Source organism: Melopsittacus undulatus, chromosome 3, assembly GCF_012275295.1.
Source record: "Melopsittacus undulatus isolate bMelUnd1 chromosome 3, bMelUnd1.mat.Z, whole genome shotgun sequence".
Classification (NCBI taxonomy): Eukaryota; Metazoa; Chordata; class Aves; order Psittaciformes; family Psittaculidae; genus Melopsittacus; species Melopsittacus undulatus.
This window is the reverse complement of record NC_047529.1, coordinates 104,267,600-104,554,699: the sequence shown is the minus strand read 5'-3', so window position 1 is coordinate 104,554,699 and position 287,100 is coordinate 104,267,600. Positions and strand designations below refer to the sequence as shown.

Here is a 287,100-nt window from a genome sequence, read left to right as displayed (position 1 = left end):
AGACAGATATCACAATGGGCAACAGCCTACTTCAGTTCCCAAATTAAAAAAAGCTAAACTTCCCTATTATATGCTCCTTTAAACCTATTTTGTCTACCATCCCAATACAGTCTGCTTCCCTATGACCCAGAATGACCAGGAGCATCTGCAGGAGAAGGAAAGACATACGTCTGGCTGCCACCGTGCACCCACAGCCTGGCAGGGTACAGCAACATATATTCCAGGCCTATGGCTTTAATTTTCATTTCAACTGTTCCAAGCCTCCTCTAGTCCAGAAAAACAATAGGACTTGAGGGGATTTTACTTATTTTGGTAATTTTCTGCATTGGATTAACAGTTTTGTTCACAACCTTTATGTTTTCAAGCATGCAATTCATCACAAAAGCTTTCATGTCTGGTTATCATAGTCTGAATATTCCCTAAGTTGTAATAGATATTTTCTATACTTTGTTGATGAAATATTTGGTCTGTAATGCAGTAGGATAGGTTTTGAGATGAATTTGAAAACTCATCACATCAATTTTATGTTTAGTTATCCAAATTCTGCCCTTGTCCTACGTAATATCTCAGACTGGAAGAAATTAATAAGCATTTTTAATTTCAGGCTTTCTCCACTTTTTAACAAAAATATGTGGTTTCTTTGCACTACAAATTTAATTCGAATAAAAGAAAGGCCAGCTTCCTGGGATCATCGAGGTATTACTTTTCCAATATTTTAGCATTTTGTATGTATTTTGCATTAAATTTCCACATGAAATATTATTAAATATACAGAGAAAAACAGATTAATCTCTCTCTGTCAATATGCGCTTTGTGGAAATGAATTCTTTTACTTTTGGTTTATTTCTTTTTTTTTCAAGAAAACTGCAATTGTTCAACACAGACTAAAGCTTCAGCTGTTTCATCAAGTTGCTAGTCTCTGCATTATGGAATTATAAATCACTTACCATAATAAAAACAAATTATAGATTTTACATAAATTTTCAGTTTCATAACTAATGGTTGGATCATAATTCAGACACTATGAAGCTTGTTGTGAATCTGTGAATTTGATAGATGTCTCCTCCATCTGTATTTCATGAAAGCCTTGAAAGAACTGGATGACATTTCTTCTCGTTGATTTGATTCATACTGATGGTCATTTATTTACTCTCAAGAAAATATCCATTGCAGTTTTTGCTAGATGTTAGCATATATGACTTGTACTCTTAGCTTCACACTCTTAAATCCTGTCACCCATAAAACAAAATTCTGAACAATACTTCTCAGATATTTCACATTGTCCTTCAAGCCCAGTATTGATCCAGTTTCTGACATCTGTGCTTCTGAGTTTGTTGGCATGTAAAATTAATGTATTACAATTATTACAGTATTACAGAGCTGATTCAGTTTAAAATACTGGGCAAAATGGTGGATTATTTCTTACCTATTTTATTCCTTTTGGTTATTTTCCCTGTGGAGTACACAGCTTTAAAATGCAAATGTCCTTCAGTGTATGCGAGACTTCCATTTTTGTATTGTAGAATCATAGAATCGACTAGGTTGGAAAAGACCTTAAAGATCATCCACACTTAATTGTATTCAATTTCACCAGGAAAACTCCTATGAATTCTTCAATAAACTGCCAAGCAGAGAGCTCTTAATTATTCAGCACAAGTATAACATGTATAGGACAATATAGTGAAGGATAATATACTGAATTTTAGATATTGTCGTCATCAAGAGTTTTCCTTGCTACAGGTAAGGTTCTTCCCGCTCGCAATTGTGTGCGACTAAAATGCTTAAATAAGTGTATGATGTGATGCAATGACATTTTCAAGTAGCCAAACTGAAGCTTTTCTGAGTATTGCATTCTTCAAAGGTGTTCTGGAGGATACCTCAAAGAACATCCAGTATTGCTATCTTCTTACTTACACAAATATTAACCCATGAATCTACAGAACTGCACCTCTGAATTTCATCCCTAAAACTCAGGCTCTTTGATAAACTTTATGTGAAATAAACATAATGTTTATTATTAATGTGTTAGGAATAATTTAATATTTCTTTTAATCTATGTTTATTATCCTGCTACATTAGAGATATGCATTACCAAGAGATGGTCACAATAACTGTTTTATGGAAATGAAAAGAGGAAAGTTAGAGGGTAATACCATGTATCTGTTCATAAGCTGCTCCATAAGGGAGAAAATGATCATGTTAAAATATTATCATATTATCCTTGTGGGTGCAGGTTTTGGATACAAGTCTGCTATTCTATTGCCTTAAATCTGAACACAGAACCTCTCATGATTTAGAAATTCTGTTTAGACCCAGAAATTGTGTTATGTCTGCTTTAAAAATAATTTAATCAACCTGGTATAATGCCACACATGGATGTTAGTGCATCATATTTCAAGTGACTTTTATGACAGTGTAACCTATTCCAAACCATAATAAGATTCTGAAGAGATTTTTGTATTAGTTTTACTAAACTGTTTTAATTAACACTGTCAGTTTAAATAATGTACTTCTGTCTGTAAATCAGCCTTCAGCTTTTATGTTCATGAAGAGGGAGTAATAATACTTACTCATTTCTCAGATCCTTAGGTGGAATATGCTATTGACATAGAAAACATTTTACTTGTTAGTACTAAAACACAGGCTATAAGAAAAATGTACCCAGAAAGAATTTAACTTATTTTACTATAAACCTGAAACAAGGCAAGTGATACAAAATAAGATTAGCCTCAGAGAAACTTTAAATCACAGTTTCATTGCAGGTAAAAGACAGAATCTAGTCTATTGTCTGAATGTGAATTTGGATGTAGACTGGTCCCAAGAATAAGGATTGGCATTGTGGGATAAGACTTGGAAGCTTTTCCATCTTTGTGCAGTGATCCAGAAATTGCCCATAGTATAATAAGGTTTTACAAATTTTTTTTTGTTTGGTTTTGAAAACTTAACAGTAGAAAAAGTTACTTTGTGCCACAATGGAAGGAAAGCTCTGCCATATACATTTAGATGCAGTTTCTCCTTATGAGTGAAAAGCTTTAGGTAAAAGGCAGCGACTCCTGCAGCATGCTAGTGGGGATTCAGCATTTGTCCCCAACCAGCACTTCAGAATTCTTGAACACCTGAGCAAAAGCTCTGTCTTGCTGCTCCTTTTGCATTGATTTTCACGTTTCTTCTTTCCACTATACTGACTCCCACCCCACACTCCAAACAAAACAAAAAAACAATCCACAATTTAAGTCATCTTCATCAATGGCTTACATTGACTAAAATCAGTGTCTTTTATACTGAACTACTCTGAGGTGCTACCTTATCTGTACAGTTTCAGTGTACAAAAAGTTTAATTCTTTATCATCTATCTATCTATCTATCTACAAAAATCCTTTTCTTTAGAAAGGAATATGTATGGGTCACACTCAGAAGGCCCCTAGGTAACTCTATGGAAGAACCAATTCATATGTCAACAATTTTCTCCGCAAACACACTAGAAAGAGTTAAACTAGAGATGTGTATTTGAGGCCCATGTGCCAACTGTGACTGCATTTCAGAGTTCCTTCATGACCTTCAGCAAGGCATTTAATGTCTGCACTCTAGGTTCCCCAAGTGTAAAATGGGAATAACTCTCCTTACTTTCTGTTGTAGTCTATGAGGGTGAAAAATGTTGCATAAGAGTTAAAATATTCTTGCAAGTCAAGAATGTATGTAAAAGAAAAGGAGTCTGCTTGAGCCTCCTTCTTACCTAATGTTCAGTGGTTTTGGCATTTACAGAGTGATTGTTGGTTTACCACATCAGAAGCAGGTGAGAGTCATGCTCACTGGGTATGTGTTGACATAATTAACATGCTGCAAGAAAGCAAGACTTGCAAACATCAGGCTTACCAATAAAGATATGCACATTTTAGCAAAGTGAGCAACATGTACAAGAAAAAATTAAGTTTGATGATATAACATCAGTGCAAATTAAATTAATTCCTGGGGAATTTATTTTGGATAAAGATCAAATAAATCCCTTTCGAGGGAAAGCTTGAAATAGGGTTCTGTTGAACACCATTAATGGTGCGGCTTCTCTCTGCATTGATCAAGCTCATTGGCTATGAGCAAGAAGGTTGCCCAGTGAGTTACCTCTTCTTTTTTTATTATTATTTCAAGCATGTCTTGTTTGAAAGGGATAATTGTGCCCAGCAGATCTTGTTTCTAACGCTTCTTATATATAGTGAAATACAGTAATTTAACAGCTTGCTGGGGGAACAAGAATTTGTTCCAGTTCCTGATTTAAATGTTTATGCTAATTGCTATTTATTGGCTCAGATGCAAATGATAGGTTGGCCAAAGTGAAATTTTATGACGAGCAAACTCCCCCCTTTTGTGCAAATTGAAAAACTGAAACAAGAAGAGGATGAAATGAGCCGAAGATGGTCTTAATGGCTGCTTTTTAATGGGGAAGATAAAATTAAGACTGATTTACGTGGCCAACTCCCCTGTTTTCTCTTATCAGCTCATTTGGCAGGAAAAATGGAAAAGTAATTGTTCCTCTTTCAATGTGGGCCTCAAACCATTATTTATTGGCTGAAATTAATCGCTGTTTATCCTTCATTCACGTGGAAACCGCTCTATCAGCATTATGAACCCCAGCAACTCAACTAGTCCCTTGCAGTTTAACCAATAGCAAACTCAGATCCTGATGAGCCGTGCCTTAATTTTCTGGGCTGTGGGAGTTAATGAAGACTCCTTTCTTAGGTGGACATATTTGTATTTCTACAACATTAATAACAAAGGCCCACAGTTTCCTTTCTGCAGCATGCAAACTCTTTCTTTTAGAAGGGGAAAAATAAAGGAATATTCATAAAGCTGTGCAGAGCTGAAAGAAGACAGAAAGAAAACTGACATTTCCTTTCATAGAGAAGTTCCTTGAGAACTGAATAATGTGATAAGTACCTCTTTGATCCCCTGAAGAAGTCCCCTGTTCCAAAGCATGTAGTGCAATTGCAGTGCTTTGCCGCTAAACAGTGTTTTTATTTATCCTTTCCTCCTTATGTTTTATCATTGTTGCATCCACCTTCCAGCCTGGTAAGTTCACTGTATCGGCTGCCTGTGCATTTAATGCCAAAAGAGAACTATGCAGCTGGGACAGCTACAGCTGCATCTTATCTAATTCTGCCTAAGGGGGCCAACTGGTGCTGGCAACATGTACTTCAGGCAGAAGTCCTTTCCTGCTTATTTTTGAGACGATGCAAAGCATCACCCAGTTCTCCTTTCCACATAGCCAGGAGGAGAGTCAAATGCTTGTCTTTCCTTTGCTTTTTTTTTCTTCCAGCCCCAGAATGCCCTTGGAAATGAAATGTTTGATTTCAGCAGCAGTAGCAGCTGCTGCCGCAGAAATACCAGCAATAAGCAAATACAGTTTACATGTAATAGAATGAAAAATGGATTGTTAAGCGGACACCATAGAAACTGTCTTGCTGGCTCAAGCCTTAAGTGTGTCTAGTCCACTGTTGTGTCCATGACAGTGGCCAGAGGAGAGAATAAATATGAAGGTGTGAAGCAGTCCTGTTTGTTGCCTTCAACTAGGGGCCAGTTTGAGTTCTAATTGCTCAAGACAGACTGAAACCCTGAAGCATGGGTTTTAAAAGATTTAAGACCAGCAGAAGCAGCAATGGATAAGGAGTACGCTTCCGGTGCACATTGCTTCTGAACATCACTGTCAGGAGCATACACATGCTTAAATAGACTGGTATTAAAAAACTATCCCAATCCTCCTCCCTTCACGGTACATAAGAATGAAGCTAAATTGAGTAAGTTATAAGTAAAGCAATGTGTGCTGCAGTTTAGGCTTTTGCAATCTTTTATATAATAAGGTGTATTCATGATGTCTCTGTCCATTCATGTTGAGAAGGAGATGAGTGGACATACCCTCTGGTATTTGGCAGAGGCCTGATATAAAATTACATCAGAAGTCAATAGGCATTTTTCCACTGATTTACCTATGTTTTGGATCTGCTCCAAGATCTGTACATTGCCATTTTAGGAAAGGCAGAGGCAGTGAATTTGTCTTGGGTTTATAAACCCAGTAATGAATTTCCAGATGTAACTTATGTTCAGCTCACTTCTTAGAGAGGGCAGGAATATGCTACCTATGTGTGGGACTCTGATATTCATATCAAAAGCAATAAGAAGGTTTTAGTTAACAAATCAATTAATTTACAGATGAACATTTACATGATCAATATACATTGGAAACCTTAAGAGAATACCAAAGTGGAGAATGTAACATTTCACAAATGCAGCTTTGGAAATGCTCCATTTGGGTGCTGTACTCTCACCTGCAGAAATTAGAGGTTTTTTTCATTTTGTTTCTTATCTCAACTATGGCCTTGATCCTGCTTCCAGTTAATGCAGTGGAAGGTTTGCCGTTATCTTGACTGGCTGTGTGTATTGGAACACCCCCTTTTTTTCTCGTTAAAGACAAGCCTGAGTCCTGGAGCAAGTTCTGATTATACTTTGGTCCGACTGGCTGAACTTGATGCCCGAAATAAAAGATATAATTCTGCACATAAAAGCTCCATGGAAAGTCTTAATTTAGAGACACCAACTATTCAGTAAAACTCAATACATATAGAGTGTGTGCTGAGCTCAGGCTTTCTGTTCCAAATGCAGGTTTAATCGTTTAATTTCACCTGTAAATTGAGTCGAAGATCCTGAGAAAACTTGGAAGGATGATTTGATACCTAGAATTTAGTTCAAGTTTTTGAAGCTAAGGACTATTTCCAAGTCAGAAGACTATAATACTATATAGCAGTGTATTTCTGGAGTCATTCCTACTTAATGCATCCCAGTTGCCTTCTTTAAAGAAGACTAAGTCTATCTTTATATACTTCGTATTGGTGTTCTATCAGGGAGTTTAGTATGCATGGAGAGTTTCAGTGAAAAGGAAAGACTGATCTTTCACTGTCCAGTAGACCTAAGACTAGTCATTAGTGCAAGGTGAGTTCTTGTATGCTGATAATCATTCTTGCCATCACAGTAACGTGCTTTTCTATTCTATCATCCAAAGTATTGTGGCTTCAAGACAAAAAACCTGGCAAACAACCGATCTAACTTTATTTTGACTTTGCCAGTTTTCCAGCCATGTCACTAAATTCAACAAAGTTGAAGTTAGCTGAGGACCCAGAATACTTTCAGTGGTAAAAGTTCTTTTTATATTATTTTGGTGATTAAAATATTAAAATGGTAAAAGATTGTTTCTACCCATTTGAGATTTTTCCCATTAGTTTTCATAACTGTTAAAGCCCACTTAAGTGTTTTCAGGGTGGGCCTTAAATGCAGATGTCCCATTAATTAAATCCTCTTTGGCCTTGCTGACTATAATGCTTTCCACCTAAATTTCACAATTGATACTGAATACGCTCAGATGTCACAACTCTTGGGAGATACAAGAGCCTTGAAGAGATCTGGTATTGTATTCTATTTTGCTTTGTTTATACTCTACAAAGGTGATAATTATTTAGGGAATATAACCTGACTGTACACAATCGTATGTGAGGAAGCTCACACCAGAATATATTCTCAGCAGCAAAAGGTGCTTCTAGGACAATGCAAGCTATGCAAGATGTTTCTAGGACAATCAAAGGTATGGCAAGCTACCTGGGGAAAATAAATCACTGCTGTACATCCAGTGGCTGCCTCTTATTGATGTGCTGGACATGAGCTCTGGTTTAGATTGATGAAATTTGTATGTATATGTAATCTACCTGTACATGTAACTCACCCATACCGCTTTAGCTGGAAGTGTTTATATAATTTGGGATATACTTTCATTCTTTGAAGGGGGTGTAAGATAAACACACTCAGAGGAGTGTATCATAGCTTAGCTCCAGAGCAGCCAAATAGAGCCTGAATATGAATGACTGTAACCCCCCAGCAGATACTCTGACATTTATGTATCTATGATCTAGGAAATTCCCCATGTTCTGTTTTACCCTTGCAGTGAATGCAAGTCCCAGGTAACATTTCTGACTCCTTTAGTAATCTGGGGACTTATTCTCTGTTGCCTCACACCTTGTACTGTCATACTACCTGCACAAATTGAGTACAAAACACCACAGGCTGCATATTCACATTTACTTCAGTGCATATATATCAGTTTATACCACCAGAGATGGTGGCCCTACGTTCTGATTTGGCAGCTTTTTAATCTCACTTTGCACTGGAGAAATAGATGTACAGCCCATGATAACGGGAAAAAACAGTACTTCAGATGTATTTGATGGAAATCATTTCAATTCCCTACTCTTCAAAGCAAGTGCAATATTTTCCTCACAGGTGAGTTGGGAAAGCCTTGCCCTTCCACTCCGTTGCTAAGTCATTTGAGAACAAAGAACTGTCTTGTCCTAGCAAAGCTAGGGTTTTGTCAGCTTTTCATCCCAGGCTAATGGACTCAAGCTGAAGTCATCTTCTTCCATTAATATGGCAAGGGCATTAGGGAGAAAGGCAACCAGTTAAACTTTCACATATTTCTACCATTCTGGTTTCTGAAGGTAAAGCTGCCCTAATGGGTCTTAGTGAAATATAGCCAGCCTTGGTGTAATGCATTTCTTGGCACCCTTTTTCTAGGAGCACATGATCTTAGAGATCTTAGAGCTAAGGCTCCTGGATCTGGTTCTGCCCTATACAGACTAATATCTTCTGTATGAGTCTGGATTTGGTTCAGTTATTCCTAATGCAAAACACACACCATACTTTACCCAACCTTGTTACCATTCTTTATACATTTCTGAGCTTTAAGAGCCCATTTTTCAAGACAGTGGGACTAGAAATTCATAGAAAGTTTCAATAAATAAATTCATTATTTTAAAACTGTATAAAATATGTTTAGTTATGTAAAAAAAAAAAGTCCTGGGCATTCTGTCAAAAATATAATTTTATTCAATTATTTTATCATGGTACATAATCTGATGTTCACAAAGATACTGGAAGATTTACACTAAGACTATAAAGCAGATGATTTCAGTTGAAGTCTGAAAAGATCTAGGATTTGAAGAGTCTCAGTCCAGATTCACCTGCCCTTTGCATTCAGCTTTTTACTCATATTTGTCAGCTTTTTACTCATATTTGTCACTTTAGACAAGGGCAATTTCTTTGCTGAGGAAACAGTCTATGCTGTTGGATCAGGAAACAGATGTTACTTTTAAAATCAGCACTTTGGTTTTAGGTTCATCTAAAATTTCTGAAATGTAAATTGGTTCTAAACACTTAGTGGCTGTTTATCTACATAATCCAACCACTTAGTGGCCGGATCTACATGAATCAAACAAACTGTGTTTGGACTTCAGGGGTAAAAAAGATAAAAAGAAAAAAGAAAAAGAAAAAGAAAAAGAAAAAGAAAAAGAAAAAGAAAAAGAAAAAGAAAAAGAAAAAGAAAAAGAAAAAGAAAAAGAAAAAGAAAAAGAAAAAGAAAAAGAAAAAGAAAAAGAAAAAGAAAAAGAAAAAGAAAAAGAAAAAGAAAAAGAAAAAGGAGAAGGGAAAGGGAAAGGGAAAAGAAAAAGGAAGAGAAAAAGGAAAAATAAATAAAAAAGAAGAATAAGTAACAGAAAAAAAAAAGAAAAATAGACCTAATCCATTATGGGGATTAACTTTTTGTTATTGTTAGTTTGATTTTCACTTCTTACTATGACAGACATGTATGTGTAAAACTTTCAACACATACTGTAGATGTGTAGGCTTAAAATAAACACATGTAAGGAGTTCTTACAACTTGCATGTGAAATGTGAAGAGTCATGACTCAGCTCACACTCATGCTTGCATGAGTCCTTCCTGTTCAGTGTGCAGCTCCATAAGTGTGGTACAAAGATAGGTATGAAAGGTAAATAAATAGGTCAACCAAATTAATCACCAGAAACGAATCCTTCACCATTATTCAATTCATATGCCAAACAATGGAAGGCTAGCTTGAATCTAGCCATCAAATAGAAAAATCTTTTCTTGTACTACCAGGAAATAAGACAAATTTTGGCTAGATTTCTATCAGGGAAAATTATTCCTCAACTTTCTTTTCTCCCATCAAACATACAATTACAGATGCAGATGTCCTGAACTAGATATGTTAAAATTCATTCAAGTGTTAAATACTGATATACTTGAATATCGCTACAGTTCATATTTCAAAATTAGTCATGAAAGAGCTAATATATAGGTACCATAAATACTTGGCAATCACCATATTCTAATACCAGCAAGTGTGAGACAAGATGGTCCTTCTCTTGCCCCATTTCTATAATGTAATATACAAATCATGTTGGAGTTCTGACATTGATATGTCTCTCACATGAAGTATTTTAGAAGATGTAGATTTTTCCTTGCATTCTGCTCCACTGAAGTCAGAACAGCTATGTATGTGCCTTACTTTAGGAAAGTATTTAGTTGTGTTCCTTCTCATGACAGCTAAATGAATTTAAGGCTCCATTGACTTTAGTGATACACAGTAGTGTTAGTTTTCTAATATTACAATAGAAAAATCCTTCTGACAAGCAGCTCTGAGGGTGTTTGCAATCATTCAGTCCCCTGTCTTAGGCAAAGTTAACAGTGAAGGTGTCATGGTAACAATGTGGTGCTTTTGGGATGTAGATATTTGCCTTCTAGGTACAGGCCAAAATTGACAAACTCATATCATATGGTTACAGTAGAAACTCTCTCACAATAGAGACAGGCCAGATTCGAGCAAGTCTTGGATAAGCAATATGTTATTGAGCTCAATAGCACCTCACAGAACTGCGAAATTTAAACCTTTTTGATTCAAGTATTTCTTTTTATGATAAGTGGCAACTTAACCTACTATGGGAAAAGATACATAACTCATTGTTCATTACTGTGCTCTCCTTTATTTTGCATTAATGCATAGAATAATAGAATCAACAAGGTTGGTTCACTTTCACAAGTTGAGTGGGGTTTGTTATTTATCCAGCATATTAGTCTATACACTGCGTCTGCCAAATGTGTTGAGGTCTGTGTTAGATTTTGGCTGACATCTGTATCTCAAAATAAGAAATGCTAAGTGTCATCCACCCTCAAAATGAAAATGAAAGAAAAGCATGGAAAAACATTAATATCAGTTAAAATGTCAGTTGAATTAAATGAGAGTGGTGTGATTTTTACCCATGAGGGGAGAAAAAAGCACAGCAGGGATGTTAGAGGTGAAAAAAATATTGAGTTTCACACATAGCATGTAGGAGATGACAAGTCTGCTGGCACCTGCCTGGCCATGGGGGGCCACTGGGATCAGAGGATAATACAGAAAGTACCATAATACTGAGAAATGGGAAACAGAGACAGGGCAGGGCAATAGATACATCTGTTGTCTTGCTTAAGCTTGAATTGCTTTGGGCTCACAGAATTGGGAAAGACCAAAACCCAATTACCAGGAGTGTTAAAACGCGATGAGAGACCCTCCCTTGTAAGACTTAATATCAGATTTAACAAACCATAAGAAATGTAGGTGGAGGGAGGACTGGAATGAAATAAGTGAAGAAATCTGGGCTGAAAGAAATGCTTAAACATCTCTTGAAGGCTGTGGGACATGCAGAGAAAGGAAAAAAACAGGCCCTCGTGCAGCAGGAGTCTGAACAGCAGATTAGGAAGCAAAAGCAAGGAGGAAGCGAAGGCAAAGCCATCACCTGCTCAGGCACCACCATCAGGGACAGTGATGCAGACATCTCTGTTGTGGAGAGCTGTCTTTCTTCTCCTGGGCTGGGGAGAGCAGCAATCCCTCAGTCGCCCTTCTGTTTGCTTTGTATGAAATGTGTTTCCCATCACTTTTCCTATTTCACTTATTTCATTTGCCTCTTTCCTGAAATAATTTATGAAAAATATAGGAAACCAAACATTCTAGATGTGTTTGTGCACGTGGTCATGGCAATTGCATGTACCTGCAATTAGCTTTTGAATCATTTAACTTTCAGTTTTTCTTTTACCATGAACCTTTCCCATGAAGACTGATGTCAAAACTTCTTCTGTCTGTTATCAATCCCTGTGCTAAACTCTGATTGATCACCTGGCCCTTCCCTACAACCAAAATAGCTGCATTGTAGTGAACCTGTATGCAGCACGATGGCTAAACATACTGGGAACTGCTGAGACAAAAGGCTAAATAGAAATAAAATTTAAAACGTGATCTCTGTTTTGTCACTATTAGTTTGAAGCTTGAGCAAAAAACTCCAAATATGAAGTCTACAAAATTATCTCTGCTGATAACCAAAACATTAATGAATAATCAAATGGATAAATTGTTCATTAGTTTTGTTTTTCCACAGAAAATAATTCACATTTCAAGAAAAGAAATTGTTGAAAGCAAAAATATTTAAACCAGAAAGCAAAATGTTTTTTCATACTTTAATACTGAAATAACTTTTAAATCTATACTACCAAAAGTTTCCAGGAGATGTAAGAAAATGTAAAAGAGCTATTTTCAATATTGAAGTTCTAGTTTTTTTAAGTATATTTTAAGAAAGATATAAGTTTAACTGAAAATGTGTTTTCTCTGCCAACCTGATTTAATAGAAAATTATCTGACAATAAGATCTTACACTATCTAAAGCTTTTTAAACTTTTCCAGGCATTTGACGTAATAACTCATGACTGCAGCCTAACTATACATTCAAAATCTAAAATGAAGGGACAAATAGAGTTTTCACTGGTCAGTCATTAAACTCCAGTTTCCCCAAATCCTACTGATCCCTCTCTCCCTCTTTTTTTTTAGATGCATCCCCTTTGAAATTCAAATAATAATACTTTCCACATTTGCTTTAGATGGTTTTCTGTTGTGTGGTTGAAAAGATGATGCTGTGGTCACTGAATTTGTTAAAGTGCCTAGAACTTGGGATGGGTGCTTAGGTTCTTTTTGTATGTAAAACAAAACAAACTACTACAGCAATGTCTATAACTGGTATAACCTGGAAGCTCTGCTGCTTGTATCCTTCCTGTATGCTTTTTATTGTACTGGGCACAAGACTGACATCCTATCAGCAGATCTATGTTGTAGATAATTTGGGACATGAAATACCAGCTTCAGCACATCACTTAAGCAAGCCAGTAGCTGTTTATGTGAACTCAAGTTTCATTGACTTAGAAGTTTAAACATTACCGATCTCAATAAGGCTGCAATGAATAGAGCCATGGTTTTTCAGCCTGGAGACTACCAATCAGCACAACAAATGGGGAGACCTGGAGATAAAGCTCTGCCCAGGCTTTCCAAGAACCTACAATACAGTCCTTCCAGTCAGGCTTTGCAATCCCTTTATCAACCTTGGTGCAAATCCATGCTCCAGCCCAGCTCCAACAATAATGGAAGACTGCATTCAGCAGGTGTGATTTTTGACCTCAGAAAATAAGGGACCTAGATATCAGGTTAAAATAATCTGCTGGTTGTTATGGGAAGCCGCTTTTCCTCCTGCCATTTTTTCTATAAACTTCTTCAGAGCAAACACTTGGAAAATGCAGTGTAAAGACAAGTGCTTGGTTTGGGCAGCCACCCAACTGTACCTGCCCTGTGAGAAGGGCTGCAACATTCCTATTTTGGCTAATGACTTCACACTTTAGATCACCATGATATCACAGAATGGGGTTTTAGCAGATTTGAATTCTGTCAAAATCTTTACACTTAATCCACCTTCATACTGAATCCCGGAGAAGCTCCAGTTAATCTTCTTTAAGGCCCTATTCACTTAATGGAAACGCTTAGCTGCATAATTGCTTTGAGCCTATTGCTATTCCAAAAGGAAAATATAATAATCTAATGGTATTGTCTCTATAAGCGAATGAGAATTTCAGGAGTGGATGTTGGTGCCACCCATGTGATCCGGAGAGGTTAATGCAGTTAAAGTTATTTCACAGTCCATTAAGGAGCTTACGGTGACCCGTCGACCTTTGAGCCAACAACATGGAATCCATTATCATCACAACGGAGGAGCCGGGGCTCCACAGGCTCTGCAATGGGCCCGGGAAATCCCAAGTTAGTACTTAGTCTAAAAAAATGCACTTTTCTTTCTGCTTCTTGGGTATGGCTATTAATACACCCTCCCATAATTTGTAACATTAACATTGCTGAAGGTACAGAAAAGGACGTTGAAATGAAGATGTCAAAACTGCTGACTTGGTTCGGGGTATGATAATATTGGCTACGTATTGAAAACAGTGGATATGTATAACAGAAGAGATCAAGATGAAGAAAGTCAAGGAACTCAGGGAAATTGATTAGCAAAGGCTCTGAGATTAATTTAAGTAAATAATATCTTTACTTCACATTTTATGGTATCATGAGATTAGCTTTTTGTTGTGTTCTAGGGTTTTGTTTGTTTCTTAAGATTATTTATATGCTATAGATATTTGGGAGGGAAAAAAAGACATTAGGAGTTTACTGTATGCAGCATTGGCACCCTTTATTTATGCAGCTATAGTTAATTCAAATTCCTTTAAAGCATTTATTATTTCTTACTATAACTATTTGATGAAAATACTAACACTCTGCAACAGATTTATCCACATGTATGTTTTATAATGTTAAAATAAATACATATCCTGCAATATACACAGGAATTTTCAAAACATAATGATCACACAAAACCCAAAAGCAAAAGAGTGTCATGGATTTTACTCTAAAACTGTTGAAAATGCAATCCTCCAGGTTGAGTAACAGAATTAATATGAATAATGAGATGATGTTCTGTGCATGAAATTATGTCACTTTTAATACAAATTAAATTGCTAAAATTCTAACATGGAAAAGACTGGGTCCCAAAGCTCCATAAATATTAAATAATTTGATAATGTAAACATCAAGGCTATATGTATTATTCTATTCTTAGAGTTGAAAAGATAACGACAAATCTTCCTAAAATACATACAAGAAATTAAGGATCACAGCACCAGAAAGTTGGGCAGTGTCTTTGATATTTTTGGACCCATTTTAACTAATTAAGAAACAAGTTTGCTACAAGCATTGCCTCTGGTTGTGTCTGTGGAATGGTGGTACTGAGAGAGGAAAATCCTGACAGCAAAAAAAACATTCCCATTTCAAGTATGTAAAGTAATAACATTTCTTCATAGCTGACTGTCTGCTCAAATAATTGGCAACAGGGTTATGTCCTCCTGATTACACTAAGGGAAAAATAGTGTCCTGATGATATGTTTTAATCACAGCACTTAAGGTAAACTTGAATCTTTACTATGGAAAGCTTTCAGAAGAGAGGCTGAGATCCTTTGCTACAAAACACAATTAACATTTGCATGTATCCTAATTTTCTGCATCATGTCTTTAGAGATATTATGAAAATAGCACATTGAGGCTGGCTTACTTAGAAGCCGCTGTAAGCAACATAAGAGGATATTTTGTGAACTTCCAGAATATGTGTTAGCTAACTGCATAGTTTCTCTTTTACTGAAAAATGAAATTAGCTAAATAGTTTTCTTAAACGATGGAGATAATCTCTCTCTGACTCTTTAACAAACATGAAAGGAGGGAGCAAATACGTGGAGTGCTGTGGAACAGTTTACATCACTGCAAATGTTAAAACACCTCTTTAAAAACATTAGGTTTTAGCATACTGTTGTGGTCACCCTGTCATTAGCTGAATAATTCAGTAAGCAGGGATAGTGAGGGGAGAATAACAATTTGAGTACTAAATGAGAACTAGCCTTAAAAGATATTTTATGAGATACATGTTATTTTAGAAAACTGGTGAAGTCATCAGGATTTTACGTGAGAGGAATGCCATCCTGACAATCTTCTTTCTATTTCACAGTCCTTATTTTTAATGAGGAAGGGGTCATTTTGTTAATTCCTACACTCATTCACTACAGCAGCTTGCAGCTTAACTGAGCTCCAGTTCTCTCTCTCACATGCACACACAGAAACACTCTCAAATGCATTTGCAGAGCAGCAATTATTGAGAAAGTAGCCAGGGTAAATGTAGGTGGATATAATAATATAATACAAGTAATTAATCATGGGGTGTAGGATTCATTATGTCAACAAACTAGATGAAGCCTCCTTGGGAATGTGATATAAAACAATATGTAAGAATGATTCCTTTAAAGTGACAGGCAGTGATAATAAATCAAAAATCTATCTGACAAAGCAACATATCCATAAAACTGTATTATTTGGGACCAGGAAGTGTAGATACCATTGCTGCAAAATAGGATACCTTTCATAGAGTTCTTCTGCAAATAGTATTAATAAATGGTATATCGAAACAATGGGTATTTTATATATATTTTAACACACCATGTAGAGGAAGAAATAATATAGAGATTGTTTTAGATATATTTTTTTCCTATGGACCTGAAAACTTTCTTGGAGATTGTAGGGAAAGGCATAAAGATCATGAGCACTCCTGAAGACTCTACATTTTTGAGTAGCAGTGGAAGAAATAAATAACATAGATGCACAGCTGGGAAGTCCTATTACAACATACAGGCAGCAAGAAGCAGCTGATTTTTCTATGCAGAAACCACATACAGGACTACAAATTTCAAGCAGAAAGTTAGTAATAACTTGTTAGTGAAATAGCAAGCGAGCAGTGAAAATCTTTGAACATAAATGGAACTCCAAAGTGAGTCTCAGCCTTCAGTAGCCAAAAATAAACCAGTTCTTGGCTGAAAGACATAAGTGCTATTGTGAAATTGATATCCCTCCTTGGCTTATTCCCAGGCAATATGTTGCCTTTCTGGGGGCTGATCAATGTGATTGATGTGATGTGTGAAATCCAGGAGGGAGCTCCCCTTTAATCAAACCCACCGTCCTCCAGTGATAGGCAGCTGTGGACTAACATGTTCTTCTGCCTTGCTCCCTCTGGCTTCCCTAAGAAATTGATACAGGCAAATACAAAGAAGAAAAGAGGGGGCAGAAAAATGAACTGCTGCACAGGACATGAGAGGGCAGCAATCGAGCGGTGGATTTATTCCTTAAAAAGAAAGAAGAAAGGCTGTGACTCCACTTGCAGCCCCAAGGCTGGCTCACAATAGGCAGCCCGCTTCTGTGTTGCACTGGCCCCAGAGACAGCAAGGAAGGTGTTTTAGCACCATGCCCCAGTGCTGGATTACCCCCAGCATCCTTCCCCTTGCTTCCTTTCAGTGTTAGTACTGATCTGAGTGCATTGTACTGCTTTGGGGAAGCACATAGGGAAAATAAATAGGGCTTAAAATACCTTAAAAAGTATGTTGGACGTTGCTTTGCTCTTGCAGACATGATGTCATTATCTGTGCAAAGAATTTTAAATTCTGACCTGTTTTAATTCTACACGTCACTGGCTTATGATCCTATAAGGATGCTATAGGAGTTTTCTCTTCCTTTTGTACAACAAAACCATGCTGCATGTGACCAGCTGCTGCTGGTTTTGTACTTCATGCAGGACATCCTTTTTAGCTAGACAGCAATTAAAATGTTAATACTTTCCTAGTGTGTGAACGAATTTAATTGATCTAGTTTTTAAAAGATTAACGTTACAGCATGATTTTCTCTATCATTTTTTTTCTTAGAAGCTTATTCTTATAATTGTAAAGATTTCAGAGGTACAAATCTCATTTGGTTAACTTTTCCACAATTTGCTGTATTATTTTAATACTTGCACGTCCTATCTTGATGCCAGTTAATTATGTCACAAGCAATCAGCTAAGAAAGTCCATCCAGGCCTCCCATGGAAAATTAATGTTTTTAATGTTAAAGCAAGATAAAACAACTCATTCCCTTTTCTGAAACAGAGCAGGTAAGAGAGCTTTGCTGCATAAATGTGCTGTTGAATTCAAAGGTGCAGTAGCCAGAGTAAATATACTTTGAAGAACTTCCATATGAGATGGGTAAATAACAGTCAATCTAGCAAAGCTTTTAGCTGTATCCTGACTTTAAGTGTGTGAACAACCTCACAGAATCTATATCACTAATCATAGACCACACAGTGTTTTATAAAAATGAGCTTACAGTGATAAGATGGGGTATTTTTCACTGAATTTGAGTATGGTGTTTTGAAACTGAAAGAGGCTTTGTTTGGTCCAGCTATTCTGCTGTCAAGACTTTTACCTGTCAGATTTTATCTATTTACCATTGCAGTTACAAGTTGAAAGCCTGGAGAACTTCCCAGCAGTGTCAAACCCTTATGTGAGTAGCACCACACAGCTTTTGGGGGATGCATAAACATGCTGATAGACCTCCCTGTAAGAAGACCTACTTTTCCTCTGCCTTTCTGAATACAAAAAAATGCATTCTTATTTGCATCACCCAAGACCATTTTTTGTTAGAGAGCAGACAACAATCTTTGATGTACAAATGCATTGTAAGAGAATTGTAAACTTTATTCTCCTTTCCTTATTTCCATGTTGCACAAGTAAACCTAATGATTTCAGATTAAGGCAACACTGCTCATCAACTTCACACTGAATATGAAGAGCCACTCAGCTCATGCCATAGGGTAAATGTAAATACCAAGAAAGTAGAATCTGCCAGGGTATTAATTTTAAAGCTGAAATTTGTAAAATAGTACAGTCATAATTGAAATAAATTAACAGATACATGCTTAGAAAATTAAATATAGTAAACACGAAACCCACCTAACTAGCTCTTATCTATTCTATTGCTGTAAAAACACTTTCTACATGTAAGCACATAGTAATTTGTATTTATACACTCACGAAACACCCCCTTAAAAATAAATTTCAAAGGTCTTAGTTACATTGATATTCCTCCAAATCCAAAGTAATAACAGTATTAGAACTAGAGCATAATTGTTTGCTTTCTTTGAAATTCAATACCTTTTTTATTTTAAATTATTCTACATAAAATTCTTCTTTTCAATGTAACAACACAGGACAGTATTCCTGGAGTTTTCCTTCACTATCATGTGAAATGTCCAGAATTCTGACTGCCAAAGCCTGACTTGTCATCTTCATTATCAAAAATATCCTTTCCATGGGACAGCCTTAACAAAACACGAATGAGTGTGATACTATTTTACTGAATTTTCAGTCCTACTCTACCTCACCCTGTTGATCCTTGCTGCTGGAGTCTTTCTGCCAAGGCATAGTTCTTGTGGTGATAGATATTGACTATCTCAGAGAAGGATAAGAAACTGAAGATGTCAAATGAGTCCTCAATCACAACAGAAACAACCATCCGTAGGATACCATGTGAAAAATACTTAGAGGTTCCCATGGAAATTACCCCAGGCTAGAATACTGCTTGTCTAAATCTCATTTTTTTTTACAATCAGAGAACAGAAAGGAAAATCTTTCTTAATTCTTGTTAAGAGCCAAGCTTTGGAAATGGTAATTTCTATCAAAGGAAAGCTGCATATATATTGTCTCTCAATATTTGGAGTACAAGAAAACTTATTTTGACATCAGTGGGCTACATTCCGTGAAACCCCTTTTAATATTATGCGACACTAATATAAGGAAAATATATCACAGATAGGAAACATTTCAAATGAGAGTTTGTTCACTAAAGCAAGTTTTCACTATATTTGTAGTAATATCCAAAATAAGGCTGCTACACATTCATTAAATATGCCTTTGGAATGAATATCCAGTGTGTGGAGTCACACTGAAAGACTGCAGACTGATCTCAGTTGGGCCACTGTGGTGAGTCCTGCAGATAACATCTAATTCACAAAGACCAAACAATGGGTAGACTGCCAAATTCTTATTTGTCCTTCACATGAAGACCATATTGACTGATTCAAAATCTCTTTGTATGAGCCATTATTTTCAAATTGTTTCCCAACTTATACTGCAATTGAAAATTGGACAGCTCTTCAATTGCTCCTACATTTCAATTGATTACCAATACAGGTTTTCAGAATTAAGAATATTGCTCTATTCTTTTCCACAGCATCATGTTGACTTTGTGTTGTGGTCATTTAAATATTGCTGTACAGTTTGAGCTGGACTCTAGTGTTAAGATAACAGAAGGGAGAATCAATTAGATTTATTATCTGTAAACTGTACTGTAAGTGATAAGACAACCTGTACACATAATGTAGCATTCATTTTCAAGGACTTGCATAGTTGTACAGTTTTAGTAGTTTACATACCTGAGTGACTTATAATGTCATACACAACAATGGAAACAACCCTACTTATATCAAAATTATCACAGTAGGGGAAAATAGAGAAGACAGTAGATGGAAGCCCTCATGATATTCACGAGTAGCTTACATAAGCAAAATCGCTGTGGCTCATGCCCAAAGCCTAAGCTACAACTCAGAGACAAAAGCTGGGCTAGAGCAGCAGTCTAGCCTTTGACCATCTTTCTTGAGCTTCCCTGGTTTCCTTTTGTCCAGTAGTCTATTCTAATTAGTTATTCTTAAACCAGGTTGAAACCTCTCCCTAAACTTCCTTTTCTCCCAGCAAAACCACTTATACTGGCTTTAGGAGGAGTCTTATTTGAATAAAAACGACCATAAAATGTGGTAGAAATGCATTTTAATGCTGTAGCATCCTTTAATGAATTGTCTCATGCAATAGTTCTAAAGTTAACTGACGTTAAATGGAGTCATTTTCTCTCATTAGTAAACTTTGGTTTCTGATGTGCATGATTGTATTTATGGCTGAACAGTTGCAACACAATGTATCACTTCTCAATGAAAAAGCAAACGCAGTACTTGTTTTTCTCTAGTCAACACTGGGGAATCCCCTTCATTTTTACCATTTCAGATATTCAACTTGATGGGATAGCATTCTGAGAAAGGTCATATATACACAGTCTAAAGAGTCTGATCCATTCCACAAAATCAATGGAAAGTTTCCTGCTGGTTTCAATGAGAGCAATATTGGGCCCATAGTCCTTTTAATCTTTGCTCATAATTCTTCAGAGCAAAGTGTTCTGCCTTCAATGACTTTGAGAAAAAAAAGTCCATCCTTCTGAATAAATTATTCAAAATCAACCTTGGAAATATCTCCCTGTATAAAATACACTTATAGTGCTGGCTGGTTTTTAAAAAGAAGATAAGGAATAAGTTTCACAGTGAGTCATTTCCATGTCTATGAACTTCTCATAATATGTTCCTCCATTAATTTTTCCACCATGATAAAACCTCATCCATTACTGGTTCAAGGTTTTCATGACTTGTGTGGCACCTGCTGCTCATCCAACAGCCTACTGAATCATATATTATTCAAACTGAATTTGCCAACTTTGCATCCTTGTACCTGAGACATCTGAAGGGCCAGGTAAGTACCCAAATTGCCACACAAAGTTAAGGCTCCCTCTGGATGTAACAGACATACAGTTTCCTGAGTCTTAGGTTCCCAGATGAGTGTTCATCTGCTGGTCATTCATGATAGGTATTGTCTAAATATCATGTAAGAAGTATTTTACCACTACGGTTACAAATAATGCAAACTGGGAAAGTACAGCATCTTTCTGAAGCTATAGCATCTATTTGGGCATTTTATTTGATTACATTTGGCAAGTCATGAGCCTGAAAAGTTTAACACTTAAACTAGACACCTCTGCAAGAGTTTCAGGTTGCTCCAGAAAATGGTCCCAGAAATTCAGATAGTGCTGTATTTCCTCCATAGCTGATAAAATGCTTGAAGAGAACGGCATTGTGCAGACAAGGATGCCAGTTTCTCTGTGTGCTCAGCAACAGAAGTCATGATCAGCTTTACTCTTGAAGGCTCCTGTATTCTCTGCAGTGTTGGCCTTGCCTGGGTAGCTACAGAGCTCTTTTTATAGTCACTTTATTATATTCTTACTAATATTCTTATTAATCTCTTATTGCAGTCACATTACAGTCTTTCTAATTTTCTAATTTTCACTGCCTCTGCTTAACTTTTCCTGTGTTCTAACAGGGGATTTTTAAGTAATTAATATCTCACTAATACAGCTGACCATATACAATCCCATAGAACACCTCTTAACACCCCTGGAATCATCAGGACAGGCCCATTGCAATATGAACAGTAGGTGAACCTTCAGGAAAATACTAGTCTAATCTGTTTCCTATTTACATCAAAAGGAAATGTTTTCCATCAGTTCCCATATGTGGTTAATCAGGTTCCACAGGCATAGTGCTTCAAGCACCATCTGTTTAGATATACATTTACCAAGGTCCAAGACTGTCATTACTCTCAACAGATCATGAGCTCAAAGGTGCTACACTCTGATGTTGTTTCTGCGATAAAGTGTAATCTGCTGCAAAATGTTGCAATAGCAATGTTACTTTGAAGTGGTTTAGGTTGAAAAGAGGTTAGGAAAGTTAGAAATTCTTATGTAGGTAGATCAGCTACTGTGTTTCATATCACAATAAAATCTAATGTCAATGTAGAGCTTAAAAATACTATTTGGGTATATTATGGAAATGTTGTATTTCAAAAATCTATTGTTTGCACTAAAAACTAAATTTGGAAAATAAGTAAAGATGAATGATCTATTTTTTACAACAATATTCTAGCCTGAAAAATGTCAAAAATAGATTAATATTTATATTTTCATTGATAGCTATTGAATTTTAAAATATTTATATGGTATTAGAACGCTGCAAACCACCATGCTTTCAGAGCAGAGTGCTCATGGAACTGATTTGCTATTCTGCTTTGTCCATTCTCAAATGAGGCTACATTTGCAGAAAGCAGAAGAGCTGTGCCACCTGGAAACACCATCTTCTCCTCCAGTGAGACAGCACCATCACCTCACACAACCCACATGGGAGGAAGCAGCAAGGCAGGTGTAAGAAAACAGATCTCAGAGAAGTGACACTTCTGGTCTGTGCAAAACTGCTGCATAGGCTGGGACATGGAAGCAAATAGCACAAAATAAGATCAGGTAAAACAGGTGCCATTGAGTGCAAGATGCAAAACATCTCCCTCTGGTGTCTAGCAGTCGAGATCTTCTGCGTCACCCACTCTCACCTAGTCTTGAGGCTTCAAGGGTGTGTGTGCTGCAGGTACAACTGCTGCAAGTGAAAAAATAACTTAAAATATAAAGAGGATCATCAAATTTAAAAGTTTTTAGAACCTTAGGATCTAAGTAGATAGTTTTGAAAATCTCATTTTTCGATCTAGGTGCATAATATGGCAATGAGGTGTCACACCAGACAAATACCCTTTATCGATTTAACTCTGTTGGCTGTAAGGACTCATACAATGAGACTGTTGAATTCTTAGGGGTTAGTTCTGACAAGAAAGCACGACTAATTATAGAAATATTTAATATCACAAAATAAGTTAAAGAGGAACTCTTCAAACACTGTTGTTTAAAAATACATTTCTCAAAAGGTTTTCAAACCTTTTGTTTGGAAATGTTGTACATTGACATTTCACACTGCTGGTTTTACTCCTCCAGATTTAAATAGTCTAAATAGTAAACAGTGTATTTGCAATAGTTGAAAGTCAGTTGGATCAAATCAGTCCTCAAGTGAATCAATGTATACTGATTTATACCACAGTTGATCTGATTAGTGTCATAAGAGAGGCAGCAGCTCTAATAAAAGCCTCACTGGAATAAAAAGTGCACCTATTTATTGTTATCTTTAATATTTTGTGAAAAGAAGAAATACTTGAAGGTAGGCAGCTTAAAGTACCTATTGATTTCCTTTATTTAAAATATTAATGAACTGACTAAAACAATGTTTTGGCTTTTTTTTTAAATATCAGATCTAAATAACATGCATGATGTTTTCTACATGATCCCAAGTGTTTATATATTAAAAACCAAATTAAAACTGATTAGTTGATAATGACTGCAGATGCTGACCTTTGGAAAGATTTATTAGTCCTGCAAACTGTGAACTGGGCTACCTGCTCATTCTGACCTTGATACAAGAACAGAAACAGCGAATGGTAGATTTAACCCTTGCTGATTCTACAAATAGATCCCTGCTAAAAGAAACATCAAACAGCAGAACTTCTAAGCTGCAAATATTAATGCAATCTCAATTTTTGTTTAACGAGGCTATCTATGGGAATCAAAGGAATCCCCTTTATCTCCCTGCTTCTTTACTAATAAATATACTTTTAGGCAATATAGAAGATCTGGGGGAACATTTTATTACACAATCTGTACAGTTGCACTTAATTTCCATTCACTAGCAAAGCAAGCTGAATGTCCATCATACAAAAAGATTACTATTGCCTTCCTTCTGTCCCATGAGAGGTCTCATTCCTGTCCCTTGCAGGCAGCACAAATATTCCCATTGACTTCAATATGCAGGCCATAGGCATGGAGAAAACTGTAACTTGAAAGCACACATTTATCAAGGCGAAAAGTCAATAAAACTTGTAAATATCTGAGAAAATTATTTAATTGTAATTTGAATTTGAATAACGAGGATAACTGGAACTGGTTTAGCTTACTTTTTATTTATTTATTGTAACTTCTTTTCAGGAGCCTGCTAATGACTCCTTTTAAGCTCACAATTCATGTCTATTGATTTTAATAAAGCCCATTGCAATACTGATAGGCCCTGACTTCAGCTACTTTATGCTTTACTAAATTAATTTACTAAATGAATTCCTAAACATCAGTGCTTAGTCCTGTGCTTTTAAGCATAAAGCAGCCAGTGTCTGGTAAATGGATTCAGATCAGCAACTAGTTATTGTGAGTTAATCTTGGAATATGGGGGGAGGAATAGGAAAAGTGGTAAAGGAGAAGGGGATTGCTGGAGTTTTATTTCTTTCCCTTTTTGTCTTTTTAACCACTCCATGATCTACACCGCAATCTGTTTTGTCTGTTGCTTCTGACAGTATCACAGGGAACCTCGCTTGGTGAGATTGATTGGTACCTCCAACTTAGCCATTTCCTTGCAGAATGGCTGCCTTTTTTTTGCCTAATGATGTTACATTTGTCCTGCAGATGATGTAGAGCATGCTGCAGAGGATGAACAGCTCTGCTCTGACCACTCCTTACTTGGCAAGTACTCACGCTTCACACCAACACTCCTCAGCACCATTAATATTATATATAGATACCCTTGTCACAGATTTACATTCAGTGATCCGAAATCAGGACAGGAAGGGTGAAGTGTGCAGGGGGTGTGCGGGTGAGGAGGTAATCTGATTTATTGTGAGGAATGTTGGTGAATAAAAAGGAAGTGATCAAATTTATATTAATGTCTTGACCTATATTCTCAGTCCTGCTTTTTTCACTGCTCAACCCCAAAATGCCTTTCCTCTGGCAAGAGATTTCAAAAAGTCTTTAAAAACATGATGGTTCAGTGTCTCAAGATGCATTTACTTGCAATAAATTCTTTGAAATCACAATTTTGTGCATTGGTGACAGCCACTGGGAAGATTAAATAGTTATGGAGTAGAGGCTGGGTTCCCAGTCTCTAAAATGTTTTGTGTGTGACCTACACATCCACAGCTGGATGCACATAGATGCCCTGAGCACTGACACTGTAAAACACAGAGAGTGTTGCAGAGTTATCTCCACTTATATACGAATATGTAGATTATATGTGTATGACTTGCTTGAAAGTTCCATAGAGAGGGAGCAGATCTTTGGCATGCACCTTACAAAGGAAATGCAATAGCAAGCCATGCAAAAACATGTACTGGAGGTGGTAAATCAAAGAACTCAAACTTAGAATAGAAATAAGATTATTTACACTCTAACTTTAGTGTCTTTTATTTATACCTTCTAATATCTAATTATTTATCACAGTAAGCTTTTCATCAGATTCCTTTCTTTGTTCAGCACATGGGAAAACCTGCTCCGGGTATGAATCAGGGTGTTGTAAAGAAAGAGACCTTTCCTGGAAGAACGCCAGCTTTGTTTTCCAGAGGAGTTAGACCACAGGAGGTGTGGGGAATAAAGCAGAAGGTTTCCTGAGGCTTCTAATGTGGCATTTGTTAAGTTGCCTACATTTATATACTGATTTTCTCAGTAACTCCTTTGAGGTTTGGAGGTCAGGTACTAAAGAGTTAAAACCCACAATATTTTAAATATCTGTCTCTCTCCTCTGCATGACTGTAGTGGAGAAAATAAAGCCACATTGGGAACAACATGATGTGAAGAAAAAGTGCTGGTGTTTTCTACATCTCAGTATGAGAGTTTGACTATGTAAATGATCAATTATGTAGTTTGAAGAAAATTTCTTTTTAAAATTATAATTGTGAATTTAAAAGTGTAAAATTGTCAATTTCTGTTGAATAGAATATTTTATTTCTGACTTTTTTCCTTTCCCTTCCCTTCCCTTCCCTTCTCTTCTCTTCCATTCCCCCCCTTCCCTTTTTTCCTTTCATTTTTCCTTTCTTTTCCTTATCCTTTCTCCTCCTCTCTTTTCTTTTCCTTCTCTTTCCTTTCAAGAAAGTTCAAATTCATTCCCATGCAGAATACTGCTGCAAACTGAAAGGGGAACAGTTTCATACAGAAGGCCAAGAAAAAATTATGTGCTTTCAAACATCTGCTACTGATCCAGAGAATATTGAAATGGACCATTTTGTCCACCTGTTTTAAAGAGGGGTTTTTATTCATCTTCAGCTTTTGGCAGTAGCAACTGTCTAAAATTGATACAAATTGATGAAATGTTTTTGGCACCAAGAAGCTGTGTCTTTCAGTACAGAAAAACATTCTGACCGTTGCTCTGCTCTACCCGAGATTCCCCAGACATGGAAATGTTATGGGAGAGAGTATACCCACAGAAGCAACCTGAATAGTTCTTCTTGTTCTATAGAAAGATATGCATGACTCAAGCACTATAGTGTAACTTGAACCTACAGTCGATGCAATATTGCAATGAAGCACTAAAGAAAAAGAACATTATTAAGAGTACTGGGCACTGACCCAGCAAGTTAAGCTCTCTCTCCTACTCACCTCAGGTGGCTGGTCAGCAGTAAGTTAATGATATCTTTATACTTCTGAAAAGCATATTCAAATAAGTCATTTACAGTTCATTAAATACCTGCTCTTGGTAGCTGAAATGCACAGCTTTATAAGAATGGTTTGAGATATATAACCTAAACCCCAACCTGTACAAAATTTTGTTCCACTTCCCTCTTCTGACAGAAGAGGCTTCTGCCACTTTGTGACTTTTCTGAAAGGATTTGCTAGGAACATCACTGTGCTTTTCCAGGTTGGTTCAGCGGAGCCATGGTACTTAACTAATGACCTTGATCAGTTGGGTACTGTCTTCCTTCTGATCTCCTGCTCAGAAGATCTATCAGTATTACAAAATCGAAATTTTCAGATAAAAAAAGGAATATTTATGCCCCAAATATGATTTTTTTAATGTGTTCATTCACATCTAGATTTATTTGCAATAATCAACAGGCACATCAAGCATAAGCTAATACCAGCTGATTACCAGCAATGAAACTAGGCATGAACTAATATGCCATAATGCCTCACTGCAATTATAAAGTTTTCTTATAAAATGCTTTAAAATTATTTATGTTAATTCCATTACAAAGCAAACATGTACAGAGCAGGAAATTATGTTGTATTAATTTCAGCGCTCACCACTCTTATTAGCCAATCATATCACTCTTCTTCTTTCCATTTTATAATTATCATTAATTACCAGTTTATAATAAGTTTATTCAGTTAATTCAGTGCTGTTCATGCCCTGAAGCATAAACCAATACTGATACCATTTGAACCTGTGACTAATTAGAAAATTGTAGTACCATTAGGTAACTTGTTCTCTAAATGATTTCATCCTTTCAGGTAACACAAGACTTTTAATATCTTTTTTTTTAATTATCAACAGGAAAGACAGTCATTCCTGATTAGTTCCTTTGAAGTTTGCCACATCAAGGTTTTTTATGGTTTTGTTTTGCAACAAGGTTTTTATCACCAATAAGAAATTAAAATAAACTAAGATAAAACCACCAAATTATTTAGATTGGAAAAGACCTTTAAGATTATCAAGTCCAACCATAAAACCAGCACTGACAAGTCCACCACTAGACTATGTCACTAAGCACCATATCTACATATCTTTTAACACATCCAGGGATGATGACTCAACCTGGACAGCTTGTTCCGGTGTTTGACATCCTTTTGGTGAAGAAATTGTCCCTAATATCCAGTCTAAACCTTCCCTGGTGTATCCTGAAACTGTTTCCTCTTGTCCCATTACATGTTATTTGGGAGAAGAGACCAATCCCCACCTCAATTCAAACTCCTTGCAGGTTCCCCCTGAGCCTTCTCCAGACTAACCCCCCATGTCTCTCAGCCATTCCCCATCACACTTGTGCTCCAGGCCCTTCATCAGCTCCATTGCCCTTCTCTGGCCCCGCTCCAGCACCTCAGTCTAAAATAACTGAAAGTGGAAAGTAAGAACCAAATATGTAACTTCCAAAATTATTTTGCCTGCTTCTATAGCAAAAAACCCCAAAGACACTGACACCTGCAGGTAAAACTTGGAAGTAAAGCTTTCAGGCAACTAAGCAGACTGTTTTATTAAGGAACCTTTTTCTTGTACCATTTCAAATGGGACTAGACAATACCATTGTTCAACTACTGTAAAGGATCATTTTGTACTGGTCAGACAAGATAGATTCTCTTCTGCCTGTAATTTCTTTATGGATTTTTTAAGAGATTCTTTAAGGATTATTTCTTTCTGTAATGCTGCAATTTAAGATGGAATTTTAATTACAATTTAACAGCTCAACCTTATAAAGGAATATTAGCACAGTAATGCTACTAAATACTACCCCTTTCTGCAGGAACAGTGGTTTAATTCCAGTCCACTTATGAAATAGTTGCATGTTTTTCATATAGATTAATTATGCCGTACCTAACTAGAGAAGTAAGAGCTGCAGTAGCAGTTCTTGTACAGTTTTTCAGGTAATGGAGTGAAATACATTTTCCCTTTTATAAGGGGCACATGAGATCTATTACTCTTAGCTTAGTTGATTCCTCAACCATTCCTCATCAAGTTCACCTCAACACTGCACTTCCTCTAACACTCCATAATGCAAATAGTTCTCCTTCCAGTATTTTATGCAGAGACAGCAGGTTTGTCTTTGCACCAACTATTCCCAGTCTCGAAGCACTATTGTAGCAACCAAGTCTTAGTCAGGAGGAAGCTGGCCATTCAATAATTTTCATTGTACACTAAGAAGATGTGATCAGGGATTAAGATATTTCAGGCAAATATTCTAGCCCATATTCATGTCTGACTGGCAGAATTCCCCCAGACTAGTAAAATCATGACTGCTGACAAGATCCACTGAGTGTGAATCAACCCATACTCACTGTGACTATTGTCCATAGGCTTACTGGTTGCTACCCTACCAAAATATGTTATGTGGTTCATGATACCATTGTCAAAGATGTCGTAGTGACTCCAAACCAGCCAATGCTGCTTTGAAAATAGACAATGGTCAGGTAGGAGTAGAGGGAACAACATTGAGGTGTTTCTTCATTCTCAACTTGATGACATGCTTCTAGGTAGTAGCTGTCAAAGATTATCCACAGTAAGAACACTGAAAGCAATAAACCAGTCTTGCAAGACCTGGCAATCAGTAGCCTTCTGTGTCTCAAATCTGAACTGGCTCATTTGCCATTTAAGAAGCCAGCTTGTGCCAGCTCTGCTGCTGCTGCTTCATCACACTACTGCTAGGAAATTTTCCTGGCAGAAAACTCACACATGAGAGCACAGGGAGTGACAGATATCACCTCAGGCATCATCATCTTTAGGTGGCATCCCACTACATTCATACCATGAATAGGATGCAGTAGGCAGAAATACATTTTAATAGCAGCTTGGCTCTTTGCAGTATCATACAGTGCCAGGCATAAAGAGAGGTGGAAGAACAAGAACCTTTCTGGAACTATGACAAAGGAGGGGGCTCAAGTAAGTGCAAATGAATTTGCAGTGTGACTGACCACGGGGCTGGAGTCCTAGATGGAATCGGAAAGTGGTTGGTTCAACTGTACACAGCATACCTATAATCTCCAAAATCCATCTGATCCTCTCAAACTCCAAACTCATAGCTCCAGTGATGGAGGATCATTGGAGCTCCAGTGATGAGCAGATGATTGCTGTCTATCTGTCCATAGTATCATAGGATCCTGATAAGGACAAGTAGTCATTTTAATTCTCTCTGTTGCTAGCAAAATGCTTCAAAGAGGGTAGCAAAAAAGGCTTCAGTTATGGACACATCATAGTGATGCTTATGAGAATGAGGCTTAGATTTTATTTGCTACATATTTCTTACAAAATACATTTTTCAACCTTGTTTTTCATACTGATACAGACCTTGTAGAGTGGTTAAAAATTCTGATCTCACACTGGTGGTTGCAAATTAAGGTTTCGATTAATCAGAAAATTGGTTTGATCATTTGTTGCTAGGAATAATAAATTAATGTAGATGAAGCCCATACTGCTGTCTGTTGAACTATGAGCCTGATATCACAGACCTTTCTGAGAAGGCAGAGGAACCCTGTCTGTGAGAAAGAATATTCATCTATATGTTTGGTTTGTAAGCCCTCACTGCTCTGTTTAAAGTATTTGAGGTGGCTTGCTGTTGTATAACATTTAATTTCTTTTTGTATTCACAGACAGTAAGCAAATATTAGGAACTAATGTGGTGAGGCATATTAATATTATTAGCTGGCATTTTGAATAATGGAGTCATGATAAAATGCCACAGCGAAAAGCGAGTCTGGACAAAGATAATTAATTGTCTACAAACTTTATTCCAATATATTATGACTTTTATGCTTAATACTTCTGAAATCCATGCCTTAAGAATTATTTGGCAATTATATATAGCATATCGTCATGGCTAGGTTAGGCTATGCCATTTGAAATACAAATATCAACAGAAACAAGATTTCAGTGCTCAACTAATTAGATTTCTATGTGTGAAACATTTATTTTCTACAAATATGGGAGGTATGAAGTGAAGCTCTAGCTGTGAAAGAATGTGAATTGTATTGGAAGTTCTCCTAGGGTCAATTCACATTTCATATGAAATTGATTATTTGCGGATCACACCTATAACCTGTATTCAGGTGAGAAAACCCTCCTCACTCCACTGGTCCTGTGGATTCCTGTAAATACGAATGTCAAGCTTAGACATACTCCTTATATGCATGTGTGCTTTCACTTTAATTACTGAACCATTATTTCATATCAGTAATGTACACACTGTTGGTTTTTCCCACATTTAAAACCAATAGTTGTGCACACACACATATACACAAGCATGATTTCAAATACAAAATAAATTTCTCAGTTTCTCTCAACACAGAGAACAGTAGATGGACTTTGGCTCTTTGGAAAAGGAAGTATATTGAAGAAAGAAAACATGTAACATGGAGAGCTTTTACCTAGATAAAAGTCAGCTGTCAATATGTGAGCACTGGTCTCAGAAAACTAATACCAACTGTGGTTATATGTCATACACTTTTATTCAGAGAGTTCTGTATTTCCTGTGATGGGTCAGCTCTGTAGAAAAAAAACAGTCAGAAAATCAATAAGTAGAGTAAGAAATGGGATAAAAAGTAGACCTGTTTTAAGCAGGGTGTTTTCTGTCTTCATCACTGACATAAGTAAGCATTTTGTTACCTACACTTCTCTGCCTGCTGCTGAATACGTTTTCTGCATATAGTGTGAAGGCTTGATCCAAGAAGAGGAAGCAGAGTACAGAATCCACTGCCAAATCACTCTGAACTGATAATCCTTCATAGATGTTTCCTGTACTTTTACACATCAGATCTATCAGAATATGAAAATGAGCTGAAGTAAAACTGCTGCATTTCCATATTACATAGGCTTTGAGGTGTAGTGGAGCTCAAAAATCTTCTACTATTAGTTTCTGACACAAGCACTATCTGATTTACACATTTGAACTATTTCTAACCATGCTCTGTTCACAAGCAACACTCAGCTGAAATATCGCTCTGCAGAGAGGGGAAATTCACTGCTACACTAATCTCTAAAACTGCCTAATGAATCCCTTCACTCTATTAGTTGTCTGTTTGATCTATTCTCTCTCAGATATCCTAATTCAAGCGATGGTAACCCTTCACACCAAGGTCTGAAGCAGCACTTGAGCTACTTGGAGTGATTGGTCCAGTATGCTAACTGGTGCAGCATGCTGGTGAGCTCTGCTGCGCTGAGCTCTCCTCTCTACCCTACAAAGATGTTGCTTCAGCTCACCCTTCATTACAAGTTTATCTGCAGCACTTCACCATCAGTCCATGCCTTTACTAACAATACAGGACATAAGCTTCCATCTAACACTGTGGCAGAGTTGACCATTAGGAAAATAAGTTCTTCAACAGCATGAGTATCTGCGTAACTTCAAATGCAAAGCATATTCACATCTGAAAAATATGCATGTATACAAGTGCAAGTTTATAAGAAGATTGTGGATACAACATATTACCTGATTTAATTATTTTTAAGTTGAACATTTATTCTATTCTGCAAATTTGACTTTTCTCCACTGCTGTGCAAGAGTACCTGGAACCTCAGCTGCTTTCTGCACTTGAAGGTGGGCAGTGCAGCTAGGAAATCCAGGCTTCTTGCAGCATTCAGCAGCAGTCTGTGTGCCTCAGAAACCTTTCTTTTTTACCAAATTGAGGAATAAATGATACTGAAAGACTGGATTAGTGCTTAACGACAAAAGGAAGGGATTTCACTTTCACAATTTATATATAACTTTTTGTCTGACCGTGTTAATGTGATGAACCTTTATGCTGCAGATATATTAAGAAATGTAGCTAAAATACAGATTTTGTTGCTGGGCCCAAGATTGTACAGAAAATGTCAATTTCAGTATGTCAGAGAGATCTCTTTCATTATCTCCATTTGAAAACCAGTGCTATAAAATTTGACAGCCCTGAAGAATTTGATTTCAGATTCTGAATAATAGTGAAACATTTATGTGTCAGAATAAGCAGCAGGACAGTGATTTCAATATACCTTTTGGGATCAAAAGAAAGAGGTGAATGCAAATCTTATGCAATGTGTCAAGAACTGAAATACCTGGAAGAATTTGTGAAAGTACAATCAACTAAAAATAGCTAAGTAGTTTGATCATTAATATCCTTCTATTAGAGGATGTTCATTTCCATGCACTATTTAGTTTACAAGTACTGATGCCCTGAACAAGTTTTAAGAAACAGCAGGGGATTTATGCCTTCTGATTTGTTATCTGGGTCATGAATATAAAAATTTCATTCTGATGTCCTGGAGCCATATCATTTTATTGATTTTTTATTTAAGCAGATTTTGCCATTGATTTAAATGGGGAGTTCTGCTTAAAAATCAGTGTCACAATATGGCCCTGACACATTAACACAGAATATTGATGGGAAAGGAAAATAAAGCCTTTTTTCAAAACGCCTTTCTCTCCAAATATTCTCATTTCCCCAAAAGGTCCACACATTCTATTGGATGTTCTTAAATTAGGCAGAAATGACGCTGAATGCAAGTTAACAATTAGTTGGGTTTTTTTTTCCCTAAAAAAAACCATATGACTCGCATCCAACCTTTTAATCAAATAATTGACTAATCACTCACTGTGGTACAGCTTCCCAATCAACTCTTCCAGATAAACTCATCTCCTCTGCCCCCCTCACCACTTCCCTCTGCACTTCACTTCAGAAAATGTTCAGTGCAGCCCATTAAGGAACACTTTAATTCAAGAGGGTCTGGCTGATCAAGAAAAATTAAGCTCCTAATAACAGCAAAATCAAAAGAAATTTGGACAAAATGACTCTCCGCATCACAGATTTTGTTTACTAGTGGGTAATTAATTCTCCACATATGTTGGGAACATCTGTCGCAGTGACCTGCCATCGTAGCTGTGAAATGACTGCTGTGCAGTTCCTCTGCAGGTCATTTGCAGCATTCTGAAAGGAATCTTCCTCTTTATGCCCCAATTGGGCAGTGCTCTCTGGGGTCTCCACATCCCATGAGCTGCCCCGGTCTCTGCAACCCTGCTCCTCACCCGCTTCCAGCACCTGCCTCTCCTGCATCTATCAGACCTGGGGCCTGATAGAAAGATATGTGAGACAGATAGTATAAGAAAAATCAAGTGGATTTCATCTTCTGTATCACCTGGCTTAGCCTTCTCAACTAAGAAAACGTAATGATTTAGCAGCTAAACTGTCCATTCTTTTTCTACTTCGCCAAAGGGCTTTGATGAGTGGAGAAGGGGAAGGGAGCTTTTTTCTCTTTCTGTAAAGCTTCCTTTTCCATCTGTACAGGGACATCAAAACAAAACGATGTTGTGCCAATAGTAAACAGAGGGCGATTTCCCAGGCTTCTTCTTCAACGTCTATATTAAATTATTCTGTAATAGCCAAGGCTTGCACTGAATATATATATTCCCTGATAAGAGAAGTTGCATATCAGCGCATACTGATACATTTGTGAATCCCTTTTTAACCATATGTAAATCAAAACCAAACCAAATAAACACAAAAGGAAAAGCCCAGCATCTGTACTTGAAACCCACATTTACGTCACATACTGGACAAGTACTGCCCACGTGCCAAGGCATAATCATATGCTTCAGAGCTTTAGACATTATGCTCAAGGTCATGCAGAAAATACATTTCTGGTGAGGCAAGTTCTCCTCCCGCCCTCTCCATACCCACAGGGACTAGAATAAGCTGAGGAGGGTGAACACCTGCAGCTCTTCCAAGGCACCTGTGTTTACAAGAAATGCCACAGAGCCAACAAATCTTCTTTCACAGGCAACAAAAAAAGATGCAGACATCAAAGAATATTAATCTGGGATATCATTATACACAAAACAAAGCATTTACTGTGAGAATCATGCGTCTCTCTCCTTAATATTCTATTGTATACAAGAATTCCTGCCATTCTCAGATTTCCTTTGATTTTTAAATATGTTTTCTTACCTTCCCTAAATATGTATTATATCCCAAAGGATTAATTGATTCTTTAAGTGATATTCTAACTATTTATTTTTACAAGGGACATTGGCTCATTGAAATTCTGGGTAGGTCTGAGCCAGTGTAATTTAGTGTAAAACCACTGATACTTGAGAAACAATGCTGATTTACATCCACTGTGGCTGCTAGACTTCTCTATTTATTAAAACACAACAACAAAAATATACTCTTACCACTATTTCAGATGCTAACAGGGAGGAGAAATCCTAGTTTTAATATCTCTTCTGAAATTAAGAAGCTACTTTCATCTTCTTATAAACTGTGTGATAACACAAAGTGTTAAAAGCTGCTCCATGTCTAGGCTGAAATAAACCATAAAGAAGTTTTACTCCATAAGTTCATTATATTTATATTATAGATATATGTATACATATACACATATAATAAATGTCACTGAATAAAATTGGTCATATTAATTTTTCAAGATACTTAGTTCATATGTGTACACATCACTCCAATGAAATTGTAGCCAGACCATAGGGCTGGGAATTGGGATATGGAAACTACCCCTGACTAGGCTGAAAACCACCTGTGTGACCTTGGCAAACATCTTAGGACCCACAGAACTGATGGCTGCTTAATGAGATAATCTATGAAAAATGGGGGTGGGGGTATGAGGTAAGAACATATGTGTGTGTGCATGAAAAGAAGGAGTTTCTGAGGCAAATTATTACTTAATTGGATCAGTGTTTTAAAAGTTATGTTACATTTTACATACAAAGTCTACAAGAGTGTAGAAACTAGCAAATGGAAGAACTGCATGACTAGAGTTGCCTTCTGCAAAGCTACAGGCTCAGGAGGTAGTTCTGAATGAAAGCACATTTGAGGCAGTTAAATCTGTGATTCTTTACAACAGTGAAGATCCTGAACCAATTTTCTGATTAAAAATATGCAAACTTGTTGTTTTGGTTTTACCATGGGTATTTGTTAAAAAAGGAAATGTATTTTGTTGTATTTCTAGCAAGAATAAGACAATGGGTTGGGTTCCCCACATGGCTCTGAGGCTCGAGGAGAGGAGCTGGAGAAACTGAGAAATTAAAAACCTCTTAGCGGTGCTGGGTCTCTGATAAGTGAACTCAGAAGTTGCATGGCCTCCAGGAGACAGCATTCAGAAGTGTTTATGTATATTCATGTCCATTCAATTGTTATCTCACATGGTACTAGTTAGAATTATAACTAATATGTGTCACTGCAACATCATGAAATTCAGAATCATGTAAAGGACTGACTCATACACTATACCCCCAGTGCATTTCCAGTTAAGACTGTTTAGCAAATGCTTCAAATGCAATGTTCCTTCTGTAGGCTGGAATCTCCAGCTCTCTCAGGGGAGCAAAACCAGCAGCCAAATATCTGCTGACAGCTTTGCATGTGTAAATCCATAGCAACTTCATCGAAATCAGCGGAATTAGTTTGGCTTGACACCAGTAAGAAGAGTGGATTTGACTTATTAGCACAATAACAGAGAAATTAGTTAGATTACACTAAGGATTTCTGTGGTATAAGCATTTAGTTTTCATTTAACCAGTGCAAAGGTAACAGCATAATTCCCTTAAGGAATGAGCAGAAATAGGAGCCCATATACGAATAAGGAAAAACCTTAAAGAGGAGTACGCTGTCAGGGAGACTGATATTAATGCCCAAGAGAGCTGTATATAATTAACTGTCATCATCTACATGGTTACGTGGTTAGTTTCTTCAACACATACAAAATATACATAATTACAGTTCACTTACAAAGGATTCATTTGCTGTGTTCCATATCTTATGAACTTTTATGGTATCTAAGTCAGTTAAAATATAAGCCAAAATTTCTTTAAAACTTCCAAGCAACCCTTTGTTATAGATTGCAGGGGAATCATTTATGACTACTTGATATTACAGTTTATAATCCTTCCAAAACTCAGTTACTTACAACTAGATTAAAATATGATAATTTTTACTCATTAAATGGTAATATTTGACTTAGTTACAATTAAAATTTGCCACTTCTGGTATGTCAGAAGTTCAGAAAAAGCTTCAAAAAACTTCAGTCAAAATAATTCAGCTATTTCAATTAATATTAATATCTTATGTATCTTGGAAATCATTAAAAAACATGCCACTCTGGAGCCATACCTAAACTGGAATTCTCAAGGCTGGCCTTTCTATCAGGAATGGGAATGGATGCTCCTTTGAGAGAGCTGTGAACTTCTGCAGAGTTTCAGTTCCAGTGTAAACTGCAGAGGATTTGGCAGATAAATCCTTGGAGGACTTGAGCCCATGAACATGTCCTCAGGGATCACATTTAGGAAAAAACAGTAAGAAAACATTTTCAATGTTAGAATGAAACTGAACATTTCTGGGCCTAACCATTCTTTTACTGCTAGCAAATAAATATGATGTCCATTTTGATTTTTTAACTCCTCCCTTTTTATGAATTCAGAATTATTAACAACTTACTACTGCTATCAGGCACAAAAAATAAAAATAAAGCAACTAAGAAAGCAGCTGAATTAATTTTGAGCTGTAAATTCTGTGAGGAAGGGAAATGCAGTATTTCTAGAAAGGCTATTAATGAAAGTCCTTGGCTGTAGTGAGAAAACATCCTCTTGGCCTACGTCTCTGTGTATTAATGAACATGGATTTTGAATCAAAAGTCAGTAGGCTAAAACTGACTCTAGAGTGATTAACTAGAAATAAAACCCTCATTGTTAGCATGGTGTAAAGTGCTGGTTGAGTAAAAGTGTTCTTGGTTTGCTCAAATTATTTTAATGGTACTGGAAAGGACTAATATTGTCTTATCAGTGATGATACTGACTGTACGTACTCTGCTGTCTCACAACCAGCCCAAGAATGATTGTGCTTTATGGCTAATAGTGTTCTCCCTTACTGTCTTGTTCAAATGCTTGAGCTGCAAGATTATCTTTCCCTTCTCAAACCTCAGGCTACTGGGGAAGTTGAGGTCAAATGAAGGTTGAGAAGATGCCCAGTTGTGCAGTGGTCCTCTGAGGAGAAGGAAAGAAGAAACCTAGGAAAAGGGAATAAGAAAAGGAGGAGGGCACTTTTACTGAGTTAAGATTAAACTTATAATGAGTTTTTGAAATATATAAAAGGGCAAAATACTCTGGAGCTTTAGCTAAAGTCCAGTAAAAATGGCAGCTTAGAAACAGCAGTCAGGGAAACCAAGGAACAATGTAGGCAGAAAAATCCTCAGATGTGTCCATGGAAGTGGATTGTCAAGAAAAATGTTTCACAGTTATTTCCAGACAAAGGGAGAGGAATTAGTCCAACATACACCAACTGTCTCTGAAAATCACTTTTATGCTTAGTTTATGGTGGGTGGATGCCTTCAGGAAATTATTGAAGCTTCCAACATAGAAACATATGAAGCAAAGGAAATGGTATAGAATACGTAATTGGAGCTTCCTTTTAAAGAATTAACAAATATAAAGCCCTCTATATATTCATGAAGAAGAAAAAGACTCTAGACTGCTCCAGAATTTGATGCTGGTCTGAGGTTAATATCTGCATGCCACCCACTGTCATTTCTACACTCCATGTCCTTCAAATTTCTCAGATAATTTTCAGCTTTGCCCTACAGAGTGAATATTGGTACACTTTTTGTAGATGTTTCTATGTGAACTACAGTAAGATTGTCATTTGTCATCAGTTGTAGTGCTACTGATGAATACAGATTATGTTTTTAATTCTGTTTTTATCTGCTTTGGACTGATCTTTGGGTGTAACTGTGGTCTATGGACAGCAAGAATAACAGTGATTTAACTAAGCTATCTACACCTTAGTATGCTAAGCACCCTTGACACATCTAAAGCAGAAGCCTGCCTTTGAAAAGGTGGGAAAATAGAGGTAATAAAATCGTGAGTTATTTCAAATCCTCTTTAAACAAAAACATTGGACTCTTTCTGAGGTTTAACATGTTTAAAAGGTTTGAACACAGTTGCCTACATTTTCCTTTGTGGCCAAACACTGAGGCTTTTGCAGAGCTCAAACTTCTTCAAGCAAATGTTGTAAGAAAACAGCAGCTGCTTAAGAAAGTGATTCACATGGCACTTTAATGATGTATTTAAACTGCTGAGGGACATGGCTATGAAGACTTGCATGTACCACACCTTCCTCCACACTGCCTGCAAGAGTGCATTTAAAAATTTGCAAAGTCTAAGCAGATGCTGTTACCATGACAGATGACTTTTTAATCAGTCATAATTTTGCGTTAAGTGCTGTATAAGTGCCCTTTGTTTCACTACTTAAACTGTCAATGGCTAACAATGGAAGTCACAGACAAGTGCTTGCCATTAAAAGCAAGGGAAAAAATCAATACAATTTTTAATTAAAGGTGCCCAATGACTTGAGATTTTAAGAAAGGAATTATCCTTCTCAGCACATCCTCCCTTCAAACCCTTTCTGTCAGCTGAGACGTCAACCCACAGGAAAATGCAAGGTGTTCCTGAAAATAAGAAGAGAAGGGGAATAAGGAGAAGTCAGGGAAAATATTTCCTATGTGACTGGCATTGTTAGGGAAGGCATAAAGTACATAACACCTGATTTCTGTGGAAACCCCAGAGCATGCTTTTTATTTGACCATTAAAAATATGGAAGAATATATTAAAAGATATCCCTGTCAGTAAAAGTTGCAGTATAGATTTTTTCTGCACACAGTTGTAAATAAGCAGCTTGAAGAAAAACTTCCTATTGCTGTAATTACTATTGGAGGGTTTGGGTTATTGACTGCCTCAAGCATCTCGTCTTTGTTTAGTCTCTTCTTACCCTTGATTGCTCAGGTTATTTTCTTGTCATGTTTTTCTGATACCTTCTGTTTCTCTGTCATTTGCAAATGTGTTTGTTGAGGAAGCAGATGTATGTTTAACCCATGCTGATAAAATCTTCACCGGTGTGCCTTTAATAGCAGTGCTTCTACAACAGTAGCTGAACTGTTAATTTCTCAATAGCAGAGAAATTTGAGAGGACTAAATATAAGGTCTGGACCAAAGAGATGATCTTTCCTGGTACTTGCTACATGGGCATATCTTCTAAGTGAGTACACTTGTTCTGAAATTAGGGTAGATCTTCGGGATGAGGTTAAATTGAAAGGCAGAGAATACAAGGCAAAAGGTTTCTTGAATAGCATAGTATGTATTCACTTATGCTACTAATTTATCAAGTAATTTCACAGCATATGTGTACCTGATATGACCTATAAAATATTACATCACTTTTGTATTTTGGAGGTATTTACGATTGCAGTGAGTATAAATGATAAAGAGCATGATCTATTCATTTGTGTAAATAGAATGTTTAGGTTTTTATAGATTTAGATTTCTGTTCTTTTGGTTGCAATCTTAAGAATGTTGGACTATGAACCATAACTTGGAGTATGAAAAAATTCTGTATTTGTAGGACAAATCCCCCTGAATTTGACATTTGATTAAATATTAGAGTAATAATGGTAGACTTCAGGACCCCTAGAACATTTTCACGAACTGTAGAACAGTGTCAGTAAGCTGTTTATGTGATTCTTACATGGTTAATAGCTCTTTTACTTCCTTACAAGTTGTTTTAATAAGCAATACCTAGTTTCTAATATAAGCCATATATTCCACCTCATATTTCTGATTTAATCGCCTATGTCTCAGCTTTTTGATATGTAAAGAGTAACCTGTTCATCAACGCACTAGCAGTTAACATGCAGCATATCTTCTTACTTAAATTACAGGGCTTCCATAAGGAGTAATGAAGAAGAAAATGGCAGTGGAAGAAAGAACAGCACCAACTGTGCATAAAAAATAAGTGTTATGATAGCAAATAAAAAAATACCATAGTATATGTATGTAATGCATCCAGTACTCTTGTACACAACCAGCATGGCTTACCTTCTTACTCTCTTTTGGTTTGAGTCAGACTTTCTCATATGCCCCCTGATAAAGATTCAGATGTCTGGAATTCACTTATTTCAAAGGATGTTAGAGTTGTGGAGGAGAAGTTGGTGAATATTCACTGTTCTCTGCTGACAACAGCAGCAGCCTGCAGTGACAGGTCCCTCAGTGCAATTCAGGAGCACATTGAAGTGTTTCACTGAAGGCATGGCAGTTTTTGTGCCAAAGGGTCTTATCCAGCCCTTTCTCCATAACCCCCATTTTCAAGAAGGGGAAATGGATGCCCCAGGGAACTACAGACCAGTCAGTCTCACCCCTGTGCCTGGCAAAATCCTGGAGCAGATTCTCCTGGAAGGCATGCTGAGGCACATGAAAAACAAGGTGCTTGATGACAGCCAGCATGGCTTCACTAAGGGGAAATCCTGCCTGACCAATTTGGTGGTCTTCTATGATGGGTCTATGGAACTGAAGGACATGGGTAGAGCAGCTGACATCATCTACCTGGACTTGTGCAAAGCGTTCTACACCGTCTCGCACAACATCCTTGTCTCTAAATTGGAGAGACATCAATTTGATAGGTGGATCACTCGGTGGATAAAGAGCTGGCTGGATGGTCACACTCAAAGAGTTGTGGTCAATGGCTCAATGTCCAGCTGGAGATCAGTAACGAGTGGTGTCCCTCAGGGATCAGTGTTGGGACCGGTCTTGTTTAACACCTTTGCTGGTGTCATGGACAGTGGGATTGAGGGTGCTCTTAGCAAATCTGCTGATGACACCAAACTGTGTGGTTAGGTTGATACCCTGGAGGGAAGGAATGCCATGAAGAGGGACCTTGACACGCTTGTGAGGTGGGCTGATGCCAACCTCATGAACTTTAACCATGCCAAGTGCAAGGTCCTGCACCTGGGTCAGAGCAATCCCAGACACAGCAACAGGTTGGGCAAAGAAGTCCTTTCCAACTCTAACTATTCTATAATACTATGATTCTATGACTGCCAGGCAAGGTGTGACATGGGATGAGGTGGAATTCAGGGCTACACTATCAGGACTGAAGGAACTATGTCAGACTTTCACTGCTGGGACTGAAGTAACTTGGAGTACCTGGTTAAGCTGTCTCTATGGTGATGATGTCCCTCCAGAACTGGTACAAGAAGACTGCTGCCAGATGCAGTAGAGTTCTGCATTACATGTCTGACCCTCAGAGTATCATCTCCCTGCTGGCTTTCTGAGGTGCATGGACAAGTTGTTTAGCTCCCATGTCTGTATGTATTGGACTCTAGATTGGCCTTTCCAACACAAGCTCAACAGGCAAACATATCCTACATATTTGAAAGAAAAAATCACTGCCTTTCCCCAAAGAGGCTGGTATCTGCTGTGGGTCTGCGTCCTCCACAGTGCGCTGTTCCCATTCCTGTCTCAGACAATGAGCAGCAGTATTTCTGGGGAGTTTTTGCCTTTTGATCTCCTCTCTGATCTAATGCAATTGTCCACTGGCAGAAGCGCTGCGAGGTGCAGAATAAAGTAATGAAGCTAATCTGATTTCCACCCCCCAACCCCAGTATCTACATGCCCTTATTATATTAGATTCCTAATGAGATTCTCTGTCTGCACTCTAGAAACAGGGCTGAAAATGTATGTATATGTGGGAAGGAGGGGGATGTTGTGGAAGGTTGCCTCCATTTACATCCCATCTTTAATGGATAATGCCCGTCCTTGAGTTGCAAGGTATCTACCTCCAAGATTTCTTGAGGGAGAAGCTTCTGAAATTGTGAAGAAAGATATATGCATTTAACACTGGTGTGTCTTTGGTATGGCGACAGACCTAAGCACAGGAGCAGTAAAGGGAGGAATCTTCTTGTGAAGGTGTCATGCCTTCCTGCCTGATAAAGCTGGAAGATATCCTGAAGTGGGTGGAGAGTCTGTTGGAGGGATGTGCCTAATCTGGAATTCTCAATAAACTAGTTTTGTGTTATTAAACAGCAAACATACTTACTTGTGAGTAAGGAGCATGCACACTTCTAAAGGTCTCAAGAAATGGGATGTAGTAATGAATTGCTTGCAAATCCTACACTCTACTCTTAATCCTCCCTAAAAAAAAATACCTCTTCCTCAGCTATACAGAGCCAATGCCAAGGAGTTTTTAACAGGGAAAGTGGGAACTACTGGCATGATAATCTCCAGTAGAGGCCATCCCAAGCTACAGTTCGCACACTAGAACCATGTTTCACCAGTCTGGTCATAAATAAATACTCTTCTGTTGGATTAGATTTACTTTAGAAAACAAACAGTATTACCCAGAGTGTGTATGGTGATCATAGGAGATGATTATTTTTTCCTTGGAGGAGAAGTTGCAATTTCAACTAACTCACTGAAATGTACCTGTTGTAATGCAGTAACAGCAGAGCCATCATGTAACAAACTCTACTCAGTTCATTGAGAGGCACTGTTAGCAAAGCCTGAATCCAGTTTCGTACTTGACAGGCCCAAACTTGGTCACTTCAAACTGATTCTGCCATTTGGTCCTGAGGCAGAAATGCTTTTGCTGCAAAGAACTTTCATGACTGCTTGGTGTTTATGGATAAAATGCCTTTAAAAGAAGTTTAACAGCCTCAGATGGGTCCTTCATGGACAAAGGTCTGTATCACAGAAGCACTATACATAATTCACCACAAGAGAGCCCCAGAACTAAGCAAGAAAGCTAAATTACCTGTCACTTCTAGAAGAAGTGTTGCCTTTGGGTCAAGGTTGAAATCATTGGTAAACCGATGTGAAGAAGATCACGTTGGTCTCCATATGGATTCCTTCCCTGTGTCAGGACTGCAGAGAAATAAGAAAGGCAGAATGAAAACCTACTGAAATTTCCAAGTTATTCGCGATTCTTATTCACAAACCAGCGAACCTCTCCCTGATCAAAGTTTGAGAGATATGTGCAGACTGGGAAGGGGGAGCAGCAGTGTTTCTAAAGCAGCATTGATGCTTTCACTGAAGCAAAGCAGTGCTTCTGGCAGTGCATGTATTCTGTTCACAGGGGTGTCCTGTCAGAGGTGCAAGGCATTATGGCTTTGTCTGAATACAAAAAACACCTCATTATTACCCTGGATAGGAAGTGCTGCTAGTTACAGGGAGCAAGCATGACTTCAGGAGTGCAGCTCATGAGAAGTAGATGCCATCTGGCTGTCATTAAGTGGCTGATTGTGGCTTTCAGTGATTGACTGGTGATTGATTGACAGGTGGTGGAGAGGAAAGGGATATAGCATGTCAGCCAGACACCCCTGCCTTTTGTTTCAGTCCTCTAATTTTTGTGGTGTGTGTAGCTATCATGGGGGCAATTTTCCTTTCAGTCCCACTGGCACCACAGCCTCCATGTCAAGTAGATCTGAAGTCTGCAAGAGAAGGACAGGGGAGTGTGGAGAGTATTTGACTAAACACTTAGAGTCTTACAAAACTTTACACTTTGATTCTATGACAAAGAAAAAGGTGCAATTTAAAGATATTTTGTCCTGTTCTCCCTTCCTCACATGCTCAGATTTAGACAGGAAGGAATTAATGTCACATTCAGTTTATAACAACTTTAAACATCATCACAGCTTAATAACACCTTTTATAAACATTTTTATTTTAAAAAGCAGAAGCTTAACTGACAGACGTATATAACTAAACTGAAATTAAGCCTACAAAGGTCCAGATTACTGCACTTCAACAAAATATTTGGGACCGAAGTGTTTGTTCCACCCTGGAAATTTGAAGTGACTTGGATTAAATTGTGCTGAGAAAGGTTTGCTTTCTTTAAATATGCATAGGGTAAACTGGTTTCTGGAAGTGCGGCAAAGCCTTTATGCAGAGCTGAATCATGGGCAGAGAAGAGATTCAGAGCAGCCCTGCAGAGAAGGACTTGGGGGTGTTGGTCAATGAGAAAATGAGCACGATCCAGCTTCAGTGTGCACTCACAGCCCAGAAAGCCAACCATATCCTGGGCTGCATCAAAAGGAGCGTGACCAGCAGGTCAAATGAGGTGATCCTGCCCCTCTACTCTGCTCTCGTGAGACCTCACTTGGAGTATTGTGTACAGTTCTGGTGCCCTCAACATGAAAAGGACATGGAACTGTTGGAACAAGTCCAGAGGAGGCCACGAGGATGATCAGGGGACTGGAGCACCTCCCATATGAAGACAGGCTGAGAAAGTTGGGGCTGTTCAGCCTGGAGAAGAGAAGGCTGCGTGGAGACCTCATAGCAGCCTTCCAGTATCTGAAGGGGGCCTATAGGGATGCTGGGGATGAACTCTTCGTTAGGGACTGTAGTGATAGGACAAGGGGTAGTGGGTTCAAAAATTAAGCAGGTGAAGTTTAGATTGGATCTAAGGAAGAAATTCTTTACTGTGAGGGTTGCGAGGTACTGGAATGGGTTGCCAGGGAGGTTGTGAATGCTCCATCCCTGGCAGTGTTCGAGGCCAGATTGGATGAACCTTGGGTGACATGGTTTAGTGTGAGGTGTCCCTGCCCATGGCAGGGGGGTTGGAACTTGATGATTTTAAGGTCCTTTCTGACCCTCGCTATTCTATGATTCTATGAATAGTTAGTGTGCAGTCTCTATGAGGACTGCATGCCATGGATAGGAACTGGTTTGTCTCTCCATAGTATTTGCATGGATTTGAATGGCAATGCTTCAAGTCACTCATGTTGACAAAATCTCATCTAGACACAGAACTTGCAGTTTAAACAATGCTGTCCTACTGCTGACAAGCATCCCAAGGAAGGTTGTACTCGCAGGTAGGGGCTATTCTGAGCTGGGAGGATGAAGCAGTTTCTGAGGGGGGCTCCAAGGTGAGTAAGTGTGTGAGTAGGGTAAGACACAGCTCAAGACGATCAGTAGTATCTAGTGACAGTGCCTTGAAGCACAGAGACTAGGAGTGTTCTTTTTCACTGCAGGGCACTAAGTTCTGCCTCAGTGAAGGCTTTGGGAGTGCGGCTGTCCTTACTTTTGAAGTGGCTTATCTATGTCCAAATTAGGCCCTTACCAGAGCTATTTACTTATGATTTGCACATTAAGCTGCTGTATCTCCTTGGGCAAAATCTTCTTTGATTTCAGCACTAGGACTGTTGCTTCCTAATAAATAATTAAAATAACCTACAGAATCATAATAAAGATACTAGACCAGAAGAGCTGTTAAGGAATCATATAATACAACATATAATTATATATTATATTATATTATATTATATATTTAGTAAGCAGTTGACTACATACATACATACATACATACATGGAACATAACTAAATCCACACAAACAAGTTTTAATAGTTCCCATGGTAAATAAATACTGTACAGGAACCTTCTAAGTAGTTAAAAAAAGCCCCTCATATTTGGAAGCCTTGCTTCCTAAATGCCTATTACTCTACTAATACAACTAAATACTAAAAAAATACAAGTAAATGAGATGAAACATTTCACAGAAAAGGAAAAGGTAGGATCCTAATTTGATTAAGACTTATTTTTGCATTTATGTTTGTGCACTGATATAGAGAGTAAGTCTAGCACACAATGCAATCTTTTCCATCCAAAATAACACTTGCATTCCAGTGCATTCCAGCAAAGAGTGCTTGCTTACAAGAATAAAAAATGAACTAGCAGGGATTTTACAAGTTATCGCATGCAACTCAGTATTTTACTCTGGGAGTTGACAAGACTACTGCTGCTTTAAGGAAAGATGGTCTCCAAATGGTTTATGAAGTGATTGATCATATATAAATAGGTTGTTTGCTCTCAGTACAGATGCCATCATTACTAACTACTTTCAGGCTCTTTGAGAGCTAAATAATTTCGTAATGCATCATTGAACATTTAGTTGCTTCGATAGCAGATGGTTTCAGGGGTCCATCTGCTCACAGCAATGTTTTCAACAAGCCCCCTTCACCTTCACCAAAAGGTTCAGAAACATTAGAATATTCATTCCTCACCACAGGTGCCTTTCCTGGAGCCTCCCCATACACAGGCATAGTGGGTTGCACACTTGGAAAGATAGAGGTGGTTTCTGAAACCTGTGACAATCTATTCTGTGTAGATTACTTCTGTCAGCAAATGAAGACAGCAGCAATACTAGGAAAAATATGAAGCATCAGGTTACCTGGAACACAGCTTTCTTTCATCAGGGGTAGTTTTTTAACATGCTTACATCTAAATATGAAGAGTTGAGTAAATCTTAATAATATTCATAACTTTAACTGTGCACACAGTTACAGTTGCAGTTAACTGTGTGTACACAGTTAAAATTATTAATACTATTAAGATTTACTCAACTCTTTAAATTTAGATGCACTCAGAGTTAAAAGATCAGTGCACAGCATAAATATCCATGTAACAGCTGCTGAAGGGAGAAATCTGATGTAGTGGAATACAAATATGTCAAATATGTATTGCCTTGTAGTGCTAACAAGCATAATAGCAAGGGAATAAGTTATAGTGATCTTTTTGTAAATTGTCTGTGCTGTATTAACTGCTTTATAAGAAATACAGTGAAGAAACCCAAGAATGACTGTTAACTCTTTGCTGTGTTTTTCTTCTTTGGGGTAAGTTAATTGTAGACAAAAATATTACAGAGGTCACAGACTTCATTTGGCAGAGGAAATAAACGTGGCTGACCCACCAAGTACTTGGAGATGCAGTACTCTGTCATCCCTTTTTACTGCAGTTTTTGCACACCAGACAGGAGGGCTCTCTGAGACACAGAACAACTCTTCACAGAGATGATCTGTTGAACACCATTGGGACAGATGAATTTGAAGAGCCTTTGCATTTGAGTTACTGCCTCTGTAATTCCCAGGAGAGCTACCCTGAGTTATTTGATTTTATCCTTTCCAAATGCATATATTCCTATATAAATTTTCAATTTCATAAAGTGTTTGAAAATAGAAATTAATTCAGAATTAACTGACAATAGCTTTGAGCATTCTCCTGTCTAAGAGGAACTAAAGGATGGGGTTAATGCAAGTAATAGAGATTATTATTATTTTTAAGTAAGAAAGACCACTTCATAGCTATGTGGTGTACACTGAAATAGGGGATTCTTCAACCTCTGACATTCTGTCAGGTTGCTAATTTTTCTTGCTTATAAATCGGCATATAAATATACAGTACCCTGCCTCAGTAAAGGACCTAGCACAGCAGTCTGCTCCACTTCATCAAGGAGCCTGAACCTGTTTTGACAGCTACTCAGGAGTTCTTTACCTGTCTAAACCTAGAGAAACTCTCCTCTTAAAGCAATATAATCGACTTGATGTAGCCTTCAGAAAAGCAGAGAGTAAGGATCTGAGCACTGCGGTTCAAATGCTTCTGAAAACATAAACTGCAACATATATCTGACCCTAAATGAAGGGTGGCTTAATGATTTTGTTTTGGAACATGACATAGCATCTTAATCCTGACTAGCTTGGTGGAAGTGGCTACAAGCAGAGCACTTGGGCTGAAAACTTCAATTCCTTGTCATGTAGTCTGACTGATTTAATTCTGTGAAGACTTGTACAGATGCTCCCACCAGCAGTTAAGCCACCCTCTGTCTTCTGAGCATTAGCAGCAGACCCCTAGAAAGAGCCAACTAGAGGCAAGTCATCTACCTCCCTTTTGTACAGTACATCTCCAGAGTTCATTCTCACAAAAATTTAACCCTAAATTTTGCAAGTGGTGATATAAACTTGTCTATGTGCAGGTCAGGCCTCAGAGTTTTTTTTCCTCCATTTCTGAGTCGGTGAAGCAGGATAACAGGCCTTTTTAAAGCTTATAGTCAGTGGGTACTGGACAAATCTAGGATGGGCTCTTATTCCCACCAAAATGTGTTTGTTTAATGTAGTATAATTGGGTATTTATTGGACAGGCAATAGAAGGGCTCACCCTCAAGGTCAGAGAGTCCAGTGAAGGAGATGGGCTTCTAAAACAATCTGGGGAAGAGATATGAGTTGTGGTCTCCTTACAATGTGACCAGTGGGTACTGCAGAAAGCTATCACGACATTTCCAGTTTCATCAGTAGCCCATGAAGCTCCTTTATTTATCTAAACTCTTTCCATACCTGCAGCCAAAATTCTATTGAGTGAACAATTCCAACATCAGACATCTTTATTTTGCCTATTCAGATTTAGGATGCAGAGTAGGGGAAAATGAGATTTGAAAGGGATTGCTTATTTCTTTCAGCTGGGAAAACAAAGGTTTTGGCTCCCTGTTACCAGCTTCCTGACAAAGGGTCCACATTACATGCATGCAGATACATCAATCACTGAAATACCAGTTGAATCTCAACTGCAGTTTGTGATATAAATGCTTTTTTTCTGCATAAATATACAGTTGCCTTTTCATCATTATTTTTGCTGTGTATAATAAATCACAGCTGTAAACAGCACTTTTAATAAAAATCTGTCATGCAAAATCATTTCATGAGAGGTTTTATTTGCACTGTACTTGGGACTTAACATGTCAATAACAAAATGGCTTTTCCTTAACTATAGAAAATAGACTGCACCTGCCAGAGAAGGTGCAATAAGCCAACAGCTGGAATCCAGGGAGAGATAATGGCTAAAATAAGTGTCTCCAACACAGAAAAAGCACTCAAATGGAAGAAATAATAATGTAAAAATACAAAAGATTTTTCTGTAGCGTTTACTTGTGAGAATCCTGTGTACACTACATGTGTATACATCCACAAAGTAATGAAAACAAGCACCCATGTGTGTTCAAAACCGGGATCAATGAGATCAGTCAGTTTTACACTTGGAAGTAAGGGACTGCATTTGTACTGGGGCTGTCATTCCCATCTATACTGTCTATTTGGTTTTGTTATAGCATCATATGATTGCTTTAGATGGCTGTGTAAGGTTGTGATGCTGCAATCTTTCTCCAGTGAGTAGCATCACTGACATTTTATGGGACTGCTCAATTCATGAGACTGCTCTTTTTTTGCAGCTGCAGAACCTCAGGCTTGAAAGCCTTACTTTGTCAGTTATTTCATGCTCATCACAACAGGATTTCATGCTATAGTGGGCAAAAATCTGACAATTAACAAATAATTAGTTGTAATTACTTTATGCACACTAAAAGTAAGAGGGTCAGAAGATCATGATCTGACCAAATAATTAATTCTAACTACTCTATGCACATTAAAAGTAAGAGGGTCAAAAGACCATAATCTGATCAAATATTTTCCCTAAAAATATCATGACAAAAAATCTGTTACAAAAAGCTCATAGTTCTTTCTCTAAACAGTGGAGAGTTGTCAACTCCTTCAAGTTCTCAAGGGTTTGAGCTGATCACTGTTCAAGTAAATTCAAAGCTCCCTGAGAAATACAAAGACTGCTACACCTTCTTGTCTTATCTGTGCTGCATCTTACCAATTACTGTTAATTCAAATTTCATTCTTTGTTCTGCAGTGGAGTCTTCAGGTGGTTTATATAAATGTGGCTTGATCTTTTCTATACAAAATTGAAAGTATTTGCCCATATACACAACTTTTCTGAAGATTTTTAAGTCATTATACTCGTGAGTACAAGAATGGAAGGAGGAAATGCAATGGAAAAATGCAATGTGTATTTTTTCCTACACAGAATACTGGGAGCACATGGCAAAAAGATGTCAAATAACAATGAAAGAGGATCGTACCTTATTCAGAAACCAATCCAGGCTATATTTTGAAAGCAAAGTGGTAGCCTCCTCTGTCCTGGCACTTGGTGAACTTGTATTTCTTTTGCATTCAGATCATCACATGACAATTCCTATTCACTACCTTTCCCAATTCAACCTGTGAGTAACTGTTTACAGGAAGAGAAAATACATCACATTCAAGCTACAGGGCAGCCTATATCAATCTGAGCTAAAATTGTGGCTGCCTATGACAAGATGGGATGCTAACAAAAATACAGTATAACTGATGGTGACTTTAGACATTCCAAGCCCAAAGTAACCCTTCTCTTTCCTTCCCATGCAGCCCCTCCCAAGATTAAACCTCACTCAGACCTCAACTAGCCGAAGTCACACATCACTAGTCTCATCCCAGTGATTCATTTCAAGCAGAAGCCATGAACAACTACCAAAATGGAAGAAAGAAAAAGGGCAAAAGAATGAGAGTGTGATTAGAGGGGAATATTGAGGGAGAAAGCTCAGTCCAAGTATGTGAAAGTGAAATGGTGGAAATCATGTAATAGGTCTTTTAAAATCATCCTGGAGAAACATTTTAAGTTGGGTATTATAATGGCAGAAGGATGGATTGGACAGTTTTGTAGGTCTTGAATATCTCTTTGCTTCTGTACATGCAACTTACTGATTTATAAAGAGAATCACATTTGATCGTGTTTCTGTTGGACAGTTCCTCAGATGCAACTTGCTTTAGGAGGGAGCCTTGAAACATGCAGAATGAGTATGGAAGGATCCTAAAAGAGAAAAATAATCAGTATTTAGATCTGGCATTTCACTAAAATTGAGAGTCATTTAAGTGGAAGACCAAGTCAGAACAAATCAGTTTGTCCTTGCTGCGTGACAAACTTTTGTGCAGTGTAGGATGAAGCGGTACCAAATACACCCACACTGCCCTATTTGTTGATAATTTACCACTATTTTTCCTCTGTACTGAAATTTTACAACAATAATCACCACTGGAAAAACATGCCTGCTTCCAAATCAAGAGAGAATAAAGTGTTTTCTCTTCAGGGAAGAAATGATAGCCAATGAAATGATGTGATTCCAGATCCTGTTCTTCAAGCCTTACTGAACTAGGTACTCCTAAGTCTTTATTTTATCCTGCTGTGTAGAGCACTGGAGTAAGAGGTACATGGAAACCACAGTTAAAAAATAACTGTGATCAGCAGAGGTTTTCCAATTTTGACCCAAAAATGACAGGACCTATAGCTGTGATATGTTAGTGTAACTCTGCATCACCCTCATGTTAATATAGTCTTAGTATTAAATGGTTATATGGCTACAGTTAGTGAACTTTTGTAGCCATTCAAAACATGGGGCTGTTAGTGCTATTTTTCTTATTCACTTTTAATTGCATTTCTCATTTCAGTGTTGGAAGAAAACAATCACAAATTAAAATACAGTCATTAAAGTAAAATACTTCTGGTGTTTATAAAGATACTGCAGCTATTGAACAGCTGACCCATGACTTTAAAGTGTACAAATTATAGTGATTAAATCTAAGTCACTAATTCTAAAAATCTAAGTCATAAACATTTCATTAAACATAAAGGGCCATAGTGGTATCTGTGTATGTTTTCAATCCACAGCTAGCTGAGCTTGCTTGCTTTCCTGTTACTAGCCATGGTAGTCATTATTCCCCTATTTTAGACGTTCACAAAAACTTCTTTTAGTGAACTCTAAAATATCTCTCATTATTAAACTACATTGATAAGATTACCCAGTGATTGGGTAAGAGTATGATCTGAAAAATTCTATAAAGTACCTTAAATCATCAATTTTTTGCATGTAAACAGAAAGCATGATGGAGAATGGAAGGGAAATGCAGTTATTTGTATAAGCAGTGATTCACATACACATGCACATACGCACCTCCATACATTCATACACATCTGTACTTTTTTGATTAATTAGGCACTGAATTACTAATTTTTAATGAAAGAAACCTTACCAAAAGGCTCTCCTCTATGCTGCAAATACAGGACAAGATCTACCTAATGGGTTCTCAAACTTACACCTGCTGTACTTCATTTACTTTTAGCGGATGTCCAATAAGCCTTGACTAATAGCTTTTCCCTTCTGTTACCTTCATAACATTTCTGATCTTCCAACATTATTTCTCAAGGAATTTCAGTCATTTTCTTTCCTGACTGCTATGTCTCTCCTGCTTACCCTGCTTACGCATCTAACAGAGCATGGGATTCTTCCTCTCTTTCTGGCCTCTGGGCTCTTCTTTAAAAGAAAAAGCTAACAAACATGCCAAGCTGCATAAAAAAGTGGGATGTCAGTGCTCTGGTGAGATACTGACATTCCATGTCTGCAACCCCAATTTTTGAGGCAGTGTACAAGTTGGAAAACCACCAGTGGCAAGAGCAGTTGCCATTTTAAATTTCACTCTGATTCTCACAGTAACACTGTGGAAGAGACTATCAAGCTTTTAATTTCTACTTACAAATGCAGGTAGACAGTGGTCTATGTTAGAATGATGCAAAGTATGCCAAATCAATTACTGTGTTAAGTTTGGAGCTGCACATCTTTCATCTCTATAGTGAAGGCTGGAAGTCCACCAGATATGTTAAAAATGCTATAAATAAACCCAAAAGAGATAACAGATGACTAAAGGAAAATTGTAAGTTTTTATTAATTGTTGAAGCTATGAATTAAAAAAGTTATGAATTATTAAAAAGTTATGAATTGTTAGAGTTATGAAGTGTAGAGACAACTAAGCATGTATTTTATGAAATAGATTCCTAATATTGCAGTGTTTAAATTCAGTTTATCAGTACACCATTGCTTGTTTGCAAAGGAACAGAGTTCAATAAGTTATAGAAAACTGAGCATCTCCATTACTTGAAGTACAAAGAACTTTCTTATACTGATGTGTGGATGAACATTTTCCATGACTTCATATTGACTGGATTTTAGTTTGTTTCACACTACCATAAAATGGAGAATATTTATACACTCTTTAATTAATTTATCTTTGTGCTTTTGCTCCTGAGTGTGGCAAAGCAATTGTGTATATTTAACTAGTTAAAATGCAAGTCCAGTGTGGCACATTAATCTGCTCTGGCACATTAACATCTTCAATCTCCATACCTGAATCTTTTGATTGAAATCGAACCACTAAAGTTGTAGTGACTTTTAAATGTAGTTGCAAATCTGTACACAGCTCCAAAAATGAAATATTAAAATGAAGCTGAAAATATGTTCTAGTGCAAGTACGGATCTATAGATTAGAGAGTAATTCCAATATTTTATTAGTTGGCCTCTTATGGTTAAAAGATACCAAAACAGTCAATAAAAACAATTAATACAAATAAAATAGTTTTATTATTCTTACAGGGAACTTGTTTTGGCAATAATTTCAAATTATGTTCCTTTGGGTTTGCTAAGATGCTGAAATTCTGTACTTGTTGACCATAGAGTTTTACTAATGAGATGGAAGATATATCAATATTTTAAGGCAAACAGTAAAGAAGCAAAGCCTGAAATTAACCCTAGATAATTATTTTAACCTGATTAGTTTCAAGGTATCATTAACTTATTGCAGTGTCACATGCAGTCTCACTTACTGCACTCTCACCTGCAACAAGTGAATCTGTATCACTGTTTTCATCTGAAGATTTGGCCATGATACATAAAGTTTATAAAACTGATGAGATTCTTTACACAGAAATAGGCACAAGGGTTTAGCTTTTGTAGCAGTACCAGAAGGCCCTCTTAAGTAGTCACCAAGAACATGTTCAACTTTTAAAATGTAAGATACAGTTTAGTGTATATTTACTTTTCTGTTTTTTATGAAAGCTGATATTCCAGAAAATAGTTTCCCTCTGATATCTTTAATACTGTTGTACACTTACAGTATTACAATGCAGCACACTTAAGTATGTAAGACAAAGCTTTTTGGACTGATCAGTAATTTAGTCTGTATCAACTATATTATTAATAAGAAGCATTATTTATGGAATCTGAAACATGTTTTCCAGAGGTGTGTGCATTAATTGGAATTTTGCTTTTAATATAAAATTGCCTGAAGACTTCAGTTTACAGAGAGAATGTTTAAGTCAGTTCAGAGCATAAATCATTTACTTTATATTTCCTTCAGAAGAAACATGGAGTTTGGCTTGTTTCCTTTTGGCTTATCTGGGAAAGCCATCTCATCTTTGAGAGGCATAATGGTATACTTAAGTATTAGAACAACCCTGTAAGCTCCATCTTTAATTGATGCAGTTTCCATTCCTTGTTTTCATCCTTTGAAATTAAGATTCCTTCTATTGGCCATATGGGGAGCAGCTTGGTTCTATATTTTAGACAAAGGTGTTCAATTCCAGCTAGTAAATAACAAACAAACAAACAAATAAGTAAATAAATAAATAAATGACAGATATCTTAATGTTGTTATAGGGGGTTGGAAGGTGGGAGAAGGCAGTTATTCAACCATTTAAACAAGCACCCTGTGCTCATTTTGGAAAAAGACAGGGCTCCCTGCCCCGTTTCTGCTCCAATTTAATGAAGTTGTTAAAGTAGCAAGACTGACAGGTTAATTATCCTTCATAAAAGGGGGACAAATTGAACTGTGTCTTTCCATCATTTTTTGATAAATCAAGAAGCTCCTGAGGTGCTCAGATGCCACTCTGGTGAATAGAACAACTAATCCACTCTGCTATTCTTTGCTGACCCTGGTCCCCCCATCGGGGCTCTGCAGTATATTGCAGTTGGGTTTTGTTTCACATTCAACAGATTCCACTTTATTATAAATTCAGAAGGATATTTTTCCTCCATATGTTGGCTGACAGCTCCCCTGTAATAACTGATGGCTAAATTTAACTCTGATGAAAATTAACCCGAGTGTTAAATGCAAACAGGAGCTGCTTGGAAAGAAAAGAGTTATCATGGTAAATGCCAAACAGTGGAAAATGTGTGTAAATTAATGGAGTCTCACTGGTGACAAGCTGTCAGGCAGTTTGATGGCTCTTGCTAGTGCTTCAATCCCACTGAAGTTGGCCAGAGGGCAACATGGACAAGTCCTGCTTTTCAAAAAGACCGCGGGATGCTTGACAGTAACGCTAACTAGATCATCTAAAGTTCATGGTCAAATAAGATGATTTTTTTTTCCCCTTTTTGCAAAGCTTTGCACTAAACAGAGTTCATGCACAGCTGGGCCATGAATGAGATATCAAATTGCTGTTTTCATAGAGCGGTCAAAACTGAATGCAGATTCCATAGAGACTGCAGAGTCGCAGTGAAAGGAATTCAGAGAAAGTTAATTTCAGATAGGTGCTAATATACTTGTGTTGTGGTGTTTGCCGAGCACAGAGCAATGCTTGAGGGTTTTTGGATAAAAACCCCCTTTTCTAGATTGTATTTTAAATGGATTTTAAAACTGATATTAATTTTAGTCTTTTATTGAATCCTTCAACTGAAGCATCCTTCAGCTCTAAAGAAAGCCTTGGTACACATGGGAAGATCTATTTTATACCCTATTTCTTATGAATAATAAAATAAATTAATTTTATATATGTTTTAAAATACATATTAGTAGTTATCTGATATTTTATTTTTCAGCATTTGTATGCTGTACATTTAAGAAATTAGTGCTCTGCTGCTCTCAGGAGCAGAGTGATCTTGCTATTTCCTGCTGTGGAAGTATTGCCTAATCCTGATAGTATCTAAATACTCTCACAGCCTGTTCCAGCACAGTTTAAACATGCAATAAACTAATTTAGTGGGAATGAAGTTGAGACTACTAAAATGGACCTGGTGTGAATTAAGCTCTACAGACCTGAAGGAGTCAGTTTCTGGTTGTGTTTTTTGGGGGTTTGTTTTTAACAGGAAAGCACAAGCTTGCTTAAAACAGCATTTGTAATAAGCAGTTCTAATAAACTTAATATTTTTAAGTTACATTTCTAGTCAAATTTGAAAAGCTTTTACCCAAATTATTTGTAGATTTGGCATAAAGTGTAAGATAGAATAAAAATTCACTCTGGTGGACAATTCACAATTGTCAATATTAACATCAGATTAAAGCATCAATATGCCTTATGGAGATGACTGTCCATATTGGTCAGGATCATTTTTCCAAGGCTAGTGCTCAAAGGGGCCAGTCTTAAAAGCTTAGTAAATTGCACAAAAGGTACAGAGAAATTATATTTGAATAATACCTTGGAGAGGACAATAGATGCAGTGCAGAAGTACTCCCTGCGTGATCCATCTAACTCATGCAACCCCTCCTCCTATGACAACCCATCCACTGATCTCTTTCACTTTGGGCTTTCTTCATCATTTCAAATGCCTTTATCAGTCCTAACAGCACCAACTTCTTGAAGTTCTCCTTTCTCTTCTGCAGAACCTTGGCTTCTCCATGAAAATTATCTCTGCCAGGGCAGACAAAATCATGTCCAGAGTTAGTAACCTCTTTCCTCTGTATAAAAGCATCTAAGCCTTGATTCTAGATACACTGTGAAGCTGTAGAGCTGAATGAAGGATGTTTTTGTGTATATAAGCGGTTCTATCAGCATCTGTAGGATTTCTCATATGGCTAAAGCTAGTTCACTCATTGCTAAATTTACCTGCATCACATGGTGTACAACTAGGGAGAAGAAAGAGTTCAAATAATCTGAATTCCCTGATGCATTTACTGGTTACTTGTACTGGTACATGTAGAGTATGAAGGGGTATTTGGTAGGCAAGTTAATATCACACTGAGAATGCCATTGCTCTGCGTCACATCCTCTTTATAAAGTAGCTTGAAATAAGTAATTAAAATAAAAACTAATAGTCAATCTCAGGCTTAAATAAAAATATGAATGTGACAAAAAGTCAACACAGCATTGATTACTTGCTAGATTTATCTCATGTGCCTACAGCATATGCACTTTTTCTTAAATAAGATTTGCTTGTCTGTAAAGTTAGAAGCAACTTCAGAACTTACTCTTCTAATTCTACTATTTCATAGCTAAATATTTAAAGACTTTTTCTTCTGTATTTCCATAAATATCCTGTGACAGATAGAATTGTCTGTTATATAGAAGGAAATCTAGAGATAATAATACTGTTTGCTAACAGGGTTCATTCTATATCACATTTCCAAGAACATTACATTCAGACCAGGTTCATAAATGTGGGCACTTCTAATCTTTTTTCTGTGACCCATAAAGGTTTATCTGTGGGCTTCATCAATTCCAACAAACCTTTTGATGGCAAACTGCTACATCAGGTCCTGAAGTAATCCTGATTTCATTTAAGAGATTGGGACTTTTGTTTCTATGTCACTGGACTATGGGATTTCATCTGCAGATTTTGAAGAAAATGAAGTTTGCTTGTGTAGAAAGGTCAGAACTTTGAACGAGACTTCACACCACACATGCAGCTATGACGACATACTGTTACTTTCCTGGTGTGCTTTCATTGCCTTTACCATACCACTGGAAAAGTTGGGAACAACCTTGTACACCTCAGAGTACCTAACAGTCTAACAAATAGGGGATTCACATTAAATCTGTATCTTCCAGATAGCCCTTCTAGAGCTATAAAGTATACTGTGCATATATTGTGCATTTGCTTGTGTATCCCAATGTGCTACCACAAATAAAGCCTGTCATTTATGCATTCCTATTGCATATATAGGTGCATATATATGTCAAAGGCTTGAACCTTGGATTCAGCTGAAGGAAGAGGACTACCTTTACATAGCCTGTGATTTCTCCTAGCATTCCAAAAAGACAGAACAAGAGCTGATGGCTGTATTAGTTTCTCTTCCTTTCTGTCTTCAAAACAGAAGGCTCTTTGCAGGGTAAACATAGCATGTTTATCACTGGTTTTGTCATACGTTTTAGGTTATTATGGGCTCCACATGGAGGGGGCGTGGGGGGGAGAGGGCGCTTCAAGAAACATAATTTGCAATCAAATATCCACAGTTCTGTGATTCAAGAGCCTTCTCTTCTCCAGCCTAACCGCCCCCAGTGCCCTCAGCCATTCCTCATACAAATTGTAGTAAGGCAAACGAGCTGGCTGTGTAGGCAGTGTGGGTTTCAAGCAAGCAAGGGTTAGACAGAAAGAGTTCTACAGCAGAGGTAAACTTAAAAGTTACTAAACCACAGAGTCCAGCAGCAGTAATGTGAAGCTGGTGCCACTGCAGGTGTGCCTTTTCAGGTGAATATAAATAAAGTGTGCAGACGGCACATTGAGGAGAAGGGGAAATTAATGAACAGTCTAACTGCTGAGCTCGGTAACACAGAACGAAAACATGTTGAACTTGACATGTCTGTGCTGCTGCTTTTGTAAGTGCTGATGGCTAAACATAGTGTCTCTGGAAAAAAAAGAAGAAAGCTGCTCTGTATCTTTGGGATGTTAACAGATAATTAGTGTAATCAATAAAACCCTGATTGATTATCAAGTGTGACTTTGACCCTATTCCTCAACAAGAGCATTTAAAGAGAAAATATTTTTCTTACTCTGAAGTCTTTTTCAAATTAAAAGAAAAAATAAAATTCACAACTCCTTAAGGAGCTGTAATCTTCAGTGCCCCGTATTATCCTCCATCTTACAAAGCAGGGCTATGTAGAGATACAGAGTCTGTTAACAGCTGTCTCCAGAACAAGAAGCAGTGGAAATCTGTCAGCATGGTCCTGTGTTATTTGTACAGCTGGAAACATGGAGCAGATCAGATTGAAATTCCTGAATAATCCTTGAAAGCTGACTCAAGGATGATATTTATTCTGATGCATATCCTAATCCCTGAGCTTGAAAATCCCACTCCTTTTCACAAGGTGACCGGTAATTGTTTCATGTAAAAGGAGGAGTCAATAGGATAGGTGAAGAACCCACCTAGAAGACTAAGCTGATTTCCTACACCTTTCTTCTATCAGCAAGGAGATGCCTGAGTAATTATGTATTTCTCTGAACTCACCTTTTGGTGTTACTCTTTTTTTTCATATTACCATAGCTCATAGGAGCTGTTTTTAACTTAAGAGTTGCTCTACTACATAAGAACACATGGATTAAAAGCAAATCTGATCCCAAATTTTGCAGTCTTGACATGGGAAGTAGTGACAAGATGTGGATACAGACAAAGCAAAAGGGAAATACTAAGAAATGAGGCATCCATAGAGAGCTTAAGGTGCACATACATCCAAAATCTATTCATTGTGCTTTTGTTGTTGCTGTTAATGAGAAGTATAAAGACAGTGAAATATGAGTGTGCAAAAAAAGATAGCAGTCCAAACTGATCAGATGTGGGAATCAGCTTTCTACTTATCAGGAGATGATGGATAATTTGCAGAGAGATTCTGGAAGTGAGCATAAGTGATGAATAGGATGCAACAGAGAAAATGATGTTGCAACAATCAGGATGTGAAGTGAGCACATACCATCCAAGAGTTATCTTTGTATAGATTGATATGAAAATCTATAACATGGAGACATTACACAATAAATATCTCCAAGGCTTAGACAAAGGCTTCTGCCTAGGCTGTGTTGAAGATAATGACCAAGATATGCACTAGAACAACTGATAACAGCAAGTGGGAGGAAGCAAGGAAGTATGGATAGGAAGTCCCGTGTCAGAAGATGCAACAAAGTTTGGGGGTTTTTTTTTCTTCTGTAAATTTAACCTATCAGTAAGCACCTGTGAAGGGAAATCACAGAGTCCAAGACTTCTTTTTGGACAGAATGGGACAGACTTTTGCAGCTGCAGCCTTGTTTAAAAATAAAGACACAGTGGAAATTTTGGGGAGGAATGGGAGAAGCCTTCCTCATACATGGATCACACAGTGTTTGAGGGAAGAAACAGTTCAAGCAGCATCCCAAAGAGGAGCCATTGTGCCTGTCAGGGCTGGCAGGCAAAATGAAGGAAGGGTGGGAAGCTTCTGGACAATCTTGTGTGAAAAGACATAGAACAGACTTGGAGGAGCAGAGGAGGCACATAGCCCACAATATTGTCCATCTCCTCATACAGGAGACACGGACAAGTAATACAAATTAGGTGAATGGAAAGGTGGCTTTGTATGGAAGTTAGAGAGGGATGAGGAAGAGTGAGGGAAGAAGTGGGAGATTTCCCCAGCAAAACCCCTCAACAGCTTTTTGCACCTGTACCTATAACTTGAATTTGCCTGCATGTTTCTGAACAGATGACCACAAGATTTACCATAACAGTTTAACTTCAGATCTGTATCTAAGAAGTACAGGGAAACAAGTCTTTTGAATCCTCTGTTATTAGTTGTGTTGCCAGACAGCTACTATTAGATCTGTTAGCAGAGCATCAGTCATCTCCTCTAAAGTCTGTGAATCTGCTACAGTGATAATACTCATCTTCTGCTTACTCACAGATCAGAGACTTCCTTTTCTAATAAATATATTCTTACAATTTCTAGCCAGATCTGAATAATTATTAAACAGAAGGATTTAAGAGAATTGTTGCAAATATAGAGGGAGTTTTATTTTTGCTTTTAACAGATGTGAAACCATGCTAAATTAATGAAATGTTTCAGAGGACAGGGCTGTATACATGTAAGATAATAGTTTTGTTGCCTTTCCTAGCTCCTGCTTCATGCTTGAAAACAGTGATTCACCTTAACATCTTCAGATCCTTTTCTTTTACTCTTTTTGTTAAAAAGACCTACTTATACCACCTGGGGGAGGAGACGGAGAGATCTGTTCCCTTGGAAGCACCTACCTCTCCAATTAATGTATTAAACAGTTCTGCATTTGCTATTTGCCTGCAGGTATGTCAAATGAAAGATTTCAGATTTCCCCATAAACCACTTCAATAATAACAACAACAAAATAATGATGATGATAACAACTAGAACAACACCACCAACTAAGCTGCCCCTGCTCTTGTTACCTTTTTAGATGTCAGAAAACATTTCCATCAGATGCATTCTCACAGGCTGGTCCGAAACGCTGGGTGGTTTGTGCTCAGTGGCATTACTCCTGCAGACCTTTTGTAAAGGTGCTTTATCAGACCACACTTTGACAGATTTTTTACAGGCATGATTTTGTTTTCCCTTTCTTCTTCTTTGAATAATTGGAGAAATTGATCTAAAATCTCTTCCTCTCTTGTGTACTAAGGGGGATTTTTTTTCTTTTTTACTTCCTTATTCTTGGAAGGGAACTTAAAAAACAATCTGCAAACATACTGGAGTTGGAATTACGCTGTTTTTAGGAGCATTTGGCAGCCAATCAGCCAGCATTAACAGCAAACTGTGGTCCTTGCAGTTTTAAAGCAGTTTGAGCAGACTCTAAACCACCCTGAATTTAAGGTTGCTGTGCAACACCTAACCAGTGACCATCTTTCACATCCCCAGCAAATTAAAAACCCCTGCAAAGCAGGGGAGGCTGAGAGATGCAGAACTGTCCTGTAAAGCTGCATCAGCCCACAGGTAACTGACACTACCTCTTCCTCCAAACGACTCCGGCCCCTCTTGCTTCTCCATCTTCCCACCTTCCCTACCATCTGTTCCCGCTGCTACCGCAGCCTCCCCGCTTTCCTCCCGCCAGGGCCTGTCTGAGCAGACGGGTACAAGCGCCTCTGATGAGGTAGGCCTTGGGCCCCTCCATCACTCCTCGCCATGAGGAAAGCACCAGCTGTCTGCCTTCATTTGCATTTTCTCTCCAAAATAATGAAATTAGCCAGGAGCATCCTGAGGTGATGCGAGACGCAGATTTCGGCTGGATGTGTCAGCATGCACCAGGAAGGGAGAGGGAAGGTCACGGAGGATGCTCACAGCATTGAAATGGAGGGCAAGACATCTCCTGCCTGCTGCAAGAGCCCTGCAACCCAGGGAGGAACCTGACACACAGCACACCTCCCCAGCCCGCACATTTGCCCCCATTCATGTGACAGATAGGACCATTCTGCATCAGTGAAAACACAGGGATAAAATACAAGTGTGGTTTAGCTTCTTGCTAGCCTTACCCAGATGCCAGCAGCTAGCTCAGAAGTGAGGCTGGGCAGTACTTTAATCTGTGTTATGGCTGTTTCTAACAAGGCTGCTCTAACCTCCCATCACATATTTTACACATTCCTTTTAAAATTACTCCAGACTTTACTCAGACAGGAGTCACCACAGCTGTTGTACTGCAGTGCCCATCTCCACTTCATATTTCCCATCACCTAAAGTAGAGAGGAAGATATGTGTTGAAGTAGCTGCAAAAGCACTGTTACCACACCTGAATAACAAGTTGAGATTCAAGCCTTCTGAGCTCTTCTTGCTCTGTAGATGATCACTGGTTCTTTGGGTTTTACTGTTATTCTTTGCACATACGTGATTTATATATTTTGTATATATTATAGTGTACAAGTATTTATAAAGTTTGCAAGGAAATTGGCTTTTCACAGCAGATTCTTTATCTTAATCATTCTCCAGTGACAGAGCATTTGCACAGCTTAAAGATACATGTAGAGGAATTACAACAGTAGAAAAACACTGCACTTAAATGAAGATTTAAAATACTTAGAAAAAAAGACATCTAAAATATATTTAACTTGATTTGTGTGTATATTTGCTCAAATAATTTTATGAATTTATATATGAAAGCAACTTATTTTGAATTTATATTTATTTGTGAAATATTCTCAGAAAGCAGAATTTTTGTCTATAAAAAATAGCTCTCACAACTGGAGTCTATAACAGACATAAAAACTAACTCTGAGTTTACTATTAAATGCTCACATTTAAGTCTTTATGAATACAAAGGTTTAGCTGTGCAGCAAAAACTAATCTCAGAGGGACTGGTTTCAGCAATTAATATTTTCAAGAACATGGCAGATTACAGGCAATTCAAATTACCTACTTTTCCAATGAAAATTATTTGCTCTGCTGTAGCAAACAGGCTGTGTACATATGAACATGTGTCTGTGTATGTCAGTATAAGGAAACAAAGTCCCAGCTGCCATAGCAGAGTTAGCCACTCAGTACACCTCCAGGCAGGGTGGTTGGTGAGGAATTCGATAGCAGCCTGTGAGGCTCAATTTCCTCTTGCCCATGTGGAAAGGTCAAGTGTTCCTCCCCAGTTTTTGGTCTTTTGTTTCATACACATAGCACGAGTCCAGGCTTTCCATCCAAGACATTGGTTCACAGGTTATGGGGTCGTGTGCTGAGGGCCCTCAAAACAAGATGGAGTATTCTACATGTGCTCTACTGGGTGCATTAGACAACATCATAATTCTTTTGACATACTTAATATCTTACTTGTACCCTGCAGACAATAGGGGTATGTATTAAAGCTAGAGTGGAAGGAAGACACACAAATACAGTGGATCAGATTAAGACTTTTCCTCATGTATATTTCTGTATCTGCTAAAGCAGGACATGAGTATCTTTCCTTACAGCAACGAAGAGAAGTAGATCCACATGTGAATGCTGACTGCCCACTTATAGGACACATTTCTTAGGAGTTTCAAAGTCTTGGGATTGTAATGTAAGATTTCAATAGCAGATATATATCTGGAGATGTAGATCTACCTATGTCCCAGTTATTTCTGTACTTGCTTACAGTTCCATATCATATATAATTTTCAGCAGTGAAATACCTTTTTCTACATCCAGCCATGGATATGCTTGATAACTAAGAGGTGTAATACATGGTTAAAGATATATTGAAAAAGCTCCAAGGGCCCAAACTTGCCTATTTTTTGGCAAATTTTAAGCTTGATGAGTATGGGGAGCAAGGATGATACATAGTGTGCAGGTTCTCTGAGATGCAGCAAGATAAGAAGTACTTTGGCATCTACAGTGGTTCTCAGACACATTTAAGTTATCCTTTTCTGATTTTTTCACCAGATAGAATAATTTGTGGCAGAGGGTTGGAACTAGTTGATCTTAAGGTCCCTTCCAGCCCTAACTATTCTACAATTCTATCATTCGAGGGGATAGTAAACAGACAAAGGGAAGTCTTTATTATAGCAATCTTTAATTGTCCGAATACAAGTAATATTGCATTCCTTTAACTCTTCCGTTCTAGCAAGCTGGTTCTCACCTCTTTTTTCTATCACAAGTTATTTTACCAAACATAGCATTGACTCAGACCTCTTCACTGCTTACTCACCACTTATAATGATGCACCTTGCTTGACAGCTCTTCATGTCAGTCAAAAGTCTAGGTCAGGCACTTATCAATTGACCCTGTGTTAGAGGTAGACCCTCATTTCAGCACTTGTCAATAGCAGCTTTTGATTCATTTAGAGCAGAGGCTATATCTGTAGAGTTACTTTTAAGTGAGAAGGCATGGACTTCAAAGAAAGGGAAAGCTCTGAAAGTAGTTTGCTGCTTGGTTTTTTGGTATTTAATAACACAATCTTTATTTCTTCTTTACCTAGAGGACAATTTTCATTGCACTAATATTGCTGGGAGATATGCTGATGTGCTGATGGTGAGAAATGCAGCGAGTCCTACCAATGTACACAGCTAACACTCTTGATAATCTCACATCCCTTTTCTAAATACAAATGAACATGAATAAAATGCTATTCTCTTGTATCGTGCTAATGTGGAAGGAGAACCTTTTGATTGTTAGCTGCAGCTACCACGAGCTCTCAACCTGGGATGGCATCTACACTTCTCCTTCTGAGTTGTTAATCACAAATCTGCCAATCCTGTCCCACGTACAAGACAAGGAAAGAAATGTGAACATGTAAAAATTCACAGAGGGGCCCAGGAAAATTTCCCTGACACACTCCTGCTGTGACACCACAGCAATTGAAGAAGGCCTGTCATTTGGTTGTCAACCTTTGACCTCAGCCAGACATATTTTGAAGTGATGTGAAAAGAATTGCTGTGCTGTACGGCTGGCTCCTTACAGCTTTGCATGTCTGTCCTTGATGTCAGTCAAAAGTAGTTAACTGGCACCCATGGAGTCTAGGTAAAAAAAAAAGCTCCTATAAAATATCAGTAATGACTTCTGTTAGCAAGACTAGCTCTTGTCAAGTAATGACTTTATGACATAAGGTATTGTTTATCTAGGCATCGTTCTCTTACTTGCATTTTAATGAACCTAATTAATAATAAGTTAGAAGTCCTCAGCTATTTCTTCACAGCTGGACCATATGCACTAATTACACTGAGTGTGCAAACTTAGACTAATCCCTTCATCAAAAGAAATATTTTAATTTAAAAACCCCCAATGTACTTTTTTTTTTTCCCCCACCTGATTACTTGATAGATGTAATCTTTTCATTCTGGCAAATTTGCACAGAATCAAAGTAAACCTGGCAGGGGGAGAATTTCATCATTTATAATTTTTCTAGTGGTAGACTTCATTCTTAAAATAATTGAGTAAGATCATTCAAGAGCAGAGTGGTGTCAGGTTCATTTCTGATGTACGTTAGGTTCCATAAAGGTAAGGGATAATAATTTTTAAGTTGAAGGATAATCACCAGTCTCTATAAAAAGATTCTTCCTGAATAAAAATGTAAATGATAACAATACTTAGGTGCAAATATGTTGAGGATGTTTCTATGTTCAAACTACAACAGAATTCCTAACACCAGTCACACAACTCCCTAAAACTGATGAGGTACTATTAGTTCCAGTCTAATAACAACATGGTCAATATTAGATCAAATATTACTATCTGAAAATAAGGGTGATTTTTGCCATAAATGTGTTTATGAAATAAAAACTTTTTATGATAATTACTAGTTTTCTTTTTATAAGGTAAGTTGCTTGACTGATATATTGCATCTTGATTCTTTTTTCAACAAGGAAAAGACATACAATAATTCTCCAATCCTTTGATGACAAATAAACTCTACAGCTGTTCACAGACTGCAACCGGGAACATTAGGAGCAGAATTGCAATTACCTCCAGATTGATTCCATCACTATATTAAATGGTTAAATACCCCAATATCAAACCAGTAGTGGTATATTAGGGATTCAATAATTAAGAAGTATCCAGATCCTGTTGGCAGATATGAAAATGTCCAGTCACAAAATGTCCATAAGCATTCTAATATATCAGTTCAAACTCTCATCTTTCTACCTTCACAGTAGAACAAGAAGTCAAACTAGCAGCATAAAACCTGAGTTCCCCAAGCAGGATCACTATTGTCCAGTTATACTGTTTTTGAGCAATAAAACTGGGAAAGAATGGGACAATCGGGAAAGAGTTAGATAATCTACTCAAGAGCTTTTCAGATTAACCAAAAAAGCATGTTAGAATTATGCCCATATGTACTGAAAACAGTTGGATGCTCAAGTCTGTACATGGAAGCAGACTCTGGGACAGTCCATACTGGCACATGGTCATACAGCTTCCGTTGCAGTCTCAGGATGCTGCAGTGAAGAGATGAAACCAGGTGACTGTAGGTTGAGACCTTTCCCTTGTCACAAATTCTGACATCAATCTTTTGCTATGGTCTATTCTACTGTATGTAGATTCATTTTAACTGTTTTAGAGAAATTCAGCAATCCTAGCCTATCTTTTTGGAGCCTGTTTGGCCATCTAATAGTTTTTTCCAAGAACTTTTTTCCTGATGTGCTCAGCCTAAATTTTGTATTTATTTTCATTCCATTAGCTCCTGCTGCACTTTCCTGTACCTTTCTCTAATTTTTTGTTCCTTCTGGTTCATCCACTCTACAGTTCATTGCAAACCATTAGCTCATCCTCCTGCATTTGGTGTTTAGCCAATCTTTTACTATGTGTCTTCAGATCTTCCAAATTTTATTCCAATGAAGTGCTATTAATCTCCCAAGTATTGACTCTGGAAAGATAATAATTCTTTTATAATAAGTTACTCCTTGTTAGTTTGCATGAAAATGTAATAATGATGCTTTATCTTTTCAGAAAATAACAATCTCAATCAAATTAAGAATACCTTTTACAAAACTACAACAAGCATTTTTGTAACTTGAAGCAGGGAAACTTTCCAGCAAACCAATTAAATGAGTTTAATGTTTCTATTCTATGTTGTTCTGGAAATGCTATTGATTGCTTGTCTAATTTGCAGTATTTCCCTAGGTCTTGCCAGACAAACAGGGTTAGTAACCCAGACAACCTCACTTCAGTTGAACACTTATGGTCTAATCCTTAGAGTCTCTCTCCATCCACATAAAGTCCCCATCTGCTTTATACAGCATCTTCCTCTATGAGGAGACCTCAGTGGTCCAAAGGGCAATGTGCTGCTGGTACAGGCATATTTCAGACAAGACAGTTCCCCTTCCTATTAGACACTGGCTTATGTTCACCTTTTGTCCTATGGATATGCACATTTTTGGAGTAGCTACAGTACATCTAGACATGTCCTTGGTGTCAGGGTGAGCTCTGGAGCCAGTCTGTCAGCACTGCTGAACTTGAATGAAATCAAGTAGTGAGCAGAGAGAAGCAGGAGGGATCCTGAGCTGAAGCTCAGGTGAAGTTCCTCCATAAAGACCAGCCACCAGGTACAGCAATTCGGGGCCTAACCCAAAGCTTCTTTCACTTTTGGTGCTGTTGCGAGTGGTGGCCTCACTACCACTGCATGCTCAGGATCTCCAGTTGTGAACAAAACAGAAAAAGAGACTAACCGTACCTGAATTACCTTCTCTGTACTTCATTTACACTGAAGCTGAAGTTGGTTCTCTCAGGACGTTCTAAATATAAACACAAAACCCTATTTCTGTTGGAAAGCTGAGAATCTCTGCTCTCCAGGTTAGTGCTCAGATTTATAACCCTGATCTACTGCCTGATCCTAACCTGGTTATAATTAAGTCTGGGCTCCAAAGCTGTGCAATTATGAGGTGCTAATACTATGTTCAGTGAAGATGAGGATATTGCTTTGCTTTCTTCAAGGGGAAGCAACAGTGCAAGAATGACTGTTTAAATACAAACCTAATTATCAGCTGCAGGAATTACTTTTAGTGTTAGAAAGTCTGTTATTCTTCTTTCCTTCCCAGAAGAAGGATCCAGCTAATCTAGGTACTACTCTTGGGCTGTGCTGGGGCCTGACCTCACCTCTCAGTTCCACCATACAGATCATTTTCAGGGGCAGCAAGATCTCTGCTAAGAGCTGTGGTAAGGCCTTTCCATATATTGCTCCACTCTTTTTTGCCATTTATGGCCCTTTAAAATCACATGAAACGTGTTACCTGAAGGTTGCGAGTTATGCAGCAACCTTCTATGGTTAGATAAACCTGCTTTACGTATAGGAGCAGGTTGGTTTTGGTTTGGTTTTTTTTAAGGGAGCTATCTGATGTTGATCAGAGCCTAGAAGTGGCTCCAGTTGAGATGAATTAGTAAGCAGAGGCAGTCAAAAGCACAAACTGCGTTTTACCACATGGTCCGTGCAATTTATCACACAAATGTCTCTGACACATACATGGTACATGTCTATCCTCCAAGTTTGACTGTCCTGTGTGTATCTACCCACTTAAGATGTTAGCAGCCTTCTCCCAGTACTGAAAAATGGTTAACTTGCGCTGGGAGCTTGCTACAATCTGGTTCACAAGGATGGTTTAATAGTGAAAATATTCAAAGCAGAAACTTTTTCTGCTGAGGATCACCACAAATCTGCTACTAAAACAGATGATGAAAATAAGGCTCACCCTCAGATTAGATATGAAAAGAAAAGAAAGAAAAACATAACCTTAAGAACCAAACACAGGTTAATTTCAACAGAAAATACTCCATGTACACCTATACAACCTAAATGCATTACTGCATAGAGGTATCTGCGCTAGCAAATACACTGAGATGCATTTTTTGTGGTCTGCAGATAACTGCATGGATATTAATGACATCCAGTCATTTGTGCTAGAGGCAACATTTCTCCTAGATCATTGTATTTGTTCCACAATTTTATCTAGTGGTGCATCAGAAGGGTTTAGTTTATTGGAATTCCTTTAAAAACTACATTGCGGAAACAGTGCAGGCATCTTGCTGTGTGCACCTGATAATGTTCTGCACCATCACTAACTCCTACAGTGTTTTCTGTTACTAGAAAGAGCCTATTGATTAAAAAAATAACATATATAATCTATTTTTTTTCAGCTGAGACTATAGCTCCAATATAGTTCCTTCCACAAATTAGAATGTTAACAGTAAAGAGTGAATAGTGACCATTTCTTGATTACATTTTAAATAACAAAATCTGCACATGTTAAGACTAGAGTATTAACATAAAGAAAATCAGGAGAACAAAGTACACATTTAAAGGTAGTTTTTGAGTGATGGTGCAACTTAGAAAAAGATTCCTAACATCTTGGTATTTGTTAATACTGCCTAACTGTTGATTGCAAAAGATTTGCATGTGCAGCAAGGAGTAGATCCAAGTTCTAGGATGAAGAATATTTTACATTTTCATTGTTTAAAGTTTAACCAAAGAGATACCCAGATGGAACAAAATGAAAAAGCTTGAAGAATGTACAAACCATTACAATTCTTTAAATACTTAAGAATTACAGTAGCCAAAAAGAGGACGACTCCCAAAACCTCAATGGAGATAAATGGAATAGGTAGATTTTGGACTGGTGATAACAGATGTTCAGTTTTGGTCATTAACTGTAAGAAAAGGCAATGTGATCATCTGTAATTATGCACACATCTCACTGTGTGGCACCATGAAGTGATCCCAAGCCAACCCCAGGCTAGCTGGATCCAGCACTTTCAGATGGGTATAGTCTTGTATAAATTCATGTGTCTATTCTGGGGATCAAAATTGTACTCCGTCCATACCACCTTTGTTTATCACTGTACTGTTGATGTGTTAGATTTGTGCCTTTGTAGGTGTTTCTTCTACAGGGCTGAAACACACCAGTACAAAACAGTAGTGACTCCAGAAGAAAATTTAACTGGTTTCTTAAAACCAGGAAGCTAAATGAATTTTATAAAAATGAAATTATTTGTGTGACTCTTGCAAGGATTAAGTCAAGGATCTTGATTTGTCTGACTGCTGCACACTGGTGGTGGGAAAGGGTAGTATGTAACTGATGCTGGTAAACTACAAAAGAGGAAACTTGCTATGAGAGGCAGTTTGGGTGCTGTCACTATTCAGGGCAGTCTCTAATTAATGCCCTTCTCCTGTGATAAGTTGTCCTCTTCTCCCTCTCAGCATTAGTCCTTGCCATCATTGCTGCTCTCACAACCACATATATTTTTACTTCTTTAGCTGTGACTGTAGCATTTGGGGGGATAAAATCCCTTGAATCTGCACATCTGTTCCCTACTCTGTGCACTGTAGACATGTGTTTGCCTCAGCAAAACTTCAGAGCAGTCGAGGTCCAGATGCCTCTTCCTGTGGTTGCCTACTACACCTTAATGCAGCATTTTCCGTGGGAGCTGGAGAAGGAGCACACTTCAGGAGGCAGGATCAGGAGGAGGCTCCTGGAAGTCATTCTCCAAACTGGTGTTAGTAAGATGGTACAACCTTGTGGGGTTGCATTGCCAAGTAATCAACTAAACAACAGCCCAGAAGTCAGGGTTTTGTGAAAACATGGCAACGTTTTCTTGGTTACTGTCCATGATCAACAAGAGTTCTTGCTGCGAGCCAGAGACACAAGCACAGAATTTAAAGAGAGAAGCGATGTGTGACACTTGTATCCTGAAGCTCCCCACTCCATATGTCTGAGAATTGAAACATTACTTCCAGATGTACATTCCCTTAACAGGCTGAAGAAAACTGACTCTTTCACCTTATTTGCTTGGGGGACATGATAATGTCTTCATGTAAACAAGTACTGTTTTTCTGCAACTGTCTGCAGTGAAAAACAGCAAACAAATCCGTTCTTTGATATATTCAGTCAACTTCTATTAAAATTGAGCTGAAAATGTGTGGCTAGGTGAGAGTTCTGTAAGAAAGGAACATGAATTTAGCATAAACCAAAGTCAAAACTTAGAGAAGAAGGAAAGTTCCTAGCAGGACACATAACAGGAATGCTGTCCACAACACAGTCCTCTTGTTCAGCGGAGCACAGCTAAGGATGCAACTACAGTGGTCAGTTTCTAATGCCACCTTTGAGAGAGATGTAGTCCTAATAAAGGAAACCAAATGATCAGAAGTCTAAATGGGAAGAAAATAAAAGAAGTGTGATTGCTCAGTCTAAGACATTAATAGCAAGGAGACAGGATTGATCTTCCTATTTGTAAAAGGCACCTGGCAAAAAAACCCCAAACTTTTCTCCATGTCCTTGTTCAACAGAAGACAAAATAGAAAGTTTAAACTGGAGCAATGGTGATTCAGAGTTAAATTAGGAAAAAACTTTCAAACAACAAGGATAGTTAAACACAGGAATAGATTGCCTAGGGATGTTTTGGAATCACTATGATTGGAGCTTTATAAGAACAGGTTAGACAAACATCTGTCAGGAATGATTTAGGTATAGTTGATCTTGCCTTGGGGTAGGGGGATGAACTAGACGACCTCTAAAGGTTCCTTTCGGCCTTCTTTTCTATGATTCTGTAAGAAAAAAATACACAAAATGATTGCATGTAGAATTGAGTTTGGCACCTTTTAGTAAATCCCATTGTTTCTGCTTTCCTGTTGTTTGCTTTGCAGCTCAGCCATGCTGAAGACTCCAGGTTTCAGCAAGAACCTTAAAAAGCTGTTTGATGCCAAACAGTGCTCTGTTTTTTTTACACTGTTACATTTAATTAGGGTTTCCAATTAATCTTATCTGTGTATTACACCATATCCAGCCATCAATGTTAATAAAATCTTTGCTTAGTTTAAAGAGTCTCTGAAAGTTTTCATTTGGAAAGTGAGACCATCTGGCCTCTCTACCTCACTAGGATTAGATTCTGGGTAAAAGCATTCTCCATCTGTTTCTGAGATTCATACACATATTACACAGGAATGCGGGTTGGGGCAAGGCTAAGGAGGGATTTCATTGCCAAGATAGCTGAAATAGATCTGTCTAGAGAAATTTTTGATATACTTGATGCAAAAACTAAGCAAATTTCCTTTTCAAACTGTTCTCAATACATCTTTGGAGAAAGGTTTATTGCTTCCCATTGTGTGAGGTGAGGTCTTCCACTGAGGATACACCTCAAACCTGAACATATTTAGCATAAAATATGGAAAAGGTAACACCTGTTTTACACTGGGGTTCCCAAGAATAATTCCTCAGCCTCCCCTGGCTGAGGAGTCCCCACAAAGGCACAATACTGGAAGCTATGGAACTGGCAGACAGCGTGGCAGTGTAGACCATGCCCACATACTTAGGTGCAGTTTGTGAGCTAGGATGAGGAGCTTGGCTTGCTTGTTCATTCAGGCATTTATATCCCCTTAGCACCCCACATATGGTGTCTGGCACCTCCCTGACTTTATTAAATGAGCAAATCAAATGCCTTGGTTTGCTAAACAAAGTACAGTGTGTTTTGCAAATGGGGATTTTCGTAGTTGTGTTGCTTCCCCAGCTGCAGATTTATTCATATATATATATAGATAGAGAGATACACATAATGTCCTGGGTTCAGCAGTAGCAGTCATGTTCTCCCCTTCTTCGTAGCTGGTGCAGTGCTGTGTTTTGACTTTCGGACTACGAACGGTTGCTGATAGCATGTTTGTTTTGGGTTACTGCTCAAATGTTTGGTTTGTCCAAGGACTTTCTGAGCCTCATGCTCTGCCAGGGAGGAGGGGAGGCCAGGAGGAAGGAGAGACAGGACACCTGACCCAGGCTAGCCAATGAGGTATTCCATATCATAGCATGTCATACCCAGGATGTAATGGAGGGTTACCCAGAAGGCCTAGGAGGGCTCAGGGTGGGGGGGATGGAGGAGGTATCGGTCGGTGCTCCGTTGGGCAGGGTGGAGTGAGTTATGGGTTGGTGGCTGGTGAGGTGTTGTATTCTCTTCACTTGTTATTGGCTTTATCATTATTATTATTATTGGTAGTGGTAGCAGTAGTGATTTGTGTTATACCTTAGTTATATAACTGTGCTTATCTCAACCCATGGGAGCTACATTCTTTGGATTCTCCTTCCTAACTCTCTGGCATTTGGGGGAGCAAGGGGGGGAAGTGAGTGCACGAGCTCTGTGCAGCTTGGTTTAAACCACAGCACACACATATATATAACTATGTATGTATGCAAGATGACTTTTTAAGATGACCATAGATCCAGAGGACTAGATTTCCCAGTCATCTTCTCTTACTCTGCATTTGGAGCAACACTGTGATCGAAGCCCCTGTGATATTTACCTGGCAGGGGAGACACCATGATCAAGCAGGTGGTATTCCCAGGATGAAGATCATCCTTTAATAAGCACAGAGGAGGGCCATGAGGATGATCAGGGGACTGGAGCACCTCCCGTATGAAGACAGGCTGAGAAAGTTGGGGCTCCTCAGCCTGGAGAAGAGAAGGCTGCATGGAGACCTCACAGCAGCCTTCCAGTGTCTGAAGAGGGCCTATAAGGATTCTGGGGATGGACTCTTCATTAGGAACTGTAGTGATAGGACAAGGGGTAACGGGTTGAAACTTAAAACAGCAGAGGTTTAGATTGGATATAAGGAAGAAATTCTTCACTGTGAGGGTGGCAAGGTACTGGAATGGGATGCCCAGGGAGGTTGTGAATGCTCCGTCCCTGGCAGTGTTCAAGGCCAGGTTGGATGAAGACTTGGGTGATATGGTTTAGTGTGAGGTGTCCCTGCCCATGGCAGGGGGTTGGAACTGGCTGATCTTAAGGTCCTCTCCAACCCTAACTATTCTATGATTCTCTGTTCTGTTCCAGCTACAGCACAAGCTTTCTCTTAGCCTCCGCTCTCATGCTATCCCTTAAAGGAGACATTAAGCAGTTACGGAGCAGTCACTCCCAATCACTTAGCAGGCAACAGATGCATGTTTAATCATTTTAGGCTAATTCCCATCTTTCTATTCTGGTTTGGGTGACATTAAAAAGATCCCATGAATTACTGTCCATATAAAATTTTTGCTCAGTTATAGATTTATGTCCATCACTGGATGAAATTCAGGGTGAACAGAACATTTTCCATAGCATTTTGATCAGAACAATTTGTAAGGTTTTATTGCTATTGAATTTAAATCCTACTTATGATTTGACCTTGAACTGTAAACTGTACATTGATATTTAACAAGAATATCACTTTTCCAGACCTTTTTTATTCAAATTAGTTTGCCAAAGTCAATAGACTGCATGTACAGAAGTGCCACATCCTATTGGGCTCTCATCTTCCTTGAATGAAATCTACAAAACTAAAGATGTTCAAAGCTTTTTTGCACATCAAAACTGGTTCATTAAACATTACCATGGGTTTGTGGATTTTTTCCTTCTTTTTAAGGTGTCCTGGTTTTCTTTGTGTATTTAAAAACAAACAAACAAGCAAAAAGCAGTACAAAAGTTTCAAGAGATAAGCACGACAATTTGTCTCCTGGATGCAAAGAGCCATTAGCTACAACTTAGCTTCTTTACTGTAGCCATTTAGAACCTCGAGTAGATAACAGTGACTTTCATTGATACTGGCAGATTTATGGAGCCATCATTAAAAAAAGAGCAGAGTGGCCTTGATCAATGTTTTCAATGGATGAGGTACATACCTGCTTTCCATCAATATCAGACATGCGTCACTACTTTTCCTGCTTGTTCTTTTTTTTGAGAAAAGATATAAATTGTGACCAAGGAAAGATTAGCTCTTTTCTTGAGGCTCCCTGCTATCAGTTTTGATGGAACAGAGAGAGACACACACAAAAACTCCCTGCTACACACTCTGCTCTTTCCTGATCAGTTCCACTTCAGGTCTCTAAATAAAGATTTGGATTATTTGGGCAACAATAGTGCCATTTTCTATTTTGGAAAAAATCAACATGATCATTTCCTTTGACACATTAAAGTACAGATTGTGTCTGTCTTAGAAAAAACATCACTGAGTAACAAACACACACAAGCTTCATTATCAGAAGGGGCATCACTAGGATTAATAGATTATTTTCAGCTTCCAGTTCCAGTTGAAAGCATAGAAGTAACTTTTCACTTTCTATAACATCATTTTGGTGTATTTTCTAAAGTAGATTCTGTCAAAAATAAAAAAGAAAAGCATAAAAACATCCAAATTTATAAACACTTTCAGCAACCCATCAAAGCCTTTATGAGTGAGAACCATATACCTCCTACCTCTGAAGTTCCAGGAGCACTTCAAAGAAAGGGGTAGCAAACAGCTTCTGAATATCCCAGTAAACCAAGGCAGTCAGCTAAGTAAAGCCCACAGATGAAACCCTGAGCAGGGTTAATCCCCATCCTTCTTCTGACTTACTCCCCTCCTCAACTGGCAATTTATTTCCCCCCTCAGCTGCACAGTCTCAATACCAAAGAAGGAAACACACCTGCATCAAGTTTCTTGCTGAATTAAACCACTACACTGCCTATTGTGCAAGGCTGCAACTGCTATCTGGCAGATAAATTTCTAATGCTTATTGAAATATGGGGCTCTATCTACACTGTTCCATGTATTTTAGAGTAAAAACTGACTTCCATTTATATTTAGAGTACAAAGGTGCATGTACAGAAGCTGAGAAGAACTGAAGAGAGATAAAGAAACTAAGTAGTGAATAATCCCCATAGTCGTATTGTGTTTCAATCTATGCATTTTCATGCTGCTTTTTAGTTACTTGTAAGTGCTTTTAAACCGCTGGTATGTTCAGGTTTGGATTAGGACAAATACTTACAAAGCACTGTCATTGTCTATCCAGGAACCTGTTGGACATGACCAGGAGAGCATGTATGTGAATTTTAAACCTGTCTTGTTAAGCAAATTTTACTGTTTATAAAAACTTGAGTTCTTTTAGTGTCCTTTTGACCTCTTTACTTTCTTTCTTTTGCTAGAGAAGGTGACACAGTTGTTTCTAAGATTATTCAGTTACAAGTTCTGCATAGAAAGTGCCAAGACCCCTGGTCCTTGCTTCTAACTTTTAGATAGTAATAAAATACTTAATGTTTTAATAGATTTGCTAACTCTATGCGACAATCTGAGTAATGGATGTATCAGTTAAATTTGTTCTTGCTGCGAAGATCCAGTTTACCAACATATATTTAGAAAACAGCATGGCCAGATTCCTTTTATCAGTGCAAAAACTGGGGCAAGCCAGTAATTTTCAAGCTCAGCAGAAGGTTAGTAGTGACTTGCTCAAGGTGAATCATCTCTCATCTCTAAACATGAGTCTATGTACACTTAATGAGGATAAAATCTGAGTCTTTCAAATTTCAGCTGTTTATATGAGCTCTTCATATATGTAAGAGAATCTGATATTCCTCAGAAAAAAGAAATCTCAAGAATCATTTGCACATATGTTATTTTTGTCCCAAATGGACATGAAACATCATTAAAAAATAGGCATTATTCTGGCAAGCTGTTGGACTTTGGGAAAAATATGTGAATAACACTATTACAGCAGTAAACATTTACAAGACTGAAACACAGTTTTCAATTTTTTTAATTTCTAAAATTGTCAGAACAATTCTTTTACCTCTGTTAAGACAACAGCTTTGGATAAACTACCCTTCCTTTTTTGATAGTTCTTTATCTGCTCCTGAAAAAAGCTATGGAACACATTTTCCTAGCTTGAATGCCTTCAGGTAGAATGCCTTTTAAAGTCTTGTGCATCGGATCACCATTATGAGTTTGTCTATATCGGTCAGATGTGTGAAGAGTGGAAGCAAAGACCAGTGAGAGGTGAGCATGTCCTATCAAAACCTGCTGATGTTTGGAACAAACATTGTTGAAGAGCCAGACAAGAAGAAGAAAATGATAGGAGACAGCAACAGAGATATGTGAAAGTGCCAGGTTTTACACACTTCACAGCTGGGGATCCTGAAGATAACATTGTGGGAGAGATTTACAAACATTGTAATACTTTGTAAACTCCAATAAGCTGGTGGTGTTCAAACCCTCCCAGGTGCCTCTCCTCATTCATAGCTTCTTAAATCTTCCTATGGAAGGGCTATGTTTGCATAACGGGACTCATTGCCTGGAGTATGAGTAAACCTGACAGAAAACTTTCCAGCCAGCGGAGACCCTCTCCCAGTCCAGATGAGGTGACCTAACAGGATACTCTGGAGCAGCAAATCCAGATGCTATCTCTCCCAAACCTATGGATTCCTGAGTGCATGTATGTGGAAATGTTGCAGCACTGTGAAGTTCCCGGCTGGCCATAGACCTATAATTTTTCTCTTTGTTATCATGAAAGAGTTGTAAGTGGGTTAAATATTAATGCAGCAGAAGCACCTTGTCCTTTTACCCATGATTACACTGGAGGAGGAACCCTGCAGTCTTCACTGTAAACATGTAATACTAAAAATGACACCTACATTTGGAAATCTTTCAAGCATCTTGAAGTCTGTTGTTACACTTATAACAGAAGTGATTAATCTCAATGCATAGTAGTTGTGAAGAATTAAATAAGCAGATGGATATACAAGTCATGAAATACACCACCACTATTTTCACATTACTAGAATATGCTGGTGGTGAAATGGAAATAAATACTTCAGAGCAACAAGAGCAAATGTTCTTATTTTTTAACAAGAACCATATTTGTTTTTAATTGTAAATGGTCCAATCTCAGTATTTGGTTATCTATGCGTAAAGTATAAAGTCATCAAAACCCCTTCCTGATTCTTGGTGTTCAGCAACAGCTGTGAGATACATGACCATGAATAGAAATGAATGAGAGCTAAATCATGTGTTAATCATTTCCAGAACTAGGTCAAACATAAGCTCTCTCTTGATGCTTACAGACACAGCTGTCTGTCATGGTCATCCTCTTCAACTGTCATTAGACTACAAGTGACAAACTAACAAGTTGCAGGAGCTGTTGCACCAAGCATCTCTGTGAAAACCTGACTCAGTCAGAACTGCTTTTGCAGGGGCAACAGTGAATTTCCACTTCACTCCTTACCGCAGAGATGTGTCTTCAAGTCACCATGGTGTGGGTTGAGTGATTACCATTACTGACTCGCATAAAGCAGAGAGTAACTCCTGCCCTTGCCTAGAATCGTTCTTTCTTTTTCCTGTTTGAAGCCTGGATAAAATGTTCCAGCTATTTTTTAATGTATGTCACTGGCTAGATTTTGTGGGTAAGATTGTTTCTATGATTCTTTCAGTTCCTAAACTTCTTGCACTGTCTGTTCCTTCTTTTAATTAATCTCTTTTCCTTTAGAATTGTGTAGTCATAGAAGCATGGAAGGGTCTCTGTTCTAAATAGGGCACTTGATCCTTCATGTGATACCATAACAGTGTTCATCAGCACAACAGATCCCCACAAAAATGTGATGGGCAGAGAGTTGGACTGGTTTTTAGATATCCAAAATATAGTGCTCTTCTGTATCTAGTTTAATATTGGAACAATTATGTACTTCAGTGGAGTTGTGGCTGATTTTATTGATTGTAAATGACTGGAAACAGAGTCTAGCAACATGAATAGCTGAAGCGATCATCTGGACTAAGGAGGATTTAGGAATCTGAATTGTAGCACATGCAGTTTTCATTAAATACATCTATATGTTCTGATTGAGATTAAGATATAAACTGTTCAGCCAGACCAAAATGTTTCTGTTTATGGCACTGTCATACATGTGCCCAGGGGGCTGTGAAGAATTTAGAAAGACCTTTCTGTTCCAAAGAAATATTTAGATGTCGTTTAAAAGCCACACTGCCTGCTTCAGCATAGTCCATTTGCCCTGCTGTCTAGAGCAGAAGATTGATGGCAAACCATCTGCAGACGGCAACTCTTTCTAGTGGAGGAGATACAGAAGCTTGAGAGGGAAAGAAATCTTAGAGACACAAAGTTCTTAAAGATTTAAGCTTTTTAATCCCAGATGATTTTTAACTAGTTCATCTCAATGGTTTTTATGCCGTTATTAGTATAATCCAGAGGTATCCTATGTTGTAGGGGAAATGGAACAAGTGGCAGGAAAAAAAGTAAAGAGCAAGCACAGAAACAAAACCAGGAGGTTAAAGATTCCTTAGCAGGTACATTGGAATCTCACCTACCTGGCCCACTGCTCTGGAAAATAGGGAAGATGAAGCCAGTAAATATCTTCTGAATTGAATTCTCTCTAATGAGAGACTCATGTCAGAGGCTGTCTGGTCAGTGTCTGAAACACAGGTGATTGTATTCTTACTCAAAAGTACTAGGCATGTATGAGACTATTATTGCTGCAAAAACATAAAGTGTGGGCTGTTTTCTCTTTTTACATACTATGCAGTTTCTGCTTTTAGCAGTGATTCGCTGTCCCAGATTTTGGTCTAAATATCAGTTAGAAGAAACAAGAACAATCCTAGTCAAGGGAAAGGAGTTACATTAAGGCCACATTAAAAGAAAGTTTACCACCTATTTTGCTTATGTACTAGTGATCACAAATTTACAGCTCTTTCTTTCTTCCTTTCTCTTCTTTCTTTATTTTTTCTCTTTCTTTCTCACCCTTCCTTCCTTTCTCTTCCTTTCTTTTTTCTTTCTTTCCTTATTCACACCTCTTACTAATGAGTTGGTCACTCAGATGTTTAGAAATCTGAAGAAGAGATGATAAACTGTAAGAATGGCTGTCAGTAGAAAATAAGAAGGTGCAATCAAATGAAGCATGTGGACAAGGAGTCACTGAAACCAGGCTAAAAACTTAAAGAGTAAAGGTGGGAAGGTAACTAAACCTGGCCTCACCTTCTTTTCACAATAGTACTCAAGAAGAAGCATGTCTTTCTAATTTAAAAACTCTGTCTCTTTTTAAAACCAGAATTACTGTGAGTTGAGCTTGTATAGGCTGCAATTTTAAATGTATTATTTGTACCATGAGCAGACATACAGAATGTAGAAGGTTGGGGTTTTGGCATCGCTGAGTATCTTCAGCCAAAACAAAACCAATCTTAACTCTCATGAGACAGCACAAAGTAACAAACAGTAAGAAAGAGGGTTCAGTTTGGAATAATTATAATCTATTTTATGCATGTTATTAGCTGTTCCAATAGTCTAAACTTGCATTTGAGGATGAAATAGTGTCACACACACAATAGCACCAGTGAATGGATTTTTTTTTAAACTAAATATTATATACGTGGAGTCTCAATATTTTTCTTGAAGTGCCTGAGTGATTTATCTCAACAGATTTCTGCACTACGGTTTTTCTTAACCAACAGGTTTTCAAAGGAAGCAGCTTAATACAAACTCTCAATATGCCACATTTTGGCAGTGATTGCTTAATGCAGCAGTGCACTAATGAATTGCTCCACTGCATCCTCTGATCATGAATATGAATCGGAGTACTATAAACTGAACTCAATGTACTGATAAGTGACTGCATCTGATTGTGCCAGCAGCCAGATGATTGTCTCATTAATGAGCTGAACTATTAAAAGATGGAAGAACAGGAAGCCAAGCCTGCTTTGCATTGCCTGAGCTTCTTCGCTGACATCTTTCCAGGCCTACTCGAAACTTCTGGAAACTTGTGAAAGAAAATACACACACACAAAAAAATATTTCACAAATGCACCTAAGACAAATAAAATCTTCAAGGCTCAAATTCTGTTTCTGATTACATGGATATGACTCCTTTGTGGCTGGAGCTTCTGTTTTAATATGGGGTAATCCAGATTTTAAAATTAAGGAGTTATACACATCCTCTGCTTCTCAGTCTTTGCTGTTCTGAGTATAGAAGCCCACAGGAGCCAGCTCCTCATCTTTCTAACAAGCTCAACTATGCTGAACATCCAAATTCATCAAACAGATGACCACAGACTGATAAAAAGCATGTTGCAAGCACATCCTTTGGAATAACAGTAACCTGTTAGAAATAATTTTTAATTTTGATGCTTTCACAGTCTTATCCAATGTTAAGTATTGGCATGTCAAACTCCATTATTATTTACCAGCATCACCATTTTCTTTTGCAGTACAAGTATGGTCACATCTTAGCTGGAGACAACTTCAGTACAAGGTCCACAATGAGCCATCTAAATCAGTTGTAGAGCCTATAATGATTCTAGACCTCTGATCCTATAGTAAGATGAAATGTGGCTTATTAAAAATAAAATACAAAGAAATAAAGAAAACCAACAAGGAAAAAAGAAAAAAAAAAAAAAGGCAAGCCATTTCTTGAAAGCTTTAGCATCACAGTTGGACCAAAAAAGCATAGTGTAAATCTGAAGACAACACTACTATAGCAATTCTGCCTCTAGAGGGCATTACAAGCTAAATGTTTTATCTGACAAGTGAGGAGACCATCTTGGATCAACCCAGAGGGCAGTTCTTAAATTACCCAAATTAAGAGATATTCTCGGTTTACAACACAAGCTATGTACGACTCAAACAAAACTATCTGGCAGCAACACTGAAAGATCCTCAATCCACTGAAACAGATTTGGTATGAAAAGATGTTAACAGACATTTCTAATATCCCTGAAACTCCTCATGATGTCAGATGTTGTGATCAACTTTTAGCACATTGCTATTCCGTTTTAATGACTTTGCCTGCATAATTTTTCTGAGTGCTGTGATCCCCAGAAGCGGTAAAACCAGAAGATCATTGGTCATCAGCACAGAAGCTTTGAATCCTTAGCACCTGTCATGTAGGTGAGCATCTCTGATTTAGAAATTACATTATTATCTGACTCAATATCTATGATCTATACAAATTGCTAAGGTATCTATGGACATCAAATATTACATTCTAGGCTTTTTATACATTAGACAAAGGTAGACATATGCATCAGAAATACTCTGTTAGTGAGCTGGTATGATGCACTCTGCCCTCTAAGTGCTGCTTCCTAAATGTATTTGGTAAGCTTCTTCAGCCATGCAGTATGAAACTATCCAACAGCATACCTTTCTCCTTTGAACACATGGACTGAATCAGTCCAAATCACAAAAAATATTTGTGTTTCTGTGATGAAAAAGCAAGGGTCAGGCATGTCTCACTGCATGCTGAGGCCATATTTTGTTAGAGCAGAAAACAGCAACCAGGTTGCTTGGGTGTAATTTGGCTATATATGGTTTACTATTCACATTTGTTCAACTGAGTGGGGCAATCAGAGTCATTGCACTTCTCTGTCCTAAGACTGATACACAGCTTCTTATGTTTGTCCATTTCTCTGGCATCACAGTGATTCCTTTTGATATTTAGATACTGTTGTGAGTAGTTTGCTGAATGTCACAGTCAACTACATTTCTAAGAGGCTACAGATCTTGCAGACTCATCAATATCCACGAGTCCATTCCACATTTTCAGTGCTCCTTTCCCAGTGCCTCTATCTCCATTCTATGTGTTAAGGTTCTGTATCATGAGAATAGATTATAACATCCCCTATAAACCAGAAAACCTTCACTGAACTAAACACCATTCAGTACTAGAATGTTGTAAACCAACAGTTTCATTAATAAGGAAACCCTACAGTAAATGGAATATTAAAAATACATTACTCAATGTATTACAAAAGTAATTTTATCATTCAAATTGATATGGTAAACTATATCCATTAGAAAGAAAAACATGAGTAAAATCGCTTACACTATCACTTAGTGTTTATACTGATAGACTGGTAGCATAATGGCATTATCAAAATTCTTACTGCCTTGTTCACTATATTATTGCAGTGAATAAAAATATCAAAATCTTAGCTTTAACTGGCTTTACATAAAAACTGTAAGTTTGCTACAGGCAAACATTTTGCTTTAAACAAGAGCACAAACCAAAATGTTCCTTGCCAGACGGACATGTTCACTTGGTTGATGCAGAGGGCTATGCAATGGAAGTGGTGATACATCCGAGGGCCACAGAAATCAGGTCCACCCCAAGGGCTACAATTTATCTTTGCTCTCCTTTCATGTATACTTCAGAGCTGCTAGCACTCACTTCTGAATTATTTCTGATTCGTTCATTATGTCCAATTCCTCTACATTGTAAAAACCTACTTGTGTCACCTGTACTATATTAGGTATTATGAGCTTTTGCAATCAAAGGAGTCCGACATGCCTGAGGTGCCCAAGACTAGATTCTTAAATTATTACTAGCTGTTCCTCTTAATAATGGGAGTTTTCTCTGTCAATCAAGCAGCCTCATCCATATGTAGAAAAACTGAAAAGCAGGTTCTCTAGTCTATGTTTGCAAAGGTTGCTGGACTCTGCAGCACCTGCATGGGATTTGAAACTAAAACAGAAGATCCATCTAAACCTTCAGAGATTGATATGCTTTTATATTTAAAAATATTTTCAAGCTAAGCCTCTGTTAACTCTCTGCATGTGTTTATATGCACTTTAAAGAGATTAATGAAAATAATAAGTTTCTACATAATGGAAGAATTGATAAAGGCCCTACTAGAATAATTCTCAGATGGTTTGTATGAATGTCCTGAATAAGTGCTGAATGTACTTAATGAGAAATGAAATATTTCTGGGATTACAGTGTGGCCACACAAAAGAGTTTGATGTGATATGCCAACAAATGATATAAATTCCATATGAACTCGAGTTTAAGTAAAGTATTGGATTCCCTAAGAAATACAATTTTCAAAATAACCCAAACCTGGCAGGTACTATGGGTGCTACTCTATTCATTTTGTGGGTGTTATTTGTCTAATTAAATGATCAGACCTGCTTTAGTATAAGATTTCTGCAAGTAGCTGTCTGCTTAGAAACAGGAAAGTTTTGTTGTTTAAGAGGCAGACAAAAATGTATGCATCAAAGAATTAGAATCAGAGGTGTTGGGTTTAACCTCCATCTATGCTCCAGACCCTTAGCTACAAGCACCACTGTCAGCACAGTACAGGCTGCATGGCTGGCTTTGTTTTGTCCTGGGGTCAGAGATACTGAAAGGAAGTAAGAGAAAGAAAGATTAATCTGATAAAGGCATTGCTGATTCTAATCGGACTGATGGGAAACTGCGGTATGAAGTTAAAGAGGCAACACAGGGTGAATTACTGTGATGAACTACCTTAAAGCTGAAGCAATCAAATAGATAGCTCTCACATATAAAAATTACTGTGGCATCTTTATTCATCAACAGTTTTGCACAAGTTTCTCATGTTCAATCCCTTCCAGGAACAAGTAAAGCACTCTGATGCACTTGATCAGATTAAATCTTATCGGGGAGATGCAGCCACTGAAGTGCCTGTTTCTCAATTCCCAGAGTTAATGTCTCATTGCCATGCAGAAGAATAAACTTTTCAAAGCTTGAAAATGGAAAACTGCAGTAAGTAACAACAGTACACCCAGGTGCCTGCACTCGTAACCTACTGTAAAGGAACTGAAAGAGTTTTTACTCTGGTATGTGACAGCAGTAAAACTTCTTTGCATGGGCTGATAGATGAAAACCTGCAGACAGGAAATTTGTGACTCCTAGTTCAGAAAGTATTCATAGAAATAAGACTTCTCATGGAGGCTTTCTGCACATTTGTAGGAGGACAAAAGAATCACATAAAAAAAAAGCAGTACTAAAAAGTAACATAAAGAGACATATTTGATGCAAATATAGCCAAATGATATGAAAATCAAACATGGAATCCTAGAGAATTCAGCACAAAACTCCTGTAAAAATTCACTCACCTAATTTTAACAATTAGGTTATGACTTGCTCTTAAGAAATGTTGAAGTCTTTCCGTGATGCTTGAATGATTTGAGTCTTTTGAAGTTAATGGGTTCAGAAGATATCCAGTGTTTTACAGAACTGGATACTAGGGAACACGGTGAAAAAATATCAGTTTGTGTGATCAAGTGTGTTCTTCTTTGCTGAGCACACGTGATTATGTACCCACATAATAGGGAAATAGGATTACATCCCTTTACAGAAAGAGAACTTTATGGGACATTCAACTAACATACTGCTATGCTTTTGCTCAAATACATTTATTGATCACTCATTAGGTGTCATATTGTGCAGTTCACAGGACAATTACACTATCTGCCCAGTACTGGAGTAAGTTTTTCCATACTTTTCAAAGAGAACAACTGATGGTAACACTCTTTGGAAGTCCTACAGAAACAAGAGAGAAAAAAAAGCATTAGGTTTGGCTTTCATTGTTTTACCTTTTTTTAAGGTTTTTTAAAGCTCTAAATATTGTCATATGGTTACATTTCATTATATGAGATACAATGCAAATTATGAAAAATAATGTATATGAAACATATATTTTGACATTATATGTACATTGAAAAAGAGCACAAGAATTTATTCATGTAATTGCAATCAATACACATTTCAAACTCTAATTACAGGCACTGCAAAAAATTCCTGCTTTAAAAGCTAGGACTGCAGGAACAGGACAAGGGGCAATGGGGTTAAACTTTAATGGGAAGTTCAGGCTGGATATAAGGAGGAAGCTCTTTATTGTGAGGGTGGTGAGGCACTGGAACAGGCTGCCCAAAGAAGCTGTGAATGCTCCATCCCTGGCGGTGTTCAAGGCCAGGTTGGACAGAGCATTGGGTGACATGGTCTAGTATGAGGTGTCCCTGCCCATGGCAGGGGGGTTGGAACTGGATGAACTTAAGGTCCTTTCCAGCCCAAACTATTCTATGATTCTATGGTATACAGAATTGTATTCTTCTCAGTGGCAATCAAGTAGATTAAGGACAACAAGATACCTTTGCAATATTTTAGCTTTTTGACCTTGGTTCATATTAAAACATGGCTATTAAAACAGCTGCATGAGAAACAGAAAAAAATGAATATATATCAAATAAGTATTCATGACAACAAATTGATTGGGAGCTCTGGTAGAAAGCAGGATTTTTTTTCCCGGAAAAGTTCTTGGTTATTACATTTAGGTTTTTATAATGAAAATGCTTACAAATCTATATTGAATAAGAGAAATGCAAGTGAACCTGTAGCTTAAGAGTACAATGCAAATACAGCCAACAAAAAAAGGAAGGAAAGAAAGTCTGATATTCTAAACAGCATTTTGATTTAGCTACTTACTAATAAATGTTCATGGTAAATGAACAAGGTTTGAATGCATTCTTTGTAAAATTATGTTTTTGACCTTGAAATACAGGGAATAGGATCAGCAATACAATTTTTATTTATTTATTTATTTATTTTCCATTAAAATTGGTTTCCCTTTCTACAAGTAACGTGCCACAGATTAATTATTAGCTTGCCAGGATGTGATGGTTCATTTTGAAGGAAGAACTTGGTCTGGACACTTTCTACTGTTTTCTACTGCCAAGTAGTTTGCCAAAAACAGTTTTGTCAGTGAAACTGCATGGTAAAGCAATGTCTTCATAAACTGACTGAGGTCATGAGTGAACGAAAGCTAGTATTTTTACCTTTTCAACCCATTTTATAATTTCAAAGGTTTGGTTTTCTCTTAAAAACAGAATGAAAACCTTTTTTTTGGTATTTCTCTGAAAAATTACATGAAGTAGAACTATCATTGCCTGGATAATTTAGATTTGGCTATTTTACAGCCCACAGTTCACCTGAATCTCCATAAACAGACAGAGCAAGTAGGACACGCAAACAGCAACATGGCCCACCTGAATTTGTTCTGCACTGTGTATTGCCAAACTGAGATCACACCATTTCTTAAATCTCAAATTCATTTAGTATGTTTCCTCCAACATTCTGGCACAAGGTGGACATAAATAATCAAAATTAAATACCCTGTGTAGTGTGAAAGTGAGTACTGTGCCCTTTTTAACCATTCACATGATTTATCTTTTAATGTTTCTCTATGTCTTGTACCACCCAATTTCTTACCCACCAGAAACAGCTTATTTGCATGTTTTCATATTATATTTTAAGAATAGCACAGAATTTCAGTTTTCATTGTGTGTTTAGCATCACAAGCACCTTCTTACTGCAGGAAAAGTTCTCCGTATAATAATTATAAATACTATTATAGCTCCAGCATAACTGCAAATAGTTTGCTTCTAAAGTGAAGCTAGCTATCTCTAAATCAACAAACTAACCAGGCTAATATTGCTCTTGAGAGTGGGGAAAAAAACCCAACCCTAGTTGCTGAGAAAGCAAACACATAATACAGGTATAATTTAGGATTAATTCAGAGCAGAATACAGTATCTTTTCTTTTGAAAACAGGAAGGATATCTTTCATATACATGCAAGAGATTAGGTACAGTTTAACAAATAAAGCAGTGAATTTGGGGTAAGAAGGGGAAATCAGTGAAAGGTTGTCATGGTTCACACCCCCCACATCAGGATAGAACTGGGAATGGCAAGTCTGAGCATTGAAGAAGTCTTCATTTGCTGGAGCAGACGGCTTTCGCTATTAGGATGCCTGGCCAAACAAAAACAATCAGCTGCCAAAATTAGCTCCTTGGGACGATTTAGGAGCCTTTGAAGTGAGCAGTTTTTTGAGCTGGAACTAAGCCCAGGTCCAGCTTCAAACTCAAATCAAAATGACAATGAGGAAATTTTCTGTGCCACACGCCCCCTCAGTGTAAGATTGCTTTGGGTTGGCAGCTGTACTGTTTATCTTGTTATTTAAAGCTATTTCACTAGAAACTCACAACAGAGCATTTAAACAACTGGCTCTGATTATGACGACAGCAGTTATGTTTGACCACATTCAGGAAACATCACACAGTCTGATGGGTAAATAAAAGTCTTGCTGGCTTTACAGTTAGACTAATTAAGGGAGTTTAGATGTATGCTAGATAAATGTTGTACAGTATGTAAGTAAAATACAAATATCTTTAGGAAAAAAATGCCAGCCATTTCTGTGTTTGAAGATACAGATTTTAATCAGGTTTCAAGAGTGTGAGAAAGTAAGGCCTGAAAATACCACTTGGCCTTGCAAGATCTATCTCACAGCACTGAAGAGAGTCTATCCTGATGTATCATTGTGGCAGCATAAAGGGCAAGGAACTGGAAGCCAGGCTCTCATTTGATGGTGAAAGTGCACTGCTGGTTGATTCTGGTAGACTGCTTGGCTCATTTGAATTTAAGCTGATTGCTACATAGCTTAGAAGTTGTGAACTTATGTAAATAACACTTCTGAAGCTGCAAGAACAAAAATGGTGAGTGGATTGAAGAAAGGCTTATTCCAAATTACTTTAGCATTAGTCCCTCATTGTTGGTAGCTGGAATGAATTAGCTTACAACTATGAATTCCTACATCTTGGTGAATTTGACCCTACGGTTTTGCAGTCTTAGGATCACAAGAGCATGTAGCTCAAATTCATGGAATTTTTCCATTCTTAAATCATGCTATATAATTCTTAGCATCAGAGACTTGTAATTCTCAGGACCAAGGCCTATTTTTAAATTCCTAACTGAAGTTAATAGAACACTTCTTTTTTAAACTTGTTAGGCTTTGACTCCTTTCACTCTAGTGAATTGTAAGTGACTGAAGTTCAACTGACAGAGCTTAAGAAATGTATTTGACTACTTGACTGTCATGTCTGCTCATCAGTTCTAAACAATGGAGTCAAAAAAGGTGACATAAAGCCACCAAAGATTTGTCTCTATCAGCGCACTCTGATGTCATAGATTAGACTTGCCAAATGCTCACATCTTTGGAACATTATTATGAAAGCAAATTCTAAAAAGATTTTACATACATAATACAGACCACGTGCAAATAATACTGGGAAACCAATGACACCCTGTAGGCCTACGTGTATCAGCTTTAAGGCCTTGGAAAATGCATTCCTTAGTGATAAATTTGCACCAACAGTGTTTGTTTCCGATGATTTTGAAAGTACCATACAATTTCCTGTAATACAAAAATGCACTTTGGAATGAAACAGGAATTACAATTATCTTCTTTGAAATATAATTAAATAAAAAGTCAGATGCTTTGGACCAAAGCAAGAATAGGCAAACAGCAGGAGCACATCTACTCAGAGATTTTAAGGCCAGAATGTAGCATCCTTACCATTTATTCTCAGCTCCTGCATACACACACTGGGTAATTTCCTATAGCAAATCTATCAAGTCCAAAATTACAACCACATGATAAACTTGGATTAATAAGCTTACAATAAACTTATGCAACCTGATTTACAGCTTTCCATAGTCGTGACAAGCTTGGATTTTGTTGCATCAATAGAGATCTGGTTGCATGAATGAAGATTAAAGTTGCATTAGATGGTGTGAATGCAGATTTCCTGTGTAGTTTAGAAGTAGCATGTGTTTCAAAGATAATTGTATAATGAAAAGTATTCCAGATATAATGGTGATTCAGACTACCAAACCCTCTTCTGAGCTAATCCAGCAATACTGAACACACTGTATAATTGCATGATGCAACCACAATAGCATGTGCTGTGCAAAATGTAAAACCAATCCATGAAAAGTTTGGATCTCAGAAAACCCTTCTTTTCTAGTGCTGGAATTATAGCTATTGGTCCTATAGAGACCTACAACTGTAGGTAACTTCTGTTAAGAATCAATGGCAGAAGGAATGACTGAAAAGTGGGCACAGCTGCTGTAGTCCTAGTTTTATCTCCATGCTATTTCATTTGAAAACCAGGCAGTACTGCCAAGTGTCACTGTACAGCCATAGTCCACAATCCCCTCTGTTTAACACAAGTGGTTATATTTAAGTATTTCCTATGATCCTAATGCTTGTAATAGTGAAATGAGAGTTTTAAATTGAGCTGTCATAGGAAGCCTCCTGACCTATTAATAGCCATGGAGAGCCCTAACAAGGAAGCAAAAGCAGAGATGGCAAGCTGTTATACAAGTAAAATGTTGATCCAGCTAACTTTTATTCTCAGCAGATTTATCAATACTGGTTAACAATACTTCCAACTAGTACAGGGCCTTCTGACATGACAAAATCAGTGTAACAACACATTCTGTCAATACAACACAAATGTCATTTCAAGTGCTCAAAACCCACTAAGCTACCCTAAAAAAGATTGATTTATCTGCTCCAGTGTTTCTTTGGGGCAAACTTTTCTCACAACTGAAACCAATTAGTGGGCCTGGCACTTGTAGTGCAGAATGTAGGTCAGCATCAAGTAATAAAAAAGTATTGACTTTTCTCTGTCTGTAAGCAGCATGAAAGGGGTGCCATGGCCTTGTCGTATATGAAAAGAGCTCCATTAATTTCACTTATTTCAACCAGGGCTGTCAAATACTAATGCTTCTATTGCACTTTTCACACAAAGTACATTGACACCAATCCTGGCCCCAGTGAAATAAGTTTACAATATTTCAGTCAGGGAAAGGCGTACTATAATTTTTAATTCCCTGTTGTACATTTAGTCTCTTTAAGCAGCACTGCTCATAAGACCTATTGAGAGATATGAGCTGGGACATTAATAATGGCTACACACTCCTTCCCATGGGCAACAGAACCTATTTCTTGGGCATAGCTTCAACAGCTAATTAGCCATAAAGTTCAGGACACAGTTGTTTTGGCATAACTCTGTTTTTGTGGCTGGTGGGCACAGACTGCCAATTTTGCTTTCTGCCATGGAGAAATATCCAAAAACAAGGAATAGGTCTGCTGTGACTTAAGGCTATAAAATTGAAAAGCTAATGTGTTAACCAATTGGGTCAACTAGCCCCTTCGAATAAGAGATAATAATAAAAGCCTGGATCATGCCTTAGGGACTGGATCTCATTGTGTCAAGTGCAGAACTATTGATTTCCAGGGAAAACAGTGCCTAATAAGAGTTCCCTGTGCTACAGTGGACAAGTGACCATTGCTGTGACAATGGGGTTAGAAATACACCTTCCCCTATTCAGCTTGCCAACACAATGCAGAGAAGACTGAGAAGATGTTTTTTCTTCCCTCATTTACCTATCTACTACTGCTACCAATTCTAAACCTTCTAAATTGTGCTCTTTTAAGTGCAATGAAAAAAACTATGCTTTTATGAAGACTTTATGAGCTTCTCCATATTGTGAAACAAAACAGCAGTGGTCAAACTGCCCTAAAATGCTATGATCCTGTTCCACTCTATTCTCTGCACTTTGCCTGCTGAAGTGCCTGTCTTTTTTTGGGAAGTGATGTTTATGGTTCTTCTTGACGAGCTTGAGGGCTCTGAGTGTGATGTCGAACTCATTCCCTAATTACCTCCTGTAAATGCAAACATCACCAGCAACAATAAAACTCTTTGATTTAAAAAGACTGGGTGACTATGGTAGTAGGCAATTTTCTGCTTGCTTTAATGACTTCGTAAGTGCAAGTCTTACCCTTTGAATCAACTTGCTATTAGATCTTAAAATAAAATGATATTGTATAGCCATCATAAAAGGCAACTTTATAACCTTCTGTGTTACGCTTATATCAGGCAAGTTTTTTCTACTTCTTAGTTTTAGTCTTTTATTGACATTATGATAATGTGTTGTAAAAAAAAGCAGGAAATTATGTTCACGGTAGGAAATCTAACAACACTATTTCAATAGCTTATCTTCCAAACAGAAAGAGAAAACATTAATTGCTATTTAATTTGTGTAACAAACAATTCATTATTATTACACTTAAATCTTCATGGTGATTTATAACTATCACTGACACATTTCATCTTTTGGAATTCCGAATGAGGAAACCAAACTCAAACAGTGCTTGCTGGAAATTATGAAAGATTTCTAATTACGGCTCATGAATTTGAAAAACCACTGACCTGATAATCACATAGGTTTAGGTACATCCTGCATGATGTGTCCAGTAGGAGCAGCACGACAGTGTGTGCTCCTCTGTGACAGTCTAACATGGAAATGATAACTCTATTCCTCCTTTTCTGTAGTATTCTGAGAAGGAAGTGTTCTGCTACTAATCTGTGCTCACTGAAGTTTGCTTTTGTAGCTCAACAGCAAGACTGTGATAATCTGTGCTTTGGAGAACACTGGCTAACACAAGCCAAGCCCTAAAACTTCTTGTCCTCATCTGTGCAAGGTGTTCTAGCCTTGACAAGAGCCTGTCTTTGATCCTGCTTGGTTAGAAGCAGTTTGGACACAGGAAGAAAAATATATTCCACTTGTACCCTTCCACATTTGCACAAATTAAGCTATGACGTGACAGAAAATAATGATGATTTTGAGAGTGCAATAATTTGAGCCACAGTACATGGAAAACACAAGTATTTCTAAATAACCTAACAGATATTTTGAAATAGCTGTGTTCATTAAAGATTACAAGTCAACCCTTACAGTGCTTTCTCACATGCAAAGGCAAATTATCTCTTGGCTTTGATGGAAGTTTTGTCCAAAGAAGGACAAAGGAAAAAGGGGAAGGGTCTAGTCCAGTGAATTACCTTTTTTTTTAGTATTGCCTCTCTAAAATTAACCTGAGATATGAAACTAGCCTGTCGTTTTTGTGATGTGCAATATAACCGGCAATGAAGATTTGTGGTCCAAATTTGCATTTGTTACATTTACTTAGTATCCCACAGTCATTGTGGTTGCTCAAGGGGAAGGAAGGGTGGAATTCCCAGCTGCACCCTCTAAATTCATTTATTACATTTAGTGATGATCTGCACATCAGTCACTGTCTGGTCCCTCCTCCCAAACACGTACTAGCTTTGCAATGCTTTAAAAAGACCTACATATTCTTCTTTAGAAATAACTGTTCAGATAACTAATTTATTTATGTGTATAAAGTTAATCTACTGAAGAAGAATAAATCACCTTTATGTAGACACTTTTCAGTTACTTTTAGAAATATTGTTACATGCCAGTAACAATTTTTAAAGTATGGTTTGCCACACAGAGAGATTCAATGCATGCTGTACCATGCTTTAGTAGATTTTACGAAACAACATCACCCAAATTCTGTTCTGAATGTCTATATTTGAACCAAAATTGCTAAAGAGAATATTCTATTTTTTTTCAACTAATGTGCCTTTTTTTACAAGTAAATTAAATTAAGAAACCAATGTGAAATTCTCTGCAACCTATTTCATACTTGGATACCCTTGATCTTTACTGAATCTGGGCTAAAAAGCAAATGTGCAGTTGAAATAGTTCAGTAGGTATTCAGAATCTCAAGAGGTGTTTATTTGCTACTGTCAGGCAAATATCTACTTCTTGCAGGGGAGTAGATGTAAATCTTAATTTATTTAAGATGTATGAATAACGTCGTCAAGTGTGAAAGCACACTGATGAGTAATACATAACCCTTTTATGAAGCTTCTATGAAACCCAAGGTGGAACTATGCTTAACACTACATTCTTGTGTACAGAAAAATAGAGAGAGTCTTAAAAGCACCTGATGAGAAAGTAAAGGACATGTTTTTATCATAGTGCTTGTATTTTAAACCAAATCCTTGTCCTGCCCATCACACACACACTGCTAGCAACAGGACTTGTATTAGAAAATAATGCACATAGGGATAAGTATCTTGACTTATGCCATTTATAAGTTGCCCCCTTCCATTGTCTAAACTGTTCAACCACAAAATTCTCTTTCCAGCTGAAAATAAGCCAGTGCCAAGTGCTGACTGCCAAGACAAACTCAGAACCACTTTTAACCTATTGGACTAAACCCAGAAAATGTTTAACCTGCCAAGATCAAGTTGCAGCTACATCTAACTTGCCAAAATCATGCCACTGGGATTTGAGGAGGGAAAATTCTGAGTTGAAATCCACAAGTGAAAATACTTTTTATCTTATCAGGTTAAGCTGTATCTCTTTGGGGAAAAAAAAAAAAAAAAAACAAAAACAAACCAAACCAAACAAAAAAAAAACCCCACCAACGTTGTAATCACATTCAAAATAGAATTGATAAAAAGCCTGTTGATTGTGCTGTATTTGGCATGTGCAGCAAAACCAATACTCCAGTTAGATTTCATCTGTTTTGACACTGTTCTGGATGATGCTTTCAAAGCTGATTGCCTTCTGTTATGAAATTACTAGATATGCAGATCAAAGGAGAATAGTGGATGCTGTCTAGCTCAGCTTTAGCAAGGTTTCCAACACTATCCCCAGAGAAACCTGTTAACTGAGTTGGTAAATTATAGTCTAGATGTGTAGACTAATAGATGTAATAACTGCCTTCAATTTCAGGTTCAAAGGGTAGCAATGAATGGTACTCTAAGTAGAACCTGGGTACAAATGTATTTCCTCAGGTGCTACCTTAGGACACAAATTGTTTAACATCTTCTTCAGTGATCCAGAGGTGGGAGATGTAATGCACTCTCACCAAGTTCATGGACAACACCAAAATAATGGGTACCATCAATACACTTGAGGACTATTATATGCTGTATACAGGCTAAAGGAATGGCCTGACAGAGCCTCACAAAATAGAATATGGACAAGTGCACCTGGCTCAGGCTAACCCCATGTACAAAACAGGCTGGAGGCTGCCAGGTAGCAGTTCTGCTACCTGGGCGTCCCTGGAAGGATCTAAGTAAACATGGGTCAGCAGTGTGCCCTAGCAGCCATGAAACCTGCAGAGAAAAACAGTTTTCTGTTTGCAAATATAAACTACTTTCAGAAAAGATAGAAATGATTAAAAAGGAAAAGGTCTTTCTCATTTTTCAGGCAGCTTGCTTTGGAGAGCAGCTAACACTAGAAAAACTACTCATCTCCTATCCAGTGCTCACAAGTGTTCACTAACCAATAAAACTAGAACAATAGCTCATAGGCTAATCCCTACTGCTATTTTATCATACCTGATAACATATCCTCTTTGTGTGTCACATTTTTCTTTATTTTTCAGTGGCACTTTTCTCCTGTGTAGATCCACTAGTACTTTGATGTTTAGGAACAGCATCAGCAACACTGATTATTCACTCAGGTGCCACAGATTTGTGGCATTGACATGAAGCTAGTTTTGTCAAACTGCTGCTGACTGAGAAACTAGGGATCAGAAACAGTTGATATTTACAGCCAAACATTATCTCAGATTCAGCAGTGTTCAGAAAAATAAAAGATAGGTTACTGAACACTTCAAAACCTAAAATCATGCTATCTTGCTTCTGATATGAATATATGTGTCATATACTAAATGTAACAACTTGTGCAAACATATTCTGTGGTAGCATATAAGAAAAAGTTTATTTCATTTTTCATCTGGATAACTTCCAAACTAAATTCTACACTCTGTTGTCCATGTTGAGGGAAGAATTTAGACTCAGACTTTCTTTAACGTCTATGCCTTTAGTGTCTATGCAGAACTTTCAATTTATAGCTAAGAACTATTATATCTTACAAATGAACAGGAACTAGGAGGTTTTACAATGTTTTATATGCTAATTTATTCATTGACAGGGTAGTAGCAATATAAGTTATACCATAAAGTTTCCCATACTTCTCTGAGGACTTTGGGTTTGACCTGAAGTGTGGAAATTCTTTAAATAGCATGGTCTTCCTCCTGCCAAAGGCTTGGGCATCTGCAAAAACTACAAATCATGTCAAACTCTTTGAGTGATATATGGAAGACCACAATCCACTAGCAAATAAGCTAAGACCAACTCATTCATTTCATTTAGGTCCTTCAGTGGGATTTGAACCATCCAACCCACAAACCATGTCTCATGAGATTGCAGTATACATGCAGCCCACAGTAATAATGATTCATATACATATATGTGTATATGCTTTATTGCTACCTTTAGCTGGATTAAAAGCAATATATCAAATTTTATATTTCTGCTTCTTTTATTAGCTTTCTAGCACTTGATCAGCTGATAGAGGCGATAATGAAATGGTTTTTTATAAACTGGAGTTTTTAAGTCCTGTCCTGAGAATGTAATATTTCAAAAAACAGCCTAAGCTTTGGGGGAAAAAAACAATTACAGAAACAGCATTAAAAATGCCAAGCACTGGGCAGAAGCAATTCTGGATCAGTTTAAAAAAGTGATTGATGAAACTCTAATCTGAGCTGAAGGAACACTTTCACGACAAGCTGTGACCATTCCACACACTTCATTAGCTGCCATAATTAGCCTGGTGTTTCAATTTGTTAGAACTGGTGGGGACAATTTTACTCAGAATGCAAACATCAAAAACAGGGTGCCTCAGACTTCAGAAGAGGCTGATGAGAAGCTTTTCTAGTCTCTGTTAACTAAAAGATTAATTACAGCTGATGGGAGGCTGTACTCTGATTGTCACTCTGTCTATGTGCATTTCTTTTAGCATTAGAAGAAAGACATGGTTGACACTACATTGCTCAATCAAGCAGCTTCACGTTAGTGTACAAAGTCTGTTAATATGCTAAGTTTTTATTGTTTCTCTTTTTCCTTTTATCTTTCCCCCCCCCCAAGTTTGAGATTCTCATACCTAACAAGTTATACTTCAAAAGAGCAGGGTATTCAGTTGCTAATGATAAGTGCTTTCATTTCAACTCCAGTTAACCAGAATAAAAAAGGTCTAGATGTGTACTATCAAATAATAAGTGGCTTGCTTTTGCAGATATGTTCCATAAAGATTTTTAAGTGACATCAAAATATAGCCTTTTTAATTCAATATTGTTGCAAATTAAATCCAATTGAAATACATTATGTTTGGCAGATATATAACCTTAATTCCAAGAATGATGAACAATCTATCCAAAACTGTCATCAAATGGCCAACCACTTCCCAATTTAGTGTGAGAATTTTCGTTTCCAACAAACAAAGTCATAACCAAAAAGTGAACACCTAAAAACTATAGATGTAACTTCAGACTCTACCACTTCCAGCTCAGCTGATTATTTTTTGCAGTAAAAGCTCTGCTACAAGTTACTGTACTGTACTCTGAGCAAGTGTTAAAGGAATTGGTTAAGATACTCTATTCCTGAAGTATTTCTGATTAAACAAGAGACTTTAAAATGTTTAAGTAATGTGTACAATGGGAGTTATATAGAAAGTTAAAGCATACATATATCTCCCTCACGGAAATATTGGTTGAAGTTAGCTCTTACTAAAAAGCAAGATTTTCTTTTATGCCACTACCATACAAGTTACATTATGAAATGAGGAAGGTAGTCAAAGCAAGACATTTATCATCCAGCAGACAAATGACGCAGGATTGCTAGTTAGACAGTATAATAAGTACCATATAATTTTCTCTTTCAAATCAATTTATTCTTCAAAGCCTTGGATCATCATCAAGGGACTGCATTTTCCCGTTGAGAACTGAAAATCAGGTTTTAGAAAGCATTCAACTAGTTGCCTACAAACCCTTACAAATAACCACTAGGAATGGATTTAATCAGAGAAGGGGTGGCAGTATCTTTTCTTATGCAAATAACTGAATGGCTTGACTCTTCTCAGTCACTACTTTGTAGTATTCCTTCAAAATCAGACACTGTAACTCATCAGTAACCTTCACAAAAAGTATTTTTCAGCCTTTCCTTTCAGCCTTCCAGTTATCCACAGATTCTTTTCAGCATTTAGTTAAACAGTAGCCAGGGATACACTTTGTATGTTTTAATTTGCTTCACAGTGTTTATCTTCCTTCTACACTTAAGAAAACAAACTGAAATACTGCTGGTAGTTAATAATTACTTACATTACATATATCTAGAGTAGCAATTTCCAAAGGCAGCCCAGCAGTGGTGACCTTAAGGATTGTTTCTCTGGAAACAATCTACAGCTTAAGAAGTTTTCCAATGGGAGCTCTGAAAGTGATCTTCATAACAAAATGTATTTCTGTAAATATAACACAGTAATTCAGGAAGGAATCTGGAAGGATCATCATGTCAACTGTCAAAAGCTGAAACTGAGATTTGCTTTCCTGGCAGACTGAATGGGGGCATCTTATTGTGAGAGACAGTTCATTCTAGTCCTCTGAATGAGAGGTAATGTCTGGTGTTCCCACTCTTGGATGTGACATTCTCCTGCCTTTTTAATACATTTCCTTCTCAAGAGTACATTATGCCATGTACTAAAAATAAAAAATAAATCAAAACTAGAATTTGAAAAAGTGATTTTAAGCCAATTTTGTTACCCAGAGATCACTCACTTATTAAGCTGGTCTGTAATTATCTGCCTCTGGTGACAAAGATGGAAGTGATATAATTTATGTAAGGATCAACTATTTCCTGCTCTAATGGCTACACGATACAGTGGGAAAACGCCAGTAGTGTTGACTACAGCACCATTTCTACAGCTGCACCAAAAAAAGAGTTGTTTTGGTGGGGAATTACAAGGACTATTTTTCCTTGCAAGGCCTTCCGAGGCCATTACAATCAGAAATATTTGAACTTAATATTTGATTAACACTGGCAGTAGCCTATAAGTGATTTCCTCTCAACAATGTCTAATTTTTTAATTATTTCCCATTATTAATGGAATGAAACAATTCCAAACAAACAGCTAGAATGACTATTTTGCAGGAAACTTATAACCATCAATTCCTACATGTAGAAATCTTCCTAAAATTATAGCAAGCCAGCCTGTTGAACTCGAAAAGCATATTTTATCCCAATCAATGCATAAAAGTAAAATTATCCATAACTAAAGCATGTTTCTCTGCTGTACAGTTCAGCTGTAATGATTCCCACACACTGCACTTGCACATCAATTATGATAATCATAATCACGGTCATTAAGCTGAATGTTCATTATTATCAGGATGCTGGTGACAGCAGATTCATCGGGTGCAATGAGCAGGCAGTCACAGTCCCACCCAAGTTTCTGCAGACAGTGTTGTGCCACATTAAATCTATGATGTGTTCCACATCCCACTCTATTCCAAATGCTGTAGACGGTAAAGGTCAACTTTATGTTCTGTGCAAAATGCTTAGGTTCTCTAAATTAATTCTTTGCAGTACTGGGTATTTTTATGCTTTTTAGATAATAAAATTCTGTTTAGGGCCAAAATGCCTGTGCAAATAATGAAACAGTAATGCAGTTGTACTGTAATGTACCTATAATAAGGCATCAGAGGAAAGAATCTGCCAGGAAGGAACACCTTAAAATGTCACTTCCTGAATTTTGCAAACAAGAAAACATTAAATGCTGCCATTAAAGTAATTTTTTTTAAATGCATATGCAAACTAATTCCAATACCGGTTAAAGGATGTAAGCTATAATTTCTGCCTCAGTAAATATGAACATATGTGAGTGTTTTGACAGCTCAGAGATTATATTTAGCTCACTTGATCTCTTGACTGTCCAGCTACATTGGAACCTATTGTTGTAGATTAAATTCATAGTGATTGGTAATTTTTTTATATTGATACTTCTACCATATATTCTATCAAAGGCATTCCATTGCATTTAGGCATACAATATTAACATTTAAACATGCAACTATTTTTATTTTTGTACTGATTTACAACTGGGTAAACTAACTAGGTTCAGTTTCACACAGAATCATAGAAAGGTTTGGGTTGGAAAGGACCTTAAAGCACAACCAGTTCCAACCCCCTGCCACATCAAGGACACCTTCTACTAGAACAGGTTGCTCCAAGCCACCATCCAACCTGGTCTTGAACACTGCCAGGGATGGGGCAGTCACAGCTTCTCTGGACAACCTGTGCCAGTGCCTCAGCACCCTCACAGGGAAGAATTTCTTTGTTATATCTAACCTATATCTCCCCTGTTTGAGTTTAAACTCATTTCCCTCTGTCCTATCGCTACAGTCCCTGATGAAGAGTCCTTCTCCAGCACCCTTGCAGGCACCCTTCAGAAGTATAAAATTTCTATTTCTTGTTTATTTTTAATGAAGAATTAGAATACAAGAGTTTTTCCCTTCACTCAAACTTTTTTGAAATGTAAAGTGAATGAGATAAAATTTTTCAGATTATAACTAGATGAAAAGAAGAACTATTAACTTTTCCTTACATAGATATTGTAATTATAATGTTTAGAGGAAGTCTATGCTAATACTCTCTCATTTTCCAGAAGAAATATAACAAGGCAATATTTTGCTTTGTTGTTCATTTTGTTTCTAAAGTAATTATATAATTTACATACTAATCTTTTTGTGACTTGAATTAAAATGCATACTTATAAACACATTAAAACCTCAGGAAAATACAATTAGAACATGCTCATGAACATACACAGGGTAAGGTTTTTATGTGGTTTAAAAATCGCCAGCTCATAGCAGTTCAGAGTGTCACTGATCCACTGAAAACTGAAGTGACTCATTTGAAAAACTTACACAGTAGTTTGTCTTACCAGCAGCGATAAGAGAAACTTCTCTAGTATAATACTGTCAGAAGCTGAATATATGTTACAGCACGGTTGTCAGCTTTTCAGGTCGTAATAGAAGTTTCATCCACAAAAATTTCACCTCATGGGGATTTCAAAGGAGGGCTGTGTTTAGCAGACAAAGTGTTAAACAAAAATTTTGTGGGGTAATATTTTGATACATGCCCTTTAGCTTTTTGATTCATTAGAACAAGATAATTTTGTTCATAGCACTCATATATACAAAGTTTGAACACAGCTGAGAAATAAGAGTGACAGAGACTTCTTTCAAATTTGACAGTAATGGAAGTATGACCTCCCACCTGCACATAGGACCTTTTCCCATTAAAATGTAGTGAAGAGGTTCAGATTTGGTTTTGTTTCGGCTTTTGGGGAGGTGTTGGGATTTTTTTAGTTTTGGGGTGGGGCTTTTTTCTGATAATAATGACCATTAAACAGCAGGTAGGCCAAAACCAGATCTTTGCTCTTTTCTCTGTCTTTGGGTAAGTAGCTCCTAATGAAAGGGTCATATTGATTTAGAATTGGGTTGGAAGGCTGTATGTCATGTTGAGTTAATGCGAAGTGAGCTTAGCTGTTTCAGCTGAGCTCATATTTTATATGATATTATATATATGATATTCAATATGAATATATTTACATTGTTTGATATTATCATCTGAGCCTGATCAAGAAGTGGCAAAGTAAGAGTCTTTACAGGACAAAATCAATACCACCAGTAAGACTTTTAGATCATTTTTATATGTCATATTTCTGCTGTGGATGCCCAGTCAAACATATCCTCCACTCATTGCTTTTGAAAGACAAAGTCACATCTTTCTGTTTGAATTTTGATCTCTGGGCCTTTATTTGCAATGAGATTTCATTAATATATGTTAAAATACCCATATTTTACTCTGAGATGATTTTTAAAGTTTTTATAAAGAATTCTTCTAAGAAATATTACTTCTCAAAATAAGATTCATTGGAACTTGTTGTTTCCACAGGTTAAGGTACTTTCAGGGGAATAAGTAATCACAGTTTACACAATTCCAGAATTATATAGGTTGGAAGTGATCTTTTGAAATTATTTAGCCCAACCCCCACTACTCAGCTAGAGCACATTTCGAGGACCATATCGAGTGGTATTCAAAACAAATACCTCCAAGGATGGAGACTCCACAACCTCCTTGGCCAACCTTTGCCAGGCTCTGTCACGCTCACAGTAAAAATAAGGTAGAATTTCATGCATTTCAGTTTGCGTCTACTGTCTCTTGTCCTGTTACTGGACACTACTGAGTCTGAGAGGAGTCTGGCTCCCTCTGCTTCATTCCCTCCTATCAGGTGTTTACACACACTAGTAAGACCTCCCACTGGACTCCTCCAAGCTGAAGAGTTCCATCTCTCTCAGCCTTTCTTCGTACAAAAGAGCCTCCAGTCACTTAATTTTCTTTGTGGCTCTGTGGTTCACTCTCAACCAACTCCATTATCTTTTTTGTACTGAGAAATTTTAATGAGATTATGATACCCAGTACAAGTAGAAGTAACACAAACATTACACAAACACATGTTAGAACATGTTCTGAGGAAATTACCTCTCATAACATTACAACACCAGAAATATATGAGATGCTCCTGACAAAGCAGGCAATTTTATGAGAATATCTTACAATAAAAAATGGCTATTCAGTATTTTTTATAATTTTACAAAGAATGCAAGTTGTTTTTTTGTTGTTATTAATCAGGTTTTGCCATAATTTTCTGAAGGTTTATCCTAATATGCAAGAGTAAATATGCAATCTTGCTTACAGGGAGAGAAAAATCTCTCAGAAAAGGCAACACAGATAGAACAAAACTTTGCAAAACTTACATAACCAACACTGTATTCAGCCAGGCTTTTAAAAGGTTATCAGGCAGGTGCTGAAATTCCTGAAATCATACTTACCAGAAAAAGTCGAGGGAAGCCAAAATCTAATCGCATCAGCCCTGTGTAATTTTATAACACGCTAGAAAAATTCCCATTGGATTCCATGATCTCTGGATGAGGCTCAAATTCACAGAGTTCTAATATGATAACAATCTAAAAAAGTAAGCTATAGTTTAATTTTTGCAGTGACTTACCTTGTCTGCAACCCACTTCTTAGGATTTTCTTCACGGAAGTGTTTAGTTCCGTATGCTTCATGGCCATATTTGCCTGAACTATGTATCAATGGGTCATATTTCTTATCATTGTTATACGAAGAAAATGGCAGAAATCTGAAAATCAAGAATATTTTAAAATCAATTATGCTGTACTCTAGATGCAACACTATGATGTAAATCATAGATACCAGCGCTACAGGTGGTGACGTGAACATATGTTTCTGCTACTTTCAACTACGTTCTTAATGTTCCCCATTGATATTAGAATCACAGAATCAACTAGTTTGGAAAAAGACTTTTAAGATCCTCAGGTCCTACCACTACCCCAAGACTGCCAAGAACACCACCAAAGCTTATCAGTGAGGGCATCATCTACACGATTTGTGAACACTTTATTGTGAGAGGATTACTGCAGTTTCTCCTATAGCTGCTTCCAAATTAAATTTAGCAAAGTGATACAGCCTCTCATTGGGATAAAATGCAGACTTTCTGTACAAACATGTAACTTAGTTCACTTGCACCTTAAACTAGATATGCATGATTTGATATCTGTTAATCAAAGCTAAATGAACAGTATTGTCATTTAGCAGAATAGAAGCTTATACAAGTTGATTATACTGTTGATTTCACGTATTGGCAGACCACAAAGCAATTATTTCTTCTGAATTCACAAACTGTGTACTTCATTATCAAGTTATAATGCTGTCCCAATTAGCAATCTTTTGGAATCTGATTCCCCCACCTTTGCATACTGATGGCAGACTCCCTGCTTACATAGTGCCATGGAACAATGAAGTTCCAGCTACCTGCATTCGTCATGGAACAGTTTTTCAGATGGATGTCCCTAACTCTTAAGGACAACTGCAGATTTTCTGGGTAGATTCCACAGCAAACGGTACGGAGGAAGGTGAAAAAACTCTTGTATGTATAGGATCTGCAAATGACCCTGCAAAGATGTCTTAGCTCCACCTATTTCAGTTTGCAAGAGAGTCACAAGTGCAAAAAAGTACATTTTAATAAAAAGTAAAACTTTGTGCATTAAGTTATAATTGCTGGTATTCTGAAAAAGCAACATGCATTCTTTATTCTACAAGCGCAGGAAAAATATTATACAGTAAAATTAGAAGTATATGCTTCAGAAGTTTAATACATCACTTCAACTGCCATGACAACAGGTATAGTTAAGTAAAACCTTTTCCTAGTTGAAAGCTTTTCAAAATCCAGAATCCCTATAAGACTTAGACAGTCAAATAAGTTTTTGATAAAATAGGGATTAAAATACCTTTCGTCTCTCAGCTGATATAGACTCAGGAAATTATTTATTTGGACTAACTGATCCATCAGTGACTGTTTAAGTGTTTGTTCACTTAAATCACATTTCTTTCTTTCCACTTTGTAAAAAGAAACAGGTTTAGAATCTTGCCAGCTATATCAATTTAATCCATGAAGTTAGTATGTAAAGTTAGTGAAAGAAAAACACTGAGTTAGCAGACTTTTAAATTATACAAAGCTATAGTAGCATGTGTATACTCAAGGGAAAGCACACTCTCACATAAGACAGATTATGGTACTTGTAATGCTAATTTGCACATGGGATGGACATCACACACACACAAAAATTAATGGGGCCCCAGTGTCCCAGAGAATACATTGAAGGTACTGTGAGGTGGCTGCTCCACTTGCAGTTTTTATCACTTCTGAATTGCATTTTAATAGTACATTTTTCTTTTGTTCAGACATGAAAGAAAATTGGCTTTCTCAGGGGATTGGATAGCTGAGAAGACAAGGCTAGCCATTTAGGGATTTGCCCATGTATGCATAGAATGTAGTTGAGCCATTGTATTCACAATTTAACATGAATGCTATATCTGTAAAATTTATACACAAAATGGGAAAAAAATTGAGAAAATTAAAAGATAAAGTAAATTATTATAGTTTTCCCTATACAATTTCCTACATAGAGGTTTTGATTTTACTGTGGATCATTCAATCTTTGTCTTTGTGGCAAAAAAATGGTCACAGAAATCTATGTTCTACCACGATTCCAAACAGAAGTATACACACACTGTAGCACTTTCAGACACAACTAATAGCATGTTGTATGTGTAGTTTAGCATAAATGTGATCTTGTGCATTATCCCCTCTAAGACCATTAAGTGAAGCATGTGCCATACAGCGTGGAATGTATGTCTATGGCTGAGTAAAAGAAAAATTAAATCAACTATGAAATTCCAATGAAGAACATTGAACAATAAAAAATACTAAAATTGAAATAACTAAAATATAGTAGGGTATAATGGTATAAAGTAGCCTGAAGTAGAAATGTTCTTTTTTTAATCCTGTCTATAGTTCTGCTGTCAGAGCCAGGTGGGTAGATCATTATAGTGCTAACAATCTAACTACAAGAAAGGATCATATGCTTACAAATTCACTGTCTGTTTAAAGCAACTAAGAATTCTCATTATTCTATGCGAATAAGTAATTAAAAAGAACATTAAAACAACTTTTTGTGTTAAGTAGGGTAACCAAATTAATGGGAGTCATACAAAAGTCATTACACCCCCACAACCAATAATAATAGTAAAAAGCAACAGCACTGCAAAACACTTCAGTAATGGTATTGTGTTCTGTAGCTCTGTATATACACCTGACACAGCTTTTCCCCAAATTAATGACATTATGTGCTCTGAATGTGACAGAAGAGAGTGATGGAAGGAGAAGAAAATTAAATCCAGACAATTGTATGACGCCCACAAATTTAGACCTCAATAATATTTTCCTCAAAAAGCTCACTCTCAGGATTCTTACATCTGTGTTTCAGCCTTTCCTTGTGATTTAAATGTAAATTCAGAAATCCTGAAAGGTTTTCAGTAAATATGACAGAGATAGTAGCAGCAGGATCAAAGAATTAAATTCCATACTGGTGTTATATTATGCCATGAAACACAGCATAAGCTGTCTTTCCAAAAGTTGATGATTTAATGGGAGCTGAACAAGAAATAAATTTAGAACTGAAAAATTATTTCATTTCACCCATGACAAAAGCCTGAATGAGAGATATGCCAAAGAATACATTCAAGACAGGGGGAAAGAAATGGAACTAAAAATGGGAAACTGCCTCGGGTTCTACAAACAGCAGTATTACACACAGATAACCTGAGGGATCACCAGACCGAAGCTGGCAGAGTCACTGGTAATGAAGGCCAGCTGCATGGTTGCCAAGACCACACTATGTTGAACCTAATAAGCATAAAAAAGATCTAGAAGCCTCAACATAGTAGCCAATCCTGGAGCTGACAGCTGCTAATGGCGTGTGTTTGAATTTTGAAAGATACTCTAGATATTTGCTGTTAACAAATATCTCTCCCATCACTCATCCTACCCTGCACCCCCTGCTACTATTCATTATGATTAATTTCACCTTTCTAATCCTTCTTTTCCCCACATTTTTATGCCCTCAAGATCTTTCCTCAGGCATGCCTCGTCTACCATTTCTTTCGTCCATTCTGTCTCTTTTACTGTACTATCTCTCACTATTTTTACAGGAGATGTAAGAAGCATTTTAGACACTGAAGACTTCCCAATTGGATTGATCAAGATGATAGAAGCAGCAGTAGGTACTGGGCTCTATCTCTGACAATGTAAGATGAGAGAGCAGCAGCACAAACAGGAAGGAGGATTTGTCAGGTCCATCATTTACTGATGGGTGGCACCATCCTGATGCTGTATGATACCAACAGGACACAGTTCAGAGGCATTAACCTGTTCTTGAATTTAAACGCTGGCAAAAAGCAGAGTAGCCCTTCAGCATGTTCTCTGGACCTGCCTAAGAGGCAAAATCCTGGCCATTTAACAGGACAAACAGGTAATCCTGATACCAGAAATGCTTCAGACTTTACCCAGGCTTCTGAGAAAGAACTGGCAGTAGATCTGACAGACTGCCATACATGCTGCACTACCAGGACACAACAAGAAATATTAAAACCCCTGAACTAGAATGAATATTCTGCTTATGTGGTTTTTCAAACTTTCATAATATTTGTATGCACTGTACAGTTTTGTAATTTAGTAGTAAAAATGCTACCAAAATCTTAACTTTAGATGCACAACAATGGTGTCAAATTGTGGTTCTAGACAGTAGAAATTCAATTCCTTATTGTGTTGATTTAATTCAAATAAACCAGTTTTACCTTACTTTGAAGGTAACAATGAACAATTAGCTTCAAACAAACTATACTTCTCTATCAGAAAGCTGTCACTCTTTTATATTTTATTTTCTTTAAATAAAACATGAAATTAATTTTGAGCTTTCAAATTTTGTGTTATACCTGAAGTAATTTCATCATCAAATCCAACAATGTCTGTCTTATCACTGAGGGAACAAAGGAAGAAATACAATGGTTTTCCATGGCAAAACAACTGCAGCAATACAGCCATTATTTAGTTCATAATGAGTGCATATTAAAATCAAAATGTTATTAACAAAAATAAAGACAGAATATTTTGTTTAAGATATCTAGTCAGATTACCTTTAGTGCAGTATCTTGCCATAAGAAACTTATTTTGGGTGCATTATTAAACGTATTGTAAACAGCAATATACTAACTGCATACTTTTTAATCAACTATCAATCACTTTTATCCTAACATCAGTAAATCTAAGTATCCTCTGGCTTTTTTGTTTAACTTCTGTCTGCAATAATGTAAAGTGACAAAGAAAAACATAGTCTAGTTCCTGCAGGAAATAAAAGCTCTCTTCTGCAGTAAATTCTGGAACTTCTTAATTATGCACAGACTTATTATCTGCATCCCCAGTGTTATAAAGTACCAGAACTTCATTAGAAAAATTAAGATGGAAAAATGAAGGCACTACTTTGTAAATTTCCACTGGAAATTAGCTGGAAGAAGCAGAGGAATACTGGATCAAAAGAGGGTAATCATGCTTAACTGTGCCCTAGAGCACCCGCATGTATAATACAATTTGCACAGTAACTACCTCTCCTATTACTGCTTGTTTGGAGTATTCTGTGTTAATGGGGTTAGCTAATTTAGTATTTTAACTTAAAAAGACTCTGCTGACTAATAAATGTTGCACACTGTGCTAGTAATTAAAATAAATGGAAGAGTTACAAATAGAAGTTGAATTGTTAAGAAAACATTATCTGAAAATGTATGATAATCCCTGTTTATCACAATACAATGACAGTCCGGAAAATATGCAAATTGCTGAAGTTGCAAAGCGTATGAAGAAAGTTTTCAGATGTGTTATATTTGTATGACTTTAAATGTAGAAGCCATTTTCACTACAGCTAAATCAGAAATACAGGAAAAGATCTTACAAATGTAGAAATTAAAGGATTTTTTAAACTCTTAAATCTTCCTGAAGCTCTCTAATTTTTAAATATTATTACCATTAATACCAGGCAGCTCATAACACTGATGCTCTCTAAGTACAGAGCTTATTTAGATCACTAACTTCTCTGTAAGTGCATCCTCTGTGCACAGCACTGAATCCCTAACCTGGTTCTAAAGGAAAGCATTCTCCTGCAGTGTTCACAAAGCACATGAGAGGCAGGGTGTGCAAACATTGCACTCTGCTGCACACAAGCTTACCAGTGTGTTCAGGATTGGCTTGGCTATCTCCAATGCAGCAATGAGCACGGACATAGCCAGAAGCTGAGATGACTTGCTGATGTCACACCAGAAGACTACAGTAAATCAGGAAACCTCAGCCTTATACTACTGCTGGTTTATCCCTATTCTATCACCACTTTGCAACTCATTCTAGTTGATGCTGACTTTATAAAGATATTTAATTGTATACTTTGAAGCATGAGGCATGTTATATGAAAGAGATTTTAGCAAAGTTAATGAAAATAATTGACTTTTTTCAGTCTAGAGTGCAGCTGCATGCAACTGGATATAGAAATTTTCATGCTTAGTGATCTAAATCTGCTAGATCCAGCAGCTGGTGTCTCAAACTAGACACTAGTTTATTAAGTGGCTATCCCGAAGGAGTCCAATTGTCATTCCTGCCGAAGTGGAGGGGGAAATCACTTCATTTGTATGAAAAATATCACAATAAGGCAGTAACAGCTTCAATTACATGAAAAAAAGGAATCATTCTTGTTAGGGTAGATTACTCAGTTGCTCTATAGGAAATTCCAGCAGTTGCTTTAAGGAAGCACAACATTCTCTCTTGCTTTCATTTCTACTGCTTCTGCCTGTCACAAACTCTCCCATAGCTTTGTCAATTATTTCTGCATTATATCAGAAGCAATAACTTTCTCAGAGCTTGAAGTACTTAGAGAAAACATTTCTGCTTTAAAGAACCCTGATAATCAGAGGCAAGTGGGAATTCTGGCTTTTGTTGGAAATTACAGGTGTACACTGACAATTTGTCTACCTCAAAAGATATCACACAGTATTCAGGACTTCGTCTTATGCAAACACAAGCTTTCCCAACAAATGCCACATACTTCTGCTGCTCATTCCCTCCTTATTTTCTAAAACAGAAAAATAATCAACATAGGAAGAACTACCACGAAGAAATACAGTCCTGAAGCACACAATTACATAGAAAGAGACAGAATTTTTTCAATTTATAATAGACACTGGTGAGGAAAAAAAGCTGCTGCACAATCTGAGTAACCCTTTGCAGACTTCTCTCTGGAGACCAGCATCCCACACAGCAGCTGCAGCATTACTAGAGAGCGTAAGTCTTGATGATGACCTGCAACTCTGTCATCACCTTTTCAAGGTTACAGATGTGATCCTTGCATGGTTGGTTGAAAATGAACCACAGACAGAATGATCACAGCCTGAAAATGTATAATACACTAGACATTTAGCATGCATGAAGCTGAGCATCACTGGTGTTAGGACATTGCTTCTGTGCATTAAGGATGGCCTTAAATACTTCCTTACCCATAAGGTAAATAAAGACACCATGTCAATTAATATCTAAGTTGAAGGCTTCAAATTTTAACCATACAAGATCAAAGCTTCACAATTCACTCACTGAAGACAGACAGCAAAATATTTATTACAAGATCTGACCTTCTAACACTGCTGGCACAGTAGTGTCTGAGGTAAACCTCATCAAATAAAGACTGGGCATTATAGTTATGCCTTTAAATGAAGAACATCATCCATCTTCACTTTGAATACATCAGTTGATAAGTAAAAGAACACAGAGGAGTATAAACCAGAAGTACATTTTTTAATGGCAACTTAACTCAGTTACGGTTTTGTTACCACAGGAATAGAAGGTACTAGATCTCATTTTTTGCACCAAATATAAAGAATAACATTGCCTAAATGTGGAAAAAAAGCTAAACTAAGTTTTTTTTTTTTCTTTCTGTTTAAAGTTAATATTAAATCAGGAAAATGATCCAACAATAAAACTAGAAAAGCCAAACCATGCAAATGAAATTGATTCTGGCATTAAGTCCTAGTGCTAACACATAGCAACATGGAGATGATAGAAAAGTTTGAAACAGATCAAAGATAGTAAAGCATTGTCTTACAGTGAATCAGTAGTTCACAAGCTGCTCATGAGGAAATGTGATTCCTTTCTGTCCTGAATTCTGGTATTAAAGTGCCAGAGGACTGCCAAGAGCAGTGAATTCAAGGGAAAAATTGACAAAACATAAATTTTTCTAGTTAATGACAAGCCCAGTGCAAGTGACTTAATGGGCCTTTATTATGAGTGGACAAGAGAGTTCCGTCATGACTAGAAAAGAAATGGAAATATTTTGTCAATAGCCTTAAATCTTTTGGGTCAGAAGCCTTAAATCTTTTGCCATGAATTATGTTTGTATTTGGGATTGTATGGAAAAGAACTGGTCTGCCTGACACTATTACAAATGCTATGGCTTAGGAAACCAAACTGCTTCAAAGATGAATACAGTTTTACAAATGATTACATGTTCTAACACATGCAACATATGCTCCTGCCCCTTCCAAGTAAGTTTTGTTAACCTCCTGGGAGACAAAGCAAGTCTCTTTGGCATGCAACACCATTTTTCCCTCACATAGTCTGTTAATTCACTGAATACGAAGACTAACTAGTATTTTTCCTTGGCAAGGTGCATATAGTAAAACAGAATTTGCATTTGTTTTCTTATTTCCCATGAAACCCATCTGTTGCATTCCATATTATTATTACTATTACAAGTTTTTCTATAGATTCATAGATATGGATGGCACATGGCACACGGCACACAATTACAAGATAGGGTCTCTGCCCTGAGCAGTTTATAATCTAAGGACACAGAATTTAGAAGGATGTTCATAGAATGTTTGCTAGTAAGCTGTCAGGTTTGACATTTCATTTTGTCAGGCATGAAAGGTTTCTGAAAGCATCAGAATAAAGAAATCATAACGATATAAGAAAAAGCAAAGAACTGACTCTTTGTCATGTATACAGTTTCCACAGTCCTCCCTTTTCATTTCCTCTCTGGCCTTGTCCAGTGGTGAACCGATGAATGCTGCCATGTGCAAGGTTGGTTCCAAAGGCTTGTGGCGCTGCCAAAATACTTCAGCAGTATCACGGAAAGGCCCCTGAAAGGTATAGCATAATGTGTTTTATTGTGGGGTTACAGTTCTTTTCTTTGTTTCTTTTATTCATGACATATCAATGATGAAAGAAAGAGGACCGAGAATGTCTGGGAAGTGTAGCAAGACTTTTCCTCACAAATAATTAAAGCAGTTCATTTTGATAGAGAGTTACAGATAACAGAAAGGTTGATAACATGTTCTAAAGCTCCAAAGAGAAATGTGCCCTCCAGTTTTGTTCAGCTACTAATAAATATTTGTTATTTTAAACTAATAAATTGTTAGGACTGATTACGAAAGCTTAGCTTTTCCTTAGGAAAAAAATATTGGTGAAATGAAATCTGATACACAAGTATTAACTGTGTCTAGATTCTGTTTAAGTAGAAAGCTGAAGTCTTTTCCTTTTGATAGGATAAATAATGTTTCACCTGAAAGAACATGCTCTTTTCAATTGAACTATAAAGCTATCTGGAAGGTAACTTGATACATGAATTAAGGTATAATTCTTCTAATACAATTCAAACTCCTGACTGAAATAATATAGATATATAGCCTATTTTTGAAATGTCTAATTCCACATTAATTTCACTATTCTTTAAAAACAAAAAGCAAGCTTGTGATTCTTTTACAAATCTTTATATGTACTAACTACTTTTTTACAGAGTATATTGTTTAATAACTGATCATATCAGCGTTGACCATTTAACAGCACAGTTAAATAGCAGCAAGAAGCCCTATCCTGTGCTGTCAAAGTGACATATCCTATGTCTTGCTTTTAGTACTAACCAGTAAGAACTTACCTGAAGTATAATTAGTGCTATATCATGCTCAGGACTGTTCAGTGACAATTTTGGATTTAGAAGTGTTGCAAATGAATTTTTACTTTATTTTCATCATTGCTGATCCTGCAATGAACTCGTGAAACCTTCTGAAACTATGAACAGACAAAGACTCCTAATCACACCCTTTATTCTTAAAGATATCCTTCTTTAAATAGGTTATCACTAACAAGTCACAGCTGGAGTTACTGCAAGCACTGAGTGAAGACTGTGGGGCTAATAAAAAGAAATGATTCACGCCTCATTTATGTTCACTTATGTTTTACATTAATAGAAACCAATAATAGGAACCAGTTACCATAAAAGTCATGGACCGTAAATAACACAAATGGCAAATAAGTATCATCTAGTACTTTTCACAGCTGGACAGGAGGGTTGCTATATTTGAAAGTAGTTAATGGATTTGTATTGGAACTTTACTTTTTAAAGGCACAGCACCATGGTCTGGAAATTGCTTTAAAGGTCCTAGTAAGCACATAAGCATAATATTTACGCTTCTTGCAGAGATTTTCTTGCTTGTATTTTCTGAGTAAAAATACATACTAATTTAATATGACCACAAGAACTCTTTAAAAACAGAATGAAAAGTGTTATCTCCTGTGAAAGAATAATCAATACTAGAACCATTAACACTAGTATGCAATGTTTTAGTAATACATAATCTGATGATCAAGTTGTAAAAATAGTGTGAAATTGAACATAAAAAATTAATACTCTTTATTGCAAGATATTTGTGACAAGTGGATATGTCAAGAAAATAAGAATGAAATGTACTATTATCAAATGTCATAATAAATATGTTTGCTTTTAGAAAATAGTCTTTCATATTATTGTATTTTTTCTTCATTGTAAAATACTGTCTCATATTCCACCAGCATAGGGCCAAATGAGATATCTAAGCAAAGGAGTTATTCCACCTTTAATTTCTAAGACATTCTAACATTCTCAATCCATAGTTCAAAGGAAATTATGAGAGAGGAGGAGGAAAAGAGTGCAGTTAAGCAAAGGTCTCTCAAGCAAGCCTATGTCACCACTAATGAAAGTGGGAAATATATGTTAGAATACTAAGATAATACTAAACATTGCCCGTGGATTTTTCCATTGCTCTGAATCATGTATTTGAGGAAACTTACCTAGCAATAGGCATCTAAGGAATATATCTAAGATGACAAGACCTCTAAAAAATCCACTTATCTATTTTCATTTTACAAGATTTGTGGAATCTGTGGTAGAATGGTGTCCATGCACATGCAAACGTTTCAGGCATCCTGCTTCAAAATGGAAATCCTCATGTGGAGCTCAGACCAGGAGAGGAAGGAATGGACTCAACCAAGTGTTCACCCTGGAAACAACTCACATAACTCTGTGTTCTATGTTTGGGATTTGTACTGAGTAGCATAAATCTCACTACTGACTGTTTTACCAAATAAAGTTTAGTGGATCAGCATTTTTAATACTTTATCATAGAAACAGAAACTATATATTAATTTAGAAACAGAACAGAAACATAGAAATTACGTATGTTTCACTGTCCCATCTCAGCATGCCCTCAAAAAAATCCTCTCAAAATGGCAATTTGCTGTTATTAATACCTATTATTGAGCAAATTACTAATTTTAGCATTATCTGTGTTTCCATCAAACTAATTCTAGTTAAGTCACAACTTAGTAATAAAAATAGATCTAACTGATGTATATTTAAACTTTTATTTTAAATACACTATCTTACACACACAGAGCTTATGTATAATACGCTAAATATTTATTTCCCAAAGAGAAAGGTAAAAAATAGTTATTTTTTATTCTTTTAAAGATATACAATTGACATTCTCATAGAAAATATTGAACCCTATAGGTAACACAAGTTTTAGATACCTGCAGTAAAATAACAAGTGAGTCACAGTGGGCTCAATAGTGTTAGAAAAAGAAGCTTGGTGTGCAGAAGTGTTACCACAGAGAACTAGGACACAAGCATATCTAGTAATTAAATTTCTTATTGTCACACCAGACAACTTTCAGGATGATGTGTTCTGATGGGTTTTCATTTCCAGCTGTTTCATCAGCTCAAACCAGTGTCCTTTCTTAGACACACAGCCCTAAATTGTCCAAGTGTTGTGTAGGGATTTAGCCGTGTGACTCCCATTAACATCAATAAGAGTCGCGCAGCTAAATCCACGCTCTGTGCTTTGAAAATTTACCCCACAGTGTACATCCCAGGGTGCGGAAAGGATTAAAGTATTATATAGTAAATTCCCTCTTTGAGGTGCAGAAAATAAACAGAACTCTTCTGGTTTGTTCTAAAAGGCTATCTATGCATGACTGCTGTGCATGGGTCTGAACTAAGAAAGGTCTGTAAAATATTCCAAACCCAAGCAGAAGATTGTAAGATACTTTATATACAGTTTTACAATGGAAAACCTTGAGTTCCCTTTTTATTTAAAAGCATGATTCCTTTACCATGCCCCCTAGGCAAAATCTTGCCCTCTGTCCTGAGAGACAGGGCATCCAGTCACATCCTGCTGAAGGACTGTCATAGCCCCTTTGGTCCCAGAAGGTAAAGCTATAACATCGTATTTATCTCAACCCCAAAGTCCCTGATAACCCAAACTGTGGGCTCACACTTCGTCTCAATTCTACTGTGAGCTGAGTTCCTTCAATGTGGAAGCTCACGCAGTCAAGGTAAAGAGAACATAAGGAGGGAAGAACAAAGAGAACTGCTCTGAAGCTGATCTTTAATGTCATAAGCAGAGTGGATCTTCAGTCAAAGTTAATGAGAAGGACACATTTAGAAGTCTTGTCTTTCTAAGCACAATAGAGGTTCTGAAGATGTCATTCAAAGTCAAACAGGCACTAAAAGTGTACATGTGTGGTAAGTAGAAAGTTCAGTAGATTGGACAAACTGAGAAATTCTTCAGAATAGAGGGAAAGAGAATACTTCTATCCCAAATGTAACTTCATCAGGCATTTACTGGCAGAAGCTACATGTCATTGTATTATCATCACGTGAGGAACATAAAGGTTTCAAAAGTCTGTCTGCAGAGAATATTTGGCATATTCCCAGCAGGTTTTGATAATCAGGTGGAAAAAGCTGTTTTGGCATCTTGTGGGATATTCATGCTGATGCATTATCTCAGAGATTTCCATTACTTTATGGAAGAGAAACAAAGTTATCTGCATCATGTGTTGACTGGAGCTGAAATAAAAATTGAGACCATGACAGCTAAGAGTAGGAGTGGGGCAACTTTGCTCTGTTGCAAACTAAAATGTAGAAATGTATGTAATTAAAGCTGACACACAACTAGTGGACACAAAAGAGCAGGAATGAAAAGAGAGGGGGAGGATGTCTCTTGTCTTTCATATGGAAAACAATTGCAAAATGAGGAAAAAGTTATCATAACTGGTCAATTTATCCTATTATTTTTATTTATACTATTTTTATTGATTTTAAATTGGTAATTTACACTCCTACCTCTAATGAATCTTGATATGCAATTATATCAGGTCTTCCCTTTTAAATATCGGAAATTACATTTTTTCCCCAAAGGACAAAAGTATAAAGAATCACGTATCCCTGTTTTTACGAATCACCTAGATTTCTTTTTCTTTAAGACAAATCTGTTTCAAAGACTTTATATCCCGAATGTAAGCACTAGATCTATGTAAAAAAAAACAAATCCAGAAAAGGGGTTGTTGGACTCAACGATCTGAGTTATTCTATGATTACCTATGATAAAAGATATCAACAAAAGCTGCCTCAGAGACAATGAAAAATATTACCTGAGGTTTCTGTTTGCTGATAGCTGGCAAGGGCTGTCCTGTGGAGAAAGTCGGAGGCCTTTTACAAGTTGGCCAATTGTAGAGCTCAGAGGTAAAAGGACTCTTTGTTTGCTGCTGTCTGTGGCTCAATGGCTTTGACTTCCGAAGCAGCAGCTCCATTGGATCTGGGGATTTTCTGAAAGGTGAATTGTAGATGCCTGGAATCTGAGCAGAAAATGGGGATATCTTTGACTTCAACTAACTTAGAACTCACTGTTGCATTTATTCTACAGATCAAACCAATTAAAAAACCCCCTACATAATAAACAGTTCTAAACAGTCTTTTTGACAACTACTGATTTGGGATAGATTTATAGTGTAAATACATCTCTGCATTACAAAAGAGGTTAAATAGGGTAATGTAACGTGATCTGGGTTTCAGTCCTTCAAATGGGGGTAACTTTCATTTTCTGCAAGAGCTTCCTCTATCTCAAACTCATGTTTTCTTTCTATCACATTCAATCTTCAACCTTCCACAGCAATAGTCAAACAAACATACCAGTTTTCCATTATAAAAGAAAAACAAAAGTGTACAAATTTACATCTAGTTTTAAAGGCAAACCGTTATAGTTGTTGTGTACTTTGAAGTTCCTATACGCAACAGGAACAAAAATATATTTATTATTTCCAAACACATACTTAAAAGAGTAAAATAAATACCTATGCAGGGGAACATAACTCTTCTCTTTTTAAACTCTGTGATGGCTGACTCACAAGGGGGACCAAGACTTTACTTTTTTAAAAATAAAAGTGAGTCATTAGTTAAGGGAAAATTCAAGAAAACTTATGGAATATCAACAGCAAATAATTTCTTTTTTCCAACAAAATGCTCAAATGTATTTAGTTTTAACGTCATACAACTTGTGAAAAACAAGAAGGTGGAATAAAAATTTCTTAATTGTGAATTAAGCTAAAAGATTCATTCTTCACTGAATTTGATATTTTATTTTTTCCGGATACATTATTAATTGCATCACCAGCATGACCTAATATAACAGTTACTAATACAAAGCATACTTTTCAAATACTGAACTAGTAATCTGCATCATTAACAATCTGTGATTATCAAGTCAAAGTTATGTGACCGGCTGTTCCCAAATCATTCGACTGTTCCCAAATCATTCCTATAAATGTAGGGATTTTCTATTTGTACATGAACAAGTCTCAAATAGACATATGTGAGTGTAGAGAATTAATTATGAATTGTTAAATGTGAGAATTCTTACACCATATTGCATAAAGCCACTAAATCTCCTATAAAACAGATGACATATACTTAAAATACACCTGGAAAAAAAAAATTTAAAGATACTGAGTTGATTTAAGGATATTTTCTATAATAGTATACTCAGAATATTCTTAAGACTTTTAAAGTAGATTTGCTCAGTTAAAATATATACTCCTTTGCTTTTATCATAGCTTTAATTGCTAAGATGTATTGAATAAAAATAGTAAAAAAATAAATAAGTTTTGTGCTGTGAGGAAAGGTAAGGAAAAGACTAAATGTCTAAAATCTGAAAAACTACTGAGGACCCATGAGAAAACTAAACAGAGCTTCAGCATCCTCATAAAGTATTAATCTCTTGGGGCTTGGACTACTGAACACTCCCCAGTTAGCCCTAATGCATTTTTCATTAGCATATCCTACTGGGGGGTTCCAGTTTCTTCTGCCCAAACAGTTAAATAAGGCTGTTATAAAACAAATGGGGGCAAAAATATTCTGAGATGGTAGCTTATACAAAATATTTCTGGGCTATTCAAAATTTTATGGGCTATATTCTTGAACTCCCTAAGTGATCTGGCCCTAATGACATTTTATTTTGGCCCTCTGTTATATGCTCCCCTCTTAGTGCAAACCCTATAAATTATTCCTCTACACTAACAGTCTAAATGTGCAATGGGAAAGAGGACATGAATAGAGGGAAGTGGTAGAAATGTGTATGCCAAACAGCCATTGGTTGTTCCTTTAGCTCTTCAGGGTACCACACTAAAATGGCAGGGATCCACACTCCAAATAGCTAGCAAGCAGGATCCCTGGAGTAAATATGAAATTACAGCTCCATCTGTATGATTTGTTAAATACAGCTGCATCCTTAAAGTTTGGTTCTACAAGTCTGGCTCTTACTCACATAAACATCTCCTAAAGTTACAGATTCTCATAATGTTATCATTTTGTACTATTCCATACATTGTCCTATTGCGATTTTCTTATCAGCCCAGTACATTTCTGCTTGTGAACACTCACTGACCTCTAAGTGCTACATAAACACAAGTTCCATATGTTTTCTCAGGCTTTATTGCACTGTTCCACAATTACTGAATGCATTTACACTATATACTTGTTACACGTTCTCTCAAATGCCACAGTAAAGCTCTCCCATACAGATTAGATTCCATGCTAGAGATATACCACCCATTTCTATGCCATGGTCATTATAGCTCTTCACTCATTAGTCCTACCATGGTCATCAGATCTGCCTACTTTCAGATAAATTAAATTTTGCCTTCATTGTGTTAAGGACAGTAAAATAGAAAAGTGATTGCTCATGACTACCTTTTTTCACATTTCACTGAACTGCTCATAGTATTTTACTTCAACTTTCTACCCATTCTTACACCATCAATATTCAGCTGTTGTATCCTACCTAATGTGCAGACTGTGTTCTAGCCATGCCATGAGTCTTCAGAGGTCCCCAGCTAGTGGGAGAGCTGCTGTTCTCTCACAGTACAATCCAAAGAGCAAACTGGGAAGGAAATTTTGACCCCCCAAGACCGTAAGATTATTTCAACCTACACAGCACAGGTTTGGTTTTTGGATTTTGTTTCTCCAGGATAGAAAAGTACAGTATCTTAAAAAATTTAACTGATTTTTCTCTGAAGAATTACAGGCAAGAATAACGTTAAAGCCATGTGCTGGCTGGGTTCTGGGAAACAGCATTGCCTCTGTTAGTCGTATTTAGGCAAATATAAATGGCTCCAGGAGTATAATGGCTTTCTGAAACCACATTTTGCAATCTATATTGAGAGACTATGTATAATTTACTAGATGTTTCTTTTGTTTAAATGTTTGGCAGTAAAAAAAACTATAGCTCATACAGAATTCAGACACTGAGATGCTACTGAATATATCAAGGCGTGCAAATACAATTGGTTTTTAGCACTTTTAATGAAACCAAAATTAGCCATAATAGCTGTGGAATCCATTGAAGCAGTGTCTTTTGAATTATTGCTGAAAAGGTGTCTTAACAAAGAGCCACCTTTTATTGTTCTTTTTTTTACATATTCTCAGGTTAAACATGTATAGATAGTGTACCGATTATGAAAATGGATTTGGAGTTTTAGTGAGGCCAGTTGGACACTTTGAGAGTTGTTGCTTCTGCTACAGCTGAAACTCTTTGCAAGATCTGGGTCAATATTGATTATGAAGTGCATTTTTAAATAATTTTCCAGCAACCCTTGTTAATTACTTTACATTTTAATTATATATGTTGAGGTATTCAATCAGACAGATAGCAGAGCAATCAGCAGAGTTAGTACCCAGACAGATAAAATTAATACTAATTTACAATAAATTCCCCAAGGTTTGTGGTAAGGTTTTGGGCCTAGATTTAAAACTGGCAAACTTTGGTAGGAAATACAAGGGGATGAGCTTGCTTTTACTTCCCAGTTCAGACCAATCTCTGGCAAACTGCTTCCATTCATTTTTAAATATCTTGTCAAATCAGAGTCTTATTTTTGTAATATCTTGCACATGTGCTGTGTGCTGATGAATGCCCTATTCTATCCTCTGCAGAGAGCTGGCAGTCTGCAGATATCTGAGAATCTGGAGGATCAAAGCCTTTGGTACTTAATAAATTTGCTTATCTTCTTGAGACCAGTACAATGTCTTAAAAGTGTTACTTCATCTTTTCCCTACTTTAATATGATATTCTCTGAACTACAAAACCAATGTAGTTAATGCTGCTTTTTCAATGGTAGCAAAGTATCTGTCTTGAGATATTACTATTATACTATTCCAACTATTTTCAAACACAAATCCCACTATTTTCTCCACCTTTAATCTGTAAGAAAATATGTTACCCTCCAAAATACTACAATAGATTACAAAAAGCAACTTGTCTGCAGGGACAATGACACATTTTTCTGTACCCATGTTCTTTACAACTAAGAACAGACTTCGTCAAAGCCAGCTTTCTGGGACTTCCCTTCCAGTGTGCTGGATTTGGCTGGGCTAGAGTTGATTTTCTTCATAGTAGCTGTGCATTAGATTTGTGCTGGAAACAGTGGTGACAACACAACGATGGTTTTGCTATTGCTGAGAGGTGCTTACACAGAGTCAAGGCCTTTGCTACCTCTCACACCACCCCACCAGCGAGCTGGCTGAGGATGCACAAGAAGTTGGGAGGGGACACAGACAGGACAGCTGACCCCAACTGACCCAAGGGATATCACACACATATGGTATGTTCAGCATATAAAGCTGGGGGAACAAAAAGGAAGAGGAGACATTCACAGTGATGGTTTTTTGTCTTCCCATGTAACCGCTACACATGATGGAGCCCTGATTTCCTGGGTATGGCCAAACACTTGTCTGACCATGGGAAATGGTGAAGGAATTCCTTGTTTTTTATTTTGCTTGCATGTGCAGCTTTTGCTTTACCGGTTAAACTGTCTTCATCTCAGCCCATGGGTTTTCTCACTTTTCCATTTCTCTTCCCCATCTCACTGTGGGGGGAATGAGCAAGCAGCTGGGTGGTGCTTAGTTGCCAGCTGGGGTTAAACCATGACATCCAGGAACAATTTCCTAAAGTGACAAATACTATGGGGAAATCTGTGCTAACTGTTAAAAACCCTACAACTGAGTTATTTGCAGTACTGTCATGCTAACTTCCACCTCAATAAGACCAAAGAAATCTCAGGAGGGGACTCTGCTAATAGCTTCTTACTGACCTCCTTGCATCAGGCCCTTCTGGTGAATGGTGGCCCAGCAGTGAATATGGCAAATGAGGTGTGTAAGCAGATATTTTTATTTTTTTTTAAACTATGGTTCTGACTCATCAGGGAAAATAAAATAAAAAATATAAAAAAGAGAGAGAAATGAGTTATACCATAGATGTATTTTCCTCCTAGAATTCCCTGCCTCAGACCTTCCATCATGGAAACCCAAGCATGACCTGGAATATTAATTGTGTCAGGTCAAGCATACTGGCAAATGTACCATTTGTTACCCAGCCATCCTTAGCATTACATTAATATTTTGAATCATTCTGCATTTCTAACACTCTATCATTTAGTTTCCTCCCAATCATTTTCTTATCTTTATAATTAATGGTTGCATATAAAGAAAGAAAAAATCACAAGCAAACAAATATTAATTTAATGAACATTAGCAAAGAAAAGATATGATTTTTACGTTCTCCACTGCCTCTAGCTCTAATCCTATATTTACTCTATGCTGCAGAGTATCCATTTTTGTCTTTTCCTATTTATTATCTCTATGCGGAGAGAAAGACTTAACTGTTTTTACCCAGAATACAACAAAGAAATTATTAAGGAGTTTGCCTTGAAAGCTAAATTATGAAAGAATGCAGAAGCAAAAAAAATGGGAAGAAGGGAAGGAAGAAAGGAAAATAAAAGGTGGAGGTAAAAAGTGAAAGACAAGGCTGTCTTGTTTATGCTGATTAGTTCTTCAGGAAAGGTCAGTGAGACCAAGTAGTATAATAAAATGTGAACAGTTTTAGATGGTGCAATTAAGGTATTATTTCTTACTCTTCTTTCTTACTTCTTGACTAAGCTTTTAAAGTCTACATAAATTACAAACAAAATAGTTCCTAATAGATACAGTGTAGCTACTGCACTGCAAATAATTACACACATGTAAATTAGAACTTAAGCTGAAGATAAAACGCAAGCATTAAGTCAATGTAAAGTGTATCCTTATATCTTTAAAATATCTTTATCTAAACAATAATAAAGGTATGCTCTATTTTAATTACTTTTCCATATCGACTCTGAAAGACTGAAATAATCAACATATACCATGACTATAAATATTTCATTCAATAGTCATTTAATTTTGAAAACATAGCTTTGAGGGAGGAAGCCTTTCGCAAGTGATTCTCATAGTAAGAACCTAAATAAAGTCCTCATTTCTGACTCTGGTCTTTCAATGAGGAGTTAAATGAGAGGGGAAATACTTGAGCAAAATAGGTACTTAACTAGAAAATCCTTTTTTGCTCCAGTGTAATTTGCAAAAAAAAACTAAGCAAGCTGAGAGGATAGGTAAGAGATCTTTAAAAGCCATAAAAGTAAAAGCATGAAGGAGAGCTGTGAATGAAATATTTGCTAGAGATGGGATTGCTGAATCAACACTGACCAGTGCACTTCATCATAATTATCAGGACATACTACTGCCAGGGGATTTATAAAAATCCCACTCAGCAAATAATTGCCCTGCTGTTAGGAGATAGTCAGAGTGTTAACACACTGTCACAGTCCAGTGTTTAGTAAGATATTCAACATTCAATTACTCTTGCTGAGAGCTAAAAGGAAACATGATCATTTCTCAGCCTCTGCCGTTATGCTTCCACATGAATTCCAGTGAACAATCTTGTTAATCCTCAGACATAGTTTCTCTAGGAGGTAAAAGAAATAACTTAAAACATTAATGACTCACAAGAAAAAAAAAAGAAAAACAACACCTGTTTATGTGATGCTCCAACCATGTCTGTAAAAGAAAAGGAATTTAAAACTTCTAAATACCTAGTTCACTACAGGCACTCAGACTATTCCATTTGTAGTGAAAATAAAATAATATCTTTAACATGAAATTTACTGGGGAAAGAGCCATCTATAAAAATTCTGCAAATACTGTTCTAGCAACAAGTATAATAAAACTATGTCCATGAACCCAAATTTGAAACACAAAAATGTTTAAACCGCATTACAATATATTCTACTAGGATTAATCTGTGATTTTTAAACCAATATGAATACATTTTTATATTAACAATTAAAAAAAATAGTGTAAACTTTATTCAAATATTGGGGAAAATACAATAATGTGGTTTAACATTCCAGTTTGAGGTAAAATTTCCTTACCATGGCTGACAAGAGGGAAAATGTCACCGAGCTTTATAAATGTAGGTTCAGTTCTCACTGAGCTTAGGCCTGATCCTGTAATCCTTATAAAAATATACTCTCAGGAATTTCATCTAAAAAAGAATTGGGTGGTCTAGCCTATCATTGTACCTAAGATATTTTAGCTTTGAGATATTGCTTTTATGTAGAGAGTGAGGAATTCATAAATGAGTGATGAGTAGTGCATATTCTTTCAAGTGGGATTAATTACCTGTCTTCTGCTTAATACAGATTCTGTTTCAACAAAGTAATAGGAGCATTAATTATTGTTATTTTGCCTTCAGATTGTAAAGCTTGGTTCAGTCTTTTTCATCTCTGAAATGTTTGCTTGATATCAAAATAATAGTGTAATCACATTTTAAATGCACTTTTATAAGTAAACCCAGCTGCAATTTTATGGACTATACAATGAGGTGTTAAGGAAACACTGCAGTCCAGTACCCTGGCCACAGACCATAAAATCAACCTCTAAACCTGCACAGCACTAAGTTCAATTGCAGGAAACCAAACTGTAATTGAGTCTCCAAACAGGTAGCAACTGCTTTGGTATTCTGGCAAAGAGACAAAAGAGAAACAAACTGTTTGGATTGTTGTGGCACAACACCCAAAACACAGCAGCCCAGCATATGCAGAGGCACCTCCCAAATATATCCACTTTTCATTGATTCTCTCTCTGACTAAGGCTTACTCTGTCAAATCTAATTCTTATGCAGACTCTTGATGACTTGACTAGATAAGGGATAATAACTTGAATGAGGGAGTGATGGCATGGGAAAAAATATTATGATGAAGAGACAAAACAGAGACAAACCATTCCAAGTTCTTTTTCTGCCTTCTCATTTGACTTCTAAGTGATTTCAAAACAAGCACAAAAATACAGTTCAACCTGCTGAATGAATTTATCTTAAAAATAAGAATGAGAAATTCCATTACTGTTACCATTTTTTCTTCAAAAAGTGCTGGGATTGTTTATGGGATTCTACACAAATTCTAGGAATCTCAGAAAACCAACCTGTTTCTACAACCACCTTGTATATATGGGAATTAAAGATCTTAGTATGAAGAATAATCTCTGAAGGTGATTGTATTCTTCCATGTATCAATAACCACATATGAATACACAGAATTTCCCTACTTCACAGGATTGAGGCTAAAATTACTTGTGCTTGTCAGAAGTTTTCAGAGCCTTTAAATGTGTGATATCATTTACATATTTAAAATTAAAACTCCCATCTACTGTTGTTTTCATAATGGAAAAGATGATCTTTGTAAAAAAAAAGGCAACTCAAAATTCACTCCTTTTCTCACTGGATTGAGAAAAATCTTTGTAATTACACCGTCTAGTACACCAGAAGTTACCTACAACAATAAATCAGAAGACAGGAGAAGCCCTTCTTAAGAGATAGCAACAGAAATCATACAGAAGTTTCCTTTTTTAATTAAATAATTGCTAAATAGAGTATACATTCACTTCTTCAAAAATATATACATGACCTAAGCAATGTAATATTTCATTGCTTTTTATTGTTTCTTACATCTGTTGCATTGTGCTTACCTGTGAACCTTCTCTCACAGAAATACATTCTCACAGATTTATTAAACAATTTGCTCCAGTAAACCTATAGGATTAGACAATGACTAAACAGTCAAAAAGTGTCAGTGTATTTAACAAAGCAGTCTTCAATGAGACCAATATACAAAGAGGTGAAGGTTTAATGAACAGTCATAGTATTGCATACAGGAAAGAATAAAGAAGAGAGAGCAGAACCATGTTAGTCAGATTTGTACAGGTAGTCAGAAATGAGTAGAAAGCAGTGATGTACCAAGAAAAAAAGATTAAGATGTTATTGAAAGACTGTTGAAAAAGAAAAACTGGAAGCAAAGAAAACAATAGATGGGGGAAGATATACTGGTTTTATCATGTCCACTGCACGACAGACACCATTCCCAAATTAACAGTACCTATTAGATACCAAACAAAAGCATTGAATATTGAATAAACTGTGCAAGTTAATGAAAGAACTTTCCATCATACTCTTCACTTGCCTAAGAGCTGAAAAACAAAAGAACTGGTGTGTACATCACTCATCTTGAAGTCTCATTAAAGCAAGGATACCATCAGTGCGATTTCTTAATCAACATGAAAGTTTGCTGTTGAGAAATACTGTATTTTATCTTCATGACTTCTCCCAAGCCATTCCTAACCTCTCTCTTCTTATGCACTTATTTCTTACTTAGCATGCACTTCTGATATAATAGTTTCAAAATTACCCAAGAAATACCCTACATCACATCACACTTACAAAAACACCAGATAGACTACTACACATCAACCCCATTTATCCCAGTAACAATTTCAGGAATGCCAGTGGAGTTCCACTCTGTGCAAATGTGTGTGAATGTGGCTCTGTGTGTGAGCTATTTAGCTGATATTTGCACTACATTGTAATTTCCTTGCAATATAGATTCTTTCTTAAATGTGTGTGCCACATCATACACAAAGCCAGCATTCAATATGAAACTCAGTCTTACCAGTTTTCTGACTCTGCAGCAATCCAACCCTTTTGCCACCCCAATTGACAGTAATACACAATATGTGGTCATGTTTTTCTAAGATCTCAGCATGTATACTTTTGATAGATCACACAGCTTGTCCTTTAAACTCTGCCATTAATCCTGCCCACAGGAGTTGAGCAAGAAGTTTGTTGTCTAGAAAAAAATCCACACAAATAGAGATTATGCAATTCAGGTGCTGAAAAGAACAGTTTAAGTACAGGGACCTTCTAGCTAGAGGATTTTTAAATGACTAATGCTAGGTGCAGAGATGCTAAATGCTCAATACATGGCAGATGCAGAGATGCCACTGTGCTATAATAACATATGCTTAGTATGAGTGACATGGCTAGGAACAAGTTATTTAGAAGCAGCTCTGAGAAATATTTCCATGTCTACATGGATATGTCTTTGAAACCTGAGCTTTGCAATCACAAAACAGCCCTCAAATTTTACATCCTATTGGTGTTAAGCTCTTTCTAATGACAGGTGATTTTTTCAGTGTAAACTCTTGTTTCTTCGCCAAGTTACCCAGTTATCAAATGAACTTAAATGATTTTATAATAAGCAGCCTTTAGGAAAAACAGAGTTTGCAATACTGTCACAGAACATGCTGAAAATTATTAAATTTTAAGTTCATTCACTCACTACCTTTAAAAATAGGATGCAAGTATCTTGTTTTCTGTGAAGTATGGCAAAGAAAGAAATTACTGATTTCTGTTGGAAGCACTTTCATTCACTACTTGAGCTAGAATGAGACTTAGGGCAAGAGTGAATGGGAAAGAACTGCTCACAGACACCAGGAAGAAATACATCTGAAATCATGCATAGCCATCTGCTTTTTATAGGAGGCAGATTATGATATCAGTAAATAGCACTTCCCCAGCCTTTTCCCATTACTCCCTAATCTATGGAGTTACCCCTTTCTCAGCATGAAGATACCATATTGCTACTCTAGTTTTGGCTTTAATTGTACTTGCCCTCTCTAGGGAGACAACCACCCTTCTCCAAGAAAAAGAAAGGATGAGTGAAAAGGATATGAGCAAAACAGAAGTTGTACACTTTGCCTTAATGGTTTTGGCAGAATGCACACTAGGTATATGGTGGCTTCCAGCACTTGACTTCTTTTACACCAACCTGATATTGTGCTGAATAGCAGAATTATAGTCCTGAGTGTTCCCAGGATGCGTAACCCTGAAGGGCAAGAACTAGACTCAAATTCCAAGAGAAATGACCATTCTTGACTGCGCGCAAATCGCTTAAAGGTCATTTTTGGAATTCAGACATAATGGAATATTGGTTCTAGGCATATACATTTTTCTTTGTTCAGGTATAATGTCTTCCAGAATCACAGTTACTGGCTGCTTGCAGCTTACCTTACTTTGTCCTTCTTTATGACAGAAACATTAAGCAACGTGAACTCAGATTCCTTTCAAGTGAGCTGAGATGGTGTGTATAGCGCCCCAAGAACGATTTTCCTGCAGTGAATACCTGTGAATGGACTGATATATCTGGCTTCCAAGCTAGAAGTGAATACATGAAGGCTAGCTGATCAAACATACATGTCACGAGTACTGTAACAAGGATTTAATGTAAATTGAGAATCCTTTGAAAATCATGTTTTATAAAAACAGAACACTGCGGCATGAAGTGCTTTATAGACTAATGCTATTTAAATGTAGCTGCAAACCTGCGTTAGAGCTAGGAAAGCTCACTCTCTGCTCTTTAATTTAAATGGGATTTTTCTGTGGTACAAGCTTTGGAAAGACCTCAGAAATATCAGACTTCTTGGCAGAGAAGTGATGAGTGCATATTAAGCATGCATGGATAGCTGGGGACATTCAGTGATTGGGACACCTACATTAAAAAAAAAGTCAAAAATTAACCATTTTAGTCCATCTTCAGGAAGTATCAGTAGTTATACTGAATGATAATTTCATCTCTGGAATGTTTTAGAGACAGGATAACAAAATTACAACAGTAAAGAGGGAGTAAATAAAATGTAAAAGGTAATAGCTAATTCATTCTTCATGCTAGCTCAGTCCTTGGTCTTTCCTGAGCAGACACTGCCAGCAGTAACAAATTACGTATAATCATTTTGTGATGTGGACTGTTCACTCGGGACTGAGCTCAAATGACCAAACTTGCAGCCTTGTCTCTTAAACTGTGGATCTGAAGATCAAAGGCCAGAGCTTTATCCACTGAGTCCTCACCTTTATAAGAACAAAACTGCCAGGTGTCCAGACACAGAGTGGGTGTCAAACAGTGTCATTTCAGACCAATTGTTTTCAAGTTCTTACAGGACAGCACATTAGGTTAGATGCATATTAATCAGTTGTGGTTTCTGAATATTCATTAACCTCCACCAGGAAGGTTTTTGTGGGGTTTTTTTCTTCCTCACTTAGAACATTTACACCTGATATAAGTGCAGTAACTTCAACAGAATTAACTCCTGATTTCCAGTAGTGTACAAAGGGGACATACAGAATCAGCGTAATGCTTATGAATTGCCATTTCTGTTAATAGGAAAAATGTAATTAAAAAACACCTTAGCACTGAATAGAACTTGAATTTTAAATATTTAACTCTATGAACTGACAGACACAAGATAATGACTGATACAACTGATACAGGTGTTATAATTTTGAGTTTGACAATAACTAAAGAAAATCAAAACAAAATTGATTTGAGAAACAAAAGCTAAAAAGTAATCTTGGGGCACGTTTTTGCTACCTTAATACTCAAGAGCTCTAATCAAGAGTCCACATAAGTTTGATAAATGACTCCTATTACCCTAAAGTAGAATTGCTTATGGAGTATGGGTGTTACCCAGAGAAAGAACAGAAAAATTCAGTTCTCATTGTTGAAATTAGAACTTTCCGCTGTCTTAGATGTTTACATCTGTTACATTTTCTTGAAGGTTGGAAATATCAATGACAAGAATCATGCAAACACATGATCCACCACATGTAAGCTTTTCATACCAACTTCCACCAAGTGCCATCAATTTATTCAGCAATTCTATCTTTCATTGACTTTGAAGGCCATTTGTTAGCACTTTGTAAAGGATGGCCCTTCCTACAAATGTCAGCCTTGAGAATATGACAAAGAGCAGAAATAAGAGCATATTTAATTATTTTGTTAATACAGAAAGGGGGTCTACAGGGATATAGAAGAATAAACTACATAAGTAAACATGTTTATAATAGAAACCCACATTTAATAAGTAGCTCATTTATTAATGACAACTAAAAAAAGGATCATTACCGCTGTAGTAGCAATAGCATATTATTATGGACTAATAAGAAAAACAAAAATAAGAATAAGTTTCATGCTGCAATAAGAAATTGCAATGCAGTTCATAATAAACCAGGTAAAACCAACAAAAAAAAGTACACCTGCACTATTATTTCTACTGTGTGATGACCAATAAGGAATGACAAGAAATATTCTTTACAAAGGCAAAGTTTGTTAAATTTGTACTGCAATTTTTATCACATCCACCATGAAGCTGGAATTTATCAAGCTGTTAAGGTAAAAACAGACAAGGGAAATATTGCTTTATATATATATATACATTTTCAAATCTGAAATAGAGAGAACCTTAGTTTGAAAATGGGATTTAGCTGGGCAGTTACCACCTCCAAATTTATTTCCTGCTGTATTTTACACTGGAATTTCTTGCAACAAGCAACCAGCGAGTGAAAGGACAACGTAACTCACCACCAGATAAGAAGGGCACAGACTTGACTGTTGGGTTTGCGTTTTGTTTTTTCATAATTATAGGAATCAAACAAAAGAATCTCATGTGTGTAAGATGCTACTGGAGTCGGTTTTGACACTACTGGCATATATAGCAAGCTGATTAAAAGCTCAGTATTTCATAACCATGATGTTTTGGAGCTCAGGCTTTATTTCTCCAGACATTATTTGGCAACTAAATTAATTTAAATTAAAAAAAATCCTTTCTTTTTTTAAGCCCACTTTTATGCCTACAAATTGGGTTCTATTTGTGTTGCATGGATACGACTGGTACTACAGGAAAAAAAATGTGTAGCTTGCTTTTAGTAAAGCAAAAAATTGTGTTTTCAAGTTGGCAGGATGCATAACAATGTTCTTTCACAGAAAGACAATTGGTAACTATATTATTAATATCATTAGTAACTGCCAATTAGCACTACTACTATTAGTAATCATTGATTATGTGAATACCCTGTTTTAACTTCCTTTTCCTTAAACTTCTTTGCTAAAAATTAAAATTTGAATAAAATGATTTTAGATCAGGTCAGATATAAGAAAGAAGTTCTTTATTGTAAGGGTGGTGAGGCACCTGAACAGGTTGCCCAAAGAAGCGGTAAATACTCCATCCCTGGCAGTGTTCAAGGCCAGGCTGGACAGAGCCTTGGGCAGCATGTTCTAGTGTGAGGCATCCCTGCCCTGCCCATGGCAGGGGGTTCCGAATGAGTTGATATTAAGGTGCTTTCTAACCCAAACTACTCTATGATTCTATGATTTCCCTGAATGTCAGTCTCGTAGCAATGGTACTCAATATACACACACCTCCCCTTCAAAAATGTGGGGGGCTGCAGGCAAAACAACTTAAATGTAGGTGTTCCTATATAATACTTTGTAGGCAGATCAAACTCCTCGCTCCTGAGTTTAAAGCATATGCACACTTCTTCTGCCCTTGTTTTGAGCTGATCAGGAGCTGTGTAACTGCATCAGCTCTTGAGCTAATATACCATGGCTCTCAACATAGCCAATTTGTTTGTGTTGAGCCACGCGTTATAGCTTCAGACTGGCTTGGAAAGCAATCAAAGCAAGCTCACATCTGGCTATGTATGACTATGTGTATATACCTGCTACCAGTAACAACAACTAATGCATACTAATTTAGAGTTTGATATCCATTTCTTCCTCATTTTTTTTTCTTTATAAAGGTAACAGTATATGCAGTAACTAAATGCCTGAATAGAAAGTTAATTAATGAAAAAAACAAAGCACATTGACTTCATCATAGTCCATGTTATTACATACATACTAGACATCCCTGTACATTCCTGATACTAGCACTCTTGAGTTTTACTTTTTGACATGTAAAACAATGCTAGCAATCAGCAATGGGCACAACCTATGCACACACACACACATATATATGTAATATGATGAATACATATATAACCTGTGGAATAAGAAGAGCAAATTCTGTAATTAATAAAGGATTCACAGACTGTAAGGCCAGAAGGGATCACTGTATCATCTGCTACATTGTGCAATACTCTGATGTTTGATCATCTCCCTGTTTAAATTGTAACACTTCTGAGATGGGTTTCTTGGCTTCAGCTTATAGGGAGTGGAGAATGGGATTTGACATGTCCTTCTTGACTAGAATTGAGAAGCAACAACTCCTTAATTCTTTTCTTTCAACAAGTAAACATCCTTTTGTCACTGTTTTTGCTTGTAGGAAAACAAAAAGATTCAAAACTATCAGATAGATTTGAAACAATTATTGCAAATATGTATTTTGCAATGCTGCTTATATAACCTGCCTGAACATCTGCAGCCTTGATATATGATGTGGCTCAGCTCCATCACTGCACCTTGTAGTGATGGCAGGAAGGAGAGGGAATTGCAGTAATCACACTATGAAAACACTGCACAGATTATTCTTAATATTTTAGATCTGTATTTGGACAAATAAATTATTGTGAACTATTTTCAGTTATTAACTACTCCCCTATCTAAAAGCCACTCAGAAAACTTGTTATGCTATGCTCTAATAATATTTTACTATGCTTGTTTTTTTTCTAATACAGTAACTTAAATTTGATTTATAAATTGAGCTTTCATAACTGATATCCTTTTAATTATACTATATTTTTATTTATTGGATAGACCACAATTGATTCCCAAACAGAAAGATTAAGTTTTTTGTCACTAAGTGTCATGGTATTTTTCCTGTGTTGCTTACAATTAAGAGTTCTTACACAGAGATTTAATTAACAACCTATGAAAAGCAGCTGCTTAGTTCATACCAGCATTCCCTGATTGTGTGTAAATTCCTTATTCATGTAAGAACAACCAGTCACTGAATACTTACGGACACAAAATCTTTTATAAGTTCACAAATGGGACTAAAAAAAGGCAAACTCACAAGCTTTACCAGCCATATCTGTTTTGTCTAAGATACATCTAGTGCCATATTCATCTGTCTGTAAAGCAGCCTATGGAAGAAAGTTTGGAAAAATATACCACTTTTATCAATACAAAACAAATTTACGAGGCATTTCTATATGAAAACAAGCATGCTAAACGAGCTGATTCAGGCAGCCCTAGGAAAAGCTTCATCTGAAAACCTGCACTTCCAATCTATCCTAAACCCAAGCAGAACACAGCACTAATCCCAGCATTTGCTCAATTAAAAGAAAAAAAAGGAAAAAAATTAAATCCCTTTGCAGCTTAATAACTTGTTAGTTCTTGACAAGTGCAACAACACAACAATAAGCCAGTCAAAATGAGTTTTTAAAGCGAGGTTATGCCCTTCATGTTGTGTTATCACAGTGGCAGATCAAACTGCTGACTTGGACTGTTTCTGCCAGCAGTGCTGATGCTGCCTCTATGAAGCTACTGTCACAGAATAGTCATGGTACCTGCTCTTGCCTATAGAAAAGCGCTAAATTGAACTAGAAGTAGTGTCTTTGTGTTATCTTTTCAACAAGTCATGTCCCATTCAGCCTGCTAGTTTATCTCTGTCAGGCTAGAGGCCCAAGTGGTTTGCATGAGCTGTCAGGGACAGGTACACCAACCTGCTCGGTGCTAAGGAGGTAATGCATCTTTCGGGCTTGGTATTTCTTTTTCTTTTCTTTCTTTTCCAGGTCTTTCATTTTCTCTTCATTTTCCATCATTTCTGTGTATTTTTGCAGTTCACTCCTGTAATAAAATAAGTCTGCTAATTATAATACAATAAAAGATGTGCTCATGTTTTATTTAACACTTTTATAGCATCACAGTGTTCTGTTATTATGTATTAACAGTATACTGACACCACTGGAATGCAAAATTACAGTTCATTCAGTTGTACAACAGCAGGATTCTACATGGATATAACTGCGAAGAAACAGGATTAAAATGATAAAAACTATGAACAGTATATTTAGCTCATATTGCTCACTCTTTCGAAGAATATGCTAATGTATGTATTTTTATAGGTTGATAAAATAGCATTCATTTATGTCTTTTTTTTATCTTTCAGCATCATCTCAGTTTGAATTTCTGTAAGCACAAATTATTATAATTTAGTGATTTTCCTTCAAATGGTTTCAAAATAAGAGTTGTTCCCTTATGTTTCAGCTAATACCTTGCAATGCCTCCTGATCTGCAGAGAGAGAAGATCTTATAGAATGAGAAAGGACAGTAGACACAGGATAAAAGCTGACATACACTCCTAGATCCTCTAGCCATCTGCAATACTGAGAGTGTAGGCATACAGAACTTGATGTAAACCTTTTACATGTGCAATGTCCTCAAGAGGAGTTTCCATGGCATTAGGCTTCTTACACAGATCTGACAGCAACAGTACAGGCCACCACTAGAAACATGAATGTAAATTCTTCATGAGCCACTGCATGACAGAGGCTTGCAAACGCATAGTGTCATCTAAAGGGATGGGTCTGTGTATTCAGAAATATTCAGTCATAGAAAATTCTATCACTGTAAAGGAAAGAAGGAACTGTACTGAATACCAGCTCGCAAAGAACAGATAAAACTCATAATGTTAACTGAATGCTTGGAGAAAAACTTTCACAGCAAATGGGTGTAGATTTCCTCCTCAATGGCTTTTTTTCATAGAGCCAGGCTTGCAATCAATTATGCAAAGAGTTGAGTGAATGAATGTTCTGCAGGAAACAAAATTCCATGCTACTGTGCATAGTGCAGGTGTTATGGAATTTTTTTGACCCAGTTAAAAAAGGTTAGTTTGATTAACATTTGTTATTTTGGTTATTATGAAATAGCTAGTTCAAATTAACCTGTATGCCAAAGCCACCAAGCATATTCAGTCAAGCATTTAGATTGCTTAAAAGTTAATTAAGTGAGTAAATTCTAGTTTGTTTGGTTTTTTTTAAAGCATGTGTATTTATGAGAAAATAAAAAGCAAAGAAAAATACACTATTCACATATCTGAGTAATTCCAGTATTCCCACAAAACAGATTATTTAGAGAGGTCCACATTTGTAGTGTCAGTTGTTTCAGTGAGTACCAAATAAGACACTCAAGGACAAGGGTCAAATCCTGTCAAAATATGCACATGGATAAGCTTGCTGATATGAATAATCCCATGGGACAGTCGTATTGCTTCTGAAAGTGGTTTTAAAATTGTGATTCAGACTCATTCTTGATATTTTGATTATCAGAATTCTATAATAGTTCATTAAAACATGTGAAAGAGTAATAACTGTTCTATAAATATGAACCCCATGAAATCACATCCCTAAATACAAGTTGCAATGTAGAATATTTGTTTCAAGATTTCAACTTTTTTTCATCAACTAAAATAAGTAAAATATTAAGCAGTTGAACATGGTTTATTCCAGATGTAAAATTAAAAACCAGAATGAAAAAAAAAAAAAACAAACCAGAATCAGAAAAGATGTATAGGTCTGTTTCACTCTCTGGAAATACTTTTTGTTGCAGTTTACTGTTAAAGGCTGCTAATACAATATTTCACACAAGGTTACTTATGAAGCACACTGACGTTTAAAAATCACCATGCTATGCTTTTGCAGCAGTGTAATTTTTTTCCAACATAAGATTAAATTGCAAAATAAATGAATTACTTAAGAGTGGCATGGCCCCCATTTTGCCACCCTTCTCTTGAAAATTGCTTATTAATATGAAAAAAGAAGTTGGAAAATAGCCTGTTTTACTTTATGCATAGCATTTTGGGGCCTCGAAGCCTGCTGAGCCGGACTAGCTGTACATTTTAGATTGTGCTGGCAAGCGGGGAGGATGACCTTTCTGACCTGCATCTCAAGGCTATTATTAATCGCTAAGTAACCTGGTAAAGCCAAACAAATTTGTTTCCATTGAAAGGATCTCTATCTGTGTCTGAGAATTTGTGCTGTACCAAACAAACCTCATTAACCGTGTCCATTTTTGACAAAGAACTAGGAGTTGGAGAGATTGGCGACCTTTCTTTGTCCTTAAGGTGCAGATTTCAGAGTCACTGCTTGGAGGTACATAAGCATTTTTACTCAGAAACTCTTTGTTCTATATAGATCAATCATAAACAACTGAATAAATAAGACAACGCATATAGTATCAACTTTGTTCTTTTATTTTATGTCAATGTACTTTCAGTATCAGTGTATGATCCTTATTACATATTTAATACTATTTCTTGTTCCTTTTTGATTAGAGTCCCCTATTCAGTTTCAGTGTCACTATTTATAACTGATGAAATGTTTATCAACATATTACTACAGTTAATTCATATTCTTTCATACTCATGCACTTCTTCTCAGCTGTGGATATGGATTTCATTGTTATTTAGAAATGATAAAAATATAAATTGGCATCACAGATATAATGAATATGGGATGCAAAATATTTCCCATTGTCATTAATCTGAATTTACTGGATTACTTTGAATGAATGATTACTAATTATAATTTGCTGAAATTATATGGTCTAAAATACTTATTGAAGTCCAGTGGAATTCCTGATCTTTTCAGACAGTACTATCATCCAAATCATCATGATCCTTCGTTGTCATCATGTCCTCACTAATGCTGTACCATAATTGACTAAAAGTTTGAGGTTTTTTAAGCAGCTACAAATGATTTTCAACACATTTTTGCAGCCTACACATTTTGTCAGCTGTGCTAAAGTATTTCTATAATGAATTATACTGCTCTGTACAGTTGTACAGAACATGCAGACAATTCTGTCTTGGGCATAATACTTCCCAAGATGATTCTCTTCTGAGAGGCAGTACAAAATAAGGGGTATGTAGTGGTCCAAACATTGCTTGACTGGAAAGCACAGATGTTTTAGCATAAATACAGATTTACTTTAAAGCTATTGGAACCTGAAAGTTTAATCTCCTTTACCATACTTTCAAGAATTTGAATAGGAGCAAAAAGCAAAGAATCTAAAAGTATTTGGATATGAATATACTATTTCACACATTAGCAGATTAATACACATTATGCACTGTGCAGAGGGTTTCACTGTTACCATACAGAAAACTGTATAACCATAAGTGATACTAAAGACATAAACTTCCAAATAGAGTTAGAATTCCAGATAGCTTACATGTAAATGTGTTTATGGAGAAGTTTCATGCTTGTGACCTTCTACATGTATGCCTTTCCAGAGAAAATAAATCCAAATCCCATTAAAGTAAATTGAAAATTCATTGAAATTAAGTGATCTTTGGATTAAACCCTTCCACTCACTGTCAGTCTTCTCTTTGTTCATATGTATCTTTGGTTCATTAAGCAATGGTAAGCATTCTTTTCTTGGCATTGCTTGGTACAGTACTGCTTACTAAACTGCTATGACTGAAAAAGAGGGTAATGCTTTTAGCACGTAGTGTTTCCAGTACCTTAAGTCTTATCTCAGTATATTAACAGCATCTACTGCACCTTCCTACAAACCTGGCTTCCCATACAAGCTTAGTTCAATCAGAGTTTCTCCCACACAGATTTTTACGGAATATCTTTGTAAGTTTTGATCAATATAGTATCTTATCATGACCTGAAACTGAGTTCAACAACACAGAAGAATATCAGTGTTTATTGGTGCAAGTTTAGGGTGCTTTCTTTTATTAAAGAAGAGGCTAACAAAAGTGTGTTTTCCTTGTCATAGGGAATGTTTTGTGTAATTGAAAATAAACATAATATTATCAATCTCTGTGCTCAAAGCCCAAAATTCAAAATGATCCTGAGTAACAAATCCAAAAGAAGCTATTGATTTATTAATGATAAAATTATTTGCTTTATATAGACTGAAAACATTTTCATATGTCAAGGTAACTTATTGTTATTCTGATACTTCATTATGCAGTAGGCAATGGTGCTGGTTCCAGCTATGAGATGCAAATTCGGTTGACAGTGCTCCTGCTGTCTGGATAAAGGTTAAAAATACACATATAATATTGCTCCTGGCACTTTTGGAAAGGTCTTCAGGTGGTGGATTTCAGTAATATACAGATTTTAATAATTCTGCATAGAACTGCATCATTTTATGAATTCACACTGACATACGTTTATTGAATTTTATCAAACTATAGCATTCTGTTTGCATTTTTCTGGCGTTCTCTGGTCCTTTAACAAGATAACCATAAAATTATAATATTAACTAAAGGGCATCTGAGAACATCAATAATCAGTGTAGTTGTCTTGAGTAACCAGAAGAGTATAAAGTTATAGTGATTTTAAACAATTCAGACCACAAATCATCAAATTCCTGAAATTTAGGCAGTAGGCAACTTTAGCATAAATTGAGATAACCTAAATTGATTTTACCTTCCTGACTAGATATCATCCTCCCTGCTCAAATGCAGAACATGCAAGTAAATATGAAATTAGTGGGACAATCCTTTCGGTACACCTCTTCATGTCACCTGATTTCACATTACATTGGTGGAGGTGAGAATGGAATATGCCCTGCCATGATAATATCATTTGACTTCATCTATTCTATCTGGGGCAAAATAAATAAATGTACACACTAGGCAGAGATGTAAAAATACTTTAGAGAGCTCTACACTTTAAAGTATGAACAGAGCACACATATACATACTTATGCTAGCTATCACAGAATCCCAAAGGTTGGAAGGGACCTCAAAAGATCACCTAGTCCAACCCCCCTGCAAGAGCAGGGTAATGTAGAGTACATCACACAGTACCATCAGACAGCTTGATCATCCTTAACCTTTTTCTGATATTTTTAGTGCTCCCACTCTGATCTACTGAGTAGAATAAAGCAGCTCTGCAACCCACTTACTCCTTTCTACCGTTATATATACTCCTGTGTATCCTGCTATCATCACTTGACCAAAACAGATCGGAAGTTGCAGTGAAATAGATGCTCAAAGAGGCAGTTAGTTATTAGCAGTACAAGGTAACTTACTGGCTAGGAGACATACCACAAACGGGTGTCCAACATTCTTATTTTATTATTATTTTAAATGTGAATGATGTTTATATCAACCCATCCAACAACTTAATCGTGACACTCTCTTCAAATCTGGAGGAATAGTAGTGCTCCGTCATTGCAGTGAACAGGAAACTAATATGAATCCTTTGGATGAAGAAAATTAAAATACATAAAGCTAATCTGTGGGCATGAGAAACACCCTATAGTTTCAATTCTTTTTTTCTTTTCAGAAAGAAATTCATAACACCTTAAAATCCCATTATAATTTGCACATAGTAGAACATATTCTGTCCATCTATTCTTAATCACATAGTGTACACTGACAATGGAATTAAGTGACATACCAGTTCAGCTGTCAAGGTCCACAATGTGATCAATATACTACACAGGAAATGCAGTGAACAGAGTGGTGAAGGGCACACAGTGAATGAATACTTTGTGCAGATCAGGAGATCAGGACACAGCATGTACCAGATGATAGGAAAGAACAGACTGATGTATCCTTCTTACCCTTCCAATTTCCACAGCTGCACAGTTACGGAAGAGAAGGCAACAGCTTTTCGAAATACTGACTGCAGAGCCAGTTTATAACTAAAATGGAAGCATTTTCACTAATTCATTACACAGAATCTTCTAATCAAGGTTTAAACAACAATTCATACAGAATTTTTCCTCACACCTATTTAAAACCTACTTTTTTTGGTAATATATAATCTTTTCAAATTATTCCATTTTCTGGAAACATGAAAGCTTATTGGTCCAAAGGCTTTTTTTCCCTTGTGTGTAAAAATCCTTCAGCTGAGTTCACCTCATATTCATTGGCTGCACAAAACTTTGTGAAGTTAAAAATAATTTGTTAAAGGTCTGATTTAAACAAAGCTGTTTTGTTAGCTTAAATATTTTGATCTAATTAAACTGTAAATCTGGCCCATTATGGATGTAGCATAACAGTAAATATAACACAGAAACTTCTGTTGTCTGAGGAACTGGATCCAAGTATCCTGGTTTAACTTTATGTTCAAGTCTATACTACTAAAGCTAACCATAACAGGAAAAATGTTTTCACTCCATTTCTGTTTGCTATTGACCCCTCCATGGAAAATCAGCCTGATTGATTAGCTTAAACAGTGAAATTAGTATCTGAGGGTAACAAAGCTGATTTGGTCCAGAATGAGTAACAAAATCCTTACACAAATTATCCTGCTAGCAGTTTAGCAGCAGTGGTAATTTCCAGCACAGTGTCAGTGCTAAGCTGGTAAGAGAGCAGTCATGTTCTTCATTTCTCCAGCAACATATAAGAGAGGATGTCTACCACAGCTAAATACCATTGAAAGTTTTCTAGTGAATGTCATGTGAAAGTATCTGTTTCCTTCCAGCACTGCAATTCCCAGAAGACTATATATGCTACCATCTGCGCTGTAATAACCAGAGGAAAGCACACTGATATGTTTTGCTACAGTTAAGCTGTTCCCAGTACTAGAATGAACTCATTTAGGCTGTTATCTCTCTGCTGCAGTGCAGGACAATGTAGACATATCTGTATTCCTTTTACTTTAATATATGGCAACATTTACAATACTTAACATTATGTGATTTAGAAAGCAAACATGACATTACAACTTCTAAAGGTCATCAGCTAAGCTGATTTACCTTCTCAGGGTATTATGAAGCAATTTGACTGAGGTCAACTCCCCAGCTCACATTTTTCACTTACTTTTATATAAAAGTCTGCATATGTTTGCAAATAAAATGGTAAACTTTGTTCACATTAAGTAGGTTTTACAATGGCAAGGCAGGGAGAGCTTTTATGTATTGACCTATTTTGTACAGCAGAAGTGGTAGGAAACCTTATCTCTTACTGTCTTGAAAAGCTTGAAGTAATCAACACTCTCCCCAGATCAGGCATTTTTTATCATAGCATGCAGAAATTACACTCAGAATTAAAGTCTGTTGTCTGAAATTTGGGCTCCATCATATAAACCAGGCTACATTTAATTAGGCTACATATAATTATATATTTAGGCATCCCATTATTCATGACTAAAGGGTACATCCAACATTTACATTCTATTGTCTATACCTAACCACATAATTTCCTGATGTGAGTTCTAGATCCTTTCTTGAGTAGCCAAACACAATGCCAGGTGGTGGTGAGGCCTCCCACCACCAAGTACAAGTAGGCTAATGAACGCTGCATGATTTTGGGTGCCATGTAAGCTGAAAGATCAAATTAGTTTGTTAGATGAGGCTGTAAGCATTTTGCAATCAGTTATTGGATAAGAAAAGAATAACCTACTTGCAGAAAAGAGGTCAAAAATGTTGCTGTCTTGAAATACTTCATCATGTTGACTTGGTTTAAAGCTGTAGGAACTATGAAGTTCAAGATAGAACATAGGGATTTAGCTCCATTGGCAAGGATAAACAACTTAATGGATTTATGTAATTATCCCTAGAAGGTGAAGAATCTGGAGGATTTCAAAGGGGGATAATAATGAGTGAAAGTTTTGTACATGCTTACAGTATGAGGAACTATGGCTTTTGAAGGGGGTATTCTGAGTAGGATTCATAGAGGTGAAGAAGCTCTACCATATATAAATCAATATATAATATAAATCAATATAAAATTAAAAAATATAAATCAATGCATAAGCTGACAATACAGCGGAAAGATAAAAAAAACATCAGAACTGAGTTCTGATGCTGATAGTATTTTAAAGTCTGTTGAAAATTATCACAAAAACTATTTTAAGCATACAGACAATATCTTCAAGTGACCTCCACTCTTTATGTTTAGCACAAAGAATACTAAAAGGTGGGTAAATTAATGTACTGATGTTAAATATGAAAGGAATTTTCAGTCTAATAGAGGAAGACATAACAAGAAGTTAACAATAAAATAAAAATGTTTCAGTAGAGAAATGGGACATACCTTGAACATCAAAGGTAAGTTAACACTTAAGTCTTTTGATTTTCTTTTGTTTCTTTGGAGAACTCAAAAATAAGCTGCATTCCAGCATGTTCTGGAAAAGCTGTATGTGTAAATTAAGTAATCACTATTGTACCTATAGATATACTCACATATGAGCTGGAATATTTGGATAGCATAGAGCAAGCTTAGCTACATAATTGTTTGCATGCAAATAAAAGAAATATCTAATTTTCTAATGTAACGCATACACTCATGCATTTAAATTTTTTGCTTCATTATTAAGCTGAAAATTGCCCACCAAAAAGAATCATCCCCTTTTTTTAATGACAAAAGAACTGCTGTGATTTGAGTAAAAAGCACATAAAATTTGTCATACTTCTAATGACCTAAACAGCTCAAATTACTCCAAAAGGCACATGAAAATATATTTATATACTTTTTCATGAGTCTTTAGTCCTCAAATGCTAGAGCTCTTCCCTGATAACCTAGTATACCCTGTATATCGATGGCCTGTCATGTCTCCACAATTAGATAAAACAGAACTGCTATAATGTAATCAGTTACAACCTGAAAATTATATTTTGAAAATCAAGTTTATTAATATGTAATCTTTAGGTAATCATATTTATCCTCCTAATTTACACAATATTTATGATACTCTACATGTCCTTGAAATAGGGAACAGGGACACTATGCTATGAAAAAGTGGCCTAGCTGCTGGAGTTCATAAATTTTGTTCAGCTTTGGATGAGTTCAAAGAATTGCCATGTAAGAAAAGCCTTACAGAGGGAATTTATCTGATTATGGCAGTAATAATTACCCAGCTGTTTATTGCAGATAGAGAAATAATTCATGTAGGCAATAGGCCGTGGTGGCAATGACACTCCGCATTTAGTAAATATGCAAACTGTTCACTTCTAATTAACCGAGCTAGAGGATGCCCTTATTAAATGTATAAACTAAAAGTGCCTTCCTGACAAGTGATGAATTGTTACATTGCACAAACTCTTGCCACAGAATTACTGGAGTGAACTTGGGGCTTAACTTCATTAAGAGATCTTGTGGGATAGTTAAATGAGGATGGACAGCGTAACAAGACCTACCTGACAGTCAATGATATGTTAGTGCTTAATGAAACTGTACCTCTTCCCCTTTTCTACTTATTTTGCAGTGAAGGTCCTGCCTCAGACAAATATAAAACTGTGAAGTCTGTCTATGGAAGACAATATAAAATGCTAAGATTTGTCAGTTTGTCTGCAGAAAATGCATTATGGGCTGTTTATAATTCAAAATAGAAATCTATCCATACACTACAGTTCCTTCAAAGCTCACAGGTATAAAACTATTGTTATTCTACAATACTGTTTTATTCTACTTTCACCAAAAGTAGTCAGCTGCACCACACTTTATTTGGTCCAATGAGTTCACGCAAGGATCTCAAATTTCTTTCTACACACTCAGGTTAAAAATTTTCCTTTCAATACAAGTGAAATGAGGCTTAATGTTAAATCTGTTACTCCTAATTGTGTTTTCAGTGCTATACAAATATACATGAGAAAATATAGCCTTCATATTTTTAAAGAATAGAATCTAAGCAGTTACTTATGGTTACTTACAATATCCATGTCTATCTGCAAAACTTGATCTGTATTACACAGAACTAACTAAAACCAGGGTAAGACTGCTTTCACCACTTGCTCAGGAGAGACATGAACAGAATAAGGCACATGAGGTATAACTAGTTGAACCTGCACTGGAAATTCAGCTTATTGTGTAATCATAGTGGTTTCTACCTTAACCTCACTGTATTCAGAAAGTGTTTTCTTTAGAGTTAAAATAGGCACTGCCTCCTCTATAGCTTTAGCCAGCTCATTTCAGTTTCATGATCGAACTAAAAAGACAGAAAGTCCATTTAAAATGCCTGTTTTGCTAAATGCATTATTAAAAGCCTATATATGCTGTTTAAAAGCATACATGCAAATGAAACTGTATTAGTATGTATAAAGGTAGGCAAAGAGAAGACCTAAAAATTGACTGACTTGTCAAAGAGGGTATTTATGCTCAAAATGTGTGAAGAAAGCTGGATTTGTGGGCAACATGTTTAAGAGGGAACAACCATGACAAAATACACAACTGTGGAAACTATTATAATCACAGATGAGACTCTTTACAGTTTTAAAGCTTTTCTCTGGTCTAACTCCCACTTAATTTAATATTAGCATCTTAATATTGTTCAATGAAAACCAGGTCAAATCACAGAGAAGAATCAAATAACTCATTTTTATATCTTAGTCATCCTAATGTCAGGTTTGTAGCTATGGAAGTACTCCAGGATCCTCAGTCGATACAGTACTGAGTTTCCTACAAGATCTGTCAGACCTAAAATCCTCTGAAAAAGACAAAGATGTCTCAAATTATGTACCTTACCATTCAAAATTGATATTTAAATAAACAAAATCACATTTGGCACTTATTTCTATTTCTATGGCTCCTAAAGAAAGCTGCCAGGATAACTTTACATTCTGAAAACTCTAATTACAGGTACCTAAGTTAAAAAGCATCATGAATTTCCTCTTCATATCTTTGAAGACAAGGAAAAGAAGATGGGTTGAAGACAAATTAGTTAATTAAACATCAAGTGAAAGACAACGTTACAAAAATGAGGTTTTTATTGTTGCAAGAATTCCAAGGAGCTGTTTGAAACGCTTTGGCACTAATTGAAAATAGACTACAGAATCAATTGCTTCTGCAGTCAATGAGCAGGAACATTTTAATTGAATTATAAGACAATATATACATCCTTCAAAATGCTTTGACACTTGAAAGAATGGCCAGAACTTGGACTTATCATAAAGGAACAGAGGCGTGGATGCTGAGCAAATTCTCTTCATATTACTATGATGGCAGGTGATTTAACTCAAGTCCACTTCATGGAAAACAGCACTACCTCAAAAGTTTTAAGCAGCAAAGTACTTGACATTTTAAAAGCAAATAGACCTCAGCAGTGCTCTACTAGTCAAGAATAAGCTAGATACTCTTACCTCTCTCAGTCCTACATGCCCAGGCATATTTGAAGAAAGGCTAAACCTTGGATTAGACCACCAGCAACATGTAACAGCACTGTATTTCACTGTTCATTAAGTTAATAAAAAATCAGGCTGCACAAAGGATTTGTGAATATACATATTGCCAAGGAAGCAATTTGCATCACTTTGCATTATCTATTTCCCTGACATTTCTTGAGGGCCAAAAAGCTTTAATGATGATCATGATATTAAATTTGCTCATAGAACAGCTACTCAAACTTGGATGAAAGTCACACCCTTCAGGCCCACTCTCAAGGCTTTTTTACTACTATAGCCAGCAACGATAGAAGAATTTGGTGTCAACCCCGTAAGTGTGTGAACTCATGATTTATAAACATGACAGCATTTACATACAGTACTATGCTTGCTAAAGCCAGATCAGGTCTTAGTTTGCTACCTTTAAGTCACTATTTATTCAATAGCCAAGAAAGTTAAACTAACTGCCTTGATTACAGGAGAAACCCAATGCCAGGACTTGGCCACTGCTTTGTTAGTTTTTTGATACTGCTATCTTACTGAGTCCTGTGTCTAAGGAAAAAATTTAAATGGTGCCATTCATCAGTAAATGGAGCACTACATCCCCAAATCTTATCTCTAGTTGCACACCTGACATATAGCAAAGTTGCTTTACTGTAGTTTAAAGGCCAGTGTGTAGATAACCTTAGCCAAAGAACTGCAAGTTAATCACACAGTTGGGCAACTGACATCATCCATAAATTCTTCTGATATAATGGTACCAGCATGCTAATTCATGTGAAGTGATGTCGATTTGCTTATCATGGATTGGAAACTGTTTCACATAAAACAAAATTCTAATGCATCATATGGAATTATAGCCTATGCTAACTGCTTTTGGCATATTTCCCCTGGTAACCATTTTGCTAGCTCTTAGAGATGTTAAATGTAGCTAGAAGAATATCTCAAAACAAGGTATTTTTCCTTAAAATTAAATACATGAAATTTACTGAGAAGTAATGGAATTCATTTTAATGCATGCATGTATGTATATATGCAATCACCCAACTAATCCATATCTAGATAGAATACAGTATGAGTTGATACTTATTTAAATACAAACAGATGCTATGGAGGAAGACTTATTACTTATTTATTGTAAAATAAATATTTAAGAATAGGTTTCCTACTTGCTCAGTTTAGAACTTCCTAAATCTTCTAGGCAAAACAGAATTCAGGACTGATGAACCCCTTTCACCATCACACTGAGGCTAAACTGCACAAATACCAAGAAAAGTCTTAGTCTGCCCTTATGTAGGAAGAGTTCAGGGTTCAAGTTCATTATTTTGCCATCTCTCAAGGGATTCTTCATATCACTTCTCAACTTAACTGCTAGGGACTCTACTGGGGACACCATCAGCCATCACACCTATTGGTTATGCAGCAGTGAGAAGTAATGGGAATGCTGGAGGAAAACCCACACACTCTTCAGCCGGTCCGGGAGCTAAAGCTGACAGCTACCTTCAGTTAATAAAAGCCAGTGCCTTAAGTCAGGATAAGCAGTCTGTTAAGTGAATGGAACCTCACACATAATATGACTATTATTATTTAATTATATTTTAGGTCAATTTCTGTTAGAATCAATTTCTGTTAAACTTAATTACATCTCTCTATGGCTTTAAACTGAGGCAGCTTCTATTAAGTTTACTTTCTCCTGGGGTTTTCACAGTAAAGACAAATGATAAAGGTCTGGCTACTAAATGAGAGTAGCTATTAAATAAGGACGGCTTGTGTTAAAGCTGAATGGTAAAAATGTGACTACTAAAGCCCTTTAGTAGATATGTCTTATATTTTAAAAAAATAGGACAAAGGAGAAGAGCGAAGGAAACAACTTTTGTTCACTAAGTCTTATAAGATACTCTTCTAAGAAACTAACAGAATGTGCAGTTCTATGGCACTCTCCTCTGAAGTTTCTCTTAGAAAGTACTGAATGGTAAATTGATACAAGCTCCTCCTTAATGAAAGGGGAGAAAAATAAGCACAACTGCTAGTTCTGGAGACCAAGAGGGAAGGACTTGAAATGTGATTTCAGGTAGCTGTGATATGAATTCTGCCAGCGGTATTCTAGAGTATAAGAGTCAGAATGATACCTTGTAATTCAGTTTATAATCACACCATAATTCCAGAAAGAATACTGTTTAAACAGATTTTGGAATTATAAACTTTTCGTGTGTACTTTGTTGGTTTTTCATTGGTTGGTTGGTTGTTTTTTTTTGGAGGTGTCTGTTATATCACTGGAGTTCTTAAAGTCAGTCTCTGTTTTACAGTGATTCTTTTGCTATTTGTGAAGAAACTTGGATCTTTACTAGCACTAACACTGCACAATGCATATATTCTGGTGAATACAGCTATAAGACAAATGAGAAAAAATGCATTACTTCATTTGTGAGGTTGTGCTCTTTTGTTTATATGCAAAAATATTTACAAACAATGAGGTCATAGTCTTCCATATGTGATGACTGACAAAAATATGCAAAGAATTTGTCCACCTTGCTCAGTATTCCTCACAAGAAACACTCCCTACCTTGGGGCCAAATAATTGACAGCATCTTAGCCCAATGACAGGAAAAATCTCTTTTGCTGAGGGTCTACACCTCATCTTCATTAAACATCCGCTAGACTTCATCAGAATATATGTATTAGATTACAAATGTTCCCCAGTAAAGAGATTACTGCAGGGATTTGATTGCACTTGAAAACTGATGCATTTTTAAAACTGAAACTTGTATTGTTTGATATAAGTGACTAAATTCACTAAAAAATTCATTACTAACTTCTAATTCAAAACATGGATTTTTTGGTTCATCTGAAAGATATAAAATTATGTAAATTCTCAAAGACAGAACTTAAATCAGCAGAGTTTGAATATATCAGTTGCTGGGTAAGAGTTTACATGGATCATCCAAGACAATTTGACATACCTGAAGTTACACTGCTCACTTTACTTACTAAAGAAAAGCAGCAAAAAAGGATTTCCTGATTAAAATACCTACCCAATGGATAGGCTTTATGGTTTTTAAACACCTGGACAAACACTAGGGAATTTAATGAACATATCAAAGAAATTAAAGAAAGGTATTTTTGTAGTCCTGCAAAGTTAGATGTACCCAGCAGAAATCTGTTGTGGATTTGGGGAAATAAAATACAAAGCTCCAATCAATCTGAGTTCAGTACAGCAGGAATACTACTGGCTACCATGTTTTATTCACACACATCAGAGGTTGATCTAACTGACAAGCTGTGAGCCTTTTTCCAGGTTTAGGCAGGGAACAGAGAAGTGTATTTGAACTATCACAAACGGAGAAGGTTGTGTCTCTGCAGTTCATTTCAGTTATATTCATTTTAAACCAGAAAAATTACAGTTTCATTTACTTTCCACAATCTGGTCTAGTCTTCCTAGAATTCTACATTTTCAAGAAGACAACATACTTCAAAGATTTTAGAACAAGAAGGTACAATTGAAGAGATTATTTTTTTTTTAAGTCTGGCTTTGCTTAGCTATAATTTAACTTTCTGCATAGAATACATTTAAATGAATAGCAATGAGAGATTAAAGGAAGTGGTTATCAGTGTGTTTCATTATATGTAACAGTGTAACGCACAAGTTATAATGCTATGACAAAAAGTACGTATCATCAGCTATCACTGTGGAAAAACATTATAAATTAATAAGCAGTGTCCAAAGAAGTGGGATAATTCTTTTCTTTCATCCATAACTTACATATGCTTTTTTTCTTTAACAGCCTTCTGGCTGAATTGTCTGCCATGTGATCTAGACAAGATTTCCAGAAATACTTTTTCACTAGACTGCCTTGTATTTCTGTGAAATTTCTATTCTATTTCTATGTATTTCTATGAAATTTCTATTTCTAGGAAGCAAAGATTTGTCTCAGGCATTCTGAGCAGCAAAAAATTGATGGATTTAATTCAACACTTTCACTTACAAGGATAAAGTAATGATCATGGTCACTCACTATTTTTTCAGTTTCCACTGGTCTCTGAAGAAATAGTCATGGATAGGGACATCAAATGTGCTAAAGGGAAATAATTGCCTCTGTTTTATACCGTTTTCAACTTAAGTATAGGGAAAGATGGGAGCTGGATAGGAGAAATAGAGTAGGAACATACAGTAATAATTCTAGCCAGAAATCTAATAGGCAAGTGAATCTCTTCTGTAACTATGGAAAGAACCTGCTTCACTATATCCACACCAGCATTTTTCACAATTAACATTCATAGCATGGCTAATGCATGTAACTCAGATCTATATCTTCACTTTCATTCATTGTCACTAATCAATTTGCAAAATAAACTATGAAACCTTTTTTTTGTTTAGCTTTTTTCTACTGGGAAACCAACTAAACTAGTTCAACAAAACATATATTCAGCATAATGATCTATGAGTTCTGAGCAGAGATGAAAAGCCCAATTCAAATTTATGAAACTGGTACAAACCCAGAGTCTGCCTAATGAATTCAAAGAAATTATTTTGAATTCCTAACAGTCTAAATGAGAACAGAATTTGATGCAACATGCACAGGCTTAGGTTAAAGCGAATGATGACTGACATACATATGTATTTGATAATGGAAAGGAACCTACACTCAAAGAAACAGTTTAAATAGTGCCATGCACTTTTTACAAATAAAAGAAGAGGAAATTAATGCATTACCCCATGGAAGTTTATCTTTACCTGACAATATCATTGTTCACAGAAATGGCTTCCAGGTATTTCTTCAGTGCATAATAATTATGGACATATTTCCGAATATAATAGCCTCGCCATCTTTTCTGAATCTAGAGGAAATAAATATCTGCTTAGTACATTTCAAATCAAAAGTTTGTATGCATATCAAATACCTGTTGTATTTTGCAAATAATACCGTTTCTTTAAAAGCGATATCAAGTAGAAACACCAATATGTTTCAGTGAAGAAAACAAGGGTAGGACGTAACATATTGTAGTTAAATGGTGATATGAATTTACTATTAAATGCCAACATCAAAAACATAATATCAAGTTTTAAAATAAATATTTCTATTGGGGTGTGACAATGAAAAGAAGTGTCTGCTACTGCCAGTGGCATTGCTCTATCTAAAAACAGCAGAAAAGCAGTACAGAAGTGGTGTCTTTTCTTAAGTAAACATGCATTAACTACTGATTCAGCAGCTTGCCAGTATCTTCCACTACGCTCACTTTTGTGTTCTATATATACTCTAAACTGAATAGAAGCCTTTCTGGTAACTCAATGAATCAGGCTTTCTGTAAGTATCATTTACAAACTGCACTTCTTTCATCTCCAGTGTAAGATGATGCATCTCCCAATTACTTCTAACTTCAAGTCTGCATTACCTTCACTCCTCCTCCGACTTCCATCTCTTGGACCTTTACAGCTTTGACATTTTAAGAGACGTAACAGCTGAAAGGCAGAATCTACATCAAAAAGGCAAAAAGACTGAGATCTTATAATGCAAAACAATTCCATCGTGAGAAGCTACACCCCTTCACTAAGTGCACTGAAGAGAATGTCGAAAACTGCCGAGAGCTCTCCTTTTCCTGTGAGCCTCTGGCTATTAGACTTTTCAAGTTAACTCTTCAGTGTATCTACAGGGAATGTTTTACTTTTTTTTTCCCCTTTACATCTACCCTTCTCTTTCCAGAACCAAGGGATGAGCTGGTAAGTGGAGTTGGTAAGTGTTACATATCTTTTATGTAAGATTTAATAAGAGAATAAATAAAACCTTCAGTAAGTCTTTGAGTGACGAGTCACCAAGAAAATCAAATGATGCACTAAAGCTATTAGGAATAAGAAGATAATAACTTCTAGTATTAATACACTCTTCTATTTCCCCTTTGTGCATCATCATGGATTTTCTTCTCTTCTCAAGTAAGACTCACGACTAATTTTAAAAGTTGGCATTTTCTTTTACCCATGTGTTGTTTGTTTGGAGTTTTTGAATAAAAAAGGGTTTGGACCTCTAGACATTGTTATAATATGTATACATAACAGTTATGTGAGCAGCTGAACATGGGAACAAGAAAGTTTAAGCACTAGACATGCTTCTTTGCACTAAGTGACAGTAAATTTCATGCTCTTTACAACTCCACTTTCTCATATACAAGCTTACTGGGTTAAAAAGGGATAGTGAAAGAGCAGGGAATGAGTATGCCTTCAGAGATATGGGATTAAGCAAAATCCTTTGCATGTGAATAAGGATCTTAGCTTTGTTTTCCTGTTTGGCTTCAAAATTTCTCAACAAGAGCAACTTGGCTCCCATCTAGCTGTGTGCTCATTAATGCAGGATTATGGTCCCTTTGGAACTCTTTCTGACAGTCTTCACCTCACAGTTATAAATGCAGAAGTGGATAGTTCTGGGTTAAAGGATCAAAACTCAAACTGAAAGACAAAAGACTCACATTGCATAAAGCTATAATTATCTCCAATGGGCTCAGTGTACCAATTAAATGCTGCATTCTACCTTTATTTACACCACTTGCCGTTCAGAATGACCTCATTGATTCCAACTGAATGAAACATAAGTAAGAAAAACTGCATTATGCCTCAAATTATTTTATGCTAGGTTTCTGTTTCCCTAATACTGTATGTCAGTTTTCACAACTAATCTTTTTGAATGATTTACACAAAGCTTCTAATGATGTTCATATTTTCCATGTTCAAGTTGTAAATGTTTGCTTTTATACAGAACTAGAATATGCTATAACTACATTTATTTTTAATTCCAAGGTGAATGTTTAAAAATTCTTGAGGAAAAAAAATAGAAGTGTTTATGCCCTTCAAAGTAATTAGCAAGTTTCAACAGTGATTGGTACAAAACAATTATTGTCATTGATCAGCACTGAACAGATCATTTTAACCAAAGTCATTGTGTGCTCAGCAGATTACAGCTTGTTAACGGGCAAGTTCTAAATGACCTCTTAAGCTAGTCAAATCAATGATGCATATTCCTCATTAAGTAACATCAAAATGTAAGTGGTCTTATAAATAATGTTTATTTTAAGCACTAAAACAAATGGCAAAACCTTGATATATCAAAAGCCATCTGCTCTTGGAAATAGTTTTGGGTTTTTTTCCACAGGATTACTTTCGTTGCTGGAAATTTATAGCAACCTTAAGTCTTTTCAGGGAGAGAATCATGTTCTGACTTATTAGTCAAAACTGAAACTGATTTAAATAAGTTCCCTGATTTAATTTGAAAGCATGAAACCAATAGTACTGGTTACAACTAAATGCAGAGAAACAGGGATTTAAGCTGACTTAGAAACTGAGCATGTGTATGCCCTCAATGATACTTCAGTTGTGAGAACTGAATATGCCTTTCTAATCAATGACTATAAACTGAAATAAAAAGTTTAATAATACAATGAGGCAAAACTAAGTGGTTAAACAGAAAAAAACCCCCACACAGTTATTGTTATATTTTCAGAATACTGAAGCATATTAATCATGAATGAAGCACACAATGTGTGGATATGAGGCATTGTTGGCTTAGGAAACCTAAAGCCTGGCCACACATCTGTGCAGAAACTCAACAGGCCTCATTGTCTATTTTCCTGGGCTTTGTTTTGTTCTTCAAAAAGCAGATGACAGCAAGCAACCCAATGCTGAAACATTCAGTGTTTCAGAATGATGTTGTTTTCAATCTGCTCTGCAGATCTGGCTGCACAAGATTTAGATAGAAAAGAATGGTATTCTGACATTTGCAACTAAATAAAGATCTGTTGTATTGTTTTCTACTGATTTAAATTTCCATTAAAGGAAAGGACATGACTGAAAAAAACGGTATTTTGACTTTGAAGATTTATATCACCTAATGATTCAACATTATATTTCCATTACAGATGAATGGGAATACATTCCATTTCTTTTAAAAATGAAAGATCAAATGCAAAACTCCATTTGATTAGAATACATAATTATCTCTGGAATTTGGTCTTCAAATGCCTTCTAAAAGTACACAGCAAACTTTTAAGAGCTAGCTTGCATCTTCTGTGTTCTTCCCTATGTGGAATACTTTCAACCTAACTAATAACCAAATAAAATAGCTAAAAAAAAAAACCAACCTAAATAAACTAAACACTCTACCCCCAAAAAAAAGAATTTCTGAGAAATTAGATTGCTGTTCAGCTCTCTAACATGCACCAAATGTAAGATTCTGTTTTGTGCCTTTGAAAGAACCTGCACCAAGTCAAAAACCTTATGGGAACACATCTTGAGTCTGAGTTCTTTTGGAACTGGAAAGCCCAAAAAAAATAAATCTCTTCTCAGAATCTCCCTACTTTACAGGAAATTCCTTGGGTTACTCTCCATTCATACCACATTCCATGTTTTGGTAGTATTTGAAAGGTAGAATGTCTTGCCTAAAAAGTTATAGGCCTCTAAAGTTGTTTTATTCCACAAAATAGAAGAATTAACTAAGATAAAAATACTTCAACCCAAAAAATCTCTCACGTCCTTCCCATTTTTGTTCTATATATTTCTTTAATTGTGGTACCAAAGTGCAGGAAAAATTGTTGATTTCTAGATATTTTCTAGAAATTATATATATTCTAAATTATTTTGCACCTATCCCTGTAACAATCATAATTTGCTGCATACTTACTAAAGTTCAAGGACTGTTTATACTCCTCTTCATCTAGCAAAATTCACTCAAACATCCGCAAGCTCAGTGCAGGTGCACCTCTGTGTTTAGGCAATTAAATTCTTCTGTGCTCTCTGAGTAACTCTTATGAGATTCCATGTATCAAATGTCATACAGAATCATAGAATCATCAAATAGATAGGGTTGGAAAGGATGTTAAGATCATCTAGTTCCAACTCCTCTGCCATGGACAGGGACACCTCACACTAAACCATATCACCCAAGGCTCTGTCCAACCTGGCCTTGAACACTGCCAGCAATGGAGCATTCACAACTTCCTTGGGCAACCCATTCCAGCACCTCACCACACTAACAGTAAAGAATTTCTTCCTTATGTCCAATCTAAACCCCCCCCCCCCCCCCCGTTTAAGTTTTGAACCCATTACCCCTTGTCCTGTCACTACAGTCCCTAATGAATAGTCCCTTCCCAGCATCCTTATATGCTCCTTCAGATACTGGAAGGCTGCTATGAGGTCTTCACACAGCCTTCTCTTCTCCAGGCTGAACAACCCCAACTTTCTCAGCCTATCCTCATATGGGAGGTGTTCCAGTCCCCTAATCATACTCATGGCCCTCCTCTGGACTTGTTCCAACAGTTCCATGTCCTTTTTATGTTGAGGACACCAGAACTGCACACAATACTCCAGGTGAGGTCTCACAAGAGCAGAGTAGAGGGGCAGGATCACCTCCTTTGACCTTCTGGTCACGCTCCTTTTGATGCAGCCCAGGATACAGCTGGTTTTCTGGGCTGTGAGTGCACACTGAATCTAGCTTATGTTAAGCTTCTCATCAACCAACACCCCAAAGTCCTTCTCTGCAGGGCTCCACTGAACTTCTTTGCCCAACCTGTAGCTGTGCTTGGGATTGCTCCAACCCAGGTGTAGGACCTTGCACTTGGCATGTCAAGGTGCCTCTTCATGGCATTCCTTCCCTCCAGCGTATCAACCAAGCCACACAGCTTGGTGTTATCAGCAAACTTGCTGAGGGTGCAATTCTTTGTCTGGGGCCATCTGGACAGATCTTTATCCACCGAGTAGTCCATCTATCAAATTGATGTCTCTCCAATTTAGAGAGAAGGCATCTGCCTTCCAAGACTTGGGTGGTGTGGTCAGAGTATTTGCAGTGAAGACAGAGGCAAAGAAGTCATTAAGAGCCTCAGCCTTCTGCAAATCCAGGATAGCCAGTTCTCCTGATAGCTTTCAAAGAGGGCCCACATTATCCCTAGTCTGTCTTTTATTCACTATGTACCTATAGAATTCTTGTTATCTTTCACATCCCTAGCCAAGTTTAATTCTAACTGGGCCTTAGCTTTTCTAACCTGGTCCCTAGCTTCCTTTACAACACCCTGTATTCTTCCAAGGCCACTTGTCCTTGCTTCCACCTTTTATAAGCCTCTTTTTTCCCCTCGAATTTCCCTCAGCAGCTCCTTCTCCATCCAAGGAGGTATCCTGGCTCTCCTGCTGCACATCCTTCTAGTCGAGACGCAGCACTCCTGAGCTTGTAGCAGATGGCCCTTGAATATCAACCAAGATTCTTGGGCCCCCCTGCCCTCTAGGGCTATATCCCATGGAACCTTACTAAGCAGGTTCCTGAAGAGGCCAAAGTCTGCTCTCTTGAAGTCCAGGGCAGTGAGTTTGCTGCACGCTCTTCTCACTGTCCTGAGGATCTCAAACCTCACCACCTTACGATGTACTAACATAAAAAAAAACAGCTACATCAACAAACTAAATTGGAGAGACATCAATTTGATAGGTGGACCACTCAGTGGATAAAGAACTGGGTGGATGGGCACATGCAAAGAGTTGTTGTCAATGGCTCAATGTCCAGCTGGAGACCAGTAACAAGTGGTGTCCCTCAGGGTTCAGTGTTGGGACCGGTCTTGTTCAACATCTGTGTCCGTGTCATGGACAGTGGGATTGAGTGTGCCCTCAGCAAGTTTGCCAATGACACCAAGCTGTGTGGTGCAGTTGATACGCTGGAGGGAAGGAATGCCATCCAGAGGGACTTTGACATGCTTGTGAGGTGGGCTGATGCCAACCTCACGGAATTTAACCATGTCAAAGCGCAAGGTCCTGCACCTGGGTCGGAGCAATCCCAGGCACAGCTACAGGTTGGGCAGAGAAGAGATTCAGAGCATCCCTGCAGAGAAGGACTTAGGGGTGTTGGCTCATGAGAAAATGATCATGAGCCAGATTCAGTGTGCGCTTGCAGCCCAGAAAGCCAATCATATTCTGGGCTGCATCAAAAGGAGCGTGACCAGAAGGTCAAAGGAGGTGATCCTGCCCCTCTACTCTGCTGTCATGAGACCTCACTTGGAGTATTGTGTGCAGTTCTGGTGTCCTCAACATAAAAAGGACATGGAACTGTTGGAACAAGTCCAGAGGAGGGCCATGAGGATGATTAGGGGGCTGGAACACCTCCCATATGAGGATAGGCTGAGAAAGTTGGGGCTGTTCAGCCTGGAGAAGAGAAGGCTGTGTGGAGACCTCATAGCAGCCTTCCAGTATCTGAAGCAGCCTATAGGGACACTGGTGAGGGACTATTCATTAGGGACTGTAGTGACAGGACAAGGGGTAACGGGTCGAAACTTAAACGGGGGGGGGTTTAGATTGGACATAAGGAAGAAATTCTTTACTGTTAGTGTGGTGAGGTGCTGGAATGGGTTGCCCAAGGAAGTTGTGAATGCTCCATTGCTGGCAGTGTTCAAGGCCAGGTTGGACAGAGCCTTGGGTGATATGGTTTAGTGTGAGGTGTCCCTGTCCATGGCAGAGGAGTTGGAACTAGATGATCTTAACATCCTTTCCAACCCTAACTATTCTATGATTCTAAACCCAAAAGACCTCTTGTTTGTCAGAATTGTAAATATATGTCTATATTTGTAAGAATGTTTTGGGGTTTCATCAACATCACATCTGGTAAGGTAGAATGAACATTTCAATAGAGCAAGACACATGCAGATGCCTTAAATTCAGCTACAGCTTCCTAATACAACCCAGACTCCTGAGTGTAACTTTAATTTTTAACTATGTACCATTTCCCACTGTTGCCATCAGCATATCAATCAAGTGTATATTATTCTGGTTTGCTCATTTTATTAAAAGCAAATTCGTAGCACAATTGACTTTTTCATTTGTTTAACAAGTGAAGAAATATTTACCCTGACAGCCATTTCATTGTAGAAATTCATCTTCATCATAAAATATGCTGTCTGTGAATCAAGGGGGGAAGAAAAGAAGGCATATATTTCAGTTGCACAAAGACAGTGCTCCTATTTTTACATATAAAAGATAAGAATCTTTATACATAATACATAATAAGAATTCTAGGCTTAGAGAGAATAAAATCAAACTTTGTATTGAAGAGATAGGCTTCCTAATACATAATGCAGGCTTAACCAGAAAAATCTATGGTAGTCAAACTAGGAGCTAATGGAGATATATGATCATAAAATGCTCTCCGCTGAGTTTGATAATCAATGGTGCTCTACTGAGAGTAGAATAACAAAGCAGAAATATTCACAAGTGCTGGTGACACGTAGTATCATGTATGATTTATTCACTGGGGTTCTTTTAGCCAAAACTCACAGAAACATAAAAGGAATTCATATTTCAAGACGTCTGGTTTAATGAAAATTTCAAAGAAATGCTGTCTTCAGTCGAAATCGTTCAAGGATACATATGCAGTGATGGAGCAAAATTGTGCCTTCCAACCATCTGTACTAAATGTTATGTACTTAGCTGCCTCCTGAGTAATCCTTGGGAATTTTATTTCATTTAATATTCATTTTAACATCATAAAATCATAAATACAATGATACCATGTTACAGTGAATCCCCTGACATAGAAAACATTTCCTGAAGTCCTGGTTTCTTTCCAATAAAGTAGAATTCCTCTCTTAGTGAACGAATCCCCTATTATACTAAGCAATCACTTGGCAGCATAGGTTATTTTAATGGATACATCACTTTAAACTAAGCTTTCACATCTGTTCCACCCTCTAATTACAAATGCAAAATGAACATAATTCACAATTGTATCATAAAAAGTAAAATATAAGTACTTTGAATGCAAGAGTATGTCCTTTATTTAGCACAACATGTAGCTTTTATGTGTTTCTCATGTTTTAGACACAAATCAAAGGCAAAAGTGCTTTCCCCCGATATAGTGATTTTCTCCCCCATGGAAAACAGGAATTCACTATAAAAGGGTTTCACTGTAATTAGTGTTATTTGAATTGTCTAGTCTGATCCAAAGCAAATTGTCTGTGGAGAGCAGCAGGACTGGATTATTTATCAACAGTCTGGGCAATTAAGAAACAGTTGGCTGCAATATGTTATTTACAAATGAACACAATGATGCTACTTCATTTTAAATTCTCTTTCTTCATTATATTAAGCAAGGCATAATTCCTGCAGTTTAATTAAGGTGCATTTTAAATGCTCACTTTCATATCATACCAATCTACTAATAATGGAAACAGTCAAAAAGATATTTCTGATATAAAAGAAAAATGCAGGACTGTTAAATTTCAAACAAGTTTTGCATATATGTGTGTATACATACACAAATACACATATATATTTAAGGGAATCTCCACCTCAAAAATATTAATTAGAATAGTGAACTCTGTCTCCCCTTTTGTCTCCATAAATGTTTTCTGAGTGATACTAACTGTAGATGGCTAATACTGAAATGAAACAATGGTTGCCAGGGCTAAGCATATTCCTAAACTGCTTGATAAAATTGATACAACTTTGCTTTGCAGTTCATCCCTTCTTTTGTACTACCTTCTTCTTGCCCTTCCACCAAATAGATAAAGTACTTTTTTAATGGGAATTCCTAAGCTTAAATATCCTCATTTCTGTCCATTACTGATTAAATTAAACTCACATCTTTGTTTATTCTCATATTTTAAGACTGTTAGGTCTGAATATATCCCAATTCTCTGAAGAACCTTAGTCAGAGACCTAGCATCACAATGCTCTTTATATCGTCAATACTGGAAGACAGTGGGACCACTTTCCTTCTGAGCTTGGCAAAGTACTGAAGAGCTCTGCAGTTGCACCTCTGTTTATCATTTACAGAGACAGTCAATGACAACTAGGGTCCTAACTTGCTTACTTCACTTAGGTGCGAGAAATCCAGGCCTTACCGTACCACAGCTTAACAAGATCAGGCACAATAAATAGCAAATTACATATTCCTGCTTTTACTCAACACTATTCTATATCACAAGTCAGCCAAATGCAGAATTAACTGCCTTAAAGCCTTATCCTTGTGCTTAAAGCCAAAGCCTGTGTTACCATCTAGGTTCTTTTGCACTGTTTTCTAGTCCTGACTAGAATAATGAGTACTAGTTCTGCTATTACATGTGATGGAGAATTAGAGTAATAATTTAGTGCTTCAACCCAAGTCTCTATTTATATCATTTCCTAGTAAAGAAAATTTTTTTTGCTGAACTGGTGCTTTCTTCCACAGAAGACTCCTTTCTTATGTGTAAGTAGAATTTCCTGCATTTCAGCTGTGCCCATAGCATTGCCTCTAATCCACTGGCTCTGGGTGCCAACTCCAAGATGACACTGTAAGGTTGACTCTCCGAGAAGAATTATCTTGCCATCTCACCCATATGCACCACCTTCACTTTTGAACCATGAAGTCTTTGTATCTGTCTCTGGTTTTAATATACAGGTCTTCCTACTACTTTACATTAGGTCTATGGTTCCAAAATACATTTGAAGCTTTTTGTGTATGAAGGGCTGTACTACTTTCTCCTTTCTGTTTAAAACATGTTTGGGGATCACCTACAGATGTGATATGATCCTGATTGGTATTCTGTTTTTCTTTCTCTCTGTATATATATCCTATTGTTATTGATGTTGTTGTATTATATTTTACTTTTATTTCAATTATTAAACTATTCTTATCTCAATGCAGGGGATTTTACTTTTTTTTTACTCTCCTCCCATCCCACACGGGAGTTGTGGGGGGTGAGTGTGTGGCTGCATTGTACCTAGTTGCTGTCTGGACTTAATATTAGGAAACAAATCTTTTTACCAAAGAGCCTCTATTTAGAATATAGAAAGGCACTTAACTTTAGTCATATAAAAACCATATTTTATTTTTTTTAACTTAATGTATTTTAATAATCAAAGCAAAAGGCGGCAGAAGAGTAACAAATTAAATACTAGCAGTGATGCACATATGGACAGCCAATCTGATGAGCCTCAGCTTTTGTTATTTTCCGCATCAGTACCACTCACATTTCACCATTTTGAATACAATCATTAAAATGATTTATTATCAAGCAATCCTGGGTATTTTGTGCATATGCTTTGCCTTGTTTGCTGGCAGCAGCTACCAATCCAAACATTATCAGTGGGCAAATATTAAAGAGACCAGTCTGTTTAAGGAATTATCATGTCAAAGGTATCATTGTGTTTCATACTTAGGACTCATTACAACAGTTATTAGCAAGAGTCCAATGAAAACATTAACTGATCCCAAATTCAGCCACTGATGGAGTAAAGATAGGATAACAACGAATATACGTAATAAACTCAAACTTTACATTTAAGTCCATCCCAAAACATACAACACTGAATATAGCTGTCTAAAGGGAGGGAAAGGTACCTCTTTATCTGCTACTTGTATGACTTTCAGGTTATTTTTCAATCAAGGCTGCCCAGGGAGGTTGTGAATGCTCCATCCCTGGCAGTGTTCAAGGCCAGGTTGGATGAAACCTTGGGTGATATGGTTTAGTGTGAGGTGTCCCTGCCCATAGCAGGGGGGTTGGAACTAGATGGTCTTAAGGTCCTTTCCAACCCTAACTATTCTATGATTCTATGATTCTATTTAGTCCTCTCCAATCAAAGAGCTGGGAAACACAAAATAAAGCATTTGAGGGGGGAAAGGTGGTTTTCCATGCTGATCACTATACAATCTGTAAGTTTGCTGATGAGATTCTTATCCTCTAGCACCCTAATACTGATTAAGTACTGGAATCCAGAAAGTTAATGAAATCATGGTGTGATTTAGAATGTATTAAGTGTGGGGTTGTATAATTTCTTTCCCTACATTATTCCACCAACTTCAGATATGGCAAGGGCTTGGCAGTTATGGCTATTTGAAGAACTACACATGAACCAGGCTTTATTGGTTCAAGTCTTTTTTATTTTTATCTCCAGAAACATATATCAAGAATGGAAAGCTGAGGGGGGGGTTTATGATGCTAGCTATCTCAGCCTGGTTATTATAGCAAATATATGTTAATTTGAAAGACTATCTTAAAATGTAACTATTAGAATGGGTTTTTAAAGAAGAGAGGGCAAAAGAAGAGAGAAGTAACAAAGAGATGAGGTAAAAAACTTCCAATTTCTATTTTCCTCTTAAAAACCTGCAGTAAAGGGAGTTCGCAATACGTTTTGGCAGTATGTGCTAACGTTTCATATGAAGTTGATTTCTTCCTTCCCTCTTCCCAGTGACTGCATGGATCATTTCTTTCCATTAATAAATTTTCATATACATTAATATTATTATGTCCCTCTTCTACAGAAGCTTTTCTAGATAAACAAACCTTTCCTAAACTCAGGGACAATATTCAACTGAAGTCCAACTTTTTTTTTTTTAAGCAGAAACCAATCTCAGCATGCAGCTACCTGCCCTGTATTAAAAACTGAGTGATTTAGAAGACAGGCTGAAAGCCACAGCCTGAAAGGATCCATATCCTAATAATTTATTAGATAAGGTAAATTGGAAGAGGCAAAATCCTTCATTAGACTACTGATAAACCTGGGGAAAAAATAGACAAGCTTTGAGGCACACAGGCCCTGCTACTTGAAAATACAGTTTAGTAGGAAGTATGGATTTTAGCCTGTAATATATGAGTTATTATGGCTTTTTTTTTCTTAGCTTGTCTCTATTTACTGAAAGACAGTAATTTAACCTTAGCAAAATTGATCAAGAATAAATGGCTAACAAGTTTAAAACTAGTGTAAAATATTAACATAAATTGATAAATTACTAAAGTAAACTAAATACCTTAAGCTCATTGTTTTAGGTTAAAAGCAAACCAGTTATTAACAAGCAACAAATTAGTTTTTAACAAGTTTTTAAAAGCAAAAAAGTTTCTTCTCAGACTCCTAAACCTGCTAACAGGAGTTTTAGCTTGTGTGCTATCACTTTTGCTATCTTCAAGTCTGTCAAGGGAATTAAATTGACTGTGATCTCCTGTGTGCCTTAAGGCAAAACCTCAAATACTTCAAGGTTCATTAAGCAAGAAATTTCAACCACTAAAACAAAGAACAGCAATATGTAGACAATTTGGCTTATTTTCTTTTCAGAATTAAAAGTTCTGCCAGGAAAAAAAGCATCTTGAAAAGTTCCAATCCTTCAATTAGCATCATGCAGGCAGGCTTCTGCATGAACAGATTCCATCGCTAGTCTGGGGACTGACACTCCAGACCTGCAAACGCTTAAACACTAACTTAACTTGACCGTTAAGAGTAGGCTTGCTGAAACTAGTGGTGCTTTCCAAGACAACAAAGTTAAGTACATGTCGATGTGTATAAAGGATTATGTTTCAGCTTTTGAATTTCAAGACAAGTGAATGACTTCAGATGTACTCTATAAATAACCAAACAAAATGTTTAAAACTAGTTTCCTACCTTCACCATTTTTCTGAAGTGTTTTCTGCTTAGATATCCTCTCCACCACCTCTGTATAATAATTGCCATTTGGTTCAGATACCTAAAATGAAATATATTACAAAAATAATGATTACTTCGAGACTTTACAAAACAACTTTATTTTTTCCTGATCTTAAAGTATAGAGTATTATCCATACATATTCCAAACAGATGGCCACTGCAAACATACTCCAGACACATACCCATATTGCACACATAAAACAATTTATAAATATATTTACCCACGTAAACATGTATAAATATGTGTGCTTTTGGAAAAAATAGGTTACTGAAAACTTTTATCTATGTACTGTTTCAGTTATCATTACAAAAATTGAATGAAATAGCCTTAGAAATGTAATTTGCATAGTAGATGATGGTATTTTCATTGATGGTTTTAACCAACACATCTGACCAGTTCAGAATTTTTATCAATCACATGCAATATTTTCACAGCTTTCAAATTTTTAAAGTTTTGACAAACCCCACTAATATCTGGAATTTTTCAAATATTTTTTCTTTTAGAAAATTGTATCTAGCTTAATTCTAAGTAAATCCTTACTCTGTCCTCATATGTATATGCTTTATTACAGAATCATAGAATTATGCAACTAAAAATTCTGTAGTTGATGTCTCACATCAATTTCACAGAAACTAATACACTCATACTTTGGGACTGGCTAGAAAAAGCTATGTAGGGGACTATTTGTACCACCTAACCAGGCCCAAATTCAGAACCCTTGCAATACAGCTAGAGTCACTCAGTGGAGGAAGTGTTTTCCAGCAGGTAATTCAAATGAAAGGCTAATTCAGAACACTCACAACTGGCTATATCGAGCTTGTGCTCCTAAATCAGACACCACACCCATGTTTGGAAAGAGGACATTGAGCAGGATTACCCTATCCAGTTGCAGCGAAAATCCTCTTCTACACTTAGCTGATCTAGTTCTTATGTGTTCATTACAATTATGTTGTTCTTACAGTGGTCATTACTAACTACAAACATGCATGTGGAAGAGTATTTTCCTACAGAATAGATTGGGGTTTCATTTTCTTCTGCAGCTTGCTGTTGTTACTCGTGTGCTGGAAACAGAGGGGCATTAACCAATCCTCTGTCTTTGCAAGGGTTTTTAACACTGATGGCATAACTGATATTCCTTGGAGGGCTGAAATACCATGCTTGTTTGCCTGCTGAGCACTATACGTGTGATGGTTGTATCCTGTGATACCACACTTGAACCAGCACTGGAAAACAAATTATCAGTGTTTTTTTTAAACAACTGCACATAAAAGCTGTGGCCTTTCTTTTTGTGAGGGAATATCTGCCATGAAGCGATTAATGCTACTCAACCTAATACTTCTTTAGGCTTCATACAGTATGCTTGGGTGACACATAATGACTTGCAACAGGCAAGAGGTCAAACTAGAAGATGAAGCAAACCCTCTCCCTCACATCCCTAATTTTTATGCAGATACATAAATTTGAGCACATGAGTAAGACTAGCTGGGCTTATGATCAAAAGAAAAAAATGGAGAATGGCCTCCTGGGAAAAGAGACCAACCATAGTGTTTCCAAAAAAATATATCAATGTTAATAGTAATACCATGAGGAATTCTGGCAAAAAACAAACAAACAAACAAGCAAACAAACAAACAAACAAAAAAACGCCAACAAAAAATCAAGATTGAAATACAGATTAAGACAGAGTTAATATACTACCTCAGATAGGATCGGACTCTGCATCCTTGAAACCAGCTCTGGATTTTGACAGCAGCTTTGTACTCTATTTTTCTTTCTTCATCTAGAGATCTGAAAATAGAGAGTAGTAATACTTGTCAGCATGGTAATATAGTACATGCAGGCTGAGAGAACTGGGGTGTTCAGCCTGGAGAAGGCTCAGTAAGTCCTTATAACAGCCTTCCAATACATAAAGGGGGCCTACAAGAAATCTGGAGAAGGACTTGTTACAAGGGCATGCAGTGACAGGATGAGAGAGAATGGTTTTAAACCGAAAGAGGGTAGATTTTGGTTAGATATTAGGAAGAAATTCTTCCCTATGAGGGTGGTGAGGCGCTGGCACAGGGTGCCCAGAGAAGCTGTGTCTGCCCCATCCCTGGCAGTGCTCAAGGCCAAGTTGGATGGGGCTTGGAGCAACCTGCTCTAGTGGAAGGTATCCCTGCCCATGGCAGGGGGTTGGAGCTGGATGAACTTTAAGGTCTCTTCCAACCCAAACCATTCTATGACTCAAACCACACATGCTCCAAAAATACTTCAGAGAAAGACCCCAGCAAATTTGACATGCATTAATGACCCAAAATTGTTTGTTCAGTCTAGAAGCTAAATAAGGATCTACCAAGATCTCTAAGCAAGTTATTCTGATTTGTTTCAGGACTTTTCTGGCAGCTGTGTTGAAGTAGTCCGAAATTCTCAACCTAACGAACAAAGATTAGATTACTGATCAGCCTTTCAGCTGCTGAGCTGGACATTTTGAAGCTTCTCATTTAAATTCTCAGCTGAAAATCTGAATTTCAAGAAACTGATGGATTATAGCCTATTCTTAAAGTGGAACAAAAAAATCCAAATAGGAAACCATTTTTTGAAAGCTCTGCAAAAAAAAAAAACCCAACTCCCCAAACCTCAAGCATGCTTCCCTCCAATGGATTACCATGTCTGGCTCAGCTTGTTCTTTTTAACTTGAAACATGTGAAATACAAGCACAGCCTCCCATAACTGATGCTTACTTAGTGAACTGATGCATACACAACCACAGGAGTATAAGCTAAAGTTCTGGGAAGGAGCAGGAAAACACAACACATTATATGCAGGCAGGGATTGAACTCTGTGTAACTTTTAGTGGTGTTCAGGAGCTTTGTTATTCACGATAATGATGTTGTAATTAGATTCTAAACCAAATTATTCATTAATTAGTGAAGAAAAACATAACACTACAAGCATGTTAATATTGCCTTTTTTTGTTTCAGTGCTACCACTACCCATACAGCAGCAGCAGCAATTCAGTTGCTACAGAATAAATGGATGCAATATTAAAATAGTTCTTAAAATATTTTATTTCCTAAAATCTGATCTGGGAAAAGTTAGCCACCACTGTCTTAGCACTCAGAAAACTCAGAGATGAACGCAGAAAACACAGACTGTCCAGCTTGTGAAGAGAAAGGTAAGAGGTGATCATCAGCCTGCTACTCTACATGGGACATTTTGCATCTTTAGCAGTATAAACATCTCCTTTCTTTAGTAGGAAAAGACAAAGTATGTCGCAGGTACTAGAAACTTAAGCAGCATAACCTAATTTAGAAAGGAATTGTAAACAGTGTGGATAACAAACAGTAACTTGCTTAGAAGGTGTGTGTGTGGGGGGGGAATGTTTGTGCTAAGTAATGACAAAGAACAAAGCAACTGGTGGCTTCCAACAGGATCAGGTTAAGTTATAGATTTGGACCACTGCATGGACCTTGAGAGGCTCATCGCTTCTCGGGACCTTCCAGAACTTCTCCCATGGAATTAGCAGTGAGCGAGGGAAGAGCGGGACACTGCTGTCAGAAGCCTTGAAGTAGATGTGCTGCTGACATCAGGTCTCTTCAAATCACTGCATCGAGATTTGGGGGCCGGAGCGTGGGTGCTCTACGGAAGAGTTGTTAAACCAAATGGTTTTCAGCGGGAGGGCGGCGATCTCGTTGCTGGGGGAGCCTGCAGCTTGCCAGCCCCTCCATCCCCAGCCCCTGCTGCACTCACCGCCGGCAGAACACGGTTACCTGTTCCTATGGAACCACTCTTCCCGCAGCAGCAGCAACTTCGCCTCAAGCCTAGCTACAGCCTCCATGCTTTCCGCCTCCTTCCCTCCCACCCGACGCCACCACCATGGCAACGGGACCGTACCTCTCCGCGCGGGGGACGGGGTGTCGCTCCCCAACGTAACCCTAACGGCAGAGAAGAGCGAGGCACTGGCGGCAGCGAGACCTCCCCGTAGCCGGACTGGAGAGGAAGCAGAGCCAAAGTAAGTGCGCGGCAAGGGACGCGGCAGCTGCGGGCAGCAGTCCAGAGACGGAGAGAAGAGATGGTAGCGCCCGGCTTCCTCCCGGTGTAGCAGCTGCTTCCGGGCTCTCATCATGGGGGCCTGAGAAGCAGCGCTGGCCGCCTGCACCCTCCCCTCCCAGCCCTCGCCCGCCAGCCCCAAGCCTCACCGCCGGCCCCCGCCCCGGCCCCCCTCGGCCCAGTCTCTGCGAAGCGGCGCCAGCCTCCCCGGGGAGCGGCCAGGGGAGGCGCCGGGTTCATGTTCCGGGTCGCTGAACCTGCCTCGACCCGAGCTCAGGCGGCGAGAAAGAGCTGGTAAGCTCGGGCCCGGGGGACGCCCGCCGGACGGGGGAAGGAAGGGGACGCTTCTCCGCCGCCCCCTGCCCCTGTGTGGGGCCGCAGGGCTGGTGTTTGAGGGAAGGGATCGGAAGCACTGTCGCTGCTCCCTGCCCGGCCGCTGCCGCCCTGCCCCCCCGCCGCTGCCCGTTAACGCGGATGGGGAAGACGGTGGTTTCCTCACCGGGTCAGAGGCGTTGGAGGCCGGGCAGGGGTGGTTCGCCGTGGTTGTAAGCGAGCAGTGTGCTGGAGGGAGGAACTTCCATCTCTTTGCTAATAAAGGAGCAGCAGGTAAACGATGGATCGAAACTTGGCGAGTTTTGGCTGTGTGTTTGGGTTGCTTCGATCGATGTAGATCCTCTGAGGACTAAACCCTTTGCAGTGTATTCCGGAGAAACACCCACTCAGGTGGTGTTGCTGCTCTGGAGCTATGTTGTTGCAAACCAAGAATCAACAAGTGTAGCTCTAGACAGTGAGCAAGGAAAAGACGGGGTGATGCCCCTGCGGTGGAGTTAACAGATTGACTGGTTTATGTAATTCATAGCATAGTGACCCCAGAGGCCATCGTGGTTTTATTGTGGAGCTGAGGAGATACTGATTAACAGAGCAGAAAGAGAGAAGCGAGTTTTGTTAACAGGCCATGGAGCTATAAAGACTAATAGTGGAGAGACTTAATGGAAGCCAGGTATCCCAAACAGCCAGCTAGGAAGCCTTCAGTTTCCTTCATGAAATGTTGCCATATTTTGCTTATGTAGTATGGACCGATGTGTGTAACTTCTTGTCAATTTCACTTTCCTTAATGGAGTGGAGAGGAGCATTGTAGGGTTTTGTTTGTGTTTACTTGCGTGTTGATAATTTGAGGACTTGAGGCTTTGTTTAGAGGCTGTATTATCATACAGATACCTGCTGGTAGAGTTCCCACATCTGCAGTAGCTTTATTTGGTTTTTAGTATAGAGGGGCTTATTTGTTTATTTGTGGGGGATGGACAAGAAGAGGAAAAGAAAGGCTTAGTACTTAGTTTTCTTACATAGGAAACTCCATTTTTTTTCTCCACTTATGCTGCTACTGCCACGTTTGTACTGCAGGTATTTTTGTGCTGTGCTGCTTTATCTTTTGCTAAATAGGAAAGCTTTCAGAGAGGGACTTTGTTTACCCAGCTGCTGTATATTTGCTAGTAATATGCCAGTATTGCTTGGCATGCAGATTTGCCCAGCATAAGTGTAACTTTGCTTTTGTGGATGTAGTTTGTAACACTTCAGAGAACATGGTATTCTGTAGTGGTGGAAGTATTTTTGAGTACTAATGCTGCATGCAGTAGGCACATTGCAGAAGACATTCCAAAGTTGTATCTGTACTCAGAGGAAGTTTTCATTGCATACTCAACCTGTCATTTGTCTTTAAATTTTACTGGTTTGTTTCCACATTAAATAATTTCATTAAGAGGCTTTAAAAATAGTGTTCATCAACACAAGATGAGGGAATTTGGCCTATTCTTCTGTCATCAGACAGTAGTAATTTTGCTTTTGCAGTTACACTGCCTGGAGCAATTCAGTGCAGAGAGAAGTATTGAAGTCTTATCTATAGGACTGTTAGTTTAGAAGTTCTGAAGGAAAATCTGTTAAAAATCTGACTGCTCCTTAGGGCCCTCTCTTATACATCAGCTGTTTCAGAAGCTGTCTGTTAAAGGGAACCCATTTGAGTGAGATACAGGAAAATATTTTATTTGATGTCTAATGCTTGATGTAGACAGTTAAGAACTTGTGCTTTCTAAAAACTTGAAGACCCTGAACAAGTGTGTAGATTCAGGACAGCCCCAGAGTAAGTGTTCACTTCAGGTGATAAAACTCCTCTGAAGCTGAATATTTTGAATGTATATGTTGTTAATTCCAGTGACAGTTTAGGAATAGTTTGCATTTGTGTTCCTATTGGGAACTTTGATTGTTTTGATAATGACATTGGCACTTTAACAGTTCATGTGTTTCACCACCTTGACGTTTAATGAAGTTATACTTCTGCAAAGGGCAAGCATATCAAGAAATGGCAGCAATGGCATCACAAGAATAGCTACCTCTATGAGAAACTGCTGCAAATCTAATTTCTAGCTGACCAATTCATTTACATTAGACTTTTATTAAATGTGATTCATGGCAGCCTCTTCCTGACTGTATCCCATTGCTCTGTACTGAACATGCTTTCACTGTTAAGTATAAAGACAGGCTGCAAAAGTTGGGTCTGTTCAGCCTGGAGAAGAGAAGGCTGCGTGGGGACCTCATAGCAGCCTTCCAGTATCTGAAGGGGGCCTGCAGGGATGCTGGGGAGGGACTATTCATTAGGGACTGTAGTGATAGGACAGGGGTAACGGGTTGAAACTTAAAGGGGGAAGTTTAGATTGGATATAAGGAAGAAATTCTTGCCTGTTAGGGTGGTGAGGCATTGGAATGGGTTGCCCAGGGAAGTTGTGAATACTCCGTTGCTGGCAGTGTTCAAGGCCGGGTTGCATGAAGCCTTGCGTGACATTGTTTAGTGTGAGGTGTCCCTGCCGATGGCAGGGGGGTTGGAACTAGATGATCTTAAGGTCCTTTCCAACCCTAAGAATTCTATGATTCTATGAGTAGACTTGATAGTATTTATCATTGTGCCTTCTTAGATAAGCAGCAGTTGTAGAAAAATAAAATGTACTTATTGCAGGTTTGTCTGTCCCTGATTTTTAGGGGGATCAGTGGCATAATCAGTTAATAAAATTCCACCATTCCTCAAATTCCTCTTAGCCTTTACAGGAAGCACTGGGCTGGTTCCTCAGAAGTGGAAGAATAAGGGTTTTTTTGATAGCTCACTGTTATGCCCCTCAGGAATGGGTCGAAGGCTTTTCAGGCACTGTGTAGGTCTGTGTACCTGGTTGTCCAGTGGACAGTGCCTAAGGACATAAATATGTGTGGATGTGGAAATGGATGCTTTGTGTCCTCTTCTTGGTGATGGCCGTTTGATGACAGGTTTAAAGAATCTGGGCACAACTTCTGTTCCTGATATATACCGTAAGCTTCTACACCGCATTGGTTTATCAGTTATTTCCTAATCTACTGTCGTCTCTTGCTAGCTTTTTAATACTTCTAATTTGTGTTGCTCCACTTTGCTTTCCATTTTGTGTATCCTAAGAACCATGATATTTCTCTGGTTTTGAATCTATAAATCATTCAGACAAGGCAGTGCTCCCAGCCCAAATGCTTGGCCCTGTTCAATCCAAATTTCAGTCACAGTCATAAATAAAACAGAGGTTTCAAAAGTAGTGATTTAAAAGCTTTGTGAAAATAACTTCTGTGATGGAGAAATGGGATTCAAATTAGTGCTTGTCAGAAGATAAGGATACACTGAATACAGACATGTTACAAGGGATCAGAGAGTCTGTATGGGAAAAGATTAGGGAAAGTCAGGTTTATACTCCCAATGTGGAAGGAACTACTTGGGTGTTTTGTTATGCTCTTCACTTGTGAGCAGTATGGGTTGTGAAGGCAGCAAAGATCATGGCTCTTCTCAGAAGTGATGAGATGCAGATGCATCAAAACTTTAGCTGAAATAAACCCCATACGTATTTGACAGGGAAGGGTTTAGAACTAGAAAGTAAATGTAAATGTACCTCTTGGTTTAGTAAAAGATGCTGCTTCTATACGAGTTGTGTGACTAAATAAGCTTTCTTGTGTTTGTTAAATATTTCATGCGTAGTCAGCTCTGCATTTTTTCAGGCTTTAGGTGGGAAGTGAACAAAAATGGTACCTGACTGTCACTAGAAAAGCAACTGACCATTATTTCCATTAGGAATTTCAGTACTAATAATACTGAACACAAACTGCATGAACTGTTTTGGAGTAGGTGAAGACTGCTGCCTGCGACAATACTGTTAGGGTCTGTTCCGGTAAGGGTTGGAGGGGAAATGGATCAGCCCTTAAGCTGCATGAAAATCGCTTCATATAAATGTAAAGGTCAGTGTAGGCAAACTAGATTTTCTTATAGTAAAGTAGAATCTTCTCCTAGTGAAGACATTAGAGTTTATTGCTAGCTGTGGGCTGTTGCTGTAAAAGCAGTTTTATAGCCTTACGTGAGTCATGCTAAACTACAGCTCAATATATTATGTACCTCAATATGTTGTTCTACATTCCTTATTACAACCTTTGAAGTTGCTCATCTTACTGAATGCAGTTGTGTTGTGGTTTAAAACCCCACCTCAGTCTCCCTCTCACCACACCCGCCCCACCCCCCTCCCCACCCAGAGGGATGGGGAGGAGAACCGAAGGAATGTAACTCCCATGGGTTGAGATAAGAGCAGTCCAGTAACTAAGGCATAACACAAAATCACTACTGCTACCACTAATAAAAACAATGATAGAGGAAATAAACAAGGAGAGAGAACACGATACCACCTGTCAAAACGAGCCCGAAGCAGAAGAGACCTAGCGCGAGGCCTTCCGGCCAACTCCCAGTTACCTCCTGGGCATGACATGCTATGGTATGGAATACTTCTTTGGCTAGCCTGGGTCGGGTGTCCTGTCTCTGCTTCCTCCTGGCCTCCCCTCCTTCCCTGGCAGAGCATGGGTCAGGTGTCCTGTCTCTGCTTCCTCCTGGCCTCCCCTCCTTCCCTGGCAGAGCATGAGACTCACAAAGTCCTTGAAAAAACTCAAAACATACATGCTATCAGCATCGTTCCCAGCCTGAAAGTCAAAACACAGCACTGCACCAGCTACCAAGAAGGAGAAAAAATAACGGCTACTGCTGAAGCCAGGACAAATTGATACACACCAGTAATACCTTTAATGCTTCTTGTGATTATTTTTCAAAAGCAAATATTTTTGTTACAGAAACATCTGCAGCAGTAATTTAAATGACTTCATAGGTTTGGAATACAAGCTGGTTGTAAACAATGGAGAAAGTTGCAAAAGTGAGTTTGATAAATAATGCTGAAATAGAAATACACTCCTGATTTTCAAGACAGGTTTCAGATTAACTGTTCTAGCTGGTTGCTGTTGCCATTTTTTTTCTTCTTCAATTATAGCAAGAGAAATGATTGATCCAATTAAATTAATCGAAAGATTTCTTGGCTATTCAGAAGGAGATTTATTGTGGACCACTGGCATGTTGAAAATGCAGTGTGAATCAAAAGCTGAAGTAGTAGGTGTATTGTTTTCACAGTCTATTACAAAGGAGTTTCCACTGTCCCAGCTGATCAAGTAATTTTCATAATCATCCTAAGGAAACATGTTAAAGTAATGATAATATTGATTTGTCTGCTTTAAGAGGTAATGCAACTAGGATACAGTTATATCATGTATATCATACAGTTTAGTCATGGCAGTCAGGTGAAGTTCCCGATGACTGGAAAAAAGGGAAATATAACCCCCATTTTCAAGAAGGGGAAAATGGATGCCCCAGGGAACTACAGACCAGTCAGTCTCACCTCTGTGCCTGGCAAAATCTTGGAGCAGATTCTCATGGAAGGCATGCTGAGGCACATGAAAAACAACAAGATGCTTGGTGAGAGCCAGCATGGTTTCACTAAGGGGAAATCCTGCCTGACCAATCTGGTGGCCTTCTGTGGTGGGGCTAGGGAGGGCTAGAGCAGTTGATGTCATCTACCTGGACTTGTGCAAAGCGTCTGACACTGTCCCACACAACATCCTTGTCTCTAAATTGGAGAGACATCAATTTGATAAGTGGACCACTCAGTGGATAAAGAACTGGCTTGATGGCTGCGTGCAAAGAGTTGTGGTCAATGACTCAGTGTCCAGCTGGAGATCAGTAACAAGTGGTGTCCCTCAGGGATTGGTGTTGGGGCCAGTGTTTTGAACATCTTTGGTGACATGGAGAGTGGGCTTGAGTGTGCCCTCATCAACTTTGCCAATGACACCAAGCTGTGTGGTTCGGTTGATATGCTGGAGGGAAGGAATGCCATTCCGAGGGACCTTGACATGCATGTAATGTGGTCTGATGCCAACCTTATGAAGTTTAACCATGCAAAGTGCAAGGTCCTACACGTGGGTCAGAGCAATCCCAGGCACAGCTACAGGTTGGGTAGAGAAGAAATTCATGGTAGTCCTGCGGAGAAGGACTTGGGGGTGTTAGTCAATGAAAAAATGAACATGAGCCAGCTTCACTGTGCGCTCGCAGCCCAGAAAGCCAACTGTATCTTGGGCTGCATCAAAAGGAGCATGACCAGCAGGATAAAGGAGGTGATCCTGCCCCTCTACTCTGCTCTTGTGAGACCTCACTTGGAGTATTGTGTGCAGTTCTGGTGGGTGTCCTCAACATGAAAAGGACATGGAACTGTTGGAACAAGTCCAGAGGAGGGCCACGAGGATGATCAGGGGACTGGAGCACCTCCCATATGAGGATAGGCTGAGAAAGTTGGGGCTGTTCAGCCTGGAGAAGAGAAGGCTGCGTGAAGACCTCATAGCAGCCTTCCAGTATCTGAAGGTGGCCTATAGGGATGCTGGGGATGGGCTCTTCATTAGGGACTGTGGTGACAGGACAAGGGGTAAGCAATTAAAACTTAACAGGTGAAGTTTAAATTGGATGTAAGGAGGAAGTTCTTTGCTGTGAGGGTGGTGATGCCCTGGAATGGGTTGCCCAAGGAAGTTGTGAATGCTCCATTGCTGACGGTGTTCAAGGCCGGATTGAACAGAGCTTTGGGTGATATGGTTTAGTGTGAGGTGTCCCTGCCGATGGCAGGGGAGTTGGAACTAGATGATCTTAAGGTCCTTTCCAACCCTAACTATTCTATGATTCTATATTATATATGAGATTGTGGCTGTAATTTTTAGTGTGAACAAAGTTGTTGCCCTGTAGAGATCTTAGTTCCAGAGCTGCAATGAAGAGACCCGATATTCAATAGGACAGATTAATTGTAGGAGTGCATAAAATTCAAAGTTCTAGTCTAATGGAAATTAAGTGGCTTTACTGCTCAGGGCCTTTTAAGAATCATATTATCTCATTATTTAAACACTTCAGGGTATTTACTCTCCTTGACTTTCATTTTGATCTGCACTGTCTGTATTGATGACACTTTGGGAGGAATTAAAGGCAAGTTTAGATCAGATATATAAATCCAGGCTGGATAGATTGTGTTTGATCTTGAAGTATTTCATAGAACTAAGGCAACTCTAGCCCTATACTTAGACTGTTACCTGGAGTAAGCTGGTGTGTCCCCTCTAGGAGCTACATTGATTTTTAGTGATAGTTATCCATATGGATTAAGGATACTAAATTGAATGAATTAATCATAAACTGTGGTGTAAGAAATTAGTGTTCCTGTCTTCACCTCCCTTTTACTTTGTGCTGCAGGGGCACTAGCAGAATGGGCTGCAGGAGATTATATATGCTAGTTCATATTCTGGCAAGTGAGCAGAAACCTGTTTTTTTCAAAAACTAAATTTATTTTTAAGCCTACTAGATGAGTTTTTGGTGCACCTCCACCTCTGTCACTTCACTCTCAATGCAAAAGTCTGTGCCAGAAAGGCTGTGCAGGCAGCTGGGAGACTTGATGTCTTGTTAGCCCAAATAAATGTAGTGGAGTTTATGTGTTCAAGCCTTCCAGCTCCTATTATATTAGTGTAGCAGTATTGGAAAGCCCCTTAAATCTCAAGAGCATCTCATTTCTGGTAGGAGCACTTGTGAGAATAGTTGTCTTCATAGATGTTTAACAATAAGGCTAAGGGACTAGTTGTGCAGTTACAGCTATTGAGAAACATGGGTTAATACATCTAAGCATTGTGTGTAGAAACCCTATACAAACATACCTGCACTTATATCTCCTGGTGGTTGAAATTCCTACTACGCAATCAAAAAACTCAAGCAACACCCAGACCAACCCCCCACACTCCCCAGACCTCACTGCAGTAATTGAAACTTTGAAAAGTTGAAGGAAGAATTAGTTTGAAATCATTGTTATGCCACATGTGGTAAATGCCCTATCCCTGGCAGTGTTCAAGGCCATTTTGGACAGAGCCTTGGGTGACATGGTCTGGTGTGAGGTATCCCTGCCCATGGCAGGGGGCTGGAAGTAGATGATCTTAAAGTCCTTTCCAACCCAAACCATTCTGTGATTCTGTGTCTCAAAATAATTTCTAACTTAATTGCCTTCCACTTTTTTTTCCTGACTCTTCAGAAAATCATTGCTTCATTTGGAATGCTTTTCCTCCTATGTTGCTTCTCTTGTCTCTGAGAACTACTTCTGTGCGATTATGGAGGTTTTGATCTTGTGAACCAAATGGATTAAGAATAAAATGTAGCATTTTTCCAGAGCTGTCTCAGCTCTTACTAGATATGATGATTCTGCTATACTAAGAGCCAAAGGGAATGTTAGGTTAATAGGGAGTAATAGGACTGGAGATTACAGCAGGATGGAGAAAGAGGTATGAGAAATAAATGCAAATGACACAGTAGTTTCAGGAATTCAGAATGAGCTTGTGTTTCTACCACTCTCTGTGCTTTTGGTAATCTTGCAATTGGAAGGTTTACAGTAAGTTTTTCTGAATATCTTCAGGTAAGATATTTAACAACCCACTTGGAAATGTGCTCCCTACCTGCAGTTTGAGTGAAAGGTCTTTGTTGATGCCCTTGCCATGCAGAATCTGTAAAGACCATACAAATTTGATGAGGTGAATTGAAACCAAACAATAATAGTAAGGTCAGACACAAGCTGGGGATTCCTTCCCCCTATCTCCCCTTCTTTCAAGCCAGAAATGTGTGTGGAATGCTATCTTAAAAAGGATGTATGCTGTTGGTCAGTAAGTTTTGTCTCTCAGCAGAAAAGCTAATCTTTGTAGGACACATATTTAAGACTACCTTACTGAAAGTGACTATAATGATTCTGGCTGGTAAAATTGTTGTAAAGTCATGTTTGACACTTCAGATTAATTTGATGTTTTCTTGTTTGCTTTTTCCCTTGAAATATCTAGGCATTTCAGTAGGACTATGGAGGAGCTGGTTCACGATCTAGTCTCAGCACTGGAAGAAAGTTCAGAGCAGGCAAGAGGAGGTTTTGCTGATACTGGAGATCATTCTCGAAGTGTGTCTTGTCTTCTCAAGCGTCAGGCAAGGAAAAGAAGGGGACGCAAAAGACGTTCATTTACCACCCATCATCCCTGGGAGACTGGTCACTGCTTAAGCGAAGGTTCTGATTCCAGTTTAGAGGAATCAAACAAAGACTACAGGGAGAATCATGCTAATAAGAAAGACCACAGTGACTCTGATGACCAGTTGTTGGTTGCTAAGCGTAGGCCTTCCTCAAACTTAAATAACATTAGGGGCAAAAGGCCTCTGTGGCACGAACCAGATTTAGCAGTCGACAGTTTAGGAAACAGAATTTTGCGCAGGAGAAGAAAGGTAAAACGGATGGCGATAGATCTGCCATCAGAAGTCTCTAATGCACTGACAGTAACTCAACAGCAGGATAACAGCAGAGATCAAGAAATGGACAATAACAATAAATCATACCAACACCAAGAGTTCTCCAAGAGCAAAGTGAAAAAAAGAAAAGTAGCAGCAGCTCGACAAGGACCAGAAGTCTTGGATGAAGGAGTAGTTATAGAAAGTGAAGAAGTGACCCAAGCAAATAAGGACAAAATGGAGTATGAGGAGCAAAAAGGCTCAGATGAGAACATGAGTGACAGGTTCTTTTTTCTCTTCCTTTTTACAGAAACTTTAGATAATATTTGTTTTTATTGTTTCTCATATTGGTAATCTTTGTGTTGCATTCAGAGGTAAAATGCTAGCATCAGTAGTATCTGTTTTAACAAATTACTCTTTAAGTGTACTATATCTCATATGTATGAGTTGCTCTGGTTAAGGAATCCAGCATAAAATAGTATGTCATGTAGCAGAGGAATAACCAAGAAAGCAGGTTCTTTAAATAATATGTTGTAATTGTTTCAAGATTAAGAATGACAGAATATACAAATGATTAATATGTTTTCTCTGAGTATTTTAACTGGTGACAGTTCTGAGACAAAAATTGTTTTTCCAATTTCTAGACTTTGGTGCCTTGATTGTTATCTCTATTCATCAGAAAGGCTGTCAGTGTTTAGTCACCATTTAGGCAGTATGTTCTTATGTGTCATGAGCATAAAAAGGCTGCAGGTTGCCAAGGGTATATATCATTTACGAAATGCAAAAACCAATTTACAGTTCAGAAACACCTGAGCTTACCATTAGAAAAATGGGGGAATGATGACCCTTTGGCAGTACATCTCATCCATCCATTCCAGACAGCAGTCATACTACAATGGTAATTGTTTCCAAAGTACTGTTTTGACAACACAGGAAGGTGTAAGTCATTTTTCCACCATACCTGCAGGGCCTGCTAAGCTTGATTATTCCATGTGCCTGTTCTGAATGCAGAACTGTCAACAAGAAAGGCTCATATAAAAACAGATAATTTTGGTCAGTTGCTTGATAAGTAGTGTCTCTGGCTCTTTGTAAGCATTTTATCTATAAACTGTTAAGTCTTTTCCTTGCTGGAGAGGTAGATTGAGATGCAGAGAGTATCCTGGGGTTTTGACCAGTGCAAACAGATTAGTTACTGTCATAAGAGCAGCTCTGGTAAGTGACTAACTCCAGTTATTGTCAGAGAAGTTCTAAGCCTTACTATTACATTCTAGTGTTGTCGCTCACCTGCAAACAATAAGCTGAAAGCTGAATAAATCATGAGTCTTAAAGATTGTTTCTGATGCTTTAATTACTACAGCAGAAGCAGTCCTTCAGGGCAGCTAATGTAACTTCAGACATCTCCCTTGGATATGCAAGATAGGACTGTGTGGTGTCAGGAAGCCTTTAGAAAACTTCCCTCTTCTTTGATGACACTGGGAGTTTGTTTCCCCCAAAATGTTCCCCTAAAGACAGATGGCAAACATTTCCTTGGTGCTAGGAACTGTTGCATAGTTTATAATATATCCATAGCACTGTCACAATTTACAAGATTTTCTGTTATGCTACAACAGTATCAGTTCTCTGACTCAACTTTTATAGCTAATTTTTGGGTGGACAGAGAGTCTTCAATCAGAAGTCCTCTTATAGATTCTCCAAACTGAGCTACTTCCAGCTCACTGAATATTTTTTTATTTTTCACCAAAACAAATCTATTGATTTAAAAATTCCTCTTCAAAATGTTTAATGTTTTGTTACCCCAAAAGCTGCTCATTTTCAAATCATGCTTCAAATGTTTGTCTCTGGCCCCGATAAATGGCCTTTAAAACCATTCTCATCTTCACAATGTTTTCTGCTCAGATGTGCGGTTGAGTGATGGTCTGTCATTCTACTGAATTTCTTGCAATGGTCATTGGTACCAAAAGGTTTGGAAACTATTGAATTAGAAAATTTTCCTTTTTTAATGTGCTTAGAAATCCACCATATCTAAGCCTCTTGGGTGCCTACTGGGTCAGAATATTTTGTATGTGAATGAGTTTAACTCCATTTTAGCTAACTTTACTTAAATGCAACCTTTCCTCTATTGTTTGTGATCATTTAAGCCAGAAGAATTGAAAACAACTAACAAACTGCTCCTAAAAGTGCATTTTAAAACTAAAAGCTGAGGTTTTAAAAGGGAACATGGGTTTTGTAAGATTGCATGAGATATGGAGAGCTGACAAAGCATCTTGGATAAGACTCATGCTTCAGCACTTCATGGAAAAGTAAAAATATGAAGTATACAAATCTGGCTGAATTTTGTGCATTTGCGTGCATACAGTTTAGTAAATTTTATAAAAAATAAAGTATTAATTTTTTTAGAAGTTCAGTTTTTAAAAACAAACCAAAATCAACTGTTGGTGGAAGTTAAATTAGGTTCTAAAACTGCTGAAGGCAAGTTTTCAGTGTATGCATGAAATTACTTTAACTTAACACACATTTGAAGTGCACATTAAAAATGCTAAATGGCACTTCTTCTGCAGTCTTTTATCTGTGTGTGTTCAAACACCACAATGACTGTTTTTAAGTGCATCATTGAGGAATAGGAGTCTTCAAGCTCTTAAAATGTCAGCTTCTAAATGATCCCAAAGACGAATTACCGTGAGGCTGGTTTTGAGCACTGGAAATGAGATTTTCATGATCAGAGCCTGTCCTTTGCTCATTCTTCTTATCCTCAATGCTTAGTTCCTTGGCCACTTTCAGGCAGATTTGGCAATTCAAGGAGTTCTAGATGATACTTAATTCCTCAGGCTGTGGCAATTGTTTATGTTTAAGTGACTAAAGGAGGAAAAATCTCAATTGCCCATTTTGAAAGAGAGCAGCAGTGAAACTCAAGTGACACCAGTGCCTGGCAGCTCTTGGGGACAGGCTTGGTTAGTAAACAAAGGTCACAATATGAAACTAAGGTATAAGACAGTGTGCTATTAATGATAACTAATAAAAGATATTTTTTCTTTGCTTCCACAAATGTATAAATAAAGCTCTGAAAGCTTTTTGGAGAGCAGAGCTGCCCCTTCCAAATTTTAGCTTCCATATGCTGGTTTATGGGACTAAAAGGAATCTGTGGCTTTCTTGCTTTTTCCTGAAAGTCTTTTTTTAGGAGTGGAATTCTCATTACAAAGCAAAGTAATTAGCAGCATACAGTGCAAAAGTATATTAAAACTGGAAATAAATTCCATCATAACAGCATTCATGTGCTTGAGTATTAGTATATTCTAGAGGTTTTGAATGTCTTCAGTGAAATGACTGCCATATAGAAATTTGCTCTTCTGTAATCCCTGCCCTGTTTGACTCTGGTCTGGGGAGAATGAACACTGTGGCTGCCATACATATGCCACCGTTATGGTTTGATTTTAAAAACAAACAAAATGAACCACAAAACCAAACCAACATCACCCACTCCCCACAACACCGTCTTCTCCCCACCAAAAAAGAACAAAACCAAAACCCAAATAACCAAAACCCAAAATACTGTTATGTGTAACTTTGGCAATTTTACTTGCTTCTGTTTTCATGAACTGGCTACTCCTTCAGTGAAAATTATTGTGCAATTAAAATGGTATTTAAAGACATGTGAAATATTGTTTGTAACAATGTGTCTACAGCAAATGATCATTGATCATTGACCCTTTTCTTCAGGGTGACCTTTATTTTGATGTAATTGGCCACATTTGTTAACAACTTAGGTCTTTCTCCCCAAGCAGTATGTTGCTAAACCTTAAGCAATGTCTTTTCCAGAATATTTGCAAATGATGTTCAGAAAGGTAATCCGATTTTCGGACTCTTATATTTCATGTGCTGAAGGAAGGCTTAGGCTGCTTTTGATTGAGACTTTTCCTGGTTTATTGAGCAGTGGTGTTCCAGGATCAAGCTGAATTGTGCAGCATAAGAAGGGAGCGGTGAGCATTTGATGGAAACAGATAATAAAATGCATCAATTGTGACTGCAACAAGGTACTGACACATCTGGCTTCCTGTCAGGGTACCATTAGATTCCCATGGTTTTATGTGCCAAAAATAATATGCTTTGTAGTTACTGGAACTGAGATATTTGCAGTTTGATTAAAAAAAAAAAAAAAAAAGAAAATCCTATTTTCTTTCCGATCTCTGTTGGGCTTAAGTTCAATCTGAACACAACCTTGTCTCCTTAAAATTTTACGACTGAAAGATCAATTGTTCTTTTGATCTGTGTTCTCTCTTTTTCTTATTACAGTGAATCCAGCAGTCTGAGCAGCAGTGATGCGGGTTTGTTTACCAATGATGAGGGAAGACAAGGTATTGAAACAATCTTTCCTAACACCCCTCAAACCACATCTGTTGAAATTCTGTAAGCGTTACAAGTTATTTCGTAGGTTAATTACTCAATTTCAGTTGCTATTACTGTTTTAATGGGTTGAAATATAGCTGGCTTTCTGCTATGAATGTTACCAGAGGGTGTCCTGGATCCATGATTTGGTTAAAAGGTGTCGTGAGAAACAGTATCTTTATTATAAACTTATTTATAATGTGAGCATCTCCAGAAGATCATCTATACTGTGTTTTAATTCTGATTTTCAGGCAGAATTTAGTAATAATAGTCCCAATCTCAAACTGTTACTGAAGTGTCTCTTTTCTTCCAAATTGACATGGCAGGATTTTATAGTTCTTTTTCATTCAGTAGTTTATTTGAAAGTACTTTTCACACTACTTTTTCAGCAGTGTAAGACTGAAATAGAACATGCATGCTGTGTAAAGTCTCTCCCTTCTGAAAACAATTTTCTTTGATGTAAAATGCAGAGAAGATTCAACATTTCCTGTTAGTGTACATAACGTTCACATATAGTTTAAAACCGTTGAGGATGGAAGTATGAGATTTTGGGGTTTGGGGGTTTTTTACCTTTAGTGTTTATTGCGATCTTTACCTGTATTGCGATCTTTACCTGTATTGTGCTAGCATCTTAGTGGCCAGCTCATGGACTAGGAACTCAGTCTTTGACAGTATACAAAAATGAGGCAAAAAATAGTCTCTTGGGTGATTAAGACTTGCTTTTTTTTCTGTTGGCATTAAATGAATGGTAATGCAGATCATTTTCTCATGCTGTTTGCCACAGACTATGGTGTGTGCAAGAAAACAGATCCCGGCTCATTCCACAGATCTAGGTTAAGAGAATGTTCTTTTATTTTTTCCTTTTCTTTCTCTAATGTTTAATTCAGTTGTTTGGGGTTTTTTATTTTTGTCAGTTTTTTATTGTATTTTTTTTATCTTCTCTTTTAACATTACAGTTGTGGGATTTTTTTTTCAGACTTAGAACACAGATGTTGCATTCTTTGCTCAACAGTAACTTGTGCTACATAAACTGTAGCTCCCAGTCTGAATATCTGCTTTGAGTTGTTCTGATGTAGCTAAAGCTTAGAATTTAGGCTTTCTTTGAAAGTTTAAATCAATGTTTTAATTTCGGTATTGCCATACTTTAAGTATATCAATATCAGACATTTTTAAAATATGTGGTTTTACTGCCCTATATAAATTTATCTTTTGACTTGCAATATTTTAAAACATTTGTCCTGTATATTTGTGTAACGTTACCTACCACATTTCATAATTCCATACATGTTTTGAGCTACCTTTCCAATATATTTGTTTCAATATTTTTGTCCCTAAATTACTTAAATCTTTGAATAATACAGTTGAAAATGTCTCAGATAACTTACTCCTTTTCTTATACATCTGATGGGAGGAGGAAAGGGGAAGGATCAGTGAACAATAGTGTGGTGTTACCTTTTTTGGTGTTTGTTCTTTACTGTAGAGCTGTAATTCTTTACCTGTTTGATTTTTGAATCTTGATTCAGTTTGATTGTCATTTGCAAGCAGAAAGCATTAGACCTGATATAATATTCTGACATGCAAATGAAAAGAGCAACAATAAGTAAACTCAAGAATGATAATGTCAGGACAAAGCATGTTTTAAGTCTTTACTGTGAATGAATTATTTTGTGGGTATGATCAGAAGACCATTAGCTTCACATAGATATTTAGATTTGCATATTAGTTTTGGTTTTGTGAAGGTTTTTCCTTAAAAGTACTGTTGGAGATCCTAGTGCAGGACCAAAATTATTTATTTCCTAACAACAATTATTCACCACCACCACCCCATAAAATGCTAGTAATTGTTGTCTTTGTACTTCACTTATGAAGATGAGGGTAATTTATTTCTATAAATTAATTTATAGCTGAACTGAGACACATACAAAATTGGAAAGAATGAAGGAAGGAGAAAATACAACTTATAGAAGCTGCGGGAAAGCCTAAGGAAGAGAAACGAAACTGGAAGAGAGCAGGATGGAAATGTATTAAGGGACAAACTGTCTGATTTTTGTTGTCAGTTTTTTAAAGCTCTGATTCCTGTCTTTCCAGTGTTCCTCCTCCAGGATATATGTTCAGAACATCAGCATTTCGACCTCATTTGTAGTTCAAATTTTCTGCACTTCTGACTTTAGGTTTCTGCTAAGTCAAGTGGAGAACCAGAGACTGATTGATGCTGCCTGGTGAAATACTTGGTTTAAATGATGCGCCTGCCATCATTCGCAAGTTTGGATAGCAGAGGACAAGAGAATCCTGTTCTCCAGGGCAACATTTGTTCATTTGGTGCCTCTGAGATTAAGAAGCAGACCTCATTTATTGCAGACAAATGCTCTTTATAAAACCCTAATTAATTCCCAAAGCATATTCATCCTATGGGACAGACTTAGTGAAAGGAAAGTGACCTAAAGCAGCAATTTCTTTGAGCAGTCAGTTAAATAGTTGACTATTTAGCGCTGAACTTTGGAGTTCCTGACCTTGCAACTTCTAATATTTCCCAAAATTCTTTCAGAAAGCAAATGGAAACAAATCCCACCACAATAACTGTGCTTTGTACAAACTCTCAGAAAAGTTTCAATTTCTCTAGTTTGATTCAAGAAAAATAGGTGTTGTTGCAATTGGGAGTAGTGGGTTAACTGCTAGATTTATTTTAATTGCCATCAATTGCTATTATAGAAGAAAATGGCTAAGACTTGAAAATCCTATGTTCAACTTTTAATGTGTTGTGCCATCTAACAATTTTTAAAAGCCTTTCCCAGCCTGCCTGTGTTCCAGTCTCATAGTTTTCTTGTTTGATTTGGTTTGTTCCTATGAAGTCCTCTTCTGAGGCTAGCCATGCTTGTCCGCCTTTCTTAGTTCTCGAGATGCTTACATCAGGTCATGTGGGAGAATGAAAGCAGCTCTCTTGCTGTGCTCTATTCCACTATCCTGTTACCTTCTGGCAGAAGTAATTGGTACTCCATGTCTTGCAGTCCCAAAGTGGTAAATGCTTTTTTGTCTGTGAAACATTGCATACCCTGTGCAGTAAGGCAGCAAAAGCTTCACGATCATGGTAAATGCTCAGTGTAGGTACAGTCAGTGAAAAAGAGATCTGCTAAACTATTAATAAACCTCAAGGCACCTCTTATGCATTGTATTTTTTTTTTTTTTTTAGTTTTGTACATTGATCAACTTTGGGGAAAGATTTAATATAGCTAGCAAAACCCCCAAATCCTATGCCTTGAGCCCTTGTTTGTGGAGGTGGCAGTTTAACCCCAGTTGGCAACTCAGTACTATGCAGCTGCTTGCTCACCCCCAGGGGGATGGGAGGAGAGTCAGAAAAAGGTAAAACACACTGCTTGAGAACAGTTCAATAATTTAAATAAATTAAAATATTACAATAATAGAAAAAGAGAGGAATAAAATTCAAGTGATAGACAACAAAATTGTTCACCACCCACTGACCAATACCCAGCCTGAGCAGTGATCCTTTTCTTTTGGGTTATTCCCCCCAGTTTATATATTGGGCATGATGTGCTGTGGTATGGAATAACCCTTTGGCACCTCCTCACTGGCAGAGCAGGAGAGACTAAGAGCTCCTTGACTGGGGTAAGAGCTACTTAAGAACAACTAAAACATTGATACGTTACGAGCATTATTCTCAGACTAAAGCCAAAACACAGCTCTGCAGCAGCTGCTACAAAAAAAAATTAACTCTGTCCCAGCTGAAACCAGAACACAAAGTAATTGAAAGAACTGAACAGTGGCTGAAGCTTAAGTTACTTTGTTTTTTCTTCCTACTTTTTCCTTTGCTCCCAATAGTATTTTCATAAATGGCTGTTTTGCAATTATAAAAACCTTAATGATAAGCAATGTTATGCCTAGTGTAGAAAACTCTTAAGAGTTTTGAAACAAAAGGTCTAATCTTACATTGCAACATAAAATACAAGTCTTACATAGGCTTAGCTAGTAGGATCGCCTGTGATTTCAAGGCATTCTACAGGTCCACTTTACAAAGGCACTTTCAGTTAAAAGCACTGTGTAAATTAAGCCTTCAGCACAATGTTAACAGAATGTTAACATTATCCAAACACTAGTTGATATTGCTAGTTTTTGGGGAAAAGAAGCCAAACTGCAAATATATTCTTGAATGAATTTTATATTGTGGGTGTGACAAAGGAAACATACTCTACATTCCTACTCCATCTACACTTGGGGAAATTCAGAGTTGACTTAAGACCTCCTAAATCATGATGCGTAGCACTTGAAATGTCCTTTAATATCTAAACAAGTAGGAAGAAAAATTATATTAATCAAGTGTTAAACAGTTAAAGTTGGAGAAGTCAGGGATGTGACTACCTTTTAAAGGTAGCTCTTCATTATTTTGTGATTAAATGTATATTCATTACTGTGTCTTTAATGAAGATGACCCACTACTGATTAAGTATATGAGAATGCCATCCTTTTATCTTCTTTGCAGAAGAAGTAATTTGGACCTTGTATAGTAACTTGGTAGCTGCAGGTGTCAGAGTACACTACTACGGCTGTCCTACTCAGGAGCAGGCCTTGATGTGCAGTTTTCAAGCTTGAGTCAGAAGTAGCTCCTTAAACTGAATGGTGGCAAAAGTGTGCTGCTACCCCTTTTGCCAAGGCAGTTCTGCAGAGTGCAGAGAGCAAGACGCAGTGTGTCTCTTTTGATGAGCAACATAATCTTCTGCTTTCCTGAAATTCTTGTATTAGTAAGTCTTCCCATGTCTCTAAATAATTATTACAGCCATTAAGAGTGAGGGTTTTTACCTGGAAAGAGGAACACTGGAAATGAGACTAGCATCTTAGAGTGTTTACAGGCTGTGTGCTATCATTCTCTGTGTGCAACTTGATGGATAATGGACCAGCACAGTATCAAGTGGTGTTTATAGAACCCTGATGCCTAACTCTTTTCACAGTAGACTCTCAAAGCAGGTTGTGATTTTTACAAACAAGCACACGTACACTGTATGTGACTGCTCTGGAGGGCAGTCTAGCCACTTTTAAATAGACCTGCAAAGAAAGGGAAAACTCTGTGCAGGGGAAAGTCTTTTTGATATAATCCTGGGCTGCTTTAGTTGAAATAAGATTCACGTGAAGCTATTCTTGAGAATGAAGATTTATGATACTTACAATTCTGCCAAATGAGAAGGCTTTTGGGTTTGTTGATGTAGCTGTGCTTTTTCTTAAGTTAGTACATCATCAGATGGTCAAGTTTGAGATCCTCAGGGCAGTGAGAAGAGCGTGCAGCAAGCTCACTGCCATGGACTTCAAAAGAGCAAACTTCAGCCTCTTCAGGAACCTGCTTAGTAAGGTTCCATGGGATATAGGCCTAGAGGGCAGGGGGGCCCAAGACTCTTGGTTGATATTCAAGGGCCATCTGCTACAAACTCAGGAGTGCTGCATCTCAACTAGAAGGACGTGCAGCGGGAGAGCCAGGATACCTCCTTGGATGGATAAGGAGCTGCTGAGGAAATTTTGAGGGGAAAAAGAGGCTTCTAAAAGGTGGAAGCAAGGACAGGTGGCCTGGGAAGAATACAGGGATGTTGTCTGGGAAGCCAGGGACCAGATTAGGAAAGCTAAGGCCCAGTTAGAATTAAACTTGGCTAGGGATGTAAAGGATAACAGGAAGGGATTCTATAGGTACATAGTGAATAAAAGACAGACTAGGGACAATGTGGGCCCTCTTTGAAAGCTATCAGGAGAACTGGCTCTCCTGGATTTGCAGAAGGCTGAGGTTCTTAATGACTTCTTTGCCTCCATCTTCACTGGCAAATGCTCTGACAACACCACCCAGGTCTTGGAAGGCAGATGCAGAGACTGTGAATATGAAGACCTTGAGCACACTATAGGAGAGGATCTGGTTCAAGACCATCCTAAGAATCTGAATGTGCCCAAGTCCATGGAATCTCATAAAATCCATCCGTGGATCCTGAAGGAGTTGGCAAATGAAGTTGCTAAGCCACTGTCCATCATATTTGAAACATCATGGTAGTCAGGTGAAGTTCCCGACAACTGGGAAAAGTGAAATAAAACCCCCATTTTCAAGAAAGGGAAAATGGATGCCCCAGGGAACTACAGACCAGTCAGTCTCACCTCTGTGCCTGGCAAAATGTGGGAGCAGATTCTCATGGAAGGCATGATAAGGCACATGAAAAACAACAAGGTGTTTGGTGACAGCCAGCATGGCTTCACTAAGTGGAAATCCTGCCTGACCAATTTGGTGGCCTTCTATGATGGAACTTCATGGAACTGATGGACAGGGGTAGAGCAGTTGATGTCATCTACCTGGACTTGTGCAAAGCGTTCGACACTGTCCCACACAACATCCTTGTCTCTAAATTGGAGAGACATCAATTTGATATGTGGACCACTCAGTGAATGAAGAACTGGCTGGATGGCCGCTTGCACATAGTTGTTGTCAATGGCTCAATGTCCAGCTAGAAACCAGTAACGAGTGGTGTCCCTCAGGGATTGGTGTTGGTACTGGTCTTGTTTAACATCTGTGTCCGTGTCATGGACAGTGGGATTTTGTTCCCTCATGACACCAAGCTGTGTGGTTCGGTTGATACGCTGGAGGGAAGGAATGCCATCCAGAGGGACCTTGACACGCTTGTGAGGTGGGCTGATGCCAACCTCATGAAGTTTAACCATGACAAGTGCAAGGTCCTACACCTGGGTCAGAGCAATCGCAGGCACAGCTACAGGTTGGGCAAGGAAGAGATTCAGTGGAGCCCTGCAGAGAAGGACTTGGGGGGTGTTGGTTCATGAGAAAATTATCATGAGCCAGCTTCAGTGTGCGCTCACAGCCCAGAAAGCCAACCGTATTCTGGGCTGCATCAAAAGGAGCGTGACCAGCAGGTCAAAGGAGGTGATCCTGCCCCTCTACTCTGCTCTCGTGAGACCTCACTTGGAGTATTGTGTGCAGTTCTGGTGGGTGTCCTCAACATGAAAAGGACATGGAACTGCTGGAACAAGTCCAGAGGAGGCCACGAGGATGATCAGGGGCCTGGAGCACCTCCCGTATGATGACAGGCTGAGAAAGTTGGGTCTGTTCAGCCTGGAGAAGAGCAGGCTGTGTGGAGACCTCATAGCAGCCTTCCAGTATCTGAAGGTGGCCTACAGGGATGCTGGTGAGGGACTATTCATTAGGGACTGTAGTGATAGGACAAGGGGTAATGGGTTGAAACTTAAGTAGGGGAAGTTTAGATTGGATGTAAGGAAGAAGTTCTTCACTGGAAGGGTGATGAGGCACTATAATGGGTTGCCCAGAGAAGTGGTGAATGCTCCACCCCTAGCAGTGTTCAAGGCCAGGCTAGATGAAGCCTTGGGTGACATGGTTTAGTGTGAGGTGTCCCTGCCCATGGCAGGGGAGTTGGAACTAGATAATCTTAAGGTCCTTTCCAACCCTAGCTGTTCTGTGTTTCTGTGATTCTGAACACAGAAATGAGGGTGATGCAAGTGGGGTGTATGTGTCCCTACAGAAACTGTAAGAAAACCACATAAATAAATTACCTAAACCTCTTAATAAGGGAGGCAAATTATTTAACATGAAGGAGTAATAATTAGATAAGCACATAGATTCAATAATATAGAGGGAAAATTAGGCAAACAGTAGTGGGGGGAGGAGACAGGTTAAAAATAAAGCCAGCAACTGAGGTGCCTTGAAGTTGTAGCATTTCATTAACATTTCTTAAGTTGATTTTTTTTTAATTGATTAATAATGGTAAAATTTAATGTAAATTGCTTTAAACAATGCCTGGTGTCATTAGCATTACCCATAAACAAGTTTGTGGTTTTTTAAATATGTGGCTGACAGAACGCATGCACTCGGGGTATCAGTTTCTGGACATCTGATGGTTGTTTTACCTTTCCTGTAGCTTGGAAAACTGTGATAATTTGCTGTAGCCTTGTGCTGAATCAGCATCTCTAAGGGGAAGGGACATTGTAGTGAATCTTTTCAAATATTTTGAAGTCAAAAACATCGCTTTGAATTCTTAATTCTCCTAAGTATATGTTTACTATTTATACTATGTTGCCTTTTGAAAGTTGCAAATTAAGTAGGATAAAATCCACGTATTTGGTTACCAGACTCTTGAGTGGGGAGGGTCCCCTGTGTTACATTGCCTATATGTATGAGGTTGGGAATTAATTCAATGCAGTGGTCTACCCTGATTCCTTTTGAGAATGGTATCCCTTCAAGGTGGAGCAACAGGTAAACAAAACTCCTGTGGGCGCTCTCACCTGGATAAGGAGTTAATAGGTTTATGCTCTTCCCAAGGTAATACTGAAAATAGTCAAAGGGTCAGAGCTGCAGACAAGGAAGCTAAAAAACAGATATACAGAATTATGCTGTCAAATGGGAAAAGCCCAAGAGGTTCAGATAGCTTCATATGATAGCTGCCTAACATACTAATATTCCTGTTAGACAAAAAGGAAGTGTAATTTTGTGTTTTCCCAAAGGATCATTGTTGGGCTTTTAGTAAATATACTGGGTTCCTAGCTCCTATATGCCTCGTTCTACAGTCCACCAACAGAGTCTTCAGTTCTAGCTCTTTTTTCAAGCCTGCATTGCATACCTCTTACAGGCTTCTGTCCTTGTGCTGACTGTGTAAGCCAGTTTTGGAATTTTATACTTACTTCCATAGCTAATTATGCACAGCAGGACTTTTTTTTTTTTTGTGTTTCTGATAGTATTTCTAATTAGTCTAGGTGTCTAGAGCTCTCATTTTATGACAAAATATTCAGACAAAGTTTATCTCCATAAAGGTTTGGAAAATCAAAACAAAGGAGTTGAAACTCAGTTGTGAACCACAGGGCAATCCAGCAAAGAGGCATGATTCTCTCTCCACTACGACCACTGTCTCTGTTCACTATTATGCATCATTCAAAAAAACATACCTGGCTGTAATGAAACAAGGATAGAATTAATGGGGAATGCCTTTGTGAAATGTCATAGCTATAAATGGGGATATGAATAATTGTGGACAGTGATGCAAAATACTTCACAGGAGCACAAAGAAACGGAATCTTATGAGGACCTATGTATTTCTTTCCATCTCTGTTTTCCCTTTCTTCCATCTAAAAGTTCCTGTTCTCTAGCCTCTGCTGATTTTGCTTTTAATAGCAACCACTAGAGATGTAAAGATTACATTTCACCTGCAAGTGACCAGTGAGAGGCCCTAATTATTCCATATTTTCTCAAAGTACTTGTCCTGAGGAATGTTTACAGCCATTTTCACTTGTGCTTGGTCTTGAAGGTCTCATTGCAACAACTTCTTTAGAAAAGGTGTTTTGAACTTTTATTTTTCCTCAGATATTGGCTTTGAGTTTCATTATTTGTGTTTTCCCATTGTGGCAATGAAGTTTTACACAAATACTTTTTGTTCCTGAAAATTATGTCATAGATACGTTGTGTTTGGATCTTGCTCAGTTCTGCCTAATGAAAAATTAAAATGCCAAACAAATAATTTATATGCAGAAATATTGAGCTATGGTTTGGATACTTCAAAGTAGAATTAAAATATACAGCACATAGTTTGAAATCTGGTATTTGGATGTAAGAAAGGAAATTTGTCTTATGAAGATAGGATGCTGGAGAGGGATTCTTCCTCAGGTGCTTTAGCAATAAAACAAGGGGTGATGGGTTCAAGCTAAAACAAGGGAGGTTCAGGTTACATGTAAGGAGGAAGTTCTTTGCTGTGAGGGTGGTGAGGCGCTGGAATGGGTTGCCCAAGGAAGTTGTGAATACTCCTTCCCTGGCAGAGTTCAAGGCCAGGTTGGACAGAGCCTTGGGTGACATGGTCTAGTGTGAGGCGTCCCTGTCCATTGCAGTGGGGTTGGAATTGGATGATCTTAAGGTCCTTTCCAACCCAAACCATTCTATGATTCTCTGACTTTTTGTGTCTTCTGTAAACTACTTTGTATAGGTTAACATGTTTTAAACCAAACATAACCATTTTTGTTTTTTGATTGCCAGTGTGTTTATGAACTCAGTTTAAGATCAGATTTTCATTTTTGTCTTACTTTTGATTTCAAACCCAGGTATTTAAATACTGCATCTATAAATGTCAGTAAAAATGACCAGCTTTATGGCATAATGCAGTATTATTCTCAATCCCATGATGCTGTCAGTTTTCATTTAAACTCAACTTTTTCAAAACTTATTTCTAAATGAACTTAATCAGATTAACTTCATTTAGTCACATCTGCTCATGATTTTTTCCCATTTTACTAGCCATACAAATCATGAAATTAAGCTAATTATATGCCATTATCAGCTGCAAAGAACTAGTTTCACAGTTTTATACCTTTTAATTCCCTGCAGGAGATTAAGGCTTGTTTTTTTGTTAATATGTGAAGTGCAGTAACTTAAATGGATTTCCCTGCAGTTATTGCAAAAGGATTAACTAGTTTATTATTGTTTTTCTCTATTGTAAATTGTTTTTAAAACATTACATTTGATGTGGTTTCATTGATGGCAATGCTTGTCATGCTATTGAGAAACATTTTCTAAATAGAAACTGCTATATATGAGTAATTGTTACACAGCTATAAAGCAAAAGAAATAATTGTGCTGTCAGAGTGTTTATTGATGGTGACATCTGATTTTTGTCTTCTCTGCTCCTCCTTCTCTTTTGGGGGGCTTCGGGGGAACACTGCCCTCACATAGGTGATGATGAGCAGAGTGATTGGTTTCATGAAAATGAATCTGGTGGAGCATGTGGAATTACTGGAGTCATTCCATGGTGGGAACAAGAAGACTCTACAGAACTTGAAAGAGAATTGCCTGATCCAGTCTTTGAAAGTATCTTAACTGGGACTTTTCCTCTCATGTCCCATTCAGGAAGGAGAGGTAAGAAGCAGTCAAGCAAATGCAAACTGTAGAGTCATTTGAGTACAGTAGAAGGATATCTATACATATAAAATATGAAAAATGCTGACAAGATCTTGGAGTTACCAGTTTGTTCTCCTGAACAATTTCATTTGTAAGTATCATTAGACAGAAATAGTTTTTAAAACTCAGTTGTTAGAAAAGTCAAATTTTAAAACTTGGCTCATTTTTATAGCCTACTCTTATTTGTATTGATGTTTCCATTGAGAATAGCTTTATTTAAAGTGAATTTTTGTATCCTGTTTTGTTCCCGGCTCATGTGATAGTGTTTAGATTTCTATAGAGGTTCGTTAATTCAAAAGCTCGAGAGTAGTGTGACCATCTGTTTTGCTTTATGGTCAGGCAGTGTTGTTTGTCGAGAAAGTGGAAGGGTTCCTTTAGAGCAAGGATCAAGTTTGTAATTTAGAAAATATCTTGGTTTTTTTTTTTTCTTTAAAATATTTTAGACAGCTGTGGATCCAGTGTATCCAATGATAAGTTGCACCAGAGTTAAACTGCATTTACAGCTGGGAACCTGCTCTTATCTAAAGACTGAAGTTGGCAGACCTCAGCTTGCTGCCAGAGAGTTTTGTTGTACCTTCCTTCTGCCATAAGGATCTCTTTTCACATTCAAATGCAGATCTTTTATGTGAGCAGTAGTCAAATCACTTTTAAACTGCTCTGCACAATGTAGTGAATTATTTTGTGAAGTTTATTTATGAAATGCTTGAAATTGTTTCTGAGGACTTGGTCTCTGTGAATTCATAAGATTTAGAGGGTTTTAGTTCTAATAAGGTTGTAAGTGATGCAAAAAACCTTTCTTACTGATCAGTGTGCTCTGCTTATGCAGCCAACTGTGCATAGAACCAGGATAGCAGTAAGAATATCTACAGAAATACTAATTCTTATAACAGCTTAGCCTTTCTCTTACTTTCCCCATTGTGCTTTGTTGCCACCAGTACAATTGACTCTATTAGGATGTTTTTTTGAACTGGTCAGATTAATAGATTGGTATGTAATAGTGAATGTTACTGTTTTTATGGTATAGACAATGTTCTTAAATCAGTTTGTACTTCTTTTTTTTAGGTTTCCAGAGTAGATTTAGTCATCTTCATGGAATGCCAGCAAGAAACATAAAAAAGGCTTCAGGAAACCAGAATGCATTGGTAGGTGCTTTTATTATTGCTGGCTAATGTACACAGTTCTTAGAGGCATTCAGGTTTGCTTTTTTGTTTTAAAAAAGCTTATTTCTCCCATACTTGTTTCCTAATGTTGTAGATAGGTAACGGAATGGTAAGATCACAGTGCCACTGCTGCTGATTATTGCGTCTTTTTTAATGGAATACTTGTGTGTACTCGAATGGCAGAAAGAGTTGGATATTGTCTCTCACTATGTATTTTGAACTGAGTGAAGGGAAGGCTTTGGGGGAGCGTTATTAAAAGTTTTCGATGTGGATCATATGTCTATATGAAAACATGTTTAAAATGAAAATCAAACCAAAGTTAAATGTTAAATTTTCCTCACACTGAAAGCATTTTAGGATGGATTTATTTTGATTTCTTTTTTCTCCTCAAAGTCTGCTTTGAAAAACCTGTCCTTACTCTCTTGTCTGGGTAACTTCTGTGTGGTCAGGGAAAGGGTCTATACAATCTAATAATATGATTTTCCCATAGCTGTTTTCTAAAATAAAATTATAATGAATTTATAAGAATTTGTTCTTCAGAGGAGACTTCTCAAATTAAAGCATTTAAATTTATTCATTTAAGTATAAAAATGTTCATAAATTTTATTATATGTAATGTATATACATATATAAAATTATATTATTAAAATATAATATATATTAACAAACATTAATTTATTCATGCAGTCTATTCCTTTCTTATTGGGATACTGTTTAGAACAGAAGGAAGCAGGATGTGGGAAACTATGTCAGTGTATAATAAACCTACTTCAACCTGATAAATACTGCAACATCAATGTTCTTTGTATTTGAGAAAATTAAATGGTTTCCAATTTTAATTTGCCTTAAAGTAAGATGCTTCTGAGAAATGTAAGAGAAATATGCAGAGAGAATAGAAATGAACTGTTAGAAATGTAACTTGTTTTGAAGAGGGAAGGCTTTTATAGTTGAAGTCACTGTCCAATAATTGCCATTTGGAGCTGAATAAGATGCTTTAAAACCTTGGCCTGTGATCTTTGCTGTTAGTGGTCATGAATTAGATGAATGATATCTAGTTCTTGGTTTCCTACCTACCTATTTTTATTTTTGGTTCAGTGCTTGCTTGAGCATATCTGGGATTTGTAGCCCATTTTCTAGGCTTATTGCAATTTCACTCTGGTATTTTATAGAAGCTATTATAACTGATAGGTTAGCTTCATGGTTTTGATGATACATAGCTTAACTACCCTAAAAACTGCCTTTCTAAATTGTAAAAGGGTGATTAAATTTCAATTGATGAAGATATACTGTGAATGCATTTATATAATAAAAAATCCCAATGTTTATTTTCTGCTACTCTTTCTGAATTGTCCTTAGGAGCCTATTTTGTCTTCTAGTCGTGATATCTCATACTAAGATGAGTAAAGATGGCATCTTAGTTCCCTTTATAACAAAAGTGAAAGCCAATCTACTAAAGACTGTTAATTCAGTTACCTCCAGTTACTAAATGTATCATTTACATAGTGTAGTGAAACAATGTTGTCCTGCAAACATAGCTTCTAAGCCACTGTGTTTAGGCAGGAGTGTGTATGTCGAATGGATGTGTGGCTGGCTCTTCACATGCAGTTTTTTGACCTTTTTAATGTCTATTTATTTTTGTGGGCACATTTGCTGCATCCATCATTGCAAACATAGCTATATAAGCCAGAGTTCATGTGCTTCCTTTTGTTAGTTGTTGCTTCTTAAAGAAAATCTTCTTTTAGGTCCTTTAATCCAACAAAAAAAAAATGTCGTTTTATACCTGTGACAGCTGATAACAAAGAACAAGAAGTAATTACTGCTATTAGATTGTAACAGTGAAGAAAAGCAAGGATGCTTTTAGAAAGATTAATATCCTGAGGAAAGAACACTTCAGACTCAACTCATTGAACAGAGTTGTGCTGTGACTTAATTCTTTTTTAGCAGTGAGGAGTCTGATGTCTGTATCACTGCTTTTAAACAGACTTGAAAGGAAGACAAAGTAAAAAAAATGGAGTTTCCTACTGAGATACCCTACCTAAAAGACACACATTATATTCTGCATTTGGCCTAAGGATGTGTAGTTTGTATCTAGGAAATGTGAGCATATAGTTACCTCTCTGCATACAGGCAATGTGTGTTCAAATTTCTTTGGGGAGTTTAATTGGAGGTTCACAACTACAGTAGCTAGTGGAGCCTTGAAGTGATTATTGGTTTAGGGAAGGCAAAATGAATAGCTAGGGTAGATAATACCTTGATATATTGTCATCCTCTGTCAAAAAATGTTTAATGCCAAACTGTTTGGTTGATTTCTTGTGAGAAACATCAAACCAAAAGTGTGATTATTACTTGCTATATACTAAGGGAGCTGCCAGCTAACATTGTTCTCACACCAGAAGCAGTGGGAGCTGAGAATAGGAGGAAGGATGCTGCTCTTTATAGACCAGTTAGTGAACTTATTTGTAGTATCCACAGCTGGTGCTCAGATTCTGTCCAGATGCTTTTACTGAATTTCACTGATGAGTTGCTTAATTTGAACAAACTCGTGGGTCTTGCTGTCATCAGGCATGCTACCTTTGAGTCAAAATATTCTTTTAATGATCATACACTGGACACGCAAAAGAGAAGTAAAAACCTGGCATGCAAATGCTATGAAAATCTAATGTGCAGAGTGTTGTCATATAGCAGACGACAACTGAAAATGAAATGTAAAAAAATTCATTGCAACTGGTTTATACCCTTTGGATTATCCGGTTTACTAACGATAGGCATGTTTCATATGGAATCTGTCATTAAGTGGTTTGTCAGGTGTGTATTTTGGCATACAATTACAATGCTGGCTTTTCATGTCTTGATTTCTTCGTTTTGTGGCAGCATCATTTGGAGCATAACTTTATTTGAAAAGAAATAGAAAAACGTATTTTGTAATGTACTATGCTTTTGATCCCACCTGTGTCAAGTTGCTAGTAGCAATCAGAAGCATAATACATGTACTTTCATACCATACCAGTAAGTACCAATGTACTCTTTTAATAAGGTATATTGCATGAAATCTTACTGTGCCTGGTTGAATTCTGCATTTACATAAGACATAATCCACTATTCCTAACCCCTGAATCCTTTTGTTAGGTAAAAATTCTACATTGTAAAGGTAGTATTCTATGAATGAAATGCAGATTTTTTAGAAGGAATGCTGTTTTCTTCATCTTTTTTCTGTATGAGTTTATAGACGTGCATGTCTTCTAGGACTATACCTGTCCTTTCCAACAAATTATATGTAAAACTTCAGTATTTAGAAGAATCAAATTGGAAATCTAACATTTTAGGTGCACTGGAAATGTGAAAGTTCATTTCTGTGTTGTAGAACACTAGATAAACTCTACCTTCAGTGATGAAGGCTGCCGTACTTTTTTCAGATGGATTCCTGGGAACATCACAACAGTCCTAATGAAAGAAAATAAGAATTCATAATTCTAGTTAGTGAAAATAGAATGTGACTGCTTTTCATTTCTTGTAAAATGTTTTGGCCAACTTAGTACTTGACTGAAGAGTTCCACTTTTGTTTACCACAACGCCATACAAATAAGTGAAAGGGCTAAAAATGGGTACTGCTGTCTTAGCTGTTCCTTGTGTGGTTCTGTTTACAGTAATTAAGATTTCCTGTCATCACAAATATTTTCACCTATTGAAAGCATTTCTTGCTGTGTTTTTCCTTTTATTTTTTTAAACTTTTCCTTGTTTGTAAGTCTCAAATTTATATCTGCTTATGCAAAATATAGTGGTAAAGGTATGCTTTTTTAATCCTCATATTACTTAACTCAGTAGCTTATTTTTGTAACACAGAGGGAAAATCTTCCTTGAGGAATTGGTAGTTTCCTGCAGTCGCGTGCTTCCTGTAGATACAGTTTTTCAGGCAGAAAGAATCAGGTTGTTGGCAGAGGAGAAGCTGCTGTGGTGACAGGTTAAGCTCCACCTTTGATTCTCCCTGTTTAGTCATTGACAGAAATGCTGCAGTTCTTAAGGAGTGGGTCAGATGGTACTCTTCTGGGCTTCAGATTTTGGTCATGTTGAAATAGTTTTATTTTATGCGAAAACAAAAGGGAGGGAAAGAAGCTTCTGTCAGATGTCAAAATCCCATTATAAACAATGCAGGTTTCAAAAATGGAATGTAAATATTGGGGATGATGATGAGTAACCTGTGATATTCTTAACTTCATGTATCTAATATTCTGGGGGGAAGCGCTTACTGTTCTTACTGCCACTGTGTATTTTGCATAGGAAGAGGCTCTTTTTTTCCCCACAAATTACTTTTCAGGTGCATTTTTGCTAAAGCTTTCACATATACTGATGCAAGCTGAGTAGAATTTGTGCCGTCTGCTATGGGTAGGCAGCTGATGGAAGAGTAGAAGCTTCTTAGGGACTTGAGTAATAACTTAGTATACTTGGTCATCAAAAGAATCATAAGTAGACCCATACCATGTTTCGCAGTAGGTCAGTATTTGTCAAAGTGGTTTCTGTTACTGGTTGTACCAATGGCAGTACCCATACATAAGGCAATTAAATACTGTGATTGTTCAAAGCAGAGTACTAGAATTAGTAGATTGTAACAATGACAACTATACTGACAAAACCAAAGTATTTTGGTTTCTAGCTGTCCTTTGTGAGGTCTGAAGGGTTTAATAAAGTATGCCCTACAACCTGTGTTTGCTTTAACTGACAATGATTTGTGTGTCACTTGTAATTGTCTAATGAAGATCTGTTATCATTTTAATGTCATCAAACCTATAAATAGGCACAAATAATACCACAGCATTTCTGTCTGATTTTAACCTGCAGTCCATTAGCCAAAAAGGACTTACTAGTAACTTAAATACCAAATATTTAGATTTCAACATACCTAAGGTTGGTCAGTTTTGTTATTAGTAGTTATCTAAGTGTAAAACACCTCTGCTGTAATGAAAATAGCTAGATAAATCCTTTAACTTGTAAATTAGAGTATATAGTCTTGAATTCTGTCCTAGTTTCATTCTTGCTAAGTGCATGCTGATCAAAGAAAACAATATTTTCAATGTGTCAGGCAGCTTATAGAGGTAACAGTTGTACTTTAGCAATGAAATGAAGATACCTAGTAGGTGTAACTAACAGAAACAGCTGCTCTGTGCCAGAGTTCACAATGTTTTTTCTTGGTTTATTTTGCTTGCTGAGAGGGATCAAAGCATAGGTTTAAAATATCAATGATTAATTTTTGTCTGGCTGAAGCAAATATGGAGACTTAGTCTCTTTTCTTGGACTCTCCCTTCAAGTATAATGTCAAAACCAGCATCCTATTTCAGCGATATAGATGCCCTCCAGCACTAGTCTTGGAAATCCCAAATGTGCTGCTTATTTTTAAAATGCATCTTGTGCATTATTCATGGTGACAAGTGCTGTGAACTCTTAGTCTGAACAGTATTCCTTGTAATTCACCTTAACCCAGCCACTCAAATGATAGTCATCTACAATTTCATTTATCTTTACTTTTAAATTAGGCTGAATGGCAGAATATGTGTTTTATTCTTCAGTTTGTTTCTGTCTTGAAAACACATTTAATAAAGTTTTACAGCACTTCTTGCAGATAATAATGATTTTTAAAAGGCTGTGTAATTATTCCTCTTGTTTTCTGCTGCTTATCACAAAGAAATCATTAAATATTTCTTCTGCAGACATTTGGAATTTGCTTGTTTTAACTTCCTAAATCCAGATTGGGTTTTTTGATGTTTTATGGTTTAGTGCAATTCTAATGGAAAAATATTTGTCTTTAAATGCAATGGGTTTAGTTTCTCTTCTGCAAAAATTTCACTTGGTTGTGTTTCTTCCTTACTGCCTCATAGCAGTGTTTTGAAGAATTAATGGTAAAACAGCAGCATCTTGTATCCAAAGTCAAGTTAGGAGTTGTATTTCTGTGTATTGACTTTGAGAGGGAGTTGATAACTTAATGCTTAGAATAGACAGGAAATCGTATGTGCAATAGGCAAGAAACACATGCACAGATATTGTGCCTTAGCTGATGAGCAGCATCTCATTTATGCTGTAGTCACATCATAAATGTCAAGTAAATCATGACAGTGATTTCAGCTAACACATTGTTTAGCATTTTTGAGCTGAAAGCAAGCACAAGATCGGATACAACTCCTGTTAGAAGTTTCTAATCTATTTATTATCCTGTTAAAAGTTGCTAATTCAAACCATGACAACTCATTCACATGAGAAGATTTTCCATTCCGTAGGAAACTGTCTTTTTGCTTAACATAGGGGGCATGGGACAATGAGGGCTACTGATAGACACAATAACTTGAAAACAGTCCTCCTGGGTTTTTTTCATTTGCTTTTCATATGGTGGCCATGTATAGGGAAAACAGTGGCACTTTAGATATCTAATAGAAGTACTCTGCCTATCTAAACATTTAGTTTAAGCCTAAGTAACCTTCTAGGTTTATTCTGAGATATGCAATTTATATTTGGATGCACTAATTTTTGCTTGCTACCATTGTTCGAGCTTTATGTAATACATACTGTAAAAAATTCTTGTCTGAAAAGGGATCCGTGTCATTTAGTAGTTTATCTTTCAAATCATTGCTATAAGGCAAAGACACTTAATTAAAATGTTTTAATCACCTTTGATTTATAACAAAAGCAAAATGGAAGCTACAACTTAAAATGTTGGGGTTTTTAATACATATAGTTTGAGTTCATATGGCTTATACCCAGAGTAAGGGGCAGCTGTGAAAACAGAATTAAACAGGATCTTTAGTCTTCTTTCCAGGAATTTGTCATAGAGATGCTTATATCAACTAACTTCAAAATACAGCACACAAAATAAAGTAGCAAACACACAGGATGCATTGTGTTGAAATTGAACTGCCCAAGAAAATTATTCTGATGCTTTTTTCATATGGGAATGAAGACATATTTCTCTGCCATTCTGTTTGATTCCTGTGACTTTAGTTAGTCAAATCTAAAGACAGCTTTCCACAACCTGTTGAAGTGGAGTAGATCATGATGCAGCTGTAGCCTAACTTTCCTGTGGCTTAGCTGGAAAATGAGTTGTTTGCTACCATTTTGTTTCTTGAAATAAGCAAATCAAATGTGCATATTGAGAGCTGTCTTGGGTTCAGCAGTAGCAGTCGTTTTTCCCCTTCTTAGTAGCTGGTGCAGTGCTTTGTTTTTGACTTTCAGCCTGGGAACAGCGGTGATAACACCAATGTTTTTAGTTGTTGCTAAGTGATGTTTACCCTGACCAAGGACTTTGTGAGTCTCATGCTTTGCTGGGAGGGAGAGGAAGTCGAGAGGAAGCAGAGACAGGACAACTGACCCAAACTAGCCAAAGGGGTGTTCCATACTCATGCCCAATATATAAATTGGAGGCAGTTACCCTGAAGGGCTAGATCGCTGCTCCGGTCAGGCTGGGTATTGGTCAGCGGGTGGCGTAAACCCCCTGGTTTAAAAAGAACTGTCATGGTTTAAGCCCAGCCAACAACCCAGAACCACACAGCTGCTCACTCTCTCCCTTCCGCCCCACCAGCTCCCAGAGGGATGGGGAGGAGAATCAAAAGCATGTAACTCCCATGGGTTGAGATAAGAACAGTCCAGTAACTGAAATATAACACAAATCACTACTGCTGCCATCAATAATAATAATGATAAGGGAAATAACAAGGGGAGAGAATACAACCACCCACCACCCGCCAACTGATACCTAACCCGATCCGAGCAGCAATCTAGCCCTTTTGGATAACTGCCTCCAGTTTATATACTGGGCATGACATGCTGTGGTATGGAATACCTCTTTGGCTAGTTTGGGTCAGTTGACCTATCTCTGCTTCCTCCTGGCTTCCCCTCTTCCCTGGCAGAACATGAGACTCAGAAAGTCCTTGAGCAGAGTAAACATTACTTAGCAACAACTGAAAACTTTGGTGTTATCAGTGTTGTTCCCAGGCTGAAAGTCAAAACCACAGCACTGCACCAGCTACTAAGAAGGAGCTACTGCTGAACCCAGGACAAGAGCCTAGTTTTGAGAAGGGAAGAAAGTACTCACAACTTGTCAGAGGCTGCCTCTTCTGATAATTATCACGTGGAATTTACAGCAAAGAAACAAATAACAATGCAGAAGAGACCTTTTTCCTTAAAGAACCATAGGCTTTGTTTAATGTGTTTCTGAGAGATCTTCAAGATGAATGAGTTGGAGAAGTGAATACTTTCTTAAACATGTTTATCCAGTAGCAGAGACTGCAATGCTAGTGTTAATAATAGACTCATAGAATGGTTTGAGTTGGAAAGGACCTTAAAATCATCCAGTTCCAACCCCCTCCCATGGGCAGGGACACTTCACCCTAGACTATGTCACCCAGGGCTCTGTCCAACCTGGCCTTGAGCACTGCCAGGGGTGGAGCATTTGCCACTTCTCTGGGCACCCTGTTCCAGTGCCTCACCACCCTCACAGTAAAAACTTCCTTATATCTAACCTGAACTTCCCCTGTTTAAGTGTGAACCCATCACCCCTTGTCCTATTGCTACAGTCCCTGATAAAGAGTCCCTCTTCAGCATAATAATAATATAGATCATATATATATATAAAATAATACATATATTATTATTAGGTAATAAACATACCTACAATGGAAAGGCTATTTCCTGAAGCTAATCAGTAAGTTAATAATGCCATGAGTTGTGAGGCAAGTCACAGAAAACTCAATTCTCCTCTGTTTAGTGGTCTCTTGTTGTTGTGGAAAGCCATACATATAATATTGTTTTGATCTTTTCAAAAGTACTGTTACCTTTGCTTGTATATATTGGAATAAAGAGGACAACAAGAACAGGTGTTGTTAACATCAGTGCTTCAAACTGGAGTGGTTCAAGAGACTTGATCCTTGCCTTTTAACCATTGTCCCTTCAGTTAGGCCACAGCACCTGCTCTTTTAGTTTCTTTTCCAAATGAAGCACAAACCACTAGAACTGATCACATGAACCCTTTCAGTGTAACACTTCTGATAACTGCTCAGAATCTCTTCCATTCAGCCCCTTGCAGCTTGATTCAGCAAACTCTTCCTTGCTTCTGATGAGATGATTTTGTTGTGGTTTGGTTTAACTTTTCTCACTCTGAACTTTAGTAGTCCCTCATTTGACAGGGGATTTTTGAAACCTTCATTCAAAAAGTATGAGAATAACTTTCTTGTTTCCCAGTCTTGACTTAGCATTCCATCAGATTATGGTCTTAAAGGTCAAGGAAGAAATTTATCCTCAATTCAGGGGACTGAAAGTTGTCTATTTAGGCAGTCAGTTTCCCTCTGCTAGCTGATGGTCAAACTGTCCTGCTATACATGTGTATTTTCATTAAACACTTGTGAAATTTACTTTAAAAAGCATTGCATAAAGTATGCACCATTTCCACTTTCTCTCTGACCTCTTCCATTAGTTCTGAAAGCTTATTTTAGAAAGACCTAAACAGATAGATACAGTAGGTTTACAGGATTGCATTTTTATTCTTTATACAACATAGTCACACTGGAGGCAAAGAAATGTTTTTTTTCCGGGTTTATGTCATGTTGTTTGGCTTTGAAAAGGAAAACATGCTTATGGTGATTAGCATTTCACTCTTTTGTTGGAGTTTTTAAGCACCATCTAATTGTTGATGTAGGTCTAAGGCAACTTCTGAGTACCTAGAATAATTTTAAGAACGTTACCTGTTGGAAGATACCATAAGGCACCTTTCAGATGCAGTAAAATATAGCACTTTAAATGAAAGACCGGAAATTACTGCATAAAACCCAGGGTTTTTTTTTTTTTGTGTGTGTGTGTAAATAACAGCTAGCATTTCAGTGTTAAGTTGGACATGTTCACAGCCCATCACAATTGGTGCTGTTAGTATCTTTGCTGGTGAAATGGACAGTGGGCTTGATGCACCTCAGCAAGTCTGCTGATTTCACCAAGCTGTGTGGTGTGGTTCACACGCTGGAGGGAAGGGGTGCTGTACAGATGGGCCTGGACAGGCTTGAGTGGTGGCCAGTGCCTGCCTCATGAAGTTTGGTAAGGCCAATTACAAGGGTTTACACCTGGGTCAGGGGAATCACAGGCAGAAATAGGAGAATGGAGAATGGATGAGAGCAGACCGGAGGAGAAGGACTCGGGGCTGTTGATTGATGAGAAGCTCAACATGAGCCAGCTTCAGTGTGTGCTTGCAGCCGAGAAAACCAGCTGTATACTGGGCTGCATCAAAAAGAGTGTGAGCAGCAGGTCAAGGGGGCAACTCCCCCCTCTACTCTGTTCTCATGACACCCTGCCCAGTTTTATGTGCAGCTTAGGGGCAACAAGAGGGACCTGCTTGAGTGAGTGCAGAAGGAAGACATGGAGATGATCAGGAGGCTGGAGCACCTCTGCTATGGAGACAAGCTGAGAGAGTTGGGCTTGTTCAGCCTAGAGGACAGAAGGCACTGGGGAGACCTTATAACAACTTTTCAGTACCTAAAGGGGAACTGTAAGAAATCTGAAGAGGTTTTTTTTACAAGGGTGTGTAGTAACTGGACAAGGGGAAATAGTTTTAAATTGAAAAAAGGGAGAGTTAGATTAGACATTAGGAAGCAGTTCTTCCCTGTGAGGAGCTGGCACAGGGTACCCAGAGAAGCTGTGGCTGCCCCATCCCTGGCAGTGTTCAAGGCCATGTTGGACAGGACTTGAAGCAACCTGGTCTGGTGGAAGGTGTCCCGGCCCATGAGACGGGGTTGGGACTGAATGAGTTTTAAGCTCCCTTCCAGTCCAAACCATTCTATGCTTCTGTGATAAACAATGAAAAATATATGGCTAGCTGTTGTTCAGGAGAACAGAAACTTGTCTCAGATTATTGGGAATAAACTGTGTAATTGTCACAAATACATAAATTTTAAAAACTCTGAAGGATTTATTCAAATTTTCTTTGTACGCAGCTGATCTCTTTATAAAATGAATTCCCTTCTATCAGTGATGTATGTGCGTATTTTACTTAGGGTTTAATGTGATTTTTTTTTTGTTTCAGGAAAACAACATCATTTACATAGGATGTTTTATTGAATATTACATTAAATATTGCTAGAATGTGGAAAATGTTTTTAAAATATTTGGGGGTTGATGGATTAATACTCTTCAAAGGGAAACAAAACACTAAATATTTCTAATCCTGCATTATTTACCGCATGGGTGGTTAAATGCTACTTTAAGCCCCATAAAATTAAAAGGGAGAAATCTGCCAACTGTAGCAGGAATTGGATTTAGGAAGAGTGGTACAGAGCCAAAATATTACTACAGAATTAAATGTCAAAAATCTTCTTTAATAGTAGATATATAGTTCACAGTGCCTGGTTATGATTAATACATTTAATCTAGATCACTGAAAGTTGCTCTCTCCTTTTCCATAAAATACAATAGGACACAAATCAGTTTTACTGTAGGTGGATAACAATTGGAAAATAATGCATCTTCCCGCCCAATAAATTGTCAGTTATACCTTTTAACTAAAATCGATTCATCTTTCCAAAATTTATTACAATTTCTACTAATAAATCTTTTCAAATGTTTATTCATTTGCTTTTTGATACATTTGTGCCACTTTTGCTATGGTCTAGTGTTTTCTCTTTTGATTCATTGTAAATTAGAAAATCTATTTTCAGTCAATTTTCTAGTTAGGAAGTTAAAATCTATAACCCAGCCATTTTTTCATAGTCTCCTTTGCACATTTTAATACCCTTGAACTTAGATACAATCCAGTAAATTCTGATCAGAAGGTGATTAAAAGACTTTTCACTGCAACTTCTTAACTGAGGGCCAGATTCATAAAACAAGTACTTAGGAGATTTTTAGCTAGTTTTCTCCTGGACATCTCCCTGATTCAAAGAGGAAGATTTAAACAGTTATAGCGAATGAATATATACAAAGGTTTTGTCCAAAGATTTTGAGTACAGACAATCAGAATTGCCCTTTTGGATTAGAATCCAGCTGTGGCCCTACAGGGTGTGATAGAAACCTCTTTTTATTGCCTCTTTATAGCAGCAAGATAAGGATAGTGCCTGAGATCACTAAAGCATACAGTATGTTTCCCATTATTTGTTGTGGCTGTGATTATTCAGTGCTGACCTCTTGAAGTGTGATCATCTGCCACTTCACGTATTTAGAAGTAACACTTTTATAAGACGAAAATATTTTAAGAGAAGTTTTGATTGATCTTTTAATCTGCTTTGGGAAATTGTGTTCACTGTTCAGCAGTTTCCTGCTCTGTATATGTGTCAGAGAGGGACAGTTTCCCAATAAGCATAATTTCTGTTCTGATCAAGTTAAACAATGTGATCTTTTAGTCAGTTTTCTGACAAGAATTCCATGTGAGCAGCTTATTCTTGTATGTAACCATCACAGCTTTCTTAATGCACAAATCTGTTTTGTTTGTAATATAAATATCAATGTCAGTGAAATAGGTCTAGAAAATTCTTTAAATAGACCTCTGCAGAAAATTACATTCATAATTTGAACTTGATCTACAGTATCACTTATTGGCAAATTTGTGTCGCTGAAAGCATCTTGGGTTTTAAAGTGATTGATTTCAGAGTTAAAAGAATCATTTGTGTGGATAGATTGGAATTCATTAATTTTACTAATTACACAGTGAAGAAAACAGATGTTTTCTTAGGCAAAGATCAGGCTTTAATTACAGGTCTAACCTGCTTATCTAAAAATAGTGTCAATATGTTCATGTCTCTCAAAGTTCAGTTCTTATTTTTATATGGAAGTATGATTATGTTACACATTTGTTAAGCCTGACTTTAATTGCATACAAATGCAAATCTAATGCTCAGAGTACTGAAGGGGTACATATATTGTAACACATAGATTTAGAAAACTCTTAATTGTAAATTGGGTGTAAAGATTTGCTCTTCAAAATGTCAAAATCAGTACTATCCAGTACTACTCTATTTCCAACTGTAATAGTGTCTGTTACAAAAATAGACAAAAACATTTGAACAAAGCAGAGTTTCCAGCAGCTATGTAAATCTGTCTAGAGTTCTCTTGGGACTCTTATTCTAAGGTGTGTACTCTGTAGTACTACAACCTATGTGAGGAAGGCAGAGTAAGCTACCATAGAATCAGAGAAAGTATGTTCATTTTGGCGTTTAGTAAATTGTTACAAATATGCTGTCTGTCTTAATTGCTTTAAATATATATTTGTCTCTGCCTTTGGGTAGTGGAGATCATGTAAGTAGTAGTAATAATTGGCAAGATCCAGGAAGACATTACCTTTGCAAGCAGCATTTGCAACCAGTAGCCTTGGGATGCATGATCTGTAGGAAAAGTAACTATTTTTGCCATGTTCTTCTGTGCTAGGAGGAAGCACATGGGAGGAAAGAAGCTAGCAAAGCATCAGTAAGTGTAGTGCTACAATGAGTATTTAATGAACGAAATTGGTGTAGGCTGTAAGCTAACTCAAAGTAGTAATTGTCATATTGGAAAAGGTTGATTATTTTAGCTTTGTGTAAAGTCTTTCTAACTCCAAAATATATGTTTCTAAATATTATCTTTTCTCAGACTTTACTGTTTGCAAAGTTTCTATATTGGCATGGAAGACAATTCACTCAGTGCAAATGACTTTTCATCAAAATCAGAAAACTTGTCCTACAGTGAGCACAATTTCTACCAGAAAAAAGAGTTGAAATGTTTGTACAGTAAAGCAACACAGATGACAAAAGATAAGCAGACTCAATATAACCCATTAGTAACAAACTCCAGTGGTTGTCCAGATGTTCTGTTAAAGTCTTTCTCTTTTAAAAGTTATGAGGTGGGGAATGCTGCTTTCTAAAAGGTTCTCTGCTTGGGTGTTTTCTCAAGGTTTTGGTCAGGGGGATTATTTTGCTGCTTTTTCTGTGGAGGAAGGTTTGCACCTAATTAGATTATTTCAGGGAAGTTACTACTGTGTGTATTGTGGTGAAAGTGGCTGAGCAGTCTTAGAGTGCAGCAGATGCAAAAACCCTCATGAATATGGGAAAGCTTCAATGTGGTTACCTGCTTGTAGTAATTGTGATGTATTGGTGGGATCTTGAAGAAGTGGGTCCTTAATTATTCAGTGTTCTTTTAACACTGGATTAATAGATATGAAACTGCTGCACTGTGTTAGCTTGCATCTGTTGTACCTCTATGCTGCCAGTTTACCATATAGTGAGGATGGGAGTAGAAAATACGTGAATTTCAAAGTGAGCTTTCACTAAAATTGTACCAAAATTATCCAGGATTATTGCAGACTGTTGATGTACTCCTTGTTACTGCTTTTTGACAGAAGATGGTGACCTTTCAGTTAATGTTGTGGTTGTTGTGGTGGTTTTCTCTTGAAATCATAGAATAGTTAGGATTGGAAAGGACAGTAAGATCATCTAGTTCCAACCCCTGCAATGGGCAGGGATTCCTCACACTAAAGCATGCAATGCGAGGCTTCGCCCAACCTGGTCTTGAACACGGCCACCAATGGAGCATTCATAACCTCCCTGAGCAACCCATTGCAGTGCTTCTCCACCGTCACAGCAAAGAATTTTCCCCTTATGCATTTATGTAATTATTACTCCTTCATGATAAATCATTTGCCTCCCTTATTAAGAGGTTTAAATAATTTATTTATGTGGTTTTTTACAGTTTCTATAGGGACACATACACCCCACTTGCATCACCCTCATTTCTATGTTCAGAGTCATAGAAACATAGAACAGCTAGGGTTGGAAAGGACCTTAAGACCGTCTAGTTCTAACTCCCCCGCCATGAGCAGGGACACCTCACACTAAACCATATCACCCAAGGCTCTGTACAGCCCTGCCTTGAGCACTGCCAGCAATGGAGCATTCACAACTTCCTTGGGCAACCCATTCCAGTACCTCACCACCCTAACAGGAAAGAATTTCTTCCTTATATCCAATCTAAACTTCACCTGCTTAATTTTGAACAGATTACCCCTTGTCCTATCACTACTGTCGCTAATGAAGAGTTCATCCCCAGCATCCCTGTAGGCCCCCTTCGGATACTGAAAGGCTGCTATGAGGTCTCCACGCAACCTTCTCTTCTCCAGGCTGAACAGCCCCAACTTTCTCAGCCTGTCTTCATATGGCAGGTGCTCCAGTCCCCTGATCATCCTCGTGGCCTCCTCTGGACTTGTTCCAACAGTTCCATGTCCTTTTTATGTTGAGGACACCAGAACTGCACACAATACTCCAAGTGAGGTCTCACGAGAGCAGAGTAGAGGGGCAGGATCACCTCCTTCAACCTGCTGGTCACGCTCCTTTTGATGCAGCCCGGAATACGGTTGCTTTCTGGGCTGCGAGCGCACACTGAAACTGGCTCATGTTCATTTTCTCATGAACCAACACCCCCCAAGTCCTTCTCCGCAGGGCTGCTCTGAATCTCTTCCTTGCCCAACCTGTAGCTGTGCCTGGGATTGCTCCAACCCAGGTGCAGGACCTTGCACTTGTCATGGTTAAACTTCATGAGGTTGGCATCAGCCCACCTCACAAGCATGTCAAGGTCCCTCTGGATGGCATTCCCTCCCTCCAGCATATCAACTGAACCACACAGCTTGGTGTCATCGGCAAACTTGCTGAGGGCACACTCAATCCCACTGTCCATGTCAGCAACAAAGATGTTAAACAAGACTGGTACCAACACCGATCCCTGAGAGATTTCACTCGTTATTTGTCTCCAGCTGGACATTGAGCCATTGACAACAACTCTTTGCATGCAGCCATCCAGCCAGTTCTTTATCCACCGAGTGGTCCACCTATCAAACTGATGTCTCTCCAATTTAGAGACAAGGATGTCATGTGGGACATTGTCGAACGCTTTGCACAAGTCCAGGTAGATGACATCAACTGCTCTACCCCTGTCCATCAGTTCCATAGACCCATCATAGAAGGCCACCAAATTGGTCAGGCAGGATTTCCCCCTAGTGAAGCCATGCTGGCTGTCACCAAGCACCTTGTTTTTCATGTGCCTTAGCATGCCTTCCAGGAGAATCTGCTCCATGATTTTGCCAGGCACAGAGGTGAGACTGACTGGTCTGTATTTCCCTTTTCCCAGTTGTCGGGAACTTCACCTGACTACCATGATGTTTCATATATGATGGACAGTGGCTTAGCAACTTAATTTGTCAGCTCCTTCGGGACCCGCGGATGGATTTCATCAGGTCCCATGGACTTGTGCACGTTCAGGTTCTTAGGGTGGTCTTTAACCAGATCCACTCCTATAGTGTGCTCAAGGTCTTCATATTCACAGTCCCTGCATCTGCCTTCCAAGACTTGAGTGGTGTTGTCAGAGCATTTGCCAGTGAAGATAGAGGCGAAGAAGTCATTAAGAACCTCAGCCTTCTCCAAATCCAGGAGAGCCAGTTCTCCTGATAGCTTTCAAAGAGGGCCCACATTGTCCCTAGTCTGTCTTTTATTCACTACGTACCTATAGAATCCCTTCCTGTTATCCTTAACATCTCTAGCCAAGTTTAATTCTAACTGGGCCTTAGCTTTCCTAACCTGGTCCCTGGCTTCCTGGACAACATCCCTTTATTCTTCCCAGGCCACCTGTCCTTGCTTCCACCTTTTACAAGCCTCTTTTTCCCCTCAAGGTTTCCTCAGCAGCTCCTTCTCCATCCAAGGAGGTATCCTGGCTCTCCTGCTGCACGTCCTTCTAGTCGAGATGCAACACTCCTGAGTTTGTAGCAGATGGCCCTTGAATATCAACCAAGAGTCTTGGGCCCCCCTGCCCTCTAGGGCTATATCCCATGGAACCTTACTAAGCAGGTTCCTGAAGAGGCCAAATTCTGCTCTCTCTCATCTTCAAAATGTCTGAATTTCTTTTGCCTGTGTTTCTTCTCCCTTACTTTAATTAAGTTAGTAAGGCAGAGAAACTTAATCTCAAAATAATTAAAATGGTAACATTGCACTGTAAAGAATGTGTTTGAATGAATAGCTCTTGCTACTCACTGTGTCTAACTATTTTGATAGGATACCCAATGTTATTATACTATGCAATTCTCAGTTGTCCCTTTGTTGCCATAAAGATCAGCTGTAGAGATGTTAGTCTTGAAAGGAGATTAATTCTTGCCTCCTGTGCAAAGGAACATTTAGGGAACTGATGGATGTTTAGTTGCTTTGCTTCGGAGGCGAAATAATATACTTGAGGTATTGTCCACTCTGATGTTTGTGGCTCTCAGAGTGGTGTTACACAACTATTTCTTACACCTTCAGAAGAATATAAATGGGCTCTTGTGTCTACCTTGACCTAAAGGGAGACAGAAAACTGCCTGGAGAAGCAGGTACTTGTGGTGTCTGCTTTATTTTTACTGCCTTGCTGGAGGAGCTGAAAGTGGACAGTCGTGCTGTCAGCATATACATAGCCCAGAGGTCTCCAATGGCCTTGACTTGTGCAAAATAGATTATTCCAGTAGTGTGACAGAGCTGGTTGGCTGTTAGGAGAGCTAATGAAAGCAGACACAAACCCAAGTATAATACCAGCTATTAGAAACTCTGCTGGCATCAGATTAATTAAATGTAAACACCTAAAGCATTCATTTATTTCTTTATCAAAATTATCAAACTGGTGAATTGCCCACAGCTGGGGAGAGATGGGACTTTTTGACCTCACTTAGCCTTTCTAGTATAAGTAAGAGGATTTGTCTTGGCAGCCCCCCTCTCCAAGGGGAGATCATTGAAACCATTAATGATCTATCCTCTGGCAAAATGCCTGGCACAAATTCTCTCAGAGCACACTTTTTAAAAGCCTTATGTGCTTTCCTTAACACACATCTGACTCTGTTTTAAAGAAGCTGCTGGTTCTTGCCTATGTTTTGTACATCACTCTTAGAGTTTATATAGCCATATGCTTTGTGTAAATCCTTTTTTGTTTAGTATCATCACTGTGGCACCTGTGCACTTCAGAACTTAGAATTGTAGAATGGTTTGGGTTGGAAAGGACCTTAAGATCATCTAGTTCCAACCCCCCAACATGGGCAGAGATGCCTTGCATGGACCATGTCACCCAAGGCTCTGTCCAACCTGGCCTTGAACACTGCCAGGGGTGGAACATTCACCACTTCTCTGGGCAACCCATTACAGTGCCTCATCACCCTTCCAGTGAAGAACTTCTTCCTTATATCTAACCTGACCTTCCCCTGCTTTAGTTTGAACTCATTGCCCCTTGTCCTATCACTACAGTCCCTGATGAAGAGTCCCTCCCCAGCATCCTTGTAGCCCCCTTCAGACACTGGAAGCTGCTCTGAGGTTTCCATGCAACCTTCTCTTCTCCAGGCTGAACAGTCCCAACTTTCTCAGCCTGTCTTCATGTGGGAGGTGGTATAGCCCCTGGTCATCCTCATGGCCCTCCTCTGGACTTACTCCAACAGCTCCATGTCCTTCTTATGTTGAGGACACCAGAACTGCACTTGTCTCTGAAAAACAATTTGGAGAAGGCTGGCAAACCCCAGGCACTTTAAGTCTTCTCTCTCAAAAGTGATAATCCAGAACTGGAATCCTCGTTAATTCTCTCAGTGCCAATTACACCTGAGAGTTTGACAGGGCCTCACCTGCTGTGTTGCAGTGGGTGATTTGAAAGCTGTCAAACAAATGAGGTTAGATAGGGGGCTTTCTATCAGCAAGAATTACCATAGGTTTTTGTCATGTGCAGTAGGATGGTAGCTTGTGGAAGGTTGAGACTGGGGCGAACCCCTTTGTGATAGTAGCAGTGTTTTGCTGTGTGCTTTCTTTTAGTGTGTGCAGCCTCACAGAAGTGAAGCAAGTTGACTTAACTATGAGTTACATCTGTCCTTTGCTTGTGATCTTTCTGTGTCTTTGTCTTGCTAAGAGATGTTCTTTCCAGCTATTAATACATTGGTTTGTTTTTGTGGCCATGGATGTCTCTGAATTCCATGTGTATTTCTGCTTATATTGTGAAGCATTGGCTGTTTTGTGGGCTGGAAGAAAGGGTGCTGCTTTTAGGACTTTCAGAAAGTGAAGTGCACATGTTTACTGTGTTAGACTTCATATAGCAGACTCTGAACACCAGCTTTCAACAGGTTGAAAGATTAGCAAAATGCCTGCTTACATGCTGACCATGTATAAAATGCAGTTAGTAAATAAAGTTCTTCTTGACCATCACAGAACTCTAGTTTCTGAAAGACTTTCTGCTGCCACTTTACAAAATCTTTTAGCTACACAAAGTTTACTTCCTTTTCTTCCCTGACTTCAGGGTTGGGTTTTTTTGCTCTGTTCCCAGTGATGCCCACAGTTCCCTTTTCATATCTCTTTAGACTTGCATACATGCATAGAATCCCCATAACTCCTAACTGCCAATTTGGAATGGGGCAGTGTATGATACATGTTGTTCCAGGCTTCACATGTGAGCCAGCTGAGCTTGTGCTGATGTTTCCCTCTAGTGAGGTTTGAGTGTCTCTGTCCATTAGGTGTACAAATGCAAACTTATTTTTAAGACATCTCTCCTTTTAGAGCCAGCTGAAATTTGCTAATGGGCTTGAAAGCTAGTGAGGGAGTGCTAGGAGGTCTAAAGCTGCACGAGCTTTGGGTTAACACAAAGGATATAGTAGTATATATGTGTGTATATTTACTAAGTATTACAGTCCCAAGATAAACTTGCCTGTCTGTTTTCAGTGCTAGTGCCTTTTCTGCTTAGGGTGTGCTGGGTTTTTTAGGGTTTTTGTTTGTCTGTTGCTAAGGTTACTTACACAAACTATTTTGCTTCAATAAAATGCCATGGGGAAGTTAAAACTGGAACTGAAAGCAGAGTGCATCACTGTTAAGAAACCTCTTTTGTGCCTGGGTAACACCTGTATTAGGAAGCTATGTACATTACATATTAATTATACCTTAGGAAAGCAATGCCCATTATTTCCATGGCACCAGTTTCCTTCCTAAAAAAGTAAATAATTTTCCAGGTACATTGGCTAGCTTTTAAAAAAATCTGTCATTTCTCTTCAATGCAGAAAACTCTCTGGTTTTAGTAAATATGCTTACTGTACTTCATCTGATTGTATGTTATTTAATTTTCCAGCAGTGATTATATTGATACAATCTCATGCTTTACAGTGGAAAAAGTCTCTTTTAAGACTGTGATCCAGATTCACAGAGGCTAAATTGAATGTTTCATCCAGTCTGAGCCCAGTATTGTCTGTTAATTTAGGTGTCTCTGAGCTAATTAAAGCTAATAAAATCTAAGGAACAGAGACATGGGTGGATTTTACACTCTGTAAATCTGGATTTACACATCTATGGCTTTTCATATCTCTTTGTCCAATAGCTAATAATACCCATGTATCCATTTGATAGTAATGCAAGAAGAAAATTGTTAGTAAGTTGTGAAGAATGTGTGCAGGATATGGTTTATGAACATGGTATCATGTAACTTTATTATTTTAATGATTTATTTTTGTTAATTTCTATTATACTATAGGACCAATTTCTTGGTACTGTTTGAATGCAATAAGTCCTAGTGACTTTCTTGGTGAAATACATCTGCTTTTAAGCAATCTGTTTGTGGTAGTTTGTGAATTGACTGCAAAGGATTCAAGTAGCATCTTGGAAAATAAAGAGGGGATACTGGAATACTGTCAGAAGAACCTTGAAATTGAATTACAGCTTTAATATTCAAACTGAGGCATGTATTGTTATTTGTAGTATATGTAAAATGACTTTTATAGATGAAATTTAAAATCGGTGGCGCAGAATAGGGTTTATAGTGCATAGGCTTTAAGAAGAGCAAGGGAAGATCTTTGATGTAGAGCATGTAGCAGAAAGATGCATATTTATTAAATAAAGGAATTTTAAAATGGGGAGTATGGTGAAAGAGAAGGTTGTTCTTGCTGATGTATTAGTCAGATGATATTCTTGGTTGCCACAAACAAATGCAAAGTGTTTCTTTAAATATAATCTAAATATTATTTAGATTTACTAAACCCAGTTAAAATAATGAAATATTTATGTTTTAAAATGATGAACAACAGTCTTTTCACATCTTAGTGCTTGAGGCTTTCATTTCTGGGAGTCTGATTCTTTGTGCTGTGGTGTCAGTATCACCTGTGTTTGCTGTGATTTTTTTTCCCATCCCTGGCATTCTGTCTGAATTGTCAGACTTGGCTAGTTGTGCTTCTCTCTACCTGGTTTAGATGTAAGAGTTCCAGAAACAACAGGAAATCTGTGTCATATTCATCTTAGCAGAGGTGAGTGTTTGAAGAGGTACTGCATAAAGTACCAGCTTGCTGGCAGCAGCCTCCAACATGCTGTTTCCTATCATGTAATCCATTACATGGAGACACACATTACATGACTCCAGACCATTAAGCTTCATATATTTGATAAGAGTGTTGAGTTCTGTGGTATCCACATGAGCTTAAAGCATCTTGCTTGTTTAAGCCAAAAAAATAAAGCAGGACCCCCCTTATCTCCTGCATCATTTCTGCCACAGACTGCAGAGGCAGTTCTGGAAGAGGAAGCAGAAGGAAGGTCACCCACTGTCTTGTCACGTGTATTGTTTCTTGAACTCATTCCCATAAATGTTTCATGGCACTTTCTCATCATGTCTTGTCTTTGACATTTTTATGGCATTTTTTCTTTGGGTCTTTTTGTCAGTGTTCTTTACAATCATTTCCTTCCTTATCAGCATTGTTTCTACTGTTTTTTGTAGTAATTTCAATGAATCTATCACAGTAAGCCTAATGCTTACTTATACATTGACATTAAAGCAATGTGTAAGTAACAAAGTAAATGTATAAGTAACATTAAAGCAATGTATAACAGTAACAGCAGAGGCTGAATACCAGCAACAGACCTTGCTTGACAGTGGTGCATCAGTGCCAGATGCGGCACCATAGTTACTTAGTATCATCGGGAGCTCTGGGTTTCCAGAAACAACTTCCAGATAGTCATCCTAGCAGAAGGAATCTCTAAGGGTGGAGTAATGCACAGCAATCCTCTTCCATTAAAAGTAGAAAATTGTTAAGACTGAAAAAGTCCTTAGCAGCTCACCAGGAAAGGTGAGATATTTTCCACTACCAAAGTGCAGCAAAAACTTTGTTGTGGGTTGGGTGTGTAGCCTGAGAGAGAAAGCTGGGATTGAAGATAGAACTCAGATAATCAAGGAGACTGTGCAATTGCTTTCAACATGCATTTTATTGCATTTTTTGCCTTTAATGGCAAGTATATGATAAATGTTCTTTCGTAATTATTAAATCCTCTATTCAACCTAAAATGTTACAAGAAAGCTTTTTAAAGAACATTCCTGGTAACTTAAATACACTTCTCATTGTCATGTTAAAAGGTACTAGCTCAGATTGCCAGGCAGTTACAGCAATCTGAAATACTGAGACTTGATAACTACGATATTTGTGTTTGCGCATTCCAGTGGAGTTTAGAGATGATTCTTAAATATCTTTTATCCACAACTGTTTTCCAGGAGCTGCTTCTGGGTTTATATATCTATATTTTTAGCTTCAGATAAGGGTTAGCTATTAGAAAGGAACATGTTCCTCCTCCATGTTTAATGTTTACAGGAAATGGAGAGAAGGAGAAGTGAGGAATGTTTTCTTGCTCTTTATATGGTCCCAGTTGCTGGAATCCAGTTTGAATATTTTAATACAGGCTTTTGGTTCTAATGTTCTCTTACTGTACTTACAAGCAAACTTTGTGGAGGTGGTGTGTGTTTAAGGTGACATCATTATTTTTAAAACAGGCAATTCTAATTTCATAAATTTAAGACTAATGTTTTCATTGCTGGAATAATCTCTACAGAGTGATTTTATTTTTTAAGAATGGTTTATCTCTCAATGTCACAATTACTCTTCAGTGATAACACAGAATGAGAATCACAAATAGCTATTATGAAATATATTAATTAACATTTCTTTAACTGGAGATCCTTCTAAGACTGTCCCAGCTTTCCTGCTCCTCCTCAAATAATTAATCTTTCGATACATAGTTAATAGATTCCTCCTTCATCTCTTTTTATTAATGATTTCCTACAAGTTTTTATTTTGTAATTTGGTAGAAGTATATTTTGCTGACTTAAAAAGGCACAGTAATTTTACCATATTAGAATCGTAGAATGGTTTGGGTTGAAAAGGACCTTAAGATCATCCAGTTCCAACCCCTGCCACAGGCAGGGACACCTCACCCTAGACCATGTCACCCAAGGCTCTGTTCAACCTGGCCTTGAGCACTGCCAGGGATGGAGCATTTACCACTGTTTAATTCTGTATAGCATACTTTAGTCCATGTTAAAATGTGAAACTGACATAACGGATTTTAGATTTGTGTACTTTGCTAAGTTTGTTAAATGTAGTACATCTAAGACTGTGCTTGGGAAAGTAGCAAGCTAGTTTTGAAATACCATGGGGAGAATATGTGGGGCAGTATTAGACTGCAAGAAAGAAATGATGAGTCTTTATTTACACTTGAGACTTTCAGAGCCACTTTCTCTCTCTTTTTCTTCTCTCCTTATATTCACTGTACTGAAAACTGCCTGGGTCTGAACTTTATGATAGTAGGAAGTGGAGCAGATTGCAAAACAGACCAATCCTGAGAGTTTTGATAGTTTTTCCATGCTGTCCTTTTGTGGACTTCTTAGATAAACTCAAACCAATTGTAATGGAGTTCATTTCAACATGTTCCTGTTTTTAACAAATATATATCTAAAATAAACTTTCTTGAAAATGTATTTATTTCTTGTACTGTATTCCTTACATCTGAGCCCCTTTGCATACCATCTTATCTTGTCAAAAGCACCCAGTGAGCAAACCCCTCTGATTTGTACGTGCTAAGTGCATGGATTTACTGTTGCAGTTTGAACAATTTTAAATTAAAATATATTGCTGGTTCCAAATGTATTGATTTACACATCTCTGTGTCAATATTAAGTAGAGCAACTTTTCCAATAAGTTAAAAAAGATCTGGTGAGTCAGGTTACATTTAGTGGATTGGTTTGAGTTTATATTTCTGCATTTACTTGTTTATGTGTTCTTGCTCTTTTGCCCTTTATTCTCAATCACTGTTACAGGTATTTGTAATGTCCCCTAACTGAGAAAAGGTGCAGCCAGTTGCACTGTGAATTCATACAAAGTTGCAGTCATTCAAGTGTGACCCTTCATGGGCTTTCCTAGTTTGAGTTTTCAACACCTAAGCAGTGTTTCAATATGAAAATCCTGCCTAAGGTTAGAGGCTTCTTTTAATACCTTGAAATCTTAAATTGGGCTTCAGAGCTTTTAAGCTTAATGATGTGTGATAGTAATGAATTCGCAGAATGACTGCTTTTACCATAAGTGCTCTTGAGTAAAACGTAAGAGTTCTATCCCTTTATTTTTTGATAGCAATTATTTCTTTTGTCCACTTTGTCACTGCCCAGCTGCTTGTGCAATAGTCATTTGGTTTTAGACTATGTGTACAAGAGTTACCAATGCAAATAATCTTACTGCTTCTCTCTCTGCTGTTCTGTTGCACCTGAATGTTAGATTATTTCTTGTTCATTTGTTTACGTAGGACAAAGTGTGTTGTAGCTGATGGGCTACAGGGGCATCCTCTAAATTAGTCAGACAGTACTCTTGTAAATCTTCTTTGTCCATATCTTTATATCTGCTCAGCCTATTCTGATTATACATCTGAGCAGCAGTTGACATGTCAAGGTTGACATAGCAGTTGCTACTGGAACATTAGTCTGGTGCAGATCAAGAAAATATTGTGATTCAAGCCTTTTTTTGTCTGTAGGCTTAGATCATAGTTAATTTTAATCTTTCCAAGTGCCTGGTAAATCCACCTGGGGACTGACCACTTCCCTAAAAACTGTTACAGGGGTTTTTTGTCTTTAAATACTGTCATTCCAGATGCTTAAACTCTAGAAAGTCACGAAGAGATTCTCTTTGGTAATGATGGATGCAGGTAAGGGATTTTTCCCTGTTGAAAAAAAAAACTGGCAATAATTTTTTTTTCACTTTTAAAAGGTGAAAGTTGTCTCTTCATGTGGTCTGGCTAGTGTGTGTCTATTGGTATGGAACATGCATGTTATTTAAGCTTTAAAAGCAAATATGTGTTTTAATACTGTACTTACTTTTGATCTGAATACTTACAACAACTTGAAAGAACAGATTATGATAGTAGCTACTTTGTCTTAATGGAAACAGTCTATTAAAGAAAGAAGAAAAGGAAAATAATATAGACATCTTCATGAGCCATTGCAAACCTTCATTTTGGCATATCTGTCAGCAGAATTGTAGAGAAACTTCTGAAAACTGGGTATGTAGTTTCTTTGTTCAAGGATAAATTGATAGTGATTGCAAGAGTTTGTTAGCAGAGGAGCATCTAAGCATGCTGTGAGGGCTGGACACAGGCAGGAAAAATTATTTATAGCAAAGCTGCTTCATATCTGTAGAGACAATATCACCTAGGAAAAAAATTGACAGCTTTCTTTCTCTCCAAATCACATTAATTTGAACATCTGGGTATAGAATCATAGAATCCTAGAATAGTTAGGGTTGGAAAGGACAGTAAGATCTTCTAGTTCCAACCCCCCTTCTATGGGCAGGGGTGCCTCACACTAAACAATGTCACTCAAGGCTCTGTCCAGCCCTGCCTTGAGCACTGCCAGCAATGGAGCATTCACAGCTTCCTTGGGCAACCCATTCCAATGCCTCACCATCCTAACAGTAAAGAATTTCTTCCTTATATCCAGTCTAAACTTTCCCTGTTAAGTTTTAACTGCTTACCCCTTATTCTACCATTGCAGTCCCTAATGAAGAGTCCCTCCCCAGCGTCCTTATAGGCTCCCTTCAGATGCTGGAAGGCTGCTATGAGGTCTTCACGCAGCCTTCTCTTCTCCAGGCTGAACAGCCCCAACTCTCAGCCTGTCTTCATATGGGAGGTGCTCCAGTCCCCTGATCATCCTCATGGCCCTCCTCTGGACTTGTTCTAACAGTTCCATGTACTTTTTATGTTGAGGACACCAGAACTGCACACAATACTCCAAGTGAGGTCTCACAAGAGCAGAGTAGAGGGGCAGGATCACCTCCTTTGACCTGCTGGTCACGCTTCTTTTGATGCAGCCCAGGATACAGCTGGCTTTCTGGGCTGTGAGTGCACACTGCTGGTTCATTTCAGTTTCTCAGTATCTTATCTTAGAGTTTTGAATGATAACAAATTTAAATTAATAAGTAGAATTGCATGACCTCTTTTGTGAAGGTATATTCTATGGTATTGGTACCTCACTTTTCTTCAGTGTAATCTCTTTTGTCAGGAGAAGAGTGTGTTATCCAGAATTGTTCTCCAGTGGAAAGCCTTTTTTCACTGGGTTTTCTGTGGAAGTGAAGTGAGCTATTATCAGTTTTCTTTTCCCCTTCCAGCCTCATTCCAATATTTTCTGGAAATTTCTAGTTAATTTGACAACCATCATGGTTTAACCCCAGCTTATAACTCAGCAACACACAGCCACTCACTCACCGTGTGGGATGGGGAGGAGATTCGAAAGAATGAAAACCCCACAGGTTAAGAACAGCTTAATAACTAAAGTACAATATAATACTAATAATAGTAATGATAAGGCAAATAACAAGAAGACACAACATGTAACTAAAAGGGGAAAGGGAAAACAATAGCCAGCAGTGATGCCCAGTACAATTGCTCACCACCTACAGCAATTGGCCCCTTCTGGGTGACTCCCCCCTGTTTCTGTACTGGCCGTGACATGCTGTAGTATGGAATACCCAAACTTTAGCTAGTTTGGGTCAGGTGTCATGTCTCTGCTTCCTCCCGGCTTCTTGTGCCCCTCTCAACTGGCAGAGCATGAGAGACTGAAAAGTCCTTGATCATAGTGTAAGCACTGCTGAGCAGTAACTAAAACATTGGTGTGTTACCGGTATTGTTCTCAGACTGAAGTCAAAACATAGCTCTGCACCAGCTACTAGGAAGAAAGTTAACTCTATCCCAGCTGAAACCAGGGCAGTGATCCTCTTAAATCTGACAGTCATTCAGATGTAAATGATTATTTAATACCTTTAGTTTCCCAAAAAGAAGTAGTCAGCCTAAGGTAACAAATCTGAATTTATTAACTCCCTTGCGGAAAGGCTTGCAGTATAAGCTCGGTTATTAGCATGAGAGAAACCCATGTGGGAGTAACCTTATTAATGCTTTAACATTTGATCAGTGTTTGTGCCTTCATTAGACCTCAAAGTCAGTTAAATGTCAGGTGTAAAGCCATAAGAAGCCAGGTTGAGTTGCTTGGTTTGTTTCCAGTTTATCCAGAATACATTATGAATAGAAATAATTAGAATAGAAACTTCAGAAGCACTGATTTTATTGATTTGCTTGCCAGTTCAGTTATCTTTTAGTAATAAGTATCCTCTGTTATCCTTAATTATTTCAGGCAATGGTATTCATGTTTCGGTTGATTACAGTCGAAGGTTTTTTACCAAGAGAAGGCGTACCAGTGTTGGGTTTTTATGTGGCTAGATCTGTGGCTGCCGTGACCTCTAAGTCTTAATTTAACTTTCATCAGAATATTCTAAAAACATGGTGTTTTCCTATTTCAGTAGTGTCTAAGGTTGACTTCCTCATACGTACTGATAAAAGATACTGCCAAGACAATTCCTGGCAAATTTTCAAGAAGGGCAGGTCTCTTGAGTTCCAAGCATGATGGGTCAAGGAGGAAACAGAATTGTTTTCTGGTAGCCCTGAATAAGAGCTGGGTCTCTGCTAGGTGTAGTCAAGTGAAGTACAGATCAGAAAAGATAGTATTCTTTGTATTTGGAGTGTTTATGAAGCACATTTGCATCTATCAGCACTAATAAGCAGCAAATAGGCTGGAATATTGTGCATGTATCTTCATACTAAAATTTTTTGTCCCACATTTTCAGTGTTTTTTTTTCCTTCCAGTTTCCTCTTACACTGTATTAGGTGACTGGCAATCCTTGGTGTTTATTTGAACCAAATAAGGAAACTGAATATACAGTGCTCCAAAGTTTCTTTAATATAGTAAGTTTCTTCCTTTGATTTGCAAAGACAGAGACTTCATGGTTCAATACTGCTGATGTTGGAGGAAAACCCCTTGCTACAGCTGTGTAATTCTGCAGATATTTCCTACTTTTGCTGGGAACAAAAGTTTGTAATTTAAAAATAGTGGTATTTAGGAGATAATGTGTTTGATTCAAAAGAGAATTTGACACAGTCTGTCCAGGGGATTTGCCATATTTGTCAGTAGTATTAGTATCCTCAGTGAGAAATACAAGCAATTAAGATTTATTTTACTTCATCACAAGTTCATTAGCAGCTTCATTTACACTGATTGACTTATGTCCCTTATCTCATCCTAAGGAAGTTGTAGACCGTAGCAGGAAATAGTTTGCTAAGTTTTTGTGTGTTACTGTTCCATGTGGAAATACACTCTTTTTACACATTGAGTCTGTATTTAAAAAGGAATTAATGATTGCAGGTGATGGTAAAACCAGGTTCCAGCCTGACAGCTAAATCAGTCAAAATAATCATAGAGAGTTCCAGGGCTGCCCTTTTAACATTACCTGGAGTATTAAAAAAGATTTACAAATAGGCTGTTAACTTCTCAAATGTCAAAAGTCCACTGACTTCATGAAGATGGCTGTATTTAACTGAGAAATCTTTATGGATTCATTTATTATATTAAAGTAGTTCTCAAGAACTGAGAAAAATACTTCTAACATACTTTAATTGCATTACTTCATGGCATTCAGATAATCGAGGTTGAAGTGAGTTGTCAAGTTAATGTCACGTCATGCTCTTAGTGGACTCCACTTCCATACGTTATTTAGGTTTTTGGCCTGTTTTTGTGATTGGCTGGAAGGCTACTTCAGGACATGATCAGAGTTACAATGCTGTGTACTGTCTAGTATATTCGTTTCCCATCTGAGTGTTTTTCAGGCTTTCTGTAAGAAAAAAAAACAGAACAGCAATGCTAGCTGTATACTCTGTCATCTGCTTAATCCTTATCCCCTTCGCATTGTCAATACTCATCTAATTCCACTTTAACAACAGTAATTGGCTGATGGAGTAGCAGATATAGATTTGTTTTCCTGATGACTCCTTGACTTTTTTCCTCTGGTAATACTAATGGAATTCCAAATCCTTACTGGTGTGATCATGTCATGAGCAGGTCAACAGTCATGTCAAGGTCCTATTGGAAACTTCATAGCCAACATCTTAATTTAGACTTAGCTATCTTTTTCTCTTGTATGTGCAATTGTAAGCAATTCTTTCAAGTATAACACTCCACACTATTCTATTATAAAACAGTTCATTTGATGCAAAGAGAGGCAGTTCTGCATGTGAATTGTAGTTCATCACACACAAATTCAGTAAGCTGCTTTGCAGGCATGATTTATTCTCTAGATTATGTTGGGAGCTTGGAGGAAACAAAATATTGCTTGTTTGCTGAGATTTTCAAAGTTATTTCAGTCTTTCAGTTAATGAGAATTGAAATGGGTATTTTGGGTTTCCAATGTTTAAGGAAAACACGTCTGAAAAATTGAAATATAAGGTCTCTGGCCTGGCTGAGTTTATCCAGTGTTTTCTTTCCACTGGAAGGAAAGGGCTTGCCTTCTTGTTTCTTGCTTATTTTTCTTTAACTCTATCCTAGCAATTAACCCTCTCTCCCATGTGCTCTGAGCCGTGCTGCTTCTCCCCTACATCTTGCCACAGTTGTAAATTCTAAGACCCATTTCTAAGCTGCTTCAATTCACCAAAATGGGGAATAAACCCCTCCGACTTTCTTTTGAGGTCAATTTTCTGATCTTTAATGAAATGGAAGTGATTTGGAGAAGGTTAGAAGCATCATGGACAGGAATGTGAAGCTCATAGGAGGATGGAGAGAGGTTTGCAGAACAGCCCTTTTTAGCAGTAATAAGTCATTTAGGACAGTTTCCCAGTGGGATTTTATATTTAGGTTTTGATTCTATAAGTTAAAATTGAGAAATAAAGCTCTGTGAAGCTGTTTGGAAACCTGTGTATGTTTGATGAGCTAATGACAGTCTGTCTTACCCCCTACAACTTAGTTTGTCATTCTACTACCCAAAGCTTTGTATTTCTTTTGGGCACCAGTGTGTATCCAGTCTGGAAATGGGAAGTATGTCTCATTGCCTTTCATGGACTTGAAGCAACATTGCAGAAGTTTTTGGTATTGACTTGAGCAAAAACAGAGTAGACTGCATATGCTCAAGCTGTCAGAAAAACCTGTAGCAACTGATTAAACACCTTTTGTCTCTTAAAGCATGTCAGATTTAATTGAGTGGTTAAGAACCAGTTTTGGCAGAGACTTAATCTCACTTAGTCTTTTGGCTAAGTGAATAGTACTCAATATTGAAAGGGTGCAGGCAGTCTCTTGATAGAGATTTATGCACTTGACCAAGTGCTTAAATTTTACAGGGAAACATTTAAATTCAAGTGCTTTGGTAGTCCTACATCAGAAGCAATGCCCATCTTGGGAATTACCACTGTTAAATCAGCAAGGAATGTTAACCAGCCAGAGTCTCCAACCTGGCTGACTGCCTTATCAAAGCTCTGTCTTTTTATCCTCTGTGCAAATCCCTCCCTTTATGAAGTTGTTGACCAGCTATAGTCAAGTCAGCCATTAACATTTCTCTGTCTAGTGGATTAGCTTGTCCTCCTAATGTTTCTCCATGAAAGGCAGAAAGCAGAAAGGGGCAGGAATGAGAAGCAAAACCCCAAAACGGAGCATTTGGTGTTTAGTGGCGAAGTTATCTTCAGTATTAGGCTTCTTGGTGCCAAGATGTGTGTATCTTTGACTTCCACTTTAAAGTATGAGTAGGTCCCAATTATTATTATGCTTTCTAAGCATCTGTCCCAGTATTTGAAATGTGTTTAGGGAAGCATTCTTTTTATGAGAACAGAAACTGCTTTTCTGTAAGTAAAAATTTGTACTATTTAATGGAATCTTGATTATATTGATTAGTTGCTTCTGTAAAAAGAAGCCCCCAAAGCATAAAAATACTAATCTACACTTATCTACACATGCTATAAGTTTTCCCCTGTTCTGTAGCTGAAGCAAGAAACAGTAGTTAGGAGTGTTAATCTTCAGATTTAGAAGCATGGGTTGCCTAAATATCTAGACATGCATGTGCAATAATATCTTGTTATGCTAAATTCTTATATTGAAATATTTTTATTTGATAATGTTATGTGTAATAACTAATAGTTGATGTATAAACAAGTGCCTTTCAATAGAAGATATAATCATATTTGTTGGTCCAGCGAAGGTAATTCTTGTTACCAATAAAGCTAAACAGTAAGTTTAGCTTTAATAGACCATTGATGCCTCAAGGAAACATCCTGCCTTTCTAGTGCAGACATGCACAAACACTGTGTAATGGTAGTGTTGTTATATGCATCATGTTATGTGTACAGTGAGTATATTCTGTTTTGGAGGGAGTGGCTGAGCTAAGTACCCCTGTTTAAGGAAGAATTTGATATAGTTAAAATATTTTCTTTTTCTTAAACTTGCATGTATTTTTCAATGTTATTGGGTTTTGCATTAATAATATATGACACTCTATGTATTAATCAACTGGGATGTGAATATGACAAGAAAGCTGGAGAAAGACTTTATACAAGGGCATGTAGGAATAGGATAAGGGGTGATAGTTTTAAACTGAAAGAGGTGAGATTTAGATTAGATATAAGGAAGAACCCCCTTCATGGCAGGGGGTTGGAACTGAATGGGCTTTAAGGTCCCTTCCAACCCAAACCGTTCTATGATGATGAACTAATGCTAAACAAAGGTACCTCAAAATTTCTCTTTTTACTAACATGAAACTCAATCTTTTTCCAGAGAACAAAAATGTTGATGTGACTGTGGTACAGTTTTTAATTAAAAGATGTTTTACTGCCTTCTTTCACCACCAGTGTTCCAGTCTGCCTCAAATTTTCCCTCTCATTAATTGTTTTGTCTGGAAGACTGAAATACCTTGTGGTTAATTAAGTAGCTGAGAATTCAGATTTGAGGTAATATCTTTCTTCACAGTGAGGACAGCTAAGCAGTGAAGACATTGCCCAGAGAAGGGTGTACAGTCTCTATCCTTGGCAGTTTTCAACTCCTAACTGAATAAAGCCTTGAATAACCTGGTTTAACCTCAGATCTGAGAAGCAGGGTGTTGGACTAGAGACCTTCTGATGTCTCTACCCACTGGAATTACTAATCTATTCCAGCCAATGATCCCATCCTTTGATCCTGTTATATTAGGAAGTACCGCATCATGTCTCTCAAATTATGTTTTCTTTTTAATATACATTCAACTCCCTTGTTAAATTACTTTTATCCAGTCAAGGGTCAGATGGACAACAGAATGCAACTGGATCTCCTAGAAAGTGAATGAAGCTGGTTTTAACACACATGTGTGTATTTCCTTATTAAAAGTGTCAATAAATTAATAACTAGTTTTAAAGGTTAGCCTGTATTTTATTATAAAATGAACATCTTTCTGTCAATAAAATCTATGAAATCTTTAATAGGCATGAGGCCTTTGAAGAAATTAATATGAAATATTGTTTTAAACTTTAAAATTAAAAGGCTTTTTGATGTAATGTCAACAGTGTAAAAAAATCAAAAACTTCTACTATGATGATTCATAGTGAAATGAATTTACTAATGCCATTCATTAGGGAGAAGTTTTATTGTGGGGTTTTTTTTCCTAATCTGTATTAGACTTTCTTGTGGTTGAGCTTGTTGGCTTTGGGATTCTGTTTCCATCTGGCTTGTTCAAGGTAGAATAGGTGAAGTCAGCAGTATGGCCTTTGTTTCAGTTAAGAACTTAAAACAATTTTAATCTTCCCCTACCAGTGCCCTGAAGGTTAACATGTTATTCAGTGTGTTAAGGAGAAGTTAAATGGAACAGCTGAACTGGCTTACAGCTTGCACTCCCTAAAGGAAGAGAGGATAAGAGAATGCACAATCTCTGTTGATCCTGCTCCTTTCCACCTAGTAGAATAGTTCGACTTGAACTTTTTCGCTAGCTTGCACAATCCCACTCCTCAGCATTTCAGTGGGTTGAATCAGCTCACTGAATCCAGTAGGTGTCACAGCTGGTAGAAGATGCCAAGCAGTGTTAGAGGAATGTAGGAAAGGATTGGTTAATAACACCATTCCCTCTCTTCAGTATCCTGTTAACTTAAGCAGTTCCGCTAAGAAGAAAATAGAATTCCAGAGCAAGGCTACACCTAGCCTAATCAAGAAAAGGTAACTAGTGAAAGAAAGCAAAAACACTAGAGATCTAAATTTTACTATTTGAATTGGAGGAGCTCATCAGTCACTTCTAACACATTTACAATTTGGGATTTTCATTCCTTGTCAACTGTGTGTGACATACTTGTGCTTGTTTCTTACTGTTCTCACAAAGTAATAGGTACTTCCCCAGTGTTAGATACACTGACATAGAGTCATAGAGTGGTTTGTGTTGGAAAGGAACTTAAGATCATTTAGTTCCAACCCCCTGCCATGGTCAGGGATGTCTCGCAATAGAACATGTCCCTACTACAAGGAGATAAAAACATACATGCAAAGGAGATTAGGGGAAATAGTATAGCTGGGTATTGGACTGTTGGCTGCTAAATAAGAATAAGGTGGTTTGGGGTTTTTTGTAATTAACTTGTCAGTATACATCAGCTGTATTTCCCATGGGCAGCATGGCAGATGAGGGTCTTCCAAAGGGAATTAACTGAAGGAAGGGTGAAACCTGTACAGACTAGTTCATGAAAAATGTTCTGTGCACAAGAGGCAGGAAGAAGTCAAATAACCTCTAATGCTAGGAGCATTAAACAAACAGAATATTAAAAAATACTGCAGGATCTGGTGTCTGTGATAAGAGGGAAAGAGATGGAAAGAAAGAAAATGAGAAAATGTGTGAGACATGAAAAATGATTGAAGGGTTGATTTAAATTTTGTTATATAGGTAGTGGAATTCAGATAATAGTGTAATCTTTGAGTCTGAAACCTGAACTTTAGCCTAAGATGAAAACAGCAGGCAAGGAGGAAGAGTTGGAACATCAGTATCACTGCTGGTCATAGTTTTGTTGGGTTATTAAAAGGTTTTGGAAATAGGAATAAGAAACAGGTGATTTGGTGTTTCATTTGTACTTCTAGAAGTATATTAGTATTAAACTCACCTGAGATACCTGGCTGAGGTTTCAGGAAAGGTGTTGGGATCTGGATTAGATGAAAGCTAACAAATGGAAGGTAGGCACAATGGGAGCCATCAACACAGATGTTCTGTGCTGCAGATCCTCCGCTACCTCTAAGTTTTTCAGGTTGCAGAGCTAAGCATCCTCTGGAATGCTGAGCTAGCTTGGTGTAAAACCAGCAGGTGCTTTGGGTAGTTGGGGAAGCAAGACCCCCTCCATTTGATTCTGCCACAACAGAAACAAGCTGAAACACTGTATAGGGACAATTCTGAGTGTGTCATTGAAATTACTTCCCATTTTAGTTAGGCAGAGCCCAGGAGCAGTCTGCTGACCACACAGAGATACTTAAAGAGTTTGTACATTGGATAAAGTTCAAAGAGAATAAACATTTAGACCTCACTGCTGTAGTGAAGTCCAAATTCCTGTATGATGTGCATGGCTTTATTCATTGCATTGGAGATTGTGACCAACAACAGTGAAGGAGCTGGTACTGGGGAAGTAGTTTCATAGGGTCTAACCTTTCAGAAGTTAATTTTTGGAGCCTCAACTCTTAAGAACTTGTGTAGACAGCAGGATTTTAAAGAGTGATCCAGAGCACTGATGTGAGCTGTATGCTTCAGCAATTTTCCTTCCCTTATCCTGTCACTGTTCTACCCCTATCAGACTTCTCTCTCTTGGTAGAGGTTCCATGTTCTGTGTACAAGTATTTTGAGTAACGATATAAAATACAACCTTTGCATATGTAAAAATACCATTTCTTTTACATATTAAGCATGCGTAAGCCAGTTTCATTTAGAATGTACTTTTTTCAGTTATTATATTACAAGAAACCTGTGTTTCTCTGAAGTTGAGTCATCAAGTGAGTCTGGGAGCTGTCTTTACCTGTTTACTTTCTTGAGCCTCAATTCTGTATTTCTTTCAGAAATCTCTTTCTGTGCTTTAATAGTTTCACAGCACTATTCTGTTTTCAAGCTTGATTTTTGTGGACAACACACACTGGTACAAGAAAAAGACATCTACTGGTTTTGACACTGAGAATTAATTATGAAATAAAAGACAGATTTGTGCTCAGGCTAACATTAGCCTAGCAGTTCAAAATACAAGCAGTCACCTTGGAATCATGTAACAAAAACTGACACCCTTTTTTTTTACTATAGGCTAAATATATCATGGGGACTTCAGTTAGATAAATCATCTGTGTGCCATAGAATCATAGTTTGTCAGTTCTAGCTGTTACTCTATTTAATTTGAAAATAGTTGTTGCTTTGCTTTGACAAGCACAGAGTTCATGTTTGTTAAACACTTTGAAAACCCTGGTTATGCTTTTTGAAGTGGTTTAGATTATTATCAGAGAGGTTGTTCGTTCTTCCTAGGAAAAGGTGACATTCAGCATATCATTGCTGGCCAATTTTAAATGAAGTAAAGTTTAAAAAGAGTATCTATAATACCAGTTTTCAAACCCTTTAATTAGTTTTTGCATGGAATCCCTTACACAAAGTGCTGGCATCGTATTTTGCTCTTGTTCCTTGCAAGTGAACACAATTTGGATGCTTTTAATGCAACTTTCCTTATTTTATGGCAACAAAGACTCCTTCAAATATCTTGCATTGGTTAATACAGAAAAAAAATTGTGTTAGCGTGTTAATCTTGAGTGCACAAAGGACCACTGGAGGGTAAGAGGAGGACATCTGTTGGATAAGCTTTCAATATGATGGGAATGATAACAGACCTACGACTGGTGCAAAACCTGGCTAATCTTGTACAGTAGGTGATTAAAACCAATGCATATCTTCTTTTCAGGATATGTTTATTGATGTGGAGGGGAATAGCTTTACTTCCCAAGTAGGCAAAGAGGGAACTTACTTTAGAGAAAGCTGGCTGTTTAAAGCTGCTACAATTTGTACTAGCTGCAGTGACCATTTCAAGGTTTCAGGCCTACATGTTCTGGGTGGGTTATTTTTGTGATGGATTGTCACTGTGATGGACGATCTCCTACTACCTCCTCTATGTATTTGTCAGTACAATGGTAGTCGTAGTAGTTTTTTAGGCTTCTATAGTAAGAATTCTTGGGAAGATCAAGGAATTGTACATCATTTTGGTGTTTTGCATAAGGAAAAGCGGCTTTTATTGCGTTGAAGGGGTGGTTATGAGAAGAAAATGAAGATGCTGAGAAATCAGCTTTGGAAATAAAGTTTCTTTGTATCTTGCTAAATAGGACAGATAGTCCTCATGCATATCCTAGTTCCAGTATAATTGGCATTCCAATGCAGATTGGACCTTCCTTTAGATGGTTGGGATTTTTAAAGATATAGAAAAGAATAAACTGTTGATCTTTCTTTCAGAAAAGAGCTTAGCAATTCTGTACATTACAAGGCTGATAAGCAATTAAAATCTTTCCAAACCAGCATGTAATAGGATGTAAACACTTTCCTAGGCTGCAAAGCATGGTAATTTTCAGACATTTATACTACCTTCTGCTTAGTTGGCACTAAAGCCACAAGCAGGTGACTGTTGAGAATTCTTCAGACTTACAGAAACTACATGTAGACCTAGGTGACAGCTGCCAGGAACAGTGTTCTTAGCTTTTGTACATTAATGTTTAGTACGTGCTCTAAGGAGCTCTTCAGGGCTTTATTCAAACATTAACTATTGCTATGAGCTGGCAAACATTAAGGTAAGACTAGAAGTTTGTGAGAAGTTAATTCTGGCCCACAGTCCCTTGCTTAGTATCATTTAAGAAGCTGCATGCATTAAAAAAAAAAAAACCAAAACCCAAACAAAATCCTCCGTGTGCACATTTTCTGAACATTAACATGACAGATATGACAATCAGTCTGGGTGTAAGTCTTTGTGTCTACTTTATATGCACAAACTTGCTATGTTTAATAATGCATCCATTAAGCAACTTGTATCACTTTAGTTAACAATGCTGGTAAAGTTTCATTTGGATTTACAACAGATCCATGTGTATTCATACATTTTTGATAAAACAAAGGAAACAGGCTTTTGGTGTCAAGTACAGGAATGAAATGAATGTGGAATGGAATTGGTTCCTTGCTCATTAAATCCAAAGGCACCTGCTGTATTATTATTTGGCTGTAAACCAAAAGAAGAATGGTTTACTTAAAACTGGGGGAGGGGGGGAAACCACTTAAATCAAATTTATACAGCTTTCTGAAAGTTACTGGAACTGAAGTAGTTGGTGATGTAATGTATGAAGTCAAAGAGTATTTTGCTATGCTGGAGAAAACTAATGGAAACATTCACTTGGGGTAAGACAAATGGTATTAAATGAGAAAACACACCATGAATTGCAAATGGAGCTGAGTTAATTTGTTGCTACAGTAGTGTTGCCCTACTGTTAAATGAAGGCTGTGTAATTATCTTGCTGGCAGAGATAATGTCAAAACCTCATTTCTCCTTACATGCCTCATTTTTACATGAGGGCTAATTGAGCTGGAAGGTGACAACTGATTATATATAGCTATCATCAGGTCCTCTTGCTCAATTTGCAAATGATGTTATCTCTTTTAAGTGATGTTTTTTATCACATGTCAAATTAAGGCATTAAAAAAACTTTTTAAAGCTATTTTAGCAATTTGTAGCATTGCATTTCTGACACTATTTTATTTATATTTTTCAGCATTCATTAATTCTTCCTCTAAGACTCCTGACATCCATTTACTTGACTTCCTTTATTTAAAGCACAGAACACATGTACTAGTCACTTTTCATTCCTCTTGATCGTTATGAATGAAAAGGCCCTTTTTAATCCCAAATATAGTAAGTTTGCTTAACTTTTCTGTTGGGCTTCTTGTTTTTTCAGAAATGCCACTGAATAATTTTTTGTTGATAAATGTCTGAGTTAACAAATACCTAAATTTAGAGCATTTCCGTACGGTCAAAGAAGCCCAAGGGTGCTGTGGCAAGTAAAAGCACCATTACCTCTTGGCTTCATGAATACCAAGGGGCCACTTTACTTTGCCAATGCGGAAGTGAAGGGTAATGCCATTTAGCCTGACACTTCTTGGTCTGCTCAGTCTCCGCTTTACCCATAGGTGCAGTAAAGTCTCTTTCCAAGATCTCTGGGTTTTTGACTCCAGCTACATTCTCAAAACCAGTTTATTTATAAACAGGTCATTTTGCGTTCCACTAATGTAAAGGAGCAGCCTGGACTTCCATGTTCCTGCTCATTGCTTGGGAATACTGTTCTTAAAATGTATATTATGTATTTAACAAAGAATCTAGTCTGAAGTCATCTTAGTATATTGACTACACTTTACCCTCTCAGATATAAGTTGTACTTAAGTGAAATTTGGAAAGTTTGATACCCTTGTAATGACTGTCTTGCGTTTCAGAGCAGTCAGACTCTTACCAGGAGATTAATTGTAGTCTAATTGGTATTTTATAAGAAATGCAATATAGTAAAAGATTTTAAATTGTAAAATGAAAAACCAGACTCAGTGTTGCATTAATTTCAAATATATACTTCTAACTTATAACTGATTGAAGATTAATAACATGAGACCTTCGTGTTCGCTAAACCCCTATACTTAATCAGGATTCAAAGAAAATATACACTTCTGTTCTTGGATCTTTTATTTAACTTAAAGATCTATTTTTATATTTTTAAGTAGATTTACTTCTTCATTGGACATGAAGTTCAGCCCTGACTTAGCTTTTAAACAAGTGAAATAATGATTCAAGACTGTCTAAATGAACAGTCTCTTATTTTGCTTTATACTAGGCAGTAACAGAATAAAGATGAAAATAGAGATGAAAAACCTGAAAGGTGCTTCGGTGTTCTCTTACACTGACACATTTTTGCAGACTGTTTGTATGTTGTAGTGTAGGAAAGACACTCCTCTTTATTGGAAACCTCATGACTGAGACCTTAAATCATTTTACTTTATTAAATAGTTCTGCATTTGGAAATTAAATGATGCTGCTTAAAAGAAGAAACTACTCCAAGACAATTCTCCCTTGCTTTTCTGACATCAGAGAAACAGAAAATCAGAGAGCTTCTCCTGGATGAAAGGAGTTACTTGAAAGTGAAATGCACAAAACCATCCGTGATATTTTAATAATGTTGGGTCATGTTGAGTTCTTTATAATTTAATCATTTGGTGTATGTTTGCACTTCTGTAGGAGACTTTGTTGGAAAATACCTTTTTAATGACTGGCTTGAATCCTGAACTATTTTTTTAATAACCTCAATGTTCATGTGATAGTTCTATAGATCTGAGAGTGCATAGTAAGTTTGTACTTATTAAATTCTTCATAAATAGAGCACAGTTCTCCCTCATGCAATAGAGCTGACATAGGAAATTAAGAGATATTCTGATATACCAGTATCAGACAACTTTTTGCTTGGATTTAAGCAGCATATATACCCACTAACTAGATCAGACTTGTATTTTGTTTTCTAAAAGCCACACCTTTTGAAAGACTTCTAGGTAGAAGCATTTCTGCTGTTTACTCACTGCTTACTCTGAGATCCTGGTTAACCCTCTTTACTGATGACCTTCAGCCCAGCTTAAGCCTGAACAGAATTTTAATATCTTTCCTTCATCAAGCACTTGACTAAAACCTTGACTTGTTCCCTCTTGCCTTAAAAGACTGCCTGTATTGAACAGCAGAAGCATTACTTTTGGTTTCCATGAGTTTTAAGGGGTTTAGAATATAGTGGACACTATAGAAATTGGCAGGTTTTCCCAGTAAAATATGTTCAGGTGCTAATAGAAGATATAGCCATGCTTCATAAGATTTACACTTTAGATAAAGGTAATTGTTGTAATAATGAAAAAAGTGAATATTGGGAGAATTGTAACAAAGCCAGAAAATATTTCAGTAAGTAGTGGGAATGGAGGAGCTGATGAAGGAACCAGTGGTGTTCTCTCAGTACAGCATTTATCCACTTGAATATTTACCAGTACTTAGGAAAACTTCAGCAGTCAGTAGGCAATTTCCACTTTTAAGATATTTATGCAGTAAGAAACCCATTGTAAAAATGCATGATTCTTTGCATGAAATTACTGTCTTAAGCTACTTATTTTTAATTTTTTTAACATTAGTACATTACACAGTGTTGTTTTGTAGCCTTAAGAAAGCTGTCTGAAAAGTACATTCCCATTCTACTTGACATTGTTTATAAATACATAAAATAGGTTTTAGTTTACAAATACAGAATGCTTATGACACTGACTCATTGGATTCTGAAGCAGGTGTAAAGTTCTATTATGTTGTTAAAGAATTAGAACTCAGGGATGCTCTTAAGCATGCGTACACCATAACTACGAACAAAATCTCATTCCAAAATGTACAGGATAATGGTTCCAAATATGCCAGGGGTAGCATTGGTGGTGTTCACTGCAGAACTCTGTGCATGTTGGGCTGCCCTAGCTGGTGACCTCATAATTTCCAGAAGCAGGTGGAGGTGGCAATTATAGCTATGGCCACTGTCTTGAACCTTCTGTAGTAGGTGATGAATTGTAAATGGCTAGACCTAGCGCACAACAATAAACTCAAATAAATCTTCAATGTGTAATAATGACAAGACTGAAAGACTGGCAGTTATAACAAGGCTGCTGTTGTCACCCACTTTACTGCAGCCTTGATATCCATCATTATCAGCTGGAGCTAGCTCTAAAGTCGGACAAGAAGGTCTGAAGAAGGATGAGTTGTTTGCGCTGAAGCGTCCAGTAGGTCCCATCTGGCAGAGAGTAAATGGGATTTTTTTGCCTGTTCACTGGGCCAGAGCTGTCCATCATTTTAGGCAGATATCTGATCACTTCATGCTGTGGGACAATATGGCTTTGTGCTGTTTGATACAGCAATGGCAATTAAAATAACTAAATTTTTCATTTCTTTCAAGCTTCTGTTTTGCCATATTCAAAGGTGATTCTAAGAAATTGTCTTTACATTGCAGAGCATTGTATTTCTTTGAGTTAGGAAGTCAGGTCAGACCAGTGAATACCAAGTTACAGAAAAACTTTAAGGTGGTGAAAATGGTTTAGAAAGACATACATAATGGAAGTTTTTGTCTGTGTTTCCCCAGTAGCACACTGTAGAATACCTGAAAATATCAAGATAGAACACAGAAATTGGTGAAAATGCAGAAACATCATAAAAGCTGTTACAGAAAGAGCAGTAACTTGTCTAGCCCATGGCAAGTTACTTGTAATTACTATAAATCCTAATTGTCTTAATGCATCTTAACTTGCTACTTTTCTCTGCTAAATACATCTCTGCTGGGTCTACATCACATGTTTAGCTTTCAAATGTATTTATCAGACAAGTATGAAGGATTATTCCAAAAAATGTTATACACAAGGAATAAACTGTGAAAACTGAATAGTGCTTAGTTTAACATGGCAGCTTATCTAATATTCGTTTGATCTTTAGACTTTTCAGTGAGATCATAGGATTAATCAACATAACATTTTAATCAGCAAATCCCAGATTGATTCCCCCTGCCTTAGAGGTATAGCGCTTCTTCAACAGAAGACAATTGTTTATTGAATATTAATTTATGAAGGCAGCATAATTGCACTTTGTAAATTTGTTTTGTGCTTCTGTTTTAAGATACTTAGTTGCAAGCAAAAAGATCCCATTGATTGTCAACACTTTAAAAGAAAGGTGATTTTAGTAGAGGTTAGAATTCTATAGCACTTAGGACTGCAAGCTGCTTAACAGCAGTCTCTTCTCTTGAGCTGTCTTATTTTGCATTCAGGGGATGTTCTTACAAAGCCTAATCCTGGCTTTAAAAGATTCAAAGTTGTGAAGTGATGCATTATAGATATGAAGAGTCAGGTGTTCTTTTAATTTTAAGATTATTAAGTGCAATGGGAGAATATTATTCTAGCTTGTATGTTCTTCTGTTTCAAAACTGAGATTTTATACATGCTTCAGCTGTGTAATAATAGTTATTTTACAACTTTTTAATGTTGATGGTGATGATTAGGCCATAATGCAGGTTCAATAGCTGATGACCAGGCCAAATGACATACCATCATTCATGTTTTTCTTTATTTCATAATGAATCTTTAAGCCTCAAGGCATCAGACCCATGCAGATTTCACTGCACTTCAGTGTCTTAATGGAATACCAACTTACAAATTTAAAGTAGCAGCATATTGTATTCTATCTCTATAGACTTCACTTGAAACAGCGGTAGCCACATGAAAATATATGTCAAGAACACTGTTTTCTCATATTGGAATTTAGGCAATTTATTTTCAGTCAGAGATCTGTTTCTAACCTATTTTTGGAGCCCCTCTGTGGCCTGACCATACGTTCCAACATAATTTATGGTGGCACTGTAACATATGGACTTTTCATCATTGTCCCGCTGAAATCCTCTGTTGGACATGGATGCTACCCCCCTTCACAAGCTCCCAAGACAGGTATTTTAGAGTACTATTTAGTTTTGTGTAAGCTGAATTCATCAGTGTGTCTAGCATGGTGTCAGCCTAGTTTTGTGCTTTTTCTTTCTAAAGGCAGTAAGGTATTTCTTGTGTGTATTCTATCTGAAAACTGACAAATAAATTTGGGATTTTTTAGCAAATAAACTAATCACAGATGAGCATGAGTATGAGCATTGTGAGACACCAGAGCTTCAGTTTCTCATTGGTAATACAGAAATAGAAAATAAAAGTAATCCTAAACCCACGGAACTTTACAATTTTAAATACCTAGAGCAGTAGGAGCAGGGAGCAAAAAGATTCTCTCACAAGTAGCGATACCATATGTTTGCAATGGGTAGGTTTTCCTTCTGTTGCTTTTGGGTAAGATTGGGTTGGGTTTTGAAAGTGACAGCATGAATTGAAGGAGGAGGGAAGACAGCAAGGGACAAGTGTGGGAGAAACAAAGGAAGGATAGAAAAATAGAATGTGAAGACAAGAAGCATGTGAAGACGAGTTGCTGAATATAAGTACATTGAGAGAAAGAAGAGGAATTCTTTTTAAAATGCTTGGTTTTCTTCTCTAAATGAAGTGATTTAGCAAACTGCATGCAGCTGATACTAAGATTTCTGTGACAGTAACTGGGAAATATGAAGTGATATAAATACTTGTAGTTATCTAATATTTATTAGTGTAGTCTAATACCTTAAAAACTGTTACAAAAACCTTTCTCCGTATACCTGTGCTTCTTAAAATCTGTATCTGGCCAACTTGAAGCATAACTTACATTTGAAGAAGGGTAACTTATATTTGAAGGGTAGTTCTCTTTATTCCGTACTTTTTTTTCCTTCTTTTTTCTGTGAGTCTTCATTTTCTATACCTACTAAATCTATGAAGTCAGCGCTATTTAGAAAATCAAGTATTGGGATTGCTTTATCAGCAGTAAGTTTCCAAAAGGTGGCTTTATTTTTTCTGTTGACTAATGACTGATTCGTTTACTACTAAGAGGAGAGCAAGTCTCAAAAGATGTAAACACCTACAAACTACACCTCAATAAATACTTTTTTGGTTTAGAAATAATATAAAAATAATAGAAATAGGACAAAAAGAGAAAAATATTTTTTAAATAATTTGTTCTGTTCCTTATTGTCATGTTCAGTGCATATGTAGGTCACTGGGCATTTCAAGGTTAGGCCAAAAAGAAGTCACATACAGAAATGCACAGAATTAGTAAATGTAGAGATATGACTGAAACTTAATTTTCCTTGCAGAGCTTAGGTGTTTGAAGCAGGCTTGTAGGCAAGTTACTTTTGTTTTTGCACACTAATTCAAGAGTTAGTGCCTGTGTAGCTGCAAATGGGCTGGCTTAGAGTTATGGAAGTGTGACACTTTGTGACAGGAAGAAATTCCCAAGTTCTTTTCCAGCTAAACTTTGCGTGCAAATCATATCTAATTTAAGAAAGAAAAGTAGTCTGATTGATGCCTTTAAAGGAACTTCAAACTTTCCTATAGCTCTGATAACCCTCCACCATCAAAAAGCCTCCACAAACAGAAAGATCTCCACCAATACTCTACAAAGAAAATCTGAACTATAGTACTGTTTAACTGCATCAGTGAATGCATCTGGTTTGTGGTGAAGTTTCTTTTTTAATATGGTGGAATCAGTTTTACATGGTATCATGCCAATCCAAGAATTCCACGTACTTCTTTTTTATTTGGTTGGTTTGTTCCAATAGTCCTTACATTTAAAAGCAAATAATTCTAATCAAAGAATAGATTGAAATGGTTTTGGTAGTACCTCATTTGACCCATTTTGTACAGACGTATTGCAAAAACACCTTGTATAATATGAGCATCTCTACACCAGGAGCTGTCTTGAAAATGTAGTTTCATTATAAAGCTCAGACTTTTAATTAATATATGATATTTTTAATTACATGGCTGCTCTGTCATTTCTACTGTTCCATTTGCAGACAGTTTATACTAGAAGAAAAACATTCTATCATTTGATTATGTGACATGAACTGGTTATTCAGGTGTAATCCACGAGATAAATTGTGAAAGCTCCTGGAATCTCTTTAAAATGGTCTCTCTTCATTTCAAGCAAAGTTTTTAGAAAGCCTGTCTAATTACACATGATAATTGTATAATTGCACATCTTAATCATTATATTTCTTCCTTAGCAAGTTATATGTATTTGCACTAATTATACTACCAAAATGTTTAATTACTAAATTATAGTAGCTTATTGGGCGGGTGCTTTAATCTGCCAGGTGAGAGCAAGTTTGTAGCTAGCATTCTACAAACATAGTTATGTTTAAACTAAATATATTTAACATAAAAATGATGGTATAGTATTGTGGTGGTCTCACTTTGAACATAAATAACTGCATGGTTGTCTAAGAGAAATATTCATCACAATGTAGCTGAAGGTGGGATATGGATATACCAGCAGATGGAATAGTAGAAAGAATTTGCAGTATTGGGTTTTAATTGTTATAGCAAAGCACAAAAACAGTTTTATAACAAGATGTTATCCATAACTCCTCTTTACATTCACTCCAGTATTCCAATTTACTATCTGGGCTATCTTTGTTTTAAAATATATATGTCACTACCTTTTTTAATCACTGGAGAATTCTCCCAGCCTTTGTCATATCAGTCAGTATTGGGTGCCAGCTTTGACTTCGCTTTCTTTCTAAATAGTGTTATTTGGGTGTCTTACTTAAGAAACAGCCTTTCTTTTTCTGTCTTTCCACACAGTTTTAATCTTTCGCTTAGTCTCCCACCTTTCTGTGTTTTCAGTTACATTTTCTTGTCTAGCCTTGGCAAAACCATTCTTGCCTGTTCATATCCATTTAAAATGTGGTTACAAAGCTTGTTTATTTAGCTGAATCTCTTTGCAGTATCATCCTTCCCCTGCGTTCCCTTTCCCAATTGTTTTGAAACTTAAGGTGTTTTTCTTTAACATCCTTCCAGATTTGTTTCTGTGGCCAGCTGTCCAGTACAGTTTAAATGTGGTTTAAGATTCACACCTTGCTTTTGAGGAATGCAGATGGGGGGGTTGGTTGCTACTTTGGGTTTTCTTTCTTTTTCCTTGTGCCATATGTCTCTGCATACAAGGTACTAAGATGACAATTTCATCTTGCTGCCTTTTTTTTTCTTCAGGTACCTCTAATATGACAAAATAAATGATAGTGTCAGAGAACACCAGTTCTTAATGTCTCGTTTATTTTGTGAACATTGGAAAGGAAGAAGTTTTTACAGCTTTTAGTGTTTGGGTAGTTGCCTTACTATTATCAAGGTAACCTTAAAATTAAGGGATTATTACAAAAAGCTTTTAACCTCTTGATTTTAAGAATTTCCTCATATGATTGCTGATGTTTAGATCTACTTCTGGGATTGTATGTTACAGCTTTCAACTGGAATATGTGTTGTCTAATAGTATTTTTTTCCATAAAATATGTGACATACTATACTTCTAGATACATGCTTTCAGAAAGGAAATCTGTTTTAAAAAGGCACTAAGACATGTGTGCACACTTTGTGCACAAAGTCTTTTGTTTCTTCTTTTCTTTACAGTTAGCTGAAGTGTAACATATTTGTGTGGGAAACAATAAAATTCTCAATATATGAGATCATGGTTAAATTCACAAGTTTTTATCAAGACCATGTTTTGTGGAGAATACAGATCCAAACTAGAATATTAGAAAAACATTGAGAGACTCTTCCAGCTACATTGTGCTTTAATTTATAATGTATAATCTATACATACTGTATAAACTATATAAAGAATCAAGCAATCATGTCTTTCAGTGTTATCTATTGCCATCATTTCCCATGCATTGAGGCTCTCACTATAGCTATTACTATAAAACGTTCCCTAAGTACATAAAGGCTCTAATCGTTAAGATTTTTATTGCCAGCCACACATACAGAGCTGCAAATTGCCTTGTTTCAGATTTATTATGTATTACTCTAGAAATTCTATAAAGATCAAAAGAACTGATTACAATGTTGACCTTTGCATTAACTCATCTGAATTTAAATTCAAGTGTTTGATTTGGGAAAATAAGTCCATTTATCATAGGTCTGCTACTGAGGGGATTGTGCAGCCCTGATTGGGAGTGCTGAGACCAAATTTATTTATTGAGCATGGGCTTGAAAATTGTTTGTAGGACAAGAGGAACAAAAGTTTGACCTGCCATTGTGTTGCACCCAGGGAACAATGTTGCAGCCGCCCTTTTCAAATGCCTAGCATTCTGTTCTTGCTGAAGAGCCAAGTGATAGTCATTGTTGAAATATATATAACTCCTTTGAACATAGAAGCCAATGAGCCTTTTCTCAATGAGGTAATTAACTGTTAAATACAAATATTACAGTCTAGCAATGTGGCAGAAGATCTGGTATTCTGGATCTGAACATTTCCTTTTTTAAGTCTATTTGAAGTTTACTGTCCTGGAAACGTAAATATTTATGAGTGTACATTTTAGAACTGGCTCATTGGCTAGTAGAAGGATGGTAGCTTTATCAGTTAATTAATTGTAGCTCATTTAATGGGCATATTTATACCAGCTGAAGGGCTAGTCCTTTCAGAAAAGTAAGTAAGAGTAAACAAAAATAGAATTAGTAGAAGTGGGAGTAATGTATTTGTATCGAGTCTTTGTAGCAGCTTTCACTTTCTTGTGCAAAAATATGTGCTATTTACTTTAAAATATCAGAATTGGCAGGTTTGTAGGCTTAGTCTGAGTTGCTAATGTATGAGACCCATAATTTACTACTTAAGGGTATTTGCACCCTAATTTGGAATAAACATGTTGTATTTAATGTGAACTTAAGATAATTAAATTCAGATAGAATGCGCATCCTTATGTGATGGTCAGGTAGTGATAGCAGTCTACAAACAGTGTGTGCTATGATGCACAATGCTATGTGGAGAACAGCATCTTTATCATTTACATACATTCTTACTCTCAGGTTGGTAAGCACAGAAACACTCCAGTGATGATGTACCCAGTACATTTGTTAATGCTTTATTTGATTTTCAGTTTCCTGTTAAGGAAAATATGTATTATGCTGAATTGCATCATGAGAAAATGCTTTGGTTGAAACTTTGGTATATTGGGAATGTTTTGATAGCACAGCTGATTCAAATACGATTCAAATCAATCATCACATGTGATTCAAATAAGAGACAGGTGGGGATGAAATATCAGTTCTGCTATGAAAAGAGGCTTGTCTTGACACATGGATTGCAACATTTTGAGCTAAAGTCACTCCAGACTATCAGCAGGAAGGGCAGGATTCAGAAAATAATGTTAATATTTGCTCCACTGCTAAAGAAGTACATCAAGATAAATTTAAGACACCTAACAAAGTTTATTTTGGGAGCTTACTGCTCATTGGAGACAGTTTTATTAAAGTATCTGAGTATGTGGCTGGGAAATTAAATGTTCTTAGTGGGAATGCATGTTTTGTTTATTAAGAAAATTCCAGCTTTTAAGATGTGTACTTCATACATTAAGTAAAAATGACCTTGCTGTTTAAGGTTCTAATTGTCAAACATCTTAAAGATTACCCATCCTATTGTTCTGCTGCTGTGTGGCATCTTTAAAACATCATGTTTTGAACTCTAGATCTTAATTTCTGTGAGCGGAATTCAAGTGATGATTCAGTAATAGATGAAGACTTTTAGTGCATGTAAAGTGTGGTAAATACATTCTGTCGCAAACTCTCAAAACAATTGTGAGGGGTATTGTCTGGTCTCCAGCATCTATTCTATTTTTAGACATCTAGTAAGAACCTAAGTGCTCCATTAAAATGAATAGCTGCAGCTTTGGAGGAATTAGTGGGGGGTTGGTTTGGTTTTTGTTTGGTCTTTTTTAGTCTGCCACACCTTTTGTTACCTGCACCATTATGTTTTTTCTATGTGAAAAATTGCTTTCCGAAGTTGAAAGAGCTCCATTGTATTAGAGGTGAGATGTTTCAGCTCAAAGGTTGTTAGTCAGTTTACTTACTGAGGACTCTTGAGGAACTGCAAAAACTTAACCTTTTAGGAGCTGGTTTTCCAGAATTGTGTTGAACTGGGGGGTGATGGGGAACTGACGCCAACCTTGTGTCCAGTTGCTTTACTGAGGTCCCATATTTGTAATATTTTGCTTACTTTCATCAGCAGTAATTTTGAAACCCTGCCAAAGATCTTTCACAATATTGTACCTGGTTTAAAAAGTATCTTTAATCGAAACCAAAGCACAGGGAGGTTTTGGTGAGGATGCAAAAGAGCGGCACTTCTGTGTAGAACAGAACCCTAATTCTTGAATCCAAAGTGCACTGTATTTTGTTGTTTCCTTATGTTGCATTTCATTGGAACTGGAATTGCACATGGTAAACTAAATCTCACCTGAAGATGAATGCAGTCAAAGAATTCAGGGGGCATGGAAAAGTCCCAGAATAAGAAAGAGGAATTACTTTTCAGGGTGAAGTGATGCTACCATTGTGGAGCATACAGAATTATGGGAAATAAGAAACTTTAAGCTAAGGTACAAGTGGAAAATATACTATTGTTAATTTTAGCCACAAAGTCTGTTTTAAGTAGTTGGAGATTAAAAGTTTGGGAGCTTATAGGCTTTCACTTTGTGTGAATGAAAACCATAGTTCTTTTCTCTTATCTTATGATAGAAGTAAGTAGGGCTTTTGTTGGAAGTAGAAGCTTCCAAAGCTGATCTCACAGGCCTGCAAGTAAAAGCAGGAAATAAAAATTAATTCCTGTAGTGGACAGAAGTCTAGGATATTTCTGGAGCAGTATTTACCCACTTATTTTACTCCACCACCAAAGAGTCAGATAAACTATTTAGTGGTGGAAGGAGTTAAAGTAAATAGCAGTGTCTTAAGAAAAAACCCAGAGCAATTTTTTGTGGATCAAGTTAGGTGAATACAAAATTTCCAAGGTTGAGGACACTTGATATCATTTGAACCTGATTCAGTTAAGGTTAAGAATAAGCTAGGCAAAACTGGAGTAGGGCAGATGTGCCTGCATCACTCAGTTTAAGAGCTGCAAAGACTTGATGTGTCTGTTGCTTTTCCAAGAAGGTATATTGCACCAAGTAACTCTTACTACTTTTCCCCTCCCACCCCTAGGAATGGACATTCCCTCAGTAGGTGCCATCTTTTGATCCAGTATTGGACAGATGACCTCTGATTTAATAATAAGGGAGTCATTCCTTTGGAGTATGAACTGCTTTGATAACTTCTCAGAGTTTTCTGTAACTTTTCTTTGTCCAGTTGATCATTTTCCTCAGCACATGACTATATGCAGGAAGAACTGGAAAAAGTTCCCATATATGTTATGGCACTTACGGCACATTTTCAGTGAACATCTATTTCTTGCCAACAGCATTCCTCCTAATTAATATGATTTTTTAAATCATTTTTTAAAGCTCAAAATTAATTTTTTTGTGCTATTTGAATATCTGTGGGTTGTAATGCCAAGTTCCAGTGGCTGTTTCCTTATATTTTCCTTGCCAACCACCTGAACAATTTAATGCTGTCAAGGGTATGATGCATACAACATCACTTTCTGCCAGTGTTACAATTTCTTGAACACTGCCATCAAATGCAATTTCTTAAGACATTCAGACAGAGTTATAGGTGTACCTGGTTTGTTTGGGGATTTTTTTCCCAATGATTTGAGCTATGTATTTTCCTATAACTTTTCTTAAACTCACAGTTTCCAGCTAACTCTGTGAATGCAGTACTTACCCAGTTAATATCCAGCTGGCATCCAGTTAATAACTAACTAGATGAGCTTTTCTTTGACCAGAAATTTTCACTTTTGTAGGAGCAATCTGAGTGTCTTACCAACAGTCGGGAGCCTCCCATGCTTTCTAGTGTTTAAACTTGCCTGCAAACCAAATCAGGCATAATAGTATAGTCAGTGCCCTCAGTTCAGCCTTCATTCTGCTACTGTGTAAAGTCTTTGGGGTATTTGATAGGATATGGAAAAGCCATAAGTATAGTATTGCTTCAGTACCTAAATAAAAGGTACTGATCTTGAAACTTGCATTAGTAAGCAAGCACCACAGATATGCATTGGCAGCAAATGAAATGCAAACTTGATAACAGGATAAACTGTGCCCAGGATTGTACCACAACCAACTTGAATGTTGTAATGGATTCAGCAAAGTTTCGTGTTGGTGGTATTTGCTCAACCACCGTGAGGATGGAAGAGAAGATGAGTCAGGTTATACTAACCTGATGTCTTTGAGTATTAAGAAAAGCAGAGATTCAAAGAATTCCCCAAGCACCAGGGGATAGTTACTATTATCATTCAAAAGCCTCTTAATTTTGATCTCACTGTAGATTTCATTGAAGGTGTGCTTTTCCAAATACTCTATATTTTTAAGGATAATCATTACACACAGTACCTTCTGCTTTCGTTATGATTAATTTTCCTCCCTTCCTTCCCAAACTAAAATCAGACAGGCATTCCAGCATCCCATAGGCGAATGCCTACTTTTATGTTGGCAGTGAAAATACTTCCCTTTACTGGAAGCAGTAAAGCATCACTCATAAGTCACTGGGCACAATGTACTTCAATGTCAGTACTTCCATCTGCCTGTCTTGGACATTGTCTTGGTAAGTCATGTTATACACTTATACAGGTTGTAAGCTTTTAGGGCAATTTGTCTTTATTAGAGACTATGTTAGCTCTAGAATAACAAACCCATGTAAATGCAAAATGTTGGTATTTGATTCAAGATGTTCTCTGTGACAAAGATTCTCTTTTTGTCTTCTTTTTTCCCATCCTGTAATAACAGGGAAAATAACCTTCTCACTCCCCAAAGGCAACTTAAAATTCCCTTGGGATTTTGCTGATAGCCACAGACCATAACTCTGTGACGTATAAAGCTGGGTGGAAAGTCAGCCTTCTCGAGGACCTGACAAAATGGGCTTTACAGCTTCATGTCTGAAAAATAATGTTCTCTGTGCCCTGCAACGCATCCAACACTTACAACTGAGAGTAGAATGTTCTTTACTTGATCCCCTGATTAGGATCAAACAAACCAGTTATTCCTCTTGTCCTTATATTTACAGTGACGCTTCATAAGTAGAGGATATGCTTTTGGTAGCTGAAAGTTGGCTGTACATGGTTTTTTCAGGACTTGCAGAATATGTTGCTTAGGGACCAAAACTTAGTCTCATGTAAGAGGCCAGAAACGTAAAATTTATGCCACCAGAGACACTGGGGGAAGATGAATTGTTTTTCCCCCATGTTGATCCCAGGAACAGAAAAGCTGTGAATGAGAACAGTGCCCTGATTTCTGTCTTGCAACAGGGACAGCCACTGAGTCAGACATGTTTCCCTGCCCTCAGTCACACACACTTCTCTATCCAATGGTTAAACTGTACATAGCTTTAAATTTTCTAGGGGCAAAAGTACAACTTTCTGACAGAAACATTGTTTGTAAAAGTAAGTTTAACTTGACAGCACAATTCCAGAAACATCCACTAGTTTAACAAAAGAGCATAAAACAACCAGGAAAATATATGTTGTGTGCTGTGGAAAACATGGAACAAAGCATAGCTTTAGATATATAGATGATATTTCATCTTGCTAAGGGAGTCGATAGCAGATACAAGCAATGTTCTGCTGTTAGAACATAGGCTTCACCTTCCTTTATGAATTAGTGTTTTGGGATAGCTATCATTTTAACGCATTACAAGTTTAAATTACTGTAAGGAACTCCAGGCTGTCTCTTAAGAGCGCACTGTGATGTTTTTCATTATTTAGGGCTTGATATCATACAAAGAGAACCTGGGAGCACTCTTACTGATAAAGAGGGATTTGAGAATAAGATAATACAGTTTGAAATCAAAGTTAATGGTGCCTTTACACAACCCATTCATGAGGTTTTGGTAGGATACATCTTTGGTATCTGTGTTATGTTAGAAATTTTGCGGTGCAATGCTACCTTATCCAAGTGTTAATATCCCACTGTGGGATGTGGGACTGCTATTAAAGCCTAACAAGCCTTACGTTTGCTTTTAAAATGTATGAGTGGAATTCCCACTTTTGATTTTTTTTCTTTTCCCCTATTAGAACCTACTTGTTTCCATTTCCTCTGTAATAGAAGTCATGAATTATTTATATCTGAAGGCAAGATGATGGAAAAGCTTGAGAATGTCTTGCTAAGAAAAATCATATTTATTGTAAAATATTTTAACATCTATTTTATTTCTAGGTCATTTGGCTTAGGGAGAAAAAAATGAAAAAGATACCGTAAGCCTGAATTTAGCTTGTCCTTAAAAGTGCCCAGTGAAAAGTTGATTTCTGACCTTCCTGCTTGCTTCTTTACTGGCATATTGAAACAATGGCTATAGTTACACATTAGCAGTTCAGATGGCAGAGAAAGTGGCAAATAAAAAAGGATTTCTAAAATCTACCTAAGATGCAGGGTAAAGGGCAAGCTCAAAATAAAAGTGTCATCTGTATATAAATACTGTCAATAGTGAAAAGGGCCAGCTTTGTACCTGAAACGCCCCTAAAGCCTTTTTCCTGCAGTGTCCCCCACTCGTGTGAGTCCTTCTGTTTGGAATTTCACTTGAAATGAAGAAAAAGTTGCATTGTGGTACTAATTATTTAAACGTTATCTAACCTAAAGGGCAAAAGGTGATGCTTTTATATTTATTTGTATTTTATCTTCATAAATGTGTAAATTTCATAAGGTCTGAACCAAAGCCTCCATTAGCCAAACTTTATAAATTTTGAAAGGTATTTTATTCCAAATCTTACCCAAATGTAACCTTTAAAAGCAAAATTTTCTGATACCTGAATTATTTACATCATGTGGGTAATTCTTAGGTACAGTGCTATCAGTATTCCCTTCCTAGTGTATCATTCTGATGAAAATAGTTTAGGTACCATCTGAGTTTTGTTGTCCAGGCTTGTGATGTGGGTTTTGAAAAACAAAAGGTAATGAGGTTCTCATGCAAATGAGACATGACTAGTTCACGACTTTTCAGACCATGTAGAACTGAAGGTGCTACATTAGGAGACTTTTCTGCAGCTAGGAGAGGAGTTCTGCCCACCTCAGTCTGGGGTTGCTAATCCTAACTGCTTCTCCAGTCGCTGGAAGTGTAGTAGTATGGAAAACATGGCGCAGAAAGAATGAGACCTCTCTGCACTTCTGTCTGTTGTGTGTTTTCAGGGAGATAAGACTGTGGGCTTCAATGCAGAGTGGCAACAGGGCAATCTCTTTAACTGCTGTGGCTGGCCATTTGTTTTTCATTTAGTTAGACTTTATTAAACAGAAATCCCTTTCTCTTTTGAAATGAAAAAGCAGTCTGCATTCTAGACATAGTATTTTTCTTCTGTTTTCTGATAATAGTCAAATCAAACGTTAATATGTCTATATTATTGGCCATATAGATTAATGGAACTGGTGTCAGTATGTTTAAAATGAGGTTTGATGTATAAGTAAAATAAAAAGACTTTAAAACAAACTATTTAGCTTGAAGCTCCATTTATATGGTGTATGTTTCAAGCTAATAATCAGGGTTTACTCTGGGTCAGTATGTCATATCCCAGTGGTGTCTAGTGAGATGGAGGGTTATCTTATATGTCAGCTAGATAACCTTGTGGACAATTTTGAGCAGTGGAGATAATGGGACTGAATTCTGAAATGAGGTAGAATTCTGAAATGGGGCAGAATTCAGAATGGGAAGTAGTAATATCAGAGTATAGTGTCATACGTGAGCACTGTGCGGCTTCTTGTGAAGGCAGTCACCTTTTGGCATCAGTAGTCACTTGTTTTTGACAATAATCCTACTTGATAGAGTGCAATTAAAATGTAGGAGAATGGCAAATCAGGTACATATTCCTACAGGAAAAAAAAAGGGAAGAAAAACAATTCCTTGCTACTGGTGCTGTCCTTTTTTTAATCTATTTTTTTTCTATTTGAATACAGATACTGCACAATAATAAGTTTATTTTTCCACGTTTTGCACAGCTTCTACTCTCCAAGTTGTGTTGTCTGCAATTATTGTGTTTTTTTTTTAAATAATTATGGTTTATTCTCCCTTTTTTTCTTACTAAAATATGATTTTTATGTAGTTTGAGGAAATTGTAGGCTTTTATACTTCAGGTTTTTATTATTCTATATTTTAGTGGTTTCAACTTTATAAATAAGGAAAGGGCACAGTTCTGAAAGTTATAGTTACATAGTCTCTGTTTTCATACCATCTCAGATGATGCAACAGTCTTCCTAACTGTGCATCGAAATCAAACCATTGATAACATACTTGAAGTAATTCAGTATTAATCGAAGTATATGCTATATAAGCAAATTATAAAATACTTGAGTTTAAGGTTTGTTTCACCTTTACAGGTTGCACAATATATCCTCCTGAATTTCATAATCAGCTTTTAGGAAATAGACTTCTGCATGTATATATTCACAAGAATATATTTTGACAAATCATAGAAGCACCAGTATTAAAGGCATTTTTACTGCTGTCTATTGTCTCACTCATTTGATGTTTGCTTTTAATTTTTAGACATAGTGTGAATTATTTAGCACTGACAAGAAGATTCTTTCTGTTAACATTTCTTCACACATTTGATAGCCACAGTTGTAACTCATAGCACAAGCTTAGTGACTTCTGTAGCCTTTGGTCAGCCAGTAGAGGCCACTCATAGCTTGCTGCTGAAGCTGGGTGGTGATTTGAAAATGGGGGGTTTGTTGCTGCATAGCTTTTTTAATCCACTCTGAGCAAGCTTACGCTGCTCTGAACTGTCAGAGTATAACTTGTACCGACAAAGTTATTCTGCTTGTATATGTAAATGCATTTAATATTGACATTTTTTCTGTTTCCTGTAATAAGTCCTGTGGCAGTAGGAATAAAAATCACCTTCAGTATCATACCTTAATCAGTTGAAAGGAAATGCTTTGATGACATCCTTTGTTGTTGGTACAGTCTTTACTGACGTTATATCACGTTAATGAAGTAAGGAAAAATTATTACAGATTACAGAGGGGTGTTTGTTTGTATGGGGTGGGTTTTTTTTTTGTTTCCCAAATGAGGAGCTGAGCTGTACAAAACAACTTCCCAAGGTCAAAACTGCAAGCCTGCGACAGAGCAAAGAATTGAGGGTCAAGGCTAGTATCCTAATCAGTACTCTGCTGTTTCCTCCTGTCTGTATCACTGGGTGGGTAACTTGATGATAATTTTACAAGTAAAAACATGATTTCAGTATTTTAGATCATTCTTAACTAATAAGGATACAGTCACAGCACTACTGAAATCAAAATCCTGTTCACTTAGGGGAAACTACGATGTCACCCTAAGAATAAGTTTTATATCCAAACAGACAGCTAAAATATAATAAAGACCTTTTATATGCAGCATATTGCTACAGGATTTAATTAATAGCTCTTTGTACTGAAGGAAATTCGGTTTCATTTCAATCAAATTTGTTAAATGTTAGCTATTTACAAAGTAATGAAGTAGCAAAATTTTGGCCATTGTTTTGTTGCCATAATACAGTTGTCTAATACAGTTCAGAGAGCTGCCCTCACCATTTTACCTAATATAGAATATTGAAGAAGCGGTGCTCTGTGTTTGTCCAGTCCCAAGTAACTTCACCTTTTATCAAGGAGCTGTGAGCTGCTGTTGGAGCAGTGCTGCCACATAGTATTATTTCATATTAAATATTAGGAATCTCAAAAGAAACTCTGTTACTGACTTCCTTGCAGGCAGAACACATACACTTTCTGCTTTACCTGCTCCTTTCTCCATAGACCAAGTAATTTTTTTTCATTATCCACTAGTATTTATTTTCTCTGTTTTAATAACTCCTGCACTGTTACCATATTACATATCTAAAGGCAGTATGTATGCACTAATGTATATCATTACAATGCATCATTAAACTTATTCTGTTACCTATTCTATACTATATAAAAGCTAGTGTATGAAAAAGATGTAGGACAAAACATGGATATTTTCTGCTAGTGTTGCTATTTAAAGCAGACAACCAAGCTTACATCCAGGGCAGTCTCTTTTCAATAGTTCTTTTTGTTTTACATTTATAGCTATCTTAAAAGCGGCTGAGAAAAAACTGTTATAGTAAAGATATAAGAATTCCCTGTTTTGCTTTGAAACATGAGATTTAAACCTTCCCTGTTTTTCTAGAAGAGCCATGCTCAACAGCAGACTTTTAATCTCTGATACCATAGTTTTTCTTTTCCATGTATTAATTATTCAGTAGGAAGCTGTACATGAGGAGAGGTATTTTGATCAGTTGTATGAAAAGAAATGTAGAGAAAACTCTTAACAGTGTGTGAACTACTCAGCCAGTGAACCATAGCTACATGAAGACTTTGTGGAGTTTGAGCATCACTTATAGGTAAACTCTACATTCAACATGTGCTTCTCTGGAATGGTCAGTTTGGGCCCTTCAGCAAGAGTGTGCTTGTAGAGGGAATAAAAATGTAATGATAATGTCAAGCTATGGCAGTGATTCAGTAATGTATACTGTGAAAGCTGGTTTTATTTTCTTAGTTTTCTGTGTTGCTCCAAATCAATTTCTTCTCTCTGCTGTGGAGACTCAGCAGATCTTTGGAGTAGATTTTTCTGGCAGTGAGATAGCTAGGAGATGAGGATGGATATTAGGTTTTGCTTTGGCTTTTGATACCCTAGATAAGTTTTACAAACAGAAATTCATTAGCATTAACATACAATAATCATTATTCAGTTTTATTCAAAGGTGTCTATTTATGCATTATTAACTTTAGTTTTATAGATATACTGTGGCTGTTTGGTTAACTGAAGCTATCTGGGGTGTGCAAGAGAAACCTGAGCAGTATACTTTGATCAGTCATAACTGTATTCCATGCAAGTTCATATTCTCTTATAATTCAGTGGAAAAACATATTTCTGTGGTTTAGATATTAGTTTAAAACTGGCAATTTATCAAGTGATTTTTCTTGAAATTTCCATGCTTATTAAATTTCAGATTATATATTTTGAGTAAGCTGGAAACTTAAACTTGTTTCCATAAGTATGGCTGCAGGTAAACAACCAATTTTAGCCTAGAAAATAGCTTTTGCTTCTGTCAACATGTTGTTTATTTTCTCCCTGAGATAAAAAGTTTAGTTTTCTGATATTTGTACCAAGATAAAGTCTGTAAACAAGATTAATATAGTGTGGAAAAGGTTGTCAGCAGCCCTGGCAAAGGAAATAAGTTGCCTCTACATAGAACATACTGTAAACTGAATAAAAGTGTCAGGTCCACCATGAGATAATGTGATCATGAACCTCTAACAAAGCATGACATAGGCACAGTTGGCTTTTCTTATAGCCACAGTGTAGAAAATGGATTACTGTATTCCAGGGATACCCACTGGAATAGCATGAAAACCTCATTTTGAGATTAATGCAGGATGTAACTCTCAAGAGCTGAGCTACATGTTTACCTATAGCGTTAAAGTAACAGTTTAGTTGTTAATCCTAAAATTTGGAAAATACTTATTAAAATACTTGTTCATTTTTCTACTTCTCTTTATGAATTGACATTTCTCATTCTCATTATTAGGTGAACTATGACACTGAGATAGTAATAGTTGGTTAATGTTTTATTATTTCTTTATGACTTTACTGTTATGTGGCTCTGTAAGGTTTCAGTAAGTCTAATCAAACAGTAAATTCAAAGGCAGGTAAAGCTGTACGTGCTCTTCTCCCATATAGCTGCTATGATTTCCTCTACTGGAGATTTGTATGCTTGCATAGATTTTTCTGCAGTAAGCTATTGCCAATTCCTTTCAATCACTATCAGCCAGAAAAGTGACACCACTTTAAGGTTTCTCAGTTCAGCCCCAAGTGACATCATTCTTGAGGTCAAAGGAGCTGATTTTGGTCAAATACTTTAACCACGTGGAGCTTTCGAATTATTCAGTGAGCGTCCTTGAAAGATTTTCAAGCCTTGGAGCTTCAACTGCCCTGGCTTTTATCCATTATGACACCAGATGAATAGGGACTTTTTCTTTTAAAAGTTGAGCACATTGTTCTTCTCCTGAAGAATAGGCTGCTTTTATCTGTGAATCTTCTGCCTATGTACTTTTGGTAAGCCTGAGCCATCCAAATATATTATCAAGATTTTGTGGTCTCCTTTCAAAACTGTCAGAACATCTGACTTCATTCCCACCTCTGGTCATCTACTGACAATAAAGATATCTCCCAGGAAGTGAAAATTTCTTCCTGCGTTGTTTCCAACAGGAATAGTTGGTTCTTCAAGCATGAGTTTCATCAGGTAGTCTCATTCTGCTGCTTTTACGTACCTGTATGTGCAGACAATTTAAGCAGATTGTAAAAATAAAAATAAAGCTCTTTTTAAGCATTCTTGAGCAATACCAGAATATAATCATCTGCAAAAGTCTGCATGTGCTATCAAGCATTCTTAAGATCATTCTTCAGTGGAACATATTGCATTTTTTTTGTTTCAGCATATATAAAGCACTAGACAAGGACTACAATACAGTGTGGTAAACAGTATTTTATCTTTGCTTTCTCTCCTACATCAACTTGAATTTCAGAAGCTTTGTGCAAAGGTTGGAAGGTTTTTAATAAACTTATTGCTGTATTATCCATAAGTAATGAATTAGAACATCTAACTTTCATTTTTCTGAAGATAAAATCCTTTGTGGACTTTTCAAAAGGAACTTAGGCCCCTGACATCTGTCAGTGTCTGATGTTTGACATCCAATCTGGATGGCACATAAAGGATTTTGGGAAATCTTGCGTAGCACTTCCTGCATTCAGACTTTGCTGAAAAATTGCAGCTATTTCTAATTGCATTTACTGTATTTAGTGTACTGTGGTTTATATTCAGTATTTCTGATGTTTTTTTAATAAACAATCACTGTGTGCATGTGCTGCCCATGATTCACATGTTTATTTTCTTTTTGCCATTAGATAACTCCGGGACCAGGCGGTAGCAGGAAAACAGTTCACATGTCCCAGGATTGTCTTCACCATGAGTGAGTATCAGTGATGGGAGTTACAAGGATTTTTTGTTGTAGTAGTAGTAGTAGTAGCAGCAGCAGTATTAGTATTACTACTATTATTACTATTACTATTATTGCTGTTGTTTGATTTACAGTATCACCTCTGTCCTGAAGCCACATTTTACAACTGTACAAACATGATAGAGCCTGAACTCAGTTACAATCTTTATTTTTATTTAATAACAGTATTTATGATAGTTTGCAATTTATGTTTCTTAAGGAAACATGAACTTCAGAGCTTTGCAAATGTGCTTTTATTAACTTACTAGATGTATACTTTCCTAAAATGTGGCCTTTTTAAGGCTAGATAACAAATACAGTTTTTTTAAAAAGACCTGCTTTATTTTTTTCGAAAGGGAAATTCAGAAATACCAAGCCTGCATACATGAAAATGAACAAGTATCACATCTTTGAGTCTTAAACATGATGTATCATGAGAGGAATAAGGTTAAGATAAATTCCTCAAAAAGACATTGAATTAATTGTTTAGACACATGTAAACAGGGAGTGTCATTCAGTTTTTTTAGTTACTCCAGTGTGCCATTATTGTAAACTCTTACTCTGTTCAGCTGACAACATTTAGAAACATTATTTCTTGGTTATCTCTTTTGAATAATTACAATAAAATTAAATTTTCCTATATTTTCCACATCAGAAATTTAAAACACAGACACACATGTTCAGGAAATAATGTATTCGGGGATACATTTGTGTTCTAACTTCTGTTAGAAGCATCCACTGTTTAAAACAAAACTCGCCAAAGCGCAGATACTACAAACAGCAAATCCTCAGTAGCAACTGTTTTATGCTACTGGTCCACTTAACTTGCTAATGTGTGTGTTAACTAAAGCAGTTGTGATTTCATAAGTTATTTGTACCATAAAGTAATTCAGTTGGTATTTTATGAGGTTTACTTTTGTTGATTTTATTATAACAAACAAACAAATAATACTGTAAGTAAGTTAACAGACAAAATCATAAAAATCAGTGTGATGTGAATATAACATTCTCATTACAAGAGGTCTTGTTCTTTATGAAGTTTTTTAATGTCTAAATATGAGAGGCATTCAAATTATTTGAATATATTTTTTCAATAGAAATCCGCTTTACTAATAATTTAGTGTGTGATCCACTGATTTGCCACAAACCAGCAGAGCTTATGCAGAGGATATCACAGTTGCTGCTCAGAGACAAGATACTTGTCTATGTAGACTTTAGATCTAGCCCATTATATTTCTTATCTTCTTCAGCTTCTGGATGTTTGTGACTTTATTTTTTGGGTCACTCACAGTAAAAGCTTAACAGCAGATAATGTGATGGTCTTTTTGTGCAGTATTTTAATGGCTGGAATTCTTTTATCCATTGCCCAAAATGTGTTGCTTACATGGGTAATATATAGGTGCAATATGTAATTTCAGATCCCCCATGTTTTGTTTTTTCTTTCTCCTTTTCATTTTGTAAGCGTCAAGATTTGCTCCAGGTTTGTGTAATGCTTAGTACAGCTACATTCAGATGTCAGTTCAGTTCTGTGTGATCACAGTGTGTGTGTGAACCAGTATTAATATGCTTTTACTGCTATTGAGAGAAGAGTCACATTGCGAGTTCTTGTCCCTGCATGACAATGTGTCTGTGAAATAAGGCTGCCAGTAGTAAAAATTGTGCAATTATATAGAGATATTAATCCACGGAACTTACAGACTTTGAATTCACTTTAGATTCAAACTCAAACCTCAGTTTTTGAAATAATGCAATGTAACTACCAGGTAGTCCACAATTCTTAAAGATCTCTTCAGCTGTAATCATTAATAAGTAGCACTTCAGCACTAAATATGTAATTGCTTTTATTTATAGCACATTCATTACAGTGTCTTAAAATACTATCATTTATATAAAACTTTAGCTTGTTCGACAAAGTATAATTACCTGTAAAGCCAATAGCTGCTCAGAAATGAAATTTGTGGCGCATTCTTTTAAAACTGTTATGGACTTACAAAGTTCAATAAAAATATCCCATAAAAATAAAGCATAGCCAAAGGCTGTATTTTCCTGGCAGACAATAAAATACTCAAAAGCACGCACAGACTGGTCATATGACAGCATGTGCTTTGTTAGTTATATTGTTAAACCTGTCTTTTCTTTTTCTCCCACAGCCACTGGTTTAGCCCTGGGGCTAGGAAGGAACATAGCCAGGTAAGAACTGCTTTGATTGAGAACAGTTTACTTGAGATGCATAAAGGAATTTAACTACCTCTACTCCAGAGGTAGTGGGCTAATACTTTAAGTTACTGTAAACAAAACAGATATGATTTCATATTTTCTTGTAAGGAAGCATATTAACAGCAGTGCCTTTCAGAAAGTACTTTAATTAAAAATCTTTAATTAGTCACTTAATTCCAGTTAAGTATCTTTTGAGTTTTATCAAGTTAAGTGAAAAGTCTGATTTCTTTTTTTTAATGAGTTTGTTAATTGTAAGGTCTCCAAATGTTGTGTTTCCCAAAATGCTGGAAAGCAAAACATTTGACTCACAAAATCAAAAAATGCAGAGAAGTGACAAAAGCAGGCAGGCCTCTACAGGAAGATCTTCAATTCTGTTTTTCTGCATCTCATTGGTTAAAATGACCACAGCAGCAAAAAAAAATCTGTAATATCTCCATCATGGTGAAGATGTTGATGAAAGCATGTCACCAGTTTGTCTACTGAGTCCCTACAGTGTAGTCCCTAGAAGGTCCAAGCCTAGAGATGTGGTTGAGGGAATGTGAAAGCATATTTAATATTTGTTTAGCAGCATGGCACTTATTTCTTTAGTTTGTCGACATGGAGACATACCTTACTTTATGGATGGTAGCAAGGTCTAAACAGAACATATTGTGCAGGAACTATAAAATGTGAAAATAAGTCTGGCTTTATTTCATAAATGTGTAGTTAACTTTAACTATTCAGTAAAAGTAGCTGAATATATCATCAGTGCATTGAAATTTAAGACTAAAGGTCCATAGATATTGGAATACTACTATAAGATCTGCATGCAGCTTCTCTTCTCCAGACTGAACAACTCCGATTTTCTTACCCAGTCTTTGTATGGGTAAAAAATCATGACTAAATTTAAATATGAATTTTAAGTGCTTTCATTCATTGATACTAATAAAATGGAAACATTATTTTACAAAAATATATCAGAATAAGGTGCCTTACCTTTCACATTGCCTTTGGACACCAGAGTGGAAAATTTTACTGCATCTGAGAGCTAGATAGAGGAAATCAAGCAAGCTAGCTATAGCAAGCTGGGTACAAATTAATCAAATGCAATTTTATAGTTAGATGTAAATTTTTTGGAGTCCATACTCATGTACAACACATTGGGTCATAAAGTTCATAATTTCCTAATTATCAGGGGACTTTTAAATGTGTTTGCAGTGAATATTAGATCCATTTACCTGTAATCTGCTTCTAAAGCAGTCTTTCAGTCTATACTTTCTTCAGTATAGATTCAAGAAATATTTGTAGTTTTTATATTGTCTAGTTTTAATTTCTTTGATGTAAATTTGACACTACAACACAACAGCAGTAAAGTTGTTCTTTACTGTTACTGCTGCTTTTACTCATGCTGACAAATGTAGCGCTGGAAATAGATTTCTCAGTATTGGAGATAGTTTGAATGAAAAGCCATCCTTGTCTAAAAATAAATAAAAGAATAAATAGGAGCTTGTTTCAGAAGCTGAGTCACCATTTCAGTTAAATGAATCCTTCATTATTCCTACTCCCCCACTATTCTGGGAAGCTTTAATACCCTAGTTTTGTTAATTCTGCAACTTTCAAATTACAAAAGCTCCTGGGGCTTAGAAGAGTTTATAACTGTTTCATAACTGCTTAGGTACAAGTGCCAGCCTGAATAGTTTTTCATAATTTAAGTGTTCTTCAACCTATTTAATTATAAAATTTTGAAAATTGAAATTGTGAAAATCATAACATTTTAGAGATGTGTTGATTGTGAAATTGTGAATCGCATATTAATATGCTTTGAGAATTATTTAATTTTTACATATTCAGTTACTTGGTGAATGTATCCTGAAATATTCTGTTACTGTAAAATTCTTTAATATCTATCCCTTTTAGAGTCTTGGGGCAAAACTATTGATAGATTACTTAAGAGGAGAAAGAATGGCATTGTCAGGATAAAATTTCTAGAAAGAAATAAAGGCTTTGCTTGTGAGACTCTTCTGAACTTTCTTTTTAATAGCTTCAGCTCTTACGAGACAACCGCTCAGAGAGAGGACACAAGAAAAACAGCTCTGTAAAAACAGCAAGCAGGTAAGTTAATACTCCAGCAGTCATTAATACTGTGCATTAACTTGTTGACTTTGTTACTCAACATTTTATATAAGAAATTACACTATTCTTTTGAGGTATTTTCAGAGGTCTTTTTGTGTGATTTTATTGAAAGAATTTCTTTTATATGGCATAATCTTTGGCTAACATGGGTATTAGACTTTATTGGTGATTATATCCAACTACACTGACTAAACTTCAGAATTAAATGGATGCCAGAGTAAGGTTTGTGCTTCTGGCATGTAAGTTAAGGGCTGAAAATGTATAAAATCACCATTATGCATACATGGTTTTAAAATCAAGAATATAACTCAAATGCTGTAGCACTTAAATTGTTCTTATATCACAATTTGACAATAAAAATGTCATTGTGAAGACTTATTAAAAACAATTCTAGTTCTATCCTCCAGCTTCTTTCCACCCCTTCAAAAGTCAAAATATTCAGCACTGAACTGATGGGCACTGGTCTAGGAGTCTGTTTCTAGAGGAATATTTTCTTACCCACCGAATCTATTCTGCCAAATAATTATTTAATTGTAGGCTTGTTTGTTTTAAACAGGAAACCACTGAAGTGTTTCCTTTGCTATGCACACACCTGACATGGTTTTTATTGTTCTTTAAAGATGGCAATGTGCTGTCAAATTACTTTTTGAACAAACTTACAATAGATTTATATATTCAGGTTAGACCTAAGGAAGAAGTTCTTTACTATAAGGGTAGTGAGGCACTGGTGCAGGTTGCCAAGGAATTTGTGAATGTTCCATCCCTGGCACTGTTCAAGGCCAGGTTGCACAGTGTTGAGCACCATGGTCTAGTGTGCAGTGTGCCTGCCCACAGCAGAGGGTTGGAACTAGATGATCTTAAGGTTCTTTCCAACCCAAACTATTCTGTGATTCTATATCATCATGTAAGATGATGGTATTGAGACAGACGCTTGTCTTTCAGGCACTTGTCTTTTTTTTTCAGGATGATCACATATATACTAAGGTTTTTATTCTGTTAAATGCTTTCTTTGATGAATACCTGGAAAGGGAGACATACACATCTTCTAAAAATATGTATATTAAATATTAATCCAGTTTATTGTGTATAGGTTTGGTTACATACTCTAAAATGTTGGTTGTGCAAGTGTTGGTCATTCATCTGCAGAAATTGTGGTTCTCTTCATTTATTAAACCTTTTATATTAAGCCAAAAAATTAAATCCTGTTTTTGCTCAGAATTTTAGAATGAGTTCACTTTAGGTATGAACCTTCACCGTAAGTGCACTCTTACTATTGGCCTGCTTGCAAGAAACTGAGAGTATAAAACAGATGAAAAGAGAGCAGTAAGAAACAGATCATATTTAAAGTCAGTTTAGGATTTTTCTATGCTGTAGCAATGTAAAATGGTGCCTGTGGAATTTGAAATCACAGCTTCAGTGTTTGTTATTCTGACCAGTGAAGCTCTTGGGGGAAGTTACTGCTACCTATACAAACAGCTGAGTTTTCTAAAGTGGCGTTAAATACCCGAAGTGATCTTCAGCTTTTCTTCATGCCCAATCAGCAATACGTTAGTAGACTATTATCCCAATAAACATCTGGTAAGGTGGTGTAAAAGCAATAGGTGGCAAATCCAAGACTGAAGACTGGTCTTTTCCATAAAGTAGCTGTAATATTAAAGTAAGATTTACATAAACCATTGTTACAATGTACATAAAGCCACAGTATCTCTTGTAATAATGCAATACTCTACAGCAAGGTCACCATCATCTCTGTTTTCAAAGCTCCGGATGGATTCAGGTTATTTCAAAATAATTATTTGTGCTGTATATCAGAAACCCACAGTTTTCTCTGCCTACCACAGAAACTTCACTGATAGTTCTTTAAAGAAAAATTCTCAGACTTCTATGATAATGGTATTTTTAACAGGCCATCTGCTGTCTTAGAATATCAAGTCATATGCATCTTATTTACAAGGCATATACTGAGCAAATTTTAACATCCTTTCTACAGTTTAGCTGTTGAAGATATGAATTTAATTTACACAATGTGCAAACATTTCTTCTCTCAGGCCAGTTGCTTGCCTCGTGTCTACTTTCTCCCTATAGTTTGTGTTGTATAATCTAATATTTTGCTTTTTATCAAAAGCTGTTACAGTCAAAATAGGGAATTTCAGACATATAAGAACAACACAGGACAATTGCATATGTTCACAGTACCTATCCTCATTTGATTCAAGACAGTTCCTCTGGCAGGGTGGTTCAGCCAGATGATCTCTAAGGTCCTTTCCAACCCTAACCACTCTATGAATCTCTTCCTTACAAAAGAACGCATAGTGACGTGTGTCACATTTATCTGTGGTTAATACTGAAAGCTGTTTTTCTTATGACTTAATTTTAAATCATCACTTCTACCAAAAGGGTTAATCTTAGCTTCAGCAGACAATACAGAGAAGGAAAATGTTTCTGCTTCACAAGGTACCCATAGAAATTACTGGTTTGATAGCAAATTATGTTCACAGAGTTAATAAAATGGTGAACGTCAGCTCATTTGCAAATGTGCATCTTCATTACTCTGTATGAAATCTTAAAATGGAAATCTGTCATTTAGATTTTTGCATGAGCTCAAATACTTTAAAACCCGGTAAACTGGGTTTAATTTGGTAAGCAGTGATACCAGTCAAATGTCACAAGGTGAAGTTACAGAATTAAGTAACTTTGTAGGAAATCCTTCATTATTTTAGTGTACTACATGTATATGCAGTTAAATCTTCTTTTCAAAGCAAGTGTTTACTCACACCTGAAAGTCTGAACCTTTCTAAAATTGACTAAATTAGTTTTTGTGTGTGTTGAACTATTACAGTTGACATGTCAAAGTACTTCAGATGAACAAAAAAGAGGCATACATAAAGTAATAGCTGTGACCTTATATTGTCTCCCTGTTTGCTGCTAAACGCAGTGATAGAACAGCAGTGGCAGGTAAGTATTGGACATTCTATAAAATTATTGTACTTTTCCATAATACAGTTTAATCTGCTTTTATTGCAAGACTGAGTTTCTCTGGGTCTTTCTTTGTATAGTTTTCACACAACTTCATTAGTTTTCTGTTCTGGAAGTCCTTTTATCTGTTTTTTGTGTGTGTGAGAGATACATATATGCATACATGTTTTTCTATGCTTTCCTTGACTTTTCTTACCCATTTTGGATGGCTGAACCCAATTCTTGTCTCAGCATGTAGACAATATGTAAATACCCATATTACATTAGATCAGTCACTTGTGGAATAATTTACTCTGCAAATGCCTCAGAAAGGTGTGGACCGCTAAGCATGGTAGTGGTCTGCAGCTGTCTTTGGTGAAATAATACTGATACTTTCTGGGTGAGCTTTACTATAATGGGTTGCTCGTCTTAGGTTTGTTCTGCCAAAATTAATAATAATGAACCAGTTATCTATAAACTAACATGAACTTTTACCAGTGGCAAGATAATTGGATTGTTGAGAACTGCTGATATGGCTACTTATGAACCAAGGAGGGGGACAGTCCTGCACCACAAAACTTAGAACCTAGGTAGATTATGTTATGCTGATGCATGTGAGCATGTGTGTTCTTCTGTATCTGACATTTAAAAATATACATCTATTTATGATACTTTTACAGATAAGGTTTAATCTAAAAAGATGTATTTTCATATTATTTAAATTATATAACCAGTACTAAATAATGCTGGTTTAGAAGCTGCATTGATTTCTCCCTTATAGCCTTGAAAGAGTTCTCTGTTTTCATTATCTCTGCATTAGGACAGGAGCAGTTCCCTCCCCAGTCCAGCTACACTGCTTAAAGGTGTTAATTCTTCCTTGCTTTCACTGTACTCTTTCACCACTAAAGGAGTTTTCTTGTCTGCATGTTTTAATATGCTTCAGACAAAACCAGCTTGATTAGCTCAACTCACCTATTTAAATTAAATTGGCTGGTTTTGTACAAACCATATTAGTGAGAGCTCACATGATTTCTTCCTCCAGCAGAGCTGTGGAGATGATAATCTCCAGCAGATGTGTGATAAAAAATAGCTTGGAATAGTAATGTCTTCATCTGGCACAGTTGTTAGCAGACCAAATGTCTGTCTGCAGCCCGAGGCTGTGGGCAAACAATTGACTATGATTGAGTTATGGTGAGTTAACAAGTTGCTGCTTGGCAGCTGAACTGCCATAGCTGATCATGCGCTCACTGTTTGCCTGCTCCCGTCATGAGGTAAAACACAGTATTTGAAGTCACCTTTGTAAAATGTTATGAAAACGAGTCCTACCTAAAGAAGACTCCCCAAGGCTATGAGATTCCTTTGGTCAGCAATGGAGACAGCACTGAACGGTATTTAGCTGAGCTGCTGTAACATGATTTTGAACATGTGATCATATTATTAAGTATATGGGGAACATCCATCATACAACTGTCTGCCTGTCTCAATATTTAATGTATTTATCCTTACAATACCCTTATGAAGTTAGGAAGTACTTTTATTCTCATTTGACAGAGTAACCGGAGTACTTAAGCAACTTCATATTTTGCCCTTGGTCATACAGTTGTTGCCATAACTGGTTAATTTATGCTGTAATCTAAAAGCAAGAGATTTGCACATTGGGGTAACAGCAGACTTCTGAATAAGTTAAACTTCTGTAATTAGTTCTTCTACTGTGCATAATGGCCTTGTATCATACTGCTTTTACAGTGTGTTACTGTTAAGTATCATTAATTATTTTATCTACATACTTATTTTTTCTTACTGTACTCTAAGTACAATTTATGGCACATGGATGAATTGAGAAACTGGAAAGAAAATAGTGCCCAAATTTTCACTGCTTATAATTTGGGGGGGGGATCATATCTTGATAATTCTATGTTGGCTTTCCAAACACAAATGCTCCCCCATAAGTTGTTAAAACAAAAAGCAGCTATTTGTAATTCTTGCATAGTTAAGTTCTGGCTTGAAAGAAGGCTAAGTTTTACTCATAAAAGTGATTACAAGTTGGAGTTAGAATGACAGAAGTTGGGTTTTTACTAGCTAACTGATGCTGGGTTAACAATCTGATCAGCAGCTTACTATGAACAAGTCAGACACTTCTTGTGGCTGCAAAGAAGACTATGGCTTGAAGAAGAGGTGTGATACCTTGATATGTCTTTAAAAAACAGAGGAGCCACCTCCTCAGCCATTACTGTAAAGCGATAGGAGGACTGTCTGTCAGTTATACAGTGATCGCCTGTTGCTTCTCTATTTTGAGGTGGCAAGAAGACTTTGAAGTCTTCTGTTGTGGTGAGCATCACAGACTGCAATATGGGTCTTTTCACATCTGGAGGACACATTCAGAAAAGCAGACTCTAGAAGCAGTATGATGAGGGTTACATGAAGAGACTAGTGCTGATTGCTACTAAATGGTGAGGGGATGATGAGAGCTTTTCAAAAGTGTGTTATTGCTTTGGTTAGAAATACAACTGCCTGTCTTTCCCAGTTGGAAGGGGAACCCCTGTTTGTACATTTGGTTACTTTTCATCTGATGATACAGATCGTGATATTTCTTTACACAGATGTGACAGCATTACAGCTGCTCTTTATTTGAGCTTCTAAAGAAACAAAGATGTGCAAGGATTCTATCTGCTCCCTTTTTCCCACCGTGTCATCTGTTGTTTGGGAAAGAATCCTAATTTGCCACAGATACAAAAACTATTTGTCGAGTTGCAGGTTTGCCAAAAATAAATGAAACCATTAATTACTACATTTTTTGAGCAGCTGTTAATGGATTGGGATAAGAAAACTGTACATTAGACTACTGGTTAATTACAAGAACTGTAATTGTTTAATGTGGCTTTTGCAGAATGAAATTACAATACCAGAGGAGATAAATTCAGCCAGGTTTTGAAAATGATACATGAAAAAGTGCACATACTTACACTGCAGTGAAGCTGAGGAATGCAGAGCTGGTTTATTGGGTGATTCACTTCTGCCACCACATGAACACATATTCTCCACAAAAAAATACTTTTTAATGAAGTAATATTTAAACATGCTTTCTAATTCCAGTGTAAAATTATTAATGGTAGTAAGTTAATATCTTGTAACCCCAAAGCTAATAATGCAGAAGATTCAAATATAGCATTAAAATCCAAATGTGTTTACATCATTAGAAATTAACAACTAAGCAGTTTTATCTCTTCTTCAGAGTGCCATGAAGCAGTAACTGTACTGTTATTATTGGTGCTTAATAATATTTGCAGTTCCAGATTAAATTATATGAATGTTTGAGGACACATTGTTTTCCTCCACTGCTGTCACTCTCAGGGACAACATTATTCCAGTTTGGTATTTCTCTTCTCTGGAAAGAATGCAAGGTGGTGCCATTTTGGAAGAGGGCAATTCCTGGTTGAGTTTGCTATACTGTGGCCTTATTTTTAAGGTACCAGCAAGATTTTCACCTGGGAGAGGGGGATGGGGCAATGATAGTTCGATTGTTATTTCAGAGTGGAGCCAGTATGTCATGCTTTAATTTTATAGAAAACTTCGAGTCTCAGTAGCAATTCACCACACAGACATATGAAGGCTGCATATCACAGACATAAGGATGAATAGCTATGCATGAAGGAAGGGTGGGTTTGTCTCTTTCTGTTCTTACTGTAAATTAAACTGCTAGTGCAGTTTTTACATTGAGTTCCTACTAATCTTTGAAACGATCTCTGAATCTCATATATGTAAAGCAGCATCCACTGGTGCATGTTCACAAAAATTTAGAACCGTAGACACACTGTCTTCTATTCAGACTGGTTTTGTGTAAGGAGAGAAAGAGTTTTGGAGAAAATGTGAGTAGTTTGTTTCAAATTACATCATTTTCATGTTTATTTTCTTTGTTGCTATTTTGAGATTTTGGTCATTTTTCATAACAATAGATTTCAAGCTGTCTGGAAGCTAACACTCAGTAATTGTCCTAGCCAAAGGAAAGCAAAGGGCACAGTTCAGCCTGCTGATTTCTGGATTTTGGAATTGTTTTGCCATTCCCGTTACTTTATATACATATTTTAAAAGTATTGATATTGCTAATTAATAATAAATATAGAGCATATAGACATAAGTGAAGCTTTTGCTATTAAAGAATTTTGAAACTAAAAAAGAGCAAAAAGTCAACATTTCTTTAACTTACCTGCTCTGTTTTGTTATTTGGAAGTCAAATTTTACATTCACTCCTACACAAACAGAGTCCTTGTACTCAGTAGAACTCTATGACAATTACTGAGGGGAATGGATGCAGAGTGTTAAGAAGTATAATTAACTTAATGTTCAGTCTTAGCTTTAGGGACTTTTTTACCCCTTACATCCCAACTTGCATAGAATTGTTTCTTTATCAGACTGAATTAGAACTGTACTATCTTGCCCAATGAGATTGTTTGAAGTGTTGTTTCTCTAGTATTAAAAATAGGGAAATGAAAGGGACTAAGGAGGAGAGTGATGTTGGGGTCCAGCTACAGAGCTGTTACTTTGTTGGAACTGATTGGAAGGCAGCAGGATAAGGACTTATCACAGTAAAATCATAGAATAGTTAGGGTTGGAAAGGACCTTAAGATTATCTAGTTCCAACCCCCCTGCCATCGACAGGGACACCTCACACTAAACCATATCACCCAAGGCTTCGTCCAACCTGGGCTTGAACACTGCCAGGAATGGAGCATTCACAACCTCCCTGGCAACCCATTCCAGTACCTCACCACCCTCACAGTAAAGAATTTCTTCCTTATATCAAATCTAAACCTCCTGTGTTTAAGTTTTAACTCGTTACCCCTTGTCCTGTCACTACAGTCCCTAATGAGTAGTCCCTCACCAGCATCCTTGTAGGCCCCTTCAGATACTGGAATATGACAAAATGAATATGAATCATGTCCAGATCTAGGTCTGAATGACTGGTTAAAAATCATTACATTGTGCTGCCTGTTTTCCTATGGTAATTGAAATATTGGTCTCTTATGGTGCACCAAATGCATTCCAGTGCGCCATGCTTGCTCACCTGCTCAGGACAGAGGTAAAGAAATTACTATACAGGCTGTGTTAAGTGCTTCCAACCTGATAAGACATTTTCTCTCTTCCATTTTGGAGCTTCTGTAATAGATACTTGGATTTTTAGTGTTGCTTTTTGTTCCATACCTGATTTAAAAGTCAAGGATTTTTAATATGATGATAATGTTTGCAATAATTTATCCTAATTCTATACAAATGTAATCCAGAACTTTAAGATGTGGTTTTTAGATTCTTTTCAATGAAATACATTTGTCCTGCACTGAGTTTATTTAGTGAATGTTATAGTTAGTAAACAAATATGTATCCAGAAATACCTGGAAGAAATAGTGTAGCTGACCTATCAAGTCCTTCTGTTGATCCGTTGAAGCCCATGGTGACTGTTCGTCATAAAGATACTTCCCAAATCACTTCAGAGCTGGATCAGGGCCCATGTAACTTGGATATTAACAGTTTTGTCATGAAAAAAAAGAAGAAACCAATGAATATTTGCGTGAGAATTTGTAAAACTATCTTGTCATTTAACAGGATGGTATTCTATTACTGCAATTGATTTTCTAGCTATATTTCACTATTACATGAGTATGAGCATTATTTTTATCAGGTGTTGCTTGACACAGAACACTAATGGAACTTGCTGTTAAAAAACATTTAGAAATATTCTGAATTAATATAAAATTTATATTCTGAACAAATATAAATACTAATTTCCTGTCTTGAAAATATGAAATCACGTCATTTGTTAGAAGAAAACCGTTTTAGCTATTTAATTTTAACAAAAGTGGATTTTTGGGATTTATTCCCTCAGAGTTCCTTCATGACTTGTTTGTACACCAAGATACTGGTTTGGATTTGCCTTTGTGTAATTCATATACTTTTGATCAATTCCAACTCATGCCCAATTATATTACACTAAATTAACATAATTCAGCAGATGTTGATATTTAAATGTTTTCTGGCATTCACGTCTTGGACAGCTGTCTTAGAGCTTGGGGAAAAGGCAAACATTTAGAGTTAAATGCTGAACATATGTTTAAATTACTAATTAGAAACAAGAAAAAACACAATGCATTATCCTTTCTGAGGGCAGTAGGCATCTAGGAGGGGAAACATTTTTTAGAGGATGAATTCACAAATGAAGTACAAAATGACTTGAGATTGGGTGTCAAAACATGTAGTGATGTAAGTTTTCATTTTCCAGTGTGTCTGGTAAAGTTATACAGGATGGAGTTGAATGTGTAGACTCATAGAGCTCAGGTAAATTCTGGGTGACTGCTGTGTCTGAATGACACTTGAAAGTGCTGAAAGAGAGAACAGAAAAGAACATACTAGGATATAGTGGTAGGTGATGAGGTAATCTGATAGGGCCAGGGGAAGATTATATTCTTTTCATAATAACGTTGCACTAGGACTTTCAGTAATACAGGCCTGTCATCCTTATGTTTTAAGTTATGTTGTGAACAGATTGGCATAGTATGAAAGGAGTCTGATGGAGTTGCATGGTTTTATCACATCTGTTTAAGATGTAATAAAAGGAAAATAAAGGGCATAGCTCTTCTGGCTAATAGAATGGTTTTTCACACTTGTGGAGGCAGGTGAAGCAATCTGTTGTATAGATGATGTCATTCAGTCAAGTCTGAAGGAAAGCTTTACTATTTGTAAAAGATGTGGAGGAATCAGGTGTGGAACTGATTCCACAATTCCACCTGAATGATGTCTGAGAAAATTGATACCAAGAAGAAATATAAATTCATCTTCATAAGCATTAAAAATTATGGATATGTTGAACATGCATCGTATTTCATTATTCTATTGCTAGCTCTTTAGCACTGAAGGAAAAGTTTCTGTAAGGACTTTTCATGTACTTTCATTGTAATTTGCAGCAATACTGGTCTACTGCTCCTAGCCAAGAGAGAAATAACTTCTAATACTGTGAACATAAGGGATGATTATGGGGGAATATGTGTGTATTTGTGAATTATTTCACACATTAAAACCGAACCCAAGCAAACCAGAGGAAGTGATTTCTAAGTCTCTGATTTCTAAGAATCTGTCTCCTGATACTGTGTATCACCAGTGCTGCTTTCATGGGTTTCATAAAAGCTTGTGACATTCTTCTCATGCACTGAGAAGGTTTGGTGGAAGTAGAGGTAGATCTTGTGTGCAGTGTGAGCATATTTCAGTGTCCCAGTATCAAAAGTATGTATTTTTTTTCTTGAAGAAAGGCAGAAGTGAGGAATTGTTCACCAAGAATGCAGCTTTGATGTAGACTGTGGTGAGCGTTCTGGCATTTAATATACTGAATGCCTAGATTGCCACCAGGCCACATACATGTGCATTTGACACATTTCTGTCTGTCACAAATATACTAATAACAAAAGTGCTTTTAGACATTGATATGACCTAGAGTCAGGTAAATTTGTATTGAGTGAGGTTTATCTCAAATGTTTTTAACAAAACATTGCTGGATTGTTTTTCAGGATTGCTCCTGATATTAAGATGTGGAGTCCAAGTCTTCCTTGTTAAAGCAACTGTTATGTTCACACCCATCTGTCTTCATCTACTCCCCAAGAATGTTGACCTCAAAGTAGTGTCCTGTACATCTACAGGAAGTGCGTGTGCTGTGCATATTTTAGAGAGCAAAAGAATGTATGTTCCTTCTTCAGAATGGATATGGAGTCATTCCTCTCTAATTGTCCACAGGGCACAGCATTTCTGTGTATGTTACTCTTCTCTGGGCATTCAGTTGGAGACCAGAGACTGTGGCCGTGTTTTGGGCAAGCTGTATGCTACAAAAAGATAGAGGAAATCTTTCCTTCTGAAATTCCTTAGCCATTGTTTTTCATCTGTTTTTCCTCAAAACCAAACCTGTGTTGCTTATTTCAGTGTAATATTAAGAAGTCATCATGCATCTTTTCTGTGGTTATATTGAGATACATTCCAGAGGCAAAGATTAGAAGTGCTTGCTATACCTTGCTAATGCAGAATAGTCTTTCCAAATTTACAACACCAGTTGCCTACTACATGTATTTAGAATGTACATTTACATGTAGAAATAGTAGGCTTAACGATGTGTACCTCTAACCTGATCATAAACTATTCCATGGGCTCAGATGCTCTTAAAACCATTATCTGCCACTTGTGAAGGTTGGGAAGGTACAGTGAAAGCTGAAGTTCACCCAAGCTCTCTTATTTAAGCAGTGTTAATGGATGTCATTGGCCACCAGATACAGCAATGTCTGCATTTTAAGCCATTTAAGAAATTAGATAATCTGTACTACAGGTCCATTCTGTTTAATGATATGAGAACCATTTTTGTGACATTTTTGTGTAAACAAAACTTAAATAATGGGGTGTTTACTTAGATTATTTTTTGACTTTATAATGTTCCACACATTCAGTTTTTTTTTTATCATTTTACTGACTTCTCTGTTATGCAATTGTGAGTTGTTGAGTTCTTCTGGTTTTTCTTTTTTTTTGGCTGCTGTTTGTGAATGTTGCTTCACACACACCCTACTCAGTTTCAGTTTATAGGAAATTTTTCATCATTTCAAGCTTTACGTGACTTGTGGTCCTCACTGCATTCTCTCTTTAGTCATATCCATATTCATATCTATATTTTAAGACTGAGAACTGACAGTTTCAGTTAGATTTTGCCTTCGAAACAATTCTCTCAGGTCCCTTCTAAAATGCAAACCAGCCAACTCTTGCCTTATTGTAATGTCTTGTGAAAGAAGCTCACTTAAAGGCTTTTATCAAACCTCTCCATTAGCTGAAGCATTTAGCAGTGATAAACTTGTTGAGTTGTACAGCCATCTGCAGGAATGCCCTTGATACTGTGGCTGAACAGCGTGTCACTGTTTACTGTGCATTTGTTCTTCAGGTGAGAGAGATGTTAATTGGAATGTAATGATAGGGAAGTATTGATCATTACTAATTTACCTAACTATGAAATAGAAGTCAGTCTAAACATATCCTCTGCCTGTTAGTAATCAGTACTTCTATGCATTTTTGACACAAACAGAGAATAAAACCATCACCTCCATTACTTACAAGTTATCTTAGCCATTCTGTAGTGTCATCTGGTAAGTGGCTTGACACTAAATATACTAAGGGACAAAATTAAGTTTGGCTTCAGTGATGTAGTGATGTAAACATTGGCACAATTACAGTGCATTAGCAAAAGCAACTGCACTGATACGAAAAAAAGGATTGCAGCTTGCAGAGGAAGTGACAGCAGACAGACAAAGTGAAGTGAACCACAGATATGTTACAGTGAGACATATAAAATAAAATCACAAATGTTTTGGTTTAGTATGGTAGGAGCCAGTTCCTCTATGTGCAGTAATAGCCTTGGTAGTTCAGGCCATAGTATCAATGCATGTGAAACTGCATGCTGTGTAACACTGCAATCAGCGCACCTTTCTGAAGAGACTGGGGAACAATTGCTGTGTTACATCATGTAGGGATAGGACAAAGGAGAATGGCCTTAAACTAGAAGAGGGTATATGCAGATTAGGTATTACGAAGAAATTCTTCACTATGAGGGTGGTGAGGCACTGGCACAAGTTGCTCAGAGAAGCTGTGGCTGCCTTATCGCTGGCAGTGTTCAAGGCCAGGTTGGATGGGGCTTGAAGCAGCATGATCTGTGGAAGGTGTCCCTGCCCATGGCAGGGGAGCTTTAAGGTCTCTTGTAACCCATGTAATAACCCAGAGAGCTAGAACTCAATTTCAGGAGTATCTGCTGTTCTACACACATTTTACTGTATTACTCTTCTCAATGAATGGACCAGTGAACTTAGACCTCTGATAGCAAAAGTGATAATTACTCATGAAAGCGTTAAGAACCACTTTATGTTCTTAGTTGCTCAGAAGGTGGATTACAATTGGAGCAGTGTAGCTGTAGGTTCACCTACAGAACAAGATGCTTTTTTTGGAATGTAACCAAATGGTCCATTGACTGCATAGGTCAGGGTAGATGAAAGTCTGACATAGCTTGCTAAAAATGGCTTGGGGAGGTGAACATGTGTAACTGCAGAAAAGGCACTCATCAAAAATATTTGTTTATTGAGCTATGGAAATTACAAACAAAGAGATCCTGTCATGTAAGCGTGGATAGAAATGCTGGGGGAGCTTAAAGAGGCAGTTCTAGGCATGTTACCATATTAAGGGCAATTACCTTGAAAAAAGAAATTATAGGGAGAGTGCAACTATTTAAGAAGGAGGTGACAATTTCTTTCAGTGAATGTTTATCACAGGAACGCATGGATGCTTGTGAATTGTTTTACATCTCATTGCTTCTGTAAAAAAACTCGCTATATCAGAACCCTTTCTGTAGTGTTTACTATTTTTTTATTCCAACTGCTATTCTGTTGTTACTGCCTTCCCAGCCTCTCTTCATTTTTGGAGGTTCTTATGTACCACCTAGAAAGGAGAATCTCAACAGTGCACATGATGGAAAATTAATCCAAATTGGCAGTGGCATTTCCAGTGCTCAATACAGTGAGGCACGACACAACAACAACAGGATTCTTGGCACGCCAGTGCAAGTTCACACCAGCCTGACTTTTGCAACCCTCTCGTTTCCCTCTGCCACAACTTTGCCACTGCTATGACACTTGCAGGCCTGCTCGGCCGTGGTGCAGCTGATGCCCTGTCCATGCTCATATTTTTCTTATTGACAGTGAGTGTTCTTGCCAAACGCCAGGGACCATAGTCACATCTGTTTGTCTCCCAAGCTTGTCTGAGGCTGCTTGGGAACACTTTTTATCCAGAGGGCAGCTTTAACTAGGCCTAATACTCTGAAAATCCTCTATTTGTAAATGCATACAATGAGGCGACAAGTTCCTGTTGTCTTTCCTTAGAAATTATTCTATTTGACACTGCTTGCTCCAGTCCCTGTCACCAGCACGTCAAAAGCCAAGTTTTCAGGCAAGGTGGTCTTAACAAGTTTTATTTTTTCCCTAATAAAATGCCTAGCTTCCCTCCAGAGCACTATTTATAAACAATAGCTTGAAGCAACCTAGGGGTAAGTAGAGAAAAGTCAGGCAAATAGCTTTCTTCCTGTCTGTAATCTGCGCTCTTCTGATTTAATGCTAAGAAACATAATGCTGAACTTAGTCTGATTGAGAGTCAGAGTTCTGCCTAATTTGTAATACTCCCATTACAAGCATTTCAAAATGTAGTGTTCAGCATCAGAACACTACTTCATATTGTCTAAGCTGCCAGTTGCAGAGCGGTGATATTTCATGTCTATTCCTCTTTAAAATCATTTAAAAAAAGCTTTTTGTTTTACTGTGATCTACATTGGCAGCGCATATCAAATGTTAAGACCTGGCAGAAGCAAATACTGCTTTAGAATCCTGAGCTGGCTTAATGTTTGATGTTAGTGACCATAAAACCAGGTTTGACAAAGCTTAATTTATACTCTAGTATATTGTTATTTATTTGTGGTGTACAGAGTTTTTGTCGACAACAAAGAAATACCCACTCTCACCTTGGCTGGTGACGGGGTTGTTGTGCTCAGCAAAGGCGAATGATTCATTTATGCTGAAGGAACAAGGCTGCCTTTCAGACGTTCATTGATTTTAAATTAAAAAGTAACTGCTATGTTCTACATGAAGGGTGACAACAATAACAAAGTAGTCCTTACTTAGTGTTATTTGTTGCAACTCCATTTGGTGTGCCTGGAGGAAAAGTGGGGAGACCCCAGTACCATAATCTTACAGATCAATAATCTAGATATCTCAATGTAGTGTAACAGATAATCAATTCTGGGTAAAATAACTCAAACGCTGGTGCTGTTACTGCTGTAGCTCAGGTCTTCAGGTTCAATTGCCTGACTTTATTAATTTTTATCTTTCATCCTACTTGTATTCCTGGAGACTTTCTCCCTTTTTCGTTTGGAAGAGAAAATGGAGAGTTGTACACTGTTTAGCATAGAATTTACCACACAACGTATTCTGCGTGTTTAATATCAGTATTAAATATCAATCTATTGATAATTAAACATCTTAAATGTTTCTTTCTCTAAGAATTATTTCCCCGTATTGTATTTAAATATGAATATTGTACAATCAATTGTGAACAGGGTTCTTTCTACATTTAGAACTGCAATTTATCACTGTGTTAAAACTAGTTCTACTGTTCAGTATCTGGATGTTAAAATAGAGTGCAATTTCAATGTAGAAGAATTGTAAGGAAAATATGTGGTTTAGAGCAAAGAGAATTGAGTAAGTGTTGAAATAAGGGTTCATTAAGTGAAGTGAGATGCACTCCTGTGTGAAACTTAAGTTTCTTGGAACATTTCATTATTTAAATAAAAGCACTCTGGTACTTGTTAATGTGCTGTAACATTTTAGACAAAGTACGTAGAGAATTGTACATTGTCATCTTTTTCATCAAGGAATTGTTCTCACTCTTACATTATTGAGTAGATCTGAGGTCTCTCAACGTTATATGACCATTTGTTATTCATTTAGAAGCAGTATAGCTTTAAAAAGTTTATAAATGCAGTGAATGATAAGCCATATATCCTCACTGAAACCAGATCCCGTGAGTGACAGAGTGTTACTGTGCTACACTAGACTGTCAGATGCAATTCTCAGCTTGTAATTTTATCAACATTCACTGCACCTCTGTGGTAAGAATCACAGTTCTCTGTAACATTTATGGAGACATATTAAGATTGTGGAGTACAGAAATTACTGCCTTTTCCTCCCTTCTGTTATAGTTCTTCCAAAAAAAAATGCCAGCTACGTATATTCCATTCTTTAAGCACTGTATATTACTTGAACATAAATAACTCTTAACTGTCCTTTAAGGTTATATTCCAAGATTTAATATTTGGAAATTCCAAATGTACCCTTTTCTGTGGTGCCTGACTTCTAATTGCTGGCTTTAAGGCAATAAGATTTTCTTGTTTGTCATCCTCTGCAGCTCCACCAGTTTTCCAGTCTCCAAGTGTAAGCTCATAACTCTTTAATGAGTATAACAGATACTGTGCTTCTATGTTATTCTCACAACTTGCCAGTGAACTAGAAAAGGACAAATTGCTGTGCTACAGGTTTATTCCATGCACCTTCAAAGAGTTTACTCTTTCATGTTTTATCATTCATTCTTCAACTTATCTTAAAGTGAGAATGGTCTTCATGTAATAAATAATGTTCTGGCAGTGAGGTGTTACTAGCCGACTGATAACCTACCAACAGTATTGTGATCTCTGTAGATAATTAATCTTGGCTATTTTCCTGTTAGGAGCGGCAGTGTTTTTGTTTTATGTTGAGCTAGAAAGATTGCCAGTTTTGAAAATTAAAAAGCATTCCCTTTGTATTATTCATTCCAGCAACAATTTACGATGCTGCATTTAGATACTGAGTGCTTGTCAACAAACATAATTATACTTCAGTATAAACAAGATTGGTGGCATGACTGTGCAGCTTCATCTCAGTTGAGAATGTTCAGGTTCAGATTATACAAGCTGTGCATTTACGTGGTAGTTTTCTTCCTTTTTAATAGTTTTCTCCTGTAATTACTTGCAGGCAAACCAGTGTACATTTAGGATCATTGTGCATGGGAGACATCAAACGGAGAAGGAAAGCTGCTCCCCTGCCAGGACCTACAGGTAACCAATTTCCCTGAGACAGAGCACAAAACACAAGATGTTAAATCTCTAAATACAAAGCAGTAGGTCAGTGACCCAGAGAAATGCTTGATAAATTCAGTAACTTCCCATATAACTTCAGGTATGTTCTATCTTTATTTGTTAATAGAGATTAAGAAATAAATAAGGTCTCTTAATTCTCCTTCAGATATCTCTGGTTTCTATTCCTTTGTAGTCAAGCCTTTAAAGAGAATACATCTTTTTTTCATATACTGAGAATCATAGTAAAGATTACTGCTTATGTCTGTTGAAGCATTACAAGGTAGAAGACATGAGGTATCTTTTTTCTGTGAGGAATGCATATGAATACTATATAAATACTCTTCACAATAAAGATAGTATGTGAATTTTTGGGCAAACAATGGAAATGTTAAGGAGATAAAATGAGTGCTGTAGATTAGATAGGGAGCACTTGCAAGCACATTCCTGGAAGAATTTTACATATGGGAGGTCACCAGCACCGGATGCATTTTGCTGATGTCACAGCTCTGAAATGACTTTTTCAATACTTAGGAGTGATTTATAGGACCCTTATCAGTTTGTTGTATTAACTATGCATGCTGGATGGATTACACGTGTGTGTGCCTCTGTGAGGCTTTTTATGTATTGCTAATATGGAACTGTGGACTGCATCTCCTCGTCATATTAATTACTATAGCAGCGTAGACAACAATACAGTTTTTCAAGTATATTCTAAATAGGTGTCTTTACAGAAACATAACATTTGTATTCCAGCTGAATTCACCCTCCTGAAACTTCTTTGTTTCAAACCTCAGTGGCAGCAACAGACCAAGAATAACATTAAAAATGTTATAAAAGCACCTCAGTGGCAGCAGTGTGGAAAAAGAGAATGTGTGGGTCAGTTTCTAAGACTCTGAACATATGTGAAGTGAGAAAGAAAAATACTTAATGGCTGAAGAGAGAATAATATCATTATTTCTACAAGGTGATTTTCACTTCACAACTTTCAAGTACTAGAGGATGTCACTTTGTACTGAGAGAGTATGGAGTATCATGAAATTAATTTTGTTATTCATTTTACCTTGGGCTTTCAACGTTAAGTATTTTATTTTATGAGCTGGCTCCTCTGCGTAACTTTGCAAAGCCAATATTTTGATACTAAGGCAAATATATTATGTAGTCATTCAATGTTATATATCTATCTATTCACAATTTTAGAGATTTTTGCCCCCCAAATGTGCCTTTATGTGGAGAGTGACAGCTAATGGTGGTGGATAACGGTATCGTTTGAGGTACCTTGTAACTAATGTGCAAGTTTTTCAAGTTCAAGGTGATCTTTTCAGTTTTGTTCTGGGCAGGAGTATTGTGATTTTTTTTTCCTATGGTCTTTATATAAGGTTTTTTCTACATTTCATCATTATATATATTTTAAGCAAATAGAAACTTTGGTAAACTTCGAGTAAACTTTTACATACATTTAGGTAATGTTTACAAATTACTTATAAATTACTTACATAAATAATGTGTATAAATTACTACAGCTTTCTCAAAAGCTAACCTTGCTACAGGTAAATTATTGTTTAGCCATCACAATCCTTGTTTATTTGTCATTGTCAGTATTTCTTGACATTTAATGAAAGAAACAGGGTCTTGTTTTTGAATGTAAATCCATTTGGATTAAAATGAAAGATCACTATTTGATTCTTCTTCTTTCAGTAGCTCACATAAAGAAACAGAAGGACTAGATTTTATGGAGAAAAATTTGTAAACCTTTTTTCTTGAAAGAAAAGCAAAATTATTTACATGAACAAAAGTTGAAAGTAGGAAGAAACCTTCTGCTAATAATTGTCCCTATTTAACATCACAGCAAATCCTGAAAGGCTGTTTGTCAATGAGTCATGAACTGTGAATGCTTTCTTGAGCTATGTGTGCTACAGATTAGCAAAGTTTCACCCTATATATGAGCCAATCTGTTGAAAATAGTATTTTTTTATTATTTTCTGCATTTTTTAAATAATTTCCATTGTTAAACTAGTCCTTACAAAACTGTGTGGTACTGAAAATGGTAATTTATATGTTTAGCTTCAGCAGTACTGAAAAGAATGACTTGGGGTTCTGATAAAGTATCAAAACCTGTTCTCTGGTTTGGAATCTCACAAGGGTAGCTCCTGCTACTTTCAGACACCTTACAAAGCCATAGACTTCTGTAGCAAGCAGTGTGATTGGTTAAACATTTATTAATTGTGACAAGAACACCCAATTTATTTCAGTACTCCAGCTTATTTACTGCTCTTTCACCTTAGTATTTTGTATTGAAAAAGTAAAATGAATATTGATAGAGGTAGATATTGATTTCTAAATTTATAGCCTGTTCTCAGTCGAGTCAAAGTCATATACCAATAGGTTTGTGTATACTAGTAACAAAGGATGTAGATTTACTTGTACAACAATGAGAAAGTACTGAAGCAAGAAAGTTTCAGCAACACAGAGCATTTTATAGTTTCAAAAATGTCATTTGTAAAGGTGAAGAAACTCTGTGTTCGAATCAGTGTAGAAAATGGGAGATAATTCAAGTGTGGATTGTTAGGAGCTGGCAGTACTGAGGCAGGAGTGTCCTATTCTGCCTTTTTTTACTAGGATACATTTTCTGTTTTGTGGATACTTGATATAGTCCCGTCTGTGCATTACTGGGCATAGCTCATTAGTACATCAACTAAAAAAGATACTAGTAAAAATTATTTACTTCCTATGTTTTCTTTCAAGAATCAGATGTTGTGCATTATAAAAAATGTACTTTTTGCACAGCTTCTTCCATGAAACCAATATCATTTCAGTGATTCTAGCCAGATTTGGGACCAGGTCGTTCTCAATGACTTTGTGCCTTCTCTGATTACCTGAGTGGCAGAGCTATGTCATATGACACCCTGACATATTTCATTGCAATAATACAGTGCCCTAAAGTTTGTATAAAAACCTCCGAGACAAGCTAATACATTATCATGGAAATAGTCCTACCAAAACTGGGTCCTCTATTAATGAAGATAAAACAACAAAGGACATTCTCTGCAAAGTGTTATTACTACCTGGAATGCATGCTTTGAAAAAGTTTTACAGTCATCTCAGTCTTACATTACTTAGACTCATAGCAAACTTGTAGATCCTACAAAATTGTAGATGCTAAATTCATACATTGAACATGCATTTAGCCCAGTTCCTTTCCTACTAATTGTCTTTTTCTGTACAAGCTTTTTTTCTCAGTCAGCTCCTGTTAAATCCCAAAGACCTCTTAATTTCTTTTTGTTTGGTTTTTAATAAGAAACCTCTAGATCGTAAACATTGGGAAAAATCATTCAATTCTGTTTCACATCTGTGGGATGTTAATAACTTCATTTACAGAATGTAGAAATTTTGATTCAGAACAAGAAAAGAGTTAAGTTTTGTTGGTGTGCCTTGTAAATAGCCATTTATTTCTATTGGAAAACACTCTTTTTATTCTGATGTTTGCTGTTTGGAGCAGTGTAGAAAACTTGCAAAAACTAATTTTGAAAAGAAAAAGTGATTTTGTACTTAAAATACAGGGACCGTGCATATAAAATATAAATTATTGCATGCTACGGGGACTTTAATACTTACGTTTTGGAAAAGCAAATTTCAGCTGTCATTTTCTTTATCTCGTTGGCATGCTACAGTTCAGGCTGGTGCTGATTGAAATGACCAAGTTAAAAGTCTCATTTTAAAGAATGTGTTTTAATGAAAAATATGACAGATTCTTAATTACAGCAGAAATACTGAGCACTGCAATAATGCTATCATGACTCACTTTAACAAGGTAATCAAAAGGGTACATGTTTTCATTCCTTTTTAAAAATTGCCAACAGAACAGCTAAGCAAACTATTTTGCTGATGCTTAATATGTCAGTGATTAAAAATCAGACCTGAATATCTACAGTACCAAAATGATGATTTGAAAAAAAATGGTGATTGCACTGTGGTAACAGAGGTGGCTGAGGCTAAGTTTGTGGTGAAGGTCAACTTAGTGAGATATTTGTAGAAGGTCAGACTTTTGTGTACTTGAATGAATGGGCAGTTTATTACCAAAACTCTAGACAAACATATGCCTACTTTCTTTTTAGCTTGATTCACTGGGGTTTTTTTTTATACTAAATATACAACTCCTTAGGCAGAAATCTCTTTTCAGAGGGTAATATAACACTGGCATGTGTTATGAATGCTTTCCCTTATTGCCTTGCGGTATTTCTCATCCTTAGTCTACCAAAGTCCTTTCTGGCATACACAACATATCTGCTTGACAGTCTGGCCTATGATACTCTTCTTCCTTGGGCTGGTTTATGCAGCAGATAAATTTGTTCTATTTTTTTTTTTTGTTTCTCCTACCATAGTCTCACTAAATTGGTTCAAAACTTAAAAGATTGCAGAGTGCCATCTGGTATTGGAAACCACTGTCCCTTCCAAGCAATAGACTTTTCATGTTGAGCTTGAGATCACTGGTTCAAACAAGGCCCCCTACATATAAATAGCAGAGTAATGAGGAACTTCAGAAGAGCCACAGTGCAACAAGAGCCAAGCTTATACTGAGAATTTGCTGATGGATTTCAGCCTATATATTGACACTGCCAGTGCTAATGTAATAACTTATATTATGATGCCTTCTTTACTGATAGAGGATTCAGTGAGCATTGTTTGCATAAATAAATAGGCAAGTGGTTATTTAGCCCATAGTAAAAAATATGCAGATGTATTTTCTGAGCTGTAATAGATTAATCTTCATTTGTAAATGAAGATAATTCGATATCAGATAACATTCCAACCACAAAGGCACAGAATAGAAGTGAAACTTCTATTATATAATAACAGAAGTGGAACTTCATCTGCAGTATCCCTACAGTCCATCCCAAATTGAGTTTAGGGTCAGATAGATCTGCTGTAATGTACATAGTTCCAATATCAGTTTAATCCTCAATCTTTCTGCTGAAATTAACAATAAACGCGCTGTCTGTTTTGAGAGTATTACTGTGATTTAAATCCCTTCCCTGTGGGTTTCAGTGTAAGTTTACAAGTCTTAACTTAAAAGTCAGGGAATGCTTATCAGAAGGGAGCAATTTTGACAAGTTTTGAGCAGTTTGGAAGGGTCCCCAGTAAGAAAACTACTCCCAAAATGCCGTCCGGTGATGGTCTGTCAGCATAGACAAGGCATAAACCTGACCACCCTTGGACCCAAGTGAAAAGACATTTCTTGGTTATTAAAGAGATTCCCCTAACTGGGGGATAAATGTGCATCTAATCATTCCAAATCTTCCCAACCAATTTTAGTAGTAGTAAAGACTGAATGGGCATAAAGTTAACTTTACACACAATGTAGTCCAATAGAGCATGGAAGGAGCACCAGCAATCCTATTTCCAAGTAATCTGTGATTCTGGATAACCAGTTGAAGCTAAAGTTCAGAGTCTATGTTTTTCATCAGTGTGTGGATTTATGTTTATATATTCAAGAGAGTTGAAAATTGATTTAAGTCTATGCTGCAAGAAATAATGCATTTACCCATGCTGCAATTATGCAACAATTCCTTGCAATCATAGACTCAACCAGGTTGGAAAAGACCTTTAAGATCATCAAATCCAACCTTTAGTCCAACACTACCAAGGCCACCACTAACCCATGTCACTGAGGGCCTCATCTGTATGTTGTGTGAACCCTTGCAGGGACGGTGACTCTACCACTACCCTGGGCAGCCTGTTCGAATGCCTGAGCATTCCTGCGGGGAAGGAACTATCCCTCTGGGGAAGGAATTCCCCAAAATATCCAGTCAAAACCTACCCTGGTAGAGTTTGAGGCCATTTCCTCTTGTCCTATTACTTGTTATGTGGGAGAAGAGATAAACCACTTCTTCACTCCATCCTCCTTTCAGGTAGTTGTAGAGAGTGGTAAGATCCCCCCTGAGTCTTCTCCAGACTGAACAATGGGGCAGTACTGGGGAATGAAACTATGGCAGTGCAGACAATAACAAAACCCTGCTGTGGCTGCTGGGTAGATATGGAAGTTCTGAACACCTACTGCAGTTATAGCTCTGTCCTCTGCAATTTTTATCTCTCTGCTAGCTAGAATAAAATACAATGCAAGTGGACTCACCTGAGCTATAGTCATTCTGAGGTTATTCTTCAGGCACAGTCTTAGATAGCCCAGTGTGAGGGATACATAAAAGTCTGGTATAAAAATGCAATCTCAAATATTTTAGCTAAATAATATGGCATTTTCATAACATGTTTTTTTAGCTATGCAGCCATAGTATACTGAATTTTGAAAAGCACTGATCTTAGAAATCACAGTATGGCTGTCGGCTGTGCTCATGATGCTGACTGCACAATTATCCAAACCACTTCTAACAATACAAACATCCAGGCAGTGTGATTCCCATTTTGCTAGTTAGAGCTGGCATAAGAAGATGCAGCAATGTGTTATTCTGATTGCATTCCTTGTAAAATTGTCTTGTGTCTCAGGATCAGTCCCTACTGTTCTGAGCTCATCTGTCTAGTGAGGAGTCACAAAAGCAAAAGGAGAGATGGAATATTAAATGCTTTCAGAAAATGAAGGGGAATGTGCACTAGCTTTGAAAATGAAGCAGCATGTATCGTTTCTCCTTCCATTGGCTGTTTATCCAACATCAATACAACACTTTAGGAGCCAAATTACTAAACAAGCTGCCAATTAGGCTTGCAGTCAGCTGGATAGATTAGTGGCTAAGAGAGGCAGATACAAGATTTTCATCTCTTGAGCCAATTACGCAAGTGAATTACCATCCACAATGCTCCTTGGAAGATTTGAGGTAGAAAGACTGACTCTGCTGTGATAGACATAAGTGAGATCCAGGGTAGGGGGTAAGGGTTAGCAGGCCATGTATTGCAAAAATTACCCAGGCAAAAAGAGATCCTTCTAGGAAAGGATTTAAAGGATTTAAGGCTGCTGGGAGTTATAGAAGAGGAAATAATAGTTGTGGTGTGCTCTGCAAAGTCATTGCTGTTCTGCTCACAAGTCTTAATCGTATAAAAGAAAGATGAAAGGCCAAGACTGTATTTATGTACAGTGTCATTTTTTCAGAACTGTTTAAAAAACAAAGAAAAACACCCCACATTTTCTTAGATAAGGGTTAAGAGATTGAACCTAGCCATGTTCTGATTTTAGTCACTCCAATATAAACTAAACAAGTTTTATTCTTATCCAGCAATTGGGCCATACAAATGTTGTCACAATAATGGCTTATAAGGTCACATTTCCTTTATTATTCTGTAATAAATGGTAATCTAAGTAGTGATATTTATTTTTTAGAAGCATTTTGCAAATAAAATTCATCTGTCAGATCAAAACTGTGCATAGGCTCATTTGTTTCCTGCTGAAGATGTTGCACACTGGTGTAACATTGTTCCTTACATATGAAGCAAATTTAAAACCTGAACTTTTGCAAGCTGTTGTATCCAAAAATGATTAAACAGATGTGGAGCCTGCAGCAGCATTAGACCTCTGATCTGATTTTAGCTTACAGATGGAATTAAATTAATTCATGGCAATCACTGTAAAATCAAGGGTATGGCACTGAATGCTAGTGTACTGTTTAACCAGGACATACCTGTCTCAACAGCTGTTAAGAAAAAATTACATACCTTTATTTTTCATTGAAACATGCCTTTAATGCTGTCATAAATATCATACCAAAATTAAAGAAATGCAATGAGGTTTTTTGTTTTCCCCCTTCACAGTTTTGTCTCTCTACTCAGAGCTTCCCTCTTCCGTGTAAGGTCATACATGTAGACCTTGAAGTGTGTCTGTTCCTATACACAAAGGTTTTAGGACTGGGTTTTTTTTTTTCTTACTTTCATTTACCAGTATTGCAAAGAGAAGGAAGATAAGTGAGGACATTTTACAGTGCTGTCTTTTCAAGCAGGTTGCTGTTCCTCAGTGTTTGCTCCTCACTTGTGTAACAGCAGGCACTTTAAATGCAGACTATTCATCTGCAGCATCAAGTTGTTAGGGTTGCTAAAAATATTTTGTCTGTGAGTTCCTTATAACTCCTGGAACCCCACAGAACCTCATATGGCAGTAAACTTAGAAACATGTTTTTCTTGTGTGGGTTTTGCATGGTTATGTTTTGTGGGACAGTGCAATGGGTTATTTTGCTCTTGCTCCTGGGTGGGTCAGAACTGATCACATCCCAGAGATAACACAGCCGCTTTCAAGGCCAATGTTCGTGGACCATTCTCCCTAACAGACCCTACTGGCTAGTCCAAGCACTGCCATAGGCATGAATTAAAAACTGAACTTGAGGATGAATATTGAAAGGACAATTACTGCTTTTAATTAGAAAATAAAAGCCCAAAGCACAGGAATGGGGGTCAGGGGAATAGCACACAGTGTAGCGTGATTTTTAGCAGCTCTTTCCTGTCAGGCAGTCAACCACCAATGCAAATTTTGTCTTACAATTGCCAATTGGTGGTGGAATGGAGGAAGAGGGCAATACTGTTGTCCATATTCTTCTGATTCAAGTGAAATATGTTGCATTACAGTTAAATCTTTCAAATGATGGTTGAAAATTGCAGGAATATTAAAGACAGATGTAGATATTTATATGAAACCTGACTGTATTGAAAAGGAGTGGTCTGCATATATTAAATATTTTTAAAAATTAAAAGCTATCCATATTCACTTCATTTGCAAATGAAGGAGTAAGTAATCAATTAGTAATATAGGTAAGTTGGATAGCTTTTTTGATTTTGCCTTATTCTTGCTGAAATACAAAGCCTCCAAACACATCAGCCTTTGGACACTGTATGTTGTCTGACTGTTTGCTCAAAAGTGGGTTGTGAAGCCAAGTTTATGGTGGTTTTTGATTCTTTTCTAATTTGGTGGTGAATAAGAACAGAACTCTTCAGCAGAGCTTTCAGTCTTCTAACAGGAGATAGAAAAGTATGTACACTGGAGGGGAAGATAGTATACATTCTAGAAGTAATTATATGTCTTTAAAAGCAAAAAGTATTCCAATTATCCTGTCACAGAAAATAACTGCTGAGCTACTTCAAAAAATATCAAACCTAGAAACATCAGTTTATTAAATAACACAGATTAATCTTTCATTTATCTTTTTTGTGAGGTTGCTCTGGCTGTCTTGAGAATTCAAAGCCATATAGAATGGTACATCTGTTACAGGAAAAGGTCTGTGGGGTTTTCCTCTAAATAGAATAACAAAAAAGCTGTTTAAGTTGTCTCAGGCTATGCCTTGCATATCATTCCAGCAGCATGGCTGTCTTTGCCTAAGCAGCATTACAAATGGCTTAATATTTCCAGTTCTTAGATGCCATGAAATATAACCTTGCTTTTTCCTGCTTGGCAGCTGTTGGATCATTTTTCCATTCAAGTTTCTCCTTAATTATTCCAAGGATGTATACTGGGACGATGCTCCATTTCTTACTATCACGTGTTGTAAAAAGTGGACCAAAACACACTTTCAGTTTTTTACCTGAGAGGTTTACCAGAACCTTAGTTGAACAGTGACCTTTTTGCTTTCCCTTCTTTGACCTAGAAAGTATAACTAAGAAGATTGCAAAGCCTGTTGTGTATGCCAGTCAGTGTCAGGGACTCGTGTGTATGAAAATTGCATCTGCCTGTGGGGGCCTGAAAAGAAAGGAAGTTTGGACATTGAATTTTGTGCTGGTCAGTTCAAGAGGAACCCTCTTGGGGACTGGAAGCTGCTGACTTAAAAGCCTTTATTGTAAGCATAGCTTCAAACCAGTATTAAAGGATGCCTCCTCTCAGTCCGTTTCCCTTTTACTTTGACTCAGGAACTAAGACACTAGAAAGCTATCTGCCTTTTATGTAGCCAGTACTGAATATGAACAGATCTATAGTGGGTAATTCTGGACTGTGCTTACTGATAATACCGTAAATTCATCCTCACAATCATTGCAAGGTTTTTAACATGTGCCTCTCAATTTGAACTTCTGTCTGAATGTGGTTTCTTCTGTGTGTGTTCTGAGGCTTTTCAGAAGTGCACATTCAACTTTTATTGTGTTCTTAATACAATTATGACCCAGCTGCTTGTCAGTGGCAAAGGCTTGATTGAAGACATTATAGTCCCCAAAAACACAAAACCATAGTCTCCACCTACCATATTTTTCAGAAAGTAGCAGGCCAGAATAGATGGATAGAAAATTTAACAGATATAATTTGAAGCAGGGCACAGAGTGGGATTTTGTTCTGTTATTAGGGGGAGGAAGATGTTTAGCAAAGCTGAAAACAAAACCCAGCTACCCATGTGCAACTGCTTATGTTAGTTCAAAAGCTGCAGCCCTTTTTTAAATAGTTTTTATGGTGTCATTTTGATAAGTTTTCATCCAGATTCTGGAAATAAATGTCGTCTGTATCTCTCATGTAAGACAGTTGTATATGGGAAGACTTATTCATGCATCATCTCCAAATTCTAGCTCGAGGAATTTGGTTGATGAAGGGAAAAAAGACCTGCTTTGTTGCTTAATTTTTATGATGCATTCATGGGAAAAATTAAAATCTGGTATTAAAAAATTTATCTTTTCTGTCAATACCTGCAATCATGATGATGTTTTCTGCTGCACATGTGCAGCTTTTCTCAGAGATCTCAATAGTATGGGGGGAAAAGTATAAACAACACTTAGTGGCATTGAAAATGCCAAAAGCAAACTTCCATGTGTCAGATCTCTCTTACAATGTTCAATAAAAGAGAAACTGAATAAAAATACAGCTGAGTTTCAGAATAGTAGACCACTTATTGCTAATAATGGAAAGATGGTCTTGTTACTATGATGTGCCTCGGCTTAGTAACTGTATAGGACAAGAAATACAGGTATCTTGCAGATGTATTGGTAGACCTGTGCAGGTGATGCATGTTCTTAGATGTAAAATCCCCTGTGTTGGAATATAAAAGATCTGTCACACTATCTGTCATTCTTGAAAACTGACTGAGTCTTTAAAAACATTAAAAATAAAGCAAAGTATAAGACTGTATTATTTAGAATCATATGCAACCTGGAGGTCAACATGTGCAAAGACAGCCCGTTCTAGCAACCTGTTAGATGAATTAGGAGAATAAAGAAGGTTTAAAGCTTTAAGAGAGATTATCCTGCTCTTCTCCACATGGCAGGCAGTGCTGATTAATGCTGTGTGTTTCTTTAATCTCAGGGTTTGTAGGTGAAAACACCCAACCAATCCCAGAAAACAACATTGGGAACAGAATGCTTCAGAGCATGGGCTGGACCCCTGGTACGGGCCTTGGACCGGACGGCAAAGGGATCGCAGAACCAATACGAGCTATCCAGAGACCAAAAGGACTCGGACTTGGATTTAGCTGACAGAAATGCACTCTGGCTGCCTGATAAAAATGAGGCTAAAAATTGATTTTAAAAGAGACACAAAATAAAAAAGTAAACTTACATAATTTGTTGTGATCAGCAAATCCTGTTATTCTTCTCTCAAAGATCACTGAAGTCAATCTGCTTCACATTAGCTACACCAGCTGCAAGGTACAGCCACAGTGACAGACCCGGCATTCAAGTCTTAACTTTATAATGGTGCTAAAATGTACAAAAATTTCTACTTTTTTAGTTTCTGTTGTCTTAAAGTTTGTATTCAGCATAAAATTCCATATATTCATTTCCTTTCCTAACAGCTTCTGGCACAGCAGGTTTTAGTATATAAGCAAATTTACTTCTTTCTGCAAATATAATTTCAGCTCAAGAATCTTGATCAGATTCATCAGGGAAAATAGAACTTTTTACAGCTCTTGTGTTTCCCCCCATTTCAGGCATAGTTTCCAAACCTGGTATTTCTAGTGTTTAACAGTATTTGAGGATAAGCTGTCATTTTATACATTTTTCCCACTGGAAGGTGATATGGTATGCAGCTTTTGTATAAGAGCACAAAAAAATGGCTTTGTTGTCATAGGAATGCCATTCCAACACTATTATCTGGCAATGTATCATTGTCTTCCACATTGAAGCTCAAAAGTAAAGCTTTTATACTTGTTTTTACATTCACAGGATTATCTTTTTTCATCAAATATTGTAGAAAGTTGAAGTTCTGACTTTGGATTTCACTTTATATTAATATCCTCAGTGTTCCCACATTTAGGAACAGTTCAAACTTTGAACCACAAAATTGTATTTTATTGATGTCTTTCATTGTTTATATTTTGGGGGGGTTGCAAATTTTAAACAGTGCAGTGTTCAACATCATGTTATCACTTGGTTTGTGATCAGGCTGGTGCCAATGAGCACCACTCTAAGGATCACGAACAGAAAAAGGGCAAGGAGAAGCAGGATTAGGGTGGAGGAAAGGAAGGAAAAGGATATTTTCATGGCATCTCACAAATATAAGCTAGCAATTTAAAATCAGGAAGGATCATTAAGTGTTTTAATCAGTATCCTAATGTGTCTAATGTCAGCAGAAGCAATTTCATTAAGCACCAACCAATCAAGCTCCTAGGGTACTTATTGGTCTGCCGTATAAAATAAATTCCACTTTACGTGATAGGGCTGAAGGAAACTGTTGTTCAGATGGTCTAAGGAGAAAATCCTGCCCCTGTCCCTGCCCACCCCTGTAGCAGCTGGCAGTATTTATCCTGGCTGCAGAGGGAACAGGATTTGAGTGTCCAGTCTTCTTTTTTTCTTCAAGAGAGGGGTTTCTCCCTCCTTCTGCTTCGAAATATAAGAGAATACCTACTTCCAGATGCTTGCAAAGGTATTCCCTTGGAATAAACAGGGCACAGCTTCCTTCATGTGACTGAAATATGGTGATGAATTTTAAGAAGAGCTTTTACTACTTTTTGTTTTCTCTCAACTTCACCCATTTTCCCAGAAAAATAATACTAGGGAATAAAATAGCACTGTTATAGCTTTGAGTTTGCTTAAAAGAAATGTTCATGCTTTCCAGTGTGCGTACTGTCAGGTTGGGTACGTTGTTTCACCATACACATAATGTAGACTAAAATGTTAGTACCTGTTGCTGTTTTTAGTGGTAGCTGAATGCACCTCTTCTCTGAGTTTCAGAAAAACTATTTATTTATTTTTGTTTAAATACTTGATATAATTGTGTGGTTTTGCTTTTGGAAATGATAAGACATTTTAAACACACTTGAGATTTATAATTGACAAATATACTTTTTATTGGAAGGTTTTAAGGCATATCATCATGCGAGTTTGCCCCTTAAACTAAGTTAAATACATTGCACATCCAAACAATTTCAGGGCCACATATTGCAGAGGTTTAAGAGCCTGGAATTCTGCAGCTGGCAGAAGTACCGACTTGTATAAGTGTTATTTCCAATAATGAATGGATGTTGCGTGCTTCTGTACTTTCAGTGCAGTGTGCTACTGAGAGCAAGTTAGTTCTAAAGACCTCTTTGTATTATACACCACAATCAAAAATTCCTTAGAACAACTTTCAACATGTGAATTGTGAAAGTAAATCTTTAAGTTCTGGCTGATTTTGCTCTACTTGCAAAACCGTAAATAAACATTCATTCTCTGTTAGGATTCCATTGTTTTGCTTTGGGTGCAACACCTGCATGTCTTGGGCTGGAAATTCTAAGTGTGGCATATATAACACTTGTTTGAAGTATTTCTGTGCGATTTACTGTAGCAGTAGTTCTTCAAGAAATGGGTCTGTGGCTCTGAAAGTACATGAAAAATAAAAATCCTATTTTAAAAAGATAAGAGGGAAATAATGGATACATGTTGAGAGAAAACCTCTTTAGCCTATTCAGCATTTTATTCATCCATTCATACACATACAGTGAAGTGGCCAACCTAGGAAACAGCTGTAATGGAAGAAGTATTTAGTCTGACTGGAAATCTTACAACTTTTTGTTTTAGATCAGTCTGTTAGTGAGAAGCTATTAAACCTCTCATAGATGCCACAGCTGACTGTCAACTTCATTCATTTTAAGCTGCAGAACAAAGTGATTTATTAAAATACTTTAATGTAGTGCTTTAAAATATTTTTTTGTTTCAGTAAAATTCCCATTCTGACTCTCATTTTGTTTCTGTTTTCTTCATGTCTCATAGTAGTGGTTTTAAGATATTCTGTTAGTGTGATTTTTCATTGTTAAAAATAGTGTTAAGAACCAAAACAAAAATGAATTATACTTTTTCCTTTGTTAAGCCATTACATTATTAGTCGGCTTTGAAACATGTCAAAGTACTTGGACTTATTGGAGGGATTTTTAGGTCTTTCTCATACCTAACCTACAATCAAACTATGATACCTGCTATAATGTTGGCTCACATTACTTTAAAATACATATAGAAGTATTTTCAGATAATAATTCGTAATGGCTGTGACACTGAAGGGGGTTTTGCCTACATAAAGAAGTATGGGATCATCTTGTATCTAAAAGGTACCATCCATCTTGCCAGATTCTTTCCATTTAGGTGTTTGATTAATCAGTAGCTCAGCTATTACCATAGTATTCTTCTTCTGCAGAGTATTTAGTGAAGAGACATTATGTATTATCAGCATTGCATTTTGCTACGTGTTCCATGGTGACTTAGAGTTCTGTGAATTGAGCCATGAACTGTTAATAAAAGAAACACATGAGCACTGTCTTATTTTTAAATAAGTATTTGTCCAAGTCAGAGAAGCATTATCTCTATGCTCATCTGAACAAGTTTGTCCCTGCATTTGTCTTTCTGCAATTAGGTCAATGATGGGTATAGAATGGCAGTAAATAGCTAAATAATATGTATAGAATGCTTTGCTTTACCAACACAAATGCAACATGAAATAAAACAAACAGACTCTGTTCTTGGGCTTTGTATGTTCTTTTCTTTAAACTGCCCTTTTCGGTACCATTGTTATCGCACAACCAAGTACAAAAACATGCTGTCTCTGAAATATAATTAAGGTTGGAGGTATCTTGTACCAAGCAGATGCATATTATGCTAAAGCTACTATACTCTTATATGTACCTTTTCACTAGTCCTTCTTTCTAGGTGGTTATTTATACAGCTGAAAAGGTTACACCAGGCCATGAGGAAATGCCTCATTTGAGATGTTTGCAGTACTTTTGTTACCATATTTGTCTAAGATGTTTAAATACAAGTTGTCATAACTCTTTAAGAATATGTATACTCAGACAACTGTGACAGGACCTTGTGCTTTTTCGTCAAGCAGTTCTCCAAAATTGTTCCTCCAAGGATAACTTGCACAACCTTTGTTTTACTTTACCTCTCCCCATGCTCCAAGGGCAGTTTCAGTAAAGACCTATAAGAAATGGGGATCCCTTCCCTTTTACTCTAAAATCAAGA

General features: G+C 37.2%; 2 protein-coding genes across 2 annotated transcripts; one reads left to right on the top strand and one right to left on the bottom strand.

Moving 5' to 3' along the window:
- Positions 1–85,151: 85,151 nt before the first annotated feature.
- Positions 85,152–164,763, bottom strand: SPATA17 (spermatogenesis associated 17). Its single transcript, XM_005151888.3, is given in 11 exon segments — positions 85,152–85,289; positions 102,422–102,557; positions 110,856–111,007; positions 115,617–115,820; positions 132,155–132,278; positions 148,234–148,337; positions 155,358–155,408; positions 160,864–160,945; positions 162,605–162,694; positions 164,656–164,726; positions 164,728–164,763. Coding segments are annotated over 11 exon segments (1,131 nt in total). The 3' UTR covers positions 85,152–85,208.
- A 228-nt stretch (positions 164,764–164,991) lies between these two features.
- Positions 164,992–286,593, top strand: GPATCH2 (G-patch domain containing 2). The gene is made up of 10 exons (XM_005151889.3): positions 164,992–165,229; positions 174,194–174,907; positions 178,911–178,972; positions 189,715–189,897; positions 191,002–191,081; positions 250,690–250,754; positions 252,932–252,971; positions 255,019–255,089; positions 271,676–271,758; positions 282,977–286,593. The coding sequence occupies exons 1-10, from the start codon at positions 165,174–165,176 to the stop codon at positions 283,144–283,146; spliced, it is 1,524 nt and encodes a 507-aa protein (XP_005151946.2). The 5' UTR covers positions 164,992–165,173; the 3' UTR covers positions 283,147–286,593.
- The last annotated feature ends 507 nt before the right edge of the window (positions 286,594–287,100 follow it).

Bases quoted from the DNA above. Each gene is read 5' to 3' on its own strand.
- GPATCH2 (XM_005151889.3), top strand. From the start codon at position 165,174: ATGTTCCGGGTCGCTGAACCTGCCTCGACCCGAGCTCAGGCGGCGAGA. The intron at 250,755-252,931 runs GTGAGTATCAGT...TTTCTCCCACAG, and splicing joins CAGGATTGTCTTCACCATGA to CCACTGGTTTAGCCCTGGGG. The intron at 255,090-271,675 runs GTAAGTTAATAC...AATTACTTGCAG, and splicing joins TCTGTAAAAACAGCAAGCAG to GCAAACCAGTGTACATTTAG.